Source organism: Natator depressus, chromosome 2, assembly GCF_965152275.1.
Source record: "Natator depressus isolate rNatDep1 chromosome 2, rNatDep2.hap1, whole genome shotgun sequence".
Classification (NCBI taxonomy): Eukaryota; Metazoa; Chordata; order Testudines; family Cheloniidae; genus Natator; species Natator depressus.
The window spans coordinates 207,899,307-208,187,664 of record NC_134235.1 but is presented as its reverse complement, the minus strand read 5'-3'; the positions used below and the strand labels follow the sequence as shown (position 1 = coordinate 208,187,664).

General features: G+C 40.6%; 1 protein-coding gene across 4 annotated transcripts; it reads right to left on the bottom strand.

Annotated features, from left to right (window-relative positions):
* Nucleotides 1-134,112: 134,112 nt before the first annotated feature.
* Nucleotides 134,113-288,121, bottom strand: SNX13 (sorting nexin 13). Of its 4 annotated transcripts, none has more exons than XM_074945813.1 (27): nt 287,904-288,121; nt 247,736-247,848; nt 235,388-235,490; nt 230,783-230,872; nt 223,758-223,879; nt 220,640-220,761; nt 220,360-220,461; nt 214,651-214,739; nt 213,646-213,729; nt 201,700-201,838; nt 200,923-201,011; nt 199,317-199,416; nt 197,738-197,964; nt 188,048-188,152; nt 186,055-186,187; nt 181,650-181,687; nt 176,494-176,563; nt 168,794-168,933; nt 161,988-162,095; nt 160,133-160,243; nt 157,965-158,126; nt 149,641-149,712; nt 146,341-146,486; nt 140,974-141,042; nt 137,335-137,447; nt 136,509-136,752; nt 134,114-134,713 (listed from the first exon to the last, which is right to left on the bottom strand). In XM_074945813.1, the coding sequence occupies exons 1-27, from the start codon at nt 287,913-287,915 to the stop codon at nt 134,614-134,616; spliced, it is 3,003 nt and encodes a 1,000-aa protein (XP_074801914.1). In that variant the 5' UTR covers nt 287,916-288,121; the 3' UTR covers nt 134,114-134,613. The 4 variants fall into 4 exon arrangements, with proteins under 4 accessions (XP_074801917.1, XP_074801914.1, XP_074801918.1 ...); XM_074945815.1 differs by having other exon boundaries at nt 134,118-134,713; nt 197,738-197,931; nt 287,904-288,118; XM_074945816.1 differs by lacking the exon at nt 140,974-141,042 and having other exon boundaries at nt 134,113-134,713.
* Between the last annotated feature and the right edge of the window lie 237 nt (nt 288,122-288,358).

Genomic DNA, 288,358 nt, shown 5'->3' with positions numbered 1-288,358 from the left:
CCACTGGGAAGTGGCCTGGACTTTGAGGTACCCCAGAAGGGGAACTGAACTGTATTGGCCCAGCTGAAGAGGTGAGGCCAGAAAGGCACTGAGAGGGTGAAGACACTGCCTCCAGGGAAGGAGCCCTGGGGCAATGCTCTATTCTGGAGCAGGGACAAACTGAGAGACAAACTCTCATGGTGCCCTCTAATGTCTCTGTCTCACAGACAGACTGTGTCTGGCTTGACCGGAGGGCTGAGTCACCAAAGACCACCACAAACAGAGAGTGCAGGCACATGCACCCAGCCAGGGGGTGCTTGCAAGAGATGAGTGTGACCCTGTTACAGGACTGCATTTACTCTCTTACCCACAGCATTACAGCTGGAGCTCATATTCAGCTGGTTATTGATCATGGTCTGCAAGTCCTTCTCAAAGTCATGGCTTTCCAGCATATAGTCCCCCATTCTGTAAGTGTGACCTACATTCTTTGTTCCAGCTCCTAGATGCCCCTGTATGTGGCTGTATGAAAATGTATGTTGTTTAGATGAGCCCAGCTTCTTTGTGATATTTCCTTGTGGATCATGGGTTTGTCAGGTCATGTAAACTCCACTGGGAGGCAAATCTCATGTCCCTGAATGTATCACTCTATAATGTAAACTCATTGAATTTTCTGAGTAACGTTAGCCTTCCTGCAGCTTGAGCCATCGCTGTGATCACATGGTTTTTACCTACGTATGGTCTCAGCAGTGCCATATAGAGAGGTGCATTCAGGATCTTCTTACACAGGCATGCTAGACATGCACATAAACCAACACATTTTTAGGATAATTGCCTATCAGAGTGATACTTCTGTGCAGTGGTCCTGAGCCTATGGAATACCCACAACATGAAGGGGATGGCTGGCAAAATTAAAACTCGTTCGTCAATATGAACTTTGATTCACAGTCTATGCAGCTGTGTGTCCAAACCCTGCCCGCCTAAAGCTACCCTAACACTGCAGCAGAGTTTTTGCATGGCTCATGGGAAGGAGATTAAAATTCTAACCCTAACATAGTTCACACTGGCTGCTGGTTAAGTAAGAGAAACCTTTTGGCTGCTCTAACTTCCACTGGTCATCAGACCAGTGCAGAGTCAACCAAGGACTGGAGAAATACAAAGGTATCTTAAAGTCACCTTTACACCAGACTCCACTTGAGAGCTGAAATGGGTATTCATTGGCAACAGCCACTAAGTAATCTACATAAGTGTCTCAAGATTAAATCATTTAAACCAATTCAAACACAAACAAAGGGTCTGCCCTCATCTATGATTCTATGAAAGTTGAATGATATTGTATATTAATATGTTTATGTGGGATATGGCTTGTGTGCCTGATAACAGTCAGTCCTCAGACTCCAGAGTGGCTAAATGTAATATATTTGCAAAGATCTACTAGCTGAAAATATTCAGGAAGAATGTGAAATATTAATGGTTGACTTGAATTACATATTTCATTTTGACAGGTTTCAGAGTAACAGCCGTGTTAGTCTATATTCGCAAAAAGAAAAGGAGTACTTGTGGCACCTTAGAGACTAACCAATTTATTTGAGCATGAGCTTTCGTGAGCTACAGCTCACTTCATCGGATGAAGTGAGCTGTAGCTCACGAAAGCTCATGCTCAAATAAATTGGTTAGTCTCTAAGGTGCCACAAGTACTCCTTTTCATATTTCATTTTATGCTGGATTTCCTATTATTGTAAGGTACCATACATTTGGGTTTCTAGCAGCCTTTGTTGTTCTTTCCCAAACAAAATCTAATAAATGGGGGCAGCTAGTAACAACAGATACACTGGAGTTTCCTACTTCTCCATTGTTTTCTGAGAACAAAACATTTCAGATCAACTGCTGGTAGTTAAGCTCAGCTGTTGCCATTTATTGTTGCTTGCCTACCCCACCTCCCCTTCTCCTTCATTGCCAATTTTTGTGGAGAATGAGGAGTGGGGGTAGGCACAGAGAGAGAGGAGGAGAAGGGAACAATCACATTACAGCAGTTCTGGATGCCAGATGTCCTGGTCTCAGCTCCAAGCTAGCCCAATATCCTGAAAGCACAGTTAACATATTGTACTATATGAGGTGAGAAATAAAACTGGGGAACTCAGCTGAACCTAGCAGCAAAAGCTTCTGCTGTGATGAGCCCGGTGGTTTCTTTAAATTATTCCCCACACTATCAAATACCACTTTACAAGGTAAAGGCAATTGGTTTTGACACTACCCTTTGTATTTTAAAATTCAAAGAACCACACTGAACAATGGTTTCAAAACATGCATTGTAATATTTAGTCATAATAAGTGTGTTCCTTTCCTGTGACGGTTCATTTGTGTGAATTCTTGTTTGCAAGAATATTTGTGGAAAGAGAAGGTGTCCTGATTATGTATTCACAGAAGAGTTCATACCGGAGGTAGATAGTGGCTTTGTAGATTTGGGAGCCATCCAATCAAGGAACAGTGGATAATTCACAGACAGAACCCGGGGTTAAATTTGCTGAGTCAATTGTTTGCTAATAATTCACCCAGTTCTTACCCCTTTCTTGACATATATCGCTAGTCAGGCTAGGGTTACGTGCAAACACAAATGTCAGGAACCAGGAGTGCCAAAAGAAGCAGAAAAAACTATCCTTAGAACTGTAGCTTTAAATGCTATTTTAATTAGCACAAGGAAGCAAGAACAGAACTACCATGGATAAATACCTGGGGCCTTGGATTTTGACTGAGTACAATAGGGTCCTGAGGGTGTAGAAGTAACCACAGACCGGCTTGGCTGCCTCTCTGTGAGCTGGCAGAAGAATTACTGCCTTAGCATTGCAGCTTTATGACTTTGGCTGTGTCCTGGGATAGGACTTTTTCCATAAGTGTCGGTCTGACTGTATGTATGTCTGGTTACATTATAAGTTCATAGGGGCAGGGAATCGCTTTATTATTAATTTGTATTGTTAGTGTTTAGAACCTTTAATCAATGGTCAGGGCCTCATAGCAGGCACAAACTTCAAAATTAAAAAAAAGGGGAGATTGTGAGCCCCACAAGAATTCTATGGTAGGAACTAGCTACATGGCACAGCATGCAAGAGCTGCACAAAACAGACCACAAATAATAAAATGAACAGTTTGCCTGCCAAGCATCTCACACGCAACTGCCACTACCTAAATAATAATGTCCTGTAGTAAGCAGAACATTGACTCTAGAGCCAACCTGTCTTATAGCACTTGTTCTCTGCCTGTGGTGCACAGTTTAGTTTCCTGAGGACAGAAATGTTTTGGTCTAACTAAAGACTTTGAGCTTAATATAGGACTATATGGGTGAAATGTAATGGCCCATGCTAGACAGGAAGTCAGACTAGATAATGATCTCCCCCTCTGGCCTAAAACTCTGAAATTATGGAGAAAGTCTAGGAACACTGTACCAGACACATAACTTTGGTGTCTGAAGAAAGCTGGGCTAAGGCACACTGACCAATGGTGACGAGGCACAGTACTGAGGCAGCCCTGAGAGTAATCTGTATGGAGTTTTATGCTGTTTCTTTACATTTTATTGTAGCTATAGACACATTTTTCCCCCAGCTACTAGTATGCAAAGGCAGTTGCATCAAGTTTATTATAGAGTCCTTGTCACAGGGTGACTGGCCCAGTGATTGAAATAGGATCAGTGCCCCTGTGCCTGAGGAGCAGCTCCCAGTTGAGCCAATTAAAGGGGTGGGGTTGCACCTGGGCTATAAATGGTCGGCAGGAGTTCAGTGAGGGTAGAGCAAGAGGTACTGCAGACTAAAGCTGCAGGGAGAGAGGGTCTCTGGCAATGGTTCCTGAAGAAGGGAGTTGTGGCTGGATAAGAAGATCCAGCTGAAAATTTTGTTCCCCTTTGGGAGAAGGCAAGTCAGGCCTTGCATCTTCTCCAGCTGTTCAGACAGCAGAAAGGGATAGCACCTCAGGAGGAAGGGCTGGGCCCAGATCAAGGTGGGGTGGAATATTTGTTTTTGGAACTTCATATTAATAAAGAAGCCAGATCCCCAAGAAGGGTTGTGAGTGGATGAGCAAGATTGTATAGAGTTTTTTGTTTAGGAGCCCCAAAGAAGGGGGAAACAGAGGCAAGGCCCTGTGGAGGCACTCCTGTCCATGAAGGGGTGGTCGGGTGGCAGTCCTCCAAGCCAACTCCTAATGTAATTGTGTTCATTGGCATTTTATTAGCTTTCATTAGGCTATGAACAAAATCCTAATAGAGGGGTGAAAAGAGCAAGGGTCAAAAATTTGTGTATAGAAACCAAACAGAGTAGTACAGCTTTTTTTAACCTGAAAAATGATGTCCTTGAAGCTGGGAATGGGTAACAGGGGATGGATCACTTGGTAATTGCCTGTTCTGTTCATTCCCTCTGGGGTATCTGGCATTGGCCATTGTTGGAAGACCAGATACTGAGCTGGATGGACCTTTAGTCAACCTAGTATGGCCATTGGCTTTTTTTTAAGGAACCTCAGGAATTTCATATTTTATAGAGTCATTTACCATCCTTGGAAATGGATTGTCCACTCTGATAAAGATCTTTCATTGTTATCACATTTTCATCTTTGGTCTAAAATTCTCCTATATGAGACCACATCAGGCTGCTGTTCCTTGCAATGCTAGGATTTATTTGAAGAGTGTGGGATGTCAGAGCACTGTCTGGAAACCTGGGTTCTGTTCCTGGCTCTGCAAGTGGCTATGTGACCTTGGACAAATCAAGTCCCCTCATTCATGTCTTTCTGCCTGTCTTTCCCCACCTGCCATTTCTTTATCTTTATATATTTAGAGCGTAAGTGCTCGGGTGCACAGACTCTCTTACACTTACAAATAGTGTCTGTACAATGCTGAGACCAATGGGGCCCTGACCTGTGTTGGATTCCAGGAATAACTATCATATTGCTACTACTAGACTAGTCTGTGCACAAGAGTACAGTTTACTCTGAGTTAATATAGCCCTGTATTTGTGCAGGTTTTGACTTTTGTTTTATAATGGGACCGTGAGGAGTACACAGTTTAACTTTAATGAGTTTAATTAAGAAAACTATTTTCAATATATGGGCTCACAGAGAATTTTATGCATGCAATCTGTCAAGATTATTCCTCTATCATTTTCCAAAGACAGTATTGAACACTTCTATTTCTCTCCATAGGTCTCTGCCTTTTCATTGTAGGCTAAAAATGGCATGCTATGGAGTAGCTGTGCTCAAAACATCAAAGTTTATGGAAAACTAGGATATCTTTTTCAGACATTTTAAGGCCAACAGGGCCCATTATGATTATTTAGTCTGACCTCTTGCATAACAAAGGTCCCAGAACCTCACCCAGTAATTCCAGCATCAACCACATAACTTCTGTTTGAGCTCCTGTGATATGTAACGCAAGCACTGGGTCTGCCAACTGATGTATGAGACTAAGTTGACAACCAATTAGCAGAGCTCTTAGTTCTCACGATTGATTTAGGAGCTTGCTTCATTGCATCTGCTCATTACTGTAGAATTTGTCTGTTTTGTTGAGGTAGTCTGTCTACCAGGTGAGCAGAAAAGTTATGTATTTCTCTTTTCCATATCCATTTGGATAATATCAAAGTCCTATGATGACCACCTCTATGCTCCCTGTTTAGCATATAATTCTAACAAAGCTTAACTTTTATGTGGGGGTAAGTTAACAGAGACAAATACTTTGACAGTGATAGTGCTGTTAATCAACCTGCCATGCCACAGAATCAAAGTAACTCGCTAATGCCAGAAAAGGCAGGCTGCAACCTGGTTACCTACTTTTCATCTTTGAAGAAGAAACAAATGTTGCATTCTGCCAGATGAACAGATGCCCCAAAAGTTTGTCTGCCTTCAACATACCTTTACTGGGTGAGTTTCTCAATAGATCATAAACAAATGCATGTGAGTCAAACTGCAGCAACCACCATCATCCTTTTAGATGTTAAAACCTGAAATTTGTTTAGGATTCTATGGCATTACGAGCCCAAACACTAAAGTCCATTTCTAGGCATGGAAGTTTAACACTTAATGCATTAATACATGGCAATTTTTTTATTAGTTATACTGTATCTGTCCCCTAAAATTCCAAAGATTCTATGCTAAATCCATTACACCCTTGTTCAAAGACCGTTTAAGAATGGTATTAGAGATTATCTATACTACCTTGTCTTGTGATCTTGTCAGCTCACATATATTAAGCAGTCTTTGGCAGGGCCTATACTGTTACTTATTATTTGCATTATCATAGCGCGTAGGAGGGGCCAGGACCCCATTGTGCAAGGTGCTGTACAAACTCAGACCAAAAAGAGGCTTTGCCCCCCCAAAGGGTTTATAATCTAAACAGAAGGACAGACACAGGGTGGGGAAGAGGTATATCACAGAAGCAGAATGAACAATGTGGTGGTGGCAGCAAACTTCTTGGTAGTTCCATGATTATTTCCCCCCTACTCCAAGGGAAAGGGATATTGAAGGGAAGCAGGGTGAGTGTAGAGTGAGGGGGGCAAGTGTAGAGTGACGCTGAGATGAAGGGGCTGTGAGGGAGGGGGAGGATTGGATCAAACAGTCAGCATATGGCAAAGAAAGCCCAATCAAAACTAGGGCATCTGTGTGCAACTGTAACAAAGATAGATGGTTGGAAGGAAGTGGCATTGGTGTTGAGGATTTGAGCAAAGTGACACCTACTAATGAGTCTGCTTTGCATCTGTTCCCCAGCATGATGTTGGGGATATTGTACTGGGAATCGGAATTTACCCCATTTTGCCAGTCTAAAATTTCCCTTGTTTCAAGTGGATGTGACTGTCTTAAACTGCACTGTGTTTACAGTGTGCTGTTAAACAATTGATGTTTTCTCTTGTGTTGCTATGGTGAAGGGAGTAGCCGCCTACAGTTTATATAGTTCCCTAAAGGTGACATAGGGTGCATTGTATGAGTTGCTGGGGGGGGGGGTTCTCAACCTCTGCTCCACTCCACCCCCTCCCCCGAGCATTTGCCACCCTCACTCCTGCATGCTGCTAAGCAGCTAAGCGACAGCAGACGGGAGGTGCTAGGCGGGAAGGGGAAAACCTGATTGGCAGGGCCATCAGCAGGTGGGAGACTCAAGAGGGATGGGGAGGTGCTGATCCATGGAGTTGTCAGCGGGTGCTGAGCACCACTTTTTTTTTTCCATAGGCACAGAGTCGGTGCCTATGAAAGATGCTATGTAGAAATGCAAGATCATTGCAGTTCTTTCTTGAAGGCTATAATGTGGTGCTTCTAAGCAGTATGACACAGGGAAGTGGACTCTGAATTGGTGGGGAGGGTGGGGAAGGAACACTGCTCACATAACTGTTGATCTTATTGTATCTTAACAATCAGGATTCACTACTAGTTCATTTCTGCTCCAATAACTGATTTTTTTAGGTAACTGCTAATGGTTGTATGTCATAATTGATATTATACAAGGAACTGATAAAGAAATTCTGAAAAGGGAAGGTAAGTGGGTCCTTTCTGTGCTGCAATTTTAAGTATCACCTAGAGAACCTGGAAAAAATGTTGGACATGCATGAGGAGAATGGAAATAAAGAAACTAGAAACCATTTGCTCGGCAAAGATGTTTTCCAGAGATTTTTGTTGAGGGAAGTGAAGAATCCAACAGAGCGCTTTTGCTTTATCTTTGCACGCTGCTTGCCAGATTCTGATCTGTTACACTACTGCAGGATACACTAGTAGGGGCTTGAGCCGTAGAGGAATGTTAAGCTGGGGGAACTAGTTAGCACGAATGTAGTAGAAAGTAGCTGCATTCCAATAAACAGACTTAATCCATTGCCATTTGTTGTTACTCAATTGGACACCATAATTACAGTAACACTGACTTGAAGGTCTTGTTTCACTTGTAGTCAAACAGCCCGACCGAGGCAATTATTCACAACTGCCTTCCATTAGCATGGGGAAACCTGAATACTGTAGGCTTGTGTAGTCCACAAAAAAATCAGGTGTTTACAGGTTTGAAGAACTGTAAAGTCCCCTTCTCTATTCTGTTCTTCTCTCCAGTGCCCCCTTTCCTTCCCACCAGCCTTTTTCTTCCCCCAGTTCTATTTTGTTCCTTCTCTAAAATCCCTGATCTTTTACTAAACAGTAACAAACTTTCACACTCAAAACTATAATCCTGGGCACCTTTATCCTTCCCTTTCTAGGAGCAGTCCTTATGCTCTAAGGAATCAACTGGGGCCAAGCAATGCCTGTCTTGCATACACATGCAAGACCCACCCACAGTCCAGTGCAAGTATCATAAGGTACAGGAAGAAACCATGGTGAGTTATGCCAAATTCTTCCTCATCTCTTCAGACACGTACATATCACTTTACCTGTTTTCTTCTAAACTTGGCAATCACACCATGCTAATTATTTCACATTGTCGTTTACTACACTTTCATTGCAGGTGGAGATTAAAGGTAAGATCATCTGTCAAGATTCCAGGTTTTTTAAAAGAATTGGAGACAGGACGGGAAGTTTCTCTACAATTGTATTGTCATGGAATAGACCAAAGAGCAAGTCCCAGATTTCCACAATAAAAGTCTCTTGGAATGCATAGCTAATTTCCTGCAGACATGATTTTTAGGCTTTTTATGTAGTGTTGCAATAAATCTTTCCCAAATCTGTCCAAATAACTTTCAAGCCTAGTTAATGTTTTTCTCCTTTTCCTGCTGTACTAGGCTCCCCCATTGAGTAAGGACATCAAGGTAAAGCCACAGTCAAGCTTTGGTCTCACTTTGTTTAAATTTTTTTATTTTCCAAATGCTACACAAGATAAAATACAGTCCACGAAGTGGAAAAACTCAATAGTATTCAGGGTACTGAATTTTTCAGAGGAGATGACAAAGATGGCATACTTGGCAATGGGCTATAGCAGTGAGCCCCAAATAACCAGAGTTTATTGGAAGCACTGTAGAGAAACCTTGTGAACCAGTCAGAACACTACCACTTTACAATTACAGGTCTAGGTACAGAATTCCCTGGGCTGGAGTCTCCAACCCACTGAAGTCACTTTGCACTGCATAAATGGAGCATAGCTGTTGCAGAAAATCAAGGCCCTCATGGTTCAGTGGGGGTTTTTCGATATGCAAGATCAGATCCATATGACTTAATATATAGGATCATGGATACCATGGAAGAGCAATGTTGAAGATTACCTCTCCTCATGATGAGAATATATTTGTGAAAGCTGTGGAATTTAGACATCTTTCAAAGCAGGTAAATTAAATATCCAGGGCATCTTTTAAATCTCCAAAAAGAGAGCTCATTTAGAATGGTAGTAAATTCACTGCAGTCCATTCTCTCTGAAGCCCACTATATAATTTTTGCAGCTAGATAAAATGGGACCCTGAATTCTCAGACACGAGCCTTCTGTCAACTTAAGTTAGGGGATACCCCTTCGAAGTTTGACATAAATGCTAGTGGAAGACCTCTTCTCACATTTCCTAGCATTGTATTCCTATGCAATACAAATGGCTAGTGGTCTTTTAAAAGCCATAGTGTGCAATGCCTGGGACATGCTCTCCAGTTCTGTTACTGCCCTGGAGATTGATGTCCTATTACTCCAATGCACTGAAACAGCAGAGGCTGACTTAAAAAATTATTTTATACACAAGTTCATTTTACAGAAACGAATAATGACCTTGGATGGATGAGCGTAGGAATAGAGATCAAAGCCACATCTACTTTACTGAGCTTGGACTTGTCTGTATTGCTATATCTGCCATTGCCTACGTTACTTACCACCAATGCTCATTTGACACTTGCACTTGGAGGGGCTGAATCCCTGACATCTCTCCCCATTTCATAGAAAAATCCTCCCCAAAGTCTGTCACCAAATGATCACCTTTAACAAGAGAACATTCTGCTAAAAGTCTCATAGCCCTCAGCCTATACCTCAGGAGCCATTCCATCTCATAGTATTATACTGGGTGAAAATGCAGAAAACCGCTCAAAGGATGCCTTTACTTCCAATGGGAACAATGATTAAAGGATTGGAAAACATGCCTTACAGTGAAAGATTTAAGGAGCACAATCTATTTAGCTTAACAAAGAAGGTTATTTGATCACAATGAATAAGTATACACAGGGAACAGAAACATCATAATAGAGAGCTCTTCAGTCTAGCAGACAAAGTTAGAAGAACCAATAACTGGAAATTGAAGCTAGACCAATTCAGACTGGAAATAAGGTGTACATTTAACCAGGAGGGTAATTAACAATGAGAACAATGTACCAAGAGTTGTGGTGGCTTTTACACCTCTGGAAAATTTTACATCAAGATTGGATGTTCTTCTAAAATATATTGCTTTAGTTCATCAATCACAACTACTGGACTTGAAGCAGGAATTAATACAAGGAAGTCATATGGCCTGTATTATGCAGGTGGTCAGACTAGACAATCACAATGGGCCCTTTTAGCTTTAAAATCTATGAATGGGAGAAATGATGTTTTCTGATTACTGGAGACCTGCAGTAGATGTCATGCAAAGCTCTACATGCTTTTGTGACATACCCAGCATAAACACTGGCCTCACAGTGCATGCAATGGTTTGGGTTTAATGCATGAAGTTACTGATGCATTCTGATACACTTTTGTGATACAGGCATAGTATATGTTTACGGCCATCACTTTTATAGGTTGAATTATAATAGCACCATGGTCTGAGGCCATAGTTCCAGAGATGATAAACTCAGGCAGGCCATACAGCAACCGCTGCAGAAAAGCTCCTGAAATATACTGACTATAATGGGTTTGCTGGTAGTATATGTTATGCCATAAACTGCTTTTGTATACGTGACCTGATCTGCTTCAGTTCTTGAAAGCCATGGATGTTCTAGAGTGGGATCTCTGTAGAATATGGAACAAAGAACAGTTCAGCCCCAATAGATTTTAAAGTTTTACTTGAAAAGAGGATATGATGCAGTAACAACTTTCCATGGGTCAAGTCAGAGGATGACAGTCTGGTGACTTTAGCACTTGTTTTTGGTTTGTTTAAACATCAGGTATTTCCATGTGGTGTTCTACACCAGCTTACATGTAGCACACTGGTGATTACGCAAATGTTAAAGCTTTGTCTCCTTCACAGACAAACTTATCAGGGCAGTCAAGGGCTGTGAAATTAATTCCTACAGGATCTATGAACTGCCTCCAATCTCACCACTTTCCGTTCCAAGTTCAAGGTGCTTTTCTTTGACCTGTTTTTCCATAACAAACACACAGGGCACAGCAGACTTAAAATCCCTCACACAATTTTCCCTTGGGGAGAAAGAAGGTGAAAAGCAGGGGTAATAAATGCTAGTCACACAGCCTAATGCACTTCAGGAAGGTGCTCCGACACTACGGCAATGGGTGTGAGTGTGAGTGTGAGTGTGAGAGAGAGAGAGAGAGATGAAAAACCTGGATAGAAGTGTGTTCCCTTCTGTCTCAGAATGCATTTGTCTCTAATACTTATCAAGTAAGGGCAGATGAGATTGGTGATTGAGATTTTCAAAGGGATTTAACTGAGGCAAATACTCAACTGTTGATGTTCACGGGGCGGGGGGGGGGGGTGTCTAATGCTTTTAGGATTAGGCCTTTCAGGTTAGGAATACACTGATATTATGTATCAAGGACCTTGAGGAGGTGGTGGGTGGGAGGCTAGAGGCATTATTGAAGGTGTTACCTGTACTCAGCCCTTTCCTGACATACACGTGTCATACAATAGTTGAATCTCAGTAAATTTTGCACAGCTATGTCCTGCTTTAGGGTAAGAGGGGCTGAGTTACCATCCAGAGCTCTTTCTGAGGCTCCCTGGGAGCACATACTGTAGTAGCAGCTCTGTACTGTAGACACCTGGACCAGATCCTCAGCTGCTGTAAACTCGTGCTGCAGATACATCACTAGGTAATAGATTAATGCATAAGGAAAATAGCTTGTGTACAACATTTTCATTCATTTACATTATTAAATGCAGTATTTACAGCTACCAGGAGTAACATAAAATTACAGGGACTAGCAATTCATATGCTTTAAGGCATAAATTTACCACCTTCTCAACTGTGCTAGCTGCTTCACTACTCCAAGTTTGCCTTACCTGGCTCCAGAGGACCTCCTATGTGTAGGAGGACCTTGTGGTGATGTGTAGCCATCATCACTGTTCCCACACCAGCCTCACACAACATGGCCCAAGCAGGCTATATCAGTTCTGGTCTCCCATGTTTAAGAAGGATGAATTCAAACTGGAACAGATACAGAGAAGGGCTACTAGGATGATCCGAGGAATGGAAAACTTGTCTTATGAAAGGAGACTCAAGGAGCTTGGCTTGTTTCGCCTAACTAAAAGAAGGTTGAGGGGAGATATGATTGCTCTCTATAAATATATCAGAGGGATAAATACTGGAGAGGAATTGTTTAAGCTCAGTACCAATGTGGACACAAGAACAAATGGATATAAACTGGCCACCAGGAAGTTTAGACTTGAAATTAGACAAAGGTTTCTAACCATCAGAGGAGTGAAGTTTTGGAATAGCCTTCCAAGGGAAGCAGTGGGGGCAAAAGATCTGTCTGGCTTTAAGATTAAACTTGATGGTATGATGGGATAACATGATTTTGGTAATTAATTGAACTTTAACTTTATTCCAAGCTTTCATAAATTACTATATTAATACTATTATGTTTATATTATAATTGTTTATACAATTATAATAAACACTAACCACATTATATGTGGCTGCAGAAACTACTTTCTTAATCTTTAAGGTCCTCCAGTTCAGGAAAGCCATTAAGCATGTACCAAAGTTTTAGCACATGTTTATGTGCCACGGACTTTTTGGTACAGTACTTTAAGCTCATGCTTAAATTCTGTCATTAATAAAGGTTCTTTCCTGAATCAAAGCCCAAAGTAGCCACTCATCCAGCTTTAGAAATCTGGCAAGATGAAAGCTTTACAACCAGTGATGAGCTGTCAAAATCTTAACGGGTTCCCTCCTCACCCCACGAGGGGGTCGTTGCCCTCCCCTGACTGCCCCCAGAACTGGGCAGGAGGGTCTTGTAGGCCACCGTAGTGGGTGCCCAACCCCACCCCTAAGAGCCAGAGGCACCTGCAAGGGGGCAAGGTGGGGAGTCCCAGCGGTGCTTACCTGGGGCAGCTCCCAGAAGCATCCGGCAGGTCCCTCTGGCTCCTAGGGGCGGGGGAGCATAGCTTGGGGGGAGTGGCCACTCCCCCACTGATCACACCAAAAGTGGCGCCTTAGGCTCCAACTCCCTGGGTGCTCCGGGGATGGAGCACCCATGGGGAAAATTGGTGGGTGCAGAACCCCCACCGGCAGCTCCCCGCCCCGCGCCCAGCCCCAGCTCACCTCTGCCTCCTCCCCTGAACCCATTGCCCCGCTCTGCTACTCCGCACCCTCCCGCCCCGCTTACCACGAATCAGCTGTTCGGCAGGAAGCCAGGGAGGACTGAGAAACAGGCCACAGCTTCGCGCTCAGACCAAGGGTGGCGGAGGTGAGCTGGGACGGGGAGCGGTTCCCCTGCACCATCACCCCCCCGCCCCGGGGTACCTGCTGCAGCGTGGGTGGCCCTCCTCACGTGCCCCCCCCCCAGCCTCCCTAGGCCGCCGCTTGCTTCTCAGTGTGCCCCGGCTTCCCGCACGAACAGCTGATTCGCAGGAAGCCTGGGGGTCAGAGAAGCAGAGCGGGGCGGCACATTCAAGGGAGGAGGTGGAGCGGAGGTAAGCTGGGGCCGGGGCGGGGAGCTGCTGGTGGGGTGCTTTGCACCCACCAAATTTTCCCCTTGGGTGCTCCAGGGCTGGAGCACCCATGGAGTCGGCGCCTAAGGCGCCACTTTGGCCGGTTAAATTTAGAAGCCCTTTTAGAACCGGTTGTCCCTCGCGCAACAACCGGTTCTAAAAGGGCTTCTAAATTTAACAACCGGTTCTAGCGTACCGGCTCTGGCTCACCACTGTTTACAACTATATGAAAAGAAAAGCTTGATATAAACCTGATTTCCTCGGTGAGTCAGGACCAGCAGGAAGATACAGGAAACAGCTACTTTACTAGAGATATGTTAACAACAAATAATTTGACTATTATCCCACAAGTTTAACCCTTTTCTTCTGTTCATAAATCTTTCACCAATGGACATTACATTTTATTTATTTTATTTTCTGTTCATAATTGTTCAATGAATGGCTTATGCAAACATATCCGCCTATCCATTACTGGTGAACTGTTCGATATTCATTACTTTGGAGGGGGGAGATTTGGTTCTCTAAATCAGATGGTGTAAAATGTTTTTCATCCCAAGGGATCCCAAACTGCTTTATAAAATTATGGTCCTGATTTCATAGAATCATAGAACTGGAAGGGACCTCGAGAGGTCATCTAGTCCAGTCCCCTGCACTCAAGGCAGGACTAAATATTCTATAGGCCATCCCTGACAGGTGTTTATCCAACCTGCTCTTAAAAATCCCCAATGATGGAGATTCCACGATCTCCCTAGGCAATTTATTCCAGTGCTTAACCACTCTGACAGGAAGTTTTTCCTAATGTCCAACCTAAACTTCCCTTGCTGCAATTTAAGCCCATTGTTTCTTGTCCTATCCTCAGAGGTTAAGAACAAGAATTTTTCTCCCTCCCCCTTGTAACAACCTTTTATGTACTTAAACTGTTATCATTTCCCCTCTGTCTTCTCTTCTCCAGACTAAACAAACCCTGTTTTTTCAATCTTCCCTCATAGGTCATGTTTTCTAGACCTTTAATCATTTTTGTTGCTCTTCTCTGGAATTTCTCCAATTTGTCCACATCTTTCCTGAATTGTGGCACCCAGAACTGGACACAATAATCCAGTTGAGGCCTAATCAGTGCAGAGTATAGTGGAAGAATTACTTCTGATGTTTTGCTTACAATACTCTTGCTAATACACCCCAGAATGATGTTCACTTTTCTTGCAACAGTTCACTCATATTTAGCTTGTGGTCCACTATGATCCCCAGATCCCTTTCCACAGTACTCCTTCCTATAAGTCCTTTTCCCATTTTGTATGTGTGCAACTGATTGTTCCTTTCTAAATAGATTACTTTGCATTTGGCCTTATTGAATTTCATCCTATTTACTTCAGACCACTTCTCCAGTTTGTCCATAACATTTTGAATTTTAATCCTATCCTCCAAAGCAGTTGCAACCCCTCCCAGCTTGGTATCATCGGCAGACTTTGTAAGTGTACTCTGTATGCCATTATCTAAATCCATTGATGAAGATATTGAACAAAACCAGACCCAGAACCAATCCCTGCAGGACCCCACTTGTTATGCCCTTCCAGCATGACTGAACCACTGATAACTACTCTCTAGGATTTTCCAACCAGTTATTCACCCACCTTGTAGTAGCACCATGTAGGTTGTATTTCCTTAGTTTGTTTATGAGAAGGTCATGCGAGACAGTATCAAAACCCTTACTAAAGTCAAGATATACCATATATACTGCTTTACCCGTACCCCAATCCACAAGGCTTGTTACCCTGTCAAAGAAAACTATCAGGTTAGTTTGACATGATTTGTTCTTGACAAATCCATGCTGACTATTATTTATTACCTTATTATCTTCTAGGTATTTGCAAATTGATTGCTTTATTATTTGCGCCATTATCTTTCCAGGTACAGAAGTTAAGTCTAATTCCCCAGGTTGTTCTTATTTCCCTTTTTATAGATGAGCACTATATTACCCTTTTCCAGTCTTCTGGAATGTCTGTCTTCCATGACTTTTCAAAGATAATTGCTAATGGCTCAGATAGCTCCTCAGTCAGCTCCTTGAGTATTCTAGGATGCATTTCATCAGACCCTGGTGATTTGAAGACCTCTAACTTGTCTAAGTAATTTTTGACTTGTTCTTTCCCTATTTTAGGCTCTGATCCTACCTCATGTTCACTGGCATTCACTATGTTTAGATGTCCAATCGCCACCAACCTTCTTGGTGAAAACAGAAACAAAGTCCCCCATCACCACCAAGTCCTGTGCGTTGGATGATTTTGTTATTTAAAAAAAAAACTCATCCACCTCTTCTTCCTGGTTTGGTGGTCTGTAGTAAAAACAAGGGTGATGTCTTACCCTTTTTATCCTTACCCAGAGACTTTCAACAAGTCTGTCTCTTATTTCTATCTCAACCTCAGTCCAAGTGTGTACATTTTTAATAAGGCAACACCACCTCCCTATTTTCCCTGCCTGTCCTTCCTGAGCAAGCTGTATCCTTCTATACCAATATTCCAGTCATGCATATTATCCCACCAAGTCTCAGTGATGCCAACTATATCATAGTTGTGTTTATTTACTAGCATTTAGAGTTCTTCCTGCTTATTCCCCATACTTCTTGCATTTGTATACTGACATCTAAGATACTGATTTGATTTCTCCCCCCAGTTCTGTCTTGTCTCTTCCTTATTTCTTAGTCCATGCTCCCCCTAGATTCTGACCCTTCTCCTAGGTCTCCATGTTTTTGACTTACCTGTGGGCTTTGGTCACCTGCCCCCATGGAACCTAGTTTAAAGCCCTCCTCAGTAGGTTAGCCAGTCCGTAGTCAAATATGCTCTTTCCCATCCTCGATCTCTGGAACAGCATCCTGTGGTTAATGAAGCCAAAGCCTTCCTGGCAACACCATCCATGCTGCTAGACATTCACCTCCAGGATATATCTGTCTCTGCTGAGGCCCCTACCCTTGACTGGAAAGATCGAAGAGACCACCACCAGTGCTCCCACCTCTCTTACCCTTACTCCCAGAGCCCTGTAGTCCCTTCTGATCTGCTGAGGGTCATACCTCACAGTATCATTAGTGCCCACATAGATGAGTAGCACAGGATAGTAATCAGAGGGCTGGATGATCCTTGACAATCCCTCCGTAACATCTTGGATATGGGCCCCTGGCAGGCAGCATACCTCCTGGGATGCCAAATCAGGGTGACAGATGGGTGCCTCCGTCCCCTTTAGAAGAGTCTCTCCAACCACCACTATCCTACGTTTCCTCCTGGGAGTGGTGGCTGCAATCCTCCCAGCCTTGGGGGTACATGGTTTCTCCTCTTCAACCTTTGGGGGTGATTCCTCATCACGGCAGCATAACGGTTCTCCATCACCATGGTGGGTGGGTTGGGAGTAGGGGTGGAGCACTATCTGCTGCCAGAAGTAACCAGCTACAAGTGTCCTCCCTGTGATAGAGCCATATCCTCTTCCCCCGGTGGCATGACAGCAGGCGTCTGTAGCTGGATAGTGTTCTCAGCCTTGGAAGTCTCCATATGAATACTGTCAATTAATTCCTCATGTGCACAGATGTTCCTCAGCCTAGCCACCTCCTCCTGTAGCTTGCCCACCTGCTTCCTGAGAGATTCCACTAGCAAGCACCTCTCACACTGGATAGTCCCCCCAGCCTGGCTTTCTGTGATCGGGAAATGCCACAGTCTCTGCAAATCCACACCAGAATCTGAGTAGAAGCATCCATGGTTAGGTTCTCTGTCTGGATGCAGGTGGAGGAGACAGGAGCAGTGTTGGCATTGGCATTGCGGCTCTTCCTAACTATAACGATTATATTATGACTCCCTCTCTGTGGTCCCTTGGTCGCTTAGCCTCTGGCTTTTAAGTCCTTCCCTCCTAGGTCAGCCCTACCCCCTCATTAATCACATGGGGCGGGGAGGGTGATCACAAGGATGATCAAGGGAACAAAGGCTCAAACTGTCCCCACACACACAATCCCAACTGACCCAGTAACTGAAATAACCTGAAAGAAAAAACAGCCAGACAAACTCACTCACCCTAAGGTTAGTACTCGCACCTTGTTCGTTCAGCAGGGGAATCTCATTGACATCATAGGAGTCTTTCTGTTGACTTTTGTGGAGTTGGACTGAGCCCTATAAAAGCAGAACGAGGGAAATCATGAAAAATGAGTTTTTGACTAAAACCTGGTGAATAAGGGGGAAAATATTAACTCAATACATTATTTGAGAAATATCATTCTATCATCTTGTCAATTATCATCATAATGAGAAATTATCATCTATCATTTATTTTGTATTTGAAGATACAAAATAAATCACCTCATCCATCACTGAAACGCAGCCACTCCTGGAGTAGAATGTTGCAGCCTTGTAACAAACCACAGCAACACTACACAATCATTTACAACAGCAAAAACATACTACCATATACTCTATCTCCCATTGAGACTGAACTCAGATTGGCTGAATGTAATTACGCAACCCAGATTTTGGCCAGGACACAGGAACTAACTCTCTTATAGTTGCAAAAAAATAGCAGACTGGAATATTGAATGAAGACAAGTGAGGGGGAACATAGTTCAACATTTCAGGCAAAATATAAATAAGAGTATGGAGCAATAAAAATACAAGGAAGTAGCCATCCACAAGTGACTGAAAGGTGAATTTGGGGACAAAGGGCCATATTGTAGGCATGGCCCTGGTAATCCTACCCCTTATATCCACATGCTAGGGGAATCTTCTACAAGTGAATCTCCCTTCTCCACTGCCCTTTCTCTACAGGATCCTGCATGACAGAATCTGCACAGGAGAGGGAGTAGAAAGTGGGCAGGTGAGGAGGAGGAGTGAGCATGTCAAGGGAGGACCTGGATGGGTTAAACATCACCCCTTTCACCCTCTTCTCCCCGCCACCCCGTGCCTATCTATCCCTCGAAAGATAATAGAGTCTGGAGCTATTATAGTTTTCATGGAGACTCTGCAGCTTCCTCCAGGGGTTCCAAGAACAACCACAGCTAAGGACATAGTGGGGGAGGGCCCACTGGATGCCAGTGCCAATGCAGAGGCAGAGAGATCCACCTGTGTGCAGGATCCATGGCTGTTATAGACTGACTGGAAGGAACACTAGAACCATAATGGCATTTTCTCCGAGACCCCTCCCCAGGCCACCTCTCTTCTACCTACCCCATCTGAGGGGATGGTCTGGGACTCTGTTTTCTTTAGAAGAGTTTTCCACATTGGTTACATCTAAGCAGTAACTAAGTAACTTAGTATGGTAACTAAGCAGAATTTGGCCCATTGTCCCTGGTGCAGGGAGAAGTGTTCTCCACTGCATCGAAATCCCCATCATAGAGAAACAATCCCACGTGGTCTGAAAAAGCTTTTGGCCTGGATCCATTTTTGTTTTAAGGGAATGAGTGGCCCCCAGAGAAAAGTTCTGATAAGAGACTAAATTCAGATCTCCAGTTGCAGACAGCTGTTAAATAAGTCACAAGTGAAATGACTGTGGCACAGATAGTGCACTGAGCATTCAACATGCTTGGCTTCAGCACCTCATTGTTCACTCCATTTCTGTTTTCTGGGGGTCCTTTAACGGAGCAACTTCAATTTAAAATTTGAAGCCTGCGGCCAAGAACTGATTGAAAAAACATGGCGCATGAACAATACTTTTTCCAGGTATATTTTTTAACTGTAGAACTCAGCTTTAAAAGAAAATTACTGTTATATCATGGTTTACATTTTAATAACGGAATCATTGAATGGTTTTAAAAACTAAACTCTTTATACTCTGAGCAAATGCACATTTTCTGCTAGATTACTTCTTATTTTGTCTCACTTTTCAGATGTATTTTGGTACATTTCTGAGCCAGCTCAGTTAAGACTTTTTGAACTCTACTACAAGATAAATCACAGGCTTTAACTGAGAAAATTATTCATAATACACACAGCATTTCCTTTCAACATACCTGTTATATTTTGGTTGATTGGTTCCTTGGTTAACGAGCCCTCCCTTTCCATCAGCCACAATGAGCTCTCCTCCTTTCCTTTTACTAATCAAAGGCAGAAGTTATGCTTTCTCAATAGATGGACACCTTTCCAGTCCTTCCTCTCTAAGGCACTGTATGCCGTGCTAACAGCAAGCCAGTAGGATGCTGTTTAACCAATGAGAGCGGATAGGTCAAACGGGGGAATCCATGGCCCAGTAAGACTAAGGGGCATTGCAGTAAGGCCCGTACGTGTGCTGCACCAGATACAACTCGTTGTTATGCCACCAGCAGTGCTTTTTGGAATGATGGCACCGAATCAGCCAACCAGTGAGGTGAGGACGTCCTTTCTGGCAACAGCCCTTTCAGAGCCAGTACTGCTGAAAACGATCACACTCATAGGGCTGGTTTAAAAGAGAAGAAGATGGGCAGGATGCCTGGGTTACCTGTAGCTCTTTAAATTGCAGGTAGACCTACCAACTCGAGTCCCTTTCCCTTATCAAACTTGTTTCAGCTTTCAGGGGATTTGACCTTTCTGAATAATACAGAATGCTCTTGTATAACAGTTCTTATATCAGTATGTTTACCATCTGTTCTCTGTTTTCAAATGCAGACATGTGTTACTGTTTATCCACTATGTGTCACCAGTTTACTATAACAAATTCAGTCAAGTGGAAATCAGGTCAAAGGAAAATTTATTTCAAGCACTTTTGTTCCAGTTCATTTAACAGTTTGCCATATGTCAATCAAGTAAATTCTGAGCCAGGATCAAAAAAATAAAATTACACTCTGGCTTCTGACAGATGCATTTTCAATGGACTGTTTCGTTCACCTTTTGGAAAAGTTCTGACTTGGCTTCACTGAAAAAAGTGGCTGCTGGAAATCTAATTGTTGGAAAACATGGAGGGCAAAAGCTGAAGCCCTGAATGCAAAGTCAAAGAAACATCATGGCCATTCTTACATGTTTGGGTTACATGCTGTGGGGGGAGAAGTTACATGCTGCACCTCACCCTCCCTGTGCACTGAATGCAGTGGAAGCTACACAGCATCCTATACAGGGTGTCTGAACCTCCGGATCCAGTAAAGACAATGCATATTTTACCACTGACTTCAGTGGGCCCAGGATTTCATCCCATATGTGTTGCAACACTGTTCCACAGGGGCTTCTTCTATGGAACGTGGGGTTAAATACAGAAGGGAATAAAGCAGATGGAGGTGGTTATTGTATAGAAGCTATGGTACCTCAGTTGATGCTTCACAAGAGGAGCAGGGAGATAGTGAGGGAGTATTTCATCCCTTTAACCCTCATAAAATTTGCTAGCATACAGACCATACCTGGATGTGTAAATTGGCCTTAGCTACATAGTTTTCAAAAGCTATTTGCTTCAGAAACAGCAATTTGAATACCCTAAGGGACATTACTATTACATTTGTGAAAAATCACTTTATTTTGCAAATTTTCCTATGCATAAACCAGAAAGTGCATATTTTTGTCTGTCCCTGAGAATGTATGAATTTAGACAAGTGCTGTTTCAGCCTGAGAACACAATTTCCTCCATGAAAACCTAAACAAATTGCTCTCGCTAACAAATTACAGTTCTTCATATAATTGTACCACGACGTTGTTGTGATAAAACCAATTCTCTCCTGAATAATTGTCTGATCACTCCACGTCTGATCTTTCAATACACATCCTTAAAGGAAACCTGCAAAAAACCTTCAAAAAGGCAAGCCTGTGAACTTAAATTCATAATTCCGCTAAACACAAAAATACCATGGACTTAACAGGGATGTTGGTTTTACAGTTCATTACATCAAGTTGCAGTGGGGGAGGTCTAGGTTGGATATTAGGAAAAACTATTTCACTATGCAAACATGTAGAAAATGACAACCCTCGTCCTAAAGTGCTTGCAATCCATGTTAATGGGTTGTGGCTATTTTCGCATTAACTCGAATGGGGGCACAGCCAAATTAGGGAGTTTTGTGGCCACAGATCCTTGTAATTGTAAATCCGGGGTGAAATGTTGGCCCTGTTGAAGTCAGTGGTAGCTTTGCCATTGACTACAATAGGGCCAGAAATTCATCACTGCCCTTCCTCCATGTTCTCTTTCCTGTGAAGAAGTGACAGAGAGCATCTCCATGATCCATGATAAAGGGTCCCATTGCATGCCCACTCTACAACCACCCACTGCTGCAACAAGTGTCCTGCCTTCGACAGTGAATTTTGCCCAGATGGAATAATACCTGTTCTTTGGTGTGGGGTTAATTTCTCCCTCCTGCCTCCAGGTCTCAAATTGTCTTAAACTGGTGACCTGCAGGGCACACAGCAAGTCCCATTTGTTTTCCCTAGCTTGGAGTATTAAGAGAACTCTGGTGGGAGATTGTAAAGATTTCAAATATCTTAGCTGCTATATTGCAACATGTGTTAATTGTTGGGCAAAGGCAGGTTACTGTTTTTATAACTGTATTTTCTTAAATGAACCAAACAGCCCCTAGAGCAAAGGATAAGCCTTTGTACAGTAAAAGCTTTGTTATCTGGCATGTTGGGTGAATGGGGGGGGGGTGCTGGTAAATCAAAAATTCTGGTTAACTAAGAGGGAGGGGTGTTGGGTGCAGGAGGTGCTTCGGGTGTGGGATGCTGGACCTGAGTGGTGCTCACCTCAGGCAGCTCCCCACAAACAGTGACATGTCCCTGCTGCTCCTAGGCGGGGCCGCAGGCTGCCTCCACACACAGGCACGGCCTGTGCAGCTCCCATTTGCTCGTTCAAAAATACTGACAGAAACAAAAATTCATCTTAAAATGGAGATACATGTTAGTGAAATTTCTGCCTCTCATTTTCCACTCCACTGTACAAAAGAATTTTACAAATGAGTCAGAAACCTGGTATCTCTGCTCAGAAAATGTAGCTTCTCCACCGTTTCAAGATAAAAAACAATTACTGTTTGTTTTTTTTTTTTGTGGTATGGGCATGATATATAACATCTGAAATCATTTAAAAGTCTAACAAACCTACTCAAATTACAAAACCAGTATTTCTGGTGGGTTCTTATTTTACACTGTCTGGTTTTATCAAAACCATTCTTATTTTTATAGTATAAAACCATGAAAAGTAGAGACCTTACAATTGTCTAGATATTACAGAGATTTTTTTAAAAAAAGCAACAGAATATATATAGCATTTTCTAGGTCATTCCCTAAATTCTCCCGACACTTCATTCATATTTACCTGTCTCTGATGTTTATTACGTCAACAATGGTAATGACTTAATTTTAATGTATGTCAGAAAACAAACCCGCTATCAAAACTGACTGTTGAGATTACATGACTGATCCATTACTTTGTAATTAAGATACAGAATTGCATTATAGGAAACCTTGGAAGCTCTATTCCAACTATTTCCTAGTCAGAATTTTGGATTTGTTGATTTCATTGCATACACAACAGATTATTTCAAAATGTTTCCATTTTTGACTTTGGAGACAATGTTAATAGGATAAGATAAAGTAAAACAGATACAGTGTGGTGAGGGCAAAGGCTGTATTACAGGGGAAGACTATTCAGCATAATGGCAGATCTACAGCTTCAGAAATGGCAGGTTACTTAAGCAGAAGTACTGTATCAGTGAGCAGATGTTTCCTCTTTTGGCCTTCCAAGTACCCTATAATTATCCAAAACACAGAGGCCCAGATACTCAAAGGTATTTAGGCTCCTTAACTTTCATTGATTTCAGTGGAAGTGAGGAGCCTAAATACTGCTGAAGGTCTGGGCCAGAGTCATTTGTGTTACAGTTGAGAAGAAAATTTGTGAATGGCTAATGCATTTTAATTAGGTTACAGTTAATAAGAACCAAAACACTGTCCCCAAGGCTCAAAATTCTTTTGTCCTGGCTTCAGTCTACCCTTGATCTTCAGTCTCACATTAGAAGATGGGACTCAATGTGTGTCTGGAAGCAGAATCATATAGAGGATAGCACTATTCCATTAACCTATATTTAGTGTCCTGCTTTTCATCTGATATAGCTAGAGCGCTAAATCAACCATTCTGCATGCTCCCCATGCTCTGTCTTAAAATGTAACTTTAAAAGTGCATTATTCCATGAGAGGAATAAAGCATAATTATTTTCCACTGATAGGTTCATTCAGATCAATTCATCCTGGCAATGACTCCAATGAAATAAGCGGAGCTGCAGTCAAGGTGAATTTTTCCTACTGTGTTTGAGAAAGATGTAATCTTTCAATATCTTGCTTTCAGGAAGTACTCCCAACTTTGAGAAAACTTTGCAGAATATAATCTTTTATCAAAAACCTTTGGAGCTGTCACATCATTTTTTGGTGATCCCATTCTTAATGTTTGTGATTACTGTTATTAGCAGTTCTTTGTCAAATAAAGCTCTCTGTAGACAGACTCCTCCTTGAACATAGCATCATCTGAATGCCTCCTTGATTTCTCAAGTGATCTGGGATACCAGAGATGTTGGTTTTCACCTTTCAGTCTATTCTTTATGCTTTATCCAATAAAGGATTCTGTCTGAGTCAGTTGTTATGGCATGTTAAGATATCACCCTGCAGCTCTTGCATGGAAGCTAGTGGGAGTGCTCACCTGTGAAAGGACGTTTCACATAGGTAAAAGTTGCAGAAGCAAGCCTCTGTGTGGGGCCTGATCCAAAATCCAATCAATGCGATTTGGATCAGGAGAGGAAGTAAGGACCTGCCATTAGGGCACTAGCATAAGGCTAGCCCTGGGTTCAGTGCCCTACTTCAACACAAACTTCCTGTTTGACTTTGGGCAAGTCATTTACTCACTCTGTGCCTCAGTTTCCCATCTGTGGATTGCGGATGATACTTCCTTACCAGACAAGGGCATTAACAGGATAATACATTAACAATAGCAAAGCATTCATATGCTATGGCAATAGAGGCCATATAAATCCCTTAGACTAGACATGCAGAGCTACAGTACCTTCCGCATACTCTTACATAATATTTAACACTTATTTCAAATAACATTGGAATGGAAAAAAAAATAAAGTAAATTTAAAAAAACAGATTAAATGACTTTTTAAAGTACACCTGATTTCATTTTAAAAGTTTTGAATTTTCATTATTGTTCCACAATGCTATGACTTTTGTTATTTCATCATGACAAATGCATTCTTCCCATTCCTGCCAAAAAATATCATGAGAAAATGCCAGCATAATCAATCCAATAAATAATGCAGAAATGAGAAAGCAATCAGTATATTCAAACAAAAAAATTAACATAATTTAAATGGCAATTTCTGTGGAAAAATATGCATTAAAGCAACTGCCTTGTAAAAAGGTTTCAGTTACTGGATTATTGCCAAAACCCAGCCTAATCTGTGATTATTTTCCCTGTCAAAAACTATTCATGTGTGTAATGGCTGGGCCACCAGAAATATTCTTTATTGCATCCATATGAAAAAAAAAAACCTCACTGCATTTTATTTTTGTACCACAAGAATTTTCTTTTTGCTAGCATGCTGGAAGTGTACATCAAAGATTAAAAATTATTCTCTAAAACAAGTTAGGATAGTTAAGAATAAATCAGTTTTATTTATCTATGTGGAAAGATACTAAATAACCTATTCCTGTGATCAGCTTTCACATGGCAGAACGATCTATAGAATAGACCTACAAAAACATATAGTGACATATTTCAAATGTGCCCACTATTAAAAGCCTTCCAATTTTCTTGGCATTCTAAAAGCACCCAAACGTCACCATGAGTGCAATGCCAGGAGTGAAATCCTGGCCCCATTGAAGTCAGTGGTCAAAATGTGGCATGCTGCTGGTGGCTCTACATCAAATCTGCCTTTCCAGTTTTGTTCCTTTTCTTCTGCACACAATATGCAAAGATCATCCATTGCAGTTGTTAGGGAGCCAATTAAAAGAAATAGAAAGTCCAGTTTTCAGAATGAGTGAGTGATGTTTACATGCACAAAATGGAGATCATTGGTGATTGTGTCAAAACTACTTTGCTGTTTCTTAGTTAGCAAACGCAGCTTTGAAGGTGCTTTTCAGCCTTCTGCTGTGTCTGACAGGCTGTTCAGTTCAGTGCTTGATGTTTTGCTGTGGCTAGGACTGGCACGGCTGAAATGCACACTTAGCATAAGATGGTGCACAGTAACAGATGTCCCAAAGTGCAATTTTTATGTGGAATTCAGACAACACTTACACTGTTAAATTAGGTGCTCTATATGACACACAGATTCCAGGTGAAAACTGTGTTTTACTTTAATATATTTTTCTGAGTGAGCTGGTCTCCTAAGATCCCCCTGTCTAGAACCATTTCAGACTTAGGCCCTTTGAAATATGGCCCTATCATGTAGCAAGAAGGTGGATGGAGGGGTTCTGTCTTCTCACCTGCTACCTTGGGCTCCACTTTCACTGATAGACCCTTAATACGCTACAGTGGTACAGCGGTAGCACTTCAGTATAGACATTACCTATGCCGACAGGAGGGATTCTCCTGTCGGCATAGGTAATCCACCCGCTCCCACTCCCCCAGGAGAGGTGGTAGTTAGGTCGATGGAAGAAGTCTTCCATCAATCTAGCACTGTCTATACCAGAGGTTAGGTTGGTACAGCTACGTCTCTCAGGGGTATGGATTTTTCACACCCCCAAGAGACGTAGCTATGGTGATGTACATTCTTAGTGTACACCAGGCCTTAGAGTATGTTTTTATCAAACAGTGTTATTCTCTGATATATTAGAATATGATATGTTTATATGTTCATAATTAAGCATCAGTTCCACCACACATCTTCTGAGCATATGCGCAGTATGCGTCAGGTGGCACGTGACCAGGATGCATCACTGAATTTGGTCTGCTGGTTGGATCATTATCTTCCCCAGCCCGGGTAGGGTACTGATGGGGAGTGTGACATGAACGCTGATCCATACCGCCCCTGATAACTGATTACACTGATATGATAATATAGAGAACAAACATACCCATGCCAGCACAAGTGTCAGAATCACACATGCATGGTGTGTGCAGGATGCAAAAATGTCCTTACGTAGGGATGTTCCTTGAATGTTCCTTTTATTAAACCTTGAATACTAAATTATTGTATCATCCAGGGCCATCCTTAGGCTGGGACATAGGTGCCAAGTTTCTAATCTGCCAGGGTGCTCCCCCAGCTCCGCCCAGGCCCCACCTGAACTCCACCCCTTCCCCCAAGGCCCCACCCCCACCCTGCTTCTTCCTACCCCTGCCCCGCCTCTTCCCCACCCAATTCCGCCCCCTCCCCCAAGCGTGCTGCGTCCTTGCTCCTCTCCCGTCCCCCCCAGCGCCTCCTGACACCGTGGGTGAAACATCTGTTCCGCGGTAGGCACTGAGAGGGAGGCGCTGATCAGCGGGGCCCACCGGCAGGCAGGAGGCACCGGGGGAGTGAGAGGTTCTGGTAGGGAGGGATCCTCCTTGCTCTGTCCCGCCCGCCTGCCGCTCCCCTCCCCATTCACCACCTCACCCCACCTGCCCACCTCCCGCCTCACCTCCCTGACCATCTCCTGTGGGGGGCCCCCAAAGCACGGGGCTCAGGGCGGTTGCTCCGATTCACCGTACCCTAGGGATAGCTCTGGTATCATTTATGTATGAGCCTTTCATTTTAATAATAGAGGAAGAAAATAATATAATATTGAACCAAACAACTTTTAAGCTCCATGTCTGGTGGATTATATTTAGTTAATTATATCTAGCACTTTTGTTGTCTGCAAATATCAGCAGGAAGGTAAAGGAATTATTTTTAAGGTGAAGGATCAGAAACATGACTACGGGAGTAAGAGAGAATATAGGAATAGCGAAGAAGCTGGCACCTTTGGAACCAGAGATGTGAATGGACTGGCACTTTCAGGGATCACAGGAAGAAACTGAGGAGAGCAGGGAGGGCTGACGACAGAGATAATTTAGGAAGAGGACTCAGAGGAGGTTTTGGCACCTCAGAGATCACAGGAAGAAGGAACAGAGGTCTGTGGGGCTGGCACCACTATGCCTGAAGGAGTTCAGAAAGCAGCAAAGAAGTTAACACAACAGAGAAAGTAGGAGTACAGGGACTATGAAGTGGCTGACATTGAAGAGACTGCCTAAAGAGAAGCTGGAGCAAAGATGCCACAGACATAATTTGAGTAGGACGGTCAGCAAAAGGGCTAGCAAACCTCTGAGGCAGAAAAACAAAGCAACCTTAGCTTTTTTACAGTTCTTATATACGAATGTCTTCAAACAGAATCCAGTGGGTATTTATTGGGTTCTGTTACACTCACCAAAAACCAGATGCCCTAGTTATATTTGGATTTGCCACAAACCCCCCTCTGCCTTGGTTTGGGTAGCCCCAGTGCAGTACTCAAGAATAACTCTTTAAAGGTCTGATCCAACGCCCATTGACTTCAGTGGAAAGATTCCCACTGGTTTCAATGGTGTTTGAACTGGGCCATAAAAAGAATCTTTCTCTCAGCCATCTGCTGGAATATATTTGGGTTTTTTTTAATATGCTTTTTCGAAGATTGTTTTAAACACATGGCAGCCTATCAACAACCTTGCTGTGGTTTAGCAATAGCAGAACCATCTACTGCATATGCAGTATGCAGTACACTGTTCCTTCTGCTGAGCCCCACGGGAAAATAATCCAACAAAGAAGGAAAAAATATTCCTCTTTTCTTTTTCCATAAAGCTGTTTTAATTTGCTCTCCCCTGGAAAAGGAAGGCCAGCCTCAAAATCTGAGAACTAAATGGCACAGACCAGAGAGATGCTGGTCTTACTTTTGCGTACATCTATTCTACACCTCCTGCACGTGCGACAGCTATATACTATAGGAATGCAAAAGTGGTCAATTGCTATATCTAATATCAATCAAAGGCTATGCAATGGGATCATGTTTACTCTATTACATGAGAGGACTTGGGCAAATTACCTAACATCAATTAAAGCAGACAAAAAACAGAGGCACCCCGTAGTGTAGAAAAATTGTCATGACTGTCCACACAGCTTGTCGTTGACACTGTCAAAGTCAGATTCAGGACTCACATAATTTGTCAGACCACTCTGTTAATTAGCAAAGCGCTTTGCCAATGCACCCAGATGTGAGCCCCTCTCTGAGGCTCAAAATAACTTATTTATACAGGTAAGCCAAAGCCAATTTAACATAAGAGACAAAAGGAAGCAGAAACTGACAAATATACATACATATCTTATTTGCATACTAATGTTTACCGATCTCCTAGCTCAGTAGGAGCTCTAAGTTAATTAGTTTGAGGACCCATTGTCTCACACTCTTTAATGTTTCTCTTCCTGACAACTAAATTTCAACAAACCCTTCAAGTAGCATTTCTTTAATGAATTATAATTTCAATATAATTCATTCTACTTTCACAATCTCTCCTTTTGGTCAAGCTACGCAATGACCAACAATGACTGGGGTTCCACATATCAATCGTTCTTTATCTCTTTATTCATCAGTGATATTTAAAATCATCAAATTAGCACTCTGGTTTGGGGCAGCTATCTGTGTCGCATGCCTGACACAATTTTGGATACAACATAAAAGTAACTGAAAGCATATAAAAATTATTAGGATTCCAAACAGGAGAGTTAGGGCTCCCTGAAACAACCAGTTTCCTATGCCAGAGAAATTGAAAAGGTTACTTAGCCACTTCCATAAAGAACTTGGCTCTTTGTGAGGAAGATATGCGATTTGTTCTAAGTGGCTAGCACGATCTATTACCTCATTGGTGTTGTCTGGTATATACACACAGCAGTCTTTTCCAATGAGAGCACAAGTCCCTCCTTTTGCCGCCAGCACTATGTCTAATGCCTGATGGTTTTGGAGGGCCATCTGTCAGATTGCCCCTATTTCTTTGGCCAGGGCTCTTAAACTTTCTCCGGTTTCATTTGCCATTATTTCAACTACTGCTTGTAAGCTTAGGAGCCTTTTTGCATGGTGTATTACTCCCCCTAATGGTATGAAGGAACTGCCAATGGCCTCTTCCCAGGTTAAGGGGCTTATGTTATTTACATACCATTGGGCATCTGTTAAGTCCCTTCTTTTTCGCCTGAAATTGCGGAGGCGTTCTCGAGGGAAGGTTCCTAGCACTTGGAATTGTGGGAAGAGTCGGGCAGGATCACAGATTCCTGACCAATTAGCTGGTAGTGCGGTATAAGCTCTGGTCCCACACACCCAGTGATGGCCTATTAAGGCCAGGAAGGGTCGGTTGCACCCATTTGTCATATAGGTGTTTGCAAAGGAGGAGTAGTATCCCCCAAAGGGTACAGGGTAATTCTCCTTACGAGGAGTGGTATTATTTGCATGACATTGAAAGATTGTATTGTTTTCACTAAGGTTACTGTAGGGGGAACATGAGATTGATTTCTCTGTTTGATCCCAGGTTGAGAAAAAAATTCATATCTTCATACCCGGCCCGCCACTTTTTAGTTTTGTTTGAATAATCCCATACACCATTGGCCACAATATGCTGAAGGCAATGGCTTTTCCCCAGATCCAGCCCTGTCCCATTACACACCCAACACCAATGACCTTTTCCCTCCACCACACTTATCCATTTAGATGCATTTATTCCCACCGCTTCCCAAGTGTCATTGCTGTTCCATATTTTGTTAAACGGACGAGGCCCTCCAGTGAGGTCTGGGGACTTGAGTGGGATAGCCAGGACAGGAACACCAGTTTGAGAGTGGGCTGGGATGTGGCTGCAGACCCAGCAATTAGAAATATTAAGGGTCTGAGCTATCCACACCTGCTGCTGGATAAAAGAATTGTCATCGTGGTCTCCCCAGACCGTAAGATACCAGCAGCCGAGGAACAGCATCTGCTTCTGGCAACCCTTACGAGAGCGTAGACTGTAAGGTATTGCAGACTGTTCCTCTACGTCTTCTTCTGGAGTCAAAATTGACTCTGCGTTGTCTTGAGGTGATGATTGGTTCTCTGGGGATGGTGCCTTCTTACACTGTGAAGCATGTATCCACGCTGCGATGCCAGATAGTTTAACAGCCGTCTGTGTAGTAAGCAGTACCTGATGAGGACCATTCCACCGGGGCTCCAAGGCGTGCTTTCGATGATGGCGCCGTATGTAGACCCAATCACCTGGCTCGAGGCTGTGGCAAGCATTGGAGGTGGGTTCCATGGGCCAGGTGACTCGAACCTGTGAATGGAAGTGACTTACAGCTTGCATTAGTCCCTTGCAATACTGAAGGAGCGCACTGTGAGTCAGGTTCAAATCTGGAACGGGAGTAATGGTAGTCATAGCTTGCATAGGGCGTCCCATAACAATTTCAAAGGGACTTAATTTATGCCTTTGGGATGGAGTGGATCTCATGTCCATAAGGGCTAATGGTAAGGCTACTGGCCAGCTTAATCCTGTAGAGTCACAAATTTTAGCAAGCTTATTTTTAAGTACACCATTTCGTCTTTCAACTGCACCTGCACTCTGTGGGTGGTAGGGACAGTGCAACAGGTGTTTGATATGCAATATACAGTCCAGGTGTTGAACAAGTTGTCCAGTAAAATGTGTACCCCGATCACTGGACAGAGCAGCAGGAATTCCCTTGGCAGGCATAATATGATTTAACAAACATTTGGCAACAGACAGTGAGTCAACCTTGCGACAAGGAAAGGCTTCAATCCAACCAGAGAACAAACATACCATAACCCATATAAATTCATATTGTTGACACTTAGGCATTTGTGCAAGAACGGTGCTTGAGGCAGGCCCCGGAACCCCTGGGCCGCTTTTATAGGTTTACCAATATTATGGCTTTGGCAAATGGTACAGGCTGCACAGTGGTGGGCTGCAAAAGAGCTAAAATGGGGGGCCCACCATCCTGTCTTAGTTACAGCAGAGACCATCCCCTCCTTTCCGACATGCGAAACACCATGTAGCAGGGCGGCCAGAGACTGGTAGAGTGAAAAGGGGGCTACAAAGGTGCCAGTAGGCGAGCACCAAAAGGAATTGGGATGTAGAGAGCAACCTTGGGCAACCCAGGATTCTTTCTCGGTTTCTAGGGCAGAGTCTTGGAGCAGGGTGGGGTCAGTGAGGGACCAGGAGGGTAAGAGGAGAGCGGAGAACAAGGGAATCAGACATTTTGACTAGGTGCGCTGCAGCAGCCATAGCACGCAGGCAGGGGGGTAAGCCTTGGGCAACAGGGTCTAAAGTGGCAGAGAAATAAGCCACTGGGCGGTTCGTTTCTCCGTGCATCTGAGTGAGAACTGCAAGTTGTTCTCACCCAGGTTGTTCGTGGCAGAAAAGGGTAAAAGGCTTAGAATAGTCAGGCAGCCCTAAGGCAGGGGCAGAAGCCAAACCCTGTTTGAGGGAAACAAAGGCAGAATTGGCCTCAGGGGGCCACGGCATGGGGTCAGGCACAGAGAATCGAGTGAGTTCCTGGAAAGGTTTTGGAAGGGAGGCATATTGGGGAATCCACTGTCTGCAAAATCCAGCCATGCCTAAAAACTTCCGGACCTGGCGTGGGGAGCAGGGTCAGGGAAAGCTAAGGATAGCTTGGACGCGGGTGGGAGAAAGTGCACGGGAACCCTGGGAGAGGGGAAAGCCAAGGTATGTGACAGAAGCTTGACAGAGTTGTAGTTTAGAGCGAGAAGCTTTGTGACCCTTATTTGCTAGGGCAGTAAGGAGCACTAAAGAGTCAGTTTCAGAGGCAGACAATGAAGGGGAACAGAGGAGTAGATCATCTACATATTGGACTAATGTGGACCTGGATGGGAAAACAAGGTCAGCAAGGTCTCAGGCTAATGCTTGGGAAAAATATGATGGGATTTCAGTATACCCTTGGGGCAGTGTGGTCCATGTGTACTGTTGCCCCTTGTAAGAAAAGGTAAACAGGAACTGGGAGTCAGGGTGAACTGGGACAGAAAAGAAAGCAGTGCAGAAATCAACAACAGTAAAATGAGTTGCATCTGGTGGGATAGAAGCCAGAATCTTTGAGAGAGGCAAGTTTTGATTCTGTCCACCTATGATTTGCCTCTTCCCACCACTGCATGAAACAATCAAACTCTGCTTTTGCCAATTTAGTTTTAGGTTGGCCGAGTTTGTCTTTTAAGACGTCTACTCGGTCTTTGTCCCAAGATCCTAACAGTGGCCACTGAATTTTGGGATTCTCCTGAGTTAGCCTTTTGCATTCCCATACACATCTCCCCCCCCTCTCCCCAGGTCAGCCTTTTGAAGCCATCCCCCACCCATGTCATGAGGTTTTCTGTTCATTAAAACACAACAATGCTAGCAACAAGACAAACACCACAGACAAACAACACAAAACATAGATCCATGGTATTCTGAGTTATTCTTCCGCTGGCGCCAGCTTGCTTGTAGAGTCTAAAAACAAAAGAAACAATTTCCACCCCCCTGGTGGGGACAGATTATTGCTTAATAATAATACCACTTTCTTTTACAAACTTCCTTGCTAATTGCAGGAAAAACAGAATTACCTCCAGGCTGTACTTATTTTGTTCTATAGTCAGGCTGGTGAATTACCCCACTCACTGGTCATTTATGAAATTCATGAGGTGGTGTACCTCAGTTTCCCCTCTTGTGTAACAGATCATGTTTGCAATAGTTTCTCTGCTGTACCAACCTTTAAGTTTATTCTCAGGTAATAGCTGAGACACAGCTTCAGATTTTAGCACTATACACACACACAAAATTCTCTTTTGCCTAACATCCCTTGCACTGTGATTACTCTTTTACACAACTGTACCCCGATTACACTTCCATCTTGTACAACTAGACACAACCAGGAGCAGCCAAGTTAAGTTCCAATAGAAACCCTTACATCCTTTAGTGATGTTGATTACACTACCCAATAGTCAAATAATTTTGATCAGATTCTCTCTCCGCCTGCTGCCTGCAGCAGTCCCTTATAGACCATTTCTGTGGGAAAAGGGCCCATTTTCCCTCAGAATAGCTGTAAAGGCTTCTGGGGACAGAAGCGTAGTGGTGGTAGTAGCCACTCTACCTGACCCCCTTAGGCTAGACCATTTTTTCAGAAATTTACAGGAGTCTGGACCCTTCCTAAAATGCATAAATTGAGCTGGCGTTCCTTTAGGGAACTGTCCCGACTTAGACGTCTGGTTACCCATACAGGAGGACTTTACACACCAATCACACCAGAAGGAAAGTCGGGTTCATCAGAGCGATGCCCGGTGCAACACACAAAAGGAGCCCACAGGCTACTGCCTCAATCGCCCTTGCTTTCACACAAAGGGTTTCGCCCAAGGCGCGGTGCGGCTGCGATTGTGCAGATTTCACTCACTCAGACCGTGGGGACAGGAACCCTTTGGTCAGCCAATCCCTGGACGGAGACGGCGCCCAGACTCAAACACACCACAGGGAGGACGGATAGACACAGAGACAAGACAGTCCTCAGTCCGGACAAAACACAGAAATAATCACCTGACCAGATTCCTGATGTCAGACCAGAACAGAGTGGGAACCAACAGGTTCGATGGCATAGACTTCACTGTGGTCATGCACCCTTCCGTTCTGGCAGAGGACCGCTCGGGCCAAATACCCAGGTGCTGGCTTGCCACGGCCGTCCTAAGAACAGTCAGGAGTCACACGGCCCCAGTGAAGATGGTTGCCATCTTGGTGGAACCTCCAAATTGTCAAAGTCAGATTCAGGACTCACATAATTTTTCAGACCACTCTGTTTATTAGCAAAGCGCTTTGCCAATGCACCCAGATGTGAGCCCCTCTCTGAGGCTCAAAATAACTTATTTATACAGGTAAGCCAAAGCCAATTTAACATAAGAGACAAAAGGAAGCAGAAACTGACAAATATACATACATATCTTATTTGCATACTAATGTTTACCAATCTCCTAGCTCAGTAGGAGCTCTAAGTTAATTAGTTTGAGGACCCATTGTCTCACACTCCTTAATGTTTCTCTTCCTGACAATTAAACTTCAACAAACCCTTCAAGTAGCATTTCTTTAATGAATTATAATTTCAATATAATTCATTCTATTTTCACAACACAAAAGACTGAATTGTGCATCCCCTGCATGAAGTGATAGGAACCAGCTAGCCATGGAGCGTACACATAAGAAAGCAAACCTTACACAAACTGTAAAGTACTTTAAAAATAAACATTTGCAGGGGGGTAATTTATTTCCTTCACTTCTCCCTGTTTTTTGAAAGATCAAGATGACATTAGCACCTGTATTTTTACCCCCATCTTGTGAAAAGTGACATAACACTATAAGATCCCTTGAACAACCCAGTAAGTGAGACTATTGTTTTTGTTGAGTTCGTTCTTGCTGCTTGTCATCATTTCAGATAGCAAATATTAAATGAAGGCCAAAACAGAGGCAAAATAGTATGCTGGGACACAAATGCAAAGCCTTCTTGGGGGCCAGAATCTACCAGGGGGGACTTTAGGCATTGCAAATCTACTAACATGAGCTTTACACAGAGTAACTCAGACATGCCCGCTACCCCAAGAAGCTTACAAATGAACGACCCAATCCTGGATACATGCTGTGATGGACTGGTATGTGTATGTACATGTCTGTACCAAACCGTGATCTTCAATTGACATTGTAACCACATTTTTGAAGAATTTGACCTACACATTGAGAATGTAGCCATAACTGCTTAGAGATGTAAAGGACAGACCAAGACCAGTTTATCGTAATGCCTAACAACAACCTGAAGGACTGTCAGAAGAGTCATCACTGTGCTTATCTTTCAGTCAAGGGGGCCCACTCCTAGAACAGTTTTTCTAAAGAGAAGAGCCAGGCTGAAGAGAACTAGTTTTCCCAGTCTGGACTCCAAGAAGGCTGGGACTACCCAGCTAATCACTTGACCAGAACTCTCCCTCGCTCTTGCTAGGTAACCATGGCCTGATACAGAAGGACTGAAGGAGGGGGCCTAGCTACCTGACACACCAACTGGCTAGGATTCTCAAGGATGAGCATAGACTTGGGGAGACAGCATAAGACTTTTGTTGTTTTGCCCAAAGGTCTGTGATTTTGGTGTGTTTTCAGGGTAACATTTATTGTGGTTAAGAAACTCCTGTGCAAATCCTGTGTTCCTCTTTTTTATCTGCCATGTGGTCAGCAAAGAGTTAAACTATAAACCAGTGCACATAGGCAACTGGGGAGGTTGTGGGGTCTCGGCACTGGTTTTAGAGCAAAGGGTAGTTGGATTGCAGAGTCCCACATCCCTAGGAAAGGTGCTAGACAAGGAGTTTGCACCCAGGAGTGTATTATGGATACCTCTATGCTGGAATAAAAGATCCATAGCACAGCTGCAATTGACTCAGATCAGCTGACTTGTGCTCAGGCGGCAGGGCTAAAAATTGCTGTGTAGACATTTGGCCTTAGGCTGGACCAGCCCCATTATGAGGTCCAGCCTTTAGGCTCCAGCCCAAGCCCGAATGTCTATGCAGCAATTTTACAGGCTGGCAGCCTATGTACTGCAAGCCCGAGTCAGCTGAGTCGGGCCAGCTGCAGATGTTTAATTGCTGTGTAGATGTACCCTTAGCTGCCCAGAGCTAGAAACAGTGACTAGAATCTGCCCAGACCAAGCTGGCTTGGAAGCACGTGGGATCCAAAGGTTGGGTCCATTTACAACAGACTGGTGATCATCAGGTAGGGGGACTCAGCCAGGTCTGTAACACATGTATGTGAGGAACTCCGCTCATGGGAGTAGTCCCACTAAGCGCACATTCAGTAAAGCCATGTGCCCGTGTTAGGGTTTCAAGGACAAGACACTACCTGGAGTACAAGACTGGGGCAAGATGGATGGAGAAAAGAAAGTACAAAATAAAGATGTGCAGTGGCTGGTCTGGCACAATATGCATCTTAGTGCATACGATGGCAACGGACACCCTAGGAAAAAACCCAATATCTGGGAGGAGAAATCAGTAGAAATATGACATGTTATGTAAGATGTCACACAGATGCCTATATCTGGGGTGGGGGCTGGTCCCTATCATTTGATGTTTTAACATTTATGGACAATTTATTTAAGTGAGGAAGGAGTTAGAAAAGGATCAGTTGGGTGTGACTCTTGTTATGGGGGCTGACCATTTGTGGGGGCTCAGCGACCAGACTCCGCTAAGGAAAATGAGCCAACTCAGATCCACTGAGAGTAGTTAATTACCTCAGTGGCTAGGGCAGCCGTTAATTAGTTAAGGAACATCTGGGCATAATAAAGGCTTCTGAGGGCTCAGTCAGGACGAGAGAGTCCTACTCCCAGTCTCAGGTGGTGTGTAGTTTAGACATAGTGTAAGAGAGAGTCTCTGTTCCAAAGAGCTTACACTTGAAATCGTGGGGGATTTCAGCAAAGTTCACCATTGCTCAGCAAGTTAAGAGAGATACTCAACGCCTCATAGTTTGAGCTCCTGCATCATTCATTCTAACCTTTAATGATCTGCTTTCATTGACTATTAAGGTCAAGATCTTGCAACCTCTTACACAAGCAGTTCTATTAAGTCAGTGGAGCTGGTCACATGCACCAAGACTACTTATGTTAGTAAGAGTTTGCAGGATCAATCTTTTACTTTCTTCTGCTACTCCCAAAAGGTTTAATGTAAATATTTGGTTTGGCTTCCTCCCTGAGCATACAATGAAAGCATTCCAAGACTAGAACTAACTGGTACGTATTTTTTTTCCTCCTTGCTCCTAGTACAGTTTAAATTTACTCTGAACAGAGCAAGGCAGTTTGGTTTCTAATGTTTTAAAGGGAAACTTTTTGTTTTCTGTTTCCCAGAGATGTGAGCAAGCACCCGTTTTGTGACCTGCATCTAAGGTGAAAAGAGTGCCTAGATTTGGGGGGTTTGACTCTGTGTCCATCACCTAGGACAAGCTAATTTATTTGGAAATATTTCAGCAGGCATAAGCACTTTTCCTAGAGTTGTATTTTTCAAACTGATAAGATCAAAATTTACAATGCAAAGAGCTAGATGAGTTTTCCCCAAGGCAGGACAAGACACAAGCCAACTGCAGTGGCCTTTGCCCTTCCTTAAACTAAATATGACTGCTGCTAACAATGAGCTCTTTTCCCCATATGTGTGAAGTCTACTCTAATCTCATATTTTTGGCCTGTCAGTAACTTCAGATTGCCTGGCTTGTCTAGCCCCATTTTTTCTTCAAGAAATCTGTGATATGGAAAGACAGATTATAGGCATTATTGCCAAAATGAGGCATCTGATTACAGTTATGTAGCCACAGGCTAGGATTTTCCATTTTATGTTCCTGAGCAGAGTTGGGCACGTTATTTATTATGAACAACTTACTCAGCAAACTTTGTGGTTTCTTTAGATTGTGAATTGTTCAAAAACTGATCTGGATTTCTATGAACGTGGTTGCTCTATTTAAGTATTTTGCAACTGTATCAAACTTCAACCTGGGGGTTGTTTGCAAACAGTTGAGTGACCTTGATTCTCCTCCCTTGAAAGTTAATGATAAGGCTGCGATTGACTTTTGTGTTCTTGTGTCTCTATTCACAGTGGACACCTACATCACATGGTGTTGGTTCTGTTTCCTGACTGGCCAACTGTTTTAAACAGGAGAATGACTAATTAACAAACAATGACAAGTGACTAACAAGCAATGAACTATAGCATGTGGTTTAGCTGGGTAGTCATTTGTGATAAAACTCACAACTTTCAGGTTTTGCTGACTTTTTATGAACAGACCAGCAGTTGACTACAAACAACAGGGGACCACATATAGGGAACTCACATTTATGTGAAACTATTTGTGACCTACCTTTTGACCCCTTCTACTAGTCATTCAAAATCAAATCTGGACTAGGATATTCTCAAATTTAAGACCAATTTAACAGCCTAGCCTTGATTTTTGAAGGAACTGCAATTCCACCAGTTTTTTCAAAGAACTGTACTTTTAAAATTACTGCAATTTTTAAATGCCTGTCAAATGGGTATTGCCAGGGGTGAAGAGAACCATGCTGCCAAATTAAATTAATATTTTGGAATTTCAATATTTATTTTGAGTTTAAAGAGTCATTCCCAAATTACACCGTGTGGACCATGAAACCAGACTATAGAGTTCTTCCTGATGGCATCCAGGCCCACCAGAGCAAACAAAGAATGCTGGGGGCCAGTGGTCGGGGAGGGGGAAGAGATTGTGAAGTTGGAACAGCATGTATTGCTGAGAAATTCCCTTTCCTGCAGTATACTCCAAAGAATGAAAAAAGCATTGAAACAACACACACAGATGGACTATATTGGAATACTCCATAGAAAGCAATCAATCCCTCAACATTATAGCAGAATGAAATCCTCTGGAACTTTTTCCAGGACTCTTTCTCCCCATTGTGGATTGCTGTCAAATGCTAAAATGAACTATTTTGCAAAGGCAGTTATTTATACATGGTTTTAGGGGGTGATAAATCAGTAATTTTACATATTAAAAATAGATATTTACTTTGGTTAAGTTGGTCTAACAATAGCTGCCTTTCATTATAGATTCAGCTGATCACTGTGCTATAATTGACCTGGACATCCAATAAACACAGTTGCCTTCAGCTCAGCATGTGATGCATCTTTCATAATGTTTGATCAGCAGGCAGTAGAGCTGAAGGTGATAGTGACTTTTGCTAAAAAAAAAGTTTTGAGACTGCTTTGTTTACAAGATGGAAACTGAAACCTTGGTATACATTTCTCCACTTGAAAATTGAGAGAGAGCCATTGCTTCCAGACAGGATGTCATGGGTTTATCTAAATTATGTTAATAACATTCCTCAACAAAGATTCTTGCGTGAAGAAAGCAGTTAAAGTGAAAGTTAAATAGGTGACGGTAAGGGGAGTCTTTCCACTGAATTCATTGACTTTGACTCAAGTTCTTAAAGTTGTAGTTAGAGCCCTTCACTGATATTATGACTATAGCTTCTTGCTGAAAAATGACATATGACAGTGCCATTATCAGATCAGTGTCAAATAATGCAAAGCACTTTCCATCTTGATTTAAGGAAGCTTTCAGAATCAAAAATGAAATTATATTGATCATTTTGCCTGGTTGGGAGAGGTGCTGAGAACTCACCTCTCACATTGACTTCAATAAGAAGCCCTTAAGTAGTAAAGTTCTGCTTATTGGTAAATCAGTTTTTAAAGCTGTATGGAAATTCATAGATTCATACATTTTAAGGCCAAAAGAGACTATTAGGATCATCTAGTCTAACCTCCTATAGAACACAAGCCACAGATTTCTCCCGCTGGTTTGCAATGACATTTAATTTATCATCTCACAGGCAGTGAGATGTTAACCTCCAGGAACAAAGCTCAGAAACTGCAGTTTTTATAAATGGCCAGAGATGTTTCTCTTAATGTGAGCTATCTAAATATTTTCTTTAGTACAATGGGCCAAGCATTCTTTTATGTCTCTGATGGTGGTCTGATTATGTGTGACCACAAACTCATTTAATCCTCTTACCTCATTGCTGCAAGAGCCAAGTAAATCCCGTTTGTAGATCTTCTGGCATGGATATCCCATTTATTGCTGGACTGTATAGCTGTTTAACAATTAAATATACCTAGTGAGGCTCAGTAAACTTGGTTTGGCTGCCAGGAGTGGCTAGAGGGGAAGGAGGTAGGCTGAGGTGCTTAAAATTGGAATGGCCCATAGCAGTTAAGGGGAGATTGTATACATCCAGGAATAGATCCAGGAATGGGGGAAATGTTACAGTTATGGAAGAAGATTAAAGAGTTCAAGGGCAGCCAGGGGTTGGAAGAGGATTTTATTGCAGGAGGGCAGAGGAAGCCTGAAGAAACTGAGATTTCACCTTACATTATAGTTTTTGAGAGATGAAGATCAGAAAAGCCCTAAACACTTGAAAAGAACATCTGAATGGGCCTGTAGTGGGTGCAGTTTTCACTTTACAAAAGCCCACAGTGTCTGGGAAGGAGGAATTAAAAAAGTGCAGAGTAGCCAGACGTTGATCAGAGAGGTCCAGAACAGTTGAAGAGGAGACTCTTTAGATGATGATTAGCTATGGAAAGAAGGATATGGAATGTTCCAAACAGCTGTGGGTGGAGGGAAATGGAATCCCCCAAATAGTGGAGGGCCGGGGCAGCATAGAGAGAAACACTGAAGAAAAATTCTGAATAAAGATGGTTGCAATTTTTAGGCAGAAAAACATTTCCTTAAAAAAAAAAAAAGAAAGCAAGAGTAAGCAAAAAGAAGGGGAAATTAAAATTTTGAGGGTTCAAATTTTTTAGAAAAAATATTTTGAGAACAAAGTAAAAAATGTTCAGTTCTAATCCTGTGAAATGAAAGCAAGTTCAAAATGGTATTTTGTTCATTAAGCTGCTTTTCCAACTTCTGAATGATTCAAGAGGGCTCAAAGGAGCAGGTGGAAAGGTCTGAAGCAGTAGAACATAGATTTGAAAAATCTGTATTTCTATGGCTGGGTGGATAAAATGGTTTAATACATAACACAAAGCAACAATAGTACCACATATTGTAAAATGTTTTTCCATGAAGCAGCAGTTACCAGCATCCCACCCACAAGGCTTAAAAGTTTATATGAGACATTCATAACCTGAGACAAAGGGGAACTATTCTCTGTTAATGTTGGAAAGTGAGTCTTGTAAATTTTTCCAAGATTTATAAGTACCGCTAAGAAGAAACTAAGGATGAACTCTTCTGCTTCTGGCTTACTGAGAGAACAATGATATTTTAACATGAATCTTCTATGTTTATTAGTCTTGGTCTAGATTATCAGTTTAATGGCACATTTATAGGGTCTGATTTAGCAGTCCGTCCCTACTCATCAAAGCTCATCGGCATGTGTTGGTGTCAATGGGATGCTGAAAGTTACGCATATGCTTGAATTCTTTTCTGAACTGGAGCCATCAGGCTGTTCTACTTTTCCATTGGTTATTGTGTCAGTCTTTAGCTGCAAGGAAAAGATCGGTATGTGTTGTGTCCATAGCATACACACAGAATCATTAGATAAAAACAAATACTTTTGCCAGAAGGTTGCAACATAACATTGCTTTTATTTGTTAGGGTTCAGGTCGATAACACACAAGAATCCCAAAATAGAGAGAGACAAGCAGGCTGCTTCCTCAAACAGAAAGACACAATTCACCCACACCTTATGCTAGGTGATCTGTCTGTCTGCTGCTAGGCCCAGATCTTCCACTTCCCTACAGAGCCCCCTGACCTACAAGCTGAACCAGGAAACTCTAAAATGTAAAGTGACAAGTTTATAATTTGAATAGTTTTCAATAAACCAAAGCATAGAAACTGTGTGATTTAACCTCTAGTTTTCCAGCACTGTAATAATAAACATTTATAATTTTTTCTTCACTAACTATATTTTTTATAATAGCAATAATTACCTCTGGACTGGGTATTTCCTAGCCATTAATGAAAATCTGGATTAAGAGCAATGAGGTTCACATGGGGCCCTCAACTCCTTCTTCTGGTCATGAATTGAGAGGCAATACCCTCTCCATAAATCATTATTCCTTAAAGTGCAGTTCTACCCTGAGAAGTGATTGTAAAATTGGCATCACAGTGGGTTCCATGTTTATTGTCATTCAGTGACTCCAGATCAACTATGCTCACTTTACAAGCAATATAAAAAGGGTGGAAGCAGTGGGGAGTTTGGGGGTTTAGCTAGGAGCTCTGCAAAGCCAATCAGATAAGATATGAGAATAAAAAGGTTATTTCCCATGTATCATCACTAGTAATAAAGATTCTGCAGGCCAGTTTATGCCCTCATGTATATCTGTGCAAACCCACTGGCTTCAGATTATGCCTTCAGTGACAACTGTACAATTCAAATGTTGTCAGGTGTAACTGATTGTCACTGTAGAGCAGACATGATTCTGAATAGACACAAAAGCAACAAGGAGTCCGGTGGCACCTTAAAGACTAACAGATTTATTTGAGCAAAAGCTTTTGTGGGTAAAAAACTGACTTCTTCAGATGCATGGAGTGCAAATTACAGATACAGGCATAAATATATATTGGCACATGAAGAGAAGGGAGTTACCTTACAAGTGGAGAACCAATGTTGAAGGCCAATTTAGTCACGGTGGATGTGGTCCACTCCCAATAATTGATGAGGTGGTGTCAATACCAAGAGAGGGGAAATTGCTTTGAGCCAGCCACTCCCAGTCCCTATTCAAGACCAAATTGATGGTGTGAAGTTTGCAAATGAATTGTAGCTCAGCAGTTTTTCTTTGAAGTCTGTTTTTGAAGTTGTTTTGTTGAAGAATGGCTATTTTTAAATCTGTTATTGAGCGTCCAGGGAGATTGAAGTGTTCTCCTACCGGCTTTTGTATGTTACTATTCCTGATGTCTGATTTATGTCCATTTATCCTTTCACATAGAAACTGTCTGGTTTTACCAATGTACATGGCAGAGGGGTAATGCTGGCACATGATGGCATATATCACATTAGTAGATGTGCAGGTGAATGAGACTCTGATGGTGCGGTTGGTGTGGTTTGGTCCTTTGATGATGTCGCTAGAGTAGATATGGGGACAGAGAAGTCAGTGGGGTTTGTTACAGGGATTGGTTCCTGGATTAGTGTTTCTGTGGTGTGGTGTGGTGTGGAGTTGCTGGTTAGTATTTGCTTCAGGTTTGGGATATGGGTACCCATATGGCCCCACAGTATGCCAACATTTTTATGGCTGACTTAGAACAACGCATCCTCAACTCTCATCCCCACACCAACCACACCATCAGCGGCTCATTAAACTGTATTAAACCCCTGTGTGGATGCTCTGATTCAGAATTAAAGTGGCCTTACTTCAGTTTATCTTAACTCATTTCCAAAGTGAATTAAACTAAACCAAAGTAAGGCCACTTTAATTTTGAATGAGTGCATCCATGCAGAGATTTAATGCAGTTTAACTGATCCACTTTAACAATTAATTTGGACGAATTTTCCCCTGATTGTTGCTGTATAGACAAGCCCTTAGAAATCAGGCCAGATACGGATCTCTGATACTGAGGGACATCTTAGTATCTGTGATTAAGCATCACACTCAGGTGAGCCTAGATTCTCCAGTACAGGAGCTGAAGCTGTACACATCTGAATAAAATGCTGAATATAGACAGGGTTTTCTTTTTGTTCACCACTTTCCACAAATTTCAGGAAGATTACTTGGATGTATTGATTGTTTTCTTTTCCTGTTTCCAATCTCTTTTTTAAGTGCTGTCATGTTGACTCTCCAAGTCCAAACACTTATTCAGTGATCTTCTCATTTAGTCTTACAGTACCAGTTTTTCATCAGCAACTACAGGTAAGATAAGTAGATATTTATTTGATTGAAAATTCATTTTGGCAAAGAAGGCTTTACTGTTAAATACTTTCAGCTTTTCTACTGAATGTTAGTGTTCTAACTATCCTTTAAACTAACTCCAGAATGACTGTGGGGACATTTAAATGTTTGTTCTTTGAACGGGTCCTTCTAATGCCAAGCTGTAAAAACAAATTAAATAAATAACTAATTAAATAATATAGCCCCCCAGCAGATATGTAGAGGTCATAAAGTGAAATGGCTGCTTTCTTTGAAGAGAACTTGTGTTTTTCATCTTGCTGCTGGCTTCTACAACTTGCAGGCGCTCCCTAAAGATATACCAAGTGATGCAAAGCTATAATTAATGCCTGTTAGATAATAATGTAAAAATAAACAAGACCAGATTTCCTGAAGAGAAGCACAGGCCTGGGGAGGTGGAGGAGAAAAGAGAGCAGAAAAGTTTGAAGAACACAAAATTGTGTGTATTAATTAGTGGTAGAACAGAAAGTTCACCTCATGGAATCTAATCCAATAGTAAAACATTTTGGGTCATATTCTCTGGTGAATTTATAATCCCTTTACATTATTCATGTGGCAACATGGGGACATAATATGGCTGCAAATGACCAGCAGAAAATTCACTGGTGTAGGGAACACTCTGCTGGGCAATGCTGAGCTATATCCCACTCTGTGGCTCTTCATTCCCATCCCACTCTCGGCATAGTAGGCTTGTTGGGAGTAGGGTGGGGAAAGGGTAGGAGTGAGAAGGAAATGTGATGGAGTTCCACTCCACAAATCCTCCATTGGCATGGGGTTCATTAAGGGCCATATGTCGGTGGTGCAGTTACTTAAGGATAACTGACCTAGCTAAGCCGGTAAAAGCTCTAGTGTAGATGTAGTTATGCCAGTACAACTGTAATTATACCACCGTATCTGATGCCAGTTCCCTGAACCAGCATAAAATATACTGGCATAAATAAGCACTTTTATACTATAACTGCATCCACATTAGGAAGGTTTTACCAGTTTAACTACATTAATTTACCTATATCGGCAAAACCCTGTTAATATAGACAAGGCCTACTGCTGTTATAGCTGGGACTGACCCTCAGAAATAAGGAGTTAGTATCAGTTCCCTGACATTCTGCACCCTGGGTTGAGCAGAACTGTGGAGGAGGAGAGAATCTTGCCTTTCTGTGCGAGACCAGAGAAGGGGACTTATTTTTTTCCTATTAAGTCAATGGCAAAATTCCCATGTAGAGCTGACTGGTGAAAAAATGGTAAGTATATTTTGTGAAAAATGTTGAAAGAAATGTATTCTTTATTTCATTTGAAATGTTTCATGATTTTTTAAAATTATTTTTCCATAAACAATTTTGTTTCAGTGGGAAAAAAAATCCCCCCTTTTTTTTAGTTCAAGAGAGTAGAGGTTTTTCCCGCCAGCAAAACAAAATATTTTTAACCAAAAAAGCTATTTTTGATTAAAACATTTCAACCACCTCCACTTCCATGATCTTCAATGTGAGCCAAATCAGGCCCAAGAAAGTTCATCCTAGTCCCATTGAAAACCAGCGTGAGTTTTGACACTGAATTTTAATAGTAGCAGAAGCAAACCCTATTGCAGTAGTGTTTTTGATTCATCCTACTTCACTCTGCACTGAATAATCTTTAATTAGCTTTCATAAACTATCTTCGACAGCTTCATTTATTCAGCCAACCACCTTCTGAGTGTTAGATTAGTAACATACATCTTGCTTCCACTATGTTTTTTAAAATCAGCACAAGTGCGAAAGAGATCATTATATATTGGGAAACATTCCAAAGGATTAAGGCCCAGCCTCTCTTTACACAGATGTAACCCACAGTAGGAAACTTGGATCTTTATACCTTTCAAGTGAATAGTCCACATTGGGTTGGTGGGGTGTGGGGGATTGTAAGAGTCGACTACAGGTACCAGGTAAAGGAGTTACTCCTTTAGCGCTAGCAGTAAAGGGTCATGCTTTTAGCTCTGAAGGTTCTGGGTTGTAAAATTGCTAACACAACTGGGGTCATTATACAGGAACAATTTATATCTTAAAAATGAATTGCTGACCTAGTCCTAAATTATGTTAGCAACCTAATTTGCCACAGTCATGTTCTTTCAGATGCCAAGTAATCAGAATTCTGCCTGTAATTCAACTGTGGTGCAAATGAAGCCACTCTTTTGAAGATGGTATTGTTGCCCAGGTTTTTCAAAAGGGGGCGGGGGGAAAGAAAAGAAAAAAAAAAGACGGAGGGGAATTTTTTTTTTTTAAAGGGTGAATTAATTGTAGGAAGTCATCAGGCTCACCGAAAAAAGCTGCTTCGAGATGTATAGCTGCAGGACCCAGCAGTAGCAGCTATGCTGTAAAGGAGCCCACTCTGGCAGCCAAGACCACAAAAACACCACTCCTCCTCAAGGGTTACACTTGATTTTAATCAGATAGTCTCTGATTCCTGAAATAAAACCTCACACCTTGGAAACTTTACTGGCCATGTGCAAAGCGGCTTTCCAAACATGCAGTCCCCAGATGCTGCTGTCAGTTCCTCAGATATTGTCAATAGATTGTTCCATTGTTCTTTCCTGTACCATCTAGAAGCAGCTTCCTAATGATGCTGATTTGCTGTAAAATAAATACAGGTGCCTGGAAAATTAATTTCACGTTCTAATAATCCACATGAAAAGTTTGAGCGGTGACACTGTAGACTGCTCACCTGGGTTTTTTATTTTTAGATGGTGCCACACGCTCTTCTAATCTAAATCAACGTGAAAGAAGCTATATTGACAGCACCAAATCCCCTCCTTTCACAGAAGAGGTATAATAAGCACAGGAAGTGCCTGTTCCCTAGCCTGTATCACATTCTTTATCAGGAACACTATTACAGGTTCTCTGTGACTCCCCAGCCATTCGGTCCTTAGCCTTTCTCCTGAGACTACCAGCAAAAGTGCTGATGGTCAATATGTGCAGACACCTGCTGATCAAGAATTAAATAGAGATCATTAACTCATGTTATATAAGCCACCAAAACAGTCACAATAAAGATTTTTGGTTACTCCTAACCTGTGCTGGATAAACCTGTCTGTAGGCTGTCACCAAACCCCTGCTAGGATGTAAACAGGCTAGTTTAATGCAACACCCCTGGGCCATTGGCAGGAGGGTTTGGACCTGGGATTTCCAGATCTGAAAGCATGAACCTCTGCTGACTGAGCTAAAAGATTCAGCTGTTAGCTCAAAGCCAGCAACTCAAACATCTGTGGTGCAACCACTAAAGGAGGATAAAAAAGCCATCCTGTGTAAGTAGGGTTAACCTAGGATACTTTAAATTGCAGTGTTGTATTCTAGAACATTTTTGTCATGCATGGGTAAGATACTATGCAGCCCATCCTCCTCTTTCTAGAAAGAAATGTGCATGTTCTTCTCCATGAAATAATTTACATTTCTTCTTTTCTTCCTTTCAATTTTCCACACCAGTACACAGAGCAGAATACAATAATGTCATTGATTTGCTACTGGAGACCTACAGTAAAAACTATGATCCCAGCTTTAACAGGATTTCTCCCCCTCTCTCACACTATTCTACATAGTTATGCATTATAAGGACAGAAAGGACCAATGTGATCGTCTTGTCTGACCTCCTGTATAACACAGGCCATAGGAGTTTGCTGAATTAATTCCCTTTTGAAAATTTCAGAAAACATCCAATCATGATTTAAACATTTCCAGTGATGGACATCACAGTGAGCCAATGAATTTATTCTTTTGAACACTTCCTGTATTGTCTCATTTTACAAGGAAATATTTGCTCGGGCCACAGAGTCAGCATTAGCACTGCAACATGGGGGAGGTGGGGGGCGGAGTAGATGCAAGTCCTTCTCTTTTTACCAGCTAATACAAGACATACGCTCATTTCTTTGATTATCTACATTGTGCAACTCCCTAAAAAGCAAGTGAATCATGAACTTATGGTTGCTGCTTCAGCCGCTGAAGGCTAAAACTAGTGAAAGTGGACCAGCACTTTTCAGACAGAAGTGATCGTTATAACAACATGTAACCCGCTCTCCAGTTCTCTTTTCAAACAGGCTAACTTCTCCTTTCATATAAGCATTTTATAACCAGACTTTCTCAAGTCAGATGCTGAGAAAAGAATCTCCAGGGAAAATCTTAAATAATTTTCCTTTTATTAAACAACCAGTTTAGTAGCAAAGTGTTGCTACACTAAACCTATAGCTTCAAGACAACCTAAATAAATGTCCTCAACTAAACAAAAAGAGAGAAAATAGCATTTGGATATCCTCACAGCTGTCATTGCATTGCAATTTGGAACCTTTGACTAAACAGGATAATAAATAATGACTCTTCCTTTAAGTGTTGACCCAGTGCTGTTGATCTTTAATATCACGAGCCAAAAAAGACTTGAGGACATGAGTACTAGCAGTGGCTACTGGGATCAATTGTATAAAGGATGAAAAACAGTACGTTTGACAGAGGAGGTGGGATTTAGCCAGCAAACAAAAGAAACTTTTTATCATCATTCTGGTCAGGAGGCATTAATAAAAAGTCCTCCATCCTGCAAAGTTTTAACTATGGAAGCTTTACACACGCCTGCGGAAACACCTTGTGTTCAGTGGGAATACTTGCATGGACAAGGAATATTCACGCGAGTAAAGGTCTGTGGGTTTGGGCCCAAATGTGTTCAGACAGAAGGGATCATGGACGAAGCATTTCAGATACTTTCTGAAACAAATGTGAGGAATGGATAGGATGTTAACTGCATTATTTTTGCAACAAGCATCAGTCTGCAAGCTAAACATATGTACATTTTACCCCAGATTGTGCAGATGGCTACTGACCTGTGTTTGGGTCAGTGGGAAAGCACACCACCCAAGGAGAAGTTCTGGGAGGAATTGTGCCAAAGGGAAGCATAATAACTCCTAAGATCCCTAGAGGAGCACTATGACCATGTCTACTGCACCATGTATCAGGTGGGTGCAGCATGTCTTCCCCTCCACAGTCACCCTGCTCCATTGGCTAGGGCAGACACGGCCCTGCAGTCTCCTCAGCCATCCTCATCCTATTGGGGTAGTTAGTGCCTCCAAGGATGCTAGCAGGGATCAGACCCTGTGCTTAGGAGAGAGACCAGACTGAAATGGTGCTGGTCTGTATGGAAAGGTCGGCAAAGGTTGGAGGAAGCTCTTTACCCTCCTCTGCTTTTGCACAGAAGGTCGAGGTACAGTCTGGTTTCTTTCTGGCATTTGCTCCCCGGTCATAACATCAGTCACCACACAGCAGACCTGATTCTGTGACCTGGTGACATCTCATGAAACACCACTTAATAACTCCAGTTCACTCAAGGAAGCTACAGCAGGGGATTTCCCCCATAGTATATCTTCAACCTAAGTAACTTATTGTACATCAATATGACAGCAACTATTTATCTTTCACAATACCATATTATATTATTTTGGGAGCTGCTGTGACTGGAGCAATACAGTACCAGTGTGGCAATAGTCACCAAATGGTGCCGTTAAACATAGTTCTACAAGTTTTGTTTCTTAGCTTATGAGCCCCATTCAGTCTTTCAGGTACTTCATTGTTGCTAGTCTTGTGATGCCAGAGCTTTGGGGACACAAGCAGAAGGAGTGTTTCTCCTCTGAGTTAGTCTGTCTAAGTACTATCTGATTCTTGAGGCAGAATTGCACCCTAGGAACCAGGCATTGGTATTTGAGCTGAGATTGCTGAAAGAAAGGATTCCCTACATGCTGTTTGAGCACCTCTGTCCAAGGACTGGTGCATACAGTGTAAATAAAACAAATTACAATTAAGACAATATCCATACTCTGCATCACTGATTTCTGGTGAGAAATTGACCAGTTAGGCCACAAAATCTGCTACTGCTCAGCAAAGGAACAACAGTGCTGCAAAGTTTAAGCACTGATAAAGTCTTGTGGTAAATATTTAGAGTGTTCTTTAATCCCCTTCCTATAGTTCTGTAGGTGAGACTACACTGCACTGACTTCAGCTCAAAGAAAGTGATTCTGAGATGCTGCTCAGTTCTTACTTAAGACAGATTAAATATTATAATTACCGGTCCTTTATATATGGTCACCAATCTGTTACAAAATGTAGTGGCAGACAGATTCCTTCTCATAAAAATCTGGCAAATCTATCAGCCTGATCTTGCACTATTGAAATCACTGGGAGTTTGCTATTGACTTAAGGAGAAGCAGAATTACACATTAAATGCCAAATATTACATTATTCTGAGGCCCCGGGACCTCATCATCTTCAGTAGGAGCCCTGAGTGCTCCACACCTGGCAGAAACCACTGAGCATCTCACAGGACCAGACCCAAATCTGGCTTCTCTAAATAGGCTTGATCTTACAAGGTGCTGAGCATCCACAGCTCCCATTGATATCAGTGGGAGTTCTCAGGATCAGGCCCATTACAAACCTATTTGATACCTATTTGGCTGTATGTGTTACCCAGCAAATAACTAGAATACATGAGTACAGTAATTCTGTGATTTCAAATGTAGGAATTTTTCATACTTTTTCCCACTAGCACTGGTGGTCAGGGGATTTCCCTCTCATTTATTACCTAGTTGTATTAAGCCCAGAGGTAGATTAAGGTCTCTTGGGCCAGATCAAGTTTGGGGGCCCCCCTGTGCCAGAACCTATGGCCCTTCCACCCACAACCCTGCCCCCATTCCACCCCTTCTCAAGCAGCCCTGCCCCTTGCCCCCCACCTCTTATTCCCTTATTTCTGTCCCCTCTCCCTCCCAGTGCAGCCCCAGGACCGGAGAAACTCTGTCCCCCCAGCCACGTCCCCACAGTGGGGAGTGAGAGCTCCTCTAGCCCTGACTCTGTTGCTAGGGACCGTAGTCCGGGTGCTGGAGTTTCCCCCACCGGGCGCTGCTGCCGGGAACCAACGTTGGGGCACTGGGCCACCCCACGGCTTCTGCCAGGACTCTGGGCTGTTGAGGTGCCCATTTTCCGGGAGCCCTGGGCATGGGCCCCTTAGGCCCACTGGATAATCCACCACTGATTACGCCAGCACCTTGAAGTCTCAAATGAGATTGAGGGCTTAGTGTGCTAGGCATGGTACAGGCACAGAGTTCAGCAACATAGACAATCCCTGCCCCAACAAATTTACAATCTAAATAGACAAGGGGTGGGTGAGGAAACAGAGAGGTAAGTTACTTGCCCGAAGTCACACGGCTGGTCAGCGAGAGAGCCAGGAATGGCACTGAAGTCACTTGATGAACAATCCAGTGCCATGTGTTAGACTACACTGCCTCTCCTTTAACCAATTTTGATAAATTAGGCTGGGAACAAACTCACTCTCATTGCATTAGTGGAAGTCCATGTTTGCAGGACTGAGCTCTGTGACGGCATGGTTTGGGTGGGCAGAAGGATACAGACAAATTATGAATACGTTTCTATAGTGTCCAGTAGTCAAAGAATACAGATCATCTGTCCCTCACACCAGGCTCTCTTCCCCTGCCCTATGAAAAATCCAGTACACCAAAACAATGATTATTTATTATAGGGGTATAAGGCAAGGGGCTGCTGGCAGAGCTTTTCCCCAAAGGGCCACTCTCCTTTGAAAGGCTCTCCCCAACAAATCTCAATTTATTGACCTTCCAAGTAGGCTGCAAAGCCCATCTGTTTGAGTGGGCATTGGTGGAGAGGGGGAGATTGCTGTCTGGTGGGGAAGAGCAGTGGGGTTTTAAACGACACGGATCCCTTAATTTGGATGCAACAATATGTGGGAGGGAGGGAGGGAAGAGAGCTGAGTTTTTGTCGGATGTTGTGTGTGGAATTCCTATGTTACTATATTTCAAAATGCAAGTCAAGGGTTTCAGTGGCACCCTTTGGAGAGGAGCTTCTTTTGGACTGAAATCAAAATAAATTGATACAATTTATAACTACCACTACTGCTACATTTTTCACAGTTGCAAAATTACCTCCAAACGTGGTGAGTCTTTGTAAAAATGCCATGGGAACATTTTTTTTTTTTTACCACATTTACACAGATCTAATCTAGAGGAAGTTTCATTTGCTTGTTAAAGATTATTTGCTTTTGAAAACACCACCAGTTATGCTATTAGGGCTATGGGCAATGTTAAATGATGGTTTAAATTTTGTTTCCCTTTGGAGAGCAAAATACAAGTATTGAATGTTAGAAGCCCCAAGTCCATCTGGAAATACTGTACAGAAGCCTGAGATTCCTGTGAGGCTGTACTAATGGGATTCACTTGTGGTGGGGTTTGTGTGACTAGAACACAAAAAACAAAGCTGCAGTGTTTTATTAAACAACTTCAAGATACTACAATGCCCAGCCAGAAGGGCCAGAAGGGAAAAGAAAAACTCTTGGCCCCTATTAAGATTACTACATCCCCCTCTCCTGCCTTCATGGGCTTGAGGAGAGGAAATTGGGTGAGCTCTGTGGCTAAGACATGTAACTGAAAGCATTTTGAGAAAGACACATAGTTTAAATGAATAGGCACTAACACTTGGTATACAAAGGAAAGATAACTAATGTTCACATGGGTACAACTTACAAAACCAAGAATGTTAGCTTTGAATTGATATCCACTTTTGCCCCATGGCAATTAACAATCAGGTAGATTAAGAACAATGTGTTTCTCTCTGTAGCAAGCAGCCTCTCACATGTTCACTGAAATGGTAGGACAGAGAGTTTTACATTGGCAGTAACTAAGCCACATTGAGTTGTGTCAAACTTTAGATTATGAACATTTGCCATGTAGTCCTGTCAAATGAACCGAGAGAGCTCAGGTTATTATATTCCCATTTGGATAGGATACACACCCCAGTCCTGTTGGGATATGTTGTACGTACCCATGCACTTGAAAGTTATCCTGAGCTGTCATTTTGAAGAGAAATGGAAAATGCATAGATGGTCCAGAAACTCTTTTTGTGGGCAATCTTTGTTTATTTTGGGCTCTTCACCCCAAGGGTTGTTTTGGAAAGTGGTTGTACTAGATTTGTGGTTTTTCAGAAAAACAACCTTGATTTATGTTTATGTTCTTTTTAGGAGAAAGGGCAAAACCATTCATTTTGTTTTGAATATTTATCCTAGATACACTTTGTTTTCTGACCTTTGTCATTATGTGCTATGTCTTTTTGTTTAAACTTTATGCTAAAAATGCAATATGGGTTATTAAGAGGTTTTATCTAGTTTGATTAATTTATTTTTTCTACTTGAAAATAAAGAGTAAAAATTATGTTATCTTTAGCAGAATGTTTTTTCCGTTCCACAATAAACTATTTCTTGTACAACAAAGAATGATATGGCTCCAGATATTCACAGAATTGGAAGGGATCAGAAAACACTGAAAAATAGTTGAAGCATGAATAGAAATTGTTTTCTTAAAGAAAACATAATCTGTCTTAAATATAGTGAAACTGTCTGAAACTAAGATGAATGAGCTCCTTGCTCGTCTATTTTCTGGAAAATATTCTGGACTATCTTCAAGAAGTTGCTGATATGCCTCAATAACATGAGAAGTACTTACATTCTACTTACTGTGTCCAGATCCCTGGGTTAGTTACACAAAGCCAGATCCAAAGCTCATTAGAGTCAAATGCCTTTGGATTGGGGCAACAGCTAGTTATTGTGTAGCAATCATCAATATAAAGCAACATTTTTTGCCACTCTCAGTCTGGCCTCTAAATCTGTGCAAACTAAATGTACATATGAGTAAACCACACTTGCCCATGCACACAGGCTTTTAACCCTGACAGTCAGGAAATTATACATCTAATTACCAAATCTGCACATACAAATGTGTGTTTTGCATATGCAAATGGATGCTCTCACATTATTGCTTACACAAAATTAATGGCGATAGTTCAGATTTGCCTAAAGTCCTCTACCTGGTGCATTCATACTGTATGTGGTTGTCCAGCTCACAAGTAATAACTAATATACAGAAATATAACTTTGAAAAGCTGCGGGTAAATAATCTCACTGATTTAAACTGTAGACTGGTGACGTGACAAATCTGTACAAAAAGGATTGTAATTTGGAGATTACTGGTCCCAACTCTGTTATGCTGCAGCCCCTTTTTCCCACTCGGGCAGCATAAAATGGGTGGAATCCCATGACAGAGACCTGGTGTAATGGCTTTATGCTACCCTTCTCAGTCCCAAGCACAGAAGACAAACAGGATCATGGTTGGAAAACAGTATGTGTCACTCTGCTACAGTTACTCAGGGGCTGGGATGCTGGAACAATTTGTATAGTGGGGCTGCTGAGAGCCATTGAACCAAACTGTAAAGCCTGTAAAATCCTGAAACCCCTTCAAGCCTGGGGTTATGGTAGCACCCCCAGCACACCTAGTTCCAGCGCTATGCTTAGGGCTGCCACAACCGCTTCTAGAGTCATTGCAACTGAGCGTGAATTAGAGCCTCCCTAAGGCTACTCCACCCTGTTCAGTGAAAGTGGAAAAGTGGCTTAAAGTTACTTTTGTCTCCATTTCCCCACCATTCACAGACTGAGTATGGCTTGGCCAGAACAGAGAGTCAGTGTCCACTTTTATTTTGACACAAGACAACACAGGTCATTTGAAGTTTGAGAAGGAGACATTAAATTCAAATGGATTTTTAGCACAGGCTACAGGGAAATTATTCTTTAGTTAACATTGACAAGGATATGCATTCCCAGTCGTACCCTGAACAGTATTGGACTCTGGAGGAGAGAGAGATTTGTTATTCTCACAGTAAGGGCTTTTGAAATATTTTAACAAAACAATAAGGCTTTGTCTGAAAAGAATCTTGACAGCCAGTATGCAGGACTCAGATATATGCACAGTACAACTGTACTGAACTGCCATTGTATTCTAAAAAATCCCTGGAAAGACGAGTGGGGGGAATTCTTATTTGCACAACTACACTGTTATTCCACTGGCTTTTCCCCTGATACTTACCAAAGGGGGTTAAGCTTCACACTTACCATGCCTTTTTCTGTTTGTTCTCCATCTGATGATTTTTCACCCTGCAAATAACAAAAGAACATGCAGCCCACAGTGTGTGAGAAAATACCTCTGTGCTATACCTTGTATTAAAGAGATTAAAGAAAGGAAAGATGACCTGTATGAAAGACATTAACAGATGTTAGTTAATTGCTCTGATCCCAGTCTTAAAACATGTTTATCTCATAGAATGCCATCAAAACTGTGTTACTTTCAATCCTTCTGAGTTCAGATTACCCAGAGGAAACCATTCATAGGAAGACACCTGCAATATACAAGCTGTAAAATTAGCTTCTGCCTAATTCTTCTGAATACAAAAGACATATGATTTAGACAAGCATAAATAATCCATATCAGATCTCTGCATTGGAAGGAAAGACAAGTCTCTAGTCTAGCCTGTATATCAGAGGCAGGGTACAAAATAGTGGTGTCTTAGCCTATAGGAGATGGTGGACAATAGAGCCAGAGCTGTGGACAAAACAGTGCTTGATTGGTGGCTCACAGGCCAAAATGTTGCGTGTTGGAGGAAATACTCCATGCAGATGAGGTAGAATAGGTCAAAGTACTAGTAGATTTCTGGCCTTCAGTTAGGTGGAGACTCAGCAGTGGGAAAGGAGCATGCAAGTCGTTTAATTGCATGAGTAAACACTCAAGTTGGTCTTATGGATCTTGTGTAAATACCACTCACTGTGAGTAAGGCTTGTAAAATCAGACTCTCTTTTTTAGCAGGAAGCAAACAGTCTAATTAAACATGAAAAAATCCTATGCCAAAAAAGTCTGAATTTTTAAACAGACTATGTGCAAGAAATCACTACCAAAGTAATTACATTTATTGGCAAAAATCAAGCTTGTTAACATTAAGATAATATCTTAATCATTTTTTCTAAATTTAGTATTTGTTCATTTAAAATGAACAAGGAAATGAAGGCTTTTTATCCACCTTTGGAACAGCAGTGATTATTTTAATGGGAACATTATATTTCTGATTATGATCCCCAAATATTCACATATCATCATTACCCACATTTTCTTTTTGGATGCAAAAAAGTAACTCACTGGGTGATTGGTATCATTTTAAATTATCCGTGTGTGGCAGACATTTTAGCACATCAACCATCTCTATAGTAGGGTTTTCTGGCAAAACACTTTCATCAGAAACCACCACTTCAGCTTCACTAGTAATAGCAGCTATGGGAGCAGTAGTGTAGAACAAAGCCCTACAAACCACATTACATAGACCTCCTTAAAATTCTGACAGCCACCTGGACCCAGATGCTAGCAACAGTGGGAAATTTTTGCCAAAAACAGCCTAATTCAGACACCTCCGTTGTTTGCCTGATTCTGCTCTAAATTGCTCCAGTAACAACCCAGAATAACTCTCCCCTTCACTGGTTTAATTGAGAATGCAATTTGACCTGTAATCTCTAAGTGGCACTATTACAGGGTCATCTGGTCATGACTGCTTCCTCAGCTCCCCAAAAATGCATGTAAGCTCACCTGTTTCAATAACATCCTGTTCTTGGAGACTGGTCTATTTAAAAAAAAAAAACAGAACCGTTCTACTCTACTCACCACAAATCTCCCAGCTGGGTTTCACAGTTCTCTCAAAGCCAGGCTTCGTGCCTGGCCTTTTTTACTCCTGGGATCTTCTACCAGCCCTTCTGCCTGACTAGTGCAGATAGCCCTTTCTCCAGGTCGCCACTAAAAAAATTGACAAAGGTGAAACATCTGGGGGTAGAACTTGGGATTGGGGAGGAGCTGGGGCTAGAGGCAGAGTTGGCCTGGTTCTGGAGTGGGAATGAGGACAGAGCTGGGCTGAGGCCAGGACTGAGGGTGGAGTGGAGCTGACGCCAATGCTCTGCTGCCAGCCCCATGTCCGGGGGCTCTACTGCCGGTCCTAGCCAGCCCGCATGCAGGGTCCTGGCCTCCGGCTCGGGGTCACGTCCGCCCGCCTGCCCCAGTCCCACAGTCTGCACCCACCCCTAGCTGTGGCCCCAGCATCCACCGCCTTACCCCTGTCCGCGTCCCCCCTCCTCTTGAAGCCACAGCTCTGATCCCGGCCCCAACTCTAGGGGGCGGTGAAGGACACGGACGGGGGTAAGAGGGGTGCAGCTCAGCACCCCCACTCCAAAAAACCGTTCTAGCCCACTGCATCTAGCTATATTTCCCAAGTTTGCTTAAGAAAAGGTCATGTGAGATAGCATCAAAAGCCTTACTAAAGTCAAGATATATCACATCTGTTGCTTCCCCACATCAACAAGGCTTGTTACCCTGTGGAAGAAGGCTGTTAGGCTGGTTTGACTTGATTTGTTCTTGACAAATCCATGTTGACTGTTACTTATCGCCTTTTTATCTTCTAGGAGCTTACAAATTGATTGTTTATTTACTCCATTAACTTTCTGGGTACCAAAGTTAAGCTTTATACCATTATGGCCTGCTGCAATTTCCTGTTAATATGAATTCTCTCATTGTTTTATATTTTTGCTCATATCCTAATGAGCACGTTTTTTAATGAGCAAGGGACATTTGTTTCCCTGAGATCACAGCTCTGCTTTGTGCATCTCAGATAAGGCTTAGTCCTACTTCTGGTAAACCAGAGAACCCTGCCACAGTTTGTGAGTTCACACAGGCACTGGGGAAGTTGGATCCATTCTTTTTAACTACAAAGCATACAATCACTTCAGGAAACAGATCTTATGCAAAAATTCACAACCCTTTCCAAACTGAACTTGGAAGGGTTAACACCATTCTGGCTCAGGAAGAAGCCAGGTACCAACATACCCATAAAATATTGTATTGTATGGTATGTGTCACTCAATATTATATGCAATAGAAAATGGCAAGATTTACTACTACAGTCCACTAACGACCTCTTGGCTGCTTCTCAGCAATTCATCATTTCACATTAAAACCTGTTACTTCAGCCTTTAAGCACATTTTTTTTCTGTGTCAAGAAATATTTTGAGCCAAAGTAGACATTTGAATTAATAAAAAGTGCCCAACATAAATCTAATTATGTTTTTAACAGAAATGTGACCTCACTACATTGTTGGAATCCCTAGATGAAGGGAGATAGCTTTTAATGTGCCTTAAGGTAGCTTTTCATCAAAGCAGATTTTTCAGTATTACGGTGGCATGCATGGCAGCACCATTATAGTAAAGGTTGTATCACAACTTCTGTTTAAAGGTCGACCTTCTAAAGTCCTCGAAAATTGACATGCTTAGTCAGATTCCTTGAAATATGGTGTGCCTCAAGAGAGGGCAGGGTAAGGTTAGTGACCCAAATTTGGGGTCATTTGATCTAGGGGTTATAGAGAGATAAGCCCTGGAAAAAAATTGCCATTTCTCTTAAACAAAAAACTGCCAGTATTTTGGAACAGAAACCTTGTCTGTAATTTCTCTTACCAGCCCTGCCGTAAACTCATCCTCCAACCATTCTGAAACACGACCAGCAATACCATTCTTTCGCAAGTGTCTGAATTGTGGATCTCACAAAGGCTCAGGATCTAACCGATCACCATATTTGAGCTCAGGAAGGAATTTTTTCCCAGGTCAGATTGGCAGAGACCCTAGGGGGATGGTGGGGAGAGTTGCCTTGCTCTGCAGAGTGGGACACTGGTCACTTGCTCATTTGATCTAGAATAAATGGTGGATTCTCTCTAACTTGAAGTCTTTAAATTATGATTTGAGGACTTCAGTAACTCAGACAGAGGTTACGGGTGTGGGTGGGTGGATGAGGTTCTGTGGCCTGTGATGTGCAGAAGGTCAGACTAGATGATCATGATGGTCCCCTCTGGCCTTAAAGTTTATGGGTTGTCCTTTGCTACAAGCACTTCATGTGAGTTGGATTACAAGGTCGGGGGAGGGAGTAACAGCAATAGAAACATTTGTATATCAGGGGGTGAAGACTTTCTGAGAGCTGTGTTCTCTGCTGGGAGGGGGGAGGGGGAGTGCTGCCTGGGTACAATAGTAGGGAGTGGGTCAGGTTGGAGCAGGGAATTTAGTGAATGGGTCAGGGACATGTGTCCAGGGAGGACACATGGTGAAGCAGAGCTGGTGGGGCCCAGCTGATATGTGGGTGGGTGGGAGGGTTCCAGATCCTGGCATACAATCACACAAGTAGCAAATGAACTCAATAGGAATAGCAGGGGTTGAGGACTCCTGAAGATCATTTACTTCATTGCCTAACTTTACACATTTCTCTCTCAATCCTTTAGTCTAAATCCAGTAGCAGTATAGCAAATGACACATTTTGAAGTAAATCCAAAGCAGTCTTTACACGCTATAGTGTCTACAGATTCCTCAGTGTAATAGTCAGAGAGACCCATTATGGTCTCTTTTCTGGTGAACTTCTCTGAAAACAGGAGAGAGTGGGAGGGGGGAAAAGGGAGGGAATAAAGATATAGCCCATTTCTTAGGTACCATTTTATTTCTGAATGTTTTCTCACCGTGCAAGCGAACCAATTATACCATTTATCCTTCTATATAGACTGCGATGCCCTTTTTCATTATGTGACTGCCTATGCAGCTCTGATTCCAATGACCTTTCCTAACCCTTTTTGTTTCCAAAAGAAGAATGTGCACAGCATGTAATTATTTGAATTTCCATGACCATATTCAGGTGGAAATTAACAAGGGATCTAAGCTGCTGTCAGCAAGCCTGGAAGGAAAAATATTAGAGGACCTGTGGTTTGAGATATACACTTCAGCAACAGTATATGTATGACATGATTCTGAGAAAGAAATAATGCAGTATAAAGCAATCAGAGAAAACAGATGAGAGTTTAGGCATGGTGTCGTGCAGTATTTGTATCAAGTGAAGGCTCAGAGCACAGATTATTGCAGTACCCATGAACCCATGGTATCACAGTATCAAGACGCAATTGTTAATGGATTAGAACAAGTGAAAATAGATAAATACAGTGGACAGCTTAATTAGATATACCACTCACTATATCAATAACTCTATTATCATACTATCAATAACTCTCTTCGAATAGTTCTTCTTTTTGAAGCAGCATCAGGGTGAAATATTGTTAAGTGCTAACACGACTGATGTCTTCTCTATGCTGGGAAAATGCATAATGTTAAAAATGTATAAGTAGCACAATATTAAACTTTATAATGAGCACAATGTTAAACACTACTTTGCCCTTAAGCTGGGCCAGATAGTCATGTTTAACACACTAACCCTGTTTTCTAACACAATGCATTTTCCCATCATAGACAAACCCTGGAAGAAATCCAGGAGATCTTGCTGAAGGATACTTTACACTTCTATAGTGAGCCATTCAAATTATCCATGTAGCTTCAAAGGAAGAACAGGTGACCCCCTTTGGATACACTAAGAATCGACCTGAACCTTCACCCAAAACTCTGTCCAAACCCAAACTAAGATTTTGATGTTCAAAAAAATTCATTTGTGTTGCTTTACAACAACAAAAATCAGCATTTCTTAGTTTTCACCAGAAATAAGAAGTCAGAATTTCTTAGTTTTCACTAGTAATATAATTACAACTGAGGCTAATAGAATGGGTCATGGATAATGAATTGAGAAAACTGCTTTAACTGAGTAGACATCAAAGAACTCTAAAATTCCATGTGTGTTCTGTCACTCTAACAGGATGATCATAATTGTTCAAACTGTTGTTAGGATTTTTTTGCCTAATTATCCTAGTTGTCAATTACAATTAGAAGTGCTATTACGCTGGTTCAAGGTTACAACAGGCTTCCATTGCAAGAATTGGAGTAGAAAAATGTGTGGTTACATGTTGAGTAACACTTACAAAATGTTAAAATAAGATAGCCTTTTACTTTGGATGTCCCAATTAAGCAGCTTCTACTACACAAAATTATCACAGGATCACGTTCCAGCATAGTTTTAAGAGCAGGAGAGACAGTACATTTTATACAGTTACATACCAGGACAAGTTTCAGGTAAACAAATGTTTCAATGCACATCTGAACTAAAATAAACTTCCACACCACAGAGAGAAGTTTACAGACATTTCCACAGGGAGGAAATGATGCTATAACAACTAGTGATGGATCACTGGCTAAAATAAAATAACTAACCGGAGCCGTCAGCCAAATCTTCAAACCAAAATGGATCCTAACCTTTTGAATTTGAAAAAGTTCTTTTTTCCCTCTTTAACTTTCACATTCTTGTTCACTGCTTGGTTCCAGAGGGAATCACAGTGCTGATACGATGCCATAAGCAAAGCCTTTCTTGTAATTCCCCACCTAACCTGGAGCAGAAGTATTGGCAATCTCATGAGAAAGCTTATTCAAACAAGCTTCCAAAGGCTAGGATAATTCAGATCCATGTTGGAGCATGTTGGTGCTACATATGCACAGTGAACTAACATCTAAGCCTGCTTGAAATTCACCCTGCATTAATAATAGTGAAGGTAACACTAGGGAAGGAATCAACATGGTCAGTGATTTCAGGGTTTGTAATTGCTCCTGATTTTAGAAGATGCCCTTTGTTTGCCTTCCATGTTCTTGTTCCAGACAAACTTTGATATTTAATTGTGAGACAGTATGACCTAGTGTGGGGTCTATTCCTGACTCTGGCACTGGTCTGCTGGGTGACGCTGGCCAAGTCACTTCCCCCACCCATGCCTCAGTTTCCCCATCCGTAAAACACGGATAATGATACTAACCTTCTTTGTAAAACGCCTATTACCCCTTATTGTGAAAGCTGATCATCTTGGGACTAGGCAATTTTCTCTGGATTCCTAGAGCTGTGTCCTAATTTATCCTTTACAAGCTGACCATTCTAAGTTTCCCTGTTGAGCTCAGACAAGAGTGCATGGTGATTATCTAATTGCCATTCACAGTAACCAGCCCTACCAGAGACAATCATGAGATCTCAGAAGAGACCCTGCGCATAACTACAGAACAATACCAAGTATTCCTGTGGATAAGTTTTGCTGTCCTCCAACAGCCTTGAAATGCAAAGCATAGCAACTCCATCCACATAAAATGCCAGATTTGCGCTATTAGGTCACAACAAGAGATTTGCTTTCTGTGATCTTAGGAGGGGGTATCATGTTCTCCTCTCCGTATCTCCACCTGGCCCATCTCCATCTTTTTGGGTGGCCTTCAGCCCTCTAGCACTAATAGTCCCTGAGTTTATCAAGGAGAGCTTGGGGTCAAGAAGTAAGGCAGGCCCTATGAGGAGGACACAAAAGGAAGGGAAAACTCTTTGCACCCTCCTACATGTGGGGCAAGCAAAATCTGGTCCAAAACTCTGGTCCAGAACTCTTTTTGGCCAGGAGAAGGCAGGGACATCAGGGAACTGCTTCCAGCTCCCTGAGTCTCAGGACCAGTCCCAGCACTTATCATAGTTACAACTGCTTCCAGGCAGCTCTGAGTTCTGCTATGGACATACTTAATGGACCCTACAGCAGTGGTGGACAAGTGGTGTGGAGCGAACCTTCACCACACCCCTTTCTCATTCCCACCCCTGCACAGAGTATGGAACAGATGTGGAGCCCACAGCCAGCATTCTTACAGCAGCAGGGAGTTCCCTTTCAACAGCGGAATTCTCCATTGGGCATTGGCCAGTTGGAGCCAATTTCCGGTTCTTTTGCCTCTCCTGAGTGGCAAACTGGCCTATGGTGTTTTCTGAGTGGTAGGCCTGGTGTTTGCTTACTGCCCCACTACTGACAGGGAAGAATTGGTAGGGGAAGTAGAAGTGGGTGGCAAACTGGGCAGCAGTGACCATGAGATGGCTGAGTTCAGGATCCTCACAAAAGGGAGAAAGTAGAGCAGCAAACTACAGACCCTGGACTTCAGAAGAGCAGACTTTGACTTCCTTAGGGAACTGATGGGCAGGATCCCCTGGGAGGCTAAAATGGGGGGAAAGGCTGGCTGTATTTTAAAGAGGACTTATTGAGGGTGCAGGCACAAACAATCTCGATGTGCAGAAAGAATAGCAAATATGGCAGGCGACCAGCTTGGCTTAACAGTGAAATCTTTGATGAGCTTAAACACAAAAGGGAAGCTTACGAGAAGTGGAAACTTGGACAGATGACTAGGGAGGAGTATAAAAATATTGCTTGAGCATGAAGGGATGTAATCAGGAAGACCAAAACACAACTGGAGTTGCAGCTAGCAAGGGATGTGAAGGATAACAAGAAGGGTTTCTACAGGTATGTTAGCAACAAGGAAAAGATCAGGGAAAGTATGGGACCCTTAATGAGGGAGGCAACCTAGTGACAGAGGATGTGGAAAAAGCTGAAGTGCTCAAAGCTTTTTTTACCTCAGTCTTCACAGACAAGGTCAGCTCCCACACTGCTTCCTGGGCAACACTGTATGGGGAGGAGGTGAGCAGCCCTCAGTGGTGAAACAGGTTAAGGACTATTTAGAAAAGCTGAACATGCACAAGTCCATGGCTCCAGATCTAATGCATCCGAGGGTGCTGAGGGAATTGGCTGATGTGATTGCAGAGCCATTGGACATTATCTTTGAAAACTCGTGGTGATCAGGGGAGGTCCTGGACAATTGGAAAAAGGCAAATATAGTGCCCATCTTTAAAAGATGAAAGAAGGAGAACCCAGGGAACTACAGACCGGTCAGCCTCACCTCAGTCCCTGGAAAAATCATGAACCAGATCCTCAAGGAAACCATTTTGAAGCACCTAGAGGAAAGGAAGGTGATCAGGAACAGTCAATATGGATTCAAGGGCAAGTCATGCCTGACCAACCTGATTGCCTTCTATGATGAGATAACTGGCTCTGTGGATATGGGGAAAGCAGTGGAAGTGATATATCTGGACTTTAGCAAAGCTTTTGATATGGTCTCCCACAGTATTCTTGCCAGCAAGTTAAAGTAGTATGGATTGGAAGAATGGACTATAAGGTGGATAGAAAGCTGGCTAGATTGTCGGGCTCAACGGGTAGTGATCAATGGCTCAATGTCTAGTTGGCAGCCGGTATCAAGCGGAGTGCCAAGGGGTTGGTCCTGGGGCCGGTTTTCTTCAACATCTTTATTAATGATCTGGATGATGGGATGGATTGCACCTTCAGCAAGTTCGCGGATGACACTAAGCTGGGGGGAGAGGTAGATACGCTGGAGGGTAGGGATAGGGTCCAGAGTGACCTAGACAAACTGGAGGATTGGGCCAAAAGAAATCTGATGAAGTTCAACAAGGACAAGTGCAAAGTCCTGCACTTAGAATAGAAGAATCTCATGTACTGCTACAGGCTGGGGACTGACTGGCTAAACAGCAGTTCTTCAGAAAAGGACCTGGGGATTAGAGTTGATGAGAAGCTGGATATGAGTCAGCAGTGTGCCCTTGTTGCCAAGAAGGCTAACGGCATATTGGGCTGCATTAGTAGGAGCATTGCCAGCAGATCAAGGAAAGTGATTATTCCTCTCTATTCGGCACTGGTGAGGCCATATCTGGAGTATTGTGTCCAGTTTTGGGCCCCCCAACTACAGAAGGATGGGAACAAATTTGGAGAGAGAGTCCAGCAGAGGGCAACAAAAATTATCAGGGGGCTGGGGCACATGACTTACGAGGAGAGGCTGAGGGAAAGGGGCTTGTTTAGTCTGCAAAAGAGAAGAGTAAGGGGGGGATTTGATAGCAGCCTTCAACTACCTGAAGGGGGGTTCCAAAGAGGATGGAGCTTGGCTGTTCTCAGTAATGGCAGATGACAGAACAAGAAACAATGGTCTCAAGTTGCAGTGGGGGAGATCTAGGTTGGATATTAGGAAATACTGTTTCACTAGGAGGGTGGTGAAGCACTGGAATGGGTTACCTAGGGAGGTGGTGGAATCTCTATCCTTAGAGGTTTTTAAGGCCCAGCTTGACAAAGCCCTGGCTGGGATGATGTAGTTGGTGTTGATCCTGGTTTGAGCAGGGGCTTGAACTAGATGACCTCCTGAGGTCTCTTCCAACCCTAATCTTCTATGATTCTATGACTGCCTCCGTAGGTTATTAACCAGTAGCAATAGCCAACCACACCAACATTTCACCCTTGGACCTTTGGCTAGCACATTAAATGTGTCCTTTCTACTTGTTTAACTGGAAAGTCACCAGAATCATTCCACGGCAACCTCCAAAGAGAACTGCAAATCCCTCTTGATTGTCCTGATCAACATTCATTCAATAAAACATAGTCTGAAGTCTATGTGTGAAGAGCAAATAAGGTGATCTGTTTCCCTATATAATGACTGCACTATCAGTATCCATTTGTGATGAGATTTAAAATCTTGAATATGAAAGGTACTATGTGAAAACAAATTGTATCCTATTCTGAGAAGTATTGCCATCAGGGACAATACTTCCATGAATGTTCCAGTGCTGGTAGATGGCTTTATGGAAACTCCTATAAAAATTAATAGGAATGGAATCAACCGCATTCTATAGAAAATTAATAAGGTTCTAATTCTATGATTAATGGAGAAAAAGGATATTCTTACAGAGTTTTTTGGTCATCATTTCCTATCAAATTCTAAAGGATTGGTCAAAAAATAATGCATGGTTCAGTATTTTCGATTAAATTCTATTCATAAGGGAGGGAGCTACGGCAGGGGCAAATAGTTGAGTTTTCTGTCCGTTTCGAAAAATGTCTAAAATACCACTGTACATTTCACCTGCTCCAATAAGGCGGCAGCATGATTAAACTGTCAACTTTGCACAGATGTAGATGTGGGATCCCCAGCGCAGTAGGGATTACTTCAGCATATGGAAGATTGAACAATAGAAGGAAATAGTGGAAACGAACACCAGGATTTCCTTTGACAATTCACTTATTCCTTCTCCCATAAAATCCTTAGACTCACCTAGTAAAATATTGTATTCATCAATGGCAGCTGGATGGAATGCAACTTCAGCCCTGAAAACACTTTAATCAGTCAGTGCATAGGTGTGGCAGCTGATTGCTATGTTGTCACGAAAAGAATTCATGGCCTTTGTTTCCAGATTCAGTACGAAGCAAGGAGGGAAATAGCTGTAGTCAGAGGGGAAGGAGAAGTCAGGTTTTGCAGGAAAGATCTGAGAGTAGAAATTAGACATTACTTAAAGTTTACAATTACCCATAAACATTTGAGTAGGGCTTATGCTGAGAAATCAGGACACAGAGGCAGTTTTTCCTCTTATCATTCTGCTGCTGTTCAGCTCTTCAGATAATGGATATGCCCTGAGTCAACATCCTGAAAACCAGCATAAAGTCTCCAACTCAGACATTAATACCATGATATAAGTAGTGCACAAAATATCTATATCTGTTCATATGTTTATTAATCTTTTACATGGCATAGGTAGTGCTGGGAGCTCCTCTGCTGGAGTGAGATCATATGTACTTGTGAGTATGTGCAACCCCTCCCCTCTGCCAGAATGAATCAGAACAGCTCAAGTGGTAAGAACCTCTACTTTTGGAGAGAGAGGATCTGAATTCAATTCCCCACTGTCAGTGTGAAATATTGAGTGGTGATGGCCTGGCATGGAATGACAGATCTGCGAAGTCCTAAGTAACTGTGGTTCTGCTAAATTATTGCCATGAAATCATTGTGACAAAGTCCTAATTCCACTGGGGGGAGGAGGGGAGAGTTTCTTTCTTGCATATGCACTGCAGCTACTTTCCAAAGTTAAGCTTCTCAGACACGTTAAAATAACCTCCAGTGTGTTGTGTGAGGCCATTGCTTCTTCACTTACATGTGGCTCTGGTCTTGATGGAAAAATTTTAGCTCTGGCTCTTAAGTGAATGTCAAGTTAAGAGTATGAGAAAACTAATGCCCACTTTCCTTTCTGTTTATTGCTCAGTGTTTAAAATGCATGAGGATAGTACAAGCACATTACATGGGCTGCTTATGCAAAAACCAGATCTTTCCAACTCCCCAGCAATTGGCTGTGCAACGTGATTTAACCGTATCAGCTGTTGGTTGGCTGGCTGACTGTGAGTTAGCAGTGAGCTCCAAAGAAAACATGTCCAAGAGAGCAGAGTGCTGTGAGAGAAAAGAGAAAACTCCATGTCACAGTGTTTTCTACCTGCTGCCAACTGGTAATGGAATCCAAACATAAGGCACTTCCCGTCTGTTTCTTTGGAAGATGATGGGGATAGGTGTGATCCCTGGATGAATTACATGAAAATGCAACTTGGCAAAATTATGCTATGCCAGAACCTGTTGACACATGTAATACAAGAAATAAAGTGGAAGAGTGGCAGATATTTTCAAGTCCAGATCTTGCTATGCTTGGCTGTATACAGTACAGTGCATAGTTGCACCATCAAAAATGTTACAAAATAAGGTTAAGATTTTGGCTTGTATATGCACAGGCAAAGAAAATGTAGAATTAAGGCTAACATTCCATCCACACAGTTATGTCTAGGAGACTGATTTGAAACACTTGGACCTGTCAGTGTAATCTGAAATGTATGGGCCTGATTATGGATAGAGATTCAGCCTGATATCTAAATTTCCCACTCTTTATGGCAAACCCCTAAAATTATTTTAATTTTTTCTATACGACTTACGTTCATGTGGAAAACTTGTAAACTCACTTGTCATTATTAGATTTGTCCCTAGCAGTTGGGTACCAGCATTAATTTTTTAAATTCATTTTTATATAGCCATTTTATCTTTCAGGAAATCGTTACATGGATGTTGCAAATCAACCTAAAGGAGTTAGTTGAAAGCTGGGCCATTCAGGCTTAACAGTGTCCTTTTCCAGAATAACAATAGGAAAGGTCTGCTAAATTATAGTATATAAAAGATGTAGGTAAGCCCTAAAGGGGGTTTTTAAGGGCCTGCTTCTGCTATCAGTTACACTGTGGTAAATCAGTAGTACCAACGTTCAAGCCAGTGGTGTAAAACCAATGTAAGTAAAATCAAAATGAGATCCTGAGAGTTCAGGGTCCATTCTTAGGCCATTAATGTCTCATCTCCACACATGATCCAGTTTAAAAATTACTTGTGCTTTTGCTGGATGTACTGTAGTCACTATACCCAGCTAATTAATATCACATCAGAATTCGCATGTTCCCTATGCTTACTATAGGGAAAATTGAGGGGACTAATTACTTGCAAGCAGGAAAATGTCAAACATTTAGTGTCAAACACTGGGCTGCTAGGTGTATTTGTTCTGACAGAAGCACATTCTTCTTGCTTACAGCTTTCACAACGGTATTGGACTTTAGGAACAAATTGAACAGTATTATGATTTTTTAAAAGTAGCTCCCACAGGTCCCAAATATCACTGGGAACCCGTTGTCCAGGTACTGGTAATACACAATGCCAGAGATAGTCCCTGCCCCAAAGAGTTCACAAGCTAAATAGACAAGACACCTGAAGGGTGGAAGAAGAAAGAGAGACACAGGAAAGTGAAGTGATTTAGGGCTGGTCTACACAGGGTGTTATTGTAGAATATTTATTCCTGATTAACTCCCTGGAATTCATCTCTCAGTGGATTAAGCTAACTCAGAATAAGGCACTCTTATTCTGGAGGGGAGGGGAGGGGAAGCATCCACACATGGAGTTATTCAGGAATAGCTATTCCTCTTTAAATTCACACCCTATTTTATAATCCAAACTAACTTCCCTGTGGAGACAAGCCTTTACCATGGCAATATAATGGGGTTGAAATCCTGGTCCCATTGATTTCAAGGAGGAGAGGATTTCTTCAGGATTTCACTGTAGGCCACCAACAGAGCCAGGAGTAGAATCCAGGTCTCTGACTCCCAGTCCAGTGCTCTATCCACTAGCCCATGCTGCTTCACAATTTCAGCCCAGGTAACAAGGTCCTGTCTGTGGCTGCTGTGACTTTTTGTGTACTGAGAGATTGCTACAGTGGATTGCTGCTGCTTGATTGGATACTTCCGGTTCCAAATGAGGTGTGTGGTTGACTGGTCAGTTCGTAACTCTGAGGTACTACTGTATTTTAAACAGGAAATTAACAAGAAAGATTTTTTTTTTAATTATCAAAAGTATTTTTCAATGTCTTTTTAATGAGAGCCTGACTTATTGTCACCTCAAACCACATTATTAAGAGGATCCTTACTGAATTAAAGGAGTAATCTCTCTTTATGTTACCACAGTCATATGTACTTATAATTTACAGGAAGGTTTGACATTTTACTACCATTGTATTTCTTTCACAGCATTAGACCTTCTAAAATCTTCCAAAATGGAAATATTTAATTGTCCCTAATACAGATTTATAAACTAAGACACTAATTCTATGGTCCTGAGGCCTTCATATCTGCCAGAGATGATATCCTGAGCATTATCATTTTAAATTTTTTTTCCAAACCACACTGAACTTGGATTGAAAAAACCATTGTAGGGAATTAGAGCTATCACCCGCCAGCATTTGTGCACTCGCATACATATACATCCTCTCTTAATTGCCAAGTCATTCTCTAAATCTGATAACTGAAAGCCTTTTTCTTCCATCAGTGATCAAAGCTTTCACCAAAACTAAATAGCTTATGTCAAATCGGATGAAATGGCAATCCAAAGCCACAAGGAAAACAAACTCCAGAAACAAAGTACACACACCAGTAGCTTTGGAAATTTGCTAGTTGACTGGACTCATAGCAGTCTGGTGGATATATTTAACCTGACATCCCTGTACTGCAACTGTAAACTTCTTAATGGAACAACTAGAACTGGGCACTTGGGTCCCATCTCTCCTCTCACACTTATGCAAATCAAAGGCTCCTCTGCCAAGTTCTCTGGTCTCTTATTACATCAGTCTGACACTGATGTTACTCCAATGTTGAGTAAATGTTTCAGTCAATTGCTCAAGTCAATCCAACATGAACTAGATGTAAGGAAAGCAATGCAGCCTTTCCTCTGGGGTAATATTTCTGTTTAAATTATGAACCTTAAAATCAATTAGTTTTCCTGAATGATTCCTCGTTAGATATTGGAAAACATCTTCAGCAAATTTGATAAAGTATTTAAAGATCTCTTGTGCATGGAGAAAAAATATTAAAATGAGCTTTACGGAAACTCCAGACACTCACTTGCAAAGGAGAAATGGGTCTTTCTGATTAAACATAGAGCATAGCTAGACAGGCCAAAAAAAGAATTTGAAGAGCAACTATTGAAAGACTCCAAAAGTAACAGCAATGTTTTTTAAGTACATCAGAAGCAGGAAGCCTGCTAAACAAACACTGGGGCCACAGGCCATTGGCAAAGGATGTGAGGAAAATTTCCACACCTGAGCCATTCTTTTTAGATGATATATCTGAGGAAATGTCCCAGACTGAGGTGTCGTGAGAGGTGGTTTTGGAACAAATAGATAAATTGAACAGTAAAAAGTCACCAGGACCAGATGGTATTCACTCAAGAGTTCTGAAGGAACTCAAATGTGAAATTGCAGAACGACTAACAGTGGTATGTAACTTATCATTTAAATCAGCTTCTGTACCAGATGACAGCAGGATAGCTAATGTGACACAATTTTTTAAAAAGGCTCTAGAGGGGCTCACATCTGACTGATCTGGGTGAACTAAGCATGGAAAGTAGGTTTCCAGAGCACCATCCTAAGAACCTGACACAGTATCCATCAAGGTCAATGGAAAGTTTCCCTTGACTCCAAGGGCAATGTATCAGGCCTCTAGCCAACAACTTGCAGTCTTGGTTGATGAGAGTGATGGGTCAACAGTCAAAGCAATGACTGAGATTTTTCTCACTTAATGAAAAAAACCTGAACCCTATATTTAACAAATGAGTAATATGTAAAATATGGATTATGTACATCAGCAACTTATCACTAAATAAAGATGTTGCATTCTTCCTCTTCTGGGCTATGTACATAAGTGTTATGGCATTTAAGGCTCATTGATTCCTTCATATGTGGGCTCACACAACTGTATCTCTTGTAAACTAAACAATCAGCCTTGAGTTATGTCTAGAAGTTGAGTTTAAAATGTATAAGGGAAAAGGTGCCAGCATGTCCCATGGCAGGAATGGAGCTAAAGTTAGAATTTAGAAATTTACAAAGTCTTATCAGAACAAGGGACTAAATTGCTGGGTCTACACTACAAGTGCTACAGTGGTGCTGCAGCTATGCTGCTGTAGAGTTGTAGCGTAAACACTTATTACAGCGATGGAAGGGGTTTTTCCACTGCTGTAGTAAATCCACCTCCAGGAGAGCCTGTAGCTAGGTTGACAGAAGAATTCTTCTGTAGACCTAGCAGTGTCCACAGCGCAGGTTAGGTTGACCTAACTACATTGCACAGCTAATGAAATTTTTCACAGCCCTGAGCATTGTAGCCAGTCCCACTTAAGTTTCAGATGCAGACAAGGCCACACTAGTAAGAGGATTGGATGCAGAATCTTTCACCTCTGTGAATCAGTAAATCAGTCTTTGACTGGTAGTCTGAAAGTCACGTGAAATGAGTTGACCACTTAGTAGTTCAGCTGCTGCTCAGGAAGTTCACATCACAAAAGCTGCCATCACAGTCGGCACTGATTCTCAGCAATCTCAGCTGAGGCACCAAAGTTTGTGCCAGATTGTACAGAGTCATTTACCCTTGTATCTCGAGAGGTCTCCAGGTTAGGTTTGAAACACATTAGCTGGTTTGTGTGTGTGTTGTCACAGTCCATGTGGTTCCTGCTCTGTGGCTGGAAAAAGGACTTCAGTCCTGAAGGCTTGCAATCCAGCACCTCTTATGAGTACTTAAAACACGTCACTTACTATTTAAAGAAACAAAGTTTTGTTCAAGCTGCAGTACGTTTCTCTCACAAAGATGAACCATGAAACAGAAGTACAAGGAAGTTAGAGGAGAAATGTGAAGGAATGGAAAGCTCCCCTGGATCTTAACTAGACACTGTGAAAGATTTCCCTTTCTTTCTCCTTGAAAAGCCAAATTAAACCAAGCTGTGTAGTTGGCCAAAAGGTGCTAAATCCTCCCTAGATTTACCCATCTGTAGTCCAAGTACAAATTATTGACATTTGGATGAGATTACCTGAGTTCTTACCCCACGGGCAAAGAGTCTGAAACACCCCAGCAACCTGCCAGCAAGGAGGAGAAAAAAAAGATAGGTAAATTAAGATCCATTTTTATAATCTATAATTTATTTTAATGGAGTTTCAAAATGCCATAATCATTTCCAAAATCATCTGAAAAAGACTTTGCTTCAGTCTCTTTCTGTTCTCCTTCCTTCTGAACAAAAAGAATGTGAACTTGCTGTGTCTGAAATTATTTCTATTCCATCCTAGTCACTTAATGAAAACTGTAATAAATGTCTGCCATTACTGTGACTAACCAAAGGAACTAAAGGAAAGTAGGAGGTTAGATCACATCAAAGCTTCCACTGAATAAGACGGGCTTTAGACTGGGTGTCCCAGAAGGAAAAACAGAACAGTTTTTCAAGCTTTCACATTTACCAATTCTTTTCACAGCTACAGGGTACAGTGAAGATCAGCCATTTTTACTTCCTCTCATCAAGAACTCTGTTTAAATGCTAAGACTACTTTTCACCCTTAAATGCATATGAACACAGTGTTAAGAGGTTCTTCTCCAGGCCCCCGAAAACTGAGGTTATGTAAAAATAGAAAGGAGATGAGAGTTATATGGTTGAATATGATTACAAGAGTGTTTAAAGTTTCTTTTCTTCTTCATGTAAACAATTTTGGGAGGAATTTTACAGTTCCCTGCAGTATTATGTATCCAAACAAAACTGGCCTGATTCTCATTTACACTAAGGCCCCTTTTATATCTCTGTGGCAGTGTACGAGGGGCCTTAATGTAAATGAGAATTAGGCCCAACTTTATTGGACAATGCATGAGAACAAGAAATTGAAAGTCACTGCAAAGCAAAAGTGAAATTAAGGCCTGACCTGCTCTTACAGAAGCCAGTAGCAAAACTACTATTGAATGCTGTTGTGACAATTGGGCTTACTAATTTACCTGAATTGTGCGCTCAACCGTAAAAAACTATATAAAAGTTTTTGCAATGTTATAACAACTTATAATAACAAATGTTAATGAGAAAGAGTACAAAAGAAAGACAGAATAACTGAATTAATCTAAACGAAAAGGCTACATTAATATACTTTAAGTACTGTGCTGAAATTGTGCTTGTTAAAAACAAGAAATGTAAAGCCAGAAATTAATAAGCCAAAACTGGTATATTGGATATTAGGCCTAGTTAGTAGACAAAATAATGAGGGAATGAACTATCCCATCCATCACTCCCTTTCATTTTGTGGGGAAAATATGAAAAAACACCACCACTGCCACCAATGAGGAGGACAGAAGCTACTGAAGCAATCTTCACTACCAAGGCTGCAATTCTCACTATTTCCTAAGATCTGGGCCTTCATCATCCTGATCCTGAGCAGTATCCTGACCAGAATGGGCCAGAGAGAGAGACCCAGATGACACTGCCATTCCTACCAGCCCCAGATGAGTCCCAAGCACCACCTGGAATGACCCGTTACCACCACCTAAGAGACTGTCAAACAAGGAGGCTTTTCCTTCTAACATTAGACTTTAACAACAGCAGCAATATCACCAGGCCATCTGATCTACTAACTTCTTATCTTTTCCCCAAAAGGATAGTTACCACCTTTGATACCATCTAAAAGACTGTCAAATAAGGGGAGTTTTCCTTCTAAAATTTTCTCACAACTCAAAGAAAGGGAATGAAAAAAGTGGTTAAAATAAAAACCTTATTTAATACTTTACTTTTCAAACATTTCCACTGTTTTTCCTTCTTTTCTTCATCTTTAATAAACATTTAAGAGAATTTTTAATAATGTGTTTGCCATGGTTCTAAACAGGCTGAAGTCTCTGTATACCAAGCCCTGGACCTTGTTTAATATTAGATAGCAACTAAGCCCTGGTCTACACTGGGCGGGGGGGGGGGTGTGGAGGAGGGATTGACCTAAGATATGCAACTTCAGGTACGAGAATAGTGTAGTTGAAGTCGATGTATCTTAGGTGGACTTACCTCACGTCCTCACGGCGCAGGGTCAACTGCCACCACTCCCCTGTTGACTCCGCTTCTGCCTCTCAGCGCAGTGGAGTACAGGAGTCTATGGCAGAGTGATCAGGGATCAATTTTATCACGTCTACACTAGACGTGATAAATCGATCCCCGATAGATCAATCACTACCCGCCGATCCAGTGGGTAGTATAGATGTACCCTAAGTTATGTTAACAACTTTAGCCCATATATCCCATCTAAATTAATACAATTATGCAGCAGGACAGGATCAAGCCCTTAGTCAGATATTTTCACTACATAAGCTGTTAAATAATGTTAAAAAATTAAGCAACATAAATGATGAAATGTAAATTATCTTTTTTAGAATTCCTTCAATGTTAGTTATCTAATGTGTTATTAGTAACTCAGGGTTGGCTATATCTTCTAGAGTAATTTTTTTTCTTCAGAGTATTCCTTTATATGCAGTATAAATGCATATGCATTTGTATATATATCTCTTTCATTTGTGTCTATGCAGAAGGGAGGAGCTTAGATGTAAATGGTCAGGAAACAGAAAGTGTTCTGTTTTCCAAGTTTATCTCTGCCTCCAACCACTACTCTGCCAGATTTTATCAGGAGCACTTGTTATTTTTTTTTTTTTAAGTTGCAGCATTTAAATCCCAGATGGCCTCTACAGTGATTGCTATAAAGTTTGTATAAGGAACAGAAAGTGTAACCATGTGTGCCATTTTTGCAGTGATGGGTTAAATTAGAGTAAAACTCTCCATATGCTCTGAAAGTTATAACATGGGCAGCAATGTTTTCAGACCTGGATAGATATTTTCCCATACCTTATGAGTTTCCTGATTTTTACTTCCACTTCCATAGATTCATAGATTACATGACCAAAAGGTACCATTGTGAACATCTAGTCTGGTCTCCCGTATAACACAATCCAGGGAACTTCCCCAAAATAATTACTATTAGAACTAAGAGTATATCTTTTAGAGAAACATCTAATCATAATTTAAAACTTCCAGAGATGGAAAATCCACCACAACTCTTGGTAAATTATTCCAATGGTTAATTACCCTCACTATTAAAAATGTCTCTCTTATGCTGGTAGACTGAATTGTCTAGCTTCAGTTTTCAGCTCGTTATAGGTTTGTCTACTAGACCAAAGAGCTCTCTTACCAAATTTCTGTTCTCTGTGTAGCTACTTATAGACTGTGATCAAATCAACCCTTAACCTTCTTCTGGATAAGCCAATAATATGTGCCATATTGATTTTGTATCATTCTAGTTATCTTAATCAAAATATCATGCAGAACCAAGTCAAATGCCTTATAGAAGTTTACATATATTACACTAACATTATTACCTTTCTCAAACAAACTTTTAATCTCGCCCCCCCAAAAATCTATTTTCTATAAACTCATGCTCTTGAGCCATCTCTTTGTAGCCTTAGATAACAACAGATTCTTTACTCAGGCAGCTATGTCAGAAACTGTATTGAGCTGAGATTGGTGGAGCACACACAGAGACTTTGTGATGGTTTAGGTAATACAGACAAATATAATTGAAATAATAGAATAATATAGGAAAGCAAGGTAAGTATAAGTACAGTGAAATGATCTCCTGCATACTTACAGCCTTAGGCTGGCACAAGATAAAGCAATTCCCCAGTGTTGACCTATTTACAAACCTGTGCATAGTAACAACTTTATGGAGACTAGTAACAACAAAGATAGAAGGAAAGGTAAGTGGAGCTCACCGCAAGAGGGCTCATTCGTACTCAGACTCCTGGGTCTCAGGCTTCAGTCATCCCTGACGTCCCAATTAGGGATGTGTTTGACCATCTTTTACACACCTTTTTTTCATTCCACCCATATGCATTTGATCAGATATGGTCCCAAGTCTCAGTCCCCTATTCATATTTGGTATTTCAGGAGACCAGTTTTAGGGTTTCGGTTGTCCATATATGTTATTCCAGTTGGTCATAACTACATTTTTGACAGTCCAGTCATTCATGTCAGTCTTTTCCCAATATTTTTGGTATGACAAAGCAGTTCGCTTTTAATGCAAAAAGCCCCTAAGATGGTACCATCTATCATTTGTGGTTTACCTATTTCTCAGAAGATGCAATGCTAAACTATCACAAGATACATTGCTAACTTCTAGGCCTCACTCTAAACTTTTAATGCTTAATACCTATAGCCAAACCTATTTTTAATACATACATTTTGGTTCTTCTACTTTCTGTTACATCTTCATTAACTTCCATTATTATTTCACCCAAAACTATAGACCCTTCGAGAGCAGTCCAAGTGTCAATATCTTTTTAAAATTCTTGGAGTCATTATAACCTACTGATTTAACAATGTCTAGCTTGAATAGCTCCTGTTTAACAGTCTCCCAAGTTACTGTCAGATTGAAAAGTATTTAATGATCATCATATATGAAATGTATACATCATGTGGCACTTTTCCAAATACAGGACAGAAGTATTTATTGACACTCCTGCCTTTTCTGCATTATTATTGACAACTCTATAATTTCCATTTAGTAATGGAACAATGCCATTGTTAGGATTCCTTTCTTCCCAATAAACAAACTACTTCTCATTGTCCTTAGCTCTGCTGGCCATGGAGTTTTCCTAATGTCCTTTTGTGTCCCTTATCAATTTTCTACAATTACTAGCTTCTAATTTATATTAATTACTATCAACTCTCCCTTTCTTCTACTGATGATATAGACTTTTAAAAAAGTTTACAGCTGCTTTCACTTCCCCTCTATGTCATTTAACCAGTGTGGCATTCTTTCTCTGTTGTGGTTTTTAGGGGGGCAGGAAGGGGGGTTGGGAGGAGAGATCTAGTAAAATGGTCTTAAACAGTTCCAAGTTATAATTTACATTTTTCTGTTTACAGTCTCTCCCAACTGATTTGGCTCATAATCATTTTCAGCTTCGTGAAATTGGCCCTTTTAATACATCAACATATGTACGCACATACACACTACTAGTCTGGACTTTATTCTGTTTTCACATAGCAAATGTAATCAAGTCATAATCCCTTGTAACGAAGCTACCACTAATTTTTAGTTCTGTGATCAACTCCTCTTTATCTTTCAAGGTGAGGTCTCATATAGAATTCCCTCATGTTGGATGCAACCTTTTTTGAGTTAGGAAATTGTCATCTATAATATTTAGAAATTCTGAGAATGTTTTAGTACTGGCAGTCAGAGACCTCCAGCATGTATCACTTAGATTAAAGAATGCACCTCACGATAAGGTACCATTTTTTCTATGCATTATAGATGAGTGCTTAAGGAAAGGGTCATCCTGTTCTCCAGTGTGATTTAGTAGTCTTGTGCTTTGTATGTTAGAACGTTGATCCTAAGCATTCAAAATCACTTGCTTCTGAGTGGTCAATGAATCAGAAATAGATGCCTTTTCAACATAGGGTGCTTTCCCCTACTTCTTTTGCTCACTTGAACCTTTCTAAATAAGTTACAACCACTGATTTTAATATTACATTCATGCAACTCTTCCTACCAGACTTCAGTAATACCTCTCAGGTCGACTTCATGCTTACAAATGAGCAATTCCAATTCCTCTTGCTTATTATCCAGGCTCCCAGAATTGGTTTATAGGCAATTTAAAGGAGCTAAAAAAATTATCGGAAGGGTCACAAATCTGCTTCTTCTAGGGACAGTTGTACACACAATTGGAGTAAACTGTGCCCTTAAGAAAACAGACTCCTTTTTTTATCCAATTGAAGGAGCAAATTGAATTGATTGGTCAAGATGTCAAACCTGTAAAGTAAGGTTTAAATAAGAAGACAGAGCTTCTTGGGGAGAATCTAAATATGATTTTCCATCTACATACTAGATCTACTCACATGAGTAAGTTGAGCAAGATTTGACTTGTAATTTGTAACTGAGTGTGTATATGCGTATTACTCCTGTAAGGGAACTGTAATACTCAGATCTCCTCTCATGAAGTCACATCTATGGTACCGAACATTTTCAAATTCCCACTGAAACATGGCTGAGTATTGTAATTCTTAATGAATTCTGTGACATGCCATGGAGAGGATTTTAAATGAAAAAAGCAGAAGTTCTAAGGTGTTTTATGTATGCGAACATGCATGGGTGTATATATGTACATACAGATATAGACATAGATATAGATATAGATATCTGTATGTATATGCAGAAGTGTATTTATGCACAGGGTGTGATTTTACAAAAGCACTCGGTGTTGGCCTAACTCTGCTCCAATTGAAGTCAACAGGAGTTTTACCATTTACTCTAATAAGAGCAAAATTAGGCCATGCTAAGATCGTTTGAAAATCATAGCCCATAAAGGCAGGCTACATCATCAGACCAAATTAGTCCCTGATGTAATTTCATTTTTCTCAACAGAAATACTATGGGGAATCAGTTTGTTTATAGAGCCCATCCAACCACTGAACCTTATTCAGTGGTAACAATTTTTAAAAAAAAAACAGCTTCTTTGTGTTCATGACCAAAATTACATAGACTTGAAATTTATGTTAGTTGCTGACCCATTAGACCTCGCACAGCAGTTCCTCCCAAGTGTTATATAATTCAATTAGAGACTTTGTTTAGTGATTCAGCATGAGCTTTAGATCATTTTTCCAGTGAACTCTTTAACAAATTAATCGCTATTCTCTTCTTAACAGGATTAAAGGATATGTAGGAACTCACGTGAATTACAAGAGAATTAGTTGAACTAATCACTTGAGAATACCAGTGTGGAATAGGTGGAAGTAATTCAGATGCCAAAGCTAATTTCCTTATTCTTGTAAAAGAACTGGTGTTTTTAAAACTAAATGACACTGAATTGAAAAATTGTCAAGATTACACTGTTAAACCATTCCAATAAATTAGGCAGGAGAGGTTGTGGAAAATATACCAAAACAAGTAAACTTCAGAGGTATTGGAATACCAAAAATGTTCCCAGGCAACATCTAAGAATATGTTTTAGGCTCCCTTTTGACATGTCAAGTTGATCTGAATTCATGTTTGTATTTTAGCTATTGTGAACCTCTGAGGCGAGAAAATCCGCCAATAAGTGCAGGACCCACCAAGGCAGAGGAGAAACTTTGTCACAACTGGTGTTAGCAGTGGGATTTGGTGTTCACAGCGCGGTGGAAGAAGGAGGGTGTTGTTATTTAAAAAAAGAAAAAAGGAGAGGGTTTTTTTTTTTCCCCCACCACAATGGAGGAGGTAGCGTGGGCACTGATACAAGCCATGGCTGCCCAGCAGGAGGCAACCTGTGTCCAGGAAGCCGCCCAACAGGAGGCAAGAGACAAGGCTGCTGATGGACAAGGCTGCTCAAGACCATGCTATGTTGCGGGAACTGGTAAATCAAGTGAAGGCCCTTACGGAGATGAACTACAGCCATGATGGGATGCGGATCATATGGGCCAGCAATTGGCTGCAGAAAATGATGGGGGAGGATGACATAGAAGCATATCTCCTGGCCTTTGAGAGGACAGCCCTACAGGAGGCCTGGTCTCGAGATCACTGGTCTGGCATCCTCGCCCCATTCCTGTGTGGGGAGGCCCAGAAGGCTTACTATGATCCGCCTGAAGAAGCTGCAGCAGACGACCCCCAGCTGAAAACCAGATCTGGGGTAATGACCACAGTGCAGGCCCAGTGGTATCTCAAGTGGAGGTACCAGGAAAACAAAACCCCGCGGTCCCAATTATATGACCTCATCCATCTCACACGAACGTGGTTGCGAACTGAGTCCCGGAGTCCGGAGGAGATACTAGAGGTTCTGGTCATCGACCGGTACATGAGAAGACTACCGCCAGACATTCGCACCTGGGTAAGCCAGAACGAACCCTCCACCTATGATGAGGTTGTCGCAATGGTAGAGAGGTGAAGGATGGCGAGGGAGCTGACCCAACCAGTTAAGGAAGAAGCATCCTGGGTTAAACTAGCAGCACCAAGCCCTAGACCTCGGGTGACTGGGCCACCAGGAGAGCCCAGGTGGAAAAAAAAATCATTCTATTTTAAAAAAATTAATTTCCAACAATTTCAACTTCCCATCTAATTTTTTTTTTGGAAAATCGAAGTGTTGGCAAAAATGACACATTCCCATTGAAAAAAGTCTTTTTTGATTAAACCCTATTTCTTGACCAAAAAACCAATCTTAATTGGAAAATTTTGTCTTCTCTAATTCTGGAGCTCACACTGACAGAGAAAGGCAGAAGGAAATCATATAAACCACCAGCACTGGGTTGGTTTACCTAGCATTTGGTTAGCACTGATAGAAATATGCAGCTGTTCCTTTGTCAAATTATTTTGCCCAAAGCAGTACAGTGATCAGTGAGAGGAAGCCTATAGCTCCCCTCACACTGACCTCATTACAGCTGTACAGGGAAATGGATGGAGTAGATTAAATATCTTTGGCCCTGTTTCAGCTATGACAAGATGACTTATGGAGGACATATTAGCTGGTAATGGTACTCAGTTTTAAATACAAATCACTTAACCATATATTCAAATGTTTAAGGGAAATTTAGCAGAACACTAGCGGTAATTCTCACCACCAGTGATAAGGAACTCTAATATGGGAAAGCCTCCTGTCCCATTAAAGTGAAAATTCCAAAATGCTCCCCTGTACACAATGCCAAGTACAGTGGGCTCCAGTCACAGAAAGGGCTCTAGATGCTATAATAATACAAGTAATCACCAGTTATTATATAGAATACCCAACCCTATTCAGGATAAAAGTATTAAATACCCTTTCTAACCTACTAATAAAATAACCGCAACCACTGAAAGACAGTTTGGGATGCAAGTATTGGATTCTGATTACCCAAGAGTTAACCTAGCTCCTAAATGAATTCCTAGTGGCAATTTCAGCGAACTAAAATCCAGCATGGTTTTTCTACTCTGCTTCCCCCCCCCCCCCCCCCCCGCCCTCGCTGCTGAAGAGACAGTGATTGATGTCCTCTCCCACCCAAAGCATGCTGTGATTATTGCTCCTTATGGTTAGAATTAAACCCAGCAAGACCAACAGCCCAATTCAAACACTCTTCCATTGAAATGAAGTATTTATTAGCCAGGGATCCCTCTGTTCCTACACCACCTCAAAGTTTTTGTGCACGTCACTGAGAAAAACAAAAGGCAGGATTCTGGCATTCAGCTGGAAAACTCAACTACCAAACTCTCTAATAAGGCAAACAGACATAAATTGACTCCTTCAAGCCAGATGTTCAAAAAACACATAAAGCTGCAGAAGAAAATGAGGAGCAGCTGAATTACATAGGAAGGAAGGCAAGATACAGTCACTGTCTGTGATTAAACTACTAGAAGTTTTGAAATCTATACTATGGAATCTATTATAAAACACGTAACTGATTTAAAATGAATAGTCTTAAGGTTTACTTCTCTATTTATGGTATAATGATAAAAGCACTTTATTAGGATCTCACACAGTAACTACATGGATTTTATTAAGTACTGCCCTGTCGAAAACTAAAATTAAAGGGAAAAGGAAATACTTTTTTTTTTTAAATGGCAATTTATTTTCATTAAAAAGCTTTCAGAAACAGAAACTTAGAAACTATAAAGACAATGGGAGGCTTTTTCATTTGCTCAGTAGTTTAGCAGGGAACAGGGAAACGACCCATTTCCAAACGCTGCCACATAAAGCGCCTGCCCACATGTTCAGGACATGCCTGTGGACACAGAACAAGGTACTAATTTGATTCGGAGTGGATTTGTCAACACATTGGTGAAATCTGATTCAGACTTTTACTGCTAAGAATGCATAGCTGAAATGACCTCTGTGCCCTCCACCCTTCCCCGCCTGTGTCCTTTCTTCCCTCCATCCAACCGTGTGCCAAGTACAATTCCCTGCTCATTCCTGTCAGCCGTTTCCTCCCTCTACCCCATTCCTAGAGCAGAGCCTCCTTTTTTCTTTCCTTTTGGCATAGCTCCCACCTTCCAGCCATCCCTGGGTCCCTCCCTTTTGCCGACTTCTGCCGAGTGGCTAGAAGAATTGTGGATCCAGACTGAGGGCTTAATTCACTCCCCAATGCACAGGGCAATCCAATAGGTCTTGCCCTGAAAGGTTCCAGAAGAGGAGGTCAGCTTTAAACTCCATCAAAGCTCTGCCAGAGGATGCTGCCTTGGAGAGGTGCCAAATCAGGATGTGCCCCAGTTTCATTGGCCATGTCATCTTGTGATGGACTCCGTCCATATTCTGGGTTGTGCTGCTTGGCTGCTCTAGAGACTTCTGGTGAAGCTGGGGCTGCAGGTAGATTATGGCTCCAGGCTGCTACTTCAGACAGACTTTCTGCTATTGGGGGCCCACAAACTTTGTCTGTCGAGGGTGAATCAGGAATGAACTGGGTCCTCAATATCCACTGGATCCTATTAGCTACTGTTTGGTGCCCAGTGCATGGCAAATAACGTGGACTTCTCATATCCAGACTTGTGCAAATAATGTAAAATGTGCTCAGACTCCAGCCGTAGAGATTGTGAATGGCTGTGCCTTAAAACGGGAATAAATAATGCCATACATTCTTAGTGCCAGTTTTCATAAACTCATAAAAATAACTTTTGTATCAACAACTTCCCTGCCATTTTCTATTTTTTTTCAAATTTTCTTTTTATCTGGAATTTTGGCAAAATGTCATTTTTCACCCTGAAAATGTGCAAAAGCCTGGGTTTTCTCAGGTTTTTAAATCAAAAGCCTGTTCTAGTTTATAAAAGGCACAATTTCACCAAGACTCAAACTCATTCATACTTAAAAAAAAAAAAATCTGCAGAACAATGAAATTTTCCCCAAAACTGACTTTAGTCCACTCACAAATGCAAAACCCCCCAGACATTTTAGCTGTTTTTACTACATTATGAATATTTTGCACGTGTGTGTGAACATCACCGGAATTGCAGACTAACATTTCCCCCATTCAGTGTCAAATTATTTGACTGGTAGTGAACAGCAGGTTCTCTGAGCAAGTATATGCTCTTCCAGATGTGAGCTCAGAATTACCATTGATAGGAGTATGAATTATACCTATGCAACCAGAAGAAAATAGGCCTCAAAATAATTTTTATTCATCAACTGTGCAATTTAAGGGCAGGTTCTGCTTTAGCTTTATTCCTATCTCCCCACTTGTTCCACCTATTCATTTTTGAACCATCATTCTTAATTTTCCTTGATCTCAGGAAGATTCCACCCTCCATTTACAATATTTGTCTTGGTACTCATTTCTTTTTTGTTTTCTTAGTGATCTTCTCTGAGGAGTACTGTGATCAGTAAGTCTGATTTTTGTCATCGTACTAGCTCAAATGATCCAAATCCTTTTCCCCAACACAGGCAGCTGGTGAAGGACTCCAGTGGATGGCACATTGAAAAAAGTCTTTCCTGTTAGTTGATGAGTTGTTGTTATTCCACCTGACTGTGCTAGTGTCAAAAATAAAAGGAACGATCCAGCACTTACATGTGATTCATTCACTGAATTAAAACATTAGAGAAGAAAGGATAAGTAATACTTCCTGCCAAATGGCATTTTAACTGTCTACGAGCATACTTCATTGACATGTGGGGCATAAGCCTGCAAACCAATCAAATCTTATTGTTTTCTTTAATCCCTACTTCACACACATGTAAAATAAAAATGACTACCTTCCAGTTTGCAGAGTTTGGCTCTGAATTTGCACCTGTGTTTCATTGACACACACTTGCTTTTCAAACACATGCTTATGTGCACAGAGTCCATGCATTAAAAGATTATGCTTTCAAAATGCTCTGTCATTTTGGTGATTTCATTCTCACACCCATTACAATGGAAAATGAGAGGATGGATTCTGATGGGATCTTATGGGGCCCAAGTAGTCTGTAAATTCAAGTTATTGGAAAACTTTGATGTTCCCATTTTATATTCCCCTTCCAATGTTTTTTATTTGTAATTGTTTATATTTTTGGTGTTGATTGGTTTATATTTTTGGTGTTGATTTATTTGGAGTTAGCTTATCACCATTGCAAGCAAATAAGGGTCATGAAGGCAAAGTCCCTTTTCATGCATTTATTTTGTAGTCTATTAAAGTCTCCCTCAAAAACTTTCTGAACAGCTCTGCCTTACAATGACACCTGCTGGGAGAAGCTGGGAATGGAAAAACAACAAAGTCCACTCAAAGTAGAAACAGAAAACCAATGCGTGCCTATACGCTGATTCTAAAATGCCTGTTTCAAACTGGAAGTTCTGTGTATTAAAAAAAAAAAATCTCCCTGTATGATTGGCCTGGCCATATTCACTTTTTTACAAGTAGAGAGTGATGTATCACAATACCCTTGACTCACATTGAGAAGTACCTTAAACTACAAGGAGGCCCAGTGAGGTCAAAAACTGACCTGAAATTTTTTTTAATTGGAATCTTAAAAAAAAAATTTCAGATTTTCCCCTCAACATAATTTTTTAAAAGGAGAAGCTCTAGTCAGAGGGTATTAAATGACTTTGTTGGGGAAAAGCAACAGGAATTTGTAGGTTGCAGATCTCAAGTTTTGCTGTTCAGAAGAAACGATCAGATTCTAAGACAAAATATGAAAACACACAAACGGGGAGAGCGCGGAGACTGGCAGGAGACAGGAAAATTCAACTTCTCTCTCTGAGCTACAGTTCAATTGGTAGAAACCCCCCTGGCACAGCATACAGCACACAGCATAATTAGTCACTCCATGAACTTGTACCATAATTAGGCTGTTCCAAGCATTTCTAGCTCACTATTCTGGTCACAACAAATTTTTGCAAGTATAGAATTGTCCTGACTGGCTAAGCTAGACTCTTATTAGATAAGAAGGTTCAAAAAAAAAAAAAAAGGGACAGAAATGGTTATACAAGAAAGATTTGGGATCTCAACCATGAACCCATTATGGATGGCAACTTCATTAACTAGCAACCCTGAACTGAACAGTACTTTGGGGGATGTTAATTACAAAATCTGGCATGTATAGGTGATAACTAGCGGTTCATAGAGAACTGTGCTACTTATAAACAGAACAATGGGGTATTTATTATCAGAATTCTAGTCTAAAGTATGTAACTTACAAATAGGAATTCCATTGTTTGTTAAAATTCCTACATATGATCTCATTGATGAATCCAGTTCTATGAGTTTACAGGCACTTGTACAGTAAGAGAATGTGATTTCTCTATCCTAGAATTCTGGGCTAGTTGCTCAGCTGGTGTAAAGTCAATGCATCTGTGCTGATTTATACCAGCTGAGGATGACCTGTTTTTCATGCAGAATGAAGCAAGAAAGGAAGTGGCATTATACCAGAAAGAATCATTACTAACGTCAAAATGAAATGCTAGGAAGTTGATCTCAGTACTATTCCCAGAGAACCTGACCAAATCCACCAACATAGTTGAGACTAATTGTCAACCGATCTGGCAAGCTGAGCAGAGAGCACAAATATTGAATGGACCATGGAGACCGAGCTATCTCTCAGTGCTAAAAAGTGGCACTTTGCCAGCATATTGTGGCGACACTTGCACTGCTCTGACATATGCTTTATTTGTTCTATGGCTTCAAGGCCTACTTACAGCACCTTTCATGAGTGCTACATTCAACCAAACACAAATAAAAACCTCCAAGAATAAGTTCCTGTGGACTTCAGATAACAAATACATGGCCTTTTAAAATGCTGGGGATTGGGGGTTTCAAGAGTTTCCCCCTTAGTCTCTTTTCAGTGGTCCAGCCTGGTAATGATACTTCTGTTATGTGTGATTCTATAGTGCCCAGAGGTTCCAGTCGGAAGCAGGGCACTGTTCTAGGATCTATACACACATTATAAAATATAGTCCCTTCCCTGAAGAGTTTGTAATTCAGAGTTAGATCCTGCAACTGGGTGAGGAGGTGCTCTCAAGCAGGCAAGATAGAATAATAGGTGGGGGCGGGGGAAGGATGCAACATGGAAGCGGAGTGATTAGGGAGAGTGACAAGCAACTGTGAGTTCCACATTTTTAAAATTGTTCTTTTTAGTAGATAAAATAACAGTGTTACTGTGTCGATGAGGTGGAGTGCTGGTCCATGGTACATTCACAAACAGCCCTAAAAAGGTGCAGGTTCTCCCTAGTGGGAAGTACCCCTCATCCCAGGAAATAATTCTGAGTTTGTGGGCATGCCTGTTCTTCCTGCCTGGGAAAGAAAGTGAAATTGTTTGGTTCAGCAACACCTGCTCAAGTAGGGGAGTTGCCTTGGCACCTTCCTCCAGTGACAAACGTATTGCCAACCTCAGTCATTCAAAAATCATGAGTTAGGCCTAAAAAAATGAGATTTTAAAAATACATCTGATGCTCCTTTTATTTGCTTTCTGGAGTTTGAACCCTTGGGTTAACATCTTCAAGCTGTTCTTTGCCGCCAGAGAGGCTGGGAACTTACTTTTTTTTTTTTTCCAGCTGAAAGCTGAGGTTCTTATGTAATCAATCAGCTAATTGGAGGAGCTGGGGCCTTGAGAAAAACACCCAATATCACAAGATTCCTGATAAAACCATGAGAGAACTGGCAAAACTGTTAGATGGGGATCTGTTTTTACTGGGCTCATGTCTGTGTCATTATTCCAGGGACTCTTCCTACTTGCCCATACCCACTAATAAGGAGACCATGAGATTGTGTAACACGGGGTAGCTATATAAGGGAGGATGGTGTAATGTGGGAAGGGAGAGAGCATGAGTGAATAGAAGTAAGGGGATAGGAAAAGAAAAGAAGGCGAGGGAGGAGATGAGAATAGGGAGAGGAGGAAGGACAGAAAGAAGATGTAGTGGAAAGGACTGAGTGCAGGGGTAGAAGCAAACAACCAACCAGCAGAGAGGAAAACATATCAAGAATCAAAATATACTAGATTTTCCTTTTTTAAAATCTGATGTTCAAACGGTCATTTGTCATAAGCTCGTATTTTTTCTATAGACATGCTTCACCACCAATTGCTGTAAGCCACATGCACCCTTGCAGAATACAAGCAAACTCAAGAGTGTACGGAATACCAATTAAAATTGAAAGAGAAAAGGCTCCTGTATGGACAAACTTAAACAACAAACTTTTTTTTAAAGGTTAATTTTTCATTCCATGAAATAAATGAGATTTTGCTGAACATCAAGGGGAAAAATTTATTCCAAGTGCTCGACAGGGTTTTAGCCCTGTGGTTCCCATTGGCGGGAGGAGAAGTCATGGGGTTAAACTACTAGCTGTTGATTTCAAACTAGATTTAATCTGTTGTCCCTGTAAACCATGAAATTAAAAGGGGAGGGAAGGAGGGATGTGTGTATGTGTTTGAGTGCACATGCAAGTGCTAGCCTGCACTGACTGGAAATGGACAAGGAGCCTTTTGTACTGTATAGTAACTATAAATTCTCCATCCTTTTTTTTTTTTTTAAAGTTTCCTTTGATTTCTGAAGCAGCTATCAAAAAGCTTTCTTTTGCTGTAACACTGAAGCCAGATTCATTTACTACTACAACAGAAGTTGATTTCCCAGTTGGTGTTTTGCTTTTACTATAAAGCTTGAAATGGAAACTGTGGCCTTGATGAAAACAGTAAAATTCCCGTAAATGGGATTAGTCACCCTTTTGTGTGCCCCAGCATTGGATATCAAACAGCGAGCAATGATTCCCTGAGCTAACACGTAGAAGCAAACATTCCTAGGGAAAAAATAAAAAAGCCACAGAGGATGAGTAACATTTGACATTTTCATGTCTGGAATTTCTGTAAATGTCTCTCTCCCAGAGGAGAAATAGCTTCCAAAATATTTGGTTCATTGTGGTATCGCTCTTTGATACAAGAACCATAAAGTCCAGAAGGGGAATACACTTAATGAAAACATCTTTCTGTTTAACTCTTTGTAGCCTGGGAACTTTTAAGGCATTTTAAATCAAGACTATGATTTAAAATGCCATCTGCTATCCTAGACAGGAAATGGGAATGGATTTAATTCTAATGGATTCCTGATGGGCTTGGATCCTTCACTACACACTCTCCCTGTCTATGAGTCTTGTGGGGCTTTTAATTTCATTCCCAAGAGATTAATTTCGTCATTACTAAGATCCTATTTTTCATGTGAAAAATTCCTCTCACTCCTGTGTCTGTTATGGCTGATGCAATCCTTATTCTTTCAAAAGTATTAATATCTCATCATTAATGCTGAAGATCATGTTTAGTTTGGAATGGATGATATTTCCCATGAAACCCCTAGAATAACATTCCTGTTCTTTGAAGTCTGGGTCAGGCCATATAGTGGGCCAAATCCTTTGCAATCCCAGATGGGGTAATGGAATTGCCCAAGTTGTATATTAAGGTGCCAGATCAACAGTTTGGTCTTATTGAGCAAAGCACTTAAGCACATGCCTAACTTCAGGAACATGCAAAGTCCTGTCAAAGCCAATGGGACCTAAACACATGTTTAACTATTAGCATGTGCTTAAGTGCTTTGCTGAATAGAGATGGACTTAAGCACACGCGTCAATGCTTTGCTGAACTAGGGTCCAAGATTTTGGTCTATTGGTTAGTTTTAGCCAATAACATTATCACATTTTTAGTGCTAATTTCACAACTTGTCTAAAAATACATATCAATTGCAAGGGACCCAAATCCTTATGAATACTCAGGGTGTAGAATGACCATTCTACTCCCACTAGATGCTATGGATTAAAGAACATATTTTTGCAAGTAATGCCTCATTAGCCTCAGTTAGATCATCTCAGTGATTGGTTTGGAAGAGTCACTGTATTGGAACCACTCAGTACAGAGCTTTTATTGTCCGAGTGCTTTTTTAAGAGGTGTGAAATGAGTTGGTGATCTTAGATGGGTTCTACTAAATTGGGGTCCAGAGCACAAAATCCAGCAGTTCATGCCCTTGTTGGGAGTCTCAGCAGAGAGGCCATTAAGTTCAATTGTGCAAGAATCTTTGACAGGTGACCAACAGACATCGACGGTGCTGAGCCCCTCTCAGGAAATGCTCAGTACACTGCAGAATAGTGGCCTAAAAAGGGCAAAGGAAATGACTTCACCGCTGCAGATCAAAGCTAAGGCACAATGAATGTCTAGGGAACAGAGGGAAGCTTCCCCAGCAATGGTCTGAACTGCTCCAATTACGCAGAGGGAAAAGGCGGGGGAGAGGAGAGGGAGAGAGAGCATTTCCGTTTCCAGTGCTGTTTATCTGGCACTTATCATCTGATTTTTTTTATTTTATTTTATTTTAATAAATAGTAGTCCTGGAAGTGAGACTGCTGGAAGCTAGACTACCCGGACACATAAGTTACAACTTGATAATGTCTTCATATAACCGTTGTATTAACCCAGCAGCAAAGCATTAGCACTGCAGCCACATATCCATTAATACTTCTTGCAACACTCCTCTTCTCTCTTGTATTTTTTTAAGTAGAGCTGGTAAAAGCATACAGCCTGATTCAACCCTTCCAAGCTTAACTGCAGCCTGACTCTGGAATACTAGGAATTTCACACTGCTGCATTTGATGCACTGGGCTTAGGAACACAAATCCAGTAGGTCTTATGTCAGCTCATTAACACCGTTTTGAAATCAGTGTGTTATACTAATGCTCAAACAAATCTCCTATAATATTTACTGCTAAATAGCATTTGTTTCCATGCTGCGAGACAGACTTTGCTTAGACCCTGTACAAATATGGAACAAAATGCCCATTCCCCTGTCCCAAAGAGGTGACAATGTAAAACTCCAGCTGTAGACAAGAAAAGCAATGATTTTCACCTGCAGGCCTTATTCCTGCTTGAAATGGCTAATCTCAACCCATGCAAATCACCTGGTCTATACTTGGTGTAGCCATACTGGAAGCAAACTCCATTTTCTAGCCAATAATAGCAGAATGGGGGCTAATTCCTAGTACAGCCAAGGCCTACAAACCATTCCCAATCACATGGAACATCTCCCCAGCCTTTCGTGACCACATATGCTTTTTATCATAGTTACAGCACTGCTTGCATGGAATATTAGGAAAGTCTTTTATTTATATATTTTACCTTCACTGTTAATGTCATTTGAAAGCTGGAAGCACAGAGGGGAGCCAGTACAGTGAGACCAACCAGTCCTCTGCGGACCAACAGCAAGTGTACTGTGGATCACAGACAACAGGGGGAAAACCCCTGTGCTACCGCATTTCATTCTTTGGTTCTTATAAATCTGCATCATGTATTTGACCTCTACAGGAAGTTTCTGAAAAGGAACAGCAAGCCAAGGTGCAGGAAAGTTAAGGCATCCTTCATTCCGTTCATTCAGTTACCGCTGTATATATTTGCTTGTGGAGGAAAAGTCCCTCCTGAGTTGTTTTGAGCGTTAGCTCTGCTGGCACAGCTCATATGGGCTTTTACAGTAAAAGTATGTAAGTAAATATTAAAAAGGTGTGTCCTCAGCACTGACAGGAATTGCTGTGTGAGGGGGAGAGAGCATGAGTGTGCTGCAGAAGGTCAGCAGCCCTCAGTGGGGTAGCAGTCCAGACATGCCACCACAAAACCTCATGCACCATCACAACTCTCAGAGTTAGTCTCTCAAGCTATGGCTGGGTGCCAGTGCCACTCAACAGCTGCATGCAGAAGAAGAGGAGTGAGGGAAACTTTACCCATTTCCCATTTAACAATTTATAGCTGTGCTGCAAATGCATTTTGGAGAACTAATACAGTAAGGAAGGAAATATATGAATGCACCTTTCAACTTTAGGGGTTTTTTTGGGGGGGGGGAGGTCCTGAAAAAGATAGAAAAGAGTTGGCACAAATGACAAAGGCATTTATGAACATGATCTGTCTGCACCAAATGAAAATGCCCAGCAGTAACAGCCCAGCGCAGCCCAGCCAGAGCTGTTTGATAGATGAAAAAAGGGTTTGGAGATTAACTACCTTGGAAATATCCAAAAGGAGCTCTTCTTTGAACCCCCAAAAGTGTCTCACCCACTTTTTTTGGTAAACAGAAATAAAGACAAGAAGCAGGGGACTCATGTCATGAATAAGTGCAGACAGCAGTAGAACTGTATTCATTCATAGTTCTTTGCGTGTATCAGCCACCCATGGGAAGATAGGTTTCAGAGTAGCAGCCGTGTTAGTCTGTATCTGCAAAAAGAAAAGGAGTACTTGTGGCACCTTAGAGAAATAAATTTGTTAGTCTCTAAGGTGCCACAACTACTCCTTTCCATGGGAAGATATAACACCTACCTAGGGAATGGCTATACTTTAATCCAAGTAAAGCATGGTACATCTCAGGTACATAAGAACATAAAGAATATAGGAACTGCCATATTGAGTCAGATCAATGGTCCATCTAGCCCAGTATCCTGTCTTTGACAGTGGCCAATGCCAGACACTTCAAAGGGAATGAACAGATTGGGGCTATCATCAGCTGATCCATCCCCTGTCACCAGTCCCAGCATCTGGCATTCAGAGGCTAGAGACACCCTGAGGATAGAGTCGAATCCCTAACCATCTTGACTAATAGCCATTGATGAACCTGTCCTCCAGGAACTTATCTAGTTCTTTGTTGAACCCAGTTTTGGCCTTCACAACGTCCTCTGGCAACAAGTTCCACAGGTTGACGGAGTTGTATAAAGAAGTACTTCCTTTTGTTTGTTTTAAAACTGCTGCCTATTAATTTCATCGGGTGACCCCTGGTCCCTGTGTTATGTGAAGGAGTAGATACCACTTCCTTATTCACTGTCTCCACATTAGTCATGGACTTTATCATATCCCCTCCCCCGCTTCGGTAGACATACCCACGCAAGTACTGTTAAAAATAACAGTGTAGAAGCAGTGGCAAGGGCTTCAGCACAGGCTAGCAAATGTGAGTATGTACCGTAGGGTCCCCAACAGGCTTGTACAGCTTGTGCTAAAGCCTGTACTACATCTACGCTACTATTTCTAGCAATGCTGACATAGGTGAAGCTAGAACGGTTATGTCAATCCAAGATGCAATCACACCTTGGATTGTAGTGTAGCCATAAGTTAAACTGCATTCCAAAGCAGTGTCTCCAGAGACACAATTTCCCTTATAGAAACCTTGGCACTGGAAATATAGACTGGATAGCTCTGACACAGCGGGAACCCCTTCTGCCATAGTAAAATGTAATATTAACTACTCCAGAGTGAAAGATGAACAGTTTCATATTCCCTAAATTGGCTAATAGAGAAATACTAATGGGAAAGACCAATCAGGGAAAAACCTGACCAGCAACTTATTTATTTTTACACACAGCTATTGGACACAAATTTCATTTCATTTCATTCATTTGTCAGATTCTGATAACTTTACTCATATTGAGTAGGCACCTTATTCCATAGATGTTCCCATTGACTTCAGTGAAACTACTTGAGAAGTTAGTCTCAGATCCACAAAGGTACTTAGGAACCTAACCTCAGAATTAGGCACCAATGTCCCAGTTTTAGACACAACTGTGATCCACAAAACCCCCACTCAGTTGTCACATAACACTAATTCTCTCTCTAAAAGGTCCCTAAGCACCTCTGGGCATGCACACAGCTACCCTCAACTCAAGGCCTATCCCCTGCCTATCCCCCACTCCCTGTTGCAACCCATGAACTGGAAGAAGATAGGTGGACAAGCACCTATCTCACCTGTGGTGCCCAAGCTGGTAGGCATGCTCAGAGGTCACTGTGACAGGACACTCCATATTATTTATAGAAATATGCTTATGATATGAATATGGCATAACTAAGATATATTTTATGCAAGATGGCTCATGTAAGATATCATTGGAAAGGTTATGATAGGGACTAGGGACCGAATGGCTCGGCAGCAGTTCTGCAGAAAAGGACCTAGGGATTACAGTGGACGAGAAGCTGGATATGAGTCAACTGTGTGCCCTTGTTGCCAAGAAGGCCAATGGCATTTTGGTATGTATAAGTAGGGGCATTGCCAGCAGATCGAGGGACGTGATCGTTCCCCTCTATTCGACACTGGTGAGGCCTCATCTGGAGTAGTGTGTCCAGTTTTGGGCCCCACACTAGAAGAAGGATGTGGAAAAATTGGAAAGAGTCCAGCGGAGGGCAACAAAAATGATTAGGGGACTGGAACACATGAGTTATGAGGAGAGGCTGAGGGAACTGGGGATGTTTAGTCTACGGAAGAGAAGAATGAGGGGGGATTTGATAGCTGCTTTCAACTACCTGAAAGGGGGTTCCAAAAAGGATGGCTCTAGACCATGCTCAGTAGTAGCAGATGACAGAACAAGGAGTAATGGTCTCAAGTTGCAGTGGGGGAAATTTAGGTTGGATATTAGGAAAAACTTTTTCACTAGGAGGGTGGTGAAACACTGGAATGCGTTACCTAGGGAGGTGGCGGAATCTCCTTCCTTAGAAGTTTTTAAGGTCAGGTTTGACAAAGCCCTGGCTGGGATGATTTAATTTGGGGTCGGTCCTGCTTTGAGCAGGGGGTTGGACTAGATTACCTCCTTAGGTCCCTTCCAACCCTGATATTCTATGATTCTATGATTTACTGAATGTGATTATCCAATTTGTATGCATTTATCATTTCTATATCTGGAGTTAGGAATATTGACTCTGTAACAATTACAACTGTGGTTATACTAGGAGACAGCCACCAGACAGTAAGCAATCAGCCTTAATGGGCCATTGGGAAAAAGACAATGAGTCTTCGAAGATGTGGATCCCCCATCTTCTGTGGACATGGCAAATAAACCTGGTTTCATGGTTGCTTTGACACTGCAAGGTCAGGTGATAATGTCACTTGGTAAAAAGTACCACCTTGGACACTTCTGGTACTTTTCAACTGGAAAGAAAGGATTCCCATCTTATGTAAATTCTACTTAAGGCTGAGGAGTAAGGCAAACAAGACTCTTCTCCATTACCTTCCTGCCCAAGAAGAAAGACAGCTGAAAGTACCTGAAGAGACAAAGGACCTGAGCTGAGGGAAAGGCAGGGGCTGAGTACAAACTAAGACAGGAGTCTAGTCTGTAATGAGAAATAACTGGAACTCTAAGCTAGAGAAACTCTGCAACTTGGCTAAAAACAACATTGAGGATAAGAAATTACATTTTGTAACCTCTTTCTTGAGTGTATTAAGCCTAGTTTGAGTGTTTTGTTTTATTTGCTCAGTAATCTGCTTTGTTCTGTTTGCTCTCCCTTATAATAACTTAAAATTTACCTTTTATAATTAAAAAACTTATTTCTTGTTTATAACATAACACAGTTTGTGCAATTCATATCTGGGGGACGGGGCCAAGAAGCTGTGCATATCTCTCTGCACAGTGCAAGCTCATAAAAATTGCCCTCTCCTTCAATGTGGAAATCTTTCTATACAGCACAAGACAATATTATTTTGGGTTTACTCCCCAAAAGGGATGTACACGTGAGTGCTGGGTGAATCCCCGAGCTGCTTCCTCCCACACACAGCTGAATTCAGTGTGTGTCTGCAGCTGGGTGTGGCCTTACCTGTGTGTGTGCCAGAGAAGGCCTAGCACAGCTAGGACAGAGTGAGGAAACCCAAGCTGGTGGAATGGGTGGAACCATTGGGACCCCAGCACATCTGGTGGCATCCCGGATGGGGGAGGTCCAACCCATCACAGCTACCTGCTGGATCAGGTCCCATTCAAAATCTGTCCAGAAGAGGAGGAGGCAGTGCCCAGCCTGTAACTTTTAGGTCAGTGGTTAGAGTGCTCACCTGGGATGTTGGAGACCCTGGTTCAATACCCCTTTGTGGCTGAGGCGGAGACAGGAACCCCTGGTCAAATCTTACCTCTCAGGAGAGGGCTCCAATCACTGGGCTAAAAGCTATAAAGTGGGCAGCCCCACCACCATCTTATCCAGCCATTGTTCCTTTGATTTTCTAAGCACCCAAAACTGAGGCATTGCATTGCTGAGCGCCACCCCACTGAAGGCCCCATGTGGATCCAGGCCTAAGTTACTGAACAGCATGAGCAAGGGGCTCATAATCTGGCCGTTAACAGGAACATATTGATACATGTTCCACCATGTGGAACAAATTAGACATTAAATATAAAACTTGTTTTTCTTTTTAGAAGTCTGTGTAACTTCACAAAAAACAAAAATCCCACAGACTCTATATCAATCACATTGGCTGATCTCTGGAGAATATTAGTGCACTTTGAAGTCTGTCTGTTGTGCCAAGGCCCTGTCAGTTGAAGGCACACTCTTCCCATCATGCTTCTGGTGTAAAATTGCTTCATCAAAATGAAGCAAGTTTAGGAAGGAGGGGAGATACATTTTTGTATTTGCTTTATCATTGTTGCCTACAGGAGGTCATTGCAAAATGTGATTGGATGATTGATTCCGCCTTGAAGTCACTTCCTCCAACAGCTGAATCATCTTTTCCACCCAGTTACCCCCACCCCAAATATTTCAAGAATCATGCTGCAACACAGGAAAAATGTTTCAAAACCACATATCCATCCCATAATATATCACCAGATAGCGGAGCTTCAGACATGAGGCAGTAATTCACCTTTAGGAGGCTATGTTCATAAAAGCACTTGAGATTTGCTTGGTCTCAGCATGTGTAATATATAATTAACATAACCCCTCCCCCTTAAGTGAGTATCTATTGTACATCTGAATACAAATCATACATCTCTTTCTATAGGAAAAACTGATTGTTAGAATAAGTGTAAGAAGATGGGTTGATAAAACTGTGCATGACTAGACAACCCTCTAACAGTTCCTGGCTTAAAGTACAATGCCATCTAGTACCTGGGAAAGGGATTAACCCTCTGCAGTTAAGTGGGCTTGTGCTGACCCAAATGCTGTTCAATAAAAGAAAAACAAAATAAAATAAGTTGGTCCAATAAAAGATATTACCTCACCCACCTGGTCTGTCTGCTGTCTATCTAGGCATTTATATGGTCCCTGTATTTGTTGATCCTGAGCAACGCTTGAGAGCCTCACTCTTGAGGCTTGAGAGAATTTCTGAGCCTCTAGCATGAAAATCATTGACTGAAAGTCAGTCAAAACATATCACAGCTTGATAAGGACAAGGTCAGGAAGGTCACGCACTTCGTAAAGGTGCAGGACAGAATCTCTCCCTGGAACGGGGACCCTCATCATTTTTTACAACACCAAAGTGACATGAAATTCCCCATTTCCCTTTGGGAATGTTATGAGGTGTGACAAAGTTCCTCCTCTACCTTGGTGGGTCTTGCACTTATTAGCGGATTTGCTCGCCTTGGAGCTTCACGGCAGCCCTCAGTTTGGCCGTTTTTGTGAACCCACAGTCTAGGTCAACTCCTCCTGTATCTGACCAGGAGTTAGGAGGTTTGGGGGGAACCCGGGCCCACCCTCTACTTCAGGTTCCAGCCCAGGGCCCTGAGGAATGCAGCTGTTTTGAGTGCCTCCTGGAACAACTGTGCGACAGCTACAACTCCCTGGGCTATTTCCCCATGGCCTCCTCCCACCACCTTCTTTTTCCTCACCATAGGACCTTCCTCCTGGTGTCTGATGATGCTTGTACTCCTCAGTTCTCCAGCAGTACGCCTTCTCACTCTCAGCTCCTAGTGCCTCTTGCTCCCAGCTCCTCACACGCGCACCACAAACTGAAGTGAGCTCCTTTTTAAACCCAGGTGCCCTGATTAGTCTGCCTTAATTGATTCTAGCAGCTTCTTGATTGGCTGCAGGTGTTCTAATCAGCCTGACTGCCTTAATTGTTTCCAGAAAGTTCCTGATTGTTCTGGAACCTTCCCTGTTACCTTACCCAGGGAAAAGGGACCTACTTAACCTGGGGCTAATATATCTGCCTTCTGTTACCCTCCTGTAGCCATCTGGCCCAACTCTGTCACAATGCTCATGAACTTTTGTTCTCTCTTGTTGTTCCTTAATCTTAAATAAATAGTTCAGGACTGATAAAAAAAAAAAAAAAAAAAAAACCTTCCCTGTTACCTTACCCAGGGAAAAGGGACCTACTTAACCTGGGGCTAAGATATCTGCCTTCTATCACTCTCCTGTACCCATCTGGCCCGACCCTGTCACAGAGGCAAACGGAAAAACCTGAGTTTAGTGAATTTTTCTTTAGAAAAAATTAAGAAAAAAAATCACATTAATTTAGCCATTATCCCTTTTCACCATTGAACAAATGTGAAAAACTTCTAATCCTTCTCTTCTGCCATCCTAAATACCTACACACATAGTGGAGGGAAAAGGAACCATACAAGGCTCATGCTTACAAAATAAAGAAATACAGTATGTCACATTACTCACTGTTACATGATCCCATTATGAAAGACCCTGCTTTCGTAACACATGTACAGTATGAACAAAGGGTACTGGTAATGTCACCACATTAACTCTGAACGTGAGTTTAACAGCTAAAATTTAACTGTCAGCAATATGATTTATTGCATTAAACAGAATATTTTCATTAAAAAGGTGCTCACTAGCGCTTCCATTTTTATTTAGTATATAATCATGTACGTGTCTATATATATATATAAACACACACACACAATGTTTATGTTATGTATTCCCTCTATTCATAATGTGTTTGTGTTGCACACTCGTGCCCACACATACATACATACATACATACATACACACACACACACACACACACACACTAAATAGAGGTAAAACGTAAGCATCTCTTTTGAATGGTTCACTTTTTATTCTCACAAAAAAGTTGGTAGTTACTTATCAGGGCTATTATAAAATGTAAAGCTAGCTCTCTGTTGAAGCTGTAAGGAGCATCTCTCCCAGGCAGGGAAAGGATGTTATTTAAAGAGTTCCATTAGTCACCAAAGTATTTCGCTCTACATTGTGCAATTCTGTGACCTCAGAGATCAGTGACAGACTATGCTGCTGCTGTTGTTGGATGGCTTTCCTGGGGATTCACATCTAAATGCTCAGACTGACAGTTCCTTAATTGCATTTCCTTTTAGAATAGTTTACCATGCCCTCATTTGAAAGAGGTTCATAGTGGTTTGTAAGTGCTTTCTGCAGGCATTCAGGGAGTGCAGTACTTCTCTAGTACTGCTGGCTGAGGTGGACTTGCCAAACAAAGTGATTACAATTTGTCAAATTCCAATAAAACCAGACAGAGGGATCCTTGCTGAGATGCATAATAGACTATCAAGTCACAGTGGTCTCAGATTAGGGCCCAGATAACATATACAGTGCCATAAGAAAGCATTTCTTTCCACTGTACTACCTGCAAAGGCCAGTGGTTATTTGTGGGGTGAGAGAGTCCCTTACTCCAACCTTTCCTTTTTCTGGTGTTCAGTCAAAAGCCTTATTGCTGTAATTACAGCAGCTGTATCTACTTGCTCTGAGTAGATATGGAAACATTCCCAGACAAGACAGCAGTATAAAGGCTTGAGTGACTGCAAACAAGTAGTTGCTATTTCAGCACACTAGAGGGAGTATAGGAAGCTGCTAATAGTGTTCAGAAGCTGTTTTGAAGGCACTGCAGAAGTTTTCATTAAGGGCAGACATTCCTGTACATACATTACACCCTTAGTTAGAAGCTGTAAGCTCCTGACCAATCAGTGGCAAGTTCTATCAGAGAAACAAATCTGATAACCATGTTGATCCAACCTTGCCCCACATGAAGATGATAGAGCTACCGGGGTAATCCAGACTGAATCTGTGGGTACAGTTCTCAGTCTCAATGCAGTTTCCAGTAATTTTACAGAAATCAGTGGGATTAAGAGTGAGAAACCACAATAAAGGTGAAATCATAGACTGGTGGCTAGATGTCTTTGAGAGTTTTGTCACATTATTGAACCAAAGAAACCGTGTGAGCCTAACAGTTACATAAATTGTCAAATTTTCATTTGAAGTTATGTATGTGCTCAACATTGTGGATGCTGAAACAAGTGGTTTTGTGGGACCACTAAATGTTTTATCTAGTTGTCAGTGTAATACCCAGGATGATCCGACGTGAAAACAAAAGACCGTCAATTGTCAAAAGTCCCAAACCCTGTATTTATTTTGTGAGATTTAAATATATATTGTGACAGTGTCAGGCCAGATGGCAACAGGAGATATATTCATTTCAGATTAAGTAGATCCCTTTTCCCTGGGTAAGGTAACAGGGGCAGTTCCAGAACAAGCAGGAACTTCCTGGAATCACTTAAGGCAGGCAGGCTAATTAGGACACCTGGAGCCAATTAAGAAGAAACTGCTAGAATCAATTAGGACAGGCTGGCTAATCAGGGCAACTGAGTTTAAAAAGGGCCTCACTTTAGTTTGTGGCATGCATGCACGGAGCTGGGAGCAAGAGGCACTAGGAGCTGAGAGTGAGTAGGCATACTGCTGGAGAACTGAGGAGTACAAGCATTATCAGACACCAGGAGAAAGGTCCTGTGGTAAGGATAAAGAAGGTGTTGGGAGGAGGCCATGGGGAAGTAGCCCAGGGAGTTGTAAATGTCGCATAGCTGTTCCAGGAGGCACTCTAGACAGCTACAGTCCAAAGGGCCCTGGGCTGGAACCTGAAGTAGAGGGTGGGCCCGGGTTCCCCCCAAACCTCCCAACTCCTGATCAGACACAGGAGGAGTTGACCTGGACTGTGGGGTTCAACCAGAGGGAAAGGTCTCTGGGCTGTTCCCCGACCCACATGGTGGGTCAGCAGAGACTGCGGGAATTGTTCTTCTTCCTTTCCCCATGCTGGCCAGTGACGAGGTTATCTGAGTAAATAACAGATTTGAGCCATGAAAGTGGCCAAACTGAGGGCTGCCATGAATCTCTGAGGCGAGCAAATCCGCCAATAAGCACAGGACCCACCAAGGTAGAGGGGGAACTTTGTCACTATATATAAAGGAAAACAACAAAATCTCTAGTTAGAGATGTTAGTCTAGCTAGGGTGTGTTTTAACTGATGTACTGTAACGGTTTATCTTCTGCAGCGTTATTCAGTAAAAAAGTCTGAAACTGCTAATATAGAGTGTGTGTGTGTGTGTGTGTGTGTGTGTGTGTGTGTGTAACTTTCTTATGATCAAGACTGGTACAGGATTCCTAATAGGGTGAGGGAGAAGGGGACAGTGAATCCTATTTTAATTTCTATCCTTTAGCATTTAGAAAGTTCCGATAGAAAAATCCAGCTGTAGTCCCTTGCAAGGATACAAATTCATGGTCTGTGCAAATACCTTAAGTCAGAATTCTGTAGCACAGAATTGGTAAGTAAATTGCAACCAATACAAACTTAGACTTACCTTTCCTCTATGCAGGTTACACGGGGGGAGGGGGAGAGAAAGAAAGAGAAAAGCAGGATGGCAGAAAATAAGCATTACTATCACCAAAAATAGTCAAAAAGGAAAAAAAAATACATCTCACCCTGTCTAGTGAACAAAATCATAGAATATTTACTTGCTCCATCGGGTATCCATTTTGGGTTGAAAGACAAATGTCAGAGAAGGGGGCCAAATATGCAACAGATCAAGTTACTGATGGTAAGTTTCTGTTTTCAATAACTTTTTTGACTTTACATACATGGCTTCCTGTTTCAGATGGTTCGCATACTTTATAAAATCAGACCAACTGTGAATAGATAAATGTTTAAAGAGAAACACAGTGACGTGATTCCCCTCCCCTCTCCAATTTCATCTTACACAGTTAAGAGACCAGCTCATTTGCACAGGTATTCTAAAGCAACCCATCACCAAAGAGCTATTTTCTTTGACAGTCCAGTGAATCAGAAGTTGTTACTGAAAGAGAGAGGGAAAAATTAAGCATCCTGTGTGTGTCCTCTGGCAGTGATCAATACCTGATGCTTCAGAATACAAAACCCCACTATGCACCTAACTGCAATGTAATATAATGGGGACAAAGCGGAGACTGTAAATTCCTTTCTAATGGGCACAGAGGAGCATCTCACAATTAGCAATGATAGACCTTAAGATATCAGGCTGTAAATCTATCACTCTTATAACAATGACTATTCCCGTTTCTGATCTCTAAGTTAATGTCATTTTGGAGATGAGTGGTCAGTGAGGAGGTGATAAATACAACGTAACCCAGGGAGTTTACATATATTAGGCATACAATTTCTAAAAAAACTTGATAAACTATTGGTTGTAATGAATCCTGGTGTCAGGCAGTGAGAACTGTTCTTTTTAAAGTACGCCTGTCCCCTCCTTGAGTTCTGGTATTGGAGAGTGTTCTTGAAGAAGAACAAATGCACATACAGTAGCAGAAAACAGATTTCATAACTAGATTTCATAACTCTTCAAGGATGTAATTCCCATTGACTTCACTGAGAGCCATATGCCTAATGCTCTGATATTTATCTCCTTGATGTACATATCCAAATAGGCAAAGAACCACCCTTTTCTAGGGGCATTGAGTATTGAGTCAGTCATTAGCACTAGTTTAGCTTACTGCCCAGGAAAAAACAACTTTTGAAAAGGTCACAAAGGTGTGATCTTGAATTATAAGGGGGAAGAAATTATCCTAAGAAATGTCAAAATACAGTTTAGTACAAACGTGTTAATTAATCTCAGCACTCACTAGGTGGCAGTATTAGACTATAAATCACATTCTAGCCAATTTTTAAACACACTTTTTTAATAAAGTTTTCACTTGTAAGTTGCCGTGGCTGTTTGAACTGTGAAGTGAGATTTGATCCATTGCATTTTAATTCTCTCAATATTTTGTCGTTTTCTTCTCCTTTCATTAATGAAAAAATGTACTTGAGTTTCTGTCAAACAACTGCCTGCCAAACTAAGTTACACTGAAGTCGTCCAAACACTTCAGCAAAAGAGCAGCACTTAAAAAAGACCATATACGTTCAAACAACAAATGTCATACTTATAATCAAGCAGGATATAAATCACTTTATCTCATATAAAACAAAGCTTGGTGATACAATTCACACATGTCATAAGATCTGACACAGCCAACTGGGGAAACCTTGGCTTTAAGCAGCACACACTACACACGTGTATGTTAAGACAATCCTGAAAAAAAAAATGCCTGCATAACCGTGGCATTTTTATCCCACTGTTGAATGCTCAATTATTCAGAATGAACAATATCAACATGTAATGCCTCTGCTGATAGCAGAAAGCCTACAAGGAATGGAAGATGGCATGGATCAGTAAGGTCAAAAAGTGTAGAGATAAAGTGAGAACTGCCAAAAGCCAAGCAGAGTTGGACCTTGCAAGGGAAATTAAAACCAATAGTAAAAGGTTTTAGAACCAACTAAATAAAAAGAAAAAAGAAATCAAGGTAAGAAGTGGAGCCCATTCAGGGACACGATGAATGGAAGACAGAATGTCGATGCAGCTTTGGTTTGAGCAGCTTGAATCTGGGGGATGTTGTTGGGGAGGGAGCAGATGTGTTTGTAAGTATTTATCACTATTCATAGCTAATTGGTGTGTCATGGAAAGAACTGTCAATTTACACACACACACCTCTTTTCAAAAGACAGAGTTTCATGTGCGCTCAACACCCGTTAGGTCTGGGAGTATAATGTAGTAAAATCTCACCCCATGGGTGATTTGATTCATAAAAATCTACAGAATCACGATTTCAGTGGTGTCACCCTCTGCAGCATGGCGGAGGGACTCTCCCCCTGGATCCAGGTCCTCTAGTTAGTGGAAATTTTGATAACAGAGTGTCGTTGGGAATCATTTGAAAGCCTTTCCTCCTATGAACACAATGGTACCAAGCACGACAATCATAGAATAGATATATATTCAAGAACATTTTTTAAAAATCAATGGTTTTTAAAAATGGCCACATAACTTACATCAAAAAGACATTGACATTTGGTAATCCTAGGGAAGTTAGCCTTGACAAATAGAGATGAATAAACGTTTTCAGTCCTATCTAAGGCACCACCGCTAGATGCATTGTCACACTGAGTCTTGTCTGTGCTGTACTTGCACATCCCGCTACAAGGCTGGCTGCTGGCCAAACATTTACAGGGTGGGGAGCATCTGGTCTTTGCATGTGAGAATTTGATTAGCTGAAGGATTGACTCAGGAGCGCCTGGTATTTCACACGACTAGTGAGATTAATCCATCCAAGACCCATCCATGCGCAATAGGGGAGGGTAGTTTTGGATGTGCTCGATCATCCCCGAGTCATTCCATTGCTTGGTAATTTGTTAAGTATAAATGCATCCCTTGTCGGTGGCATTTTTTTTTGTTTATCTGCTAATTAGAAAACATCCACCATAGTAGCTCTGTAAGTGTTGTCATGTCCATCTTCAACTTGGCATATGAACACCTCCAGTGCATTTATAACCTCATCAGGGACTGTCTCAGCCATTCCAAGCATCTTCAGAGGCTGAATCAAATGCCTTCCAGTAAGATAATTTGTTCTTTCCAGCCGTGTCACACCCTGAAAGGGCATGGAAACCTGGCAATGCAGTGGCTTTTAATCATCAGAGTGATGGGAACTCTTCTGGGATACACAGTAATTCTGTTCCCCAGCAGCAGGCACAAACACAGTCTTGCACAAGTCTTAGGTCTCACAGAGAGCACTAGAACATCTGTGTCTGGTGCAAAAATCCAGAGTTATTAGCACCTCTCTGCGGCATTGATGGTTTGTGAAATAATTTTAGTGTCAGCCTCCTCGTGGGAACTACAAAGTCATTCCACTGAACAGTGCGAGGTAGCAGCTTCATTACACCATACAATGACTAAATTGTTTTAAAAAGAAGAGGAGGACTTGTGGCACCTTAGAGACTAACAAATCGATTAGAGCATAAGCTTTTGTGAGCTACAGCTCACTTCATCGGATGCATGCTAATTAGAAAACATCCACCGTAGTAGCTCTGTAAGTGTTGTAGCTCACAACAGCTTATGCTCTAATAAATTGGTTAGTCTCTAAGGTGCCACAAGTCCTCCTTTCCTTTTTGCGGATACAGACTAACATGGCTGCTACTCTGTAAATTGTTTTAGCAATTCTTTGCCTGCTGGAACATTTTTTCCTGTGAGTTAACTCAGCCTTCGTGTTAGTATGAGACAGTAGCTTCTTCACCATGATATTGGAGATGTATGTGGAATCAATTCTTTTTGTATTAGACAAGTGCAATACCATGAAGTCTCATCTTTCTAGTAATTTTATCTCATCTTTTTAGTCGATTCCTCTGCATACATGTCAAAGACAAGACTGGCTTTGCCATAGGGCCAGTATTTTCTCTGTAGCCTCCTAACAAAGTGTTCCGCCAAATCTCAACAATTAACAATTTCTGCTTTGTTGAGCATCTGTGCCTCAGCCATACCATCTATGCTGAAAGGCCTCTGATGGCATAAGATGCAAGTCACATTGTTAATAGGTGCTGGCTTAGGAAGATCATGCAAGATGTGCATTAGTTTGCTTTTCACCTGGTACATATGCCGTGTTCCATTGCACTCAAACATTTATCGTGGTATGACAGAGAACTTTTACTTCCCCACAGTCTTATGTAGATCCTGGAAGCAGCGACATGCCCCCCCACTCTGGCTCCTATGCATAGGGGCAGCCAGGGAGCTCCGCGCGCTGCCCCCACCCCAAGCGCCAACTCCACAGCTCCTATTGGCCGGGAACCTCAGCCAATGGGAGCTGCAGGGGCAGCACCTGCGGACAGGGCAGCACGCAGAGCTGCCTGGCCATGCCTCTGCATAGGAGCCAGAGGGGGGACATGCTGCTGCTTCTGGGAGCTGCTTGAGGTAAGTACCAGCCAGAGCCTGCACCTCTGACCCCCTCCCATGCCCCAACCTCCTGCCCCAGCCCTGATCCCCACCTCCCCCCCTCCAAACCCCTCGGTCCCAGCCCGGAGCACCTTCCTACACCCCCAACCTCTCATCCCCAGTTCCACCCCAGCCGGAACCCTCACCACCCCACCCTAACCCCAACCCCCTGCCCCAGCCCAGAGCCCCCTCCCACATCCTGAACCGCTCATTTCTGGCCCCACCCCAGAACCCACCCCCCCCTCACACCCCAACCCCCTGACTCAGCCCAGAGCCCCCTCCCATACTCCAAACCCCTTGGCTCCACCCCCTCAGTCTGGAGCCCCCTCCTATACCCGAAGCCCCTCATCCCTGGCCCCAGCCAAAGCCCTCATCCCTCCTGCATCCCAACCCACTGCCTCAGCCCAGAGCCCCCTCCTGCACCCTGAAATCCTTATTTCTGGACTTACCCTAGAGCCCATACCCCCAGACGGAGCCCTCACCCCCTCCCCCAGCCCAGTGAAAATGAACAAGTGAGTGAGGGTAGCAAGAGTGAGTGATGGGGCGGGGGGGAGGGCGGGAAGGAGAATGGAATAAGAAGGGGGGGAACCTCGGAGAAGGGGCGGGGCAGAGGAAGGGCAAGGGTTTTTGGTTTTGTGCGAGTAAAAAGTTGGCAACCCTAATGTGCTGTGATTCATTTCTGTGGATAGATTTGCTAAAAACAATGTCCGTATCCCACAGTTCACCTTCAATAAGTGCTTTAAGAGTCTCTCTGCTATGCTTTTGTTTCTCTTCAATCCCATTCAGAGCACATATTTCTCTGTAATTACCTTCTGCACCAGCCATTAGTGCCTCTGCTAGGCAAGTTAAGAACTCCAGCTTAGTTGCACAGTTGGAAGTAGTAAAATCAGTATTTTCCTGTTACTTTCACCTTTTGATGCAACACATTATGTACATTCTTGATGTAACACTCAACGTAATACACTGTCTTATGCGTGGACGTCTTTTGCATCAATGCACCTTTTTAACTTTACTTCCATGCAACGTTCTCGCTAAGTGTCAAGGCTAATTTCCCACTCTGACACTTAAGTGCAGAAGGTGGGGGCCCGCAAGGATTTGAAAAAGTAATAGTGGCCACTCCAGGCTTGTATTAAACTCCCAAGGTCGCAGCTTCTCTCTGACCTTGGATGGGTAGATGCTGCCACTACCCAAATGCAAACCCCTTGGAAGGAGTACTTGGGAATTCCTTCCTGTGGGGTACCCTCAAACCCTTTCACCCTTCCCCCCCAGGGAAGAGCTGAGAAAGAAAACAAAGGAAATTGTTTGGAAGCTGTTGCCCCCCGCTAATTAAACAACATACGCACAAACCTCTTGGGACACCTTAAATCCAATCCTGTTCTTAAAAAAGGTAAATTTTATTAAAAACAAAAAGAAAGAAAATACATCTGGAATTTAGGCTTTTGCTAGATTTTAAAAGAGCAATTCCAAAAATTAAGCACCCAAAATAGCTTCCTTGGGGGTTCAGCTTAAAGGTTACAAGCAAACAAAAGCATCTGGGGTTAACACAGAGGAGTCCACTAGCCATAAGAAAATCAGAAATAAACCTAATCGCATCTTTCTAAACATTCCTGATCTACTTACATATTTGGGTTGTTAAAAGTAGTTCTAGATATGATCTGATGATTTTTATATCTGGCTTAAAGCTTCTTACAGCATAACTTCTCCCTGCTCCCTTCTGTCCCAGAGAACCATAACAGACACAAAGGGGAAGTTTTTTCCCCCATTTTAAAAAGTTCTAGCCTTCTCATTGGCTTTTTTGGTCAGGTGCCCACTCCCTTTCCTTTACGTGGGGGACATTTTTAACCCTTTACAGGTAAAGCAAGCAGAGAACAGCCACCAAGATGGACTTTCTAGCTAACTGGCTAGCTGGGTGTCCATAAAAGGGAGCTACCCCTTCCCCCTTCATTTATCACACTAAGTGTGACTGCTTCATACTATTTCTCACCTGTCTAAGATATTGAAATTGCACTTAATGGATGCCTTCAAGCTTCTGGCGTACCACAGAAGAAGCAGGTGTTCTTCTTGAAACACATACCATGGAACCTTGTAGAAGGCGAGTCTCTCCTCACAGCTGGCACTTGTCCTAGCATCTTCAACTTTTCCTTAATTCTCAATTTACTTCCTCTCCAACCTTACCAAATTCAGTTTACGGGTACACTTCTTATATCACGTAAGGTGCCATCAAGCATTGCATTTAACCAGGTCCTTGGCAGTGGTATTCTCCAAAGATTCAGCTACTCTTCATCTCCAAATTGATGTCTAAAAATGGTCAAGACCAAAATAAAAAAAAAAATTTATAGTAAATTATTTTGTGATTGTAATTATGTTATGTTATGTAACTATGTACATACCATTTGGGGATGGATTCTACTAAGTCCTGGCTCGATGCTGAGGTCTTAGCCAGTGCCTCATTACAACTCTTTTGGCATAAGGAACAAAGCTGATAATCAACACCACTGAACCACTTCTTATTTGAAGATGATGGCTACTCATCCTGAAGCACTCCTTCCATTTACGGTAATCTATAACATTAAACAAATTAATCAGGTATCATGTTCTGAGCATTAACTGCTAACAGAGTACTATCAGTCAGGTGCCACAATTTAACTGGGCAAGGGCTGCCTGTTTGACATGCCTGTGTTAAAGCATGACTTTTAAAAAGTTGATTTTTAAGCACTTTCTCAAATATATAGCTACGTAATTGTTCTTGGTTTGGTACCACTGTGTTCATGGGAGAAAGGGCTTTTGAGTGATACCCAGCTTGACCAATTTCCAATGACACTGTATTTATCATAACTTTCCACAACCAGAGGACCTGAAGTTGGGAACCAGGGAAGGTGTAGATGGGGAAGGGAAAGGGCAGAAGCAAGTCCCCCTGCCACGCTGCAGATGGTGACATCATTGAAATCATGATTCTGTAGATTTTGATTCTGTAGATTTTCCCTTACCTTTCTATCATTAATTTGCCTATGGAATTACACGTGGTCCCAGACTGATTATTGTGGCCAGACTTTCATAACGGTTTAGCACAATGGCTGCTGAACACTTCTGAAACTCTGGTCCTTATTTAGGTGATCAAATGGGAACTGAATAAATCTGGTTCTGAGCTCTTTTAAAAATCTGACCCTAAGAAGGTGTCACAATCTTAGAATATTAGAGCTGGAATACCCTCCATAAACCATCCAGTTACTAGCCCTGAAAATGAAGGACTCTATCCTATAGTATATTTCCTAGGGCTTTCCCTGTTATTGATTTTTTTAACAAATTAATATTTCAAGGAACTGGTGCCTTTAAACACTTCATAAGTTCCTTTAAAACATTTATTGGTATGTGCTTTTTCCAGTTCATTCCTTGCTCACATATCTGAAGTTTAGTAAAAGACACAGAACATCACGGCATTTAGAACTAACTCTTTCAATATTCTCAGCGGAGTCGTAACTCGGCAGGAATGCTAAGCTGCTGGTCTGTGTTAATTAGCTGGCAGCTTTCTCCAAAGCTTCTAAATCCAAAGAAGCAGTAATACTGAGTGAGTCTGCATGTCACAGAAGTTCATTCTTCAGTCTAACCTAACAAATCCTGGAAAAGGAGAAAAGATCTAATTTAATAGGCATTGATTCACTAATTTAAAGGTCTCCAAGGACAAGGAAGGAAAATCTACCTTTTTGTGATGTGTTTGATACAGATACAAGATGCCAGTAATGACATTTGCAAAGTTGGTTGGGTGGACTCAATCCAGTTCCCAATAGAAAAATGTCTGCAAACTACCAGAAAAGCCTCGTTGGCAGTATATGTAGCGAGGCCAAGGATTCAATAGACATGGAAACTAAACTACTTTTTTTTGCCCCTAGAAGTGGTTTGCAGTTGTTCCATGCACTGTTCACAGGCAGCTTGGTTCGACCGTGTCTTTCATGCACTAGCTGTTTGGGATTTGTCACCTAGGGTCACGTGGGATTGTTTCTGCTCCTTTTGGAGATGACAAAACTTTTCAAATAGGAAAATTACTAATAACTAAGGGAAGCTGTGTGGTCTAATGGATAGGTCGATGGACTGGGATTTGGGAAACGTGGGTTTTATTCCTGGATCTGCCCTTGGCCTGCTGGGTGACCTTGGACAGTTCAGTTTACCTCTGTGTCACAGTTTTACTATCAGTAAAATGCAGATAATAATACTTACCTCCTTTGAGATCTGCAGATGAAAGCTCCAAAGTGCTACCACAATAGAAATTTGAAAAAATATTATTAAATAGCTCACAATGTACTTGTAGCATAAACCATCTGTACACTAAAGTCCATTAAATGTTTGCCCCCTGGTTACAGACATTTCCTTGAATAAACCAGCAGTCATCTGTAAAACAAAAATTATCCACAAATGAAGGCAGAGCAAATTTGCCACATTAATTGATGAAAATATTCACAAGTCATTTGTTGTGCTGCTGCACCAGCAATTCTGCACATACCACACTTATCCAGGGACAGCTTGTGACATCCTTATACTTACACATTTACATCAATAGGCCCACTCAAGGAGTAAGGTGCTACTCAGCAAGAGTCTCAGGGTGTCAGTGTCTGGTCCTTTGTAACGGGCATGTCAGAATCCAAATCTATATGATTTCAGTCTGTGATAAAAACACATTCTACATCTTTTTTAAACTGTGGGGTTTGATTTATACAGTTGAGTTTATTGAAAGACTCAGGGCGTGGGGAGAGACACCATCACCCCAAAGCTGCTAAGTACAGTGGCCAGTTCTCTGGGGTGAGGAAAGGGCCTAAGAGGGAGAAATGTACAAAAATGGGTTTTAAATCATTTCCAGGGTTGTTTTTGTCACTTTCTCCAGCACACATACAGTTACATGCAGACGCTGTGATCAGCTCTGCATGGGAAGGCTCCAGCTAAGGAACTTCCCAGCTACACAGGCACACACACACACACACACCCCCCCCCGCGGAGCATAAACCCAAAATTATACCATCTTGTGCTGCACAGGGAACTGTACAGCATAAGCTCGTGAAATTCACCCCCTCCCTCAATGTGGAGAGGAATATACAACAGCTTTCTGCCCTGAGTTATGAATCCCACACACTGGTTTTAGACAAAGTAAAAACAAATTTATTATCTACAAAAGATAGATTTTAAGTGATTATAAGGGATAGCAAACAGATCAAAGCAGATTACCTAGCAAATAAACAAAAATGCAAACTAAGCTTAATATACTAAAGAGATTGGATATGAATAGCAAATTCTCACCCTAAGTGATGATACAAGCAGGCTGCAGATTTTTAAGAGGCAAGCTGCACTTGCTTACAGCTTGGAATCCCTAGGTGTTCCATTCATAAGATAAAAATCCCTTTAGCCTGGGTCCAGCACTTCCCCCAGTTCAGTGTTCCTCAGGTGTTTTCAGGAGTCTCTTTGGGTGGGGAGTCAGTGAAGAACCACAATGATGTCACTCCCCGGCCTTATTAGCTTTTGCAAATGGTGGGAACCCTTTGTTTCAAAGCTTGGTTCCCACGCCAATCAATGGAAAAATACTGATATCCCAAGATGGAGTCCAGCACCAGGTGACCTGGTCACATATCCCTGTAGTGTCACAGCAGCCATTATTCAGAGGCTGTCAGCAGCATCCTCGGGAAGGCTCCCTCGGGGTGAGAGAGAAGCTTTTCCTAAGGCCTGTTGTTAATGGTTCATTAACTTGAATGGGCCCTTCCCAGCCAGCCAACTGGACTGAGAGCCTTTTTGTCTAGTGGGCATTCCCCAAGTATAAACACATTTGAACTGCAGAGACATAACCGATATTCCTAACTTCAGATACAAAAATGATACGTACATACAAATAGGATAATCATACTGAGTAAATCATAACCTTTCCAATGACCAATGTTTAACATGTTTTAAAGGCATAGTGCCTGCCTACATTAAGCTGCTAGCACATGTTGCCTACTGTGTGTTAGATTTAGAAGCTGTTAGCTAACACACATTAGCCAGCACACATGCCAACAGCTCAGTGTAGACAAGGCATTGGGCCTTTAACACATATTACACATAAACCTTCCAAATCTTACTCTAGATAAGGCCTTCATAGGTGCAGCTACACTGATTGCTGGCTCAAGGCTATCACTGAGCATTGGAAATGTCTAACTCTGTAAAGGTTTATTGTTTTTGTTTCTTTAATAGGTAGTAGATTTATAAGGCCTCCTGGTATTATTTCTGCCTCCACTTTGATGAAGACCCTAAGGAACGTGTTTGTTCAACAGGTTTCTTTCACAAACATGTTCTTTCTTGCTATAATTTTGTATTACTGCATAGCAACATCTTGGCAAGTGTTCATTCTGTATTGTCACATGGGGAATGGTGTGGCTTATTCCTACAGACAGATCTCTCTAAAGAAGTGTTCTCGTGTACAATAGCATGGATGTTACATCCTTGCAAGAGAGAGACAAGAAGGTAAATACAACACAAATTAAAATTATCCACCAGTTTTTAGGCACTGGGAATAATGTCACCTAAGAAGCTCTATCTGTATGCATAGTGTGAAGTAGCAAAAGCAGTGTTCCAAATGAAAATGGAACTGCAGACAATGGTAGCTATAAAAACAGTGCTGGCAAAAAGTTTGGCAATAGGGAAAAAAATTTAAAATGCTTAGGGCAACCCAACAGCAGCACAGGGGCCTGTGGAGTTCTACCCTGCTTCCCACCCTTGCACTCACCCTTTCCCTGTTCAAACAAAGTGAGGGGGAAAGATAATCAGCTACAAAGTTACAAGCCATTGGTTGTTCACGCTGTATCAGCAGATACAAATGTGATTTTGTGTGGTTGTTTCGTACATTGGTTTTACTTTAAAACTATGCTCATGAACATGGAAGATGGTGTAGCCATTGGGCTTCTGGCAAGTTATTCATGGGGTGATCAGTGTGGCAAAAGCCAGACCTGAGTCATTTTATCAGAGCTCCCATCTGTACACTTGTCATAAATAAATTTTGTATTAGCACTTAGCTTCAGGGTGTCCTGTCTCTTTGCTAAGATGAATTTTAAAAATATGGCAAAGGGTCCACAGTTGGGTTCTCTACTAACAGAGCCTCTACTTAGTGCTTTTTCAGTGAGATGCAGCTGACTTTGAAATAGCCCCTTCACAAGTTCATCAGGTTAGAAGACATGCTTTATGTGCCGTGGACCTAACTAAGGCCTTTACTCCATTTTGACTCCGGCAAACTCAGAACAAGCATCGAATGATTGATGATAGGCAAGAAACATCAGCAATAGTTAAGTTACCGTCTCATTGCTCCTTATGAAAGCTTAAATCTGCTTCTGAATCCTCTTCTACTGAGCCATGTCAGAGTCAGAATACAGACCTATTGGTCCATTGAACTGATCCAGGACTGAAACCATCATCAACCAACCATCCATCCATCATCGTCATCATCGCAAATCCCAAAGAGATGTGTGCTCCTTGTAAATTGAGCACCTCGCCCAGATGAATCCCTGGCAAGGTGCTTTAGTTTGTCTAGTTGTAGAGTCCTCGTCATCATCATTGGCAATCTTGGACTGAAATGACAAAGCCTAACTCTCACTGAAATCACTGGAAATTTTGCCTGAGTCAGGGCTGAAGAGAGATTCCAAGATTGTATCTGCTTCTCTGTAAGATCTTTTTTATTGTCCTGTAGCACTCACCTTTGAGTTGTAACAGCTTCAGAAACAGCCTCTGCTACACTCATCTTCAAGTAGATGGCAAAGATTACATAGATTTTTTTTTCTTTTTAACAAATGACCCATTTTGTAGTTATTTATAGGCAAAAAATCGGTTGCAAGGTCTGTGTCACTGTTTGATTTGCCAAGGCCTCTTAAGGAGATGTAACAGACTCTTTTCTTTTCTTATATCCAAGGGGGATATTTAAGATTTAGCATCTCATTTTCAGTGGGTTTCTAAGAATCCAAGAAAAGCAACACCAACCAGAAACAGCAATAGCAAATTACAGTTACCAACAGGCTACAGTTACCAACAATTTTAGGCAGCAATCCTGCAGGGAGCTCCAAATGGGCACAAGGCTGGACTAAAGCAACTGGGTGCCCTGCTCATACCATGATACCGGGACCCCATGACTCTCCCCTGAGGCTCCACCCCGCACTTTTTGGGTTTGTAGAGAAAACTCAGGATCAGTCAGCAACATAAATCAGTAATTAACTAGCAACCAGTGGCACATTAGTGTTTACCAAGATAGCCCAGACCTGAAGAAGAGCTCTGTGTAAGCTCAACAAAAACCTGTCAGGGAGGGTTAAGGATGGGTATTTTTGATCTTACCTCAGAACAGGAGGCTGGACTTGATGATTTCTCAAGATTCCTATAAAAACTTGTGTCTTTCTCCAACAGAAGTTGGTCCAGTAAAAGATATTACCTCACCCACATCATCTACAACATCACTGCATTTTCCAGGAGGTGGCACTCTTGCTTCACAGTTGTGCACATTCATAGTCCAGGTATGTAATCAGTATTATTGTACTAGAGAAAGACTTGGTGTATAGCTTGCAGCTATAGCATAGCAACCCAATCTGTGGAGGAGCGTAGGTGATAATCACTCTCCCACTTGGGTACAGGAAATGGTGGAGTATACATTAGTATTCATTCTCTGAGGGCCAAATCCCAATTCCTCTGTCTGCTAATAGCAGTGGTGAATTTGCACCTTCAGGGCAAAATTCTTATTGAAGTTATATGAGAAGTTTGCCTAAGAAAAAGACTTTAGGACTGGACCCCAGGAGAACTGGAAAGAAATAGGCATATATCGCTCAACTATGACGGACCTTGATACTCTTTAATGATCAGCAGGGGTGGGGTGGGGCGGGAGGAACAGCTCTTCTGCAGTCACCACCCTCCATAATTAAATATACAATTTTGGAATTGTTCCATAAGCCTGCAGATAGAGTCACGTGAAAGGAGCACCGAACCAGCCAGAAGTGTCATTATCAAACTACCTCTTCTAAGAGTAAAATATCAAAGGAAGGCACTTCTAGGAACATTTAAGTGACATGGACATCATTAGGATAGTTACATTGGTCAGAAGTGAATATTCCCTAGGGATAACTCACAGATTTACCCCATCCCTCTTTGCCTATTTATGAGGCACGCTGAATACAAATGAGGTGTCAGCTATAAACTATGGGCCTCTGTATGAAAAAATCCTATTTGAATTCAATAGGAGTTTTGTGTAGAAATCTGTAGGATCAGACCCCCATATAAACCTGATTAGAGCTGCTTAAATTGCAGGAGATTAAAATAGGGCATTTAAATTCTAAGGCGAGAAACTATTCTGCCTTTTCACTATACAAGGTATCTTGCTCCTTCTTGTCCTCTTATGCAATAATCAAGGTTTAGTGTAAAGATTTCCCCTAACTGAGTATTCATGCATTTGCAATTAGGGCACAGAGCTGGGAAATCCTAAATGCACTTACTGTCAAGATTTCTGAATGCTAAAGCACGTATCCCTCTGTAATTGTGACAGCTGAAATGAGCTGTTTTCTCTAGATCCTCAGCTGCTGACTCCCAGCAGACTTCTCTGTTGTAGTGCAAATGGGGATTTGCAGAAAATGGAGGCTAAGAGATGCTTTTTAACCATTCAGATATTTTAAAAAAATCAAATGACACAAATGGAAAATGAGAATCTTGGTCATTTCTAACCAGCAACTCTGCAACAGTCATCATGATTCTAAGCCAGGCTAAACAGGGCAAAGTAGAAAAGTTCTTCTCACCTGCCCCATAAATATCATAGGACTGGATGAATTGTTGGCATTGCCAGCACAGGCTGACATTAGGAAGTCTGCAAGAGTATCAGTCTCTCCTCTATGAGAATGGGTGTTGTTTTCCACATCAGAGCAAGGCAGTCAGATACATGGGACTGAGTTGAGAATGATGTTGATAAATCACACATTCCAGAGTAAAAACTAAATTATATTGCACAGACCAGTTAGCTGCTAGTTTAATGAATTGGGACTGAAGGCCAAGAGACTGAGGGGTGTAAATATTCTCTGTCTGCCTCAGATGTCTATTAGTGACCACTTTTAATCATCACAATGTCAGGCCAACATAAATCACTGAGATAAAGGAAGATTTTTCTCCTTAAGAGTGAAAAACACTGGGACATCTGGACTGGAAAAAGATTCAGTTGGATGTGTATTTTGGACATTGCATAGGAAAATATGTGTAAGAAAAGAGAGTGTCTTGTCTTTAAGCAATGATCATTGAGGCACAGGGCATTTCCTGGGGATTAACAACTAGCTGGGAGAGTTAATGACCCAAGGCAAAGCTGAGGGTCATTAAATCCAGCCAGTCATCAATTCATCAGGAAATGCCCTTTGCTTGAGATTGCTATTATTGCTTTCATAACTCCTCTCTCTTTATTAACACAGACAAAAATGAATTGATGATGTGTCTTTCTGCATACCCAGTAGCTTTGACGACAAATACTGCAAGGACACACTTTAGTGTACTGCCATGATGCCAGGCATTTCAAAGATGTCTGTCACAGCAGCCAGGAAAACACCTTCCTTTAAATTGCATGTTCTATCTGGGTTATAACAACAAACCACACGCCTCAGAGTTACAATCTGACAAATAGCTCAGTGGTGCTGGTGAACTCATAAGCTGCCAGAAGCAGATTTTATCAGCACTAAGTACAGCGTATTAAAAATATTGCCAGAAGAAATCACATCATCCCTGGCTAATTATGAAATCTATACTAAAAAAACAAACAAACAAAACACCACTTGGGAAGAAGAGTCCCTCCGTCCCAGCCCAATTTTGTCTGTACCTTAAAAAAAATTAAGGGACTGTGAGACTCAAATTTTGGCCAATTTTAATATCTTATTACTGTCCATTTGAATTTTTGTAAGAAATCCTCAACATTACTTCTCACTTTCCTTCTTGCAGAGCAGAATCCACTCTTAACACCACACAACTTAATTTAAAAAGGGATTCTCTCCACACTTACCAGGTGCTCTCAAATGTAAGGTGCAGTTGGCTGCTGGAATGCATATATGTAGCTGCTCTTGCCATTAGTTTATGTATTGGATGATCAAAGGGAAGCCCATGAATTCCAGGTCATTTCAATCGGTGTTCTCACACTAGGATTATGACACACACATGAAATGGAGACCTGAATAGCTGAAGAAGCCCAGGCCTCGTGTGTGACAGAATTGACAAAGAGCTGACTGTGATGCAGATTGTAATGGATCCATCCCTAATTTGATCATCATAAAGGGCATCCAGGCAGGATAAAAACAGAACAGCCTAACACAGTGGTTCTTAACTTTTCCAGACTACTACACCCCTTTCAGGAGTCTGATTTGTCTTGCGTACCCCCAAGTTCCTCCTCACTTAAAAACTTCTTGCTTACAAAATCAAACATAAAAATACAAGTGTCCCAGCACACAATTACTGAAAAATTGCTTACGTTCATTTTTACCATCTAATTATAAAATAAATCAATTGGAATATAAATATTGTACTTACATTTCAGGGTATAGTATATAGAGCAGTATAAACAAGTCATTGTCTTTAGTTTGTGTTGACATCACTAGTGCTTTTTATGTAGCCTGTTGTAAAACTAGGCAAATATCTAGATGAGCTGATGTACCCCCTAGAAGATCTCTGTGTACTGCCAGGGGTCCGCATACCCCTGGTTGAGAACCACTGGCCTAACACATATGTGGCACTTCATATTTTGTCCAAAGTGCTGGACAAACACCACTCCTTCCCTGTCAGTATATCAACATTGTTAGCCACATTTTAGAGATGGAGAAAGTGAGACAGTGAGATGAACTGCCTGGTTTTCAAAAGTGAGAGTCCCAATGAATTCAGTGGCATGCATTGAGTTAAGCAAGCACTTAAGTCTTTACAGCAACGGGGCCTTCATCTTTCTTTCCTTCAGTTTCCTCATCTGTAAAATGGCTTAATATTTACTTACCTGGCTAGGGCATCTGTCATGACATTGCAGAGCACTTTGAGATACTCAAATGGAAGGACACACTGAAGTACAAAACATTACTATCCCATAATCCTTATTTATTAATAGCACCTTAGCAGGCTGACAGGATTGTGCCCTGAAAGTTTCTCTGATCTTTTTGGTCAATAGCAGGGACACACACTGTATTTTCCTATTTCTCTGTTATTCCTTTTCAAATGTTTCTTTTATAACTTTACTCTGTTTTTAGTTTCCATGTAAACACTGTTGTAAACAAAAAAACCTGGTTTCTGGGTAACCAGCAAGCATGTTGCTGTTTTAAAAGACTCAGAAGCTACTGTTCACCTGAAATATCTGTTTGTGCACTATGCTGGCTTAAAAGGATACAGTTAAAGTGAACATTTCATTTGCATCTGAAAATGTTGTATCCATCAGAGTTAAAAGTAACATAAGATGATAACTGGCCACTTTGTACTTTAGGTGTAGTCAACTTTCACCATTTAGGGGGATCAGAAAATCCCTTTTTTAAAAATTGGCAATTAAAACTACCAATCAGGACCTACTCTGGAAAAGGTGTTCTGTCAGAAACTGGATTTTTTTTTAAATGCGTCAGATTTTAAAGATTTCAGGTTGACAGTGTCCTTTTTAATGAAGGTCAGAGTGTATTATGGATTTGTATCTTGCTCTGAGCAGATCATGCACGGGCTACAATATGTAAGGCCAGGGCTACACTACAAAGTGTCACTGGCATAGTCACGTTGGCCAGGTGTGTGAAAAAAGCACACACCCCAACCGACATAACTATGCCGGCAAAACTCCCAGTGTAAACACAGTTCACTGTCTCTTTTGCCACTATAGCTGATCTTGTTATGGTGGGTGGGGGGAGGAGGGGCGGGGAAGGGCGGGAGAGGGAAGGAAGTTAACTATACTGGCAAAAGAACTCCTTTAGCCAGTACATGCTGTGTCTGCACTAAGGCCCTTGGCAACTATATTGGCAAAGCCTTTGTAGTGTAGACTGGACCCAGGACTTCGTTTGCCAAGGCCCAGCCGGTAAAGGAAATGTGACACTTTCTTTCCTTTTCTTACAAACGGGGGATATTTAAAATTAGCATCTTATTTTCAGTGGGTTTTGAAGAAGCCAAAGGCAACACCAGACAAAAACAACAACAACAAGCTACTGCTACCCAACAGGCTTCAAGTAATTAATAATTTTAGGCCTCCGTCCTTCAGGGAGCTCCACGTGGGCACAGGGCTGGATTAAGGCCATTGGGTGCCCTAGGCACACCATAGCACAGGGCTCCCCCATCCCTCCCATGGCTCCGCCCATTTTTCCTGCATTGTGGCCAGGCCCCACTTGCACTGAATGTGGCAAGGAGCCTCTCTCTCTCTCTCAAGGAGGCAGGGGCAGCAGCATAAGGGTTCCTTTTCCTTCTCAGGAGCAGCCACTGCGGGAACCACAGTATATATCCCAGCAGCTGAGGGGAACCAGGTCCACTGCACTCTTCCCCACCCACCACACACAGTCCTCTGTTGGGCTGCTATGGCTAGTGTCTCCCAGAGCTGTGGGGCTTTGTGTTAACAACCCATTGAGACACATGGGCAACTCCCACCTCTTGAGCAGACATCACTGCAGGGATTATGTTCAAGTAACATTCTCAAGCTTTTTTTATTTTATTTTATTTTTTTTTTGGTAAGTAAACATATGGCTGCAGGAGCTGGAGCCCTGGGCAAGGACATATCCCTGACTATGCACCAGCAGAGCCTCATCAACTTCAGCATGGGTGCAGGGGGCTGCCTGTGAAAGCTCATTTTTGGATCACGGCCTTGGTCTCAAATAAGAGCAGACATTTGCTAACATGTAAAGCAGAATTCCGTGCTACCACTGCCCAGTATGAATAGTTTGACCAATATGATTATTTAAGTGACATACTGGAAGAAGGTTGATAGCTCAAAGATCTCAGCACATCCATGGGGCCTAGTTATGAAGCAACCACAACTCCCATTGCTAGCACTCACGGGGTACATGGCACTAGCACTCACGGGGTACATGGCAGCTCTCAGAATGAGGCGAATAGTTTATTCCAGACTAGGAACCTAAGGCAGTTGGGTGGGAAGACAAAACTTCAGTGACACGCAAAAATGTGCAACAAATTGCAATGACAAGGTATGAGCGTGTGACCTTGGAAAAATGAAATCTCTGCTCAGACCATATCGACAGTGCTACTTTACGCATGCTGAACACGCTAATGTTGGCCCACGGACAGGTGCAGTTGGAAGAGATTACCACAGCACCCATGTCCCTGGTCAACCAGACTGTTTTACAAGCAAACAATGGGAAATACGAAGGGAAGCCGTAAGTATCCAGAACTCAAAACAAGCTCTTTGTGCGCAAGAACAATGAAAGGAAGGTTTGTTTAAAGCTTTTCAGATGTTGATCCTTTTTCTCCCTCCCACACAGGCACAGAAACACAGACCTTATTTTTCCTGCCTCTATCAAAACAATTTTAAAAGATTGATTTTTGTTTTAAAAGAACATGAAAAAGCCTATCTGAGTCACTACTCAAAATACCCTTCAACTGGCTGGACATGGGCCCAGTCTGCATGGGCTTTATCTTTACAATGCCTTAGCCTTGAAAAATAGTTACACTGGGACCATTTTTTAAAGGTGACCTCCAAAAGGCTTTTAAAAAGGGTATGTGCCCATTTTTGATTCTTTATCAAATATAAAACAGGCTGAAGGCTCATTTATTTTTATAAGGTTTTGTTTTCCAGCCTGTATAACCTAGAAATAGCAGGATTGTCACTTCTGGTCTTCCCCAGTTGTAATGAAAAAATTCAAGGGGTCTCAAAAGAGCATGGATTTCAAAGTGTCATATGAAAGAAGTAAGACGGCTGAATTTTATCATAAGCACTCTGTCTCCAAAGCATTCTTTAAGCACTAGAGTTAAATAGAAGTTAAACAAAAGAATTTCAAACGAAAAATCCCTTCCCCTCTCAGTTATTCAATTTTAGTCTCTTGTGGTGCCAGAATTTCACTAGTTTTCCAGTTGCCTTCCAGGTACCTAAACTTGAATTTCTAAAATTTCTAAATGTAAAAAGCTAGCTGGGCTTCCAAACCTACCCTCCTCTATCCCTTCTCCCCCCACCCACCTTAAAATGTATTTTAAAAGGCCTTAAACATTGTTCTCTTTTACAATTCATCTTTAATGTCTCAGTAAGAAAATGGTAGGAAAAAAAAATCTTGATTGAGCGCCTTTCTGCATAGATCCCATCACAGGATTGGATTTAAAATCAGATTGTGTGTGACAAAGTAGGTATAATGGGATGGCATGAAGGTTTCATTAGCACTCTTTTGGGGTGACCCACTTAAAACCCATTTGGGGATTGGTCATGATGAGTAACTAGACACTCATGCCAAGAAAACCTAACTCCCCTCAATGTGTTTGCTATCACATAGGTGGGTTTGTACAGAATGAACATTCCAGGGGGAAACGCACTTTGAAGAAAAATGTAAATAATATAATTTAGAACAAAACCGAAATCATCATCGAGGAAATTAACATGCATGCTGCAGGGTCAGCAATATATCAAGAAACAATTATATACTCTGTAGTAAGGAAGCAATTCCATTAATCAACGTATCTCATTTTATTTGTTTAGCATTTGGATGGCTTAACCCAGAGCTACCTGAATTATTGGCACCTGGGATGGATGTGTATTTTGTCCCCTGCAAAACCTTGCTGTACCTGCAGGTACTGAAACACCTCTTGTTTACTATCTGTTTTATTGAACTTGTGACTCCTCCCAAGTGAATGTTTCCTCTCCCACGTTAAAAAGATAGCGCAGTGCTTTGTGCCAGATCCTGCTCTGGCACAACCACAGCAGCCCTTGAAATCATGACCCCTCTGGAAGAAGAATGCCTTTTGGGTGTGCTCAAGGGGTTAGCACTTCCTTTTCCCCACAAAAGTCTTGTAATCAGTTTCTGGTGGTCCCAGTGCTGAGCCAGGGTTGAAAGCTTACTCCTTAATTATATGGCTTTATTACAGCCATCTTTGGTTTTAGAAAAATTTAAAAATTGCCAAGAGCTAGAGTGACCTTTGACCCCAGAGCTCATGTGAGTACTGACTAAACAAATGCATTTTTCCAATGCTTCCCTACCTCCTACCCCCACTTCTAGTGTCTCATCTTTTGTCTTGCTGTGACTCTCTCTTAAACAGCAGCTTCTCCTCCTAAGAGACAAATGTAGGAAAAATTCAGCTGCTTTCATAGATTAAGCACCACATCCACTGGAGTTTTCCCAGACACTTCTGTCATCAGCTGTTGACTACCACAGTATGAGAAATATATAATTAGACCAACTCACAAGCCTTCTTTTTTCGAAGGGATAGGGTCACTGAAAGGATTAATGAGCAGTAGGGGTTGGGGGGGGGGAGGTGACCCCTCCCAAATTTGGGTCAGCACGTTATGCAAGTTTTTTGGCTCTAGAAATCTGACTGGAAATCTTTCAAAAGATGCTGTTCTCATGAGATTCCTGGCTCATGATGGCTGCAATCAGGTTCTTGTGATATTTTGGTACTTTTGCTTCTAGCTGAAACCAGAAATCACAGGTACAAGAAAATATAGGTGAACAAAAGGTTAGCCAAACTTTTTCAAATGCTCCCTTGCCCATTAGTTCTATTTTGTAAATATTCACTGGAATGAGAGGGTTCCTCCTGATTTAAAATTTGCAGGTAATTTTGATTTTTTCACTTGAAGCACACAATCAAACAGCTGGGGTCAAATGTGAGAGAAGAGGCAGCAGAACAATGAACAGACAATGAGCATGATCATTTATCACTCCCCAAATCGACCTCAATTGCCTTCACTGCCGTGGATAAGGAACAGACTAGATGATGTGAGTACACCCTATGTCTCTATTAATTATACATGGTTGGATACCCACCCACTCAAGAATTATATAGACTTCTCTTGGTTACCAGAATCCCTAATTCCAGACTTGTTTAGAGAAATGTCTGTTATAAATGTACTGAATTTATGCTTGTTCACTCAAAAAAATATACTTGGAAGATCTGTTACCTGAAAAATCCAATTGTGGTGGTACGCTTTGGGTTTTTTGAGGCCACATATGCCAATGTCTTGGAGACTCAAACACTGCAGTCCTGCATATGGACTCTCCCAGTAACTTTATTTTTCCCTTTAAGGCTTGACTGGTGGGATGACAAGACAAAAATTACTTTCCAAAAAACAAAAACAGGACTTTTTCCTGGTGCATATTTCCACACTAAGAAAGCCTCCTGTATTCATCATGCTCTGGAAAGACAAGCTGATATTCACATTCCCTTTCTAATTTGAAAGAGGCTTCTGAAAGGTTCTTTGCACATATCAGTACTATGTCCATTAAACACTAGCAGAATGGTGGTGACTTCCCAACACACCCCTACGCTTGGCAGGGGAAGGGTTAGTGGAAAACTAGAATCAAATTTGAACACTCCTCAACTGAAATGGAGAAAGAAGGGTTTGAAAGATGGACCCTACTCTGTATTAAATTTCAAATTTAGTTCCTTCCCTCGAACATAAACAGGATTCTCGTTTTTTATGGAGGACAAGTTGTTCAGCATTAGAGCTTCCCCAAACTACGTGCTTCCTCACCTGGTGGGACTCGTAGCTCAAGTTGTCATGGCCATGCAATCCTTGACTTCTCTGCCGAAAGGGTCAGAAGCGATGGGGTCTGCCTTACAGAAAGCACCACCCATGACTAGGGAATGAACTCAATAGAGCTGCTGCCAAACTGAATGCCTCCTAGAGTTCCCCCATGAAGCCTCTTAACCCTCCATCTCTCCCCCAGTTCATCAGTCCAAGGCCCGATTTCGAAAAGCATGTTCTGTATGCAATGTATGAGCCAAGTGTATATTTTACAAAGGCAAAGAGATTATTTGCTGCTCAGGGGTAATAAATGTAGTGTGTGGGGAATGGGGGAAGTCATGTCAAACACAAGAGGAAAACACTGTACAGGAAGCTTGCATATTAATTTCTATAACAGAAATCTCACAAGTTCCACCCCACTATAAAAGTGACAATAATGTAATGCTGTTTTACAGGCATTTACAGGCATTGACAGGCCCATCACAATGGAAATATCTCGAGCAAGTTATTTGGCTGCCGTGACAGAAAGAGTTTGTTTTGAAACAGATTATTTATTTTTGTAATGCAGACAAATTAGCAACCTATTTAATGAACGACTGCTGCTTATAAACTTCATCTCTGAAAAGTCACAGGACTCAGAGCACATCAGAAATGTTGGCTCAGAAAGAGAACAGAGTCAGGCTTGTTTGTCTGGTATTGGCCTGAAATGCTCTGAACCTCCATAGACAAAGCTTAGGGGATATTGTTGGCTTCTGTAACTTGCAAATTCATGATCTTTCAGTCTTCCAGTCTGTTAACTTCTCCAGACAGTCACACATCTTACTTTGGAAGATAGCTGTGGTAGAGGGGAGGGATTAAGTTATCACATCCTGAGGCCCAAGAAATTAAATTTGCTACTGCTGTGTATCTCACTTTGGGACTGCCTTAAACTTTCCTGGGGAACTAGAGTGGAATGTTCCATTTCACCAGACCTGCAGCTTTTTTTTGGTTTTGTTTTGATGTGGCAAGTGTAACTCTTACACGCCACACATTTCAACAGTGCTGCTGTAAAGCAGCCTGTTCCTCAGATGAACTATTCTGCAAATACCATTAGGAACCCTTATGTTTAAAAAACAAACTTAAATCAACATTAGCATTGTAATTATTGCAAAGCCACTGAATGGGCCACTTTGTTACCTAAAGTCTTTTTTAATCCCAAAACAACATAGTTAGGATGGGAAAGACTTTCTGGAGGTATTTGAAATATGCTTATTCCATTTCAGATCCTGAGACTCAAGTTACCAGCATGTTGTGAGATAAGGCAGCCAGCGCTGGGACCCCAGGGTTCTATGCAACTTTGGTAATTTGCTTGGCTCAGTACATGGGCCATTTAAGCCCCTGATAACACCAGCTGGAATGTGTGCTCTATAGCCAGGGACAGCTGGGAGGAGAAAAGGTTAGTCACAAATTAAATTAAGAGGTGTAAAATGCTGTGAGAAGAAAAACAAATTGAGATGGTGAAAACAGGTGCCAACTGACATTTACTCAATACTCAGTCACACTTTCCTTTCTCTCTATGTAATTAGCAGCTAAGCTGAATTAGGGCAGATTTCATGCTTCTGTGACCTCCATGAACCACCCCCTCCCCCTCCTGAAAAAAGGAAAAACACCTGCAGCTAGAATATTTTCCATAGGAGTAAAATGAGAAAAATCCCAACTACTGTGGAGCTGGGTTAGTAACAATGAATTCTTTTGAAAAGGATAAAACTGGCTTTATCTGAGGCATTGCTGGTAAAGTCAAATAATTATTTGCCTTATTATTACATTTACCAAAACATAGCAATGCGGTGGTATGCTTTGGAGAGGGGGAGGGTTGGAGGAAAAATACTAAAATCAACAAATAATAGGCTGGTAAATATTTAGAGGTCCAATTGAATGGCCAAGAGCACTGTGAAGAAGGAACTCCCAGCTATCTTGTTCATGTCTTCAGCCTTGGATAAGCCACTGACTTCAGAGAGCTTTGGATCAGGCCCATTTGCTCTCTGCTTCCTGGAAAATGAGGATAACATTTTCTTGCCTCTCTTGCCGGGGTGCCAGGGGGATTGAACTAGTTAACACTCAAACTATTTGGAGCTGCAAAACGCTACGTAGTTCTAAACACTATGTTTTAAAGTAGTATTAGACTTGACTCGTAATGATGTGACAGCTCCCTTCCAGTTTAAAGCCAACCTTAAATCGGGGAATAAAGTGAAGACGGCCAATCAGAACAAACAGTAAGTGACAGTAATGGTTTAAAATCCATGGGTCCAATCCTGCAGCTCTTGCTCATGTGAACAATCTAAGTGAAGTAAATAGGCCCAATCATTCCCCTGTAATTCAAAGGGTGTTTCATATGAAGTTCCAGTTTTGACCCATTTCTGTTTTAATTATAATGTTTACACTTTGGTACCTATACATTTCTGAAAAGATTCCCTTTCACAATTGCTTCAATGGCCTCATTGATTAGTTACACCAGCCTAGCTAAACCGGCAACACCCCCGATGGAGAGACAGCTTATACTGACAGTTCTTTTGCTGGCAAACGGACTTTTTGTGAATGTATTCCAGAAAATCCATCATTTTGTGTCATTCCTGATCTCTGTCACCTTCAGACAATAAAATACCATAATTTTATGTATGGTAAAATATAGGGATCTCTTCAAAATTGTTTGTTATATATACACATATATATGTGTATTAAATATAGCTTCACCCATATCCATGCCTGAAGAATGAGTGACTAAGACATGCCAAAATAATGTTTTGCTTACGTTATCATTAAAACAGAAGTCACACTATTGAGGATTCATCATGCTGTGTCATTTGACCTAAGAAGTTGTATACAGAGAGGAATGGCTCAGATTGAGGCACAGTCAGAGGGTTGATAGCAAATAAGTCCAACAAGAAATTTTTGAATGATGCCATTAGAGGCAGCAGTCTCACGAGGTTAAACTTTGGTGGCAAGGTCAGTGAAAAGATGCCAAATACCACCCCAGTTTTGGGTTGCACACATAAAAATGTGTCCCATATTATGGGGGAATATACAACATCAGTGAGATTACATTTGTCAAGATTGCAAACAAAGGTCTGATTGTAGCACAGGTAGGCATATTAGCATAGGTAGGCATAGATTAAATCTAGCACAAATATGCCTACCTGCACTACAATCACACCTTCCCTTGAAGCATAGGTATACCCTTAGATATCCTGTACAGTGCCAGACTCCACCAAAGTAATTCATAGCTTTTTAAAAAAAAAAAAATTTCAAAGTACCATATTAATACTATTCATTTTCACTGTGTTCTTGTGAGGTATTGCCCTGATTTTACAGATGGGGAAAACAGGCAGACGTGGTAAGTGACTTGACTAAAGCCAAAGGAGAAGTTGCTATCAGAATCAGGTTTAAAACTCAGGTTGGTTCTACTGTTTGTCAGTCCATTAAATCACTCCTTTCAAAAATAGGTATGGGAAATATTTAACAAGTCTTATTTCAGTCTATTAATGCCACACTTTTTAGTATTTTGATATTACTATTATCTCATAACCAGAGAAATGATGAGGAACTGCAATTCAGGGAAAGCAAGATAAATGTTTAGGCTGGAATTGTCAAAGGGGCCTAGGGGAGTAGGGTGCTCAGCTCCTTTGAAAATTACGACCTCTGTGTGAAGAGGAATTTGTTAGGAAGGCGGAAAATAACCTGAATTTGTAGAGCTTGATCAAACAGCTAAGAAGTGCTGTGTGATAATTATCTGAGGGGTGAAAATGCTGGACTAGTCAATTTGTATAAAAAATAATTAAGACAAAATGGCTTCCTGTCAAAAACAAAACTTCTGTGGAAAAATTCATTTGAGTGTATTTTCTGGTGGGTTTTTTTCAGTTAAAAAGTGAAATCATATTTCTTCATTAAAATTGTTCAGAATTCTGGTTTTCCATTCTAAAGCTGAATTTATTTTAACACAGGAAATGGACAATTATTTTTTAAAATTTCCCTTGAAAAATAATTGACATTTTTCTACCAGCTCTATTGAACATCAAGGAAGGAGAATAATAGACATGGGTTGAATTTTTTTGACTGTGGAATAGGAGAATGGTAGAAGTCCATCTTTTGAATTATTTGATTGGAAAAAGCAATGGAAAATATACTATAGAGAAAAACTGTTTGTTGTCAGAGGCAAAGGCTTAAATGTCTTGCTTACTCTTTACTATCTTAATTTCTCATGAAAAGACAACAACTTTGCTCATCTAAGAAAGCCAAACTGGCTAACTGAGTTGTAATTCTAACCAATCCCCCTAAGATTATCAACAAGAGAAATAGTGAAAAGTCGTTGGGCCTGAAAACAGATGACAGAATGTTTGAATGGCAAGTGTGTTTAAATATGATGCATCCCAAAATGTGTGTGGCTTGGGTTGGGAGGGGCAGAAAGGGGGGTAAAATCAATCAAGAAATACTTCATCTCTAGTATTTTTCTGGTGTAGAATATGTCTAACAGAACCATAATAAAATTGCTGAAAAAACAAGGAACTCTATTGACCTAAAATTTTTCTCAGCAGGTGCTAGCCCCAAACACTCAGAAACTCAGCGTTTGTAGACCCTAATTCTGTTTCATATTAGTGATGGGCAAACTTCAAAAGATTTAGAAGTTCAGTAAAGATCCAAAAGTTCAGTAATTTGTCTGACCCATTTCATACTAATTGGAGCTTGTGAATTTAAACTCGAACTCTGTCTCTTATAGGTTTTTCTTGCATTACAGTGTTTCAGCTAGAACAAGGGCAAGCAAAGGCCCCTCCAAGATCATGTTCAACCCCAAGAAAGATCCAGTTTGAATTTGGGTCAAAGGTTTGGGTCCATTATTTCACAAACCCACCGCTATTAACATCTTATTCTGCATGTCTCCCTCCATCACATCTACAAAACCTCACAACAGATTTGATTCGGTTGTGGATAGCCAGGTTAATCTTGACTCTTTACTCAATTGATTCAATTCTTTCCTGTTTTGAGGAAATTTCATGTAATGTTGTAGGTGGATTTGAAATGAACTCTGCACCCATGGGAAGGGGAAAATGCTAAGTTTGCTCTGCTTGAGTTGATCCCAGGGTCCTGGAGACACTGGGAACATCCAGTGCCAGAAACTTCGCCTCCACCAAGGGCACCCAACCCATGCATCTATTGGATGTCGAAGGCCAGTGGGAAAGACATAGGTCCATTGTTGGTAGAGACAATAATGACTCTCTTAGAGTGGGTTGGGGCTTTGGCTCAGGAAACTATTGCTTGACCCAAACAGTGCAACCAAACAACATCCAGTATCAAGTCTTCAGTCTTAGTGCTGAGATGAGAATGGTATGGAAATTACACTGGTCACAATGGTGAATGTTCTCTACCTAGCTGCAGATTACGGAAGTGGGGGGACATCATCAACCCCCACAAAAAAGTGGGAGGACCTCATCACTACCCACAGCTGCTCATCCCCTTGTCCAGCATTTAATTCTGCCCCAACTGCCAAATCACATCCCTCGCTAAATTCTGCTCCCATACCTATTCTGCTCCTTGCAGCTCCCCCTTTAATTCTGCCTTCTAGACTCACATCTGCTCCTCCTGGGTTTCCTCACCCCTCTCTCCTAGCCTGAGTGGACTGCAGTAGGATCCCTTTTGCCTCTTTCCAGGTTTGGTGTTGCAGGAGAGGGGCAGAGGAGGCTGAGGTCTTTCTCCTCCCCCTTTCCTGCCTCTCATGAGAGTGGGGTCTGCTCCTGAGGGGACGGGAAGAGCACTCTGCATGCTTCCTGCAGCAGCCCTGACTCACTGTTCATCCCCAGGAGGCAAGCAAGCGGGGAAAGAATCTAGAGGGGTTCCCCCCCAGGCTGTACTAAACATATGCACCCCTCAGAAACCCAGGCTGCTCTTTAGAGCTTTTATTTGTTGGGTCTGAGACAGCACATTTTAAACATTGGATGGAGATCAGGGCAAAGTTTTTTAAATGAGCAGCTGCAGTTAGTAATCCATATGTAGGCACCAAAATAAGTGGCTTGATTTTTCTAAATACCAATTTTAGCAATTAACTTTAGACATCCATTTCTGAAAATCTTGGCCCAACAGTCCATGCCACTATTAAACCTACCTGTTCCTACTGACAACTGGTCGTGAGATATTGCTGGCTTGCTTGCATATCTCAACAGGAATGAATGTATTTCTGTTTCTGCGAATGCTGCTGGTTTTACTGTTTGCCAGTTGTGATTCAAATATACGTCATAAGTGCCTAAGTCTTTGTAAGGTGGTTGCGTTATGTTTAGGTCAAAACATCCAATACTTGTTACTGCTTTTGCTAGGAAACCATCTCCTTTAATTAGCATGAGCCTGCTTTTCCTTCATAACAAAGAGTGGGACTTCCCAGTGTTAGAGATGGCACGAATACTCTTCCCTTTCTATTCATCACCTTTTTGTAAGAGACAGATGACATATTATAGAATAGAGTTGGGCACTGAAAAAACAGCCTGCTAATATTCACTGGCCGAATGAATTAGCTTCAGCCATCTCCATGTCCTTTATTCACTTTCCACAAACATTTGTATGATCAAGTTTGACTGCCACGAACGTTCACAAAAGTTTCAAAATGACACGCATGACCATTTGCATTCAATCAGAGAGAAGTATCATGTGACTGATTTCACTGACCACTCAAAACTAACCAGCTCAAACAGATACAGAGATCTGTCTGTGATCAATCCATTGTAATAACATTCACAAAACAATCCACCTAATATTGACAGTAATGACTACATTTTAAAAAATAAGGAGCCTCATATTTAACCTCATGCTGCAGGTAGAGGCTAAAGTCATATATCGTTTAATATTTGTATTGCTGTAGCACCAAAGGAGATCAAGTATCAGAATCTCATTGTACAAAGCACTGTGGAGATGTGTAATAAACACTAACTCTCTAGCGCAAGGACTATCTAGGATATGACAACACAGGTGGATGAGACAAACTATGTCAAGCAAATCACACAGAGGTCTCAAATTACTGTCTAGCCAGCTAAATACACTAAGTTAAAATTCTTCCCTCATCTGTATTACAAAATTATTTATAAGGTAACTAAATCAAACTTTTATGTCTGAGTATTAAGAGACTTGGAAGCTATTTCTACATGCTTTCTGTCTGACAAATAATTTGTTAATTCTTTACATCAATCAGTCTTCCGTTTGCCAGATGGTTAGACAAGCAACTGGCAGAACAGATGCCAATGGCAATGACTTCAGCGTATGCCTGGATTAGTTTCTTACATCTAAGCATTCATTATAAGATAGTGGATGGCCAGTTCCGACCTTTCTATCAGGTAGACAGCCATTTGAAACTAGAAATTGATTCAAACGAAAACATAAGAATAATGTTCATACTGGGTCAGATCAATGGTTCATCTAGCCCAGTATCCTGCCTTCCAACAGTGGCCAATGCCAGGTGCTCCAAAGGGAACAAACAGAACAGGCCAATTATTGAGTGATCAATCCCATTAACCAGTCCCAGGGTCTGGCAGTCAGAGGCTTGGTTAAATAGCTGTCTAGCTCTTCAATCTTTGCACTGCCCTGTGCATCTTATGATATTTTCTAAATTAATTATGCACTAAGCCTATTATGTTTTATGTTTTCTCCAAGAATCTGTTCCTTGAACTATCAGCATTATTTATATAAGTGCATAATGTACCTTTCATACCAAGTAGTCTGTGGATCAATGAACAAACGATTCCATCATTCCACAGGGAAGACATTCAACTCTCTTCCCCAAACTATTAACTTATCCACATCACAGGGACATTGAGACTTCCATAAAAACCATAAAATGCTCTGATATATTCAAGTTGAAGACTGCTATAGATGTGCAGAATATTACTAGGAACAGGTTATCTAAGTCACTCTAGCCAAAAAAGGTCTCACAGCTTAAATTCCTGGTTTTATTATGGTTCCCAACTCATTGACTTTACTCTGGGGCAATGTGCTGTGACTCCCTAATGAGAATCAAAAAGGGCAATTGAGCAGATACATGGCTGAACCATCTGGCTGGACTCTTAGTTCTTCAAGCACTTGACGTTAAAATACCTTGCTTGCCCCTCACCTCAGGAGTTGTGGGCATTGTCACTGAATTTCTCCCTTTGCCCTTTTAGCAATTTCTCCCAGGCTAAAGAACTGCTGCCTTTAATCTATTCCCAATATGTAACGTGTCTCTGTTGTCTGACTAGTTTAACGGCTCAGGCAATTTTGGAAGTCAGCCATAGTAAAACAGACCCATCTCACACATTTTGTTTCTGGAGATGCACTTGTTTCTGGAGGACTCGCACTAACTTTTCCTGGGTAGTCAGCTGCCCTCATTCCCATTCCCCAAATTCTCTTTCACTGGTTGAATTTACCGTTAGCAGAATGTTTGGGACATGATACCTAACAGATCCTCCGGAGGACTGGATAAAATGGAATTCTTAGGATCACTTAACAGCTACTGCCAGATGGTGAGGTTTTTTGTAAAACTTTAGGGTGTGTCTGGGACCCAATTCTCTGTTGCCATATGTACCAGAGTAAAATGGGTGTAAAACACCACCATGTCGGAACGATAGCAGCCTACACCCACCCTGCACTTGTGTAAATAACTACACAAGGTGGAGGGCAACAGAGACTGAAGCCCCTAATTTTTTTCCAAGTTTTTTCTATTGTTTCTACATTAGAAATCGAAGGCATTGTTTATCCTTGCAGGAGTATAGTGGATATAAGACTGCATAAGACCTGAAATCTGAGGGAGGGAGAGGGAAAGTGGATTTGTAGACAATGTTTTGCTAAATAAATAAATAGGTGTTTTGCTGTGATTTTGCTGTTTTGTTATTTAAGTTCCTGCCACTTAGAATATTCTCTTTTATAAAGATTTTAAATACCTCCATCCCCTTCACCTGATGCTCAGAAAACTTCCACTCCAGTTCACGACTCTTCCAAGGAGCCTTCCAGCTAAAAGGTTTGCCTGAAGTTTGTTTTCCTATGTCTGCATCCTTTAGGGCTTACACAAGGAAAGTTGTGCCAACCAAGAAAAAATTGTTTTCTCCTATGCTCTCCCCATTTGATACAGCAAAACATGTCGTCATTCACAGTTGAGGGCATGCATGGGATCAAACCCTTAATGAACATAACAGTATTGCTAACCGACAATATTATGAATCTCATGATATTTGGGTATTGTCTTGTAGGCCTGGTAATTCTATGAGAATCTCTGCTTTTTTTAAAGCAAAGTAAATCTCTAGCTCTCATGGTTGAAATGAAAAGCTTGAAAACATGACCTCAATGCTCCCTAAAGGCTCAAAAAAATCAGAAGGCCAATACCTCCTCTTGTCAACACATACACTTTAAAAAAAAAAACACTCATGTTTTTATAGCCAGCTTCCTTATTTATTTTGGGCCAGACCCATGATTTTTTCAGTGCCTTGAATTGGCAATTCTGCATAAACACAGGGATCTAATTGTATAATTAAACCTATCCTTTGGAATTAAATTGTTCCCTATTCAGATCCTAAAACTATGTCAAGTGAAAACTCCAGTTAGCCCTTCCTGAAGTGAGGTATCAAAATGATTAACAGAAATTAGTACATGAAACTGTTGTATGTGAACAATTTCTAACATCAATGGACCATAGGAATTTAAAAAAAGCTTTGCAAGAGAAATAGTTATTGGAGATACTTAAATACTAAAGTATCCAAATATGGTGAATTGGGGAGGAAAAACTAAAATAGTACAGATGGAACATTTCATGAAACTAAACCTTAATTAGTTTTGAAATATTTAGTAAAAGTAGAGTCACACTGTTTTCATTACGTAAGTTAATTTTCTTTTCTCTAAGGGATACAGCAAGAAGTTTGAAATTAGAAGAGTCAAGGTAAGTGATGGTTTGTGCATAATATAAACACCAGCTCCCCTCCCCCTTTGCCAGAGATCAAAGACCATATAAATTAGACATAATATGGTATCTTGGAGGGTAAAAACGAAATAAAATACATACATATACCACCTTAATGTAGCAACTAGCAGATGCATAATTTTGTAGATTCAACAGAAGGAATACCTTTTTAAAGAAAACAGTTCTTGGGCAAGTGTTTTTATTTTGAGTAATCTAAAACGATTAAAGTTCTTGTTGTGAAGTCTTACTATCAGTAGTGGTAGCTGAAATAAACATGCATATAAATTGTCAGTGAGCAGTGAATGAAATCCCTGAAGTGTACAGTCTGTAACAAAAGTGTAAATTAGCTGAAAATAGCCACAGTAAATACTTTACAACAGGGTCAAACAAATGATATCTTTGTGGCTCCAAGATCTCAGAACATCTTTATAATGAATGTGGAACAGCTGGAATACATATATATGTATCTCTCTCTCTCAAAGGTAACAATTGTGCTTCCATTGCAGACTCAGCTGCTGTGAAAATAAACCCAAGGGAAAAAGCCAAAGGATAAAGATTTTTTTTCCTAATATAGGTCCAAACATGTAGAATAGTTTGAGGAAGGCCTGCAGTTATTTGTATCTCACATGGCTTTATTGCTTCAATCTTTTTAGAATGTAGGTGCGAATATGAAACTGTGCCATTAACTTTTTTTTAAGAAGTGAATCTGTACCCAGTATTTACCAATGGAAATGACTTTGCAGACTTCTTCAGCACTACCTTAGGCAATTGTAACAAAAATATTCCTTTGGCAGATAGTTACAAATTATTCAAGCTCCTAATGTTACTAGGTAAAGCAGTAGTACCAAGTAGTGGGTTTTCACACTGACATGTGATATAATGTTCATCTTCTGATGGGAAGGTTATTTTGAAACAAACCAATTACAGACTCAGCAAAAAATATTGTTAATTCTTTATTAGTGTAATATTTTTTCAGCTTTTCTGTTGGACAGGGCATAATGCAAACTCCAAATAAAAATTTAGAGTCCTTTGCCGTTCAGTAAAAATGACCATAACATTCTGATTCATGTTCGTTCTTTGTTAGTCAAAAGGAGGGGACGGGAATATCATTAGAACAATTAGGCACACAGCTGACACTTACTGTACAATGATATGCACAAGTCATTTATAACAGCTATATTCATAAGATGTGCTCTTTAGATTTTCCCTTGTATTATACGAGCCATGCTCCGTTGAGCAAAGATCACTGATAACAAGAGAGATTACAAGGAGTGTCAAACAAGACTTTTAAAACAAGTCCTTAAATAAACTGATGCAACCACAACAGAATGTAAGTTGTTGGGTTAAGGAGACAACTTAACCTAGACCTCAGAACATTAAAAATGCATTTATTTTACAATTATTCAAATACACATGCATTAAATGAAAATATTGCACAAAATTAAAATTTAGATTGTGGAATTTTTTATTTTTTTTACCTTCTTAAAAAATTTGGTTCACATTCTGGTAGCATTAAAGTTAACTGTTTTGTTCTAGCAAACACCAGCAACACAAGCTTAGAATGAACCAAATGAAATGTTCAACTGTTCATTTTCTCTTAAAATGAATTAAGGCTAAAATAAGTGCATTTGTTGGTCCATGGCACAATTATTTTCAGCGGCTAGTAACAGCACGCAAATGTTAGGAGATAGACCTTCCTAGTTAAGTGCTGTATTTTAACATTCAGTTTTGGGGCATTTACAGGGTAATATATAACACAGATTGGCAGGGTTGATTATTTTAAATGGTCAACGTGTAAACCATTTAAACAGCACACAAACATTGATAAAAATTATTTATCTTTGATGGTTCCTGCCTACAGTTAAGAAACCACATTCTGAAATAAAATAGTAGAAGACAAAGCCTTTTATATATATATATATATATATATATATATATATATATATATGTATATGCAGTAAATGCATTAAGTGTAATGACTTTATTAAGCCTGGTACACAATGTACAATTCGTGTTCCTGAAGAAGTAAATGTAAAATCTCCTACAATATGAGCATGACCATTGTTCTTCCAGAAGTCTAGCCTGGGTGCCGGTCGAGAAGAGGCATCACAAGTTTCACAGACTACCATATTATCTTTCTCATTTCAAAGTATATATGTAATTATTAAGTGATTTACAAATTTAACTCAAAAATAGAATTTGGTATGGTTATATAATTATTTTTTAGGTCTCTTTTCTAGTCTGTATTTACATACATCACCTTCCAATAGTTGATGTATTGTGAGGACTACAAAACACAAAGCCTGCATGATATCTTGTCCTTTAGATTTCAAGTGACACATATAACATGGGAATAAGATTTAGACTGACATGTAAGCAACAGGAATTTCAGCGATGGCCATATCTATTACCTTATATAAGAATGTGAGGAAAAATGGTTAATTCCAACAGCAGTGAATTACTATGTTTCTTTAGAACCTCGCAAACTATACATAGATGGGGCAATGGGGAAGGAATCTTCCACATGTGCTGTCTTTGCCTTCCTGGAAATCATAAGGGAAGGGACTTAATTTACAGTATGTAGATCTGCAAAAAAGAAAAACAAGTGCACTTGAGCACATGTATACCATATGACAATGACAGTGATACTCACTACAAGAGAAATACGATGAAAAAAATCTGATTGGAATCTAAAGAGAAAAAATAAAATCAGTATGGAAACTTGATCTGTTTTGATTCCACACCCAACCCATGAGGGCTTGTTTGGTTCCTCCCCTCAGAACGCTCCCATAAAAGTCCCCTTCCCCATCCCTCAGACAATGGAACCATATTTTGTTCTCATCTGGGCATGAGTTACTACCTGAGGACCTTGGTTCAGTGATCCATTAAATATCCTACTTAGTATTTAGTATTAGTATTTAGAAAATATTTGTAAACATTTTTAAAAATGGAAAATAGACAATGGAGTGTATATGGTTCCCATCCTTTGCCCTAGATGGTGGAGCTCAAGATAGAAGGGGAGTCCAAAAAGTAGGATGCAAACTCTGTCATATACTAAGGTCAAACAAGTGTAATTAATCTTTATTCTTGATCAGACATTAATTTTTATGGAAGTAAATGGATAGACTTGGGGCCTTTGTGTAGAATAGGTTTATTTATTAAAATTTTACATTATGCAAAAAATAAAAAAGAAGATTGTTATTTAAAAAAATATTGTAGTTGTATTTCCTTTTTCTATTTTCATATATACATTGTGATGCATTCAGGAATTTCCAAATGTTTGCACATGACTGTTTAATGAAGTCTAGAGGAATCTTGTGTAAGTCAGGCACCAAGAAATTCTAGCAACTTTTCATGTGAGGGGTACATAGCTATCCTGGGGCTATTTTAAATGAAGTACAACACAGTGGGCTTTTAAAAACAATTCTTAGTTTTACTGGGAAAAGTTGTGTGTAACTTGCTCTTCACTGCAAATTTCTACTCTTTTAGTTTGGTGTCTATCTTGCTTGGAGCATGTATCCCATCCCCTGTCACTGCCAACCTACTTGAGATATGTTTCAATGATAATACCAGTTGCACAATTTCAATAAAATTTGTATGCCCCTTTTCCATTTAAATTGCATGCAAACTGTATGCCATGTGCCATAAGAACAGAAGAGGGCCCTTAAAGCTACAAATTCATCAGAATAAAGGGTCTATTTTCTACTACACCTCTGCCTTGCACCACTGAAAAACAAAACCAACCAAGATATAATGTTAGTTTATTTTTTCAAAATAAACGAAGACGAAGTTAATTGAGGTGTAAAAGCCATATTATCTCAACCTCTACTTAGTGAGTGTACTCTTGGGGACATACTGTAACATTTTTTTCCAGAAACCAGCTGTTCCAAAGACTTCTATTCCAAAGCTCAACCTTTACACAAATGTTGATCAAGACCCACAATCATAATGCAAAACAAACCCCACCTGATTCTCACACATTGCACAATCTCCCAGTGGTAAACTAGTCAAATCCCTCATGGTCACTGTAGTTGTGCTTTGCTTAGCCCTCAGCAAATATAGTCTGGCACTTTTCATTGCTTGCAAACACCAATTCAGTCAGGAATGGAAGAAACTGACACTCCTTACATAACTGGCCAATATTCTTCTCAATGTTGCATGAAGATGCACCAAATCATTTGAGAGACAAATCCCCTTGTGGTAGTGGTTGCAATATAAGTGAGGATGAGAAGATCCACAGGTCTTATGGATGTATTAATAATCTAATATGTGACACTAAAAGACTGGTGCAGAAACAACAGCGAGTTTTAAGCCCCAGAGAATATGCCCATGACACTAGTCCTGGACAAACAAACACGAGCTCAATAGTTTGGAGTGTCACCTTTTCTGTAAGGAAGGCGCTTGAGTAGATTGTAGTCTCTGCTTGTATCTCTGCATCTGCTCTGACCGTGAATGCAGTTTGCTGAAGAGCTCATGGAATTTATATTGTGGAAATAAGGTTTCCAGGAAGCCCTCCAGAAAGACATATACCATCCTCTTATTTAGCTGAGTATGCTGAAACATTTCAAAGACGCGAAGAATGCCTTTCCGTGTTGTCTCAGCACCTATGATGTGCTTCAGTTCATCTACACAAATGACAAGAGATATACAAGTAGTTTTATACATATTTTAAGTACATATAGGTTAACTAATAGGAAAGGTAGAACTCCTTGTAAATCAACCATTGCAATATTCAGACAGAACCTTATGGGAAAGGGTTTAAAAGGAATGCAGCTTGGAGGCGAGAAAAAAAGTCGTTCTATTACAGTAGTACAGATCTCTGAATATGACGGTGCACTTTTACTTACTGGTCACACACACATGCAAAACAATGCTGCTATACATTTTACTGTCCCTTGGTATCTACACGCAGTATGCATGTCCAAGACCTAAAAATTAAATCTTTAGTTTAAGTTAATACTGAACTGGTTCTAAGAGAAACCTCAAGCTGTCAGACTGAACCAAAAATATTCAATCTTCTGATAAACTGTTAAAAATATGGGTTCAAATAGATATTTAATTACTCCATGGATATTAATTTCAGTACTTTAGCTTCTTTCACTTTTAAATAAAGATTGGGACCCCCCTACTTCAACTTCAGTAACAATATAAAATCCAGTAATGTACAATATTAGTAAAAATACTAAAAATATTCAAAGCTCACTCACCTGGCATTATCTCCAGGAGCTTAGTTTTCCCTGCCACTCTCGTTCGCATTCTAATATCTTTGTCTCTGCGTGGAACAGTTTCTGCTAAAATGCCATTGGGCCAAAAGGCATCTCTGTAACAAATACAAAAACAAGACTTTCAAAACAAAGTTCTTTAAAAAAAAATACCTATTTTTTAATCCCTGTGAGCTACCTCATAGCATAATGTGAACAAACTGAAAGCATTCAGAGATTACATTAACCTGCAAAAATCTTTAATACTCAAAATGCTTTTGTTAATCATTTGAGGTGTAGTTCAGAACCGGTAGAACAAGAAAATAAGAATTTCTTGCTCGTCAATTCTCCTTAAAAGGAACATAACTCAGCAATGTTACTAACAGTTGCATACTACTCTCTATGTACTCCAGTATGGGAGTCTGTTGCTTGAGCCTCTTGGGAAAATTTACACACCCACCCCTTCTCTGCCAGAAACATCCAAATACAGCTGAATTTATTAGCTATATGTAACTTGTCTACAAATCACTTTATATCAATGAGTCTCTCTCTCTTTTAGTAACAATTTAGGCTCAAATTTTTTGGTAGTAAGACACGAGACGATGACTTGCTTTGGAATTTAATCTGTGTGACAACAGTGCTGCTTGCATTTTTGACTTTTAAAAAGGGTCCAAACCTTGGGCTTCTTTTTATTTCTATTTACAATTAGAGGACATATAGACTCTCAGTATTCTTAATTGGACAATTCAAGGAGAGAAATGAGGAAAATGTAGACAATCCTGCTATCCTATCAATGAAAACTGCCTTAAAATTTTGTCTATTAAGAAAAAAATTATTTTTAAGCTTGTAAAAAAAGTTAACTTCTTAGTTTCAAAAGTACATTATCTAAGGGAACTTATGGACTGAAAGTTCCAGTCTCTGTAATTGTCTGCCTGCCTAGTCAATCTGACTTTACTCTATCTAGTCTATTTGCAACTGCTCTGTTGGATAAAATGACAAACACTGAAGTTACCTCACACTTGGGTCCATGCTATTTATTAATGACCAGAGTCAGAACAATGTAAAATCCACATTTTGAGCTCTTACATTGCTGGCAAAGCAGTTTCAATTTGGTACATAACTGCATTCGTGCACATAAAACATGGATCACAGTCTGGGAATCTATTCTACCTTTGGAGAAGCTATGAAATTCACTCAGTAATTCCAGTGAGAGATGGAACTTCTGCAACATCTTCAAATACAGTCTTGACCATATCTACACAGACTGGAAGAATGTCCAGAAGACTAATAAGAAAAGGAGTACTTGTGGCACCTTAGAGACTAACCAATTTATTTGAGCATAAGCTTTCGTGAGCTACAGCTCACTTCATCGGATGCAGTGAGCAGTAGCTCACGAAAGCTTATGCTCAAATAAATTGGTTAGTCTCTAAGGTGCCATAAGTACTCCTTTTCTTTTTGCGAATACAGACTAACACGGCTGTTACTCTGAAACCTGTCAGAAGACTAATGTCACAGAGCCTTTGTTATGGGGTCTGTTAGTACTGTCCTTTACATCTTTAGGTATTTCTCTCTTCAGATGAAAATACCGGTCAGATATCCATCTTCTTTGCTAAACAGGCAATCTTTGTGAACCACATTTCTGGAGAGCTCATCCTACATATCTTATGACTATTTTAGCATGTTCTTGAGGCTTCTACAAAGACAGCATTCTAAAAGTGATGTAGTACAAATAGATTCCTTTAGCTCATAATTTTTTTTTAAAACTGATGATTACTCAATGGGCTGAAAGCTCCAAAGGAAAGTTCAAGTGTTATGAATGTATAGACAAATATTAGTAATAACCTGTGGCAAGGTTTTAACTACAGTAATTGTTGCTGCTCCTGCTATAACATATTATACACTTGCATGAACACAAACAAGCCACTTCACCCATCAATGGAGTGAAATTTAACTACTGTTTAAAAGTACACAACAATTTTGCAACAGTTTAGAACAGGTAGTGAATAACTTAAAAAAGGAGAATCCGGGGAACTACAGGCCAGTCAGCCTCACCTCAGTCCCTGGAAAAATCATGGAGCAGGTCCTCAATGAATCAATTTTGAAGCACTTAGAGGACAGGAAAGTGATCAGGAACAGTCAGCATGGATTCACCAAGGGCCTGACTAACCTAAGCCTTCTATGACGAGATAACTGGCTCTGTGGATGAGGGGAAAGCAGTGGATGTGTTATTCCTTGACTTTAGCAAAGCTTTTGATATGGAAACACACGGTATTCTTGACAGCAAGTTAAAGAAGTATGGGCTGGATGAATGGACTATAAGGTGGACAGAAAGCTGGCTAGATTGTCAGGCTCAACGGGTAGTGATCAATGGCTCCATGTCTAGTTGGCAGTCGGTATCAAGCGGAGTGCCCTGACGGTCAGTCCTGGGACCGGTTTTGTTCAATATCTTCATTAATGATCTGGAGGACGGCGTGGATTGCACCCTCAGCAAGTTTGCAGAGGACACTAAACTGGGAGAAGTGGTAGATGCGCTGGAGGGCAGGGATAGGATGCAGAGGAACCTGACTGGACCAAAAGAAATCTGATGAGGTTCAACAAGGATAAATGCAGAGTCCTGCACTTAGAATGGAAGAATCCCATGCCCTGCTACAGTCTAGGGACAAGTGGCTAGGCAGAAGTTCTGCAGAAAAGGGACCTATGGGTTACAGTGGACGAGAAGCTGGATATGAGTCAACAGTGTGCTCTTATTGCCAAGAAGGCTAACGGCATGTTGGGCTGTATAAGTAGGAGCATTGCCAGCAGATCGAAGGACGTGATCATTCCCCTCTATTCGGCATTGGTGAGGCCTCATCTGCAGTACTGTGTCCAGTTTTGGGCCCCACACTACAAGAAGGATGTGGAAAAATTGGAAAGAGTCCAGCGGAGGGCAACAAAAATGATTAAGGGGCTGGAGCACATGACTTATGAGGAGAGGCTGAGGGAACTGGGATTATTTAGTCTGCAAAAGAGAAGAATGAGGGGGGATTTGATAGCTGCTTTCAACTACCGGAAAGGGGGTTCCAAATAGGATGGATCTAGACTGTTCTCAGTGGTAGCAGATGACAGAACAAGGAGTAATGGTCTCAAGTTGCAGTGGGGGAGGTTTAGGTTGGATATTAGGAAAACCTTTTTCGCTAGAAGGGTGGTGAAGCACTGGAATGGATTACCTAGGGAGGTAGTGGAATCTCCTTCCTCAGAAGTTTTTAAGGTCAGGCTTGACTGGGATGATTTAGTTGGGGATTGGTCCTGCTTTGAGCAGGGGGTTGTACTATATGACCTCCTGAGGTCCCTTCCAACCCTGATATTCTATGATTTTATGATACCCCTTTCCAAAAAAGAAAAATTTAAAGAGACTAGCCACAGAATATTCTCTGTTCAAGTAATGAATAACTTATATATCATAAAATCTTTACAAATCAGGATATAAACTACCTATCTGAATCTTGTACAGAGGCAGAATTTCGGGTGTGAAGTGGACTTACTGTCTCTGACAGCTTAAACTGATTCCATTGCTGAGGTAGGAGGACAATCATTAAATATTAGTTGGCCTATACCAGTATAAGTTTAATATACTTTTAAAATAAAAAAGGTATCTATAAAACACACCTGAAGCGTTTCACTGCATCTGCTACTTGGTCAGGAGAAGTCATCGAGTCAACGTGATCAACTATTTTTCTAAAATCAAAGTGAGACGAATCAGCGATTGCTCTCATTTTACTTTTCAAAGGGCATCAGGAAGCAGAGTTCTTTAAGTAAAAAGTGCTTTGAAGTAGTTAAAACTTCAAACAATATTCAAGAAAAAACAAAAAAGTGCATCATCTCTCCTTTTCACCATTCCACAGATTACATCAAGTTATCACTCCAGAAAGCCTCTTGTTCATTCTCAGTCTCACTTAAGGTTTAAATTCACTCATTTTCCTTCCTCATTTTGAGTACTTCTGAAGTTAAATAGGTTTACCCCAACAGAAATAGGAAAGAAAAAGGATGAAGAAGGGTGGAGCAGAGAAGAAGCATACAACCCAGATTGCCATTAGGTAATTTACCCTCTTTCCCATCCTACAAACAGAACATTAGATCGTTACATCACATTGATGCAGAGAGCAGAGCAATTAATGAATTTTCAATTTTCAGCCACTTGATATTATACCTTTGTTTGCTAGACTGAAGAGATCATTATCAAATTTCTGTTTCCCATATAGGTATGTATAGACTGCAATCAAGTCACCCCTTAGCCTTCTCCTTGATAAGATTAAATAGATTGAGCTCCTTGAGTCTATTCTTGAATTGTGGACACCACAATGGGACACACTACTCCAGCAGTGCCAAATACAGAGGGTAAAACCTCTCTACTACTACTCAAAATTCCCCTGTTTAGGTATCCAAGGATAACATTAGTCCATTTGGCCACAGCATCTGATTCATGTTCAGCAGATTATCCACCATAACCCCAAAATCTTCTTCAGAGTCACTCCTTCCCAGGATAGAGTTCCCATTATGCAAGCATGGCCTACATTCTTTGTTCCTAGAATTGTTTGCTTGTGCCCAGTTTATGAAACATCCAGATTGCTCTGTATCAGTGACCCATCCTCTTCTTACCAATTCCCCCAATTTTTGTGTCATCTGCAAACTACCAGTGATGATTTTCCATTTTCTTCCAGATCATTGATAAAAAATGTTAAATAGCATAGGGCCAAGAACCACATCCTTTCAATGATCAGTCACAATTACACTTTGAGACCTTTCAATTAGCCAGCTTTAAACTAACTTAATTTGTGTTTTATTAATTTTGTATTGTTCTACTTTAATCAAAACATCGTTAAGTAACAAGTCAAATGCTTTACAGAAGTCTATTACATCAGCCAAACTAGTACTCTCACCAAAAAATTATATCAAGTTAGTTTGACAAGTTCTATTTTCCATAAACCCATGTTGATTTGCATTAATTATATTACCCTCCTTTAATTCTTTGTTTATCAAATCCCATATCAGGTGCTTCATTATCTTGGCTGGGACAGACGTCAGACTGACAGGCCTATAAATACCTAGATCATCCCATTTACTGTTTTTTAAATGATGCCACAACATTAGCTTTCTTCCTGTCTTCTGGATCTTCCTCACTGTTCCAAGACTTACTGAAAATCAGCATTAACCGTCCAGAAAGCTCTTCAGCCAGCTCTTTAAAAACTCTTGGATGCAAGTTACCTCCTTATTAAAAAGTGTCTAATTTAGTAGCTGCTGTTTAACATCCTCCTAAGACAGCAGTGGAATGGGAAGTGTGTTGTTATACAGTATGACTTCATCTGGCTTGTTTCCAGAACAAAAATATGTATTGAACAATTCTGACTCTTCTGCATTAGTTATAATTCTCCCATTTCCGTCTAATAATTGACCTATACCATTGTTAGGAATTTTTTTTGTTCCTAATATACTTAAACTCCTTATCATCCTTAACTCTGGTAGCCATAGATATCTCCTTGTGGTCTTTTACTTACTTTACCAATTTTCTACAATTCCTAGTTTCTGATTTATTTTCATTACTATCAACTTCCCCTTTCTTCCATTTGTTATATATTCTTTTTAATGTTTAAAGCTGCCTTCCCTTCTAAACCTGGTTGGTTTTAACTAATACAGCCTTCTTTTTTTGATTGTAGGACTGTGGCTTTTAAAGTGTTCTTAAATAATTCCCAATCATTAATCACATTTTTCAGGTTAAATTGTTCCTCGCAAATTGATTTGGCTCAACTGTTTTCAGCTTTGCGAAATTGGCCCCTTTAAGCAATAGTTCTCAACCAGGGATCTGGAGCCCCCTAGAGGGCCGTGACCAGGTTTCAGGGGGGCTCCCAAGCAGGGCCAGTATTACACTCACTAGGGCCCAGGGCAGGAAAGCCGAAGCCCTGGCATATGGGGCTGAAGCTGAAGCCTGATCAATATAGCTTTGCAGGGGCCCCTGTGGCATAGGGCCCAGGCAACTGCCCAGCTTGCTACCTCCTAATGCCGGCCCCGGTTTTTATATGCAGAAAAACGGTGGTTGTGACACAGGTAGGCCGTGGAGTTTTTATAGCATGTTGGGGGAAGCTTCCCCTCCCCACCACCCCTTACATAGTATAGGCAGGACACAAAAACAAGTAATACCAGTTTTAATAGACTGTCACTCATCCTTCCCTTTTGCCCACTCAATCCTTTTTAACTAGATTATATTGATTGTTTTTAACATTCCAGTCACGTGAATCATCTTACCAAGTTTCAATAATACCAGCTACACTGAATTTATGCTCACAAATGAGCAACTCCTAGCGCTGGTGCACAAGCAATTAAAATTTTTCTTTTCTTCATGTTCTTTGATTCCTTAGTTAATTTTGTTCTCAGCACCTCGATTTTGTAATGAGTGCTCATATCTCCTCCTTTCTTCTTCACCACACTTCTGAGTTCACTAGAGTCATCTTAGCTGCAAGATATCCTGCAATGCAGTGTCATTAATGCTGATATGAACCATCAGTAATGGATCCTTGCTGGTGAACTTCAAAAGCCTATCCCATCTTAGAGCGACATCTCCTATCTTGGCTCCAGGAATGCAGCACACCATCCTGTAGTCCACCTCTACCTTGCAGAATGTGCTTCCAATTCTTCAGAGTATTGAATCCCCAACAAGGATAATTTGTTTTGCCTTAGATGGTTGGAGATCTCGGTGGGCAAGCTTGATTTTCTTTCAGATTTTCATCCGTGTCCCCCCTCATCTCTCCCCGTTTCCTTGGATTGGCTGGATTTTGAGAGATATATTGCACAGTTTCTACACTGAGCTGGCCACTATGGAATTGGAGAGAGGGGAAAATCATAGAGGTGGTTTGACAGTTTATAACCACCAGAGGGAAGAGGTCAAGCTGGCATGCTATACAGCTGGAGACAGATGAGATGGTAGGCTGTGGCCACCAGAGAGAAGAGAATCAGGAGGAATTCCACACAGCTAGAAGGTTCCAATTGATTCTAGCTATGTGAAATTCCTCCTGATCCTCTTCTCACTGCTTGCCATCCTCATCTATCTGCAGTTGCATAGAATGCCACCTTGACCTCTTACTTCTGGTGGTTATGAACTGCCCAACCTTGTACCTGGGAGCTAACTCATCAGCTTTTCTGATTCTCAGTAGCATTTCTATTTCACCTTCCAATCCAAGAATCTTTTCTTTCATTACAGCCACCAACTTCATACAGAGGAAGTACCTCCTGGCTTCAGGCAGGCAAGAAAACATGGCATGTCTGTTGCAGGTCACCACTATGGTTCCATTGCTGGCCATTGTGGAATCATACATAGACCTGGAACTGGAAGGAAAGCCTCACATGCTCCCTCTCCAAACTCCCTCTGAAACTCTCCTGTTATCCGCCTTTGTTTGCGGCTCTCAAGTTTGCCTAGCAAATGACCTTTTATATTAAGTCTCCCTATTTACCTCAGCTCCACCCCTTACCACCAGGGTATGATTAACCACTCAGATGTCAAACAGCAGGGCCAATCAAAGGTCCAAGGGTCAAAGCTCACAGCCCTTACCAAGGCACCAACACACATCTGTCTCAGCTGCTTACTCAGGGGCCCATGCCCAGCTACACAGCCCATTTGCAGAGAACAAACGCATCACTCATCAAGTTCTGCTACCTCCAAGCACATAAAAAATGTTTGGAGATAGCTATAGTCTCCCTGCTTCTAGGATGAAGAGGGTAAGTGAAATAATTCCTTATACAAGATTAATAATTTACAATTTGCTTTGTCTTCTGCTTCTTGGTGGGTGGAGTCATGGAATTATGTAATAGTGTCCTATTAGTGGGATGGGGAAATAGGAGATTAGAATAGTGCTATTTCCCCCCCATCTTTGAAACTATTTGCGAGACAGAATATGGATTAAACAGAACTGAGTTTGTCTCTAAAGTGATTAAGCTTTTTAAAAGAAGTATAACAGTTCATGTACATTTTAACATAATTATAAAACAAAAGTCTTGATGGTCTTAAATAAACCGCTTAAAATGCTGAAGTAGAAAAACTAATACAGTAAGTTCCCATATCATTACTTATTAGAGCTGAGAGGGGAACCGTTTTGCCATCCCACAAAAACTGGACATATCAAAACATTGTCCCATCCCAAATCAGATGAAAAGTCAAAATCTCATACTTTCATGAACGGAAAATCAAACACATTTTCAGTCTGAGCCAAAACATTTTGTTTCTATAATTTCTAAATACAGTAGTTCAACCATTTAATTTTTCCCCATATTATTTTTTTAATGAACAGCCATTTCAAATGGGAAAACTGGAATTTTTCATTTTGAAAGCATCAAAATGAAATGTTGACATTATGATTTATTTTTCCAAATTATTTTTGAGTCACAAAGTTCATCAAAAACCACCCCCTTCCCATGAAAAGTTTGAGCTTTGACAAATCGGCATTTTCCAACAAAAAACATCTTGTTGACACCAGTTCTAATACATACTGTATAACTATGTACAATACATCCGTCTGGTAGATTGTAAGGCTTCAGTTTTATGGGCATTTGATTGACTCAATTGTTTAATAGTGTAAGAAGCAATAAATCTTATAAACAGTTGCACACTATAAAAAGTAAAGTTTACAAAAAGCTTACACAATGTCAACATTATTTGATAATATAATGAATTCATACTTCTATAAACATATGCAAGAGCTTACTATTTTCTTGGAAATTACAAATTTTTAGAGAAGTTTAAATAAGACGCATTCCATGTCTTATGCAAAGACACTAAAAATGACCTTTTTAAAAAATCTGCTTCCATCTCATTCCATCTTTAATGATCTGTGTATAATCTCAGAAAGAAAAAATTGCATTCAAGCAGTGAGCTTACATTTGCAGATGCACAATCAGTAGAACATTACAACTAACTAATAAAGGATAATTTTCTAGACATGATTCACAAACTCTCATACAGCAATTGAGCATGAATAAAAAAGCTGGTACCTATTGATCGTGTCTCCATATGTTGCTCTAATAAGCTGTTGAAGTAGATTTTTTATATTTCTTCTTAACCACTGATTTCTCTCCTTTAAATCAAAGACTTCATCCATAAGGAGCAGCATTACTCTAAGAGGAATATTGTCATCCACCTAGATACGTAGAGTAAAAGGCAAAGTATAAACAGAAAACCTCAATGCCAGCTCAGGCAATTAAGGTAGCATCTACCACAATTGTTAAAGTTAAGAGTCTTAGATCTTCTACACTACATCATACGCACTGTCTTTCTGAAAGAAGTCAACAATTAAAAGAGTTTTCTATGGTCTGAAATCTCTCTTCCCCAGGATGGAATCATTCATGGTTTTTATTTTGAAATTAAACTAGATTTTTGAGTATGTTTTTTTAAAAATATGTCCTAAAAGAAGAATCTGCTGCATTACTGAGGCCAGAATGGTAGAGTTCAGAACCAGTTACAGAAGGTGGCAGCAGTATTACTTAGAGGAGTTTCTTATTCTTCTCTTCTTCAGATAGCAACAGTGCTTCCAAGAGCAAAGCTGATGGGAAACTCAAGGAGTGGCTTTCGTCTGGATACCCTTTCTTTTGAATGTAGCAGTAGCAACAGTGGCTCTGAAAGGAAGGTGCTCAATTGCAGACCACTCTTCCATTGCTACAGAACCCAAACTTTTATTCTTTGAGTTCAATCTGATCTTGATGCAGAAATAAGCTGTCAGTGTCAGATGATCCCACAGGACCTGTGTTTTTAACTTAGTGGTGGGGAGAGAGAAAGGTCTGTTATTTTCAAATGCTTCACTGTGGTTCTGTAGTAAAAATTGTGTTTATTTTTAAAAGTTGCATAGGCTGCTATTTTACAGTGACGCTATATTTACAGAGATATTGCAAAAAGATTTATAGCTCCAAAATACTAGATATTTAACTTAAGAGGCTATTGTGAAATTGCAGTAACTGTCAATCTTTATATTGATGTTTAAAATACATTGTTTTCAATTTTAATCTTAGCATTTTATATTGATATCCAACACTATAGTATCTGATGTCAAAAACAATCTGTAAAATCTGATAATAAATGTCTCTTTATAGGTGAGCAGTAAGATCTATTATCCATGTGCTGTATGTTATATATACCAAAATATAAGTTTACAGATTTACTGACACTATTAGGTAAATAACTTCATTTTTATCAAATACATTTACATGTAAGACAATAACTTATCTAGAGCAGCCATTTCAACATGTGAAGTCAACTCATACTAGATTGTGAGTCAGCCAGAAGTGGTTATTAAAAAACAAAGGAAATCCATGCACAAATATTAACTGAGTTTCTTGGTTTTTATGCCAATTAGTATTGTTTTAACAAACCTGTACCGGAACATAAGAAAACTTACTGAAAACTTTTCCTTTGTAAATCTCTGACGTAAAGGGTGAATTCACTTTGCTTCAGGCAAAAATTTCAAACTAAGCATACTATTCAGTCACATTTAAATATTTTACAGTACAGCTTTCCTCTTAAATGGAATTACTTCCTTAACTGATATTACAACATTACTATATTCTACTCCTGCAAAAGTCAATTGCAGAGTCAATACAACTATGGGAAAATTAGTTCACAAGGTTCTAACTGCAGAGACAAACTGTTTTCACCTGTGCAACTCCATTATATTCAATGGGATAGTAAAGGTGTTTCAGAAGGCATAATTTGCCAAGAATGGAGTTGCACAACTATAGTTGAGAGCAGAATTTCCACATGCAATTGGAACTAAAGCCAAGATTTGAAAAATAGTTCCTTATGCTTGAACGGAGCCTAAAGGACTTGGTGCCCAATTCCCACTGAATTTCAGTGGGAGTTGGGCACCTAACTCCCTAAGGAACCCTTGAAAATCCCAGCCTAAATCTATACACTTAAGTAAGTGGCTAGATTTTCAAAAGTGCTCAGGATGCAGCACCAATTACTGAAGTTGGGTGCTCAAAATCTGGCCACATATTCAGGAACCTAAATATAGATTTTGAAGCGTAATTTTAAGTGTCTCTTTGAAAATGTTAGCCTTAGTTCACAATTCTGTTAGTGAGATATAGGCCAACTAAATCTTCCTTATACTATTGATTATTCGCTATGCTAACAGAAGAGAAATGCAGTATTATTATATTATCTAAAGGTTTAACTATGAATTTCCTGGCATTGTGTGAAGTTCAGGAAAAGTTCTAAATGTAAAATATCCTGAAATATGGTGCAAAATTCAAACTTCCAAACACTACTCTTTCAAAATGAAGTTTTAAGACTAAGTAGATGCTATATTTTTTCAGAAAAGTTGAACTGCAGAAAAAGGGAGATATAGTAATTCAAACTTCTGCTCATTTAGTGCTAAAATGGTGTACACGTACTTTCTATGTTAATTTGTTTTGGCTGAGCTCAGTGTTTCAGAATACAAGAATTTCAAAACTAAACAAAATCTACAGATAAACAATTGTATTAGATGAAATCATTGCAAAACAAAAGAACTGAAGCCTATGTTACTTGAGCAAAACGTCATTTACCAGAGTCCTGGTAGCAGTTATGCACATGAAGACAAACTGGAATGCTTTGATGTGACAAATAAAAATGTGAAGTGTGGAACAGGTGCAGATTTATAACCATGACAAATCTGCATATAATCACTAGTAATCTTAAGGGCCTTCAGTCCTAGTTACGGATAAAAGATTTTATTCAACTATGTTTCACACATATGATCAGTGTATCAATCAGAACACTGGGAAAATACCATAGCTTATGAGAACATCAAGAGCTTAACATTTTAAACTTCACTATCACGTTTCTAATATTTTTTCCTTTATATATTTCAGGGTCCACAGATTGAACATTTATTGTTTAGGAATTTTTTAAAAAGTTTTCTTTAAAACAATTCTCTCTGATCACCAATATTGACGATGTTTGCTAGTTTTAAAGATCTCAGGATCAGATTTAGCTGAATACTATTCATATTGCAACCCTATTCTATCTTTGAGGACAGTTACAGAAGTAATAATAGATAGGTAACATTTACCACATTACCATGCAAACAATTTTGTATTAGAAGAGCTTCTAAATGTTTTAGAATGAAATATGTCAATTTTATTTAAAGTAAAAAATTTAAAATGTTCTGAAAGTACTGTTTCCAGTTTTCCCTCTGGTGTAATTTCTGATGCCAATAAAGTATAGCATAGAGCAAGTAAATAATACAATATGAAACAACACACACATTGGTACTTTAAAATTAAGTAGCTAAACAAATCTAAAATAAAAGTCAGACTCACATTGTCATCAAGCTGTGCTGCAACACGGCAGTGTTCAGGATCTGAATCAGTTTTCTGCATTAAAGGAGGCACCTATACTCAAAATAAAAAAAAGACATGATTATGGGGGAAAAATTAAAGGTCTCAAGGAAACCATCAAAGAGAATCTCTAATTATGACAGAACCAATTTCAAAATTTCAGATACAATCTTCATAACTGACTTACTATCAAGCATTTTGATTCCAAGTTAGTGACATATCAAGATATATCAATGGTTGCATATGGAATTATTTTCCAGCACAGCTTGAAACATTTCCCAATATAGTTATCAAAACTGTATGAATATCCTCAAGAAAAAACCCACATGCACATTTATATTAAAAATTATCACAGAAACTGTCAAACCAGAAGAAACTCATGGTTTGTCTAGTTCTATATCCCCTTTCAGATAGCGGCTAATTCTTCAGAGAAAGGTGTAAAACCCATCAATCCATATTGTAGAGCCAACAGTGGACATTTCTTCCTGATCTCAGGCCTGAAGCATGAGGATTCATAATCCTAGATCTCTCTTTGTGAGTATAACTGTGTTATCCTTATTTATGTAATTGGGAAGCTTTCCAAAAAGAGAGGCTCAGGGTGAGGTCCAATCTTTGTTTTTTACAAGTAACAGTTTTGTATTTCATATGACCCCAGACTCAGTCTTGCCATTCCTGTTTTGAGGAAGAAGGGCCCTCACCTCAGCTCTTGCTATAGCTATAGATATATTAGAGGTGAGCTTTACAGACATAAAACCACAAAGTACCTGCTTTGAGGAGCTTACAATCTTAATTATTTGAAAAAAAAAAGTGGGAGACTAGAAAGGATAAGGATGCAAGAGGGAAAACAAAATATTTTCATAGGATTTATGGTTGGCATTCATCTTGTTCCACTTTTTATTTACACTTTTAAAAATGTGCTATATTTTAGGGGTATTAGATCAAGTGTGAACAGGAGCAGATAAAGAGCAATTTGCTGGAAAGCAAGATTGCTTGGAAAACTGGGGAAAGAACTGTTCCAACAAAAGCCCTGTAGAAAGTTATAAACTTTCCATATATTTTTAAACAACTGTATTAAACTTAATATAGAATTGTATCTCTGATAGGGTGACCAGATGGCAAGAATAAAATATCAGGACACATGACGCACAGCCCCCACTAGAGTGCACAGCCCAAGGAAGCTGCAGGTCAGGGGTGCACAGCCCCAACATCAGCCCCAGGCCGCGGCACCTGCCACAAGCCATGGGTCGGGGTAGCAGTCCCCGCCGTAAGCTAGGGGTCACGTCACACAGCCTCAACAGCAGCCCCTGGGCCCGGACCCTGACATGGATCGGGGAAGCACAGCCCCGGCCGCAGCCCTGCAGCAAGCCACGGGTCAGTAGGAGATGCAGGGCCCTGGCTCTGGCCCTGCTGCGAGGGGGAAGTCTCAGAACTGGGGGAGCGCTGGGGGGGGTGGTTCAGGGTGCTGACTCCATGAGGGAGTTTGGGTGCAGGAGTGTATCTGGGCTGATGCTTATCTCAGGCAGCTCCCTGGAACTGGCCACATCTCCCGCTGGGTCCTAGGCCGAGGCATGGCCAGGTGGCTCTGTACACTCCCTCACCCACAGGTGCCGCCCCCGCAACTCCCATTGGCCAGGACCAGGGGGCAGCACGCAGAGCCCCCTGGCCATCCCTGAGCCTAGGACCCAGAGGGAGATGTTACCACTTCCAGGGAGCTGCACGGAGCCAGGTAGGGAGCCTGCCAGCCCCGCGCCAACCGGACACCATTGCCGGGCTACCTTACAATAGTGGGACAAATGGCGTCCAAGTCATACATCCGTCGGGACGTGGACACAGAGTAAAATATCGGGATAGTCCCAATTTTATCAGGACATCTGGTCACCCTAATCTCTGATAAAGTCTCTATATTATTTTTAAGCCACTATACAGTAAGTATCTTTTCATTGTTAAATTCTACAGGTTTGTAGAGTAATTCCTATAGAACCCCATTAAAACATTGAGGAGAGCCTGTTCATTTTATCGCTTTTGAATACTTTTCCATGAGGTTGAAATTACATGGGATTTAGGGTGGAAAACATGATCACTCATCTGTTCCTGCTGGGGCAGCTTGAGCATGCCACTGCTGTGCACTACTGCGTGTAGATATGAAGGGTGGAGCTGGCCCCAACTTCCCTCAATTCCTTCTTGTCAGAAAAGCTCCCAAGCAAAGGGATAGGAGGGCAGGTCATATAATGGCCATATGCAACACATCTCGAAGCACAACAGGTAAGTAACAGTTTTTTCTTGAGTGATTGCATACATGCATTCCACTCTTAGTGACTCAGAAGCCATGAAAGGGATGGGATTGGAGCCTATCTGAACAAAGACTGAAGGACAACTCACCGAAATCAGGCATTATTTCTAGGTTGTTGAGTGATAGCATAATGGGAAGCAAATGTGCACCAAAGACCAAATATCTAGGATAGGAACTTTGCCCAGGAAGGTCACAGAAGTTGCTTGTGATCTTGTCGAATGTGTTGTCGCACTGATTGGCGGGATAACATTACCCAAACTGAAGCACAAGCAAATACATGAGAGTATCCAAGATTCTCTCTCTGAGAAAGAGCTGGGAGCTGTGTCACACTGTCTTTGACTGCCAAGAAGAGCTGAGAAGGCTGATGGAACTGCTTGGACTTGACAAGCCAACGCTCTCCAGATATCCAGAGTATGCAGCAGCCTTTCCTGATCTTTATTCAAGTGTGGTTTGGGAATGAATGAAGATAGCTAAATCACCTGGTTGATATGGAAGTTAGATACCATTTCCAAGACAAATTTTGCATGAGGATACAGGTAAACTTTGTCTTTAAAGAAAACAGTATAACACAGAGCAGACATCAGGGTCTGCAGCTCACTTATCTTTCTAACAGAAGCAATGGCCACCAGAAATGCCACCTTCATTGAAAGATGCAGTAAACCGATATATAAAGGCTCAAAAGGAGGACCCACAAGCTTTGACTATACCAAGGTTAGGTCCCATGGAAGAACAGATCTTGTTCCTGAGGGTACAATCTTTCCAGACCTTTCAAAAATCTTACTGATATTTTAATTAGAAAAGATAGACTGTTATCCACCTGAGGATGGAAGGCCGAGATGGTTTCATCAAGATCCACTTAGCAGCTTATGGCCAACTCTTGCAGTTTCAGGTACAAAAGACAGTCCAAGTATGCTGGATTGAAGAATGTAATCAGCAAAACTCCAGACCAGATAGAGAAATGCTTTCACTTAGAGAAGGAAGTAAACCTAGTAGATAGTTTTCGGTATTCAACAGCACATCTAGAAGCTCTTATGAACACGACTCTTTCCCAGCTCTAACCATAGAGCATCCACGCCATTAAATGGAATGCCTTCAGGTTTGGGTGGAGCAGGCAACCAGGCAAAGCATACATCAGATAAGAGGGAAGGACCCCTCATGGATCAGTAACTCATTAAAAAATAGGAAATAAAGGGTAGAAATAAATGGTCAGTTGTTACAATGGACAGATAAATACCAGGATCTGTACTGGAACCTGTGCTGTTCAACATATTCATAAATGATCTGGAAAAGGGGGGTAAATAGTGAAGTGGCAAAGTTTGCAGATGATACTAAATTACACAAGATAAGTACAAAGCTGACTGTGAAGATCTCACAGAAGTGGGTGACTGGGCAACAAAATGACAGATGAAATTCAATGTTGATAAGTGCAAAATAATGCACATTGGAAAACAATCTCAACTATACATACCAAATGATAGGATCTAAATTAGCTGCTACCACTCAAGAAAGATCTTGGAGTCATTGTGGATAGTTCTCTAAAAACATCCGCTCAATGTGCACAGGCAGTCAAAAAAAGCTAACAGAATGTTAGAAACCGCTAGGAAAAGGGATAGATAAGAGAAAAATATCATAATGCCATTACATAAATCCATTGTACACCCACACCTTGAATACCGTGTGAAGTTCTGGTTGCCACATCTCATAAAAGATGCATTAAAATTGGAAAAGGTACAGAGAAGGGAAACAAAAATTATTAGGGGCACATAACAGTTTCCATATGAGGAGAGATTAAAAAGACTGGACAACAAGAGAGCATCCATTAGGGAACCCAGACTGTGACTTTTTGGGGACCAAAACTGTGGACATTTCCTGCTGCACCTCATTGCAAACAGAGTTACTTGGGAATCCCCCAGACCTGGAAAATGGACCTGGCTACATCTGGATGAAGAGACCACTCCTAGTGACTCAAAAATGACCTGCTTAGGTGATCTGACAGCTCTATCTGCATCCCGGGAAGGTAAGAGGCTTTGAGGTCGATTGTGTTGGTAATACAGGAATCCCATAGATAACTGTGTCATAGCAGAACTGGGACGAGTGGGCCCCTCCTTATCTGTTGAGACAGAACATTGACTGTGTGTGGTCTGTAAGAGCGAGCAGGTTTTTTCCCTTGATATGAGTTAGGAAAACCTGGCACGCCAGATGGCTAGCTCTCAACTCTGACATCTACATGAAGAATCATGTCCTTTGTGGACCATAACCCCTATGACTGAAGGGAATCCAGATGAGCCCCCCAGTTCAGGAAAGACATATCCATTACTAACATTAGCGATGGTTGAGGACAAATGGAACTCCTATGCAAATTTGACAGGGTTTGTCCACCAGTCCAGACAATAAAATGTGAGTGGGCACTCTGAGCAGTGTTCAAATGGTGATGGCTCAGCAAAAATACTGAGGCCAGCCAATCTTGTAGAATCCTGAAACACAATCTGGCATACCAGACCACATACTTGCAAGAGACCATATGTTCCAGAAACCTCATACAATTCTGTGCAGTTGTAAGGGTAAACCTTAAAATCTAAAATGATGGATCAAATTGTCGGATGCCTTGACTCTGGAAAGAAACTCTAGCTTGGATACAATCCAGTACTGCTCCTATAAATTCTATCCTCTGAATTGGTGATAGACTTTTCTGAGTTAATCAACAGACCCAGTGACTTAAAAGTTGACTGAATGAGAGATAGACTGAAGAGTACCTGAACTGTGGAATGGTGCCTCACAAACTAGTCTTCCAGGTAGGGACAGACATGTACTCCTAATCTTGTCAGAAAGGCAGCTACCATTGCCATACATTTTGTAATAACCCGGGAAGCTGCCCATGGGCCAAAGGACAACAGTGCAAACTGGTAACGAGATTAATTTATCAGGAACCTGAGATACTTCCTGTGGCCTTGATAAATCATCACATGGAAATAGGGGTCCTTTAAGTCAAGGGCAACATACAAATCTCCAGGATCCAGGGAGAGAATAATGGGAGCCAGCATGACCATGCAAAACTTTTATCTATTTTAGATATCTGCTTGCTTTGATGTGGGAGGAAGAAAGGAGGAAGTTTGCCAGAGAGTCTTGATGGGTTCGTTTATTTGCGGTGCCACCCAAGATGGAACAGCAGAGGCCAGAATAGCAGGCTTTGAGAAGATTCCCTAACCTCTTCTACCTGAATGTCCAAGGCCGACGTCTCCTGTAATCATCAGAAGGGGCAAAGACACCCCCAAGGAAACTGCTTCATCTGGACCAGATGAAGCTAGCACAGGTTGAGGTAGATGAGCCTCCTCTGTTAGTTGTCCCACCGAATGCTCCTGAATGTCATCTTCCTGCTTGGGATCAGGAGGTGCTCAACAATTTGACTCCCAACTTCTAGCCTAGGGAAACTGAATGCCACTGATGAGGTGAGGATCTGGAAATGGGAAAACCTTCATGGATTGCAGAAGGGTCACTGAATAGACGCTGGAGCCCAATGTCATGCAGCCCACGCATGCAGGCCAGCACTAGACACAGGGTCTCACAATTATCCCAGGAGATAAGATCTAGGAAGGGAGTGACAAGAGACACTGCAGCTGGGAAACATAGGCGGCAACCCCAAGTTAAAAGAAGAATTGCCTTCTCCTGACTATGGAGGAGCCATTCCAGTCAGTGCCAGGGACTGAGAGTCCTGGGAAGAGCAAAGAGAAGCCATCAATGCTGGCTTCTTTCTCAACAGTACTGGAGGGCAGAGCTCCAGGACCCAGGAGGTTGACTCAGTACTGGGCCCTCCACTGGTTCCAAGTGGTTTACCAGTACTGGAGGAATGATCTCCTGCACCGCTGAGGACACTGGCACCAATAAGCTTAGCAAGTCCCTTGCAGCTTGAAATGTGTCTGGCATGGACAGTACCAGGAATGTCTCTGACCGGTGTGCAAGAGATTTAGATGGTGCCACAACCACGAAGGCACCTCTTCGGGCCTCAGACTTGATAGTGCCTGCCTCTGTGCAGGAGTCAACGGGTCGACTTAGCTGATGAATAAGTGGAGGAGTGCTTCGATTATGACCGCATTCTACTCACTTTGTCCCCTTTGCTGGCAGACTTTGGGGCTGAAGAGCTGCCTCTCCCAGCAGCATCTTTGAAAGACTTCTGTTTCTTCCTGGACACAGTGATTCAGTCTGTATCAAAGGCACACATCTCTCAGATGCTGATGTACTTGGTACCCTCTCTGACCAAGAAGGTTCTGAAGGTGGTTTCAGAATGGCTTCCAAAAGAAACTTCAGCCTGGCTTCTCCATCTTCCTTGGTCTGAGGCTTGAAGTCCTTTCATTGATCCCTAATATGTGACTCATCCAAGCATTTCAAGCAACTAGAGTGTGGGTCACTCACAGGCATGGACTTCGAGCATGCCAGGCAAGATACTTCCAAAGGCATTCTTTGGTACTGATAATGGAACTCCAAATGTGGGAAAAACTAAGACTAAAACTAACTCAAACACTAACTGACCCTAATAACTACACAAATATATAACTACATATATGAAAAAAAACATGCTGAGAGCACTTGCTAAAGCAAGACCAACATTAGTCACAGGTGATAAGAATGAAAGTGGGGGTGTGAATCATCCGTGCCCTTTATATCTACACACAGCAGTGTGAGGCAGCACAAGGAGCTCAAGCTGCACTGACAGGTACTAGTGAGGGAAAGTTTTCCATCAACTGTGGTTTGGGATGCACACACACCAAGAGTGGAATGCTCACGTGCAATCAGTCAAAGAACCTTAGATACCTGGTACACTAGGGGTGGGTGAGATCAGGAAAGAAGTTCAAATTATCCAAAGATATAAGCTAGCCAAGGAGAAGAAAGAGAGCCCTGATAGGACCAATGCCAGCAAGCAGGCAATTAAATCACTGTTGAGTTTTCCCACTTCTAGTGCAGGATCAGATGAGAAGAATACTTTCCTCTATTCCTACCCTTTCAGTTGTCAAGGCAGCCCCTCTAAGGAAGAAAAATAATTTGCATGCCCGATGGGAGATTTGGTCAAGAGTGGGTGGTGTACAGAAGACCACCACAGCTTCTTCTTCCCTCCCAGCAACACCATAGACTTGGTGGGGAAGAGAGCAGAGCCAGCAGCTTAGGTGACACTGGCAGGAAGCTATCATAAAACCTGGCAGCAGAAGCAGGAATCCCAGCACTAGACTTAGCTCCTTATCAATGCTCCCTTGTCTGCTTTCAATGTCTGTGGAGCTTAGGATTTCTTCACCTCTTTTCTGATGCTCAGCTGCCAGATGCAGGGGAGAAAAATGCACAGGATTGCCTATTGCCCTGTAGATTTTCTGTTTGAAGTACTAGCACCTTCCTGCCTCCTCTCTTCAAACAGCAAGTGTTGCTTCCTTGCTGAGGGACTTCATTAGCAATTTCAGCATGGAGGGGAGTGGGGAAGGGTCTTCCTAGAAATATCAACTTCCTAGAAACATCAAGGAAGCAAGAAAGAGTAAATCAGGGCCATCTAAAAATTGGTTTGGGTCATAAAAGCACTTTTATTTACCTTAAACCTTATTTCGAAGAGAGTGTCAGTAAAAAATGGGATGCCAGTTGTGCTTTGGGTCTACTCCTTTTTCAGATTTTGCGGAGTTGTTGGCCTAAATAAATCATGGGGCAATATGTAATTTTTTGCACAATATTTCCATCAATTTGAAATATGATGCCTTTTAATTTTACCTAATGCCTTCTTTTTTTTTGTAGTTTAAAAGTAACTAGGTGTCTGTTTTATCTTCTCTATATCATTAATTACCTTGTATATTGCTTTCTTTTGGAACTCCAATTACTCTTCAACTTTCCAAAGTAAATAGAACCCTTGCATAATAGTCGTTTCGCTATTCTTAGCCTTTTATATTCAATAGGGTGTTTAACATTTGTTTTTAGATAAGGGGACCCAAACCTGAATGTCATCTCTTGTTAGACTTTACTATATATTACCTCACCAATACATTCTTACCTTGAAAAATGATTGCTTTATGTCTTGTCCCAATCTTTCTGACATTTTGCCCATGTTGTCTGACATTTTGGTCATCCCCTCTGCCAGGCTGTCAGGCAGGGACTTGACTGCATTTGAAACATTTCTCATGGAGTTACGCAGTGGATTTACAAATGTGTCCATCTGAAGGGGAAAACATTTACCACGATTGCATATCCTACGGAGGACACTAGTACAATCATCAAGTAAGAAAAAAGTCACACTGTTCTAGAGAATAAACCGATTTATAGTACAACTCTTACTTTGAATATAAAAATTCAATTGATACATGCACTAGATTAAAAGTATTTTTACTTCAGTATTTTCACTCAGATATACTGGAAACACTATCTAATGTGGACAAAAATTAATTGGCTATCAACGCTTAAAATTTTGGAACAATGTGTTAAACACAGAATAAGGAATTTCACCAGCTGAAATCAGACATCAGACATGTTTTACTGAAAGGTCTTCAAGGTTCTGCCCCAAGACTTATTAGTTAAAATGAATTCTGCATTTATTTTTTACAATCATGTATATTTGAAATGTTTGGGAAATCTATACGCAGTTGTTTGATATCTTTGTATCATATTATCTTAATATATGGACAAGTTTCCCCATGTGCATATCAAAACTATACTTTAAGCAACATTTCTACGTACTGCCACAAAGTGCTGAAGTTTGTTTCTCACTGAGTTCAGAGAAACATTTTAGCTTCAGTCTAATCTATATTAGTTTCCATTTCCTCACATTCCCACTCTAACTGCCTACACCTATCTAATCCTCATTTATTGCTCCTTCTTCAGTCTCAGCTTCATGCCTTCATTCATAGCACTCCCTTATGCTTTGAAGCGTTTTCAATTTTTTGCCCACTAATTGTCCTTTCTCTCCTCTGAACTCACTTCTTCCAGAAGCGCTACCTCCCTCGTTCTCATCTCATCTCCAACCTGACTCACTGTCCCATATCTTGTCTAAATAGCATCATGGTGATTTGTTAAGTCTAACATGTTCAGCATTAGGCGCACACATTTAAATTATTTTTAGTATAATATTTCATGGAGACTAATTATGAGTGTTCTGATATTTTCAATGTACACTATTTTTTAAGAACAGTGCAAGTAACAAAAGCACACTACGTAGTGTAATAGTCTACAAAAGGAAAAGATAAGGTTATGAAAGATCCAATACATTTGGAAAGCAGAACACTAAATCTTTATTCTTTTGTGGACATTACATAAAGCTGGATAAATTCAGGATGATGTTTTACAGTCAACTCTACGGACGTAAATTTTTAAAGAATGCAGTTTAAATAACTGAAAAGTAACTTTTTGAATAGTTTAAGACGTTGGACATGCAGGTCACTGGAAATTTGGCAATGACGAGGACCTAATTTGCAAAAGCAGCTGCCCATGCAAAATGGGCAATTGTAAACACAAGTATCTATTTGCAGAGACACCAATTTCACAAACACAACTGAGTTTTTTCCCCCATTAATCTGATGCTGAATTCAGCTGTCTCATTTCTAAGTGACTCACTGAGGAGACTGGTCTCTAAACTTTTTGACTCAACAGGGAAAAGTTGTCTGAGAATTTTTTTTTGTGCAGGCTTAACGGTGGACACATGACTTTGGTGCTTATCTCCATGTATTCTGTGCTGGCTGAATGTGAAACAGCATTAACAGCAGCCTTAGAAGGTAAACACATTACATATTTTGGGCTGGAGAGCGGAAGTCATGATAGCAGCAGCCATGTGTTCAGTTGGAGGTGGGTAGGAGATTGGGAAAGGAACGGGAGAACAGGAATCTTTGATGGGAAGTTAACTTGTCAACAATAGAATTAAAAAGCCTTCTGTAGCATATTCAACACCCACTCATTTCTTGGAAATTTGGTTTCCTTGACTTACAAATAAACACATTTTAAAAATGGCTAAGTTCTTAATTCTATACTGGTCTTATTTCCTGATATATTATTGTCGCTTTCTGACAACACACATTACAAATACAATGCAAATTCAAAAATTGCTTGCACATGAAATAAAACACTATGGTTTATAACTGTCTGCAGTCAGTTACTGATATGTTCAATTCATTTAATAAGTTATGGCACCAAACGCATCACTAAAATCTGCTAAATATTAAATGCCATTCTTACCTTTCGCGCAAAATCTCCTTTTCCTTTGCTGTAAGCTTTATTCTCCAGAAAGTCATACACACAATGGGCTAAAGCTGGGGAAGCTTTAATCATTTCAGGATTTAACAACAACTAAGAAAGAAAAGATTAATTGTAAACTTTCAGCTTCTTCCAAAATACAATACCATATTTAGAAAAAAGTCATATCATTTCCTTTCATATGATAAAGGTTTTTAATACTGTATGCAGCGACCAAATTTACATATTTGTACAAAGAAGTGTCAGTTTTGAATGTATTTTCTTCACTCTCTCTCTAAACATTACTTCAAGATGAGTATTGTTACAGAGAGGGAAATAAGCATTGCATAATTTTTTTTTAAGAAGGATCTATCAGTTCCACACTATTTGTAAAAAGCATCTTTTTTGGCTATCTTGAAACTAGAGTCTAAAATCAGAAGTTACACTGTAATCAACACGTGGGAAAAATATTGAAATAAAATAAGGTACCATACATATTACAAATGCAGGTTGTTAGACAATCTAAACAGCTGTTAGGTTTCATAGCATTTTGTTTACTCTCACTCCCTCTTAGAATTTTACTTAGTCCTGGTCAACATTAACACTATAAGTTGACCCAAGGTACACTAGTTAAGTTACGTAACTAATGTAACTTAAGTCGACGTACCTTAGATCAACTTACAGTGGTGTCCACACTACACTATGTCGATGGGAGACGCTCTCCTGATGACAAAGCTTCCGCCTCTCATTGTGGTGGATTATAGACATTGACGGGAGAGAGCTTTCCCATCGACTTAGCGTCTCTTCACCAGATCCGCTAAATCGACGTTGCTGCTTCAATAGCAGCAGCACCGATTTATCGTGCCAGTAAAGACGTGCCCGCTGAAACAAAAAAATTTCTCAGACAACCATTCCCTGTTGAGTCAAAAAGTTTAGAGACCAGTCTCCTCAGTGAGTCACTTAGAAATGAGACAACTGAATTCAGCATCAGAATAATGGAAGAAAAGAGTGGTTAAACACTTTTTTTAAAAAAAAAGACCAAAAGACAGGAATATTGTTTCAGTCAAGTGAGCACAATTACCAGGACTATATCTTCGCTGCAGCTGGAAGTATGATTTGCAGCCCTATGTAGACTTACCTATGCTATATTAAAGCTAGCTAGCTCACTAAAAATAGCAGCGAGGATAGTGTGGCGTGGACTTCCGTGCAGGCAGCACAAGCAAGTATGTACCCAGGGGAGTCAGGCAGACTTGTGCAGCTTGCATTACCATGTCCTTGCTGCTATTTTTAGCAAGATAGGTAAAATAAAGGTAGCATGGGTACATCTACACAAGCTACAAATCACACCCCCAACTGCAGTGTAGATGTAGACTAAGTTTGAAAGTTGAGCTGGGAGTGGGGAAAATGAAGAAGGATGTTGAGCTAACAGGAGGGGAAACTTTAACAGCTAGAATAAAGTTTTACTGTTCTATTTATGGTATAAGAGGAGGGATACTCTTCCTTAAGCAATAAACCACTTTCAGTCATTAGGATAAACTACTTCAGTTAATCCAACTCGAAACTGGGTTATTAACACGTTATAAAACTGAGCATCTGCATCCCCCACTTATACTTCAATTATTTAAGTTCTGGTCACTGAAACACAAATGATCAGAGTTAAATTTAGCATTTACCTTCAGCTGTGACATTTACAACATACTTGTGTTGTTCCAAATCAGGGTATTTTATTAAGACAATCTCATGGTGACTGAATTAACATTTAGTGGAATTTACTGAATTCCTGATGGAGAACTATTAGTTCAGGCAGACAGCCATAACTATGAAGGAAAATTTGAAACTAGACTAGTCAAGAACTTACCTGCAAATATGCATTTAAATCTTTTTTCCTCTTCTCTAAAAATTCTCTGTCCATGTTGTTAAATGTCTTTTTACCAGGAAGCTTCAATATACTTGCTAGGTTTTCAAACTAGGAAAACAAACAAAAAAGGAGGTTAATTTTTTTTATTGTGATTTTTAAAAAAAAAAAAAAAAAAGATTGGATGGCCAGAAGGATCCATTATATCATCTATTCTGAACTCCTGCATAACGTGTCAACTTGATGCACCCACTTATTTTTAAATTAGAACTGTACAAAATATTCACATAGAATATTGCACATTGGGAGCATCTGCAAACCCCTTCAAAATGTCCTCCTGCCTCCTCTCCAAGTCAGCCAGCTTGCTGCCATTCTCCACAAGTCCTCAGAGGCCTTGCTTACCACTGTAGTCTTCTGGGGAAGTGGCCTCCTTCCTACTACTGCTGCTTCCATTCTTTAACTGTCTGGACCTATGCCAAGATCTTTTGGGATGTCACATGGCTGACTGCATACTGTATCTTTGGGGGAGCAACACCAGTTAGAAAAGTGAAACACCCCCAGACCTGAAAGTGACCACTGTCACATTAAACGCAGAGCAAGATAGGCACATCACAGCACACTTGCAAAGGAATCCACAGTTTCTCTAGCATTCATATGCTAGGCAATCAAGTCTCAAATTCTCGGCATATGAATTCTGGGAATCAGAGTTACCCTTAGTTACCGCACTAAAACTCAGAGGCCATTATCTGCCCTTGGGCTTAGGGTAGCAGCACATATTGGTGAGGCTAAAGTGCTTTTCTGTCCCACTGCTTTGTATGGAGGAGGGGTTTTTTAAACCCTCCAGAGAGACCTTGTATTTTAGGGAGATAGTGTCTTCCCATGGCAATACCCTAGAATATTTAAGGTTGTAAAAATAGAACCTGAAGACTCAGACAGTGCTCTTCATGCTCAGCAAGCCCAGATTTTCTACTAGAAACATCTAAGAGACTGGTAGGAACCTGTGTCTTCTGAAGGGGTAAGTGGAATTTAGTTAAGAACCACCTGTGGGAGTGAGGGAACGACTGTTTTCAGGATGTGTGAAGTCCAATCAAACAGGGGAGGGTTGGTTCATTTCCAGTTCCTGCAATGTGAACTCCAGGGTTGAGTCTGTGAAGACCACCAAACCCTGCAAGGTTCCCACAGCTCTATATTAATTACAATGTGTAGGAAGAGCTGTGTAGAACCATTTTCCCTTTTGGCTTTAAGTCTAGTTCACTCTAAAAATGTGTGTCACATAGGAAGACTACTAGAGAGACAGACACAAAATATCCTGTTAAAACTATACTAATCAGAAGCCCTGGAAGTGGAAGATAGGCTATCAAGCATGGTTAGTTGGTTTCAATGGCACATCTCAGAATTTATTAAAATACTAACTTCTAGAAACTGGAAGCAACCCTATAGTATTTTCAAGATGCAACATCAAGGTCAGAAAACAAAAAATGCTAACAGAAGCTCAATCTAAAAAAAAGCACTAAAAAGTAAATATCTATACTATCTTATAGTCCGACAAACTGTTTTAAATTAATATCAGAGCTTTAAGCACTTTTTTATAACAAAGACATCTTTATAAATTTGTATCTCATGTACAGCCACTTTCCAATTCACAACTTCTTTACATTTCAAACAGACACAAACTATCATCACAAAAAAAGTCAATTACACAGCTAAAGCGAAGTTCAAGATCACGATCAAGTGCTGAGTTTCTGCAATCCTACAAAAGGTAGTGCCAATGTTTAGTTTCTACATCCCTATTGGTCGAAGATGATATTCTTATTAATGCACCCAGAGAAGCTGGTTTCAGTAGCAGAAGAACTTTGAGCTCCCTCTTCCTGTCTTACACAGCCACCCAGTACAAATCTTCTGCCCCTTGCTTCTAGGGTGGGTTGCTCAATCTGAAACCAATGCCACAAGCCAGCTTTGTGAAAGTTGAAGAAAAATAAGAGTTACCAAACATCCCAACCCTCCTTTATGAAGGCTCAAATACTTATGACTCATTTCTGGGCTCTTATTTATAATAAAATATTGGGCCTAATTCAAAGCTACCACAGGGAAGTGTAAAGTACCCCTTCCCTGAATCAGCTAAAACCATTGCACTACAGAGGAGATTAACTGTCTCAGGATAATTAAAGCTTTACTTCTTCCTCACTATTAAACCCCAGCTCTGGATGTTATTTGTTTTTAGAGAGTCTCTATTAATAATGTGATGGTTCTTCCTGCTAGCTAAAAATTAAATATAAAAAGGTAAAAACCATAGGACTAGGTTTCCTGAATGTACAAGCTGTGCTTGTGAATCAGGGTGTAGGTGGGCTGCAAGTCACTAGCTATGGATCCTTGATCTAGCATTGGCAGCCCCTGCACAAGTGAGAACACCTGAGGGGCTGCTTTAGCTTATGCCACTGTTGCAAAGTCCTTTAAGAACCTTACACTAGTGTAAGAGGATAGATGTAATAGAACTCTCGTTCGAACACCACTGTCGCATACTCCCATATTGAAGAGCACAGGAGATACATCAACATCACAGGTACTAACAAGTTACTTACCACACAACGGCATCTAAAATATCTCATTTTTTCCAAATGGCTAGAATAGCAAATGTCACTGTGTGGTAATACATGGTAGTGTTGCTTTTTAAATCTGTAGATTCAAGATTTTAGATCTTGCAAACACCAACAGATAATGCATTATTTATAAAAGGTTAAAAAGTGTATTCAAAAGAAAGGCCACAGTATGCAAATATTTATAGTTTACACAATTGGAAGATATGCAGGTTAATGAAATACTCTGTGAAAGAGCAAGATTTGTTAGCTAACTTTAATACACAATAGCATTGAACTGAGGTTTACAGCCTGTTCTGTACACACTTCCATAATTACATTTTATGGGTATTTATCTGCAGCTTCAAGAAACTCAATAAAGAATAAATAAAGAATTTGTAAGTGTCAATATTGTTGCTTTAAACTGTAGCACAAACTATGGTGATCTAGAACCTAAGGCAAAACCCACTGAAGTGAATGGAAAGGCTACCACTGACTCCCACAGGGCTTTTAATCTGTGTGTCTATATGTACAAACTACACTTTTCTAGAATACATTTTATCAGCATGGGGCCAACAACAACTACACATCTTTACCCACTGATGTAAGAGACTTAACACAGCTGTTTCACCTTCATGGATTTCAGGGTGTGATATGTCTTTTTTTTTTTAAATAGATATTAATCCTGCAGAGAGGAAGGAGTGCAGAATTGATATACTGAAATATATTATTCTATATCCCCTGTCAGAGTTGTCCAACTCTGATAATAGTTTTTATAATCTAAAAAAATATTTAACGTGCATATACAAATTATTAAATATAAATGGTATGTGTACAGTATATGTATGTGTATATTAGGGATGTAAATAGCATGTAAAAAAAGTAACTGTGTAACCTATTAAAATTGTATCGGTTAAACATTTAACCAGGGACCTAGAGGTGCGGGGGGCTGCTGCAGCACCCCCATGTTTTACGCGGAGTCCCAGCAGCTGGGACCCCAAGCATGTGGGGCCGGCAGCCGAATTTAATCGTTAACTGAAACCGATAAGCATCAAGCTTATCGGTTGATATATGCTTACTTTTCAAGAAGTTGGCCATTTCCATTTAAAAATGTTATTCTGACCCTATAAGAACATGGTCACAGATAACTCTCAGAGTATTCAAACCTATTTACACTTCTATTACCAAAAAATAGAGTAAACATATGTTACAGAGCAACAGTTTAGAGTAGTTAAAGGATTTATATAGTCAATAATCTCAACCGCTACTAAGATGTGGTTCAAAAGCATTTGACTCCTTTAAAAGCATTGTGTTGTTAACACTTATTCATGTGAACAGGTTCTACTTTGTACCAGCTGGTGAATTACAAGTCTTTGCATTTTTTTCTTTTATTTTATGGGGGTTAAGAGTATGAGAATACAGGCAAAGCAATAAAAGGCAGATTGTCTAATAGTATATAGAACTGCCAACAGCTGTCCCCTTCCTAGACCTCACAGATCCTTAGCATTTCACTTAAAAACCTAAATGGCCCATTTCCCAAGCTCAGTTTTTATTTCTTAAGCTCTGTGACAAATACAACAAATGAACTAAAGAACTGTTCCACACCGACTACACTTCTACTGTGAACATTACTTAACTTTCCATAGAAAAATTAAAACAGGTCAACCAAATCTTTCTGAAGATAATAAATTTTTCTTCATTATTCTTTTGGTGGTTAATTCTAAACACACCTATAAAAAGCATCTCTTTACTTGACCAAATACAAAGGCTTCAATCACTAATATACAAAAACCTATTTTATTTTTAAAAATATGCAAGTATAAGGCTCAGTGCAAATCTTTCTTCATATTAATCATGAGAAAATGCAGTTATATATTACACAAGAGCACATCAATTCAAATAACTGAAATTCATTATCTAATACAATTTTCAACAGTTTTCAATAGTCCTACTTGATGAACACTTGTTTTGCCTGACAAGCTAGGGAAATGGTGTTCATGCTATAGAATAAGTTTTGCAATATGCTATCAACATATTGGGGGGGCATGGATCAGCGTTCACGTTGCACTCCCAATCAGTACCCGGCCCAGGCCGGGGAAGCTAATGGTCTAACCAGCGGACCAAATTCGATGATAAATCCTGGTCACATACATTAAAAAGGAGAACCAGCATATATTGAGGACTGTGATCAATTGCTTTCCATGTCTACTGAAAGCAGGACAAGAATTAATGGGATTAATCTGCAGCAAGAGAGATTTTGGTTATATATTAGGAAAATCTTTCTAATGATAAGGGTAGTTAAGCTCTGGAAGAGGCTTCCAAGGGAGGCTGTGGAATCCCCATGACTGGAAGTTTTTAAGAACCGGTTGAGCAGACACCTATCAGAGACAGTACAGGTTTCTTGGTCCTGTCTTAGCTTAGTGGGCTAGACGAGGGGACTGCTTGAGGTCCTTTCCAGCCCTAAAATTCTACGATTTTATGGTATGGTAAGAGGAGAGTTGAAAGCAAGGCGGACTGTGGATTTAATATGCAAATTCCTTCATTTGTGTTCTTTGTTCGTACAGCATCTGGTACATTGGGTCTAGGGCTCCAAATAATATAATCATCCTAAACTGACCTAACTGTGTAAATCCTAACACAGCATATACACTTTACCAAAACCAAAGCAGACATCTCTGCCCATACAGACTGATTTTACCGCCCAGGTATGAACAATATTGTCTTAGATCACTCATGGTGATACACTTGATATTACTTATTCTAATGACCTTTAAAGCACTATCATAACAGGCATAAAAGGGGGAAATTTTCAATCATATCAGTTCATTTGGGTTAATGTAATCTTATTGAAAAGTTTCATTAACATGCAGGCTAGCCACATTAGCTGGCTGTGTTTTAGTCTACTGGGAGACTACAGGGTAGAGTTTGCCTTATTTGTAATTTCCACACCATAGCATGTGGATATGAATCTCTTAAATGAAACCTTAATTCTGAATTTCCTGGGTTTGCAACACTTGGTTTTCAGTTAATTACAGCAACCCTGTAATGTTTTTTGCCCTTAAGTGACTAATACTCTTAACTTTAACTCCATTTTAACAATAGTTTTTTGTCTTGATATTTCCTTTTTAAAAATCATTGTAAGTTTCATGTATGAACATTAAACAAAGAAACAGAATGCTACTCATTAATATTTCTAATGACTTGAACATAAGTACTAACCATCTTAATTTTTTTTATTTTATTTTAACTTATGGAGAGATTGCTCTCTTCTGGTCCACAGGTCAAACAGCCAAAGTGCACTGGTGAATCTTGCCCTTAATGTGCAACTAATTGGTTTATAGAGCTGTTAGTGAAACTGGTGCTATGTGAAAGAATGGCTGGGGGAACACAGTCACTGAGCTATGCACCTTTCTGTGTTCACCCCATGTTTTTGCCTGAATTCCCCCAACAGTGATGCTCCTATACACAAAGGGGTTTGGGGCTTGCCCTGCTCCAGCAGGGGAGCAGGGTCGGGGGCCGCTCCATGTGGCTCCCAGAAGCAGTGGCATGGCCCCGCTCCAGCTCCTACGTGTAGGGGCAGTCAGGGGGATCCGCTCTGCATGCTTCCCCCTGCCTCAAGCGCCACCCCTGCAGCTCCCATTGGTCAGGAACTGCGGCCAATGGGAGCTGCAGGGGTGGCGCCTGCGGATGGGGCAGAGTGGGAACATGGCCGCTGCTTCAGGGAGCCTCTTGAGGTAAACGCCGCCCAGAGCCTGCACCCCTGAGCCCTTCCCGGACCCCAACCCTCAGCCCTGAGCCCCTTCCTGCCCTCCAAACTCCTTGATCCCAGCCTGGAGGACCCTCCTGAACCACAAACCCCTCATCCCCAGCCCCACCCCAGAGCCCGCACCCCCAGCCGAAGCCCTCACACACACACACACCCTGTCCACATCCTGAACTCCTCATTTCTGGCCCCACCCTGGAGCCTGCAGCCCCAACCAGAGTCCTCCCCCCCTTCCGCACCCCAACCTCAATTTTATGGGCATTCATGGCCTGTCCATACAATTTCTATTCCCAGATGTGTCATTTGGGCCAAAAAGTTTGGCCACCCCTGAATTAAGGCCACACAAGTGACAAAGTTATATTAATATAAACTTTTAGTAGCCAATTCTAAACAAATGTGATAGCTGCTAAGACACAACCATGCCTTTCAAAGATATACTCATAAGATTAAGCAGTCTCTATAGGATCCGTTACCTGTTCATTTATCCTCATGTGGAAGTCATGGAAGTCACTGTAGCGACGATACGTTTTCCATATCTCTTCACTAGTTGGATTTCTCCGATGTACAGTGATCGCATACAGTGCATATGTCTTGCCATGGTCGTTGCATACTCCTGCCACAGCATATGGGTTATAGTCAGCATAGACTAGTAATTTAAAACAAAAATGAAGAGGGAACACAAACAAGGAGGAAGACGAAAGGACACAAGAGACATGAAATGGAAACATCTGAAATGACAGAGCTGGAGACAAAAATGGATGCAAGCAGAAGAATAAACTCTCTGTAGGTGGCATCCTCCAGAGACTCCCATATTGTGTAAGCATGATTCTTTAGCTTAGAAGAAAATTATACAAGTTTCACTGATGTATGAAATAAAAAATATATATGCCTCAAGGAGTATATAAGGTGGTCAGATCTTTAAATACTGAATATCTTTTTGATTGACAAATATTATTTTAGCCTTGCGGATCCCAGGGAATGGGTGAAGGACTCTACTGTAAATCTAGAAAGAGTACTACTCAGCACTCATGTTCAGGTAGTTTCTTCTCTCTAAACATACCATATGTTTTTCTTCTGCCTCTGCAGATTTCTTCTTTTGGGGTACACACAGAGCTAAAATACTACCAAGCAAAACATTTTAAAACTTTTAATAATATTTAATAGTATAGTTATTCTGTTGTTGTTCTTCTATTACAGATTATTATAATTGTTTACACCGAGGATACAGATACCAATATATTTTTGAAGTGTAGGTTCTCTCAAAGTGGTTATAATTCCAATAATCTATTTTGTACCTTTCCTTCCCCCTTTTCCCTTTCCACCCATAGATTTATAGTGTCTAACACCAGGCGGAAACATTAGATCATCTAGTCTGACCTCCTGTATATCACAGACCATTACATTTCATCCTGTTACCCCTGTATTGAGTTCAATAATTTTGAGCCCACTGTGAGAGCCCAAAATGCCAGAGATACAGTTATAGAATTTCCAAGTAAAAACATTAACATGGATTTAAAGTGTAAAGACTTATCAATCAGTGGTAAAATCCACAATGTTAAGAAAGCCTAGAAACAATGCCAAGTTTATACTTAAACATACAATAGAAAGAATGCCATGTTAGGAGGCCAACAGAACTTTGAGTTCCACATATCACCCTAGAAAACATCAAAAACCTTGGCACATTCATCCTACAAAACTCACAGCTTCATTTAATCAATGACTCCAAAAATTGAGAACACATCTTAACTGACAATTTTACTCAGTTGTGCACTTAAAAATACTTTATCATACCAAATGATAGTCTTTTCATCACACTAGTCCCGCTTATTTCCAATTTTTACAACCCACAGAAAAAACATGCATGGCAAGGTTTTTAGTTAGAGAGACTATGTTGGGGATAATTGTCCAAGAAACATTGAAGCATGCATTTTCAGTAGGTAATAAGGCTGGGACCCCCACTTCCAATTTGGAAAAACAGGTAACTTTACGTAGGTCAAGAAACTTGGGCTCTGAAGACTGGTGGGGGGAGTGAATGTGTTAAGCAAGGAAGTTCCAGATTTAAAGATCTTTAAGTGAGAACATCCTGCCTCTGTGCCTTAGAACAATAACTAGGAACTATACGTTTGTTCCCCAGCGGATTTCAACCACTAGGTTAAAACACAGGGAGAGAAGCAGTCTTAAAATTAAATGTCACAACCAATGACTTTCTAGAGGGCAGTGTAAAAGGTTTTAAGTCATAGTAGTTTTCAAAGCATTTTGAAATGAAAATATTGTATTGTAACTTTTTGCCATCAGAATTGAAAGCTGCCATATCTTGAGCTAATAGGAGTCAAGTAGCTCAAGATGAAAAGCAATTATAGGCAGGGTGCAGATAGTGATGCCTATAGATAAAGTTGATTGACACTTTCCATTATAAGACCCTATTTTCAGTTACTTATAACTTTCCCAAACTTAGATCATCTGGATTGGAACTTTTTTTTTTTTAAGTTTCAGCTAAAACAGCTCAGCTGCGTCTGAGAACAAAGTTAGTGAAAAAATATTTTGACCATGTTAAAAAAATATCTTACAACAATTCATCAAGAAGCTTTAACATTGCCATGCCATGGAACAGGGACGTTAAATTTGGCAGGGGGTAGCATTTGTCAGGGAAACAGTTTTTGTTATCCTCACAAAAATTCACCCAAATTTGGCTATGTCACAAGCCTTTGGAAAAAAATTACAATTTATACATGATCAATAGAAACCTGTTAGAGCTTGAAAGCTAAATTGTATGATTTCATGTGCTCCATCCCCTCATAGCCCCAACAGACCTCGCAGACTGCACATTTATAATTCCCACAGAATACGTGTGTGCCCCCCATCCAGGGATAATAGGGGTATGCAGGACTTATCCTGCAATTGCTCCTCCCAGTTGCCAGGAGCCATTGTGGCACTGGGCACAGGAACTAAGAGAAGGGACATTGTCTTTCCTGTGCTCTCAGTGAAGGGCGGGGAAGATGGGATGAGGGGTGGGAGGTGGCCAGAAATAGGGCAGCAACTGCCCTGGGGACAGGGGCAAAAGGAGAGAGGGAGAAGCTGGGTGAAGAGGGGATAGAAAAAGGAGCAAAAGATCTACTACTACTAGAGCACACTCCCCTGCAGAATCTGGACTTGAACGTACTATTCCCGAGTCTCAACTTTTTTTTGCTGTCTAGAAAACAGCTGTGAAACCCACTGGAAAATCGTGCATTTCCAGCCCACTTTAGTAACAGGGTACACACATAAAACAGCATTCTACTGCTACAAGTTATTCCATTACCCCCAGTGTTAGAGAACAGTGTGGTGGATCTAAAGATTCCAACATTGCTAAAGGCCCATATGAGAGTCAATATGTTTCCACATGATGACATTTTTTAAAATCTTTTTTACAATTTTAGAATTAGAAAATGAGATTAAAAAAAACCATGTAAAAAGAATGTTCAGGTTGCAAAAGGTCAAGCACTCAAAAGCAACAAAATATCAGAATTAAGGTTACCCCTGCAACTTTAATTTGGCCTCCTTATGTATATGTATTATGATATAGTCTTTAATTACATGATCACATTCTATTTATTTCACAGGACTGCTGCCTCATTCAATGAACAGAAAGGACGTGCTTACTGAATGGAAAACTATTCAATATTTTCTTTTATCCTCATCACTCAGAGTGTAGCATTATTTACTGCATGCTATCCAAACTCCTCTCTGAATATAGAAATATTAATTTCCTCATTGGAAATTCTTTCATCATAATGTCTTAATAAATGTGAATTTATTTTCATTACAACCTTGTGGAATAAGGAGGTATTATTCCTATTTTATACACAGGAAACTGAGGCACTGACATTAAAGCCAATATTGTCAGAAGTATCAACTAATTTTGGGTACCCTATTTGAGAAACCTTATTTGACATTTTATAGAAATTCATATGTTCAGGACAGAGCTTCTATTGACCTCAGCTGCAGTTATGAGTACTCAGGTTTCAGAAGGTTGAGTTTTGCTGAATGTTCTGAAAGAGCACAACCTATCACCCAGCAACCTTAACTCTGTATTAACAATGTTTTCTGCCATTGAATTTACTAGATTTTTAAACAGAAAGAGAAATGTTTGTTGGTAGGAGTCAGTGGTCATTTAAGCAGTTGTAGTTCTCACTTAGTTTGCAGCAGATTTGCTACTGTGGTGAGATAATAATCAAAAAGTCTTAGCTTTATCACTACTCCACAGGGAATTCTGTGCCAAAAAAAATAAAAATTGGGCACACAATATTTTAAAGTTCTGCAAAATTCTACAAATTTTATTTGAGAATAAATAAATGTGGAGGCTCCAGCATGGCAGTGGGGAGCACAGGCCACTAACTGCACAGAGGTGGGAGATCACCATGCAAACCGGCTGTCCCTCCCCCGCCCCCAGACATGGACTTGGCAGTGAGGCTGCACCTGACAGCGCAGGACCAGGACTGCCCCAGAAACACCCCAGGGCCCTGTCCCTCCATGCCAAGCACACTAGTCAGGCAGGCTCAGCCCAGCAGGATCCAAGTGTGAAGTGGCTTAGTGTGGGGAGATCCAGGTGTGGTGTGAGAGAGTTCTGTGCAGGGCTATCTGGGTGCAGCTTGGTGGATAGTGCGGGGGGGATCTGGATGAACCTCGTTGGGGGGTGGGTTCTGAGTGCAGAAGCAAAGGGACTCTCGGGGAGTCCAGGTGAAGGTGGTTGGGGCTCAGTAGAGGTAGTCTGGGTTTGGAGGGCTCAGCGGTGGGTGGGAGGGTGTCCAGGTGCTGGCACGGTGGGGCTCAGTGTGGTCGGTTGGGGGGTCAAGTCAGGGTGATCCAGGTGCAGGTGGGTTTTGTTGGGGGGGGGGAGTTCGAGTGCCGGGGGGGGGCAGATAGGCAGGGTGATCTGGGCATGAGGTGAGTCCAGATGCATGGGGTTTGGGTGGATAGGGGAGCAGTTCTGTACAGTGACCCCTCCCCCCTACGCCTGAGGAGTGATGGGGACCGGAAGCGGCGGGGGGGGGGGGGACAGAGCTTCCTGCAGCTGGAGAGGTTTCGTAGGGGGTGGGGGGTCTGACTCAGCCCTGGCCACTCCTTGCAGGAGAAGAGGAAGTCCCATCCTCCCCAGCCCAGCTGGGACTAGCACCTGAGCCTGGCACAGGGCAGGAGCCACTGGTTGGGGCGCCCCATCCATCCCTTCCCCCCAGTGATTTACTTCTCCTCTGGCTGCTCTGGACGCCCAAAACCACACACCTGTGCTGTTGGGAAGCGGTACATGACTGCTTTTGCGGCTTCCTTTGCTTCCCCATCAGAAAATCATGTTTCTGTGGCGAAGCAAAAAAATCTGTGGAGGACATGAATTCTGCGCATGTGCAGTGACGCAGAATTCCCTCAGGAGTAATTTAATATAGTGATTTTCATGAGTATGTCACAAAGAATTTTACATCATTATCCCATTTTACAGATGGGAAACAAAGGCACAGAGAGGTGAAATGACTTGTCCTAGGTCATCCAGCAGGCCAGGGACAAAGCTAGTAATAGTCCCAGTCCACACTGTTGCTATGTGATTCCTCAGTGCTCCTCCCCCATCCTGTACATTTTGTTTGAGTGAAAAAGGGATAATGGTTATGCTTTACAATGTGTAATTGTTAACAGGAACAGTGAAACTCATCCACAGTTCATGTCCCAAAACCTTGACAGTTTTATTACATGGCAGTTACAATAACTTTAAGCAACTGAGAAAAGACTGACGTGTGTGTCTCCTTCTGTATCTCCTCCTGCACCATGCAGCCCATCCTCAATTCCAGTTCACCTTTCCGTCTCATTAAGCCAGTAGTTGACAGTCTAGAAGCTATTACCATTTAAGAAGTTCCTCCTTGCTGTCTTCTGCCCTATGCTACTGTGTACACTCATTATGGAGAGCAGTTTACTGGAGGGCCACAAACTACCTCGGCTATGTGGCCTGAGTTGCACACTGAGATAGACCCCTCACTCCCACTGCCCACCCTAGCTGGGACACTCCTGCCATTGTTTCTGCCAGGCCTCCCCAGCCATGTGCCAGGCCCTCCCAGTTCACCCCTCCTCCACACACTCTATCCAGCCCTCCCCACCCCACATAGGGTGGACGTGTAGCTTAACTACTCATTTTCTGGAATTCAGATATTTAAATCTGCATGACCTTCAGCCTTTCCCTCCCAAAATATTGGCTTATATAGAGGCAAGGAGAGGGGCTCAGAGATCCACTGAGGGACAGGACCATCTAGACCCCAGCTCACAGAGGTGAGGCAAGGAGAAATGTTGAACCCCACAAGAGGTTAAGTCCCCCATATTGGGGATTCTCACTTCCCAGTGTCCCAATCCCTCTCCATAATCCCCCTCTCCTTGCTGCACTCTAAATCCTTTCCCCCGCATTCCCAAAAACTCTTCCACCCCATCACTTTCCCCTCCCAGAAAACATCTGCATATGTAATTTATTTTCGTTTCAAAAACAGTTTCAGCACCTTCTGAATATTCTGCTATACTCTGACTACATTTCCTCAAAACAAAACCTTTGATAGAATCAGATGCCTCCTTTAATAATTTCAGATTTCTGCCAATGGTTGGATTTGAACTCTCAGTGCTTTTCAGGTCTGATGGTTGGAACATTCCCCTTTGAGCCATTCAGTTCCTGTAACTCAGACATTAACAAGCTAATTAGCTTCGCGCTCTCTGCATGCACAGCATAAACTTTGTGGTGTGCCACCAAGCACTTATATAGCTGACATGTCCAAGAACCAAACTCTTTGGGTAATAATGCTGCAATATGATTTTCCCAAAACCGCTAAGTGTGGCATGCACTATGTTAGAGTAACTCAAGTGTTTGGGATGCTGGTGCTATGGAGACTTAGTTTATCTCTATCTGTGCACAAAAAATCACCACCAAAACATGACCACTTTAAGCTGTTCTTTCAGGAGACTGTCCCTCAGGAACTCCCTATTCAAATGGCCTCCAAACTGGATCATTGACCAATCCCCGTTCCCCCCATGAGGCAAACAAAATCTCAAGGCAATATGAGTCACTGTGAGGATTTTAGAGCACTTATAGAAATCAAGATGTAAAAGAAAAAGGTATTTTTCTAACTATAGTGGAGCTGGTGTTCTGGTATAATAAAAGGGGAATTTCACTAAAGTCTACATAGGCACACAGAAAAACCTCCCAACCCAATAACCCAATCTAAAGGGCATACAAAAATACACACTTGTCATCTCTGGTTTTAAAGATATCACACTGCAATAGTTTTAGTATCCATATAGTGAAACTGTCAAATGCACTGAGGGAACTGTTGTCTGAAATCATGGCCAAGAAAGAATAAAATATTAACAGTTTTCCCAATAGCACCCTGTTACCATGCCAAAAATCAAATATTAGTACTGTAATAAGATCAAATGAAGAAACAATGACAATCTTACCACTGTAGCAAAACATGAAGAGAAGATATGATGCATTTGATACCACCAAAGAGCAACCCTATTGAACACCTAAATTTTAATTGTAACAGCAATTAAACTTTCATTAATTTTTGAAGAGCTGATATGAAAACCATTCTTAACAATTACTGCAGCATAAGATTTAGCCCCTTCTACACCTGTGAAAGTCTGGCTCACTTAATCTTTACAACAAGATTGCTGAAGATGTTAATAGTACAGAAGAGAATACTTGAGAACAGGATTTGCTTGACTGAAAAAGAGACAACAACTGCTAGAAGTGGATAAATTAAATTTTAAAATAAATTCAAATTGAGCATAGTAAGGTATTGTGCATTAGTCAAGTGAATTAAAATTAATGGATGGTCATCTAATTATTAGTGGTAGAGAGACTTTGAAATGTATGATATGCTGCACAACTAAGTCTCCTATTTTAGTACATTAAGTGCATTGTCTACAATTACAATATGAATTTGAGGCGGCTCTGGATTACAATGATTTCATCAGCAGCAAACATGAAAACAAATGTTTAAGACACAGAAAGGAAAGAGAAAGGATTAAGATTTAAGGGGGCCTATAATTAGTTCACTAACACTAGAACACTAGAATTAATTAAAATAAAAAATGTATATTAAATGGCAGAAGCTCAAAAACGGCAGGGGAAAAAAGACAAGTCGGCCATCACTACAATAAAATCACTTACCAGTATCTGAAATATATGCATGTAGCTGTGCTGACTCTTCAGAAGAGACGTTTGAAAGGTCATCTAAGGACTGGAGGGGAGAAAAAGATCATAGGTATAATCCCTCTAATAGGAAAGAGATTTTTGCTTATTCACCTATTCATTTAATTTTCAAGCTCTTAATTCACAGTTTTGAATGAAACAGTTTTATAAACATAAATAGAATTAAAATTATAAATATTTCCAGTATCTGATAACTATAATTTCTGTTTTTATGTTGAGCCCCTATTTTAGGGGTTTCACTTCTACTAATTTCTATTAGATCTTCGCTATCTTTAAAAAAAAATTGATGACCCCCCACCCCCACGTCTGTCAAACTTTCATCTACTAGCCTTATTCCTGGCCCCCGCCCCCCCCCCCAAAAATTAACCCAGATTTAGGTTTTCATCTGATTAAGGCTGCGAGTCTCTCATGGAGGCCACGGATTCCGTGACTTTTCGGGACCTCCATAACTTCTGTAGCTTGCCAATGCGCCTGACTCTAGGGCCAGCCGTACTGCTGCCAGGGCTAGCTGTACTGCCCCTGCCCCAGCAGCAGCAGGCGCTCCAGAGCCATCACCCACAAACATCAGTGGGCACCCAGAAGCATCCAACTCAGCACCAGCGCGTGCCCGGAACCCCCCAGAACATCCAAGCTTTAGTCATGGATATACAGTACAAATCATGGACAGGTCATGGGGCTGTGAATTTTTGTTTATTGCCCATGACCTGTGACTTTCACTAAAAATACCCATTAAATCTTAGCCTTATATCTGATCTACATGTACGCTCTTTTTATACAGCATTTGCAAATGCAAAATAATAATATTATGGACATAGTAGATATTGGTATCAAGAATTAATAAGTGTTATATACTTTTGCTTCACATGATTGCATTATATTTTTTACTTATTTTGATAGAAAAGAGAGTAACACAAAAGTTGATGAACTGGATGAAAGAACTGCATCATTTTAATTGAACTAAGAGTAGACAGTTTCAAAAAATTCCTCAGCAAGAGATTTTTGTCCTTATGTCATATATAGGAGTATATTGTCCTCGTCTCCCAGTTCACAACTGGTGCGCCCCAAAAGTGCTCATGTGTATTGGGGTATGGACCCCAAACTGGCCCAGCAAGAGCTGGGTGGAGCCAGATGGATCCAAGCTACTAATTAGGCTGCAAGCCAGGAGCTAATTGAGGAGGAATGGGCTCACCTGGGCAGGAACAGGCAGGGTCTGTAGAAAGCCAGATAGCTAGCAAGAGGGTAGAGATTGGCACCTAGGGAAGGGCAGTTATGCTCTGGAAAGGGGGAAGAGTGTATGAGTCCGCAGGAAAGCAGGCTGCACAGATTCTCTGAGAGGAGGGAGTGGAGAAGATGGTGAACCCAGAGAAAGGGAGAACCAGTTAAGCAGGAAAAAGCCCAGGGAAACAGCAGCAAGGTCAAAGGCAGTTCAGGCCTAGGCTGCACCTTATCAGGTCCCTGGACCAGAACCCAATGTAGAGGGTGGGCCTGGGTTTCCTTACCAGCCACTGGGTAGTGGCTCAGGGCACTGGAGACACCAGATAGACCGTTGGTCTGGAAAGACTGTGATTTCCCTAGAAGGGGGAGGAAATCGTGACCTGGCTGGAGGACCAAGCCATGGACCTGAAGTGGCAGCACCAAGCGTGAGAGAGGCCACATACAGAGAGAAGACAATGGATGAAGAGACTACTGAGGAGAGAGCAGGACAAGACGGAGCTAACTGTCAGAGTGACCAGCAGGAGGCACCATGAATGGAGAGGGAACCCCATCACACCATGTTTTCAGGATTTTTCTTTAAGAATATATTTTACAGCTATTTGATATTAATAATTACCCAGTTAATTTATTTGTTCTTGTATAGACTTCTAACGAACTAGATTTGGGGCTGCAAATTATCTGCAAGTGCAAAAAGTGTGGGGACAATTGTGTTCACAAAAAGAGAGAATGGAGCTCTAGACATTTTAAGTTTTAATGTTACTGTATTTTTTAAAAATAGGGAAGACAGAAACAGTACGTTAAAGGTATTTACATGTATTGGTATCCTTGCCTCCTTTGGACATTATGTCCAGATTTTCAAATCCCTAACTAATAAATGTGCACATTAGGTGTAAGTGTAAGTGCATATTATTCATCTATACAAACCAATAATCAGTTAAACTTCTGAACAGCTATGTTTGCACAGATATCTAGTTTATGTTCACAACTGTATATGCCTAGCTTTGAAACCTGATTCAGTTCCATTAAGCTAATATTTGTGCAATTTTTATAGGCACAAGAGCATACACTTCTGGAAGAGATATGATGTGAAAAGCCACCACCAGCAGTGTAAATTCTATATTATGGCCCCATTTAGATCATATCTGTATCACAACTTGAAAAATAGTTATTGTGCATGTACTGCAATGGTTCTGTACATCATCTCAAATCATTAGAATATATTTCATTATATCAGGTAAGATTCATCTAAAATATAAATCAATTGCAAAAAGTTAAGATACATCAGTATTGTATTTTAAAATTATCTTAAACATAAGGTACAAAAATATACTTTGCTCTAACCATCTAGAATCTAAAACAACTGATTTACAAAAATTAGCTCTTAGGCTGAGACTGTCCTCCAAATAAGTCTGAAATACATTCTTAAGATCAAGTTATAAACTGCTAAAAATGCAGTTTTATAATGGAAATGGTAGCAATCACTTAACTAGATTGGCCATGCTGGGAAGTGCATTGATTAATGAAAGTAAACTGAACACATTATGATTATTCTATGATTACTTACCACAATACATAAGAAGGTGTGGGGGTGTTGGGTGGGGTTGTTTGGCTTTTTTTGTTGGCGATATTAGGACATTTAAAATTAAAAGTAGTTTTACATAAAAAAATTTATACAAATTACATTAGTGAAGCACAAATTAATCCAAATGCAAAAAAATATTTGTCACCAGGACAGTTAATGTATTGCCATGAGCTACAAAATATTGCAAGTCAGCGACCTCAGAAGTAACGTTTTTCCTATTCATAGATTGTTCTGTTTTATGTAACTAAGTGACACAAGGGAGCTGTATTATTTGAGTAGGCATATATTCCACGCATGGAGCTCAGCCAGAAAAAAAAAAAAATCCACTAGTATTCAAACACCTACACAAGCATTGCAAACCAGAAATAGCATTAAATGTTACAAACCCAGCAAAGTAAACAGTTCCTCCACATATGCAGACCTTTCTTATAATAGTGTATCCCACCATAATAAGTCCTTTACTCTCTATGAGCAAATCATTTTTACAATAAGGTTATGAAATGTGGTAATCAAAGAGTAAATGGTATTTTAAAAGCTTAATACCAAATGCACATACATGCAGATAATACATAATTGTGTAGCTATCAAGGTTTTATACCTGCTTTAGTTTGGGGTGGCCACTAATTATGGTTGGGGAAGCTATGATTAAGTTATGCAGGTAAGCATAAAGACTAATAAATCCACCATTCCTTACCCCTCATCAAGTATTCAGGATTTGCCAATATTAATAAAAGTACCACCACTATTGCAGAAATGTTTGATTTTTTTTTTTAAAGAAAAAGTATAGAAATCATAGTTGTGTGAAATTTTGTAACCTACACTGTACATGCTACAGTAAGATTACTTCAGCTGAACTATTTTCCTCTAGTTTTTATTTTATGTATTTTATGGCACTTTATGTAGAGCCCATTTCCTTCTAACAGTTGATTAGTCAGTTTCCCCTGTTTTTGTGTGTTTTATATAACAGATAAGAAGAAGAAGAAGAAGAAGAAAATGAAAATATGATTGTAAAACTACAAAAATTGGCATGGGAACTCCAAGATGTGTGTAGAACAATAAACTACTCTCAATTCACTTTTTAAAATTGACTAGCTTTCAAGTTAATTGTGGGGACTAGTGTTTGTATCCCTCTCCCTTTAGAGCCTGGTAACTAGGTTACGATTAATCATACTGTAGAGACTCAGAGAATCCCCTAAAGAACTACCTAGAACGTTTGCTAGGCATGAAAATGTAATGCCTTCAAATTCAGATTTCAGGCCTTTCCGGACTTGAAGTAAGGGCTGAGACCCAGTGTACAAGGTTCCCATCTTTTTGAGAACAGAGAGATGGGCTTCAAAGTCACCACACTTACATACAGAAAGCAGTCACAGGAGCGCAGCTGAATTTTGCTTGGGCCTCAGCCAGGTGTAATTTAGGGGGAACACACTGAGAGGAAAAGGAGGAAGCATACTTGGGCAGGCTGATTTTTTTTTTTTTTTTAATGGCTGTGGCTTGAAGCTGTGGAATGTGCTTAGGGATTTCGAATGTTAGAATAAGTCCTGTTGGAAAAAATTAGTGGCAAAAGGGCAGGTCAAGTGCTCAAAAGTGTATGATAAACGAGTTTATCATATGACTATTAGCCTCACATATGTGGGAACACATACAAACTTCATAGCTACAAGAATTTATTAAAAATTACAGAGGAGTCAAATAATTGAACTGGTTCTTGGTTCTGATTAACTATTTCAAAACTTATTCTAAAAGGAATACTGAACTACTGAAATCTGCAAGATTGATATTTATGTATTTTGAACAATTATTTGTATAACTAATGTAAACAGAATTTAGAATTTCATTTACAAACTACTAAATTTGTTCAAGTCATATCGTGAAAGCTAATAATCTCTGGCAACCTTACAATTTCATAGGTGCATTATTTTTCAAAAAATTATTCCTTTTAGATTTGCATGGTTTCAAGGTATGCCATCAATTTAAGAGCTATTTCATTTTCACCTAAGCTCATACCTATTTAAGAAATCATTTAGGAATGAATGTACTTTTCTACATAAATTAACATAATTGTAGATGAATGTGTCCCATTTCCATGAGAGAGAGAATAATAAATTGTTCATGTTTTAAAACACAGGGAAAGGGCTGAAAAGTAAATCTGTATTCTGCGGATAAATGAACAGTTTTAGGTTTGCTTAATCAGTTCAAAAGGAAGGTATGCTTATGTTTTCAGAAAAGCAACTGCAGTAAAATCAAAACCCTCATGTCTACATACTTTAAACTATTTTAGAAGGCTTCTATAACGTTGAAAAAAGCCCAAGGCACTTACCAAATTTATGCTGCTTGTAGGAGACCCATTAAAAGATTCTGCAGGAAAAAAATCAATTTAGAATTCAGAAAATACTTTCTAAACAGTTGCTGCATCTAAGAGTCATGCAGTAGAAATAAAATCATCTCAGCTGAAACACAATAAAACATTTAAAAAAATGAATAACTTGTGGCACACACCCAATTCCAAGTGTCTAAGCTCCTAAAGGCTCCAACCACAACATCTAAATGAAAATGCGTGTGCACCTGCAGCTAGAAAAGAACAGAGTATTCATACACTACAGAACAATTTGTGATTTTAGGTTCAGGGTATCGCTTTAAGTTGTCTAATTATAGACGCATCATAGATGCTCAAGCGTTAAAAGTGCAGATATGAAAGTGACCTTAAGTTTGACTAAAATCCCTATATATTTTACATTAACTATTGAATTTAGTCTCCAAATATAACATACTAACTTTGCTTCGGACAACAGAGCTGCTATTCTTTGGTCAAATGTTTACTACCTTGCATAAAAAATGTTTTTTGGTCAGTTCCAGTTGAAGAATCGGTCATTAGAATCTCCAAATATTCCATATACCTTCCTAACATACATCAAATCTAGGCCCCCTTTAAAATTTAAACACAGAAAGAATCATTCCCTTGTTTGATATAACAACCTGATTTCAAGGAAAAGCCAATATTCTGGTGGCTACTACCAGTTCTGCTCAGCAGAGATACTGAGGAGCATGAGATATGAGATGCTTTTGTGGTACCTATTGGTAGGAGGGCACAGAAGCAATGCTCACTACTGTTGCCTCGGCTCCGAGAAGCACTAGACAAAAGCACCAGGAGTAGCTCTCATAATACTGAAAATTTCGTGCAGAGGGAAAGAAACTGACTATTTCTCTGGTGCTCTATCTAGGTTTTCATACAGTCCTTGTTACTGTAGTATCAGAGCGCCTTGCCAGTATTAATGGACATTATTCTCACAAGAGCATAGTGACGTAAGAAGGTATTCCTCTCAATTTGCAGATTGGAAACTGAGGATCAGGGTACCACAGGGTGACTAAGACTAAAGGCTTGATCTCTACAAACAGTTAGTGCATGACAAGTTGTGGTGTAAAAGTACCCTGCATTAGCCTGCTGCATGCTAATTGTCCATGTGGACCCTGCTACCACACACTAAAAGTTCTGTTTTGAAATGGCAGTAGATCAAATGGCAGCAGGCTATGGGAGATTTACACCACAGCTAATTGTTTGTGCAGTTAAGCCCTCAGTGACTTGCCCAAGGTCTCAAAAGGAAGTCTGTGGTTGAGCCAGGAACCAAACCTTGGCCTCCCATGTTCCAGTCCAGTTCCCCATGCATTACGCCATCATTCTTACAAGGGTAGCACAGAGCAAGGAAACAGGGCTGGGGGGCTGAGCGCTTAGGGATAAGGCTATCCTTTAAGTCCCCAATTTTCATGACCCATTCCCCCCAACCCGCATCCTCCCATACGCTCACAAACCCACGTCAGCTCCCCAGGTACACCATACAACAACATACAGAGGTACTGGCAGGGGTGGGACTGAGAGGGAAGCTGGGGCTTATAAGGGGAAAAGGAAGATTTGAAGTGAGAGTCTGGGATGGTGATGCAGAGAGAAACTTCGCTCAAATATCCAGTAGTTCCTCAGGACAGGTCTGCACTTACATGTAAGCAGCACAGCTGCATCGCTGTAACACTTCAGTGAAGATGCCACTGTGCCAATAGGAGAGCTTCTCCCATCAGCGTAGTTAATCCACCTCTGCAAGAGGCAGTAGCTAAGCTGACAGAAGCTTCTCCCATTGATATAGCGCTGTCTACACTGGGGGTTAGGTCGGTATAATTGGATTGCTCATGGGTGTAGATTTTTCACACCGTTGAGCAACACAGTTATACCAATGTAAGTTTGTAGCGTAGACCTGGCCTCAAAATGCAATTCCTCTTTCCCTTTTCATCCTTTAGCTGTCATCCAACACAAAGCACCACTTCCCCCAGTTCATACATAAAGCCCAAATTCCCCATTCCTCACTTACCTGCCATCCTCCTTCCCCCCACACACATCATCACACCCTCTCTATAGCCACCCTTTGACATGCACATTTGCATTTGGTTATATGTTAGAAGTGCAAGGGATTTTATCATGAATGTGAATAGCCAAATGCAGTTGGATCCGGGTGATGTTTGGCTGTTATGGCATGTGTCTGAAAGTTGCATTAACCTGCTATTTACTTCATGTAAAAACTATATTTGCTTAAAGTTTCTCAGTGTACATCCCACCAACAAAGGATTTTGTTTGGGACTAGCATACACACAAAGGAAGTCCCATGCTACTGTCTACCTGGAAATGTTAACTCTTCTTTACTTTGTTATTCTTGCCTCATCATACAAGGACAAAAAAAATCACCTTGTTTGTACCACGAGAAAGCCATGAATTGAAATATCTGGACAGTCTGTTAGCAGCAAAAACCAAACTTGATTTGGTGATTCAATGAATGCCAAAACAATATCAGAACATCAGTAAAGGAAATTTCTGAAATCTATTCATCGTTATAGTTTACAAATAAACAAAGATTTTAAAATAAAGAATTTTATTCTGGAACCATAGAAAAAATATAAACATGGCATTGTCCAAATTCTAAATAAAGAGAATAAAATGCTAGCAAAACTGCATTCAATATCAAATTTGGAACTAACAGTTCCTTGTTTATATGGCACTGGTGAGACAACACCTTGAACACTACGTTCGTTCGTGGAGCATTTCAATAATAGAAAGATGTCCACACTGAACGGAATTCTGAGGAAACAAAATTATTAATGGAACAGAGTCACTAATATGAATTGTAAGAACTAGATTGTGAAGCTGGGTCAAATAACTAAAACAGATATAATAAACGTGCAAACTCTAAATCACAAGAATGGGTAGATATAAAGGAGTATGTCAAATAGTTTGGGGATGAAGAAGAAAAGTTGACAGAATACCCTGGATTGTGTTTGACTGACATGACCTTCTCAAAGACAGTAGGGAAAGCCCCATCAACTGAGCTATTTAAAACTGGACAAACATTGGACAATATATTGTAGTGAAAAACTATTTTGGCAGAAGTATAAATGACATCATCAAACAGGTCTCCAATTTATTCTTCTATAGACATTGCTATAGAACACCACTAGAGGGCAGAAAAGTACACAACAATTACATTTTTCATCCTTAGCTGTTTCTCTACTTTGTGTATATGTATATAAATTTAAGCATCTAGATTGTTTTTTAAAAAAGCCTCCATTATATTGGTAAGGATAAAATGTGATGTAAGTTTATCTATCCTCAAACCCTGTATCATTTTGTATAAGTCATAAGAGAAACACAGGGCTAAATCTGTATAATCTAGAAAAAGACAACTCAGGAAACAGGATCATAGTCTGAGATAAAAATATAAAATAAAATAAAATAGGGAGACATTCCCAGGCCAGATGATACAGAGATGAGGAACAATGGCCTGAAGCTATAAAAACAAAGTTTTTAACTAGTTATTGAATTAAGAGCTTTATTCCTCAATGGAATCTAGCACTTCCTGTTTAGAAGTGGCTACAGTAGTGATCATTTTTAAATTTTGAGAGAGCCTTCAGAACATTCCACATCGCATGCATTTTCATGACACATTTTATACTCACAAATAAGTGGTACACACACAATGAGTGTATAATCATGTGCACAACCGTGTACACACTTTCTTAAAATGAGCCATATTGCTTAATATGTCAGGACAGAATGACATCACAACAGAGGTTGATTTGGTCTGGAAGTGACTTGGCAAACTTCATCACTCCCCTTCACGCAATGTATCTGGAGAAAATCTGAGCTAAAGCCAGATATTTATTTTATCCAGTGCCTCTCGTGGGCAAGCTTTCACTCACCTTTATAGAAAATCAGCTAAATCAGGAATCTAAATGTAAAAATCTCAAGCTTCAGTTAATCACAAGGATCACTGATAGCTATTAAATACATACCAATAACTGGATTACAATTTGTCTATAAGTTTGTCATCTGTGACATACTGTATACATTTAATTTAATTTAATAAAATTAATCTAAATACTTTTTAACACCAGTTAATAAAGTTAAATAAAATGTGTAACTCTTTCAGAACTCCACATATAGCAGGAATGCTTGTTTTTCTCTTCCATTCTATCAATTAAAAAACAGGTCCAAGAGAACGAGATCTAACTAGTTCTAAAATCTTGAAGGACATGGTGACCATGTAGAACGGAATGTGGGAAGGCAATACAGCAAACCAATATACATTTATTATTTGAAAAGTCAGACTGAAAATTCTGGTTGCTTGACTGCTTAATATTTAAGTGGAAATACAAAGCTAAAAAGGAAAAGTAACAGTTCATGACCTCACCTCCTTCCCCATCATCTGATCCTCTGAAACTAGGATCCTTCAGCATATCCAGTTCAGCTAACATGCGCACATACAGTGCATTTTGTTTGAATGAAGGGTAAAATCTTTCATCCCGCAGCATCAATTCATACACCTTATTGAATTAAAATACCAAGATTAACGTAAGTTTCTAAATACATATTTTTATTAAAAACGACATGACATTGTTTATGTGCACACAACATCTCTCACACACACTCCCTTTTGGGGGTTTTCTTTAAATCTTGTTACTGTATTATACAAATGTTTTGGTACATGAAGCACAATTAATAATATACTTTTAAAACAAGGTTTGATATTACTGGTTCTAATAATATTTCCCTTTGAAAGTATAGAGAATATCTGCTCAACCAGACAAAATCTTGTTTACCAGTAAAAAGGTTAAAAAATGTCACCCCCTTTGTTCTATATATATTTTCCCTTGTTAACTGCAGTGCAATTAACTTTTTCACATCTAATATTTTATCAGTATTTCTGGAAGTTATTCATTGCAATAGCAACACCCTTGAAAAAAAAATTGCCTAAAAATTTCCTAGCTCAGGCACAAAAATCTAATCAACCCATCCTTACCTTGATGATATTATTAAAGTAGTGGGACTTAAGCACATGTTTAAATGTGGTCCTCAGTAAGGATGCTTTCCTAAACTGGAGCTTTAACACACAGATATCAATATCACCCTAATTATAACAATGCCAAAAAATTACTATCATATGTACATCTTTTTTCTCCACTTGCTTTTAAAACAATGAACCAGTTATGAGGTCTGTGCACTGGAACTGTAAAACAGCATAGGATGACTACTTTGAATCTTAGATACTTTGGAGTGACTCATTTTTTAATGAAAATTGAAGAAAAGTTTGATTATTGCCAATAAATTCGGTAGAAGGGCACGGGAGGTGGAAGGGAATAAAAATTAATATTTTTTTGTATTTAAATTAAATTACAGGCTTATTTAATCAAATAAAGGTATTCAAAATTAAATTTGATAGCCTACATTAAGACCTAAATTTATTATAATTATTAAAATCATTTAAATTAAACACAAAAATAAATATTAAGCAGTATGTTTGCTGCCCAGTTGTAAAAAAAGTCAAACCCCTGAACAGGTGGGAGTCACTAGTTAAGCACCTGGAACCAGCCTTTAATGAAGGGCTAACCCAACTTTTGCAGCAATAGTTTCAGGGGTAGAAAGAATATTTTCTTCATGTCAGATTATTCAGCTACCTCAGTTCAATGACTAATCCATTCAAAGTTAAGAAACCAATTGGGATTTGAAAAAGCAGAAATGCTTGTTTTCTTCTTCTTCTTCTATTCTATGAATAAAAAACGAGGTCCAAGAGGATTAAAGCTAACTAGTTCTAAAACCCTGAAGGACACGGTGACCAGAAACAATCAGCTCAATTCACTAACTACGGATAATACTTCTTTTAATATATCAGTTTTTGATAAACTTTTATGTAACCAGCATATTTAAGGTAGTTTTATTTAATTCAACAAATTAAAATGCTGTTTGGACAAAAAAAACACAGGAAAAAAATTAATAAACACAGATCATTCACCATTTTCTAACAATAAAAAAGTAAAAATTAAGAATTTGAATAAATGTAAGTCAAGCTACATAGCTACTTAAATAAATGAGTATAGATATAGTATATCTTCCTGGTTGGTAACAAGTACCACTGAATTTAGTGTAAAGGCTGTATTCAATTGCAAGTCCATATGTTTTAATGGTTACTACAAAGAAGAATCAATGTGGGTTTTTTTTGTTTTTCATCTTAACTAAAAAATACAAATGCAAAACACGATTAACATCAACTATTTAAATCAAGGTTTCCTGCTTGCTGATTTAAATCATTATTAAATTCAGCAATTTAAATCACTGATTTAAATCAATCCACCTTGCTGTAATAAGTCTCAATAATTCCTATTAAATAAAGAGTGACTATGTTATACCTTTCTCTGAATGTCATCGAAGATTTCAGGTGTTGGTTCCTCATGGTTCAATGTTTCTGCCAGTTTTGCTACCAAGGAGTCATCAATATTAACTCTTGGAGATGCCTATCACAGAGATCTAAATCAATGTGTGTAGTGTTTAACTTAAAAAAACCAACACCACTCCATTTGAAAAAATTAAACCTCGACCTTAATACAAAATAGGGCTATAAATAAGGAACACAAAGTAATGACTCTGCATCAGTGATTGAAATCAAACCTAAAAATACCCTGTGGCATTTTACTCTTTAATGCACGCATACAGCTGCTATTCAGCTAATGAGAGTTATATGAATCAAGGGGACCGCAAGGAGAGGAGCTGAGAGGGAGATTGGTGGGAGGAAGACATAATATAATTGCTATGGTTAGGAAGGGCTGCATCGCCGGTGCCAGCACTGCTTCTGTCTCCTCCACCTGCACATGTATCCCGACAGACAGCCTAACCATGGATGCCTCTACCCAGATCCTGGTGTGGCTTTGCACAGACTATGGCCTGCATTTCCCACTCTCAGAAAGCCAGGTTGGGGGCAACCATCCAGTGTGAAAGGTGCCTGCTGGTGGAATCTCTCAGGAAGCAGGAGAGCTACATTAGGAGGTGACTAGGCTGAGGAGCATTCATACCCATGAGCAATTCCTTGAGAGTATTCATATGCAGACATCCAAGGCTGAGCAAGCCATCCAGCTACAAAGGACTGCTTTCACACCACCGGGGGAGGAGGATATGGCTCTGTCACAGGGAGGACACTGGCAGCTGGTTACCTCTAGCAGCAGGCAGTACTCCACCCCTACTCCCAACCCATCCACCATGGTGACGGAAAACTGTTATGATGCCCTAGCAACAAGCAATGAGGAATCACCCCCAAAGGTGGAGGAGAAGCCATGTACTCCCGAGGCTGGGAGGATCACAGCCAGCATTCCCAGGAGGAAACGTAGGATAGCAGTGGTTGGTGACTCTCTTCTGAGGGGAATGGAGGCACTCATCAGTTGCCCTGACATAGCAGCCCAGGAGACATGCTGCCTGCCATGGGCCCGTATCGGAGACGTACAGAGGGATTGTCAATGATCATCCGGCCCTCTGACTAGAACCCCATGTTACTCATCCATGTGGGCATTAATGATACTACAAGGTATGACCCTCTGCAGATCAGAAGTGACTAAAGGGGTCTGGGACTAAGGGTGAAGGAGTTGGGAGCACAGGGGTGTTCTCTTCGATCCTTCAGGTAAAGGGTAGGGCCCTGGCAGAGACAGATGAATCCTGGAGGTGAATGCCTGGCAGCGTAGATGGTGTTGCCAGGAGGGCTTTGGCTTTGACCATGAGATGCTGTTCCAGGAAGGACTGCTAAGCAGAGATAGGGTCCGCCTATCAAAGAAGGGGAAGAGCATATTTGGATACAGACTGGCTAACTTAGTGAGGAGGACTTTAAACTAGGTTTGAAGGGGGCAGGTGACCAAAGCCCACAGCTAAGTCAAAAATATGGAGACCTGAGAAAAGGGTTGCAATTTGGGGGGAGCATGGGCTGTTATAGCAGGCATAAGGGGGAGCCAAGACAGAACTCGGGGGGGGGGGAGGAAGAGAAATCAAATCAGTATCTGAAAGGTCTGTATACTAATGCGAGAAGTATGGGGAATAAGCAGGAAGAACTTGAAATACTAGTAAATAAATACAACTATGACTGTTGGCATCTGACTTGGTGGGAGAATATGCATGACAGGAATATTGGTATACAAGGGTACAGCTTGCTCAGAAAGGACAGGCAGGGGGAAAAAGGGAGGAGGTGTTGCCTTAGATATCAAAAATGTACACAATCGGATTGAGGTTGACATGGAAAGAGGAGGCAAACTTGTTGAAACTTCTGGGTAAGAATAAAAGGGGCAAAAGCAAGGGTGATGTCATGGTAGGGGTCTACTACAGACCACCTAACCAGGAAGAAGAGGTGAATGAGGCTTTTTTTTTAAACTAGCAAAATCATCCAAAGCACAGGACTTGTTGGTGATGGGGGATTTCACGGACCCAGACGTCTGTTGGGAAAAAAAAAAAAAAATCACACAGCAGGGCACAGATTAATATTCCAATAATAATATTCCAACAAGTTCTTGGAATGTATTGGAGAAAATTATTTATTTCAGAAGATGGAAAAAGCTACTAGGGGAGAGGCTGTTCTAGATTTGATATTGACAAATAGGAAGGAACTGGTTGAGAATTTGAATCTGGAAGTCAGCTTGGGTGAAAGCAATCATGAAATGGCAGAGTTCATGATTCTAAGCAATGGTAGGAGGGAGAACAGCAAAATAAAGATAATGGAAGGCATTCGGGAAGGCAGACGTTAGCAAACTCAGGGAGTTGGTAGGTAAGATCCCATGGAAAGCAAGTTTAAGGGGAAAAACAATGGAAGACAGTTGGCAGTTTTTCCAAAGAGACATTATTAAGGGCACAAGAGCAAATTATCCCACTGTGTAGGAAAACTAAAAAGTATGGCAAGAGACCACCCTGGCTTAACCAGGAAATCTTCAATGATCTAAAACTCAAAAAACTACAAAAAGTGGAAACTGGGTCAAAATACAAAATACAAATATAAACAAACAACTCAAGTACGTAGGGACAAAATTAGAAAGGCCAAGGCACAAAATGAGATTAAACTAGCTAGAGACATAAAGGGTAACAAGAAAACACTCTACAAACATATTAGAAGCAAGAGGAAGACCAAGGACAGGGTACGCCCATTACTCAATGGGGGGGGGGGGGAACAAGAACAGAAAATGTGGAAATGGGAAAGCTGCTTAATGATTCTTTGTTTCAGTTTTCACTATGAAGGTTGGCGGTGACTGGACGGCTAACAAAGTGAATGCCAGTGAAAATGAGGTAGGATCAGTGGCTAAAATACGGAAACAAGTTAAAAATTACTTAAACAAGTTAGATGTCTTCAAGTTGTCAGGGCCTGATGAAATTCATTCTAGAATACTCAAGGAGATGACTGAGGAGATATCTGAACCATTAGCGATTATCTTTGAAAAGTCATAGAAGACAGGAGAGATTCCAGAAGACTGGAAAAGGGGCAAATATAGTGTCAATCTATAAAAAGGGAAATAAGGACAACCCGGGGAATTACAGACCAGTCAGCTTAACTTCTGTACCTGGAAAGATAATGGAGCAAATAATTAAGAAATCAATTTGCAAAAACCTAGAAGATAATAAGGTGATAAGTAACAGTCAAACATGAATTTGTCAAGAACAAATTGTGTCAAACCAACCTGATATCCTTCTTTGACAGGATAACAAGTCTTGTGGATGGGGGGGAAGTAGTAAACGTGGTATATCTTGACTTTAGTAAAGCTTTTGATACGGTCTTCCTAACTGTCTACATAATACTTAGTCCTGCCATGAGTACAGGGGACTGGACTAGATGACCTCTTGAAGTCTCTTCCACTCTTATGAGTCTATGATTGTAAGTGGAGAACAGACAGTTCAAATTCCTCTCAATATCTTCATTTGTGTATTGTGAAACTTTCTGAAATATTATCCAGTATTAAATGTGGAGAATCATCTCAAGAATGCTCTACTTTTTACAAAAACAGTTTGAAAGTAACATTAAGGCATACTTTTAAAAAAATCTGAAGTACATATTAATTTTCATGTTTTTGAAGTGAATTTGCTATTTGTGAAATATCCCACTTGGAGGATACAGGAAACTGAAGTCTTCTTAATAATTATTGTACAAGATGGTCAACAAGAATATAAATATATCCCATAGAGAAAATGTGTCTCAGGGCAAAGACTAACGGTCTCCAAGTCAATTCAGTCATTGATTCCTACATGGAAGGGTTCTAATTATGACAGAGGTATTTTCTGTGTGTATCCAACCTGGACTACAGATACCAGTTCATATCTGCCCACCAATTAGCTTCAAAAGGCAACAATTTCTTGTCAGCACCAACCTGGCATGTATTGAAAACAAGTAACTTAGAAGTGAAAGACTCATTATATAACTGAAGGAAAAATATGCTGATAAAGAAATATTACAGAACAGATTTGGATAGAAATTTGTTGAAGACATCTTGTGGGACAGCGGAGTCAATTTTATGAGCACATACGAAGAGTTTACTCATAGAATCATAGGACTGGAAGGGACCCTGAGAGGTCATCTAGCATTCATGGTAGGACTAAGTAATATCTAGACCATTCCTGACTGATGTTTGTCTAACCGGCTGTGATAAATGGGCCGGGGGGGGGGGGGGGGAGAGCTCCCTTTTATGGACACCCAGCTAGTCAGTTAGCTATAAAGTCCCTATTGGTGGCTGTTCTCTGCTTGCTTTACCTGTAAAGGGTTAAAGTCCCTCCAGGTAAAGGAAAAGGAGTGGGCGCCTGACCAAAAGAGCCAATGGGAAGGCTAGAAATTTTTAAAATGGGGAAAAAAACTTCCCTTTGTCTGGGTGTTGTGGTTCTCCGTAGAGCAGAGACATAGAACTGCTTGTTGAACTCCCTGGCTTTCAACCACCCAAAAGGAAAAATGTGTCCTTTTAAAATCCTGAGGTCTGTGCTTCTGGTTCAAAATGATCCCACCACTCTGCCACCATGTCAAGGCTGGTTCCCCACTCTGGCACTTCGAGTGCAGAAGTTGGGGGCCCGCAAGGATTTTAAAAATTAATACTTGCAATTCCAGGCTTGTATTCAACTCACAAGGTTACAGTTTCTCTCGGACCTTGGCTTGGTAAACGCTGCCACCCCCAAATGCAAAACCCCTTTTGGAACCCAGGAAGACTCACTTGGGAATTCCTTCCTGTGGGGTACCCTCAAGCCCTTTCACCATAGTGAAAAGGAACGGGTAAGCGCGTCCAATGGGAGCTTCGGGGGGAGGTACCAATAGGCAAGTGCAGAGCACAGAGCTCTCTGCCCCCTCTCCCGCAGGGACGTGGTGCCGGCTGCTTCCCGGAGCAGCCCCGGTACGCGCCGCTGCCACCCCAGAACCGCTCCAGGTAAGCGGGGCCAGGCCAGAGCCCGAACCCCTCCTGCACCCTACACCCAACTCCCTGCCCTGAGCCCCCTGCAACACCCCTCCTGCACCCCAACCCCCTGCCACACCCCACATCCCTCCTGCTCCCCAGCTCCCTGCTCTGAGCCCCCTGCCACACCCTGCACCCCTCCTGCCCCAACCCCCTGCTGCACCTCGCACCCCTCCCTGCACCGCAACCCCCTGAAGCACCCTGGCTCCCTGCCCTAAGCTCCCTGCATGCATCTCAGCTCCCTGCATGCACCCCAACACTCTTCCACTCTGCACCCCAACCCCCTGCCCTGAGCCCTGTCCCACACTCTGCACCCCTCCCTGCACCACTGCCCTGAGCTCCCTCCCTCACTGTGCACACCCTCCTGCACCCCAACCCCCTTCCCTGAGCCCCCTCGTATACCCCGCACCCCTCCTCTGTTCCAACCCCTTGCCCTGAGCCCCTTCCTGCACACTGCACCCACTCCCACACCCCGCACTCCAACCCCCTGCCCCAGCCCTACATTCATAGCCCTGCAAACAATTTCCCCACCCAGATGTGGCCCTCAGGCCAAAAAGTTTGCCCACCCCTGCTTTAAGCTGAACCCACAAGAAAGCTATTTTGGGTGCTTGATTTTTAGAATTGCTCTTTTAAAAATCAAGCAAAAGCCTAAGTTTCAGATGTATTTTTTTCCTTTTTGTTTTTAATAAAATTTACCCTTTTTAAGAACAGGATTGGATTTTTGGTGCCCTAAGAGGTTTGTGTTGTTTAATTAGCTGATGGCAACAGCTAATATCCTTTGTTTTCTCTCTCAGCTCTTCCCCGGAGGGGAGGTGAAAGGGCTTGAGGGTACCCCACAGGAAGGAATTCCCAAGTGAGTCTTCCTGGGTTCCAAAAGGGGTTTTGCATTTGGGTGGTGGCAGCGTTTACCAAGCCAAGGTCCGAGAGAAACTGTAACCTTGTGAGTTGAATACAAGCCTGGAATTGCAAGTATTAATTTTTAAAATCCTTGCGAGCCCCCACCTTCTGCACTCAAAGTGCCAGAGTGGGGAATCAGCCTTGACACCTGCTCTTAAAAATCTCCAATGATGGAGATTCCACAACCTCCCTAGGCAATTTATTCCAGTCCTTAATCACCTGGACAGTTAGGAAGTTTTTCCTAATGTTCAACCTAAACCTCCTTTGCTGCAATTTAAGCCCATTGTTTCTTGTCCTATCCTCAGAGGTTAAGAACAACAATTTTTCTCCCTCTTCCTTGCAACAACCTTACATGTACTTGAAAACTGTTATTGTGCCCCTTCTCAGTCTTCTCTTTTCCAGAGTAAAAAAAAAAAAAAAAACCCAGTTTTTTCAATTTTCCCCTCATAGGTCATGTTTTCTAGACTGTTGATCATTTTTGTTGTCTTCTCTGGACCTTCTCCAATTTCTCCACATCTTTCCTGAAATGTGGCGCCCAGAACTGGACGCAGTGCTCCAGCTGAGGCCTAATCAGCACGGAGTAGAGCAGAAGAATTACTTCTCGTGTCTTGCTTACAATACTCCTGCTAATACATCCCAGAATGATGTTCACTTTTCTTGCAACAGTGTTACACTGTTCACTCATATTTAGCTTGTGGTCCACTATGATCCCCAGATCCCTTTCCGCAGTACTCCTTCCTAGGCAGTCATTTCCCATTTTGTATGTGTGCAACTGATTGTTCCTTCCTAAGTGGAGTGCTCTGCATTTCATCCTATTTACTTCAGATAATTTCTCCAGATCATTTTGAATGATAACCCTATCCTCCAAAGGACTTTCAACCCCTCTCAGCTTGGTATCGTCCGCAAACTTTATAAATCTACTCTCTATGCCATTATCTAAATCATTGATGAAGATATTGAATAGAACCAGACCCGGAACTGATCCCTGTGGGACCACACTCATTATGCCCTTCCAGCATGACTATGAACCACTGTAACTTACCCTCTGGGAATGGTTTTCCAACCAGTTTTGCACCCATCTTATACTAGCTCCATCTAGTTTACATTTTCCTAGTTTGTTTATGAGAAGGTCATGTGAAACAGTACCAAAGCTTTACTAAAGTTAAGATATACCATGTCTACCGCTTCCCCCCATCCACAAGGCTTGTTACCCTGTCAAAGAAAGCTATCAGGTTGGTTTGACATGATTTGTTCTTGACAAATCCATGCTGACTGTTACTTATAACCTTATTATCTTCTAGATGTTTGCAAATTGATTGCTTAATTATTTGCTCCATTATCTTTCTGGGTACAGAAAGTTAACTGTGCAGTAACTGGTTCTTCAAGATGTGTCCTTCTCCCTCCCTCCATGGGTGCTCCACATTAGGTGCCCAGGTGCCTAAAGCCCTTGACTGGAGATTTTCTGCTACCAATGTCCATTCAACCCACGCATGCGCTATATACAACCTCGTGCCGCACTCCAAGGATATATAGGGACTGCGTGGGTGAACCACCCTCAGTTCCTTCTCTATCTGAAGATCTAACAAGAACAGTCCAAAGCAGAGGGGAAATAGGGTGGGCAGTGGAGCACCCACAGGGTCAATCATCTTGAAGAACCAGAGTTACAGAACAAGGAGAGTAACCTTTTCTTCTTCAAGTAGAATACCTATGGGTGCTCCATTTCAGGTGACTCTCGAGCTGTATCCTCACAGAAAGGGAGGGAGGAAGGGAGGTTTGTAATCAAGTCCAAAACTAAAGACAGTACAACAAAACCAAGTATTACATCAGAACTGATGGCCTGGACCAAAGTATAGTGCAGGGATTGGCAGCCTTCGGCACATGGCCCATCAGGGAAATCCGCTGGCGGGCTGGGACGGTTTGTTTACCTGCAATGTCTGCAGGTTCGGCTGATCACAGCTCCCACTGGCCATGATTCACCGTTTCAGGCCAATGGGGCTGCGGAAAGTGGTGGCCAGCACATCCCTTGGCCCACGCCGCTTCCCGCAGCCCCCATTGGCCTGAAACGGCGAACCATGGCCAGTGGGAGCTGCGATCGGCCGAACCTACAGACGCTGCAGGTAAACAAACTGTCCCAGCCAACCAGTGGATTTCCCTGATGGGCCGCGTGCCAAAGATTGCCGATCCCTGGTATAGTGTTTAGAAAAGGTATGCATTGAAGTCCATGTAGTAGGTCTGCATATCTCAGACATGGAAATGTTTTTGAGGAAGGCTGTGGAAGTTGCTTTTGATCTTTCTGCGACGCAGACAAAATTTAGGTGATTTTTTGGTCCTATCCCAATAAAAGGCCAATGCCCAGCCTACATCTAATGTATGAAGGGACGTCTCCTGCTGAGATTTATGTGGGTTAGGAAAAAATACTAGTAGATTAATAGACTGGTTAAGATGGAAATCAAACAGCTTAAGTAAGAACTTTGGATAGGTCATAGGGAGACCTTGTCCTTGAAAAATACAAGTGTGCAGTCTGACATCAAGACTCAATTTCTCCAACCTGTGGGTTGATGTGATAGCTTCTAGAAATGGTGTCTTTTTAGATATGTGAAGCAAGGAGTAGGTCTACATAGATACCTTATGGAGCCTCAGTTCGAACCTAAGTACCAGGCTGAGATCAAGTCGATAGTATCCTTAACCTGTGAGTAGAAGATTCCCCAGATCCTTACTATGTCTCAACAACATAAAGTGATCAAAAATAGAAAAACCCCTCTAGTAGGGACTGAAATGCTGATATTGCAGCAAGATGAACCTTAATAGAGCTAACTGATAAACCTGGTTGTTTTTAAGTCCAGCAGATAATCCAAGATGGCAGAGAGCAGAGATGGTGGTGGTGGCGATACCCGTGGTTGAACCTTTTCCATTTCTGAAAGTAATTCAAGTTGACTCCCTTCTAATGTTTAGTAATACTTATTATACTCCTGTCGAGCAGGTGGATTTTATTCCCATGAACCATCTAGGAACCAAGCTTGGAGATGGAGGACCACGAGATTAGGGAGAAGCTCACGACCCCCCTTTGGCATCGAAAGTAGCAGGAGTAAAACTCCTTGCCCCTTAAATGCAGTGGGACTTCTTCGATGGCTTCCACCTGGAGAAGGCCTTGCACCTCCTGAACGAGCAGATGCTTGTGAGAAGGGGACGGGGAGGGTGGGTGTGAGGGAGGGAGGGATAGAAAACTGGAGAGTATATCCCCCTGCTACTGTGCAGATGGCCCGCCGGACCAATGTTATAGAGGCCCGGGCAGGGAGGAAGGGGGACAGACGGGTGGAAAACAACAGGGGAGCAGGATCCAGGTCACAGGCTAGGTCACCCTCAAAGCACACCCTCAGAATGCCTGCTTACCACCCAGTTGGTTATAGGTGGAGCTCGAATGAGCAGAGGATGCCAGCTTTTAGGTTTTCAATTTGTTTTTCTTCGTTTATGTCAACCAACTTTTGAATACCTTATATGCATTGCGTTTTATAGACCTGCTAGCAGGAACTATTTACTCTAAGCTTGATGCAAGTGAAATCATTCAGGTATCAACTGCAACGCATCTGTTTTCTTGTAACAAGTTTTTCACCAAATCTATTTCACAGGAAGTTAGCTTCTGATTGTTCTAAATTCAGCTAAGAGTTCTGACACTGCAGTGTACATTTTAAAACAATATTCCACAAATACTTACCAATTCAAAAATTAGTAAAGTATTTAAAAAAAGAATATTCTTACCTTCTCTGATAAGTACTGCTCATAAATTCCAACTGCAGCTGCTCTTAATAGGCCTTTGGTTTGATTAGTCTGATGTTTTCCATCTCTCTGCCGGTTTAGTAACACCTCCAGCTGTTGCTGTGCTGTAACCCTGTACCCTTCCACTGTCATCCAGAAGAAGAGATGCGCTTGGCCTCCAGTCTGCTGCATGTAATCTACAAAATCAATCATCATTATTGTAATTATACCTGTGAGGATAAAAAAAAAATCTTAAGAAATCACACATCCTGATGTAAAAAACAACTAGGTCAGAAACATTAAATTAGGAATAAGCTTCAGGATTTGATTATGGTTTTGGATAAAACTATAACACTGACACTCACAGAGTCACTGTCAGAAATACCCCCCCAGCACGCCTAATAGGATACTCATAAGATTTGATCAACAAGCAAAGTCTGGAGGAAAGTATAGAACTAGGGCTGTGTTTTTTATTAAAAAATGAACACATCTTAATTGTAGCCACAGCCATATGAGATGAAACAGGACTGTGTGCATCATGGTAGGAGCCAAGAGGAAATTGAGCCTGGGGTAAAACTGAGTCCCTTCACAGAAGTCTAAAGGTTAACTTTTATTTAATCCTCGCAATGTCAGGGCACAACAGAATAAACTGACACTATGTGGAACCTGTAAATGAACTTCATTCCTTTATCAATGTTGTGATTTAGTGCAGAATCCAACAATCTAAAAACAGACATTCTTATTCTTGCAAATGAATACATTTTAGAGATATTAAAACTCTAATGCTTTTTAAAAGTATTTTTAAACAAAGGACATTTTTTGAGCCTTCTACAAGTCCTGCAATCCTCCAAATTCTGGCATAGTGGATACTACCATAAGTAGTCTCAATAGGACTACCTAGAGTATGAGGCAATGCAGAGGCAACACATGGGGGTGCATGTGGGGTCATGTCCCGTCCTCGCCAGATTTCTGCCAGATTTTGCTGGCTGAGCCCCCTCCGTGTGTGGCAGCTCCTGGAGCTGGTGAGCTGCAAGCTGCAGCCGTGGGAAAAGGCAGCAGCAAGACAGCTGGGAACTGCAGGGAGGGGCCACTAAGGGTAAGAGGGGATGTGACTCAAAGTGTTGCGGGGAGAGGGTGGAGAGAACCTTTAAATTGTGCCCCACCACAATCAGCAGGTACTAGTCATCTCTGAAGCAACGTGGTCATAATTAAAAAAATTTGTTCAATTTAAAAGATGTTACTAGCTCCAGCAATATTCCCTACTTAACAGGAAAGGAATCTCTCAGACCTGTAGAATCTCTCAAAAGAAACTTAAGTGACACCACTGTAAACATTCACTGAATCAGTCTTGCAGTTAAATCACTATGTTTGAAAACTCTTTCAAGCTGACTTCAACATAAAGTATGAAGTTAAGAATAATATCAGTTTAACCTACACTCATCATGGCAAAGACTAAGTTTCAGTTCCCTCCGAAAAGGATCATGTACAGTTATGGCACACGACACAAATTTGTATTAGTTCACAGGCATGTTCTTACTTCACGAAAAATAATCTCCCCCCCCCAAAGTTAGCATTTTCTTACCCATAAAAAATTGTAGTGCAACATTGTCTACCAGAATGTTGTCCAGAGGGACTGTGCAAAGTTTTCCGAAGTTTGCTGCCAGTTTCACAGTATCTATTTCCTGTACAATATGGGATACAGCATTGATAATATATTATTTTTATTAACTTTTATATTTTTTAAATTACTACCAAAAAGTGTTTATATAATGTAAACAGATTTACTTTAACTACAGCAACCTGTTTAGGGTTTGCTTGGTTTGGTTTTTAAAATGTTAGTATACAGGATCACTGCTATCTCCACAATTTTTTGTTTGTGTAACTACTTATAACAGTGTTTGTTTACAGCATAGATGATTCATGCCCTCCAGGGAACTGGATTCTATCCCTGCCCCAGAATTCCTGTGTGCAAGTATTTTAAACCTAGCTGTTCACAAGTGGCCACGAAATGGGTAGATAAGAAAACGTTCATCACAACCTTCTGAAATATTTTCTAAAGAAATTATTAGAGCCATCTTAAAAATTACCTGAAACCACCTCAAATTCTGCAGTCAATTCATTAGCACTACATGATATAGAATATGATATAGATCTGTCTCCATTGATATCTGACTTCCATTAGTTATTTTGTTGATTGTATTACAGTAGTGTTAGGGGCCCCAGTCATGGACCAGAGCCCTACATGTTAGGTACTGTGTTGGTCAATAAGCACAACCCTCATCATCTTTATGCCCCATCCAAGCTTTATGCCCCATCCAACTGATGGAGTCCCAAGAAACAGGACAAAGTCAGATATGCTACAGTAAGAATGTCAGCAGTTTCTCAAACGTAACAAAAAGTAGAGGCTAGAGACTAGATGGCAACTGGAGAGGCTGTTAGAACAGAGGAAGCAAGTCGGACGAATTTCTGACACACAAGAACTTCCAAGCAGTGCAAAATACCATTCGTACTTTTAAACAAGTGACAGTCTGAACAACAAACTGTACTTCAAAAGAGAACACTACTACCAATAAATAGGCAGCAACGTTATAAACTCCTACAGCTGAAAAACAGGGACTTGGTCTAAGGGCCTCCAGACTGAGCTGCGTGTTGCATGAACTTCCTAATCAGAGGCAGGAATTCAGTTGATGATGTAGAGAAGCTGAACTCATGTGTCAGAGAAACTGTTCTCTTAATTCTTAACTTCATTAGTTAGCTATGCAGCTTACTTCAGTTCTTTTCTAATTGGAAGAGTTTAAAACCAAGATCATTTAAAAATATATTCCAGATTTTTAAAGGTTTGAAAATAAATCTGAAATATGCAATAGTAATATGTAGCATAATAGCTATATATTTATAATATATATATAATGGATAACATTTTCTAACAAAAGCTCTGGTAGGTGAATTTTCCATATAAAATTGAAAGTATGAAGGTGCAACTTTAGCTACATAATTACTCAGTATACAGTTCAATATAGTCAGTATATATACTACACAGTATAAACTCAAGGGCTATAGTCATATTTTTCCGTTAATGAACTAGAGAGATCTTATGACAATCGCTAGCAAGTCTTTGACAATTTTACATCATCATTTATGATTAAAACAAACATCAGAAAGAGTATTAATAGAAAAGTATTACTTACTTTTCCTGACTGCAACCTCTGTATTCTTGAATCACATACTTTAACAACATATAATAAGCTGTTTATTTGATTTTTTATCGTATTGATATCTAGAGAAAAAAAACCAATAACTCAGACTAAAGAGGACTGAAGTAGAAACAAACTAGTGATCAAACAATTGATGAAGTATATTATCAATTTAAACACACTTTTAAAAGATACATATCATTTTTTCTTGTTTTGTTCTTATGTAAGGACACCTACCAGAATGAATATCATTGTCAATATTTACAGTGAAGTGGTTTTTTTTTGTTTTGAATACATTTAATTTCTACTGGAAGAACTGAATTGCAGTTAAGTAGTCTTTTTCCTTCCGTTCTCAATGTAACTTTCAGTTATTATTTAAAAAGTTGTGAGTAGTCCATCATCAATAGATGAAGCACTACTGAAAGTCAGAACCAGTCAGGCAGGTTTCAACCGGGACATTTGACTTTTATTAAAAGATAGAACAAAATCATAGAAAGTTAGAACAAAACCATCAAGACACATAATTACTGTTAGAAACCATGATAACAGCCACCACAGAAAGGGGAATACAGATGGAGGCAATCAGTCTTGGATCTTGCACATCAGAGAAAACTCAGGTTTGAATCTTTCACATAACATTTTTAATAGCACTCACGATTAACACTAGTAAGGTAAGAGTTCACATTTTAACACTCTTCCTGTAATTACAAAAAAAAAAAATCTTGTTAGCTTTTGCTTATTTTAATTATTCATTAAAATAAAAATACTAACCATCTCCTGCTGTATCTAGGGATCGAAGATATTGCAGTTCTTCTCCAGCCTTATCTCTTACCGCTTCCAGCTCCCCTACATTGTCACTTAATTTAATAACATTCATGAAGGCCTCATAGTTACAATTGGAATCACGAATCTGAAATAGTCAGAAAATTTACAACCCAAATTATGCAGAAGAGAAAAATCTATGCATAGTGTATGCTTCTTCATGGTGAACTGGAATTGACAATTAAGGGAAAATTGTAAATTTAACATATACTGTATAGTGCCATCACTTTAAAAACATCACAGTTCATGGCAGCCATGAAATTCAAACTGTTTTCTCAGGATTGTGCCGTCTATGGAGAAATAAATCCTTGTGGCAGTTTAAACCTCTAAACCTGGTTTTCAATTAGGAACTTTTTAAATTAAAAGCTACATTTTAAAGAACTTTCTGTTCAGAAGAAACGAAGACCAGATTCTGGGGGCCCACAGTAATTGTGTTCCTGCCATGTTTAAAGCAACAGATTCTGTCATTTTGCTATCAGATACAGATCCACACTTGTATGTTTTGAATTGTTGCTCTTGGCATCAGGAATGATATAAAGACCATGCAGCATTTAAGGATTTCCCCACATTCTATCAAGGAAAAAGATCAGAACTGTAGGAGTGGGGATGTGTACAACTGTTTATTAATACAGGAATGGTCCCATGGACAACCAAGACATATTTCACTTCAGAAGACACACAAATTCTCAAAGTTTAAGACCTCACATTTAAAATCCCCTTCTTAGATATTACAGACTAGAGGTCTCTCTCTACATGTTAAAACAAAAGGTGAGATACTGAGAACTTGCAGTTCAGGGGGAGGGTGAGCTAAGGCACCTTAATCCACCATGTTAAAAAAGTCTGGTGACGTTTTCTTTGAAAGTCTCTCCTGCCCCCTCCACTTGCTTTGGAGCAGGGGCTTGAAATTCGTAGGGACAGACATTGTTTTAGGGATGTGCCCTGGGTTGTGTCTGTAAAAATCTGCCTTAATTTGACCAAGTTATAAGTCTTGAAAATGAAAGTTTGAGCACACTCGGTAGAGACAACTTGGATTTCAGCAGCTAAAATTCCCAAAGGTTCTGTCTACTTTGTACATGGTCTAGCCTGAGGCTAAGCAGGGCTTTCACTGCAATTGCAGCTCTGGGCTGCTGTGCCAAGTCCAGACATTTGAAATGAGTCGAGGGAGACTCTCTCTCCTGTGTGGTCAATGCTGGCCCCAGACAGTATGCAGAAGGAAGCTGCCTGATTAGAAAGTGGAGGGGACAAGAGCCAGACCTGCAGGAGGATGAGGGGAATGGACTGGGACAAGGAGTCAGAAAGGGTGGGGCAGAAAATGACACAGGGAGTCTGGCTGGGCAAGGAGCCAAGTATGTGGGGAACTGAGACTGGCTGGACGAGAAGACTGGGATGGGGAGTTCAGTGGGATGATACAATGATGAGACATCTGAAGAGTGGAGACTGGGGCTGGCAAGGTGATGAAAGTGGCACTCACTGGGACAAGAAATGAAGAGAAAAGAGGAGAGTGGAAGAGTGAAGACTGGGGACAGGTTGGGGGGAGCAAAAAGAGTTGAACTTCGAAGGAATGGGCAGAAAAGTCTGTGGCAACACTCCCATCCTGAGCCTGGAATGGAAACTAAGATTCCTGAGTTTCACCATTCCTCTGCTGTGAGCAAACATCTCCAAAACCCATCCCCATCTAGTGCTGTTCCACATAGAAGATGACAACTTACTACTACCACTGTCAGTTACACCATGACCTCAAGTGGCTGAGGATCTTAAAGATCAGAAGGTTCCAATCCTGTTGATTACTTCTGTGAGTGTCAACATGACATGATGGAATTTCTGTTTGACTTTGCTTTTTTAAAATCCTATTATTAAGATTTTGTCACGGTTATTTTTAGTAAATGTCAGGGACAGGCTGCAGGCACAAAACAAAAATTCACCGAAGCCCGCAACCTGTCTGTGACTTTTATTAAAAATAAAGGGGGGAAGAGCACGTTGCGGTAGAGGCTGAAGCCGAAGTAGTCATGGAGGTTCATTAAAGTCATGGAATCCATGACCTCCATAATTAAATCATAGCCTTACCTATGACATCACACAAAAAATGATATTAAAAGATTATTAAGTTGCAAAGTCAAGCACTCATAAGTTAGAAAATGCCAGAATGAAGGTTCACTGTACAACCTTAATTTGACCCTCTTGTGTGTGCGCATTATGATACAGTCTTCAACTGCATGACAATTTTTTTTTTTAAACAGTTTCTTTGCATCATTCAGAGCCCAGAACAGAGCTGCTCTGGGGATGAATCAGGGGTGCAAAGTGAGACTGTTGTCTGTTTGACCCCTGCTACAATTACTGCAGAGGTTGGAAGGTGTGCATCCACTGTGGGTACTGGGATGGGGAGGCTTAGACACCCCCCAACCCCCCGAACTACAGGCCGATCCACTCAACCAAGGGGAAGGAACCACTGAGCCCAGATTTAAGGGAGACAACAAATGAAAAAAAAAAACAGTGAAGGGAGCAAGAGTCATAGGGCCAAAACGGGGATCCAGATGAGGACATTGAGCTGAGAACCCCGGACAGCACCCACTGCTCCTCAGTGGAGTCCAAGGAGCCATAAGTTTGCTCCTCCAAGTTTGGTAGGTGGTCATCTTGGGCAGCATCAGGAGGAGCATGATAAGGAGGTCTCATGACTTTGTGGAGCCATGGATAGGACGTGCAAATATAAGGTGATGCTGGAAAAAATGCAGCCAAAACCTCAGCAGGAGGTTTTGGAGGAGTCAGAAGAGGGGTCGCAGTCTGATGCACTTTTCATAGATGTGCCCCAAGGTCTCCTTCTCAACACAGAAGAGGCAGGTTTCAGGAGACTACATGAACCATGCCATTAGCTGCACAGAGGAGCCACAAACTAATATCCTCAGTGGCCCATGGGACGAGGGTGGAGTACAGGCTTGCCCATGAGGTAATCTCCATGCCGGATTTTAGCACTGAGAGGGAAGAAAACAAAGTAAGAGACGATACAGCCGTGGGTAGGAGAATGGACATAAGGAGGAAGGGTAGTGTGGATACCAGTCTAATAGGTCATACTGGCTGTAGAATGACCGTGCTTAATAGGGTACAGAACGTGAGCGAGGCCAAACAGCAAAAATTAAGATGTTTGTACACCAATGCAAGGAGCCTAGGTAACAAAATGGAGGAACTAGAGCTACTGGTGCAGGAAGTGAAACCAGATATTATAGGGATAACAGAAACATGGTGGAATAGTAGTCATGACTGGACTACAGGTATTGAAGGGTATGTGCTGTTTAGGAAAGACAGAAATAAAGGTAAAGGTGGTGGAATAGCATTGTATATCAATGATGAGGTAGAATGTAAAGAAATAAGAAGCAATGGAATGGATAAGACAGAGTCCATCTGGGCAAAAATCACATTGGGGAAGAAAACTATTAGAGCCTCCCCTGTGACAGTGCTTGGGGTGTGCTATAGACCGCCGGGATCTAATTTGGATAGGGATAGAGCCCTCTTTAATGTTTTTAATGAAGTAAATACTAATGGAAACTGCGTGATTATGGGAGACTTTAACTTCCCAGATATAGACTGGAGGACGAGTGCTAGTAATAATAATAGGGCTCAGATTTTCTTAGATGCGATAGCTGATGGATTCCTTCATCAAGTAGTTGCTGAACCGATTAGAGGGGATGCCATTTTAGATTTGGTTTTGGTGAGTAGTGAGGACCTCATAGAAGAAATGGTTGTAGGGGACAACCTTGGTTCAAGTGATCATGAGCTAATTCAGTTCAAACTGAACAGAAGGATAAACAAAAATAAATCTGCGACTAGGGTTTTTGATTTCAAAAAGGCTGACTTTCAAAAATTAAGGAAATTAGTTAGGGAAGTGGACTGGACTGAAGAACTTATGGATCTAAAGGCAGAGGAGGCCTGGGATTACTTTAAGTCAAACCTGCAGAAGCTATCGGAAACCTGCATCCCAAGAAAGGGGAAAAAATTCATAGGCAGGAGTTGTAGACCACGCTGGATGAGCAAGCATCTCAGAGAGGTGATTAAGAAAAAGCAGGAAGCATACGGGGGTGGAAGAGGGGAGGGATCAATAAGGAAAGCTACCTTATTGAGGTCAGAACATGTAGGGATAAAGTGAGACAGGCTAAAAGTCAAGTAGAGTTGGACCTTGCAAAGGGAATGAAAACCAAATAGTAAAAGGTTCTATAGCCATATAAACAAGAAGAAAACAAAGAAAGAAGAAGTGGGACCGCTAAACACTGAGGATGGAGTGGAGGTTAAGGATAATCCAGGCATGACCCAATATCTAAACAAATACTTTGCCTCAGTCATTAATAAGGCTAAAGAGGATTTTAGGGATAATGGTAGCATGACAAATGGGAATGAGGATATGGAGGTAGATATTACCATATCTGAGGTAGAAGCGAAACTCAAACAGCTTAATGGGACTAAATCAGGGGGCCCAGATAATCTTCATCCAAGACTATTAAAGGAATTGGCACATGAAATTGCAAGCCCATTAGCAAGAATTTTTAATGACTCTGTAAACTCAGGGGTTGTACCGTATGACTGGAGAATTGCTAACATAGTTCCTGTTTTTAAGAAAGGAAAAAAAAGTGATCCGGGTAACTACAGGTCTGTTAGTTTGACATCTGTAGTATGCAAGGTCTTGGAAAAAATTTTGAAGGAGAAAGTAGTTAAGGACATTGAGGTCAATGGTAAATGGGACACAATACAACATGGTTTTACAAAAGGTAGATCGTGCCAAACCAACCTGATCTCCTTCTTTGAGAAAGTAACAGCTTTTTTTAGACAAAGGAAATGCAGTGGATCTAATTTACCTAGATTTCAGGAAGGCGTTTGATACCGTGCTACATGGGGAATTATTAGTTAAATTCGAAAAGATGGGGATCAATACGAAAACTGAAAGGTGGATAAGGAATTGGTTAACAGGGAGACTACAGCGGGTCCTACTGAAAGGTGAACTGTCAGGCTGGAGGGAGGTTACCAGTGGAGTTCCTCAAGGATTGGTTTTGGGATCAATCTTATTTAATCTTTTTATTACTGACCTCGGCACAAAAAGTGGGAGTGTGCTAATAAAGTTTGCGGATGATACAAAGCTGGGAGGTATTGCCAATTTAGAGAGAGACCAGGATATCATACAGGAAGATCTGGATGACCTTGTAAACTGGAGTAATAGCAATAGCATGAAATTTAAGAGTGAGAAGTGCAAGGTCATGCATTTAGGGATTAATAACAAGAATTTTAGTTATAAGCTGGGGACGCATCAATTAGAAGTAACGGAGGAGGAGAAGGACCTTGGCGCATTGGTTGATCACAGGATGACTATGATCGGCCAATGTGATATGGCCATGAAAAAAGCTAATGCGGTCTTGGGATGCATCAGGCAAGGTATTTCCAGTAGAGATAAAGAGGTTTTAGTACCGTTATACAAGGCACTGGTGAGACCTCACCTGGAATACTGTGTGCAATTCTGGTCTCCCATGTTTAAGAAGGATGAATTCAAACTGGAACAGGTCCAGACAAGGGCTACTAGGATGATCCGAGGAATGGAAAACCTGTCTTATGAAAGGAGACTCAAGGAGCTTGGCTTGTTTAGCCTAACTAAAAGAAGGTTGAGGGGAGATATGATTGCTCTCTATAAATATATCAGAGGGATAAATACCGGAGAGGGAGAGGAATTATTTAAGCTCAGTACCAATGCAGACACAAGAACAAATGGATATAAACCGGTCATCGGGAAGTTTAGACTTGAAATTAGACGAAGGTTTCTAACCATTAGAAGAGTGAAGTTTTGGAATAGCCTTCCAAGGGAAGCAGTGGGAGCAAAAGATCTATCTGGCTTTAAGATTAAACTCGATAAGTTTATGGAGGAGATGGTATGATGGGATAACAATCAATTAATTGCCAAAATCATGTTAACTATTCATGATAAATAGGCCCAATGGCCTGAGATGGGATGTTAGATGGGGTGGGATCTGAGTTACTACAGAGAATTCTTTCCTGGGTTTCTGGCTGGTGAATCTTGCCCATATGCTCAGGGTTCAGCTGATCGCCATATTTGTGGTCGGGAAGGAATTTTCCTCCAGGGCAGACTGAAAGAGGCCCTGGAGGTTTTTCGCCTTCCTCTGTAGCATGGGGCACGGGTTACTTGCTGGAGGATTCTCTGCTCCTTCAAGTCTTTAAACCATGATTTGAGGACTTCAATAGCTCAGACATAGGTGAGAGATTTATCGCAGCAGTGGTGGGTGAGATTCTGTGGCCTGCATTGTGCAGGAAGTCGGACTAGATGATCATAATGGTCCCTTCTGACCTTAATATCTATGAATCAATGAGGGCTTCCCACCCTCCACAGGTGGCAGCAGGTTCCACCACTTAGTGTCAGGGTGGAACATAAGGGCAAGGAATTGAATGGTATGGAGCATGAGTGCATACAGATGTTCTCTAGGTGCAGTTCACAGACAGACCAGCTGGATGGCCTTCAGACTGCTCAGCTTGTGTACCAGGGAATGAGGGAGGCAACGATAAGCTCCAGAAATCCATGGGTGAGAGAGAAGTACCTTCCCACAGGACCTGCTCAAGAAAAGCAAGAGAAACAGGGGGCAAGGCTGCCCTCACATCTTGTAGCACACAATGGGGAACATGAAGGATAGGCAACCCCATGTACTGGCTAAGTGCCTTGGAAGGTGTATATTGAATGAAGCAGTGGTGCCCAACTTTATTACACAGTAGGGCCAAATGAACCTAAAAACAACCTTAGCAAACCTAAGCAAAACTGTGTGGGCCAAACAGATTCTACGTATTTTAATAAGATTTAAAGTCACTTGTATTGATTTATATTTTAGGTTCAGCTTGTTCCGTATGTAGACAGATTTCTGTACATAGAAACATTGTCTATTTACACACTTGTGTAAACTAGAATGATGTAAACATGATGACAAAATGCTAATGAATCAGCCATTAGTATATGTTGAAGCAGGCCGTGGGCCTTATGAAATGTTCTGGTGGGTGATGTACAGTCCGCGCACCATAAGTTGAGCAACCCTAAGGTAGGGATGAAAGCAGAGAATGGGCAGTCTAATGCTTACGGCAGTTGAATACTGCCTTTGAGAAACTGATTCAATCCCTGCCTCTACCACAGGGCTCCTGTGTGATGCTGGGCAAGCCATTTAAACGAACTTTTCACAGATTGTTACTAACTGTATGGTCTTCATTTTTAAGGTGCCTGACTTGAAAGCCTGGGACCTGATTAGCAGAAGTGCTAAGTACTCATAGCCAAAATTGAAGTCAATGGGAGCTGTGATTTGAACATATAAAGTGCTACATCTTCAGAAGAATCAGGCTGTAGGTGTCTCAAACTGGGCCTCCAAAATTAGTGGATAGTTTTGAGTAGAGTGAATCAAAAAAATGTCAATGGAAGTTGATTATTTTGAAAAAATGCAGTTAGTTTAGGTTGAAACATCTTGCGAGACTGAAAATTTTTGTCAAGAAAAAGGCAAAAAATTTGCAACTGACAGTGCTGTTCTAATTTTTTGTTTCAAATTATATTAAAATTATTTTATTTTATATTCAAATACTAAATATAATATAGAAAGTCTATACAAAATGACAGTATTGAAAAGTTGCATTTTGACACTAAACAAAACGTTTTGATGGTCCCTAATTGCATTTTTTAATTTTCATTTTGCCAGAAATTTCAGATTTTTGTTCTGAATCAGAATGCAATATCTTTCGAAGTGTCAGAATTCCCATGGGAACCAGAATTTCCTTTCCAAGCTATTCTATTTTTGACCTTGATCTCTTTGTGCCGCTACTCCCCATCTATAAAATGGAGATAGTAATACCATCTCATCTCACAAGGGTATCGTGAAAAGAAATGAAATAATGTTTGTGATGCACTCGAATGCTATTGCGATGAGCACCCCAGAAAAGTCCATGAGGAAATTAATAATTCTGTCTTCAGCACAGGTTTTGAATAGTATGCAGTAAACAAAGCATGGAACCATGAATTGAACAAGGAGTTCAATAATTGAAATAAATAAAAAGATATTGAATAGCTACATAGGTGTGAATACCATCCATTCTGCACACTGAGCTATGTGGGGTCCTGTAGAACAATAGTATGTGATCATGAAACTAAACACTGTCATAATTCATATGCAAGCAACCTTAATACTGACATTTCTTAACTTTTCAGTGCGTGACTTTGGAACCTTAATGTAGTGTTGTGTGTGCGTGTAACATATGTGTAGCGTGGAAGACAAGCTCAGGAAGATTTTCATTTAAAGCTGTCTGTCTTCATAGATGACACCTTACTGAGTGAAACAAACATCCATCATGAACTTCCATCATAATCAAGAGTAAAAACATTTTGAAGTTAATAAAATCCCATGGATGGGCTTTCTAACCCTATCAGAAAGTGGGGAGCACAACTTTGGTCTCAGAAATTGGAAATTCATCTTTTTAACTTGATTGGAATCTAAACAAATCAAAATTTCTCAGAAAGCATGCCATTTACTTATTTTTTGGAAATACTTATTTGGAAAGAGTCTGACTTCAGACAATTTATAATATAGGCCTTTCTGCCTAACATCAACTCTGGGCAAGATAATGGAGTGGCAAATACGTTATTCGATTAACAAAGAATTAGAGGAGGAGAATATAATTAATGTCAATCAACATAGGTTTATGGAAAATGGATCTCATCAAACTAACTTGATTTTTTTAATGTGATTATACATGTAGTTGAAAAAGGTAATAGTGTTGACATACTTTGACTTTGTACCACATGACATTTTGATAAAAAACTAGAATGATATAAAACTAACATGGTATACATTTTATGAATTAAAAGTTGACTAACTGATAAGTCTCAAACTGTAATTGTAAACAGGGAAATCATCACCACTGAGCAGATGTTTTCTCAGTTGGGTCCCATAGGGATCAGTTCCTGGCCCTACACTATTTAACTTTTTTATCTATTGCCAGGAAAAAAACAAAAATCATCACTGATAAAGTTTGCAGATAACACAAAAATTGGGGGAGTGCTAAATAACGAAGAGAACAGGTCACTAATGCGGAACACTCTTGATCGCTTGCATCCAGTTTACCAAGCAAACAATGTGTATTTTAATACAGCTAAACGTAAATGCATATATCTAGGAACAAAGAATTCAGGCCATACTTACAGGGTGACAGACTATGTTTTGGGAAGCAGTGCCATTGAAGAAATTTAGTGTCATGGTAGATAAATAAGCTGAACATGAACTCTCCCAGTGTGACGCTGTGGCCAAAATAACTAATACAGTCCTGCGATGCATAAACAGGAGAATCTTGAGTAGGAATAGAGAGTACCCTTGATTTATATAGTGGCATGATGATATTTTCTGTCTTATCTTTCCCTTTCCAAAAGATTCCAAACATTCTGTTAGCTTTTTTGACTGCTACTTCACACTGAGCAGATGTTTTCACAGAACTATCCACCATAACTGCAAGATTTCTTTCTTGAGTGGTAACAGCTAATTTAGACCTCATCATTTTACATGTATAGCTGGGACTACGTTTTCCAATATGCATTACTTTGCATTTATCAACATTGAATTTCATTTGACATTTTGTTGCCCAGTCACCCAGTTTTGAGAGATCCCTTTGTAACTCATCACAGTCAGCTTTGGACTTAACTATTTTGTGTACTTTTGTATCCTCACCATTTACCCCTTTTCCACATCTTTTATAAATATGTTGAACAGCACTGATCCCAGTATAGATCCTTGAGGATCTATATATCTAATATCTATGCTATTTATCTCTCTCCATTGTGAAAACTGACCATTTATTCCTATCATTTATTTTCTATCTTTTAACCAGTTACTGATCCATAAGACGACCTTCCTTCTTATTCCATGACTGCTTACTTTGCTTAAGTATGAAGTGGTGTTATAGCCATGTTTGTCCCATATTATTAGAGAGACATGGTGAGTGAAGTAATATCTTTTATCATCTTTTAATATCTTTGCTTAAGAGACTTTGATGAGGGACCTTGTCAAAGGCTTTATGAAAGTCCAAGTACACTGTATCAACTGGATCACCCTTGTCCATGTTAGCTGATACCCTCAAAGAATTCTTATATATTAGTGAGGCATGATTTCCCTTTACAAAAGGGACTCCTTTCGTGACTCTTCTCCAACATGTTGTTTTCATCTATGTACCTGATAATTCTGTTCTTTACTGTAGTTTCAACCAATTTCTTAGTACTTAAGTTAGGTTTACCAGCCTGTAATTGCCTAGATGGCCCCTCTAGCGTTCTTTAAAAATCATTGTTACATTAGCTATCCTCCAGTCACCAGGTACAGAGGCTGATTTAAACAATAGGTTAAATACCACAATCAGTAGTTCTGCAATTTCATATTTGAGTTACTTCTGGTTCTGGTGACTTATTACTGTTTAATTTATCAATTTGTTCCAAAACCACCTTGAACGATATATCAATCTGGGACAGTTCCTCATATGTGTCACCAAAAAAGAACTGCTCAAGTGTGGAAATCTCCATCAAATCTTCTGCAGTGAAGACTGATGCAAAGAATTAATTTAGCTTCTCTGCAACGACCGTCTCCCTTGAGTGCTCCTTTAGCATTTCAATCGTCCAGTGGCCGCACTGATGGTTTTGCAGGCTGACTGCTTCTAATGTACTTAAACTGCTGTTAGTTTTTGTTTCATCTGTCATTCTTAAAGCCCTTAAGAAAACTACTTCATTTGTAGGCATGCTATGAGAATCACTGATAATGTTACTGAATTCATCTTTATCATAGTATTATGATCTAATGTTACTATTTTTATCTTCCATGTAAGGCTAAAACAATTCCCAAAATTCTTAAAAATATAGTTTTCCACCAACAAATTCTGTCGCTCCATAAAAAATGTATCTACTCTCATTCCATTAAAAATGATTGAGAACATTAAAGTTGCAGTTAAACACTTAAAAGTCAAGAAACGAAAAGTATAAGGTTGCATATGCACTTTACCTCTGCCCTTTTGTGCATAATTTAGGTGACCTCTCTACTGTGAGCCTTAGGAACTGTGCAGCTTTAACCTCACAGCAGGATGCATGTTAAATTATATATCAGCTCACAACTAAATGTTTCACTGTGTTGTGTGCAAGTGCAGTCTTCCTTAGCTGTGCATCACGATTAGGAAAGTACTGTGAATGTGCAAAGTGTGATTTAAGATGTCTCATGTCTATTCCAATCCAAAACTAAATTTTTGATGCAACTCTCACAAGCATTTTTTAATTAAGACATTTCCACAAGAAATACTGACTACTGCAGAACTAGACCTCTAAAAACATTTTACCAGGGGTCGACACCACCATGTTGTGCAATGGACACTTGACAAAATTACCATACTTAGTGACAGACATGGGGTGGGGCGATTATGTCATTCAGTTTTTTTTAAAAATTAACACAGTCCTCAACATTTTTACCACGGTACAGACACATTGCTGACCCCTGCACTTCACTATAAAAATCATGAAAAATAAATTCTTGAAGACAAATTACTTTCCTCCCTAGTTTGATTGTACTCAGTTTTTACTCAAACTTTTTTTAAAAGTTCACCAGCAGGTAGAGAGCAAGCTTAGAAACTATCATCCTGAAAAAACAAAGTTTGAGAAAGTTATAAAACCACCAAAGCAGGGGATTAGAATGGGAATTCTTATGCAACATCAACGATAGCATCACTACCACTTTTACTCTAATGATGTACTATTACAAATTGTATTTCCGCTAAACCAACCATGCTTAGCGAGCATAGGAAAAGAGAATAGGAATGTGCTTACAGATGAATATTCTTGAAATACTACTGAAGCACTAAAAAGCTTACCATCCATATGACATACTGATTAATATAATCAGGATCACTGAGCTGGTTTATTAATGGAAGAAGAATTCCTCGGGCGAGGATTTCCTGAAAAATGAAATGTAATACAATTGAAATCTGTCCTCTATATCTAAAAAGTGACAAATAGTTTACTCAAAAAACTATCAAATTTTACTATGAATTCAACGTAAAGCTTCTATTTGAGCAACAGGTGAAATTTCAAGCATATTAAGAACAAACTTAAAAACAAATTCTGAAACAAAAAATTTAGAAAATTAGATTTATTTCTCAGAACTCACTCTCCCCACCCAAAGGTAAATTCTTGTGATAAATAAAGAATGTTAGCTCTCTTAGTCTGCTGTGTGCCCAGTACAGAAACTGACCTCAAGGAAGACAACCTAGATATGACAGGTTTCAGAGTGGTAGCCGTGTTAGTCTGTACCAGCAAAAACAATGAGGAGTCCTTGTGGCACCTTAGAGACTAACAAATTTATTTGGGGATAAGCTTTTTTTGGGTTAAGACCCACGTGATAGGATCCTTAGAGAAATATGACAAATGAAACACTCATCTCCATAAGATTTTAAGAACTTTAGTATTAGTCGGACAAGAATACAATGGTGACCATTGAAAAACATTTACCTTCTATAGTATCTACAGTCTCAGTTATTTTCCGTTTTAAGTATATCAGAGTTACAGTATCACAAAAACCACTGAGTGATATCAGTAGGTAAATATTGACTTTTTAACAGTGACTATTGCACATCCAAAAGTCACTCATATCTCTAACAAATGTCATCTAGAATTGTTCACCAATGTCATATAAAAAGTCAACACCTCCATATGAAACATATATCTAACCTATTATGTTGAAAAGTATCATCTGGTATTAATATAATAGCTGATGATTGCATTTTATACAACACATAAAATCAGTGACCTATATCTAAATCTCTTTTATACTATATACGACTGGAAATCTTAGGGTGAAATATAAATCCTAAATTTACCCTGACAAAGTATCGCATGATCTTGTTCTGGAAGTCTCCAGGAGGTAGCAATAAATACAGTAACACCTCACACAGATCCCTTAGGAATCCTAGGGAAAAAACAATAAAATATCAATCCAATATAGAGTAGTGACAACACTATATGTTCCTTCCCATTATTCTCATGTAACAAAAAAAGCCTTAGTTTATGGACTGAATTTGACAGCATTAAATATACTTTTCAATGATGCTCAAACTTTTAAGTTTTGTTTTTCTATTTTATATAAAGATATGTATCTGTCTTCAAATCTTACAATGCAGTAATTCCTGACTGACTTAATCTAGGCAGTAAATGACTTTATTGATTTTATATATATTGACTAGAATGAATGGATGTGTGCATTCTCTTAACTCTCACAGAAGCAGCTTCTCCCCTTCAGTGCATTTTTTTCATACTTACGCATAGAGCACTTCAGGATTTTTTTTCGAACAAAACAGTGTTTTGTTGGAAAAGGCAAGCTAGCTGAAACAAACTCTTCGTAGGAATGGATCAGTTTCCATTAAACTTTTGTTGGGAAGTTTGTCAGGTCCAGGATATGAGAGAAAGACCCAGAATAGCTAATGGTCCGGTGGTCAGGACCACCCATGTGGGGACACCCTGATTCAAACCCCTGCTCTGAATCAGACAGAGCAGAGACGTGAACCTGGAAGAGAATGCCTGGCTGCGAGGATGGAGCTGACAGAAGGGCTTAGGCTTCCTTGACCATGAGATGCTGTTCCGGGAAGACGGACTGCTAAGCAGAGATGGGATCCGCTTATCGAGGAAGGGGAAGAGCATATTTGGATACAGACTGGCTAACCTAGTGAGGAGGGCTTTAAACTAAGTTTGATGGGGGCAGGTGATAAAAACCCACAGGTAAGTCAAAAAACACGGAGACCTGGGAGAAGGGTTGGAATCTGGGGGAGATCATGAGCCGTTATAGCAGGGATAAGGGAGAGACAGGAGATAACATGCAGGGAAATCAAATCAGTATCTTAAATGTCTATATACTAATGCAAGAAATATGGGAAATAAGCAGGAAGAATTTGAAATGCTAGTTAATAAACACAGTTTGTTGGATCATATTAAAGAAGTTCTGTATTAAAATCACAAATGAGTTTGATTCCCCATAGTTTAAATTCCAGGGTATTACTAATTAAGAGGTTTCTTGGTTTTTGGTACTGTTTCTCTCCCTCTCTATGTGAAACTTGCAAGCTGCGAATTGTGTTAGTACATCCTAAAACAGAGTCTGTTCTCAAAGCAATACTTTGTAACAACAGAAACAGCACACAGAGACTCCCCGCCCTTTTGTTGTATTTATCTCGCTTTGTTAACAATTGTGATTAAAATAGAGATAGAGGATGTATGTGGACGGATGCTTGGTGTGGATAATAACTGAATGATCAGGGAGGCGCCAGCCTAAGAATCCAGTGTCTATCGGCCAAAGAAGGCGTCAAGTGGAAACAACCAGAGGACCCCCGGAGGGCAGACTGGAATCCACCCAACAGCCTCAAGAATGGGAGAACTGAAGAACAAGATAACATCTGGCAGCACGGAGCAGTCAGGAATGTGCCATCTGCTGATTGATTCAGCAACAGCATGATGAAGCAATTCCCATAGACTGGCATAGGAAGAAATTCCTATAAAAATGGACTCTAGAAACTGAGAACTTTGGGGTCTGATTCTGCATACCAACCTCCAAGAACGTCAGATGTGCATCTGACAAGGCCCTGCTCCCTCCTCGTGTCCAGGCCACCTGACCAGTGGCTTGGCACAAGCAACTCTAAGGCTGGTAACTAGCATAACAACCTTGCAGAACCTGTGTGTGTGTGTGTATGAATGAATGCGTGAATAAATATGAAATTGAATGGAATGTTATAGCTATAACTAACTGCTTACTATGATTCTTTCTGTATTCACAATAAATGTGGCATTTTGCCTTTTCCCCTTTAATAAGATCCTGCTGGTTTTTATTTTATTGGTATAACAAGCTGGCATCACAGATTAATATACATGACTGGAATATTGGTATAGAAGGGTACAGCTTGCTCAGGAAGGACAGGCAGGAAAAAAGGGAGGAGGTGTTGCCTTATATATCAAAAATATACACACTCGGACTGAGTTTGAGATGGAAATAGAAGACAGACTTATTGAAAGTCTCTGGGTAAGGATAAAAGGGGTAAAAAACAAGGGTGATTTCATGGTAGGTGTCTACTACAGACCACCTAACCAGGAAGAAGAGGTGGATGATTTAAAAAAAAAAAAACAACAACAACAAAATCATCTAAATCACAGGACTTGGTGTTGATGGGGGACTTTAACTACTCAGAAATCTGTTGGGAAAATAACACAGCATGGCACAGATCATCCAACAAGTTCCTGGAATGTATTGGAGACATTTTTTTTATTTCAGAAGGTGGAGAAAGCTACTAAGGGAGAGGCTGTTCTAGATTTGATTTTGACAAATAGGGAGGAACTGGTTGAGAATTTGAAAGTGGAAGGCAGCTTGAGTGAAAGCAATCATGAAATGGTAGCATTTACGATTCTAAGCAATGGTATCAGGGAAAACAGAACAATAAAGATAATGGATTTCAAGAAGGCAGACTTGAGCAAACTCAGGGAGTTGGTCATTAAGATCCCATGGGAAGCAAGTCTAATGGGAAAAACATTTCAAGAGAGTCTGCAGTTTTTCAAAGAGACATTAAGGGCAAACTATCCCACTGTATCGGAAAGATAGGAAGTATAGTAAGAGACCACCTGGGCTTAACCAGAAGATATTCAATGATCTGAAACTCAAAAGCGAGTCCTACAAAAAGTAGAAACTAGATCAAATTACAAAGAATGAATATAAACAAACAACACAAGTATGTAGGGACAAAATTAGAAAGGCTAAGGCATAAAACAAGATTAAACTACCTAAACACACAAAAGGTAACAAGAAAATATTCTTCAAATACATTAGAAGCAATAGGAAGACCAAGGAAAGGGTAGGCCCCTTACTCAATGTGGGAGGAGATGAGGAGGAAATGGCAAAAGTGCTAAATGACTTTTGTGTTTCAGTTTTCACCAAACAGATTAGTAGCAATTGGACATCTAACAAAGTGAATGCAAGTGAAAATGAGGTAGGATCAGAGGCTAAAACAGGAAAAGTACAAGTTAAAAATTACTTTGACAAGTTAGAGGTCTTGAAGTCACCAGGGCCCGATGAAATACACCCTAGAATACGCAAGGAGATGACTGAGGAGGTATCTGAACCTAGAGATTATCTTCAAAAAGTCTTGGAAGACGGGAGAGATTACAGAGGACTGGAAAATGGGAAAAAGTACTGCCAATCTACAAAAAGGGAAATAAGGACAACTCAAGGAATTACAAACCAGTCATCTTAACTTCTGTACCCAGAAAGATAATGGGGCAAATAATTAAGCAATCAGTTTGCAAACACTAGAATATAATAAGGTGATAAGTAACAGCCAGCATGGATTTGTCAAGAGAAAAAACCATGTCAAACCAACCTGATAGCTTTCTTTGACAGGGTAACAAGTCTTGTCGCTGGGGGGGAGGGGGGGAGAGAGCAGTAGATGTGGTATGTCTTGACTTTAGTAAGGCTTTTGATACAGTCTCTCAAGACCGTCTCATAAACAAACTAAGGAAATACAACCTAGATCAGAGGTCCCCAAAGTGTGGGGCACGCACCCCCTTGGGGGGCGGGGAGCAATGCCCATAGGTGCACGGCGGGGAGGGAGCACCACCCAGCCTCTCTACATTTGCAGCCGCATTCCCGCCTCCCGACCTCACACCCAAACGCAGTGCGGCTCCGCTCCCGGCCCCACGCCAGCCCCCAACCTCCGCCACTGGCCACGGCTCCATTCCCAGCCCAGGACCAAGGCTGGAGGCAAGGCCAGGAGTGGAGCTGCACCTGACCGCAGCCCCGGCCTCAGACCCACTCCCAGCTGCAGCCCCTTTACCCCCATCCCCCTCACTCCACCCCAGCTGCAGCCCCACTCCCAGCCCCAGCTCCGGGGAGACGCGACCCTCAAAAGTTTGGGGACGGCTGACCTAGATGGAACTACTCATAACTGGTTGGAAAACCATTCCCAGAGAGTAGTTATCAGTGGTTCACAGCCAATCTGGAAGGGCATATAGAGCGGGGTTCCACAAGGATCAGTTCTGGGTCCAGTTCAACATCTTCATCAATGATTTATATAACAGCATAGAGAGAGTACACTTACTACGCTTGTGGATGATACAAAACTGCTTTAGAGGATAGGATTAAAATTCAAAATGATCTGGACAAACTGGAGAAATGGTCTGAAGTAAATAGGACAAATGCAAAGTACTCCACTTAGGAAGGAACAATCAGTTGCACACATACGAAATGGAAAATCACTGCCTATGAAGGAGTACTGCAGAAAGGGATCTGGGGGTCACAGGGGATCACAAGCTAAATACAGGTCAACAGTGTAACACTGTTGCAAAAAAAGCAAACATTCTGGGATGTATTAGCAGGAGTGTTGTAAGCAAGACACAAGAATCTATTCAATGCTGATATAGCCTCAACTGGAGTATTGTGCCCAGTTCTGGGTGCCACATTTCTGGAAAGATGTGGGGAATCTGGAGAAAGTCCAGAGAAGAGCAACAAAAATGATTACAAGTCTAGAAACACAACCTAGGAGGAAAAATTTTAAAAACTGGTTTCATTTAGACAGGAGAACAGAAGACTGAGGGGAGGACATGATAACAGTTTTCAAGTACATAAAGGGTTGTTACAAGGAGGAGGGAGGTAAATTGTTCTTGTTAACCTCTGAGGATAGCACAAGAAGCAATGGGCTTAAACTGCAGCAAGGGAGGCTTAGGTTGGACATTAGGAAAAACTTCCTAATTGTCAGGATAGTTAAGCACTGGAATAAATTGCCCAGGGAGATTGCAGAATCTCCATCATTGGAGATTTTTAAGAGCAGGTTATACAAACACCTGTCAGGGATGGTCTAGATAATACTTAGTCCTGCCATGAGTGCAGGGGACTGGACTAGATGACTGCTCATGGCCCCTTCCACTGCAACGATTCTCTGATTCCTACAACCCAAAAGTACCTTAATCACTGGGCTACACAGTCAAACTCTCTCTCTCTCTCTCGTTCTAACCCAATGGATAATTATTTACTCAAAGTGGAATGGTTCCAACAGGAAAGAGAGACCCACCCCAGAAAAGCCAGTAGCATGACATTTAGGGCACTCATGTGAGAGACCCAGATTCAAGTCCCTGCTCTGAATCAGGCAGTAACTGTACTATTAATGGCATAAAATTTCTTGAAACTATTATTCATTTTTTATTTTTTTTAAACAAAACAGATCCTTGTTTCCTCAACCTGATGATGGTTTGATATTAGATGTAGAATTAACTAGCCTCTCCCTCCTCCCACCACCACCTATAAAGAGATACCATGAACTTGAATACAGTCACATTTCCGTCAAATTCTTTCAGCCCTCATTACATATATTGTCACTGCCACTAAAAGTATAATACTGATATGCACCAATCAAGAAATATATGAAATATCATGTCATAACTGGTTGCAATAAAGTTACCAGCTTAGCTTTGAATCTCTTCCATGTTATTGGCTGATGCTGTAACTAACATTTCTAACATAACTTAATGTAGCAACACAACATTTAGAAAATCATTAGAAAAACCTTCTTCATCTTTGGAAGAAGTGCAGACCAGATCACGACAGACTTCCTTCTCCATTTCAACTTCAACCTTAAAGAATGTATCTACAAGGTCTTCCGCTGTACCTACACAAAAGACATTAGAAGATATTTGTGTACATGAAAGACTCTTTTGTAAGTCACTAGTAACTGAATACAAATAAAAAAAGCGTTTGGATGAAGTGAATAGAGAAATAGAATAGAGAAATTTGCTATGCAGGGTCAACAACAAAAAAGTCAAATGCATTTTAAATTATGGCAATACCTTTCATTTGATCATCTTTTTCTGTTATCCTTTGTTGAGCTTTTCTGAATACTCGAAGATGAGTGGCAAAATCATCAACAAGTCGTGTGGTGAAATAAGGCTGCCAGTCCATTTCTTTTGACCTTACAGAAAACAGAGTATACATCAACAAAAATGTTTAAAGCAGAATAAAACACTAATTTATTTTAATGCTATTGTAAACAGTAGTTATCTAAGGACATGAGAATTATAATTTGTTATTACATTTCTGAAAGCCTATACAATTACTATATGAACAATCAACAGTATGGTCCTGCTGTAACTTATCAGCTCAGGAAGGTCTACAGAAGGCTACACACTCAAACATGTTTCCATGTTTAGATTGATTGATTGTACAACACTAGAAAGCTTTATATCAACAAAAACACCACACACGGAGGACAAGAAAAACCTTAAATGATGTATGATTTCTTACATGCTATAAATGAATTTACAAAATCAACTATAACGTATATTGTACAACAGTAATTTCAACATTTGCATCAGAACGTTAAAAATGAGCATATTTGCATTTTTCATAAATTGTACTAAGCATAAGAAAACAAAGGTTGAACATTTGTACTCTGTCCCAATGTAATACTAAACAGACCTCTCAGACAGATCTGTGACATTGTGAAAAATATGTTGCCAAATTATTTTCTTCTCACACCTTGCAATATGTAATCATATTAGAAATCACATTAGCTATAAGCAAGTTTAATATTATAAACAAGCAATCATTTAAAAAAAATCACATGAACTGTGAGGGAGCCAGTTATATTGATGACATATTATACATTTGGTAAAATAGCAGCCACCATTTTATGATATTTATGTACTAACATTTCATTAGTGCTCTTAGGGAAAAAAACACTTTCTAATTGTGTAGACTGAAGGAAGTTCCTCCCTTTTGCTTTTAGTAAAGCAGGAGGTAGGCAATCACAGCTCCTCCTCGCTAGGCATTCCCAGTATGGGTTCTTTCTTAACTGAAAGAGCAAGAGTAAACTACTTTGGTACCTACTCTGCCTAAAAGGGCCCCACTACAATACTCTTAAGTAAAACCACCTTGGTTTCTGAACAGCTTTCCCACCAAGATAGGCAAGAAACTTTACAAATGGTTGAGCCTACAGCAAAGTCTAGTCTAGAAGCATGAACTGGGGGGAAAAGATGAATAGAAAGCATTACACCTTGAAGAGTATAACAAAGCTATGACTCAGTAGCCAAATTGTTCACTTGTAGTAAGTACCTAATAATCACACAAAGAACATTAGGTGGCAGCCTTACCTAATTCCTCTGACAAGCATCTCCCAAGAAGAAAACAAAGAATTCTGCCAAAAAATCATCCACCTACCTACAGAACAGCTGTATACCAAGCTATAACCACTGTAACAAACTTGAGCAGCCTTTTTTTTTTTTTTTTTGAGTTACAGCCTATTGATGGCTTTGCACCAATTCTATGAAATAAAGTTCTTAAAGATAAGAAATGAATAAATGCAATCTTCTCAATCTTACAAGGACAGCAAGTTCTACTTCAACGTCAAAGCAGGTCAATCTAGTTATAACTAATTAATTAGCACTCCTATAAGCTGTTACATTTTTTGCCTATAGCCAAATAGCGCTCAAAAATCTGTGAATTTCTTCCCTCCCTGTAAAAATAAATCAATTAAGTAATTGCACAGAATCATAGTAGTTAAAAGATGGAAGCAAACAGCAATCCATCTCCTGCAAATGCAGGATTATTTCCCACAGTACACAGCCTCCCGTGTTGTTTAGTCTGGTTTTAAGTGTCCCAAGTGACAGCATTTGCAAGTTTCCACTATCTTATAGCCTAACAGATTTCAATGGTAAGACGTCTTCTTGATATTAAGACTAATTTTCCGCATCTATTTCACCCATTATTCTAGTTCCATCCCACTGTTCACCCTACATTATTTTTCACCTCCATTGGCTACTCCTGAGAGCATTCTGTGCCAAAAAAGTTAAAAATTCTGCGCACAATATTTTAAAATTCTGCAAATTTTGACAAAACAACATTACATAATCATGCCAGTTTCAATTATTTTGATACTTTATTTAAAAATACTTGTCAGCAAGTATGTCTGTAACAATACAGACACTCAAAATTTCCCCCAGGAGTAGAGAGTTAAAGAAACCCCTATGACAACCCAGTTCCTGTTTCTCTTCCCCCTTCTCCCCCCAACAGCCCAGCCGTGGGGGCAGACACATACAACCCCACCCCCGCAAAGCCCACCTGAACCCCCAGTACACCCGAACCACCTCCTCCCCAGAGTCCAACTTCTGGGATTCCCCAGCCGAGATACCTGCACCCCTCCTCCGCAAAGCCCAGCTGTGGGCCCCCCCACCCTTGCCCAGACACCCGTTCCCCTCCCCCTCAGAGCCCAGGGATCCAGAGGGAGAAATAGCCTGATGCTCGGTCCCAGGCTTACACAGTTTCCTACGCAGCACCCTCTCCTTCCCTCAGGGCATGCTGTGAACTACAGCAGCCAGGAACCCTCTAGCTCCCTCTCCCTCCCCACAGCAGTGTCTTCTATATGAAAGCTGGGCTCTGCTGAGTCCACTGGCCCCAATGGTGGCTAGCAGCACTGCAGCCCATTTCTGTGGGGGAAAGGAAATTCTGCATGCACAATGTAAAATTCTGCATTGTGCAATGGCGCAGAATTCCCCCAGGAGTAACTGGCAATAAAACCCTTACTTTTGAAATATAGGCAAATTAAATACAGTTATTAATCTTTCCTCAAATCACTGTCACTACCACTTGATTCTTTATATCACTGTTATCTGAACTTGCTCCAGCTTGATATCTACCCAGTATCTTTCTGGTAATGACATTGCTAAATTTAACAACATTCCACTCGATTTACTCAGATTAGAGGATGGCCAAATGGCTGAAGCTGTCTTGAACTATTATTTTTAAAAGCTATTGGCTCTTTCCACAAAATTCAGACACTCCTTTTTATATTATGCTTAAGAATTTTTGAAGTTTTAAAAAAAAAATAAACTCCAGCTGTTATACTGCAATCTACAGATGATATTTTGTACTTGCTTAAACGTATGTTTATAGAAACACAAATTGTCTTACCTAGTAGAAAACTGAATGAGTGCATTTTGAAGAGCCTGCCTGATTTCAAGAAGAAAGGATTCATCATCACTTAGTGTATAATACCAGTACTGGACATAGTCCCTCAGTGAAAACTGGATTACCTAAAATTTAAAAAAAGGATACAAAATATCTTTTAGCGTGTGAAGATGCAACAGCTGTGTCATTTAAAGTTCATATGATAAAGAATGCTCTCTCATATCCTTTACATCACGGTGATTGAGACACTGCTATACAGATAACTAAACCTCAGCATTGTTTATGTTTAACTCAGTCTCTCTACTGTTGACTAACATTCACCCTTCTCTATTGTTACAATGGTGAAAACTCCAAGGCATCTTTCAAAACATACAGAGACAAGGCTGAGCATCAAAAAAAATCCCTGAAATCTTTGCTTTTACCAATATATTGTTATGCTTATACAGACATGAAACATACCTTAGACTATGCAAATTTACTCACAACTACATGAAATTCTCAGACTTTCTGCAGTTGTGGAAGGCCCCAAACACAGTGAAACACCATTGTACTGCTTGGCTTGGGGGAATGATAAGCAGAGAAGCCATGCAGAGGGACTCCACAGTTCCTTGCAACTAAAATGCTACTCTCTCCATATTGTTTGAGCAATGGGGTGTTGAGATGTTCCCACAGTGGATTTACCAACTACAGAGATCTACTGCCCACAAAAAGGAAGGATGTGCAAACCACAGCCTCTACTCATCACTATTACAGCTGTGGCTCAGACATATAAGTACCATGCCCCATGGTTGCAGAAAGGTGGAGAAATATTTCATCTGCAAATCATAACTCTTGTTCTCTATGACCTGTGTGTTGTAGACATGGTTAAAGGCATGGTGTGATGCTGGCAGATGAGGCTCTTGCCAAGACTGCAGGCATTAGCTAAGAACTGAAAAACTCATAGCTGGAGACCAGACCAGTTCAGCTCTATGTTAGTTTTGCTTAAAATAGGTATTAGTCTTATAAGAAGCATAGAATCATAGAATAACAGAGTTGGAAGGGACCTCTGGAGGCCATCTAGTCCAACCCCCTGCCCAGAGCAGGACCAATCCCAACTAAATCATCCCAGCCAGGGCTTTGTCAAGCCTGACCTTAAAAACTTCTAAGGAAGGGGATTCCACCACCTCCCTAGGTAACGCATTCCAGTGTTTCACCACCCTTCTAGTGAAAAAGGTTTTCCTAATATCCAACCTAAACTTCCCCCACTGCAACTTGAGACCATTACTCCTTGTCCTGTCATCTGCTATCACTGAGAATAGTCTAGATCCATCCTCTTTGGATCCACCTTTCAGGTAGTTAAAAGCAGCTATCAAATCCCCCCTCATTCTTCTCTTCCGTAGACTAAACAATCCCAGTTCCCTCAGCCTCTCCTCATAAGTCATGTGTTCCAGTCCCCTAATCATTTTTGTTGCCCTTCGCTGGACTCTCTCCAATTTTTCCACATCCTTCTTGTAGTGTGGGGCCCAAAACTGGACACAGTACTCCAGATGAGGCCTCACCAATGTCGAATAGTGGGGAACGATCACATCCCTCGATCTGCTGGCAGTGCCCCTACTTATACACCCCAAAATGCCATTGGCTTTCTTGGCAACAAGGGCACACTGTCGACTCATATCCAGCTTCTCGTCCACTGTCACCCCTAGGTCCTTCTCTGCAGAACTGCTGCCTAGCCATTCGGTCCCTAGTCTATAGGAGTGCATGGGATTCTTCCGTCCTAAGTGCAGGACTCTGCACTTGTCCTTGTTGAACTTCATCAGATTTCTTTTGGCCCAATCCTCCAATTTGTCTAGGGCCCTCTGTATCCTATCCCTACTCTCCAGTGTATCTACCACTCCTCCCAGTTTAGTGTTATCCGCAAACTTGCTGAGGGTGCAATCCACACCATCCTCCAGATCATTAATGAAGATATTGAACAAAACCAGTCCCAGGACCGACCCTTGGGGCACTCCGCTAGATACCGGATGCCAACTAGACATGGAACCATTGATCACTACCCGTTGAGCCCGACAATCTAGCCAACTTTCTACCCATCTTGTAGTGCATCCATCCAGCCCATACTTCTTTAACTTGCTGACAAGAATACTGTGGGAGACTGTGTCAAAAGCTTTGCGAAAGTCGAGGAATAACACGTCCACTGCTTTCCCTTCATCCACAGAACCAGTTATCTCATCATAGAAGGCAATTAGATTAGTCAGGCATGACTTTCCCTTGGTGAATCCATGCTGACTGTTCCTGATCACTTTCCTCTCCTCTAAGTGCTTCAGAATTGATTCCTTGAGGACATGCTCCATGATTTTTCTGGGGACTGAGGTGAGGCTGACTGGCCTGTAGTTCCCAGGATCATCCTTCTTCCCTTTTTTAAAGATGGGCACTATATTAGCCTTTTTCCAATCTTCTGGGACTTCCCCCGATCGCCATGAGTTTTCAAAGATAATGGCCAATGGCTCTGCAATCACATCTGCCAATTCCTTTAGCACTCTCGGATGCAACGCATCCGGCCCCATGGACTTGTGTACGTCCAGTTTTTCTAAATAGTCCCGAACCACTTCTTCCTTCACAGAGGGCTGGCCGCCACCTCCCCATGCTGTGCTGCCCAGTGCAGTAGTCTGGGAGCTGACCTTGTTCGTGAAGACAGAGGCAAAAAAAGCATTGAGTACATTAGCTTTTTCCACATCCTCTGTCACTAGGTTGCCTCCCTCATTTAGTAGGGGGCCCTAGTAGTCTGTTTTTGAAGGTTTTTTGTTGAAGAATTGCCACTTGTTCGTGAAGACAGAGGCAAAAAAAGCATTGAGTACATTAGCTTTTTCCACATCCTCTGTCACTAGGTTGCCTCCCTCATTTAGTAGGGGGCCCTAGTAGTCTGTTTTTGAAGGTTTTTTGTTGAAGAATTGCCACTTTTAGGTCTGTAATCCAGTGACCAAGGAGATTGAAGTGTTCTCCGACTGGGTGTTCCCCACCCCCCACTGTTCCTCAGACGTTCTTGTCAACTGCTGGAAATGGCCCACCTTGATTATCACTGCAAAAGGTTCCCCCTATCCCCCCGCCCCTGCTGGTAATAGCTCACCTTAAGTGATCACTCTCGTTACAGCATGTATGGTTTCATGTTCTCTATGTATATAAGTCTCCCCACTGTATTTTATACTGAATGCATCCAATGAAGTGAGCTGTAGCTCACGAAAGCTTATGCTCAAATAAATTGGTTAGTCTCTAAGGTGCCACAAGTACTCCTTTTCTTTTTGCAAATACAGACTAACACGGCTGTTACTCTGAAACCAGTGACTCCATGGTAAGACTGATATAGTGATCCAAGAGTTCACATTTGTTACTGGCTTGGTAAAATCTAATTATAGAACATACCACCAGTTTGTGGTGTCTGCCCGGAGGTAAGCACTTATGGTTGTGAGCCACTACAGACAATGTGACATACTGTAATCTTTAAATCTTCATATAATGCTTAGTGGGAGTACTTGGCAAGTGCACAAGATTTAACATGTACTAAAGTGTATGATTTTGCCCTGCATCATCATAGCAAAAATTGTGTCAATGGGGAGAATATCAATTTCAACAAGAAATTTAAAGAGTGAAAAACTGGCAAGTTTCCTCTTTTTATACTATCAGCTCTGCACTCATAGCAAGTAATGGATTTTGCATGAAAAAACTCAGTAACAAAGGTGGCAATCCATTTGTCTCTCTTGCAAAGCTCACACTACTTTACTTATGCTGAGCAGCCGCCACCACTCTTTTTAATGGTCTAGTTCTGTACTGTAGTTTATTGACTCCTTGCACTTTTACAAAGGAGAGAGATTGCCAGGAGTCAAACTACATCCATAAACTATAAATAAGGCTGCGATTTAGTCATGGAGGTCACAGAAACCACAGATTCCGTGAGTTCCAAAGACCTCCGAGACTTCAACCACTCCCAGCTGGGAGCTACAGGGTCCCCTGCTGGCAGGCGACCTCCTGCCACTCCCAGAAACTGCGCGCAGCAGGGGGCCCCCAGAGCTCTCTGCCACCACAGACGGCAGGAGGCACCCCCGGAGCTCCCAGCCTCCCTGGCGGCAGGGGGAACCCCCGGAGTTGGGAGCCACCAGCAGAGGGGGACCCTAGAGCTCCCAACCTACTTGCAGCTGCCCAGGCTCCTCATTTTATCATGGATATTTTTAGTAAACATCAGGGACAGGTCACGGGCTTCTGTGAATTTTTCATTCTTGCCTGAGACCTGTCCATGACTTTTACTAAAAATATCCGTGACAAAATCTTAGCCTTAACTATAAATACAAATATTATGAAATATACAAGTATAATTTTTAATAAATGCATCATCATTCAAGAACTATTTTCATAGCCTCAACAATCACATTCTGACACCTATTTTACATGTATAAAAATACAGCAAGCTGGCAATAAATACCATTTCAAAATGAGTATTCCAGGGTCACAACTAATCTTGTAAAACCTTCTCTCCCCCCCCCCCCCCCCACACACAGACACTTTTAGCAGGGTTTAATATAGATATAAAAACATATCTCAGACAAACAATGGAAAGGGGAAGTGAAGACAGCCTTGAGCCTGGGCTCAACATTTGAGAACTGTTAGGTACATGTGAGGGTGGTAATAGCTCTCACTTAAATTTTCCCTTCTAAGCAGCTTTCTGAATTACTGAAGAGTGCTTCAACTGCAATTTGCTTAGTCTGAATTTTGCAAGGAGATCAGAGAGAGGAGGCAGAAGGATATACAATTTATCTGTTGCACACAATCCTTGCTGTCTATGGAAAGCTAAGCACTGGGAATAGAATTCTGAGAGTACTTAGTGATTTGGCATACAAAGAATCCAAGCTGTGAATTTTTCCTGACTGTGCTTTGTTGCAAGTGAACTTCTCCATGGTCAGTCAACAGCTGAGAAAGATAGGGATTAAGTTTCATTTATCAGCTCCTATAAAGGATATAGGGGAATGAAGGTGAACTAAGTAAATTTACAAAGAATTTGAGCTTTTTTTTTAAAAAATGAAAAAGTTTCTAAGCCTACATAGTTGCAAAGATAACTTCCAAATAGAACAGAGTGTAAACAGATTAAGTGCTGCCTTCCTGAATCTGAAGACAAACAACTCTAGTGCCTGTTCTGTGGTTCAGAAGACTTCCCAAGCAATAAAAAAAAAATGAAGATTCTGAGCAGGACTGAAACACACAATAGTATCAAATTCACTTTTTCTGTATGAGATGACTATGAGCCGAAGTAGAGGTAAGTCCTGGAGATATTCACAGAGAAGGAACATTTTTTTTAAAAAAAAGGCAATTTGGAAGGAGCACCATAGGTCATCCCTCCAGAATCAAAAGTATTCTTCTGGAGGCAGGGATTGATGGGGAAAGAAGGAGTTAGAGAAAATGCTCCACACCCTGGCTGAAAGCTAGATAGAAAGAAATCATGGAATTTGAGGACTCCAAATGATTCCAAAGTTGCCCCCTCACTTTCTCAACCTTCTGCAAAAAAGGCAAAATTAGAGACACGCTCATAAATTGCATAGTTGATATGACAGAGATCAGGATGACAATTTTAACTGCATCTTGTAACATACTAGTTTGGTACTATACATAATACCCAATTTGTACTAATTTAGATAGAGAATGGTGAGTTGTAGAGTACCATTAAAAGATGCGTTTTAGGGAGGAATGGATATAGATAAAGTAAGTACTCTCTAAGAATTATTTGCTGTACAGAGTTTGATAGCTAGTACTGGGGTTTGAAAACCAGTTATAACTTTTTTGAAGAGTAAAAACTAAACTTTTAATCAGGCACCTTTTTTCCTGTGTTGCTACTACTCAATATTAAGCACAGGATCCAAAACTTTTGAAGAGCTGTATGTTATACCTAGGCTATGTCAGCTATCATTACATTTACTTTGGGAGAACAAACATTTTTAAAATAAGTCACCTTAAATAAAAAAAAAAAAAAAAAAAAACCTCCTGAAAATGACATTGTTAATTATGTAGGTAGCACCAAAGGTATGCTAGAGGCTTAACCTTATTCTGAGTATTTAACATATTGCTATAGAACAACTATTTCACTAGATTGTCTGGGTTTGTAGCAGAGAGTTTGTATTCAGAATTCAAGATATTTGCAATCTGATGCCTGAAGGATAGCCTGTGCATCTCAGGTTTATTATAGCAAGTATATTTTCTAAATATGTCCAGCATTTTTGAGGGCAGAAAACAATGCTTTAGCTAAGCTCTAAAAAGTGAAATGTTCATAATTCGGTAACATTTTATAATAAATCACTTTAAATGCCGTTTATGACAGTTATAAACTTATAATTAACTCTTTGCTTTCTTCACTAAAAAGACCAAGATTAGATTACTTATGGTGATTGAATGAACTCTTTTCAACCTTTAGTCTTTCGTCTTAGGGTAGAGGCATATAGGCAAGGCAATGTAGGGAAACTTACAATGCCACTGCCCGTGTCATATTTGTTCTATAAGTAAACGAAAATGTCAAAGGAGGCTCAACTGAACACCTCTTAGACTTGTTTCTTGTTAAATATTGTGAATAATGTTCTATCTGCAAGTCATTATTGTGTTGACTATAACCACTACTCAAAAGACAAACTGAAAATGCTGCATTTGTCCACATTAATCATTTCAAATAAAATCTGCCAAATAAGTAACACAGTTCAAGTAAAAATTAAGGATTTAACAACACATTCTGCCACCATGTAAGTATAAAATTTAATTCAGGTCTTCCACACAGAAAATGTTTGATATTTTAAAAGTGAGCTCTCCAACCTGTAAATGAGACAGGAATTGTTAGAGTTATTTAGAATGGTCTTCAAGTGGGTTTAGCACTGTGCAATTTATATTAAAGTAGTATTCAATTATTGCAATTCATATACAGTTACCCGTTTTGTGGATCATGTAAATATTTTAGTCATGAAGGCCACAAAAATACCACACCCAATACAAGAAAAAAAATTCAAATATTTTATATTAAAACTCACTTGTTGCAAAGGTTCATCAATTATATTGGCACCTGTCAATCTTCTGTCAATCTTAATAGGCCTGGCTTCACATTTCATTTCTTCTGTACACTTAAAAATAGATTAGGACAATTTTACTAACCCGATCTTCACTATGAATAAAAATTGTTGCATCTACTGTTCACGGTATATGAATATTTCTTAATGAAAAATCCTATACTACAGTATTTTACTTATAATCATTAGTTATATAGTACATAAAATCATTTGAAAATATGTATATCTTATGTATGTGTATATTTACACACACACACACACACACACACACACACCCCTCCCACCTCTTGTACTATGTACTGAAATGAGCTGAGGGACTAATATTAGAAAAACTCTGCCCATATGGTGAAAAAATTGGTTCCTTTGAAATGTCATAATAGTCAAAGGAGACAGGATAGCCTGTGATTAAGACAGGACTGACAGTAAAGACCTGGGACTTGCACCTGACCATTAGAAACTGCAATTTTGAGCAAATCACTTCACCCTCTGTGTTGTGTTGAGCACACAAAATTAAACTTATTTGGAAAATGACTTAAAAGAATGTTGAACTATTATATAATAAACTCCAGAAAGCCTGTAAATCAAAAATAAAGATTTCTTTGTTAAATAGGGTACTATAAAAATGCATATAAACTTTGCACAACAAAATTTCAGTACACAGACCAGTTAACAGTTTAAAAGAGGACACACATGCACAAGCAACCAATATACAAACCAGTAGTAAAAGCATCAGGGAAGGTTGTGAGGACTGAGCTGTAGCTCACAAAAGCTTATGCTCAAATAAATTTGTTAGTCTCTAAGGTGCCACAAGTACTCCTGTTCTTTTTGCGGACACAGACTAACATGGCTGCTACTCTGAAACCAGTCATAGAAATGTCATTTATAAGGGGGGGAGTGCTCTACAAGTCAGGTTAGTCCACACACAAATTGATCAAAGTAGCAATTTAAACAAAAAACTGAGGGTGAGATCAGAGAAGGCAGAGTTTCTCAAAAATCTGCTCACAGAGCCAGATTAAGAGAAGCAGAGGTATTGCTTACGCAATACCATACACTGTATGCACTGAAGACTAGACAGCAACTCTGCACCCTCAAACATTAGAACTTTCCTTTTTTCAGCCTATGGTAGTAAAAACATGAAATTTCTATTGATTGACTGTGTCACTAATTTGCTGATTTGTCCCTCAGCAACAGCAGCAACTAAAAATAAAACCTTATGGTTTAACATTCTCATGGAAACTAAACAGAGGCTAAAAAAGGAGGCACACACAGAGCTCTGAGTACTAGGTTCATACCTCAGGCTAAGATGATACCCCCATAGGTTTAAATAACTTTGCCACAAGAGGATAAGTAACCAACTGGCCAATGACCCAGCTTCTGAAGATAAGAGAAGTTTATACCCTTAAAACACAGACCTGCTAGAACCCCACAACTAGTTTTTTATTTTTAAAATGTGCAATCTTGATAGCCATGGAATAAGCTTGTGCCTTCACTGAAGCATTGGGAATGAGGGAGGACAAGTCAAAGAGGAACAAGGAGAAAGCAACGGTCTCAGATTTCTTAGTGTATGCGCAACATGCCTCCGGTGGTACATAACAAGGATTCATTACTGAATTTGGTCCGCTGGTTGGCTCATTAGCTCCGCGGCCTGGTCACTGATAGGAAGTGAACGCTGATCCATTTCCCTGTCTCAGACTGAGGAGTTAGAACTAAACACAGGTTGTTTAAATTTGGCTGGAGGCCTTTGGGCCACCAAGGATCTTCTCTGTCTTGAAGTGCACACAATCAACAGGCTGAGATTTGTTTAGACATCTGAACCAATGAGACCAATGGCTTTAAGCATTATGAGGCAAGAAATACTTAATATTTGCACTATATGAGTGCCATTTACAATATTTTCTGTTTTGCTTCTCATTATTTGCATTACAGAAGCATGCAGAGGCTTCATTCAGACTGAGTTTCCATTGTGCTGGATACCATACAAACACCTACTAAGGGAGAGCTCCTGTCCCACAAAGTTTGGTTTAGAGACAAAACAGAACAAATGCATGTACCAGAAAGAAAAAAATAATAGGAAAAGGGAGGATGAGGGTAATAGTGATGGGCACACCTGGTATCACAATCCACTCATGTGCACAGTTTTCTGGTTTCTTTATTTTTAGAGATATAAACAAACGAGCAGTAATCCCTGCTGGCCATCTGCCTAAAAAATTCTGAAAGGAAAGAAGAAAAGCAACTCCTGCTGTAAACCCTATGCAATGCATGGAAAACATTATTCTGAGGGGAAAGAAGATGGATAGGGTTGTATAGATTGGAACCGTAACATTCTGCAATTTCATCAACACTCCCCTTTCTTTGTTGTGTGGGCTTCTCTATTTTAAAACATAAACATACCTCAACACACAGACACACAAGAGCCCAGAGTTTTGACTAACCTGTATTTAATGAATAGACAAAATTAACCTGAATGTGCAATGTGTGTTTACAACATCAAAAGTCAGTAAGCACCTCCAAAGAAAGAAAATTTGGCGTAACTAAGTATTAGAGCAATAGAAGGACTTTGAAAGTATAGAAGTGACCGAGCGATACTTAAGGCAAATTTTTAGTAGCTAATTTGTTTTCTGTGGCTCCATCAAGACAGCAAAGACTCTGGGGTTCCTCCTCCTCATTCCTGCTGATAAACAGGACAACAACTAACCACTACCCAGGATTCTCCCACTCACTCAGGCTCCCTCATCACTCTCTCTAGTTTGATTCCTTCTGACCCAAAAGGCATCTGTCTGCTCTACCTCCTTAACAAAGGAGAATCTATTGTTGAAGCCTGGCTTTGGAAGGCCTGGTATGGTAGAAGCCTTCACTCTCTTGCCAGAGTCACAAAAAGCAAGTTGGCTGATAAGTTAGTATATAATGCTTTCTGTGGGTCAGTTTGCAATAGAAAACCATGAGCTTCACGGCTGAATTAGACATAAGAGCCTGAGGAGAAGAAAATGGCAACCTCTAGTCCCATACCCCACTCCCTTCAAAGGAATGTTAAACTGATGCCCAGTTCTAAGCACTCATCCATTGTAGAATAGCACTTGTAGGTGCCTGCACATTCAAATAGTAACTAGTAAAAGCATGGAATAACAGGTATCAGTTCTGCAAGGCTTCCCCAGTGATACTTGTCCCTCTTCAGCCCAGAGCCACAGCTCTGGCTCTAATGGAATGGTCTCTCTAAACCTCATGAGACAATGAACTTCCTTCTGTGGCCTTACAAACCTTCATCTGGCCATGATGTATACAGAAGCCTAGATGCCTCTTCTTGAAACCTGGAAGAGGATCCAGTCCCCTGAAGGCTGCAGATATATTTAAACACATTTTCAGGCCCAGGCTTCAACATTCCTCGCTTAAGGAACAAAACTCTGAAATCTTTGTTAGGTGGACAGGATCTTAGTTTTTAACAAAGACAAGTGTAAAGGAACACTTATCACTATAGAACAGTGGTTCCCAAACTTGTTCCGCCGCTCGTGCAGGGAAAGCCCCTGCCGGGCTGGGCCCATTTGTTTACCTGCTGCATCCCATTGGCCTGGAGCAGCGAACCGCGGCCAGTGGGAGCCACAATCAGCCAAACCTGCGGATGCGGCAGGTAAACAAACCGGCCCGGCCGGGGCTTTCCCTGCACAAGCGGTGGAACAAGTTTGGGAACCCCTGCTATAGAAGATCAAATATGGAGACCCATTGTATTTGTTACATTACCTTCAAGGTAAGGAGATGCAAAAAAATCTACCCAGTGAAGAGTCTTGAAAGGAGGCTCACACAACCAGAAGACCAGGTTGTTAAACAGAGCAAAGAAAGGTCACTAGCTTCAGAAAACATGACAGCCGAGGAGATGGTTTCACAGTTTCCCTAGCTGTAACTCATTTACCTGTTTGCTTTCTATGACTTGGCCAAGACAGACTCTCATCCTATCAAGCTTTCCAGACCCAATCTTCAATAATCTTTCTCAACTAAGTTAGGCAAGAAAAGTAAGCTAACAGGTGCCCTTCTGATCAGAGGGAATCAAACTGAAGATGCAGAGAGGAAGATCCTAGGAATGGAAAAAATACCGAACAGCAATGCTGATCCTGTTGGAGTGAGTGAGGAGCCCTAGTCTCTGTATTTTTGCGGACTAAGACACAAACATTTATTAAATGAATACATAGGAAATTATAAAAGTTAATCAGAAAAAAAACTATACAGATTGCACATAGGAAGAAACTACTTAGTATATACGTTATTCTGCTTCTCACACTGTAGCCAGAAAAATATAATCAAAATAAGCTGTTTCTTTAAAGTAGCGCACACTTCGTAAAAATGTGTTTTTGAAAGGCCAGTGCAGAGTTTGTCCATTTATTATATTTCTTTGTAGCAGAAGAAAACGTGGCTCGAACTCCGAGAATATAAATGTTTATCTTGAGAAATATGCACTTAAACTGATACATTTCAATTTTTTGATAGTACAACATACTGAAAGACTCAAGTGGCAAAGTCTGAAATGTATGGATTCTGATCTTGAAGCTATAATGCTTTGTAAATTTTCCTTATGTTGCTTACCTTAAAAACCCCAACAGATGTAGGAGGAAGAAATGAGTGTTCACACTGTTCAAGGTACTTTTCTGAATTTGTTTTTCCAAATAAGAGAGTAACCACAAAACCCCTAAAAAAAAGATACAAAATAAAATAATCAGCTTCCATGTTCTAAATGTTCAACTTAGATGTTCAATCTAAAACTTAAAAATTCAAAGGCATCTGGTAAGCAATATTTTCTAGCAAAAGTTTACACACATTGTGTAACGCTTGCCAAAGGTGACTGTTGTTCACCGTATACAAAGCTGAATCTCTATATTTTTCAAGAAATATTTTTTTTAAAAAGAACCATGAAAACTCTACTTCTGTGTAACATCCCGTTTAATGTCACCAGTGTACTTTGTACTGGTAAAATCTTTAGCCCCTATCCAGCACTGGGATATGTTTTGATTCATTCCACATGGGGATTCTGCACAGGGCCGATGTCTATACTAGTGGATCCTGATGCAGGATCAGAACTAAAGATGGTAAATTTACCCACAGTATTTATGTTCACACAGAGATGTTAGCAAAATGAAGTAGGTTTAGAGGCAGTCGAGCCATTATAAATAAATACATATATTATGTATATATTTTCTTTAAACTCTACAAAGCACTAATCTCTTTAGAAATGCACTCAAACTGCAACATGAAAGTGTAAGACATGGACACACAAACATTTAAATGTATGAAAATAACTCTTTGTAGAATAACTTTTACCAGGAAGAAACTATATTATGTTATAGTAACACTGAACTCATTACTTAAATTAGCATAATGAGAGCTGAAACAGGAAGGGAGCAGTAAGTTAAGATGTAAGGTCAAACTAGTAGACTTATCGGGTAGCTTGGATAAGAAAAGAAAGCTAAGTTAAAAGCCTGAGGTGGTGATGATAGAGCTTAGTAAGCAAGTGGTTTTACTACTATTTTTTTAATTTAAATATACAATTTAATCAATGAAAGGAACATTGTAAAGCTTTTTTATGGGTTGGCAGAAAATGAGGTTTTATCAGAAATTAACTTTTGGCTCTTCTTGAGCTTCTACAACAGGGGTGGGCAAACTACAGCCCGTGGGCTGGATCCAGCCCTCGAGCTGTTTTAAGCTGGCCCCCGCTCCGGTGAGGGCACAGGGTCAGGGCCACACCACGTGGCCTGGCTCCGGCCAGGGCGCTGAGTCGGGGCCGCACCATGCGGCCTGGCCCCGCACCGGTGCTCCAGATGGGGCACAGGGTCGGGATCGCAACATGCAGTTCCCGGAAGCAGCGGCATGGCCTCACTTTGGCTCCTACGCGCTCCAGTGGGCGCTGCAGGGGCGGTGCCTGCAGATGGGACAGCATGAAGAGCCACCTGGAAGAGTCTCCGTGTAGGAGCCAGAGAAGGGACATGCCACTGCATCTGGGAGCCACTTGAAGTAAGCGCCACTTGGAGCCTGCATCCCCTGAGCCTCTCCCCACGCCCCAAACCCCTGCTCTAGCCCTGATCCCCCTCCCGCTCTCCAAACCCCTCGATCCCCACCCAGAGCATCCTCCTACACTCCAAACTCCTCATCCCCAGCCCCACCCCAGAGCCAGCACCCAAACCCCAATTTTGTGACCATTCATAACCCGCCATACAATTTCTATTCTCCAGCGTGGCCCTTGGGCCAAAAAGTTTGCCCACCCGTTCTACAATGATAAGATGAATAGAAGTGCAACTAATTTTATTATTGCACATTTTCATCCTGGTAAAAATGAAGATGCAGGAAAAAAAATAATGGTTTCAGTTGTGATGATGACAAATTCAATTGCTTTTTATCACGAATCAACTACTTAACCCTGGTGGATGATAGCAGAAAGACAAACACTGCTGCTTTTGATAGGAAGTGGATGAAACCCAAAAAGCTGTATTGTATGTTCTCTTTCTACTTCGGAATGGGTGAAATCAAAAAAGCAGCCTTTGAAAAAGAATTAAACTGGAGGAGAATGAGAAGGTGAAAGTTATTATTGCTCATGTTAGTCATACACAAAGTTTTAAAGGCAAATTGCAAATTTCAGGTAAACTAGTTGGAGGCTTTTAATGGCCATATGGATAACATGAAGTGCTGCTCTACACTGAAATGTAACTATAAAAAAGTAGTATACCATTATTGAACAGATCTGTTCCCTGTTTGGTCATATATGGAATGCTTACATTGATGAATAAAATAGAGGCTGATTAGTGCAAATGGATCTGTCTGAACACATGGGTACACTCAAGCAGATCTATTTGCAGGTTCTAATCCCAAAACTGTAAGGCTTCTGACTCCTGCAAGCACTCCAGAAACAATATAACTAAGAAGCAGGGAGACTGATGCTATCCCTTTTTGAAGCTCATCAATATGATGATTTACTAAGTTCCAATCAGAAAAGGAGTACTTGTGGCACCTTAGAGACTAACCAATCTATTGAGCATAAGCTTTCGTGAGCTACAGCTCACTTCATCGGATGCATACTGTGGAAAGTGTAGAAGATCTTTTATACACACAAAGCATGAAAAAATACCTCCCCCCACCCCACTCTCCTGCTGGCAATAGCTTATCTAAAGTGATCACTCTCCTTACAATGTGTATGATAATCAAGTTGGGCCATTTCCAGCACAAATCCAGGTTTTCTCACCCCCCCCCCCCCAATCCACTCTCAGTTACACTTGTGAAAAGTCATGGAGGACAACACAGTTGCACAGCATAACTATGGATATTTGGCAATGCAGAACCTATATTACTGTAGATGATGCAAGGGCTGGGGGGCAGAACATAGCTTGATTTATACATCCCAGGTGGAGTTTGCAGTACTGGCAGTTAGAACATATCTTTTCACTCCCAAAGTAAGCATATTTGATATGGAAATCATTGAGGGCCAATAAAAAAACCTGAGCTCTACAGTGTCTTGCTCTCTGCAAGCAGAGATGGTTTCAGAGAACTGTACTTTACAGCCACTGTCAATGACAATTAGCATAATTAACAGTTGAAATAGCTTTCTTAGAACCTTCCCAAATTTGTTAGACTATATTAAAACAATTTCCCCAAAATAAATTTCACAGCATAATTGAAACGGTGACTATATAAACAGACAACTTTTGCCAATCATGATCATCAGTTATCCTCTCTCCAAAAGGCAAATTTGCAGATATGAATTTTAAAGCAACATTTTATAAAGGAAGGGAACCAACTATGTTTTAAAAGATGATGCATATAAGGTTTTATGCATGATAAACTAGTTTTAACTTGAAAAATAACCAATTTCAAAATTTCTCTATTATACTCTATCAAAAGAGAATCAAAATTAACAGTTTTCTATGCATGGAAGTAAGAGACAAACTACATACATTATAGCTCTGTTTCAAATCTGTTAGAAAATCCAAGATGACACATTAAAGTAAGTTACTAAAATCATATGACTACCATGATATTTTCAAACCGAAAAAAGTATTAATACGATTTTATAATTAAAAATATCCTCTGAACAACTTTTTAATGTTACCATAAATAGTAATTTTGAAACCCAGAAATACAACATGTTTTAGCAGGGTAGATTAATTTAAATCAAAGTGATTTTAATCATGATTTAAATCAGCAAGTAGAAAACCTTGATTTAATAACTGAATTTAATCTTGTTTTTCATTGTACTTTTTAGTTATTTTCCGAAACAAAGATTGGATTCTCACTGGCTGGTATAATTTGGTATTACTTTTTGTTGCCAGTAAGAATCCAATCTTTGTTTAGGAAAATAACTAAAAAGTACAATGAAAAACAAGATTAAATTCAGTTATTAAATCAAGGTTTTCTACTTGCTGATTTATATATTTTATATATATACACACACACACACACACACACACACACACACACACACACACTTACTTAAGCAATTATATAGCTCGATTTATACTTATTCAAATTCTTAATTTTTATTAAGTTAGAAATGGCGAATGACGCATTTATCAATCTTTTATTTGTAATTTGTATCGATATTGGAATTCAATTCAAATGCACAAAAACAGCATTTTAACATTAGTTTTATTTATTAAAACTACCAGAAATGTGCTGGGATACATAAGGGAGAAAAAAGTTAAATGCAAAAAACAGTTTTTGTATTTAAAGCTAACTGGTTTATTAAAACAAGGGAAGTATTTAGTAAATTGAACTGGCTGTTTCTGGTCACCATGTCCTTCAAGATATTAGAACTAGTAGATGATATCTCTCACAAAGTTTTTATTCATACATTAGAAAAGGAAAACAAGCTTTCCTGTTTTTTTCTATTCCAAACAGTTTCTCAACTTTGAATGAACTTGTCACTGAGCTAGCTGAATAAACTGAAATGAAGAACATGTTCTCTATGCACTTGTACAAGAGGCAACTGTTGTCAAAAACTGGTTTAGCACTTCAAGAAACTCTGATTCCCTGTGCTTGGCCATTGAATTCTACCAGTTCAGTGGCCTTCCTTTCTTTAAAAACTTGAGCAGCAAATATAGACTGCATGAATATTTCTGAATTTACAGGCACCTAAGGATAATAATTATAGACTTTTGTAATGGAATTTTGAGATCCTCACAGATGAAAGCTGATATATACACAGAGTCTCATAACCCCTCTTTTTTTTATACTGATCTTCAGGTAAATTTGTCTTGTTTCTTTTTCTCAGAAGTTAAGCACTGCTTTAGAGAATTTGGCCCTACATACTGTACTGGAAGGAGGATGCAGTAGACTGCAGTTACTCATCCAAACATATACGCTTATCACTCATTTCTAGAAGTTAATAGAATATATATAGCTAAAATCTTAAACTTCAGGAAAATGAGATAAAGAATTGGAAAGAAATCCTGTCTACTCACACCTACATAAAGTGTTGGACAAATTGATTAGGTGCACACAGATATGCATTCTTATCTTTTTCTGATGCATCAGGTATTGGCAACTGTCAACAGACTATGCAGATCACTGGCCTGATCCAATAAGACAACTCCTATGTGACTAAGTTGAATGCGCTTCCCAGTTAAAAACTTCAAGCATGAGAGAGGCATGTGGGCAATAGACTGGCAAATAAGGAGTATGAAAAAGCATTTGTATCACAAACTATTGCTAACTGCTGTTTTTGTCTTCTCTTTTCAATATCAATATGCCATAAACAGAGAAGGGAACTCATCCATTCCACAGCAGTTTGAAGCTTAACAGCAAAGGTAGAGGTTCACATGCCCACCTAGTGGGGACAGCAAATGGTGTCCAAAAGTGCCCACACTGTGTTACTAGAGATGCAGAGTGATAATTTCAGCCTTTTATCAATATGAAGCAGCCACCATTTTACATAAGTTAAAAAGGACACTAACTGACGCACTGTAAAAAGTAATGTTTGCCTCAACTCCTTATCAGACACCACAGAAAACACATTGATGAATACAAATGGAGAGACCTTACGGTTTGTTTACATTCAAAAGTATTAGAGAGCTGTAACCCTGCCATAAAGGAAACTGCAAGACTAGCTCTTCAGGAAAAATGTTTAAAACAGAATAGTGATGGGAGCTGAAATTCTCATCCATCTAGCTCCAGATTTATCTGGACTATTCTCTCCCTTAAGGAATTATAGCCCTAAAGGTGATAACAAATTAAGACTATTTAAGGATCAAAAGCAGCTTCAGCATCATTCCCAATTTGGGCTGCATCTAAAAACACAGGCAAACAACAGTTTTAATTTAAGATCCCAGCAACAAAAAGGGACACATTGATAAGATATTGATAGGTAGGCCTAATGGGCCAGAAGACATTCCCTGCAGCCACAAAGTAAGAGTCAGATGGTCTAAGCACGTGAGCAAAAGAAATCCAAGATGTTAGCTTCAAAGCCTATTGTCACGGAGTCCCCGGGCGATGCTCTGGAACTGCTCCCTACGAAGCCAGTCAGGACTCTGGGGAAGTCTCCTTTCTTTGAGCATACTGTCTTCAGGACACACAGCTCACACAACTTCCACCTTCCTGGGTCTGACCTCGGAGCATTCAGCATCCTCTGCCCCTCCATGCACTTCCCACAGCGAGTCCGCCCAGGCGAGCTCCTGGGGAAGCCAGAGGATCCTGCACCCCAACTTTGCAGTCAGACGTGACTCTCAGCCAGCCAGTAAAACAGAAGGTTAGATGACAGGAACACAGTCTAAAACAGAGCTTGTAGGTGCAGAGAACAGGACCCCTCTGCCGGGTCCATTTTGGGGGCAGTGAGCCAGACCACCACATCTTCACTTCGCTCCTTGTCCCCAGCCAGTCCCAAAACTGAAACTCTCTCCAGCCCCTCCTCCTCTGGGCTTTGTCCCTTTCCCGGGCCAGGAGGTCACCTGATCCCTTTATTCTCCAACCCTTTTTAGCTCTCACCTTGCAGGGGGGGAAGGGCCAGGCCATCAGTGGCCAGGAAACAGGGTGTTGGCCATTCTCTGTGTCCAGACCCCTGCACACACCTGCCCTTTAGGGCTCTTCAACAATCATACACCCTTACCCCACCACCTAGATACTTAAGAACTACATAGGGGAAACTGAGGCACCCCACACTATTCAGAGGAAACATTAAGAACAGTCCCGCTTTGTCACATCTATTCTCTATGTCTACACAATTAAAATTCAATTCCAGCAAATAACTGCCATTTTGCCTAGCACCACTTAGGATCCAAAGGAAAAAAACTGAGGAAAGATGTTACTCCTGGGGAAATTCTGCACCAAAAAGTTAAAATTGTGTGCACAATATTTTAAAATTCTGCATATTTTATTTGTCAACACAACAACATAATCACACCAATTTCAATTATTTTGGTAATTTATTTCAACATACCTGTCAGCAAGTATGTCCAACAATACAGACAACAAAAAAGATTCAGGAAATGTTTTTTTGATAAACAAATTTCTTACTAGGCATACTAGTATTAATACTAAGTAATACTGAGTATTAATTTATATAAACTACAATACAGAAATGTATTTCCTGCACCTCTCAGAAGCAGTCCAAAGGATTGCAAGAGTAAGGGGCAATGGAGGAACTGAGTGAGAGGAAAGTAATAGCTGGGAAGGAGCCTGGGAGTGAACCAGGATGGCTGTTGGGTGTGGGTGGCAGAAGTATGGGACAGGTTTTATTTGGGGGGGGCAGGGAGGGATTGTTAGGGAGCTGGGGAGCCTCCCCCATGCAGACCCTGGCTGACCTCAGCCTTTCCTATTCAGTCAGGCACATCTGCACATATCCCCATGTAGCCCTGCACCCTCCCCCCCACTTCTATTAAGCCTCTGGCTCAGTGTTGTCACCCCACTAGCTCATATGCCCCCTCCCCAGTCTGTCATCCCCCCACTAGCCCTTCTGAAGCCCAGTCTGTGACTCCCCAGCAACCCCATGTGCCCCGCTCTGTTCATCCTCCCCATATCCTGTGCCTCCTCACCTCAATCTGAGAAAGGTAGCCTCTGCCCCCTTCCCCTCCTCAGCTGGCTGCTGCAGCCCCTGAGCCAGCTGCTCGCTCGCTCTCTCTCTCTTCTGGTACCACATCAGCCCCGGTGGGCAAAAGGTTTAATTACAGCATGACCCCTCTCACGGCTTCCCTTTACCTACCCATCAGAATCAATTATTCTGCCGGGGGGGGGGGGGGAGGAATCTGCAGGGACATTAATTCTGTGTTTGTGCAGTGGCACACAATTCCCCCAGGAGTAAAGATGTTCACATGTTGTTCAAAGAAAGGGGAGGTGGTAGAATTAGGGTCCAGCACATAGGTCAAAGGAGTTATCAATACTTGAAGTAGAGGCAAAAAATATTTCATGGAAACTGAGATGTTCTATGGTTTTATGTTATGTAACTTGCATAAATGATACCAATATTTTGCCTCTTGCTTCTGGAAATGCTAAATTTCCTAATGTGATAGTTTACCTGATCCTGAATTGATGAAGAGATGTACTACAAAAAAAAAGCTAAATGTTTGTAAATCAGTCTGCAAATAAAAAAAAATAAATATCAAGCAGAAAAGGACTTCAGACTTATAGCTATGCATATGTATAAAAATAAGAGTTCCAATATCATTCCACAAATGTGCTGAAGAACAACGGTTGTAACCTGACTACAGCATACTAAAATAAAATAAAATGTGCAGTTAGCTAGAGTATATCACATTTAAAAGGAAACTATTGCCATATGATTTAACAAAGCATTTTTATTTAACTAGAATATACAATGAAGAAATAGACAAAGATTGATACTGTTCTGACATCAACGTTGAAGGGACATGAATACATAAAATAAGTAATGGTACTGCTTAAGTATATAGGCTTTGAAATACTTGTGAGGAAAAAACTATACAAACTGGTAAGACTGTGCACGCCAAATAGGAAAAAACAGAGATATAAATATATACAGGAATCAAGCAAAGATCCATACCCAAAATTGTTGTGTGCTATGTGTTTTGTTCAGGATGATAAAGATGAATTGGGTGTAGGGAGACCTCCCAAAGTATTAAGGTTTGTTTCTTTCTGGTATAAAGGTAGATATACTACACAGCATATTATTTAATTACTAAGTATAGATGAGTAATTTACCTTAAACAACAGCTTAAAACTTTGTTTACTTTAATGAATCATGACAAGTACTTACATACCTTTGTACCAGAGGAAGAGTATTTGGAATCTTACATAATTTGGATCAGATTAATGTGACAAACCAATTAGTGAAGAAAATGCAGACAGGAACAATTCAGATACAACCTAGCTTCAACTGTTCCATTCGCATAGCTCTGTTCCTCACACATTGATACAGTTTAATTTAAGCAAGTATCATCCTCCTGAAAAGATTAACAACACTAAGTAGGGATAGGTAGAAAGAAAGGCAGGAAACCTCGTGCACAGAAAATTCAAAGTAATAACATTCCACTTGGGGTCTGAGATTTAACATCTACCAACATCAATAAATAAGTACCAGGAGGATGGCTGGAAAAATCTGCTATAACAGTATAGAGTATTCAGAGTAGCAGCCATGTTAGTCTGTATCCGCAAAAAGAAAAGGAGGACTTGTGGCACCTTAGAGACTAACAAATTTATTTGAGCATAAGCTTTCGTGAGCTACAGCTCACTTCATCGGATATTACCATAAAATGAAATTAGCTTTAAGGCGGATATTGATGAGGCTTGGTGAAATGTACAAGATGTAGCAGCCAAGCTACCTACAATAACGAATAATCAAAGATGGTAAATTGACTACGTGAGGAGTTGTCTTTGGTTCCTCAGTCTGATAGGTTTGACAAGCCAAGCAATTCAGCTTGGGAGCTGAAACTGAACACAAACTAGGGATTAGTGCAGTTTCCATTTCTGAGAATTTCTCAGACTACATTGTAATAAGGAAGTGGTAATAAATGAAGGAACTGTCTATAAACATTTTAACATGCTGCAAATAGATTTTTTAAATGAACTAGTTTACACATTTTGTGCTCACTGCCCCAAATATCAGTGGTAAGGGGGAAGCCAACACATACATGATTTCAAACTTTCAAAGACAAAGTTGTCAAAAGCAAAAACATGCTGCCTCAAAATATTGATAAGCTACTCAAGTGAAGGAGCCATACAGCACTTGGTGTGCTATCCTGTGGGCCAGTACTTCTTACTCAGTGGACCAACATCCTTAATACTGATAAGACAATAGATTAAGATACTCACCGCACCTTTAAAGGGGGAGGATGTTGTCCAGCTGGCCGAAGGAAAGGGAACAGTGCTCTACGGGGGCAGCGGATGGGAGAGGTCAGAAGCTACTGCAACAGGGGGAAATGGGTCAATGTGGCCATGCTCACTCATCCCCTGGGACTGGAAGAGTTGAAAAGAGGAAGCCCGGGCGAGTTGAAAAGAGGAAGCCCGGGCAGAAAAAGCCCTTTTCCACAGAGCAGGAGAAGCAGCACTCCTCCTCCTTCCCCCTTAGGTGGCAATATACCAGGACCTGCTGTGGGCATTACTCTAGCCACCCTTTTTTTGGAAGGGCTAGGAAGGAATTTTTCTTTCACCACCAGATTGGTCTGGGGGAGAGCGGGATTTCGCCTTCCCCACAGCAGGTTCAGGGAGGGCTTTGCTGATGTGAGGCATGAAGGGAGTTAGGCTATATGTCACAACTTATTATATAAGCACGGAGCAAATATTCAGTGCAGGTACTCCATAAGAAAGGTATACAATGAGCGGACAAATGCCTTGGTAAAGAACTTAAAAAGGAGGAGTTGGATAAAGGAACGGAATGGGGGGAGGCTCGGGGCTCCTATGAATGTGTGAAAATAGAATGAATTATATTGAAATTATAATTCATTAAAGAAATGCTACTTGAAGGGTTTGTTGAAATATAGTTGTTAGGAAGAGAAACATTAAGGAGTGTGAGACAATGGGTCCTCAAACTAATTAACTTAGAGCTCCTACTGAGCTAGACTGGTAAATGTTAGTATGCAAATAAGATACGTATGTATATTTGGTCAGTTTCTGCTTCCTTTTGTCTCTTAAATGGTCTGTTAAATTGGCTTTGGCTTAGCTGTATAAATAAGTTAGCTTGAGCCTCAGAGAGGGGCTCACATATCTGGGTGCATTGGCAAAGCGCTTTGCTAATAAACAGAGTGGTCTGACAAATTATGTGAGTCCTGAATCTGACTTTGACAATTGGTACAGCAAGGAGCCAATCCTCCTTCCTTACAGCCTACCTTAACCTTGGGGGATGGTAAGGTCCCAGCCACGGGTTGGCTGGGGGACCTGGATGGAAAAAGAGGGGGGGCTGGCAGAAGCTCCCCAGGTAGATATTGAATGAACATGGGGTACACTTTTATCTGCCAGTTTGTCCCAGATATCTAACAGTAGAGTTGAGGCTTCATTAAAACCATATAAAGTGTCTCCTGTCCTTCTTTCAGTATAGCTGGACAAAACTTTTCAGATCATCTTACGCATTGAGCAGTGAACCCATAACAAAACTTAAAAATATTAGTTTCTTTATATCAGCGCTCAACTGGAAGTACCAATAAAAAAATACTCTAGCCATACATGTCTAAAAGCCCACTCCTTCTAGGCAAGTGTTTTCTGGGAATAATTCAGTTTTAACCAGGTTGTACAACTCCATAAAACTGACCCTTATGTGCTCTCAAAGGGTCTAGACTCCAAAACGGTTAGGAGAAATACTGTGCCCTACTTTTAATTACTCTAGCCACTAAGCACCCTATCAGAAGCTACTACACCTGTCAATATAACCTACTGCCAAAACATCCTGCAGAAAGACTACTACAGTTGATAATATGCTAAGCAGACTAAAACTCAATACATATTGAAACACACACACAAAAAATATATAGCACTAATGCAACATCATATATTGAAAAAGGAAGGGGGAATTTCCTGGCTGTTTACAACAGACAGGGTTACTACCACAACACGTATTATACAGTTTAGGATATACATTAACAAAATATATAATTTTGGTTTACATACAAATATAGAAATAAAAACAAACTGCAACCTTAATTATATCACATGCTGTAATGCCCACTATAACACTGGAGCTAAACACAAATAAAATATCACCAGCTCTTTCCTCAGACAAAATTACACTCTCGTTCCATCTCTTTGGATATGCAGCTGAAAGTGTGGTTGCCAAGGAAGACTGGCATTCAAATGGGAGTTGCTGAGTTAACTAGCATATAGATAAAAAACCGGGGAAATAGGATTTTGATAAGGGAAATGGACAAAGTACAGTTATCTCATGGTTCTTGGCCAAGTAATCAGTACAGTAATTGAAGGTAATGATCAACTGAAGATAGTAAAGTCAGTCATTGCATGCCTATTTATTTTCAGTTTATTGCTAAAATGTAAGAAATCAATATGACATGTCATGAGTCAGAAAGAAATGGTTACTACTCAAACTTGGGAGGAGATATTGTAATAAGCATCATTCAGTGGAAAATAAAGTTCTGTTTGTTTTATTTCCAGTTTCCCTTTTTATTTCATAATAGTTTGTACATAAATTTTCAAGAAGGGAAATAAATATCTTAAGTAAAAATTTATCAGCTATGTAAAATACTGTAATGAAGTAAATAAGAAAGCAGTAAGCAGAGGATAATTTTATTTTCTTCATTTATTTAATAAGAGAAGTAGGATACTTTTTCCATTAGCCAAAGAAAAAATGATAGATTAATGTACTCCACTGTGAACATGTGAAGCATCTGAGAAAATGTAGGATATGCTTCATGTCTTGATAGCTTCCTATTGGTGTATTTCTACCCTTTTTCTCAGTTTTAGTTCTCATGTGTTCTTTTTAAATGGTAAATTACATTAAACTTACAAAATACACTATAATCCACAATAGAGTATACTTACCCACCCACAAAGCAGAGGATATAAAACGCAAAGTAAAATATAGCAAAGGGTCCAAAAGTTACTAGAAAGAGCACAACACCAAGGCTTCCCCATCCCCATATGGAAAGACTGGTCTGAAATAAAAAACAGAACAGGAATAATTAATACAATATTTGTACGTTTTGGAGAATTTTTAGTAGATTAAATTTAATGTATTTGAAATGTCTTAAAAGATTTCATAATGACTGCCCATTTCCATTTAGTTTTCAGAGTTTTAGTTTTATTTGACATAAAGAGAAGAGGTTCCAAAGTACCAGAAAGGACGTTTTTATCACTGAATATTTTTGGGCTAACAATCCAATTTAGCCAACAATCCGACTGCATGATTCTTTCAGTGACTAATCCTCCCTTCCATGCAAAAATTAATTACATGTCCTTCCCTCCTTTACACACTGTGTCACCCCTACTCTGATTATGCATTTGTGCACTTCTCTTCCTTGGGTCCTCTTATTTTCATGTAACTTTCTACTTCTTCCTCCTCTGTTACAGTCTGTACACCTCTTTTGATGTGTTTCAGACTTTCTGGAGAAGGGAAGCGTGATGGTTCTCAGGTAACCCAGGACTGCGAGTCACCCCCTGCCTCCAGCAAGAGGAAGCCTTGGCCATTGTGGCTGGATTTTAGCCACTCATGCACTCTCCTCCGAGCTATACCAGCTTTGTCTTCGTCTTGCAGATTAAAAATAGGGGCACTCCAGCCCCTGAGTCCCTTTGAAGTGTTCTTCTGTGATCTCCAGCCCAACACTGGCTACTCAGAAATCCCAGATCCTCTGCCCCCAAAGGAGCAGTGTGCACCATAGTTTTCCTTAAATCATTGCTTCTGTAAAATCATACAGCACTTATAATAAAACAAGAGTAGGTTTATTTAAGAAAGAATTGCGAGTTAATTGGAAACAAGAGAGTGCAGTTGAAACAAATGGTCATAATACAAAACCAAATCATAAAATGCAAACCTGGTTATAAGGTGCCAGACACTCGCCTTTCCCACCCCCCCACTTTCAATTAAGAATGACTTTGCCACAAAAAGGAAAGTGGTAGCAGCTTATCTGTCAGAGGATATATATATTATACCAGCTGCAGGAGGCATTTTCTAGGGCGTGAAACCCACCTCGACCACAAAAACTCTTTTGGGGGTGGGGAATATATAGAACTATGGAAAGGAATATATAGATTAGCCAAGATCAGGCAAAGAAGCACAAAAGACTTGGGAGCTGTGAAGTATGCCAAAGATAAAAAGAGGAGAGTACTGGTGGAAGACAGTGAGGTCATTTAGAAGTGGCAGCAGTTTTATGAGAAACTGCTCAATAAATAGAATGTGAATAAAACACTGAGGGACATATGTTTCAACCACCACCTCACAAGACCCGTCACTATAGCAGAGACTCAGTCAGTGGGGAGTGTGGCCGGGCGGAGGGTCCCAGAGCCCAGGATCCACCCCAAGTCCAAATGCTGTCCTCCAATCCAAGCTCTGAGGGTCCGAAGACTCTGACTCAGGCCAGCCACAGGTGTCTAACTGCTGTGTAGACATACCCTACATATTACTATGTTACACTGCTTGTGTTCCAATGTGAACACTCAGGAGATAGAGTAGCATATGATAGAAAACAGACAGAAAATTTTAATTCTTGCTCAGATCATTTGCTGACAGCATTGTAAGATGAAGCCTAGTATATTAATCTAATGAGCATTTGAGGAGTAAATTAATTCTAGACTTTAGATAGTTCAATGGACAATTCTTCACCTTTTGCTGCTCATGAAGAAATTGCCAGAATAGTGGAATGAGATTTACGTTGTCACAATGCTCAATTAGTATTTACACTGTAATTTGTAATATGTACCCAGGGTCCCCCAGCAACAAAGTAGCCCCCAGATACAGTTAAAAGTTCAGTATAACAGTGGAGATAGGACCAAACAGTAGAACCCTAAAAATCTGAAGATACATGCTTTATATGCATAGACCATTTTTGCAGCTCGCACCTTGGATGCGGATACAATTATCCACGCAGGGTTCTGTGGCACACACTCACAAGAACAGAGAGGTTGTCACCCAGCCCTGAAGCTGCAGCTCTGCTTTCTGAATCACACAGCAGCAATAGCTACCTGAGCATTCTGGGTGTTATAGTCCCCAGCTTGCTCAAATGGAGAAGGTAAACGACAACTCCCAAAAGAGAGCACGACCACGTGCTCCTGCACAGTGAGCCAAGCACTGTGTGTGTGTGTTAGAGCTACTGAGCACCCTGTGGGATGGTGGTGCTGCACACATCAGGATGTAGCCTCCCTGTTGCATGGTGACTTGGGGAGCTCTTATGTAGAGCCCTGCAAATCTGCAGCTATCTGCAGCCAATTTATGCTGATCAGATGTGGATACAAATTTTTGTATCCACACAAGGCTCTACAAACTTTACTACACTAGTCACGACTTTTGCAATGCTGCAACATGGCCTATGAACATAGTTAAAGCATAGTTCAGTCCAGTCTACAGCCAAATATGGAAAGCATGCTTTAACCTGATCCCAAGCATTAAATAAAATTAATACAGGCAAGAATTTAGAGGCTTTCCAAGAGTTCTGCAATACTAAGGGGTTCTCAAACTTTTTCTGGGTGTGGATACATCTCAGAGGGTGTGTAATTTACCACCTCTTCTACTAGTAATTAAATGACATCCCTGTGGGAATTTGAGCAATTGCCTACGGGGAAGAATAACATTAAGTATTTACAAAAAGAAAAGGAGTACTTGTGGCACCTTAGAGACTAACCAATTTATTTGAGCATAAGCTTTCGTGAGCTACAGCTCACTTCATCGGATGATGAAGTGAGCTGTAGCTCACGAAAGCTTATGCTCAAATAAATTGGTTAGTCTCTAAGGTGCCACAAGTACTCCTTTTCTTTTTGCGAATACAGACTAACACGGCTGTTACTCTGAAACCTGTCGTTAAGTATTTAATGTACTTGTCTTCTAATGTGGTTTGACAGTTGTAAAACAAAAGGAGATCCAGCACTATGTTGTCAGCCGGCTCTCCTCAAAGAATGATGAAAAGTCTACCTTTAATTCTTATTCTCTGAAAAGAGTGATTAGAATATTCAGAGTTTACACACTTTGGCTTCGACTTTATGCATGCAAGTCAGAAAGCTCACTTTCTAGAAAAGGTATTTAGACCCTTAGGAGAGTCAAAAGCCATATAACCCAGGGGAACAGATATAATAAAGTGACCTCTGTGCCTTTCTGGAGGAAAAAAGAAAAAATTTCCACCACTCAGGATAGATTGCTGGGTGAGTAGGTGTCTCAATCTATTATAAGATATAAAGAATTATATGTGATTCTAAATCCTATTGGAATGTTAAGAGTGAAGTTCTGCTTTCCTATTGGTTAAAATTACTTGTTTCTTCCTAAGAGAGAGACTAGTCCCCTAAATAAGTGTCCCAGTATCTATGGTAAGATGCAGTCATTTGCAGAAGGGAGGGTGGGGGGGGGGGCTCAAGAGTTGGAAGACACATTTTTCCTTCTAACATCAGAAATTTTTATAGATAAATATTAATTAAAACATTAATACAATTCAAAATCTAGTAGCTGAAAATTGAAACATCTACAGATTTTTTTTGGCTGTGAACTGCTTTGACCTTACTAGATAGATTTATTCTTGTCACAGAAAATGACAAGCTATTTTATCTCTCGTTCTCCCCTTGATCTTCAGACCATACATGCATCTTTTATCATGAAAAATCCACAATTCCAGCTCCCAGTCTCCTTCCAGGTAGATCAACTTGGTGGGGGGCGAGGGAGGGTTCAATAAGCATGCGGACAAAGGAGATCCAGTGGATATAGCGTATTTAGATTTTCAGAAAGCCTTTGACAAGGTCCTTCACCAAAGACTCTTAAGCAAAATAAGCAGCCATGGGATAAGAGGGAAGGTTCCCTCATGGATTGGTAACTAGTTAAAAGATAGGAAACAAAGGCTAGGAATAAATGGTCAGTTTTCAGAGACGTAAATAGTGGTGTCAAGCAGGGATCTGTACTGGGCCCAGTCCTATTTAACATATTCATAAATGATCTGGAAAAAGGGGTAAACAAGTGAGGTGGCAAAATTTGCAGATGATAGAAAACTACTCAAGATAGTTAAGTCCCAGACAGACCGTGAAGAGCTACAAAAGGATCTCACAATTGGGTGACTGAGCAACAAAATGGCAGGATGAAATTTAATGTTGATGCAAATGCAATGCACATTGGAAAACATAATTCTAATTTTATTTATACACACATGCACACACACACAATGATGGGGTCTAAATTAGCTGCTGCCACTAAAGAAAGAGATCTTGGAGTCATTGTGGATAGTTCTCTGAAATCATCCACTCAATGTGCAGTGGCAGTCAAAAAAGTGAATAGAATGTTGCTAATCATCAAGAAAGGGATAGATAATAAGACAGAAAATATCATATTGCCTCTATATAAATCCATGGTACGCCCATACCTTGAATACTGCATCAAGATGTGGTTGCCCCGTCTCAAAAAAGATATATTGGAATTGGAAAAGGTTCAGAAAAGGGCAACAAAAATGATTAGGGGTATAGAACGGCTTCCATGTGAGGAGCGATTAATAAGACTGGGACTTTTCAGCTTGGAAAAGAGGCGACTAAGGGGGGATATGATAGAGGTCTATAAAATCATGAGTGATATAGAGAAAGTAAATAAGGAAGTGTAATTTATTCCTTCTCATAATACAAGGACAGGGGGCCACAAAATGAAATTAGTAAGTAGCAGGTTTAAAACAAACAAAAGGAAGTATTTTTTCATGCAATGCACTGTCAACCTCTGGAACTCCTTGCCAGAGGGTGTTGTGAAGGCCAATACTATAACGGGGTTCAAAAGGGAGCTAGACAGATTCATGGAAAATAGGTCCATCAATGGCTATTAGCCAGGATGGGCAGGAATGGTGTCCCTAGCCTCTGTTTGCCAGAAGCTAGGATTGGGTGACAGGGCATGGATCACTTGATAACCTGTCTGTTCATCCCCTTTGAGACACCTGCCATTGGCTACTGTCAGAGGACAGGATACTGGGCTTGATGGACCTTTGGTATGACCCAATTTGGCCGTTCTTTATGTTCTAACTTTAATAACCAGAAAAAAGTTATATTTCATCTACAATTTCAAAACCACTGTTTTTTCCCCAACGTTTTCTAATGAAAAAACAGATTCTTCAATTCTTCTTTCTGCCATCAAATTATCCAAAATGAAATGCTTGGCTATGTTGATTTAACTTGTCATCACAAGGCGTAAAAACTAACCCCCACTGAAAAGAATATGACAGTTCTCACTTTGCAGCATGTCTTGTGTCAGGAGACTAGAATCTTTTACAAAAGCTTAAATTCTGCAGAAAATACCAGAAATAGCAAAGATCTCTGCCACCCTAAAAGTTGGCATTTCCAGTGGCCCTTATTGTAAGCAAGCTCCTGTGTGCACCATAGCAAGGTGGACCAAAATTTTGTATCACATACACAGCAGTCTGGAAATTTTACAACAGCTTCATTGAATTAAAAAAAGAGAGGTTTGTTAATCAATTTCTTCTGTATTACTTTCACTTATGTTAAATTCTATTTTACACTATCATCATATTTCAGTACACCACATATTTTTGTATGGAAGTTGCCATGTTTTGGAATTGGGGCCTTTGGCAGCTGAACAGAGAGTTTGGGATTGTGGGATAAAAACACTGGCCAATATTCTCACCTTTAGTCACCTAGAGATTTGAGGATTTGGTTGCCTCTTCTACTCATATTATTCCTGTACAGATTATTCTGGTATATCTTCCTGTATGTGTTTTCAGTAGTATCATCATAACTAGGGTTAGATATTTCAAAAAAATATGACAGTTCAAATTTTGAAGAACAGTTCTGTGACAAGAAATACGTTTCCTGGTCACATAATACATAGTGCACTGATGCTAACTAATCATGGAATCTTCTTCTAGCCAATTCAGTTCAAGATATAACTGTTTTCTCTTTGAGCAGAACACTATGGCCTAGCAGCAAAGTCAGAAATAAAAGTCTTAAGAATAAGAACACAAAAACAAAAAAGTTTCCATTACACAATATGACAAAACAAGGTTCCTCCAATTCTAGGTGCTCCCCAAATTTACAGAAAAGAAAATGCATTCACTGTGCCCTCAAAAGTGTGCTAGGTGCCATAACTAGAAAACAGACATGGGCCCTACTCCAAATAGTTTACAGCCTAAGCAACAACAAGAGAGGCCAAGGGAAGACATGACAGTCAGAAGTCAGGGTATATGGGGACCAAAATTTATAAATACAAAATCACACTAGATTTTCTCTATAATTTTTGAAGTCATACAGAGTGCTTATACTGAGGCTTTATTAAACATGGATTGCAAGATCTAATCTTAGAAGTCTGGGGGAAAACTTCACATTGAGAAGATATGAGACTTTCTCTATAATTATCAAATACACCTCCCTCAAAACTTTCTGGGTAGGCAGAACAGTGAATTTCTCTACCCCATATCATTTTTTGTAATGTAGCATACAGCTGCCAAGAGTCAAATCTCATTAGGCATTTTAATCGGATTTCTTCAGACTAAAATTTAACTGACCCAATTGTATAGCTCTCTCACTACTAGGTACCACTGTATTAATTTTAGCTGAGATTTTCACCCAAATTCTTCTATGCTTTACGAAATGGTATATAATCTTATTGTTTTCTAGCTACTCAAAAAAGCTAATCTTTAGAAAGGTACTATTTAGGCTTCTTGATAATGGAATTCCCAAGAACAATTTTAAACAAAGTTTGCAGCATTAAGACTCACAGCTACATCTGTTTCTTTAAAATTTATCTATCAGCTATTGAAATTATAAAAGACTTAATGCAAGGAAAGTCCATAACTCTACTGGGCTAGCATAAGGAGTCACTCCAGGAGAATTTGCTACAAACACATAATACCAGCTTAGTAGAAAATGCTGCAGAATTATTTACTTTAGCGTAAGCAGCTAATATGCAAATGCTAATATTTTTCAACTCCCACCCAAATGCTGAAGGTGGACATTACTGCTAATGTTGCTGTAAATAATCACTGTAATTTACAATTCTGCAGATTTTTCAAGTATTTCTAGTTCTACTATATTTATTTTAAAGAGAAAACTATTCATTCTAGAGGGACCTGTGAACTGATTCCCTCAGGAAAGGAGGTTATGCTTTGGTTGTTAGATGGAGGCATTTCTCTAGGACTCTCGGGGTACATCTACACTGCAAAAAACCCTGCAGCAGCAGATCTCAGAGCCCGGGTAAACTGTCACGGGCTCATGATACAGGGCTAAAAATAGCAGTGTAGACATTCCCATGCAGGCTGGAACCTAGGCTTCCCTTCTCACCAGGTCTCAGAGCCTGGACTCCAGCCCAAATGAGAACATCTACAAGGCTTTATTAGCTCCATAGTCATTTGACCCAGGCTCTGAGACTCACTGCTGTAGGGTTGTTGTTTTTTTTGCAGTGTAGGCATACCCTCAATCTCAATGACTGAGAATTTTTACTGTACCTTTTTTGTTGACATGTATACACATCCTGTATATACATGCATAGACATCCTATAGAAAGCTACTTAGACTCCAGCATATAATATAGGCCTCAGTCCTGAAAAGACTTAAACACACTTAATTTAAGCAGTTCAGTGGGATTATTCACTTGCAATTAAGCATGCAAATACGGCTGCGGGACTGAAACCTAAACTGAAAAAATTATGAAAAATTATGAAAAAAAATAATCACAGCTACCCAGAAAGGGGGTTTCCATAAACATTATTTCTGCCACATAGCTCAGAATTTCACAGAATTCTGTATTGTTCTATAGTTTGTTCTTTTTCTGGGTCCCAATTTAAGAACATAGCATGATCCAGCTCTCCAGGGAAGGAAGATGGGTCAGTGTGCAATTATAGATAAGTAATTCCTTTCTAAAAGTACAGAAGACATACACATCCTGCCACCGGCTGCATCAGCAATTTGTAAGGGAGGGGAAACAAGAAATTATGTTTTTCCCCCTACTTCCCTCACCTCCACATACCTGCCTCCTCTCCACGTAGTGGATAGACTAAATAAGGGTAAAGTTGCTATAAACATGAGAAGGGAAGGGCCAGGTTAATGGCTGGCACAGACAGAGCGGATAGGACAGTGCTGTTTAGAGGCACTCCTTGATCGTTCAGCTCTGTCTCCTGGTCAGATTACTCCATGTTTCTTTTTTAAGGACAAGAATGGTGACTGCTACTACTTTCTCCTAGTATGAAACTAAGATACTCACTGAGAGGTTAGAGGGTGGGGAGGGCTGTGCTTTTTATGCTGGGTAGAAAGCCTAGGAGAAGGAAAGCATGTGATATACAGGTGCAAGTCTTGTGAAACTGATTAAGCGGGGGTTGTGCCCACTTCCCTTTTTAACAATAATAGCAGAGCTTGTTTATGGATTTCCTCCTGCCCATGAAAGGCTTGCATGGTTTGCATCCTGGCTGGGGTGTCATTTAAGTGAAAAGATATTCTAATTTCTTACTAGGAGGTTGTGGCCTTCTCTCTTGCTACCATAATTCATTCCTTTGTCACCACAAAACTGGATTGCTGCAATGCACTCTATTGGGAGCTACATTTTAAATTCATTTGGAAACAGACTAGGCTGGTACATTCTCTACCATTTGTTAAGCAAAGTCTCTCACCATGAACTTGTTATTAAAAAGTAATAGTAAAAAGCACTGTAATTTGCATTGGCTGTCTGCAGGTTTCCAGGTGGAATTTAAGTTGATGGTTATGACCTATGGTATGAAGCCCGTAATGACCTCGGGCACACCTTCTTAAGAGACTATCTTTTCCTGTGCCAGAATGCCAGAGTGAAACCAGCAGAGGTACACAAGCCAGACTCCCTTAATATAAAGGGAAGAAGATGCTAGCATGATGGACCCATAAATTCAGAATCTGCTCCAAAACAGCCCGTATTTGTTGATTTTCATAGCATAATGCAAAATACACCTTTTTACATAGTCTTTTGGGTAGGGAGTTTTGCAGTGTTGCTCAAGACAATATTTAGTAGATGTCTCAATTTTTCACTGTTAAGTTTAGTTATTGCTTTACACAGAGTTTGCTCCTGGATTCATCTTTAAGTTTTAAAAAATTTGGAAGGACAATGGGCACCTAGGATAAAGTGCCTTTTTACTGTTTTGTTCTCATAAAAGCAGAATAAAATACTCACATTAAGACCTTGTTCTATACCACTGCAGCAAAGTGATAGACTTCATTTCTCAGAAACCTCCAAAAAGCTAGATTGCAAAGAAGGATATTTTAAAAGTTTAGGGTTATTAAGGGAAATGCACCAAACTTTTTAAAAAGGTACATTGTGAAAATTATATTCCTTGTATTAGAAGCTGAATGTAAGAATTTCTGGTTTTGCAGAATGATTCATGTTACAAGTTATTAGTAAAAATCAGCAATTTTGTTTTTTCTGCAACATACTAACTTTCCACATTTTTGAACTAGCAAGTTCAGAGGCATACCAAAAGATATTTTAAGATGTCCATGTAAAAATAGAATTTTTTGTTACATTTTTAGAATGGCATAGATCCCATAACAGGAGTTTTTATTTTTCCATATCTGTCGGAGTAGGTAATTCTGAAACTGAAAAACACAAAAATGGCAGACTAGGTTACTGAATATTTTGCTTCTGTAAGAATCTATTCTGTATTAAGTGAGAAGTGCACGTTGAAATGGAACTTTCCTCCCTTTAAATAACTGAACAAAGATTAACACAAGGAGCATATAAAGCAGCGATTCTGAAACTGTTTTACAAGTTACATATTTTTAAATTACATAAATTCAGTTGGACCTGTAGCTTTGTAGGAAAGCCCTGCTTTTTTCAGGAGAGAAAGACTCGGCATGATCAGCTATTTGTTCCAGCTCTCAAATTCCACTAGTTCCATATTCTGAGGGTAGAGACAGTCTTGTTTGGAAAGTGTGGAAAGAAATAGGTAAGTGGATAGGGAGTTAGCTGTATTCAAAACGAGCCAAATAGTTAACAGTGTTGCCAACTCACAAATAATGTGATTTTGGACCCTGCTGCAACTGGTCTTGGGAAGACTGCAAAAGCTTTAGCCTTCACATGATTTCGTGATGCTCATGCTTTTACATCCCAATCTCCACAGACAACCTTCACAGGAGAATAGTTACATTAGCTATGCTGCCTAGCTCCTAACACCACAGTCTACTCTTAGACCCAGGTAAAAAAAGACCAAGAATCCTGACACCCAGAGTGTCAGGATTCTGACAAGGGCGGCTGGGACCAAGAGTCAGAACAGGGTGAAACCTGAGGCCAAGAGTAGCGGACAAGTTTGTAGTCAAGTTCCAACCCGGGATCAATACCAAAGATCAGAGTCCAAGTTAGAATGCAAGGTCCAAACCAAGCTTAGGTCAGAGCCCAGAGTTCAAGAGCATAAAGCAGGAATGGACGTGGCAACTACAGGACACCTATGCTGTTGACTAGAAACTTCCTGGAACACCCTTTGGGTTTATATAGGGCAGGGAGCCAATAAGGAGCCATGAGGTTACTTTTTTGTCTGTCAGACTCCTTGAGAAGGGACTTCCCGTAGACTGTGTCCACAGCAGGTAATGGGTAATGGAGCAAGGGTTGGTTACTGCTGCTGATAGATGGCAGAGTGGAGGTGTTTGTTGCAGGCCTTACACAGAGTATACTGCTGTGTCACAAATACAGCTGAGTGAATAATTACAGTTTTGGTTTTGTAGCTGAACCAAAAAAAAAAAAAATCCAAAAAAGAATCCAGCTCATTTTGAACAGACACTGAACTTTTGGTTTTTCCTCATCAAAATGAAAAACTGAAAAAACGTTGCTTCGAAGCGACACATTTCAACATTTCCAAAATATTATTTATTCAGGGTTTTTTTGACTGAAACTAAATGCATTTTTCAGTGTATTTATTGTGTTTTAGTTAATTGGAGCTATCCTTTTAAGAATAGGGTGTGGCACCATTCTAGAGTGTATTTGAGATGCAAAGCACTGTGAGAGACATTTTGCCTATGTCCAGAGAATGGAAGACTCTGCGTGTATAAGCTCCAAGAAGTTCAGATTGTGATTTAATAAACTTGTTTTTCCAAACAGCAAGTCTCAAAGATGTAACAGTAATGCTTATGAGGGACCAAAAATCACATTGCCAAAGGGAGAGTAGGCAACTAGGTGCCCCATATAGCAGTTTGAGATGGCCATCTTCATACTAAAATAGGAAATGAGGAAGTGAAACCACTTACATGGAAAGAACTGTCAGATGCACAGTGAAAGTGGAAAAGAAAATCCCTGATATTGTCATTTTAATAACCCACGCATTACTTATAATAAAGAGTAAAAAAAATATTATCAGACAGAAGAATGAACTTTGTTGACAGCGTTTCTAAGTTGTTGTTTTTTTTTTATAAAGGGAAACAAAAATCTAATGGAAGTTGGTATAAAGATTCTGCTCCAGAATCATTTACCTGAACCTCAAGACTTCAAGAATGGGTTACCCCCATTACAGCTGTGGTAACTTAAGACTTATCCTACCACCACCAAGAAACAGACTGATTCACATAGTTCTCCTTCCCACGCAGTGGAGTTGAGAGAGAGTGCAGGAAGGACGTATCTACTCACTACAGCATGGTGGCAGCAAGGGTTTCTTTGAAACACCTACATGACAATCATTTATTTTGAATAATCAGCTCTATTATAATATTTAAATTAAATTCCATTTAGGCAATGGTTTTATTTAGTGTAGTTTATGAGTAGCTACTATAGAGCAATGACAAAACTATTCAGTTTGCACAAAGAATTATCAGATCAGTGTATTAGTTTTTAAATAAGAAATACAGTGCTAAATTTTGCCTAATATATTTAGCATCACTGCTGGAGTGATAGAAAACTCTGTCAATGGATGGGTAAGTTATAGCACATACAGTAGTTATCAGACATTGTATGACAACTAACCTACACATTTGAGTTTAAATATTTAATTCCGAACACATCTGCCTTTTAAGTTTTGGTTTCCAATTCCGAGAGCAATAGAAATTTGTTCATGTATACAACTTTATATAATTAGGGTAGAGGTCATTTTAGTGATTAAAACAATTATTTGGGAATTTAAATTACTTCAGCTAGCATGGATGGACATGGTTGGACAACTAGAATCTGGAACATTGTAGGCGGAACTAGAACTCTGATTTACACAGCATATATCTTTAAAAAAACGTCAGTGAGGCACAACAATCATAACACGTGAAATAAACTGCTGAAGTCTTTACACCTCGATGACTTAAGGTCTTGACAACAAAGTGAAACTGATGTCAGGTGGAGCTTTGCAGAGTCACAGCTCTGCAAATTACTTATTCCCAACTTCTTAGCAGCATAGAGAGGCGAGTAACTGTGCTAAACTGTAGTAATATAACAACAATTATCAAGATTTAACAATTTGTCTTTTTAAAAGTCACTTCTGTGATCCATTCTCATCCTAGGAAGCTATAAGGCTATGAAAAATTACAGCAAGGCATGCACAGTAACCCAATTCTCTCATTACCTTTCCCATATTGCAAAGGAAAATCGACCAGGGGAGAATCTATACACAAAGTGACATCAGGTAAAGAGACTTAACTAATTCCCTTTGATCTTTCAAGTTACAATCATTTTAGGTGTTACAACAGTAGGAAAAATGTTTCAGACACTAATGAAACTGAGTTGACTGTGTCCCTTTAAACACTGATTTTTTCAGTATAAGTATCAAGATTATAAAATAAATTAGACCCATCTACTTTCGCAGATCCTTTTAAATCCATTATAATCTGAGAAGAGACTAAAAGTAGTATAATGGGTTCTATGTTTACTATCCTAATAGCTTTAGACTGCAAGCTCCTCAGGACAAGGAATGTCTCTTTTCTATTCCAAAAGGAACACAAACATTGGTGGTAGTATCAAAAATATTAAATAATGTCCATATCAATTCTACTAGCTTGTAAGAAAAAAACAACTCCCCCCCCCGCCCCCGCCCCCACCCCCCCACACACTTTTATTGTCAATTGATCCTAAGATCTGAGAGTCAAACTTTGTTCTTTTTGACACATGCATCGTCCTCAGTAAGAGAAACAATGCAAAAATGGCACCTTTTCACTTAAAGCAAATATTCCTTGCATATGGAGTAAGTATGTTGAGCCATATTAATTTTATTTTCTAATAAATAAATATTAAATGATATGATGATGCAGAACCAACAGTATGGGAAAGAAATCTTGGATTTTGTTATGCCTTATATTAGCAGAATACTTATTCATGTTCCAATTGAAAAAATCTCTTTTCTGATCACAAACTGCACTATGTCCCTGATTCAGGAAAGCATCCTTATGTACAAAAGAGCTTGAAGATATGCTAAGTCCCACTGAAAACAATGGGATATAAGCATATGTTCAAAGTTAAGCACTTGCCCAAATGCTTCCCTGAATTTGGGCATAGGAGACCAACTTGTAACCCATTCAAAAAATGGTATTTTCCAGCTCTATAGCACCAAATGTTAAAAAACTAACCTAAATGTAAAAAGGTTGGATAAAAAAAACTGACAATTTTTAAAAAAAATCTTTTTTTTAATTCAAATTGAATTTTTTATTGTTATTTAAATTATGTTTTTCTTTTCAAAGATATATTCATTTAAAATGAAACCTGAATGTAATACAAACTATGTTAAGGCTTAAACTTATTATAATCTCTTAAAACATTTACATAAAAAAAAATATGCTGACTTCATGAGCCTCTAACAAAAACTGAATTAGAGAGGCTACTTTTCTAGATAAAGAAAGAATCAGGGGGAAAAGCCACCTAACTTTTGAAGTCAAGCTTTATAAATATGGCACAACAGGTCATGTACTGTATTAAGGACAGGTTTCCTGTGGGAGATCCAGGGGCTGTGCTACTGGCATAGTCATGACTAAGGCTCTGTGTTTGTCAAAGAGGTCACAGAAGTCACGGACTCCGTGAACTCCATGACTTCTGCAGCAGCTCCATGCAGCTGGTCCAGGAGCCACCTGAGAAACTCGGGAAACTGCCGGGTCAGTCACACTGGCTGCTGCTGGAGCAGTCTCAGGGTCCCCCCAGAAGCAGGAATTGGGGGGAGGTAGGGGGCTGAGGGCTTGGGCCACTGCTTACCTGGGAGGAGGGGGGGGGTTTCTCTCCCTCAGCTCCCCTAGCTCCACATGCTGCCTCTGCCGGCAGCCGGCACCATCCCTGCAGCTCCCATTGGCCACAGTTCCCAGCCAATGGGAGCTGCAGAACTAGGGCTTGGGACAGAGCAGAGGTAGCACATGGAGCTAGGGAGCTGGGGCTGCCGCTTCCCAGGAGGTGGGTAAGGAGCCTACCCCAGCTTCCCGGCACTCCCCAAGTTCCCTACCGTTTTAGTCAGCGGTATTTTTAGTAAAATAAGTCACAGGCCCGTAAATTTTGTTTACTGCCATGACCTGTCCATGACTTTTACTAAAAATACCCGTGACTAAAACATAGCCTTAGCCATGACAGACATTGGGGCCCAGCCTCTGACTCCAGGAGATACCATCATGTATCTCAACAGGATCATCTGCTGAGCCTAACTGGGTGGTCTCAGATTCCTACTTTATCTCTTCTCCCTACCTGAGCTCTGATCATCCCAAATGATTAATGTTTTTGACTTCACCAAGCATGGAAACGTACACTCCAACTCATGGAAAAACACTGATCTGCCCTGTTACTACAAGCCCTTGCTTCTGGACGGTTCTGAGCACTTCAAGGAAATGGCCTTGCTTTGTCTCCTTGCAGAGATACAAAAACAGAAATCCATTAATTTCTCAACTTCCTCCCCTCTCTGTCTCAAAACAAATAAAATGCTATAGTGCAAAAGGCATGAGAATTACACAAGCAGAAGTTTTGGATTGCTGATAGCTTTTTTGTTTTTCTGGAGGAGTTATATAACAAGGGAGAAAAAGCAGAGTGTGAAACCAGAAATGAACAACACTGGTGTCAAAGCAGGACACTGTAGGATGAAACAATATTATGAAAAATGCCCTTTGGATGGCAATAACTTTGACGATGATGATGATGTGGACATGTCTGAACAATGTGGATAGTAAACTTATTTTTGCACCACTCTTACGGGCTGCCACTGTGTCTTTTTATGTTAGTAAATTATAACTTAGATCATCATAGATTTATGTTGTGGGTGGATTACTTATGAATTTCAAAATGACGGTGTTCAAAATATAATTGCTATGTTAATTTGTCAGAGTACAAATATAATTGATAAATTTTCCTATTGTTGCTGGACTTCTGAAATTATTTTTTATTGCTTAATATAATCAGACATTCTAGGTGAAGACTTCCTGTTTAAAAGTAAAGCGTTATTAGCCATTTATGAATTGTAACATTTAAAAAAAGGTTTTCCTCCCATGCTGTTTGGTATGTTGCTAAAGATCAGGTTTAAAATAGATTTAGATACTCTTTATGATTTCTTATTTTCCCTATTAAACTGAGTTTAGCAGTAAAAGTTATAACAAACTGAACAAAAATTCAAATTTCAAGCACTTAGCTTTGTCACACAAAATGCTGCACATGTAGCAAGGATAAGAAGAACTCGAGAAGAAGATAATGAAGGGAACCTGAAACTAACAACATCGGGTTGCAGTGATCATTTAATGCATCTTTTAGCCAAAGGGTTAAGTACAACTCCAAGAATAAAGGGAAAATGTTGTTTAAATTGGAAAATACTTTAACAACCACTTTGCTTCAGCTTCACTGAAGAGAGCAGGATGAAACTAATTCTCCCAAAGATGTACACTAGAATTCAGTAGTTGACGGTTTTGAGCTGTTTATTAAAAACTGGCCTATTCTGATGACAATTTGTGAAGAAATCATGATAAAATATATGAAACTATCAAAGCCAAAGTACTCAATATCGGATAAAGAAAAATGTAGAAGATATGGTGAATATACTAAAATCTATTTCCATATACTTGGACAAACTGCAGAAAGTTTGCTGCTGCTGTATTTTTTATGAAATTTGGAAAGAACTTCAAGAGACATTCCAAGGAATACCCAACAACAAACTTAAATTGCAGGTGGTAAAGAAGCAGACTGATCAACTACTGTACTGCACCTTACTTTCCTGCCAATATTCTCAACGCAAAGTACCAAGGTAGATGCTTAACTGCTGCACATGGGCATCTAATAATCACCCTTCAACCATTCTAACTATAATAAATCTCAGGGCTGGAAATGAACCATTCAAGCAGAACATATTTGCTGATGTTTTAAAAGACAGTCAGACCACCTAACTGGTGGAAGTCACTAGCTAAGCACCTGGAACCAGAGTTTGGTGAAGTGCTAAACCAGCCTTTGAAAGCAGTTAACTCTTCTGCAGACACAGAAGGAATATTTTTTTCATTTGAACTAATTCACTCAATGTTGAGAAATGAACTGGGTGTTGAAAAAACAGGAAAACCTTTCTCTCCCTTCCAGTCTGGGAATAAAAATGTGGAGGAAGGGGATCTACTACTAGTTTTCAAAGATTGAAAGACAACCTAAGTAACTTAGGTGACAGTCTCATTTTCAAGAGACTTTGGCAAGTAGGAACTTAAGCTCCAGTCACTTTCACGTAGGCATATTTGAAAGTTTTCCCAGGCTGACCTCAAATCAGTTTAATTCACTGTCTACAGTTTTTCCCACTGTTTAATAAATCATTTAGTTATAAATGAGAAACATTTTGAATCAGAAAAATATATATATCCAAAACATTTAAGGTTGTTTTGTTTAATAAAAATAAATTTTGCATGCTGTTGTATGCATTTAATTCAATTCCAGTTACCATCCTAATGCAGCTTTGACACAAATCATGAGCAAAATTTAATTAATAAATAAGCAATATATCATTCACCATTTTCTAACATACTAAAATGTACAATTAATATAAGTCTGAAAATATTAAACTATATAACTGCTTAAATAAATGTATATAGTTACAGTCATACCCTCGTAGGGAGAAAAAAAAAAGATAACAAATCTATTGTAAAGGCTCTGTTAGCTGTAAATCAATGTTTCAACCACTGAGAATGCAACTCTCTTTAACTGAAGTACAAATGGAAAAAGTTTATTAAAATTGATTATTTAAATCAAGACTTTCCACTTGGTGATTTAAATCAGAAAGGTGCAAACAGAAAGGAAATAAGTAAAATTAAAGGGGGTATAAAGAATCAGACAAAGTACTTTGAACCACACTAGCATAGGGAAAGTTTACCTACCCACTCAGTGTAGGATAACAGTGATCCTTCCACCTCAAGACTGAGTTCACACCAATGGAATAAACTTGTACTATTCCTGAACTATCCTGTATTTGACCTTTGGATAAACAAATTACATCTATTTCCCGGTTCTGCACTGAAACAGAATTCTCAAAACATTTCTCTTCAAGTAAATATAATACTATGGCTATATTTTACATTTCCTACAACAAAAATACAAAAAAACCACACCTGCCAACATTAAGCTTTGTTCTGCTTAAAAAGCAACTATATGTTTGAAGCTCTACTGTTTTCATGTTGCAATAATATTGCAATTCTGTATTAATTACTTAATGGTTTATTTCACCTATATTTTCGAAGCCAGTCCTGACAGTCTGGGATAGTCTGAACCACTTAAACTTCCTCCAACTTCTAACATACAATTCAGCACCAATTCATTAGGTCAGCCTTCATTTACAAAAATCATTTCTAGTAGACTATTTGTATTCTACCAGGTTTAAAACTTGAGTGCTAAGCTCAGTCAGAACTATCACAGCACCGGCAGTCATACAAGATGACTTACAACTGTAACAAACTTTTCTTCGTAATTTAGTAGCTGTACTTCTTGAAGATGAAAAGTGGTATTGTAAAACAAACGGTGGTTATGTTTGTGTTAATGTGCCCTGAGGCTGGAATGCCAACAGCAAACTAGCTCATTCCCCTATAACACACCTGCACTGCACATTTCATTTACCCTTCTGCTTAATAGCAATAGCCACCTGCTCCTTGAACCCATTTCTACAGCATACTGCCCTGTCAGTCTGCACTCTCCCTGAGAAGTTATTAGATATATGAGAATCAGTTGGGTACAGCATATGGCCAACTCCTGCGGGGGGTGGGGGGGGGGGAGGGACTGATGGTTGGCAGGTCCTCTTAAACTTGAATTTTTCTAAGCTTACAGATTATTTCTCCTTTAGAAAGAAAAATTTACAATTCCATAAGATATTTCTTATGTTGGCATAGCAAACAAGCTGCCTAACTCCAATGCAACAACCTTGATGCTTTGCTTTCTCACAGCGTGAGCCAGATTTTATCAGTTTCCAGCACAACTACTGAAATGGTGATAAAGAAGCAGGTGACCAACAAGGAGGAGACTTGACTTAACTGCTATTCAAACAGGCCAAGCCAGATGATTCGTAAAAGTTGATAAGCTGCACCACAAAAGTGAAAATCTAGTCCTCTTATTGATATTTAACATGCTGTTTACCAAATCAACAGTGATGTACTGATTTCTTCTAAAATATCCTATACACTGTGACAGTGATATGATGATTTATAAATTGCTTCAACAGTGTATGCTACTTGCTAGCAACAGTGTAGCTAGTGCAGATGACTCCAAATGCTTTTAAAAAGGTAAATAGTCTTAGCTACTATACGCAAGTTGTTACATAAATTCCCAGGTACGAATAATTTTATCTTATTTCTACATAATGGTAGGCACAGTCAATAGTTTAATCTATGCCAACAATATACACTTTACATGCCTCAAAGGACACGCGATGTATTGAGAGCTGTATTGTCTCAGGAATAAGTGGTATTTCCAATGTGTAAACATGATTATTTTGCTATAGCTTACTTTCCTTTGGATGATAAAGAGATGACAATCTCTCTTTAAACTAAAAAAAATAAAATAAAAATCCTCCACCAGGGCTTAACAATCCCCATCCCCATCTTGAGGAGCATAAAGCCTAAACCTGCCTCTGTAGAATTTAAAATATTATTTAAAGTAAAATTGGGCTTCTAGGCCGTAGAGTTGCACATTTAGAATTTTAATCCAATATAACCCAGTGTTTTTCTCCACATGTGCAAGTACTCCAGTTCTTTGCAGCCAGTTATAGCTTTGCTATTTAGAATACCAGGCACTGATTTCCCCCCCCCACACACACACACACACCTGTGCTTCTCTTGTACCTGATGTTCAGTTAGGATTTTTTGGTTTTGACAGGTTTCAGATAGATAGTTACAATCTATGCTACGGAAACATCCCTCACAACCACCTGTACGCCAGTCAAGTAAGCCAGTGAGAATAGTATTTAATGATTTCACCTTCTTAAGACTTTACATTACAAAATTTCCCATTTTTTAAAGAAAAGGGGAATCATTAAGCTGACATGATATTTTCTTTACAAAACTCCTAAAATCTTAGAAAGTGACAGTCCCACAAAGTCAGACAGTGAATTGTGACAAATTAGCTGAGTTTTTTAAGCAAATAAGGAAGTCAATGACAGGGACACTGAAGTACCATAAAGTTTCCATTCTTAGTAAAATTATGGAAATTTGAAAATTTCATACAGCACAAGAGAAGTGTATTGTATCTTTTTTTTAATCATACATAGAGATACAATGCTCCAGAATACCTGTCATGTTTAATTCAGTGATTATTTATTCAAATCAAATTTTACATAAATTTGAGAACATTAAAATTTAAGACATTTCATTCTCTCTCAATTAATTTGTAGGTTTGTTAGTAAGATTCTTTTAACATACAACTCTCTTAAACTGTTTACAAGAGGCTTCTCTTTTAAATATTAGATTGACAAATCATCAAAATCTAAAGCCAGATCTACAGTTTCTTATGGCCAAGAAACACTTCTGTGGATATGAACAGAGCCCCCCACGCAAATGCTGCTACTACAATATCTTTAGTTTTTAAGATGGCAAGCTGCAAAAAGTTTGTGCAGGAATTACATCTATTCCTTTAGCAAGTGTCTTGGTTTTAATTACTGGTTAACTTTATACTACATTATGTGAAAGTCCTGTTTTATTTCTTTAGTATCCAATTTGCTTGTTAAGGAAAGAAGCAATTACCAGAATTACAACATAATTATCAAATGAAAACTGAATTATTGAGGTATTCATTTATTATCACATCCACCTGCATAGCTGACTTAACTGGTGCTTAGATGTGGTAACTGCAGACTTCACATTTAAAAAAATATCTTTGAGTTCATTCACCTATGAAAATACATTCAAGCTATAATAGTTCTATGATAGGATGTTAGATTATATGTTTTAACAGTTCAATTAATTTTGTGCTCCATTACATAGATGAGCAAGGGTACAGTCCTACAACCATTTACTTTGCACAGTAAAGTGGTTCAATGCCATTGTTTAGACAAGAAAAAGAGATGCTTTCTAAAATCATGTTAGCCAGCATGTCTTTGAAACAACCCTTAACACTTAGGATAGACATAGTTTAACACCTTTACAATGGTGTTATTTGGTCAAGCTGTAGCCTAGGTGTTAAGGGGTTCAAGTCATGTTAGCTAAATCAATCTTTTTTAAAAAGCACTGCCCAACTGTATATCTTGACATACCCAATGACACTAACACTAGTAAACACTGTAGTTGGTAATAAAAGTTTGTGGGATCAGACCCTACTACAGCAAGCAAGAGGTTTTGCTCCAGAATGAAATTTTTAGAATCCCAAGTCAAACATAACTAAGTATTCAATGTCTTAAATTCAAGCACAAATTGTCCAGATGATCACACTATGGAAAACTAAGTACCAGGTAGCATCTGTATGGTCACTTTTAGTACTATGAATCCTGTCTCATTGTGGGGACTTGTTTGCAAGGTTTTTTTATGCTCCTTTTCCCCAAAAAAGTTCATTGAAAGTTCAACAGGCACTATTTACACAGTGGTGCATCACTTTACAGTGGGTAATAAACCAACAAAGGGAAAGGCCTAAAATATATATTTAACTAAACACCAAGCTAAACAACATATATTCATTTAAGTCGAATGGAAATTCAGAGTGCCCACATCCAAAAGACAAAGGATAACCAGAAACAAACATAAGTAAGAAAGCCATGAACCTTCTGACATAAATGTAAAGGGATGCAGTTAACTTTAAAAAATTAAGTGAGATATTGTATCTATTGCTACAAATACTACATAAGACTCCTCTAGCTGAGAGAGTAAAGGAAAATACCTATTTCTTCAAAGATCACCATGTCCATATGACACCACTTTGTGTATTGTCATTTTCACTCTATAGCAGGGGCAGGCAAACTTTTTGGCCTGAGGGCCACATCAGGTTTCCAAAATTGTATGGAGGGCTGGTTAGGGGAGGCTGTGCCTCCCCAAACAGCCAGGCGTGGCCAGCCCCCCCCCCCCCCCCCGCCATCCAAACTCCCTTGCTTCTCACCCCCTGACAGCCCCCCTGCCCCATCCACCCCTCCCTGTCCCCTGACCATTCCTGGACCCCCCGCCCCTGACTGCCCCATCCAACCCCTCCTCTCCGTCCTGACTCCTCCTCCCCCCCTGCAGATCCCTGCCCAATGCAACCACCCCTTCTCCCTGACTGCCCCCAGACCCCCTGCCCACCCCCTCCCCCATTGCCCATCGAACCCCCCCCCCGCCACCTTCCTGCCCCCCAGGATCCCTGCCCCCATTCAACCCCCCGTTCCCCACCCTCTGACCACCCCGACCCCTATCCACACCCCCGCCCTCAAACTCCCCTGCCCTCTATCCAACCCCCTACTCCCTGCCCCCTTACCACGCTGCCTGGAGCACTGGAGCCAGCCACGCACCGTGCAGCTCAGAGCACCGGGTCAGGCCATGCTCTGCACCTTTGCTGCCCCAGGAGCTCACTGCCCCACCGCCCAGAGCATTGCGCAGGCAGCGCAGCGAGGTGAGGCTGCAGGGAAGGGGAAACAACGGGGGAGGGGCCGGGGGCTAGCCTCCCAGGCCAAGAGCTCAGGGGCCGGACAGGAGGGTCCCGTGGGCCAGATATGGCCCACGGGCCGTAGTTTGCCCACCTCTCCTCTATACCCTCTGTAGCCCATTACCTAGTCCAGTTTTCTATTTATACTAATCATTCCCAGAGAGAAAAAGCAATTCATCATTGTGCACTTGACTATTCCTTCCTAAATGATGTACTGTGCACTTGTCTTCAACAAGATGAAATCAACAAAGACAAATGCAAAATACTTCACTTAGGAAGGAAAAAATCAAATGCACAAATACAAAAGTACAAAATGAGGAATAACTAGCTAGGTGGTAGTACTGCTGAAAAGGATCAGGGTGTTATAGTGAATCACAAACTGAATATGAATCAGTGTGATGCAGTTGAAAAAAAGGCTAATCCCATTCTGGGGTATATTAAGAGGAGTGTCGTGTAAGACATGGGGGGTAGCTGTCCCGCTCTACTCAGCATTGGCGAGGCCTCAGCTGGAGTACTGTGTCCAATTCCAGGCACCACATTTTAGGAAAGATGTGGACAAATTGAAGAGTCCAGAGAAGAACAACAAAAATGATAAAAGGTTTAGAAAATCTGACCTATAAGGAAAGGTTAAAAATGCTGTGTATGTTAAGTCTTGAGAAAAGACAACTGACGGGGGAACTGATAAGTCTTCAAATTTGTTAAAGGCTGTTATAAAGAGGATTCTGATCAACTGTTCTCCATGTCCACTGAAAGTAGTACAAGTAGTAATGCACTTAATCTGCAGCAAGGAAAATTTAGGTTAGATATTAAGAAAAGCTTAAGTACCAGGGTAATTAAGCTCCAGAATAGGCTTCTGAGGTCCATGTTGTAGAATGAAGACTTCAGCCATCTGTGTCATAATTTGACAACATGCCTTAGGATACAGCCCTTTTAAATATTAAGTCTTACTAGAATATTTACTTTAATATTACCAATTGACTAACATCACACACATTAAGATTTAATGATGTCTGAAATTTCTGTCATTAGTTGCAATGAGCACACATTCTACATGCCATAGGACAACAAATAACACGAGGCAACAAGAAAAGAAAAAGATTCAAAAATTGCAGAATAATGATGTTCAACTGGAGAACATTGTACTATGGAAATACAGAAGACAAATTTACTGAATTCCAGTCGTCTCTGGGAACTTGTTAAATTTATTAAGAGAGAATGCTCTATACTTGTTACTTTATTCATTAAAAAAATACATCAAAGTGGGAAAATGAAGTAATAGTGTATGTTAATGAAGCTATTACACTAACAAAAACTATATCTTACAACAACAAATAAAGACAAGTCAGGAAGACTTCAAAACTGAGGGGTAGGGAATATACCTCTTAGTTTCAGGATTAGTAAAGATGTTTGTGTGACTCGTTAAATGATGTTGCTGCTTAGCTATGCGTATGTAATACCATTTTAAAGTAGATACTGCAAAGATCAATTTAAAGGCAAACAGTTTTTAAAAGCTATTTTATTTTAAGTGTAAGAGGGCTTTTAAATACTTTGTAAACTATCCTCACACTTTTCAGTTCTGAAGTTCAGATTATATATTTAGCCAACTCCCACTCTGTGGGAGCACCCAAGACAGACTGCTTTTGATATCAGACAGCCCTACCACCCTCCACTGCAAGAGCTAAAAGATGTGCCCACAAGACAATGGCTGGCTTCACCACGTGTGTCAAAACATCAACAATGACTGATTTTCAGAGATGTACCGATTCAAAGGGGGCAGTCACTTTCAAGGCTTTAAATTTAAAATGTTCAATTTCTAGTGAAAATTTCTTTGGTTATATCTACATTTTAAGTAAAAATCTGTAGAGAAAACATTTCAAGGAAACATCCCAATATCCCACAACTTTTCAAAGAAAAATAAAGCACATATTAAGTAACACATCAATTGTAGTCTATTATCTTCACCCACCCCATGTTAAGGTACAGATGGTCATTGTATACATCACTGTCTCCTAGAAAGAAGCATTTTTTATTCCTTCTTCCCAAATCCTTCTGACTGACCTCTTGAAACAGCTCAGCAAGAACTTATGTAGACAGCAGCCCTCCAGCTGCATTCTCCTTCTGCCATAATGACTTGTGCTCTGACTAATAAGGTTCTTAATCAGTAGGGCCACTGACTTTAATGGGACTACTCACATGCTTAAGAAACTTGATAAATCAGGGTCTTCATTAGGATACACTTTAAAAGGGTGGGGGCAGTGCACAGTGGAGAGGAAGAGAGTATGTTGGATTGCAACACATTTCTCTCCTTAAAGTATCCCAGTGATTCTCCACAATATGCATATTATGTTTGTTTGTCACCAAACATTTCCCTGTACCCCCTCTCAAAAACATCAAAAATTTACTAATTCAGTGAATTTTTTTTATTTTAAATTTATATCAAGAATCCTACTTTTCCCTCATGGATCACAAAGAAATCCCATTAACGTTAACCAATAGGATGCACCTACTTTTAAGAATTTATCTCGGTTCCTAGCTGTCATCAGCTTCGCTTTACTGAAGTTAAATACTTAATTACAAAGGTGGCAATGCATGTGCCACTTATGTACATCATGTTTCCTAATCATATGAGGCATCAATGTAGCACATTCACTTAATATTGAAGCAAGAAACTCTTACCTCTTCTTGTGCTTCAAGCAGAAAATCCTAGTTGAAATAAATTGAGCAAATAGTAACAAATGTTACACTGGGCATATTGTTAAAGAATGACAACAAGGTCATCTTTATGAATAGAACTAACCACTGCTCCTAGACTGCCAGGCACCAATATTATCTGACAAACAGAACTCCTACCTCCCCTCTTTTTTATGAGAGGGCTAGACTAAGGGCCCCAAAGCTTAGGAGTAACATTACACAGGTGAGCAGTCTCAGTTAACTCAATGGAACGAACTACTCATGCTGTGTAAGTGTTCACAGGATCTGGGCCTCATACCTCTCCCAAGGATTTAGATTCAGTCAAAGATCATGAATACTGCATTTTCCCAGGCCACCTGCAGTCAAGCGTTATGCCCATGATGCTGCTTCTGTTTAGGGACACAAACTGAGATTTTCAAACCTACCTAAGGTATATGGGATGCAGTTGTCCTTAAAATTAAAGGGAAAGTGCGTGGACAGCCCGTTCACAGAGTATTTTTGAAAATCTCAACCACAGTGTTTGCCCAGCAATGTTTCTAGTTAGTTTCATTCAGAACTCTACTGGCATAGTAACCTGAAGGAGTGCCAGAGTCAAACAGGAAATTTCCTACAACTGCTGGGACACTCAAAGAGATACTTCACTCTGCCACTCTGCTCATCCTGCTGTGCTAAAGAAAACTGACTAAACAGAGTAGAAGATTTCACTCTGCAACTTGTCCTGCCATACTCCTGGGTGAGGGAAAGGAAAGAAGAAGAAAAAAACACAAGAGAAAAGAAAAACATCTGTGGGGTGGCGAGAGATGCACAAACAGAAAAGCTACACCACCAGCAGAGTGGAAGCACCCACTAGTATGGAACTAATGCAGCCCCGATTCTGTGGGTCAGCATGGTAGAGTCAATTCATTCTGTTCCTAGAGTGAGAGGTGGGACATCTTGCATCACTAATGATCCATACGCTCTGGGGAACTAAAGGAGCAGTATTTAGATTTCTAGTAACAAATTCAACCCAGAAGTCTGAGTCACTAAATCATAGCCAGTGGGTCATCTGAAACAAGTCTGATAATGACCTTCTGAGCATTTTCTGCAGTCGATCCATGTCTGTGAGAGTCAACAGGAAGAATGGAAATGTAGAATATCCTAAAGGATGTGTAGCAACTTCAAACTTCCTGTTGAAGCTCATTCCTTTACAGCAAAAATAATAGGAGTACTTGTGGCACCTGAGAGACTAACAAATTTATTTGAGCATAAGCTTTTGTGGGCTACAGCCCACTTCATCAGAGGCATGCAGTGGAAAATACAGTAGGACGATTTTATATACACAGAGAACATGAAACAATGGGTGTTACCATGCACACTATAACGAGAGTGATCAGTTAAGGTGAGCTATTACCATCTTAATTATCACTACAAAAGGTTTTTTTTCTCTCCCGCTGGTAACAACTCACTTTAACTGATCACTCTCGTTATAGTGTGCATGGTAACACCCATTGTTTCATGTCCTCTGTGTATATAAAATCGTCCTACTGTATTTTCCACTGCATGCATCCCATGAAGTGGGCTGTAGCCCACGGAAGGTTATGCTCAAATAAACTGGTTAGTGTCTAAGGTGCCACAACTACTCCTGTTCTTTTTGCGGTTACAGACTAACATGGCTGCTACTCTGAAACCTGGCAAAAACAATGGCCTTGCTAACGTGGAATGGCCTTAAGGTACCAGCAAAAATCTTTAATACAGCTCATTCCTTAAAACTAGAGGGATATACTGCACAGTCTGAAATGGATGGAATTTAAAAGAATACTGGCATGATTATGAACACAAATATATTATAATCAGAGCTTATCCTAAAACATACTCCAGTAAAGCCTTACTCCCATAATCATGGAAAAATGCAAAAGCCAAACCTGTCCACAGCATTTCCTAATAGTCATTAAATAGTCACAAGCTCAGAAATGCTCTTAGAAAGCAAAAATTTTGAGTATAGCTTCCTTACCCACTGATGCAAAAATCTACAGTTAACTATAAACATATGGAAGTAAAATAAGTGTTTTAAGAATCTAATGTCATAGCCAATATTGATGTAAAGAACATTTAACAGAGTTATTATCCAGTATTATCCACTTTCACTATTAACTCTGAATCAACCCTAGCTAGCTGTTGAACAAATGTAAAAAGCACTATACCAACAGCAGTTACGCATTTGTCCTGAAGTACGTAAGTCATCTGAAAAAACTCATGTTTACATATACACAAGATGAAGCAACTCCTGATGATCCCCAACAATTCTACATATCAGAAACTGTTCTAACGCTCTTCTCAAGCCATGTCACATACTTCCTTTGTGAAGTATGACAAAATTGATGGTGATGGTATAGATGGTATAGAGACAATTCTGTAGTTTCCAATATGAGGAACTAATAGCCTAATCACTATGGCCTGATCCTATAACATGTTCTGCGTGGATTGATCACTACACCTGCGCAAAACTCCATTAAGGCTCAATTTGAATGGAACAGTTGTTTGCAGCTCTTTGGGGGAAAAGGGCCTGTCTTTATTTCATATTAGCAATAATGCCTAAGTGCCTGTATACATGTCAATAATGCAAAAAACAGTAACAACTTTGGGGCCTATATTTGGTCAGGTTATTTGAACTGTAGCATTGAGGTGACATTTCAACCACAATAAAAAACATGCAGCTGATTAACACAAACCATACAGGCCTTGGTGTTGCCATGCAGCAACATACTTGGGAATTTTAGTCAACGGCTACACAAAACATGAAGAAAAACAAGACAACTGATTCACAGATATCCTTCAATGCTCATATGCATGGTACAAAAAAGCTCTGAAGATTATCCTAAGCACAAAGATTTAGTTACAGAAAAAGGCAACTCAGCCCAACATGCCTACCAATCTATGCTACCTCACACTGCCTAGTTTTGGTATGTATTTGCAAGTACTGAATTTTATCCGTAATAAGATCACAGTTATGCCATTGAAATAGTGGTCATTTTAAAACTGTCAAGTGTGTTTATATGATTAAATTTAACAACTATGTGAGAGCATCCATAGCCCTGCCAAGATAAATTTTCAAAATGTTTTCAAAGTGGGACAGCATCCCAACACTGAAGATAGGGATCAAAATATCGAAAAGATTCAGACACCAATTGCTTTACCACTACCAGAGGTCAGGTGATTCAACCCTACTTTATGACCCCTTCTACGTCACCACATCTGACCTGACTTTTCTAGAGGCAGTGCTTCCAACCGATGACAAATGTTTCCAACCAGAACCAGTGCTTTTTGGGACTCTTATCACTCCTATTTTCTCTCTTTCCTCTTCTACTTTTTGATCTCTCTATCATACCAACCTTGCAACCTCCACCCAAGCAACAGTGTGAGATGCTAGAAGTACTTTAATTAGCCAATGCTTTAAGTGCTGGCAGCAATATAGTTACTACTAGTATGTTGTGTCTAAAGCTAAAGCGAATACTAGCAGCTCTCCTCATGGTCTCTGCTAGTACAGCATGCTATGTCATCTTTGTGTGGGGAGGGGAAAAGAGGAGCAAAAACTAGGATCAAAGCCATAAGGTCTCTGTTAGGAGCCAGTTCAGTGCTACAGACCACCTGGAATCATGGTTCAGACAGCTTTATCTATTTGCTCACATCTGACTGAACCACCATTTTAATCCACTTCTCACAATTTTTACATTTGCTTTTTCTTCAAGCTATACATACAGGTTGCTCTACTACACCAGTCACCTCAGAATCTGAAAACATCAAAACACCATGTTTACTGTATAGCTTATAAGCTATTTTGAATGCACTTAGTTCATCTGTGTTGTCCAATAAGGCCAAGTACAAAAGTCTGCAGCAAGGTGGCTACGCTACAACCAAATTATTTTAAGGCCCACTATATATTCTAGGCTATTCTTTTGGAGATTTCAATCATTGTCCTTTAATACAGTTGTAAAATATTTTTAATATATTGTGTGGCAAAGATGTAAATTACATTGGACACGTAAAACTCTACCTTTCTTAAAATTGTCTAAGAAATGTTAGAACAAATAGGACTGTAGAATCCAGTGGCAGCTTACAGAAGATAAAATCATTAAATCCTTGCTAAGGTAGTGCCCAGGAGCCCCTATCAGGAACAGAGTTCCACTGTGCTAAGCCTGGTACAAACATTCATGGAAAGAAACTCCCTTCCCTGAAGAGCTTACAAACTAACGCCTTGGTTCTGTAATCATATCTCCACAAGTGGATCCTGAACGTGCACAAAGTCCCAGTGAAGTCACTGAAATTCCACAGAGGGTCATTCTTCCTATAACTTCAGGATCACAGCCTAATTGACTTATTTTCATATTCTAAGATATCTCTATTGTTGGGGTCTTGGGGTTTCCCCAAGACTTCTTCCACTCAGTTCATCAAGAACTCTGTTCGACTTCAGTCTCATCCTTTAGAGTCCTTTATTTGGCATACAGCAAAGCTATGCTGAGTTGATCAGATGCAAGTGTAGGGTAGCGGTATAGGACATATCATACATCCATATCACACATATTACACAGCAAATCTCTTCTTTTACATACATTTACACATTACATTGCACTTACTACACACTGCATCATGTTTTGGGATTGGCTTAGTTACTTTGTAGGGACCAATCCCTGCACCTCATGCTCTGTCCATGTACTCTTTACCTCATCTTTACATTCTTAACTTATCTTATCCATTGTTATCTTGTCCATTGTAAATGATCTTAGCTAATACAGACATTCTATTTCCAACCTGCTGATTCATTTACCTCCCTAACTCAGACTCCCAAGAAATGAGGCCTCACTCACTTCCAATTACTCATGTCAAGCCAGGCCTACATTCCACTGCTTTTGTTTTTCTTTTCTATATTAGAATGGGTTTTATTTTCAGTATATCTGTTTTTCTGTGCTTTCTTTTTTAAGTTCATTGCCCTGCAACACATTCTCAAGATCACAGTTGTTGTAATTATTTGAATCACCACCGATACTAGGCTTAAAGTACAAACTGGGGGGTACAAGCTTATCTCTTATGGTATAGCCCGCCAGGGTATAATTCCACATTATAAGCTTGCAGTGCCTTTAAAGCATCCTTCTATAATTTTAACTTTGTTTTTATATGTTGTAAAAAAGGCTAAAAATATAATCTTTTCATTTTCTAGAGGCAATTTAGGTGTGAAAGAAACCATAGGCCAATTAAAATAACATTCCCTTGGTCCAAACCAGAAGTGGCCCTCTTCAGACACTACAGAATACTTATCACCAGCATATGCAATGTTTATTTTACAAACATCCAGTATCTCAACTGTACTGTACAATTTGGAGACTGTTCCCCCAACGTGAACCCACTTGCCAGCATCTCTGTCTGTAAGACATTACACCTGCACATGTAAGTGTCCACCAGGTGCAAATGGCAGTACAAGGCTGAGGCTTTCCAGACCTTGCATTATCTTGGAACAGTATTTGAGGAGAGAAAACAAACTTCTTCCACATCATATGGGTTTCACATTTAACGTCATGGTACTGGACCCTTGTTAATTTTCCTACCTTGCACCAACTGGCATTACCGTTCTTATACCAAAGTTTTAACTTTTCTGTGGTGATAAAAGGCAAGGTTTTTTGCTCCATAGAACTTGGCCACTTTTACTTTGTATAGCACGTATCTCCTACATGCTAGACAATATTCCTATTAGAACATATTGACTTAATGTTGCCATATGAGGAGAAATTAATAAGACTGGGACTTTTCAGCTTGGAAAAGAGACGACTAACACGGGATATGACAGAGGTCTATAAAATCATGACTGGTGTGGCGAAAGTAAATAAGGAAGTGTTATTTACTCCTCCTCCTCCTCCTCACACAAGAACTAGGGGTCACCATATGAAATTAATAAGCAGCAGAGTTAAAGCAAACAAAAGGAAGAATTTTTTCACACAATGCATAGTCAACCTGTGAAACTCCTTGCCAGAGGATGTTGTGAAGGCCAACACTATAAAAGGGTTAAAAAAAGAACAAGATAAGTTCATGGAAGATAGCTCCATCAATGGCTACTAGCCAGCATCGGTAGGGATGGTGTCCCTAGCCTCAGTTTGTCAGAAGCTGGGAATGGGCGACAGGGAATGGATCACTTGATGTTTACCTGTTCTGTTCATTCCCTCAGGGGCACCTGGCATTGGCCACTGTCAGAAGACAGGATACTGGGCTAGTTGGACCTTGGTCTGACCCAGTACGCCTGTTATATTATGTTCTTATGTTAATGTTATACTTTTGTAAAGCAATTACAATGTTATGTTTATTATATATATAGTTAAAGCTTTATTAATGAGTCCTTGGTTTTGCTCATTCAATGGATGCTCTACTTTTGTCGCTATCTTCTGTTGAAATGCTTGGTTATGTTCCCACAGCATTTCTACATCAGTTTGGTTTTACAATGAGATGCTGGTTTTAAACGAACAGTTTAGTTTTGTGCCAATCCTATTAAGTTTATTTTAATGTACCCATCCCCCAACTCTACCAGTCTTACGCATTTTTAAACATTTTGGTTTAGAAAGTTTTTAAAAAACAGTTTTTAACTATATTTTACTAACTTTTAGTGGGCACAATTTTTTAGGTAAGTGCAGACTGGTAAAATTTAATAACAGTGACATATTTGTGCAATATTTCCCTTATCTTAACTCCTAAAGACATTCTGTTTCCAGCCTGCTGATCGATTTAACTCCCTACTGTTGTCTCCCAAAAAAATAAGGCTTCACCCATGTCCAGTTACTCATGTCAAGCCAGGCCTACATCTACCAGCAATTTATAACCCAACCATGATGTCAAACTTCAAAGCCACCTTTGGAAAACCTAGTCTTCAACTTTTCAGAGCTGCAAATCAAGGAATAGACAAAAGAAATTAAACAAGTCTGTATGTTAAACTTGTTCCTGAATATTTCTGAATCGAGCTAGTATTATAGCAATGAGGTGGTAAACTGCAACATATTAATAAAGGTGATTATTTCAAAGCAAGTTAATAGCCAATAAGGCTGGTTGCTTGCCATAGCAAAAAATGGCTGACGTGGTAAATATTGCAAAAACACACATTTATGGGGAAAAGTCCCACAGTAATTATTTTCAGTTCAAAATCAATTATTTCACAATAAAAATGTAAAGCCATCAAAATACCAGGGTCAAAATCCTATACTCCATTACACAGGAGCCAACTATAAATGATCCTAAGACTTTTTACAACTTTTCCTCCATAAATCTGTGGTTTAGCAAGGACAGTCCTTTTTTACCATATCTGGAGAATTGATAAAACTACTGTGCTTCTTTAACTTTGGCGTTTCTTGACCTGAACACTTAATTTTGTAAGCTTAACATTTACTTAATATAGATTTTACTTAATATAGTGTAATATAGGGACTTCTGAGGTTTTTTGTTTATTTTTTAAAGACATATCCATAGAATCATAGAATATCAGGGTCGGAAGGGACCTCAGGAGGTCATCTAGTCCAACCCCCTGCTCAAAGCAGGACCAATCCCCAATTTTTGCCCCAGATCCCTAAATGGCACCCTCAAGGATTGAACTTACAACCCTGGGTTTAGCAGGCCAATGCTCAAACCATTGAGCTATTCCTCCCCCGCCATAAAAATGAGATTCACTCCCTTACATACAGCAAAGTTGGCTTTAAAGAATATTCTGGAAGTTTTGACTTGTTGCAATGGGAACTCTCTCACATACTAAAGAGGTCCACAGAAGTCTCCTTCTACTTACAAGCTGCATAACTGGGAATGGTGCATTGCTCTATTGTGAAACTCACAAGGTGCTTCAGAGCAGCAGTTCTAGCAGATCCCTTTGCACCTCCAGTACACTTTTACCTAAATAACTAAGGGCTTCGCTTTAGCTTAATTCACTTAGGGCTTGTCTACACTGGCAACATTAAAGCGCTGCCACAGCAGCACTTTAACATGGCTTATGTAGTCACAGCACAGCGCTGGGAGAGAGCTCTGCCAGCACTCTTAAAAAAAAAAACATCTCCACGAGGGCATAGCTCCCAGCACTGGTGCACTGTCTACACTAGCGCTTTACAGCGCTGAAACTTACTGCACTCAGGGGAGTGTTTTTGCACACCCCTGAGCAAGAAAGTTGCAGCACTCTAAAGTGCCAGTTGTGGACAAACCCTTAGTGAACTAAGGCCACTTTACTTCTAAATGAGATCATCCACTCAGGAGTTTAATGTACTTTAACTAACACACTTTGAAGTCACATCTTTAAGCCTGGTCTATATTAAATTTTAAGTTGACATAGCTATTGTGCTTAGGTGCATAAAAAATCCTCACCTCTGAGCACCATAGCTATGCTGACCTAGCCCCTGGTGTGCATGCAACTAGGTCAACAGAAGAATGCTTCCGTTGACCTAGCTACCATCACTCAGGGATGTGGTATTCTTACAGCAATGGAAAAGCCAGTTCCGTCGCTGTAGGCTGCATCTTCACTACAGGGATATGCCAGCATAGCTAGGGCACCCTAACAATGCCACTATAGTTCCATAGTGTAGATACTGCCTTAGTTAATTTGGCTTAACTTCATGTGTAGATAGGCCCTAAGGATATATCTACACTGCAATGCAATCCGAGAGTTAGTAGAATAGCAGCTACACTCATTTGTAACCCCAAGTTAATAATTGTTAAACCCTTGGTCCCTACCTGGGATTCTAGCACCTACACTGCATGGCCCACGTCCAGTCACCCATATCCCAGATTTCCGAGGGCCCTCCCAAATGTGGCAACTAGCTCTTTGTTCATGGCACCGTGTGGGAAAACTCGACTGTCTACAAACTTGACTCTCCAGAGGACAAAGAAATTCAGACCTTAGGATTGTGGGATGCTTTTGGCACACTCCCAGAGCATGAGTCCAGTGTGGCTGTGTCTACAGTGAAAAGCAATAGGGCTTGAACCATGGGTCCCGCTTGAGTCAGGCTTAGACAAGCCCCCTCTGGGGCCCTGGGTCCTAGCCCTGGGTTAGTGTTGTGTTTGGATGGGAAGTGGGTTAGGCTTGAGCCTGAGTTCAAACCCTGGTCTTACACTGCAGCATAGACATATACATATGCACCATAGACTTCCATAACCGCTTACTTCACAAGCTTAGTAAGAAACCATGCGCAAAATACGAAGCACGCAAGGAAGCATGCAATTTTCTTAGAGTCATAATACAGTCAAATCAAACCTAATCTTCACCAGAAACCTCAAAAACACTTCTCAAAAAGCACTATTTCCAGCCATGTTTCAATTTTCTATGCCCAGGTGTTTCAGCTGAAGAGCTGTTCAAAAATTATTTAGCAAGAATTTGTAACATCCAACTCCACATATGCCCACACTCTTTTCACAACTCAATAAACAGCTCATCTGTTTTTGCACAAACTTTAAAAAAAGAATCCCTTTTTAGCAGAACCCAAGCCTGGAAAATTTCATCCTAAAATAATGAAGAGTTTCAGAAAGTTGTAAGAAACTATAAAGGAGACTGGAATGGAAACCACTGCAGTCCTCTAACTGTCAACACTTATGTACATGCTTCACTTTATTCAGTATAAGTAGTCCCAATTAAGACAAAGGGGCTACTCACAGTACAGAAATTTAAACATATGAAAGTCTTTGTAGGATTTGGAGCCACTCTAGTCACTGTTGCTCTCACTACAGCACTTACAAATTATATAGTGCTTTGCAAACATTAAATACATTTTAAGATATCTGCAGCACAGATTTAATAGAAAGAAAAAATGAGCTACCGCATTTAAATCTACATCATTTAGATTCCAAGGCTAGAAAGGACCACTGTGATAATCTTGTCTGCCCTCCTGTATAACAGTCCATAGAACTTTCCCAAAATAATTCCTACAGCATATCTTTTAGAAAAGCATCCAATCTTGATTTAAAATTGCCAGTGATGAAGAATCCACAACCCATGGTAAATTGTTCCAATGGTTAATTACTCTCAGTGTTAAAAATGTATGCCTTATTTTCAGTCTGAATGTGCCTAGCTTCAATTTCCAGCCATTGGATTGTGTTATAACTTTCTCTGCTAGACTGAAGAGCCAATTATTAAATATTTTACACTGTAATCAAGTCACCCCTTAACTTTCTCTTTTATCAGATAAACAGTTTGAGCTCCAAGACTCTTACTATAAGGCATGTTTTCTAATCCTTCAATTGTTGTCTTGACTCCTCTCTGAACCCTTTCCAAATTATCAATATCCTTCTTGAATTGTGGACACCAGAACTGGTCACGGTATTCCAGTAGCAGTTGAACCAATGGCAAATATAACCTCTCTACTCCACTCAATATTTCCCTGTTTATGCATCCAAGGATCTCATTAGTCCTTTTGGCCACAGTGTCACACTGGGAGCTCATGTTCAACTTATTATCCACCATGACCACAAATCTTTTTCAGAGTCTGCTGGCACAGTTGAGAGCAACTGCACCTGTATTTCCCCTCAGTAGACCAGCCAGGGCACCCACTCTCAGGCTTCCAGCTCCACAGCTGTTGCCTCTCTTGAGTGGAGACACGCATCCCTCTCCCTTGTCACCAGGGTGTTTCCAGGCTGCCCAGCCTCCTCCTTCATCATGTATTTCCCTGCACATGTTTCCCAGGGATGCCTGCTTGCTTTCTCTTCAGAGATGGTTAGCAGTTGTACTCTCTACAGTGATAAGGTAACCACACAGCACTTCCTAGGAAAGCCGATTTTATTAAGTTAAAAAGCTTTACCGAGAAAACATATTAAAACATTAAAAGAATGCATGCTAATAAGCTTACCAGAATTAACCCCAACGCTAACATACTCTGACAGGAGATAGGATGACCATATTTCCCAAAGGGAAAATGGGACATCACGGAGTGCTGGTCCAAAGGCACCCCCCACCCCACATGGGGCTGGCCCAGGCTCCGCTTCCCACCCCCGCAACCCATAAGGCTGGGGCTGGCATCGCTGCTTACCTGAGCCCTGCCTCTCCCCCTGCACAGGGCTGGCATGGCTGCTCATCCCCCTCCCACACATTCCTCCACACCGCACTCCACCTTTGGTTTTGTTTGTTTGTTTTTTTAAAGTGGTCATTTGTCCCATTTGCTCTTGCCAACTGATCAAGTCAGCAAGAGCAAACAGGACAAATACCCATTTCTGCCAAAAAAGTGGGGACGGCCAGGACCGGGCTTAAAAAAGGGACTGTCCCAGGCAAAACGGGACATATGGTCACCCTAGCAGGAGCAGTCTTTCAACTCCACTATCTAATGGGATTCCTTCCAGTTACCACTTCATCACAGATTCATCTGAAACAAGCACTCAATCTCCTGAACCTCAGTAGTCCCAGTCCTCCAATCCTACCCTAAGCACTGTGGTCTTCTGTGGATAAGGGGTCCTGTCTGATCAGGCCATGAACCAGTTTAAATCCAAGCACGTTTTTGGTGTCTGTTGGTGCCTGGAGAATCCAGTTTGAACTAGTATATGCATACCTTTCAGGAAGTGTGGGGCAGATGTAAAGGTCTCTTCTCTGAAGATATTACCACATCTCCTCTTAATCTCCCCCTGCTGTTCTTTTTATCCTTCCATGGAAACACAGACAATTGCACAATAACACAGACTACTGCATTTTTAATAATTCAACAAAGTTCATTCAGGATACTGCAGGAAGTTGTCAGTCTGCCACAACTGTTTCTCAGGATAGAGTTCTCCCATCCTGTAAGTATGGCCTACATTCTTTGTTCCTGGATGTATACATTTAGATGTAATAGTATTAAAATACATACGGTTTGGTTGCACCCAGTTTACCAAGTAATCAAAATTGCTCTGTATCAGTGATCTGTCTTCTTCATTGCTTACCACTCCCCCAATTTTTGGGTCATCTGCAAACTTCATCAGTAATGATTTTGTTTTCTTCCACGTTATTAATAAAAATGTAAAATAGCAGAGGGCCAATAACCAATCCCTGTGGGACTCCACTAAAAACACCCATTCTATGATGATTTCCCATTTACATTTAAATTTTGAGGCCTACCAGTTAGCCAGTTTTTAATCCATTTAATGTGTGCCATGTTAATTTTATATCTTTCTAGGGTTTTTTTTAAATCAAAATGAGCTGTAGTATCAAGTCGAATACCTTACAGAAGCATGACTATATTTGTCATTACTAGGCCAAACTATATAGAATATTTGTTTTCCCAAAAGAAAAGGCATATGGGTACATGACTGTCTAAATAGCATCCACATGAAACACATTTTATAAAGTGGAATCTAGTGTCTGCTTAAGAAGAGATATACTATACTTGGGCCACATAAAAAATTATATTTTTAGAGTAGCATCTATAAAAAGCATCATGAATGTAGCAACATAATCCCGGAAAAGTTAAGGAAATGAAAGAGCAACACTAACAATTTAAAGTGGGTCCGTTTGGGGGAAATATGAGGGAGAAGAGGGTGCTCACTGACAAGCTGGTAATACTTAATAAGAATAATAGAAAACTATTTAAGAACATAAGTATATGAATGCAAATTGAGCCTTCAAAGAGTTTTTATTATTTTGATTAAATGAAAGTAACTATGGATTATTGAAATTGAAGGAGGAATGATGCTTCTTTAAAAAACCCAAAAACCAACAATCCAAGATCAAGAAGAATCATCTACATCAGTGGTTCTCCAAGCCGGTCCACTGCTTGTTCAGGGAAAGCCCCTGGTGGGCCGGACCAGTTTGTTTACCTGCCGTGTCCGCAGGTTCGGCCGATCTCAGCTCCCACTGGTTGCGGTTCGCTGCTCCAGGCCAATGGGGGCTGTGTGCAGGCCAAGGGACATGCTGGCCGCCCTTCCTACAGCCCCTACTGGCCTGGAGCAGCGAACCGCAACCAGTGGGAGCCGCGATCGGCTGAACCTGCGGACGCGGCAGGTAAACAAACTGGTCCGGCCCACCAGGGGCTTTCCCTGAACAAGGGGCAGACCGGCTTTGAGAACCACTGATCTACATGGCACTTACAAATATCTCCTTCTGACCCCAACATCAAGTCATATGTTTGGTTCAAAGGTTATGTTTTGCTTACTTAGCAAAGTAATTTATACTATTTAATTTTACACACTAACTTCACGTAAGGTGGGCTACTCTTAAAGTTCCCAGTTTTTGCTACCGCCTGAAAATTTTAGGGAGTTTCTTTTGGCAAATAAAAAGGCACAACACATTTCTGTCACTTACTGATTTCCTCTCCAGTTAGACATCTTCAGCAATGGCCTCTTTATGAAACTGATTATGAGCAGCATAAAGCGGACAGTAGGGAAACCTGGAGCTGTATGAATCTCTTTAGTATTAATTTTAGGATATAGTATTTGTGGATAACTCTGTTTTGCTGGTAGGATTTTAATCAGTAAATCAAATTTAAACCCAAAGTTTGAAAAACTGGTAATCTTTATTCGTTTGGGGTAGCATTCTTCACTTCACAACTCAAATTGGAAAATATTATAAGCAACTATTAGTATGAATTCTGATGATGTACCTTGAAATATCACCAAGAGATATCATAAAAATCAGCAGAAGTTTCAACCTCAAAGCAGCTCACTGCCTCAGTAAACCCTTTTAGATATAAAGCCCCTTGGATATAAGAACATCCTAAATATGAACTTTGTACTAATCATTCACCCAAGATTGTATTTACTTTAATTTAGCATGGATTTTAAAAATCTATGGTAATATGGTTTTACTGCTGAAATACTGCACATAAAGCATTACATATACAAATCACTTATTGACCATTACTCAAAGTAGTCCATTTACTCCAAACAAAATACCACCACATAGCTCATGTTCAAACTAGGATTTTTATTTTACACGTATTATTTAATCTGCAAGTTCTTGTCCTGTTACATTAACATGAACACTTCCCACAAATACTGCACTGCACCTTCCCCACTCAGGAACTTACATCTCAATGAGATAAAAGGATATGCAAATCAGAACTTAAAATATCTGTTTGCCTTCATGGCCAATAAAAATCAGATGCTTCAGCTGCCAAAAGGCAGTGTCACTTCCCTTTAATGCCATTTTCCTACACATAAGAACACGTGACAAAATTTAACTATATATTATTTAGAGGAATTAGCCTCTATCCCTTCCTTGCAGATAGGTGGACCTAAATGACAGACCAGAATATGAACAGGGATAATGGAGAGGGATCATGCCTTATAAATGTTTGTACACTAGGCACACTTCTAGCATTCAGATAATCAATAATCCTTTAAAGAAAGGAAACTTACAAACGTATGAAACCCCTGTCACTTAAAGCATTTGATAAACTATGTCAGACATCACATTGCAGTCCCAGCCTCTTGGTGCAGCAATCGTATCTTTTCTATGTTTTACACAACACCAAGCATACTTATGACACTCAGGGCTTGTCTGCACTTAAAACTCTAGAGCAGCATGGCTCCACGGTAGCTTCAGCATAGGCACTACCTACATATAGGTAATCCACCTTCCTGCAAGGTGGTAGTTAGCGGATAGAAGAATTCTTCCATTGACCTAGCGCTGTCTACATGGGGATTTAGAGTGGTTTAACTATGCTGCTTAGGGATATGGATTTTTCATATCCCTGAGTGACGTAGTTATGCTGACCTAATTTTCTAGTGTAGACTGGGCATCAGATACTTTGGATTTACATTATATTTTATGTGCTATTACCTTAAACGTTACCTTAAGCATCAAAACACACTTGTAAGGAAGGCAAAACTCCCCAAATTGTCATGGGGAAACTGAGGCAAACACATCTCAGGAAGTGTCTACAGCCATGCACCAAGGCAACAGCAGAGCAAGACTGGAACCCAGGAATTCCTGCTTCTCAGCCCTTTACCCCAATCAGCCTCGATGTCCAATTAATAAATACAAAAGTAAGTAAGGCAAAGCCTGTGCTAAGCCAGTACACCAGGGATCCCACACAGGGTGCTTAACAGAGATGGGGTCCTATTGAAGCTCAAGCCCAATCGTGTGGGGCTGGGGTAGGCACTCTGACCTCTGGACAGGCTAGGCTGAGGGACCTCGGCCTCTTGAATGACTAAAGCCCAAAGCAGGGGCCACTGCACTTCATAACAACGTAACACCGCAGGCCAGAGCGGGGCCGGCCCAGCGGCTCCTCCAAGAGCCCCCCGCAGCCGTTAGGGAGGCAGGGACGAATCGCCGTTCCTGGTTACCGAGGTGATTAACGATGTGGACGGGGTGACGGGCCCAGCTCCCGCGTCGGGCAGCTCAAGGGGACGGGAGCCGCTGGCTGCTGTCTGGGATGGGCTCAGCCCAGCCCGGAGGTGGGAAGGGGGCCAAGGCCCTGGGAAGACCCACACAACGGGAGATTGGGGCTGCTCCTCCCGGCCTCGGTGAGCTCTTACCTCTACTAACATTATTGCCCCGCTGCGGACTCCCCCGGCCCTAGCCCCGCTGCATGGTGCCCGCAGCAGCCCGGGAAAGACTCCCCCGCTCCGCTGCGCGGCGGGCGGCTGCCGGCTCCTTGCCGACCTCCTCAGCGGCCGTTTGCTGCCCTCAGCCTCGCCGCCGCCGCCGCCGCAGCTCGGTCCCGAGCGGCGGCCATCTTGGGAGGGCGACGTGAGCCGCCGCCGCCGCCGCCGGCGCGCCAGCCCATTGGGGCCGCAGCATGCGGAGAGACGGGGAGGGAGCCGCCCCCACCTGGCTTGTCTCCGTCCCGGGCCTGGCCCTGGCCCTGCGCTCCCCACCTAGGCATGGGCGCGACGTGACCAGAGCAGCAGCCACCATAGGGGTCGCCCCCGTGCGGGGCAGCCTGGGCTCGTCAGTCAGGGCAATGGCCAGTGGCCCTGAGGCTACAGCG

Bases quoted from the DNA above. Each gene is read 5' to 3' on its own strand.
- SNX13 (XM_074945813.1), bottom strand. The intron at 213,730-214,650 runs GTAAATTTAGGA...TTCATTTTTCAG, and splicing joins TCATGCGATACTTTGTCAGG to GAAATCCTCGCCCGAGGAAT. The intron at 162,096-168,793 runs GTAACGGATCCT...TTGTTTTCCTAG, and splicing joins ACATGAGGATAAATGAACAG to TTTGAAAACCTAGCAAGTAT.